Source organism: Tamandua tetradactyla, chromosome 4 (genome assembly GCF_023851605.1).
Source record: "Tamandua tetradactyla isolate mTamTet1 chromosome 4, mTamTet1.pri, whole genome shotgun sequence".
Lineage (NCBI taxonomy): Eukaryota > Metazoa > Chordata > Mammalia > Pilosa > Myrmecophagidae > Tamandua > Tamandua tetradactyla.
The window spans coordinates 164118824-164379510 of NC_135330.1; the positions used below are offsets into that span (position 1 = coordinate 164118824).

The 260687-nt window shown below is 38.0% G+C and overlaps 2 protein-coding genes, 1 long non-coding RNA gene and 2 pseudogenes across 4 annotated transcripts; 3 read left to right on the forward strand and 2 right to left on the reverse strand.

Moving 5' to 3' along the window:
- The first annotated feature begins 5110 nt into the window (after nucleotides 1-5110).
- Nucleotides 5111-149701, forward strand: CLDN10 (claudin 10). Of its 2 annotated transcripts, none has more exons than XM_077158538.1 (5): nucleotides 5111-5324; nucleotides 133775-133936; nucleotides 134030-134111; nucleotides 147576-147683; nucleotides 148328-149701. In XM_077158538.1, the coding sequence occupies exons 1-5, from the start codon at nucleotides 5111-5113 to the stop codon at nucleotides 148449-148451; spliced, it is 690 nt and encodes a 229-aa protein (XP_077014653.1). In that variant the 3' UTR covers nucleotides 148452-149701. The 2 variants fall into 2 exon arrangements, with proteins under 2 accessions (XP_077014653.1, XP_077014654.1); XM_077158539.1 differs by lacking the exon at nucleotides 5111-5324 and adding an exon at nucleotides 127291-127528 and having other exon boundaries at nucleotides 148328-148826.
- On the reverse strand, nucleotides 23994-127116 carry LOC143681476 (uncharacterized). The gene is made up of 3 exons (XR_013174671.1): nucleotides 126994-127116; nucleotides 67762-67935; nucleotides 23994-24236 (listed from the first exon to the last, which is right to left on the reverse strand). It is a non-coding gene; the product is annotated as an uncharacterized LOC143681476 (long non-coding RNA).
- Nucleotides 149702-158012: 8311 nt separating the features above from the next.
- On the forward strand, nucleotides 158013-159256 carry LOC143680552 (retinoic acid receptor RXR-alpha pseudogene; annotated as a pseudogene).
- Nucleotides 159257-167390: 8134 nt separating this feature from the next.
- DZIP1 (DAZ interacting zinc finger protein 1) lies at nucleotides 167391-256626 on the reverse strand. Its single transcript, XM_077158540.1, has 23 exons — nucleotides 256364-256626; nucleotides 255552-255648; nucleotides 255037-255245; nucleotides 253447-253679; nucleotides 252716-253282; nucleotides 229176-229260; nucleotides 226196-226320; nucleotides 225168-225329; nucleotides 221087-221224; nucleotides 212189-212251; nucleotides 206940-207080; nucleotides 206447-206495; nucleotides 205209-205265; nucleotides 202090-202146; nucleotides 196467-196526; nucleotides 190742-190884; nucleotides 176800-176962; nucleotides 176366-176495; nucleotides 176066-176119; nucleotides 174537-174730; nucleotides 170840-170973; nucleotides 169452-169626; nucleotides 167391-167750 (listed from the first exon to the last, which is right to left on the reverse strand). Exons 4-23 carry the CDS (start codon nucleotides 253447-253449, stop codon nucleotides 167671-167673), a joined length of 2580 nt encoding a protein of 859 aa, XP_077014655.1. The 5' UTR covers nucleotides 253450-253679; nucleotides 255037-255245; nucleotides 255552-255648; nucleotides 256364-256626; the 3' UTR covers nucleotides 167391-167670.
- Nucleotides 217586-219955, forward strand: LOC143679615 (unconventional prefoldin RPB5 interactor 1 pseudogene; annotated as a pseudogene).
- Nucleotides 256627-260687: the final 4061 nt, after the last annotated feature.

The following is a 260687-nucleotide window of genomic DNA, read 5'->3' on the forward strand; positions in this document are numbered from 1 at the left end:
ATAGTCAAGATAAAACATCCTTCCAGAGAACATCAAAAGGGAAACTGAAATAAAATTTTTGATTATATAATCTAAAAATACTAAGATCAGTAAAAAGAAAAGGAAAATTGCCATAGGGAGCTCTTATTTGTCTATTATGGAAATGTAGTTTAGTTTAAAACCTGACTCACTTTTTCTGTCACTCTTTGGAAATCCAATCTATTTTCTTTCTTTTAACAACATTTTTTTTGTTGTGAAATGTAACATATATACAAAAAGCCAGTAAATTTTAAAGTACATTTTAACAAGTAATTATAGAACAGATTTCAAAGTTTGGTATGGGCAACAGTTCCATAACTTCAGGTTTTTTCTTCTAGTTGCTCTAAGACACTGGAGACTAAAAGAAATGTCAATATAATGATTCAGCAGTCATACACATTTGTTAAAACATATCTTCTATGTTATAACTCCTCCTTCTCCTTTTATTCTTCTCCCAATATTTAGGGGTATTTGGGTTGTGTCCATTCTGACTTTCTCATGTTGAAAAGGAATGTCAACAATATGGGACAGGGAATGGAACCAGTTGATGTTCTGGAACAGCTGCCTCCTCTGGGTTTCTGAACTTATGTGGCCTAGGAACCATCTGGAGGTTACAGGTTTCTAGAAAGAAAACTTAATGCATGAAACTTCTGTAGAATCTCAGATAGAGCTCTGGGTGTTCTTTAGGGTTAATAGGAATGATATTGGTTGGGGGGTGGCAAACCATGGCAGTTAGCAATATCTAGCTGAAGCTTGCATAAGAGTAGCCTCCAGAACAGTCTCTCAACTCTATTTAAACTTTCTTAGCCAAAATAAGATATTTTATTTGTTACATTTCCTCTCCCCCTTTTGGTTAGGAAGGCATTGTTGATCCCACCTTGCCAGGGAGAATTTCACCCCTGGATGTCATGTCCCACGTAGGGGGGATGGTAGTGATTTTCCTTGCAGAGTTTGGCTTAGATAGATAGATAGAGAGAGAGAGAGAGAGAGAGAGAGAGAGGCCATATATAAGCAAAAAAAAAAAAAAAAAAAGATTTTCTAGAAGTAGCTCTTAGGCATAATTATAGATAAGCTTAGCTTCTCCATTACAGAAATAAGTTTCCTAAGAGCAAGCCTCAAGACAAAAAGCTTGGTTTATTAACTTGGGGGTCTCTAATATTTGAAAGCATATCGGGGGGTTTCCCAGGTGAAAAAATTAATAGTTTCATATTTTTTTCTCTAGTCCCTCAAGGTACTTTGCCAATACTTTTTAATTATCTACCCAACAGACTCTGGGATATATCCAGGTATTAAATTAGAGTTTAATTCTTGATAGGCTAAGAGCAGGATACACTAATACTATGCAAAAGTGCAAGATGGGTTAGAGAAACCTACATAAATCTGCCTCCACCCTGAAGCAATGATTGTAGTGGGCAAAATTTGAGAATACTCCTTTATAACCACTACCACATCCTGGATAATAGTGAAGAAATATCCTGTCTCAACTTTGATCTGACTAGAGGGGCAAAAGGAAGTCACCTGATAATTTCTGAGCACAAGCTGACACTCACTTGTGTTTAGGACCAGAATTCACATAAATGGATGCCTAGAAAAACCTGAAAATTTAGTTTAATGTGTCCTGGGTTGATACCTCCCCTAAGCATTAGGCAGAAGTAAATACAAACTCTCCCTGGGAAACAAATCTTCAACTTAGCTTTCAAAACATTTCCACAAATGAAGTTGCAAGGAATATGAGCTCACAATCACAAATCATACAATATGTTTTAACAAACCACCATGAATAAGAGATTGCACAGGAAAAAAAATTAATCCAACCTACTAATATGAAAATAATCAGATTAAGAATGTAAAATAAGTACTTTTGAAACTTTTATGGAAATAAAATCAGACATCTGAATGACTAAAGAACAACAGATTAGGGAATAAAAGACCCAGGCAGATTGGAAAAAGAACTTCTAAGAATTTTAAAAAATAAATGGTAATAGAAATTAGCAGATGGGCTAAGCAGTAGATTACATATAGTTGAAAAAAATAATAAATTAGAATATACATCTGAAAAAATCACCCAGAATACAGCATGAAGAGATTAAAATACTAGAGTTTGACACATAGGACAGACTAAATAAAAATAGATCTTTTCAGAGTTACAGAAGGAATAAAGGATGAGAACAGAGGTAATATCTGTAGACAGAAAGAGCTAATAATTTTCCAGAATTGATGAAAGAGTTGAATCATCAAATTCACGAAGCCTAACGAATCCCAAACAAGGTAAAAAGAAATCTACACTTGATTGTGAAACTGATGAAACCAAAGGCAAAATGAATCTTAAATCCAGCTAGAGGAAACACATATTAATAAAAAACAGAAATGACAAATTTTACAGGTGATTTCTGAACAATGAAAGCAAAGAAGAGAGTGGAAGTATACTTTCAAAGTATTAAGTTAAAACTATTGTCTATTTTTAACTGTATATCCAGCAAAATTATCTTTCACAAGCAAGCACAGAATGAAGATACTTTCTGACAAACAAAAACGAACAGAGGTAACCACCAACAGTCCCTCCTCACTGAAGAAGTTCCTAAAGAATGGACTTGAGGAACAAGAAAAATGATCTTACAAGGAAGGTCTAAGTGGGAAAATGAATAGTAAGTAAAAAAGAAAAAAAGATGAACAAATGGCAGTAAACAACAGCAATAAAAATAACAACTACAATACTAATATTTGTGGAGTTGAAATTTGTGGAGTTAAAAAATCCAATTTGTGGGGCTAAAAATAAAACTTAGGATAGAAATAAAGTAATAATATAGGCCAGATGAGAATAATTGCTATTAAAATATCTTATGGTTCTTGTATTGTTCAGAAGGAGAGTAAAGACATTGATTAATATATATGGTAAGTTAAATATGTGTTTAAACTCATAGAACAACCCATTAAACAATACAAATAAAGTGTAACTTCCAATTTAGGAGAGTGGGAAATTTAGAATGTGAAAAAAATATCAAAAACAGGCAAAGAAAAGAGAAAATGTATGTTTTTCTCAAGAAAAATAGGACTAATTATAAGTACTAAATAGATATTAGAAATAAGTTTTACCTTTAGGAACAAATCTAACCAAAATATAAAAAGACTTTTATAGTTAAAAGTATTGATGTTAGTGAAAAGATCATTTAACATTAAAGATCTGTTAAATACATGGGGAGATATATGATGTTAATGAACAGGAAGACTCGATTTTATAAATTTGCCCATTGTCGATAGATAGGTGGATAGGTAGGTAGATAGATAGATATATAGATAGATAGATAGATGATAGGTGCATGGAAGATTTTATGTATATATATATATAATATATATATACATTCAATGCAATTCCAATAAACATCCCAATAAATATATGTGAGTGTACATGTGTAACTTGATGAACTTATTCATATATATATATATATATATATATATATATATATATACATATATATTTTAGCAAACAGCTAAAAAATCCCTGCCACTCTTGAAAAGAAGAGCTAGCTAGGTAAGAGACTAGCCAACAAGATATCAAAATGTATTTATAAAACTAGAGTCATTAAGAAAGCGTTGTGTTGGTATTGGTGCAGGAACAGACAAGCAGCTATATGAAACAGATCATGCAAATGTGGATACATGATATGACAGAAGTAATGCAGCAGATCAATACAGTAACAAAGATCAATAAAAATAGAAAAATTGGGTTTCCATATTGAAAAATGCAATAGATCCCAAATCACAAGATACAGAAAAATCAATTCTGGATATTTTAATAGTTTAAAAGTGAAAGCGAAAACTTTGCAAATTTTAGAAGTAAAGGCAATAATTTATTATCTCAAAAGGGGGTGATTTCTTAAGATTTCAAAAACAGAAATCACTTTACAAATCATTTAAAATTTGACTACCTTGAAAATAATATGTTATCAAATGACTGCACAATGACACACCACAAACTGGGGAAAGATATTTCCAATATAAATAATCAACAAAAGATTACTATCCAGAATATACCTATAAAGTCAATAACTCATAGATAAATGAGCAAAAAATACAAATTTCATGGTAGGCAAAAATCCAAATGGCCAATAAACACATGAAAAGATGCTCAGCCTCATTAGTATTCAGAATATACAAATCAGTCTTCATCATGTGATATCACTACCTCCATCAGACTGACCAAAGAAAAACAATTCTGACAACATCACATTACCAAGTGTTACGAAGTAGCACAATGAAGACCCACACACACAATGAAGACTGTAAACTGCTACAACTACTTTGGAAAGCAATTTAGTATTATCTCTAAATTTGAGATGGGCATTTTCTACATCCTAACAATTCTGTTTCCAGCATATAACCTGGAGAAACTCTTGCACACATGCACAAGGAGAAATGCATGGAAATGTTTTTAACTATACCAATTCTTATTGGGGGCTGGGGAGAGGAAACAATACAAATGTTCATCTTCAAGAAAATGGATAAATAAATTGTGGTGTGTTCATTTAATGAATTGCTACGTTTGCCATAAGGTTTAATGAACTATAGCCGCATTCCTGAACATGGCTAAATCTCAAAAACATAATGTCGTGAAAAAAATAGGTTACAGAAGAATGTCTACAATATGATTCCATTTATGTAAAATTCAAAGGAAGTAAAAGTAAAGCAATTGGCTAAACAAGACTTCACTGTTACTGTATAATTTGTACTTTGTAATATCTGGCAATTGCATGGTTCCTTGAGCTTCAGGCTAACAGGAAATTAAGCATTAACTAATGCAGGTAAAAAAAATTATCTCCAAATTCAAAACCTTTACAATTCATCTACAGAATTTCAGTAAATAGCCATGTAAGAAATTAGAACGATCATCTTAAACTATCTCTGAAATACCATTGATAAATCGTACTTCACCCTCAACTCCTATACTTCCTCAGGCCACATGAGCATGAAATACTGTCACCTACCTACATTAACTTGCTGTAACGTTTGTCCAAGTGTTATTTGTCTGCTGCATGTCTAGACCACGAAAGTGTTCTCTCTGCCTGGACAGTGTCACGGGAGAAGGCTGAGCGACATGTCCAGGGCACAGATCGTGGCTCTGGTGTTTGGTGTCGCTGGGTTCGGAGCTCTCGTTGCTGCCACTGTGTCCAATGAATGGAAAGTAACCACCCGAGCATCATCTGTCATCACCGCCACTTGGATTTACCAGGGTCTGTGGATGAACTGCGGAGGTAACGCGTTGGGTTCTTTCCATTGCCGACCGCATTTCACCATCTTCAAAGTAGAAGGTAAATGTAACAGCTTTGTTTGGGACGGAAGTAAAATGTCATTCCCCCACACACACACATGGGGACAGGCAGCTGTTAATTCTGTAGAGACTGAATTAAAGTGCCAAGGTTTGCCTAGGTTGGATGGGGTATGTGTTGGCTGAAAAAAAATCAAATCATTATTTTATTTGCAAAGAACAGTCAGCAATAAATTTACAGATCTTTTAGAAATACCCAATGGGAATTATAAAAAGGGTGGAAGTGACTAGCCTATTTTAAAAGCTAGTTTCAATTTGTCTTTATTCATGGAGAAGCCTTTTGAAAGGTCATCTATCCTGTGCTGGAAAAGCTCTCATTGATTTGAACACTCTTAGAGATTTGTATTTAAAGTGATAAGAGCATGTGACCCGGAGGACAACAGAGAGTGTAAGAAGGAATTCTGTTTTCTAAGGGCTTTTCCATCTTTTTCTTCTATTACCAGCATTACTGATAGAGCAAGAGAATTTTAAAAGTAGTTAAATTAAAAAAAAAAAAGCCTTGAACTTTCCCTTTGGGGTACTTGGTATTACTATTTTTTCAAACATGTGGGCAAGATTTAATCATTATACATACTAGAAACTCTATTATAAATATGTGCATCTTAAAAAGGGAAAATATAAAATAAGAAAATTTTGTACCTCAGGATACTTCCAGGGAAACAACCATTTGCTTTTATACCATTATTAGAATTACTATCTGTTACTACTTTCTGTTTATTTTATACTTTCAAAAATCTACCAAAAGGAGTGGGTTTATTAGATTAAAATTGCCCCTGGTTTTCATAAAATATAGATTTTCTACAATCAAATGGCAAAACTGTACCTTGGCCCTAGTAAAGAAAATGAAATAAAATTTTAACTAGGAAGTTACTAAAGCATAATATTTTACGGGATTTTGTGTCAAGTATGGACGTCATTAGTCTGCAGTGAGTGCCAAAGGATAAAGAGAGAGTACTTAGTTAAAGCCTGGAGACAATCAGCGGAAGTGTTCAAGCTTAGATACACCCATTAGGCCCTCAAATAACATGTACTTTTCTGGGTGTCCATTTGAAGAATCAATGCTATGTTTCTCTTCAGTCTCAACTTCTCAACCTGTTTTGGGGTGTATCAAAACTATTCCTTCTACTATAGAAGATTTCCCTCTGACAAGGGAAAATTTTTAATGGATAAAAGTTTTGTGGAAGTTCCATTGTCCCTCTGCATGCCTCTTATGGTTGCTCTATCTTCATGGCCCCCCTCTGCCCTTTCCCATCTGGGGCAGCAGGCAGAAGAAATGGCATGTGGGTAAGTCTATTTCTTTATTCTTTACTGGGCTCATCTGTTCAAAAAGATATTTAATATTTTATTTTACATTCTCTATTCCTTAATGAAACCAAGTTACTATCAAACTGTATTTTCAGGCTCTTTCCAAAGTGGGCCAAAGAACCAAGGTAGATTTATGTATGACTTCAATAGCTACTTCCCCAAAAGCATCTTAAAAAATACTGAGCTAGAAATTTTGTTACTAAATAGTGTTGCTGAAGGTCCAAATAATCTTCCACCCTTAATCCTTATCCTCTCAATTCTGCATCTTGCTCTTCAATAATAAAAATAATAATTTATGTCTTCTATACACCCTGCATATAACAAGTACTTTGAGAATCTTGTCCGCTGACAATGCTTCCATTAGAACACATCAAATCACTTTAAATCTCCATTTAAATCTCCAAAACTTTCTTCATTCTAAAGAGAATCTTTATGAAAGACACAATTTACTATATAAACCTATTTTCAACATCAGGAACACTGATCATATTTCCAAAGGAAATGGGGACTTAACAAATTTGGATTTCCTTATTCACATGAAATCACTGATAACATGCTTATTGCTTTTCCTTATTCCTATTTGAAAGTATAAGTCTGAGAGAGCTGGGAAAGCTATGCCAACAGGCTCTCACACATCAAAATCAAGAAAAGAACCCAGAAGCCAATGAGGAATGAAAATGGTTATATCACATTTAAAAATAATAAACTATTTAAGCATGTATTGTCAATCTGAGACAAATCTTCTTAGACTTAAACCAGATTAAGCTTTCTCTAAGAAAGAAAAACAGAGAACATTTTTAAGCTGCCAGGATTTTTTTCTGGCTGGTTACATAACTTCATTGCTAGAATCACACCTTATTGTTAACTCTTTTAGATGCTTCAATAGAGTCACAGATTTTGGGGAAATCATTTGGATTAATAGAGATTACATTCTTATAAAGATTTTATGTAATCCAGCATCTTCTGGGGAAAGGCACATTTACAGTTACTGTGAGAAATACAGGCACCTACAACTACAATTTATTTCAACTCTGCAAAATAAATTTCAAAGCTCTATATGAACTCCTGCAATTAATCCTTATTTCTGCCCAAAACCTTCTTGATTCAATTTCAAAATCAATTCACTGTCTTCGGACACAAAGTCTACTATAGGCTGTGTCCTGTATGGTTTGGTTTTGCTTTGTTTTTCTTTCATGACAATGTTAAAAGGGGTGTTTTAACTATGAAAGCAAAGCCTCTCTTATAGGGAGAGAAGCACTTAATTCTGATGGAGAAGGCTGGAACTAGGAAGCATTGGGCATGAAGTTAAATCATAATGGCGTTGAAGGCAGGACCTGATCTGTTCTGTTCACCTTGTGTTCCTGGCATTTCATCCCAGTGCTTGGCACATAGTGGGCTCTTGAAATATAATTGCAAAATGACTGAATGAATAAATAATGGATGAAATTTACAAACTGTTTGTGAAGGGGGTAAAATTGCATTCTTGAAGGAAGGCTAGGAGTGTCCTGAACTGAGGAGTGATATAGGAAAAGTGTTCAGGCAACACAAAAGTAGGTCACTGGGATCTAATTCAGCAGTCTTAGCTTCAAGTTCTGACTCTTTTATTAAGTATCTGTGAAAACTTGACTACAGCAATGAAACCCTCTGTCCTGCATCCATAAATTTCCTCCTCCAGAAATTGAGGGAGCTGGACTCCGAGTCCCTTAAATGATCTTTCAACCTAAAATTCAGCTCACAAGGTTCACAATGCTTTACCACATTGCAGTAGAAGCTCACCAAAGAATTATAGCTGCAAAAGCCTCCTCTATTATCATTGCTCATGGGATTAGGCCCTTCTCTTTCTTACCTTATCTGTTATCTTAAAGGGCTTGCTGTGATCCAATTTGAAATCTTAAGTGCATCTGGGTGGACATAATGACCTGGGTGGTTTAAATGGCCTCAAATGACCATATGACCCAAGTGAAGATGCCAGAATTTCAGTGGAATGAAACCAAACGTTGGTCAGGAAGCTGACAGTCAAATAATGCTGGCTGTCTATAGGAATGGGAAACTTCTTTCTTCACTTCCTAAGTCCTTCACCTCCCCCCACCCCCAGTCTCTTTTCAGTCATCTATAAGAATGAGGGTAAAAGGAATTTGCCAAGCAAAAGAAGGTTTTCTTGGGTGTTTATTCGTATAGAAGGGAGAGCTGCAAATCTTCTGATGTCATAACTTTAGATTTCTTTCTAGTTAAAATGTGTCTTAGTCCATGAACTAGCAGTAGCAAATAAATCTCAAACAATAATAATAAATAAACACAAACTAATTACAACATCAATGAATGAAAATTATTAGTAACTTTAGATACTTTAAAATATTAATGCTTTTGATAGATTTCAGCACCCTTGGATGGCATTTATCTTTCATTCTCTTAAGATCCTAACTCGTATGCCATGAATTGGGCTATTTTCTATAACCTAATTTCATTAAATAAACTTAAGGTTAATTTTAATTTCAGATTTTTTCTCTTGCTGTGTTCCAAATGCATTTAACATTATTAAAAGGCATACAGAAAAATCAAAGTTTTATCTTTCATAATTCTCACCCCTAAAAGAAACTTAATAAATGTTCCATGTGCCCTTGTCCCAACAAATGATGCCATAAGTTTAGATGTGCAATCAGTGCCCCAAGGGAGGTGGATTGTATTTTCACAGCAGAATCTGCACAAGATGAGCCACTGTGAACTTGTCTCTGTGCCAATAAAATTGGAGCCCACGATGAACCCATGCCTGGTGGTGGTGAAGATGATGCTAGAGCTATCCGGTGTGGCTTCATCTGCCAAGCAGCCATAATTGGATTTGGAATCCTAAATCAATATGCTGCAGGATTTTCTTTCTGTAGAGGCATTTCTGCACATCTTGTCTCCATCAATAGCTCCTTTCTTAAAAGCCAAGACCATATTTATCTTGGTGTCTTTAGTATCCAGCACTGTCCCTGGGTCATAGTAGGTACTCAATAACAATTTATTGATCAAATAAATGGAAGAAGAAATTGTTCACCAAGTTCAACTCTAACAACTAATATATGCAGAGGGAATCTCCTTTCATGTGACCAAGAACTCTAGCACAGGGCAAAGGTATTTTTATGATGAGATTCAAGAAGTACTTTTCAAGAAGCAGCAGAATTACATAAAGATTTAGAACCTTGTTTCTTGAAGTGTGATTCACAGACCCTCAACATCAGTGTCACCTGGAAGCTTGCTAAAAATGCTGAATCTTAGGCTCCACTCCAGTTACTGAATCAGAATCTGCATTTTAACACATGCTTACTCCAGTTAGTATCCTTAGCCCTGTGGGCTGGAAAAAAGTTGGGGATAGACATTTTAATATATAGGTTTGAATTGCGGTTCTGCATAGCTCAAGTAACTATGTAAACTTGAGTAAATTAACCTCTCAGAGGCTCAATCTTCTCAACTGTTAATGGGAAAGAAAACATTTACCTAAAAAGGTTGGTGTGGGAGTAAATGAAATAATAATGTAAAGTACTTCCTGGAACACAATGAGCAGTTATAAGTTAGCTGTCATATTGAAAATGAAGACCTTGATCATGTGAAATGATCATCATTCAGATGATTTTTAAGATGCGTGCATACCTGAGAGTGTAGAGCTGTATTCCAGTAGCCATGTTTCTTTAAGATGATTGTATAGTGAATACAGCTTTCGCAGTGTGACTATGTGAGTGTGAAAGCCTTGTGTCTGGTGCTACTTTTATCTACCTTATGGACAGATGAGTAAAACGTATGGGTTAAAAATAAATAAATAATATGGGGAACAAATGTTAAATTTAGTAGATTGAGATGCTAGTGATCAATGAAAGGGAGGGGTGAGGGGTATGGTATGTGTGAGATTTTTTCTTTTTTCTTTTTCTGAATTGATGAAAATGTTCTAAGAAATGATCATGATGATGAATAGACAACTATGTGATGATGTTGTGAGTTACTGATTATATTGAAGAATGGAATGATCATGTGGTAAGCATGTATGTGTTTGTGTGTTGTTATGTTTAAAAAAATTCTTTTAAAAAGATGCGTGCATACTGCACTTTATCTTTTACAAAATGTTTTCTCATGCGCTATTATGTTTATCCAAAAGATAGGTATTCTGTAATCTCCCCTTTAAACAACAACAACAAAGAAAAACAACTGAGGCTCACAGGAGAACATTCTATAATTTTGTATAGTCTTCTATAGCTCTTTTGGGGAAGGGTTCAGCATTTTCTACCATCCCCAGAACCTGTGTTTACCCACTAATCTTTTGTGTAAACTTGGACAAGTCACTTAAGGTTACTCTGTTTCCCTTTCTTATCTGTAGGATAATAATGAGGAAGAGGAGGAGGACAATGGTGATATCTAGTTACATATTTCAAAAATTCATGGGGGAAAAAATGTTCATGGGGAAGATCGAGTAGAAGAATCCTATTATGTGAAATAGACTAGCATGGATACTAAATTTCTTTATGCATTTATAGTAGGTCAGCAAGGTAAGAGTTTTGCTGTTGGAGCTCTGCTTTAGGACTTCACATGCTCATCTAATCTCAGAGTTTGCCTCCCCCTAATAAATAGCTCATGTAGAAAAGTTCAGGTTTATTTTTTGCAGTGTCTATTGCTTCTCTGTCTACTCATTGCTCATCTGACCATCCATGAAGCAAGTTGGCTCCATTGGTCTCCCCTGCATGGAATCCATTACCTACTCATAATATACTTGGTCTCATTCTAAAGGAAACTTACACAAGGGACATATTCAGAGCAAACAGTAGACTGGGCTTAGTAATTGTAAAACTTTCTGACACTGTGCACTTTTAGGTAATTTCAGAAAGTTATGTAGTTCTTAAATGAGCTTGGGATAATTGAGCTGATTTTGAGGAGCCATCTGGCCTACAGCTAAGTTTCTGCCAGATTTTGTATACTGTAGTTCAGGAAGAACTGATTACCAAAGGTTGATGATTTGGCAAAATGCTATCATGCTATAATATAGCTTCAAAAGGGACCCATAAATAGGTAATTAATTTATTCATTAATGAGTTCCTTTATAAAAGCATTCATTAAATTCTTGGCACAAAACTAGGTTCTGGAGACTCAACAAGGAATAGGACATAGGGCTACTCTCAGAGGATGTGCTGCTTAGGAGGAGACAACCATTTAGCAGACAATTAGCCCAGAATGATAACTGTTATCTGAGGGTTAAGTTCAAGAGCTGGGCAGACTTCCCAGACTTCTGTGGTCAAATTGCATTATTCGGTTCCAAGAAAAGCTAGTGCTTGAACTGTCTTGAAAGATGGGTGGAAGCTGGCCAAGAAGAAAAAAAGTGAGGGCATTTTAGGATAAGGGACTCGTCCAGCTCTATCACTTATTAACAGCATGACTTTGGGCAAAACGCTTACCATTTGAGCTGCCCCCATCTGTAAAATGGAAATAATATTATCCACTTCAGAGGATGGTGGTGAAAATTAAATGAGTTAATTTGTGTACAGCACTTAAAGCAATGCTTGGCATGTACAAGCAAAGGCTTGAATGTAGGAGGGAGCCAAGTGCATTTGGGGATCAGCAAGCAGTTTAGGAAGGTTGAAATACAAGCTGTCTACAGAGATGTTAGTTAGGAGCTGCAGACTTAGATAAAAGGCAACTCAGAAAGAGACCTTGTGACTCTTTGAGGGGATTCAGACTTGTCTTGAAGGAGCTCAAAAGCTACTGGAACAGTTTAAACAAAGAATACCTGAAGGGACTTGCATTTTAGAGAAATCCCTCTAGCAGCAGTGCAGAGGATACACTGGAGAGGGAAGATTGCAGCATTTCACGTTAAAACCTGAACCAAGAGGATAGCAGTGGGAACAGACAGGAAGATATTCAGAGGGAGAAGTGGTAAGACCTGGTTACCTGGTGACTGAAAGGGGCTGAGAGAGGTCAGGGATGTCTCTGAAGATTCCTACCTAGAGACTGGGCATGCAACAGAATAGAGAAAGCTAGTTTCAGGGCAGTTACCAACAGATGTTTAGTTTTTAAAGTATTTCCCAGTACGTATGAAGATTTCGAGCAATCAGATTCTTAATGCAATGTTTGGCTTGAAACATTATTTGTACAGCATGTGGGAGGATAGCTTAACTGAATTTAATTTTTTAAACTGTGTTTTTAATACAAACCAACAGTAAAATATAGCAGCTACAAAAATTAATATATTAGGTGCCATTAATAGCATGTGTATTAAAATTAGGGGAAGCTAATAGCCCCCCTTTAGTATTCTGTGGTCAGATTGCATTATTATGTTCCTGCGTACCATACTTTAAAAGTCATAGACATAAACCACATCCATCAAGTCTAGAGGAAGGTAACTGTGGAACTGAGATGTCTTGAAATAACCTCACATGGCAATTGTTTCACCTAGAAAAAAAAGGAAAAGTATATGCTGGGAGGAGTCGGTAGAAGAAAAGTAGGACCATGGGGTAGAGGTTGCTAGAGAGTCAGATTTAGGCTCACTATGAAGAAGAAACTTCTATCAGAGTTGCCCGACAATGGAACAGGCTGCCTCACAACGTACTGGCTAGAAGCATCCAGAGGCAGCTGACAACTGCCCGCTAAAAAGGCTATAGAAATAATTCCTGCATTGGCTGAGAATGCAGACTAGGTCATCTTCAAAGTTATTTCCAGCCCAAGAGATATGAGATTCTTTGAATGTGCAAGGAGAAAGAGAAGCATTACAAATCTATATTATATAAATGTACATTATAGAAACCTCATATTAATATTACAAATATGAAAGTCCACAGTGAATATAAAATCTATATTGTTATATAATAGATAAGATTAATAATCTATTATTATTGCATATGGATTTAAATATTTTTAGACAACTGCTGGGCTCTGTACCATTTGGGAACACTTCAACAAAATGTCCTTGCCTCTGCCCTAGAGATGTGTTCACAACCTAAAGGGAACATGGGTTAAAGTAATAAATGTTATAATATGGGTTATATTATAATGTATAATAGATAAATAAATGTTAGTATGAATATAGTACATATATAATTATGTATAATTGATATTTTAAAAGATCATAAACCAACCCAAGAGGTGTGTCACCTATCACTAAATGCCAGCCACAGAGCTGAGTGATGGGGGCAAGAGAGGAGGGATACCATAGGACAGGACCTGACTTTAACTGAAGTTCTTTAGATTAATATTTTTTGGGTTTTATGTTCCAAATACAATCTTTGTATAAAGATCAGACAAGTCCTTACACTGGGAGACTGATTTTCTCCAGAACATTCAACGTGGACTTTTACTGAGGTAGACAAAGGGAAAAGGAAGATTCTTTCTTCCGTATCTTACTATAGCCAGAAGTTCTCATTTATTTCCACCAGCAAGCCTTGAGCCAGTCATAGCTGGGAATTTTGGCCTGCTCTGTAATACTTATATGAATGTCCACACTGAGCTGACCCCTTGATTTAATTCAAGACCCTTCCTTGATACTGCCTTGGCTCCAGGCTCTTCTCTCTTTGCTTCAGCCATCCAGTTCCTGGAGATTAGCTGATGCCCACTTTCCGGTGTAAACTTGGACCTCAGTCTTTTTGCTTTGCCCTGTCTGCTGCTGTCTGGCTTCCCAGTGGTAGACCTGTCTTGTGGTCATCCTATCCCCCGATTCCTGTCTTGTGGTCATCCTATCCCCTAATTCCTGTCTTATGGTCATCCTATCCCCTAATTCCAGCCTGCTTGATCACTCTGTCCTTACCAATACCTGCTCTGAACTCTGAGCTCTGGACTTTAATGATCTGTCCATTCTGTAACTCATTTCCTTTGCCTCCCTTCTCTTCTCCCTCATCAGAATTTGCTCTTCTTCTACCCCATGCATTGGGAAGGACTATTGGAATATGTCTCCAAACTGTGAGAATTTGGGAGGAAATAAGAAGGGGGTAGGAACAAAGTAGGTTTCATATCCACTGCCAGTTGGCAAATGGGAAGGTAAACAGTCAGTCATGCCTTTGGTAGAAGATGGAGATACAAGGAGGAGCCAGCAGATGCTATTATAGATGGTCTGGAATCCATTTACAACACCTGAACAAATATTCATGTTATGCTAGTGACTCTGTCTACACCAGATTCAGGTCAGGGATGCCAGTGACAGCACTGAGAAGAGAGCACCCTCCCCAGGAATCTTCTCCTTTCCAGTTGCAGCTCCAGAGCTGTCATTCTGGGGGGCCCTGCATGTGGATGGGGGTACAGTAATGTAGCCTTTCCTTTGCAATGCTGTTTCTACTTCTGCCTCCTGTGCTTTCAATGACCCATCTGGGAGTAGTAGAGTGATCTTTACCCAGGATGGACAGTCATCCAGCCTTTGCTCCAGTTCCATGTAGAATCATAAAATAAATTCACTCTATAGGGGTTGTAATGTATATACACATGTACATAGACACCCATGCACACTATGCAGTTTTACAGTTAAGTGCACACACAAGCTTACATCATGCATACATCTCTACACACCACACACACTCACCACACAGTCACCATACCACACCCACATTCACTATGCAGTCTGTACACACACCATGAAGGTGCCACATGCACATCTCACACACACACACACACAGACTCACATTCACCATGAAGGCTACACACACACATACGCTTCCCATACAGTCACCACATAAATATCACACATGCACAGGTGCAGACATAGGCACACACAGGCTCACATTCACCAGGCAGATACCGCGCACACATAAACCTGTATACAGCTATGCAGGCTCCACATCTAACATACATACACACAAAGCACTCATGATGCAGAGACCTCACACACATTATACACAATAGCTGCATCAGAGGAAAAGGCAGACACATAGAAATGTGGACCCTCTGGACAACTAAAGATTGCTACTATCAGTCCCACAGCAAGAAGTAATTCATATTGGAGCAGGGGTCAGGAGAGGAAATTTGAGCACCATTCTCAAATGCCATTCACAGGCCTATGGAGTGCCTAGAAATGATCTACCATCAGACCATCATTTTTAGGGACTTTACTAGGACATATTTGAAATCATCTTACCTCTTTATATGGCTCCCAGCTTCTTTAGTAATCCCTTGGGTGAAATCTGGTGTCTGTCACATTGTAAATACTCCATAATGGGATGTTTCCTCACTTCCTTCCAGAGCACAGACATTGAAACCAGGCTGTTTAAATCCCAGGTCCACTATTTACTAGCTGTGTGTCCTTGGCCTAGTCACTTAACCTCTCTGTATTACAGTTTCCTATGTCAAAATGAGGATAGCAGTATCTCCCTTATGAGAAAGGGCAAATGTGTTAACGTGTGTTAGCTATTATTATGCTGTTTGTTCCAAGCCACAATTCCAGCCTTTGGAGACCTCTTTGAACCTCTAAATCTGATTCAGTCACGTTTGTATTACCTAATCTCCAGGTTAGGATCTCCTGAAGACCTTCCACATATTCCAAATGGTGTCTGGTCAAAGTTAGAACATCTTCCCTCCCCCTACTCCAACCCTCTCTCCTACGGCAGCACTTTTTTCTCCACCTTGCTTGTCCCAAACTGTTGATTCCAGTGCTTCCTATAATGATTCTCCCTTCTTTCTAATTCCATCTATGGGCTTTGTATTCTCCTCATAGCCTCCTCCTGACTTTTCTGATTCTTTGGGCACCATCACTGACCAGGTAGTGCAGGTTAGAAACTGCATGTTTATTGCTTCTTCAGACCCTACACCAGGTTGTGGTCAAACCCCATAGAATCTGCCTGCTTGTCCTCCCTGTGCCCCACAGGGAAGTTTGCCTTGTCTCTTACTCAGGCTATTGCCGTGGTCTTCTAATTGGGCTCAGTCTCCAGGCTTTCCCTGCCAAACTAGATTCACATCAAATATTAAAAAGAAATATGTTTTGCTCTTTTACTTGATCTAATCAAGGCTATACAACACTGCCAGATGAAACCTCCTAAGGCAGAGCTTCCTCCAGTTTATTTCCCATTTACTCCCCAGAGTAACCTTTTGATTCAGATACTATAATCCTGCAGATTTTATAGTGAGGCAACTAGTGCTTCCAGAGGTTATATATTGCTCAGTTTCATGGCTAAATAGTGGTCATGGAAGGATTCAAAGGCCAGGCTATATGACTTCTGAGCTCAAACCCTCTATTGCCTCTCCATCAAAGACTCCTCATAGCCTCCCAAACTAAAAGTTGAGTCCCAGCATGAAGGATGCACCAAAACAGTTCTGACTTTCCTTTCTAGTCTTCCCCACTTCAACCAAACTGGACGTTGTAGCTAGCTTTTCCTGACCCTAGGCCACTGACCTAAATGTCTTTCCTGGTCCTCCCCATTTTTTTCTTCCATCAGATGTTACCTCCCAAGCAGAGCCTTTTTGGTCATCTAACAGACAGGATCTTTCCCTTTATTGACCCCCCCATGACACTTGGTACCTTCCCTTCCAAGATTTTGTTATTCTGGTTTGTGTATTGATTACTTATGTACTTGTCCTCCCAAACCACTAGATTATAAACTATGTGAGGGAAGGGGTTTAAAAATGTCTTTCTATCCCTTGCCTAGAACAGGCATAAGTATTTTATCCTTTGCATAAAATACAGGCTCTACAGGTGTGCTTGTTGAATTGAATGAATGGGATTAAGGATAGGACAGTGAGGCACAAAGACTTTTTTCCAGGCTCATCTTCCTTGGTGCCATCATTGAATCATCTGCATATGCATCTATTTGAATAGTTGCTGGGCCCACGTTTCTCCTTCTTGTCCAAAAGCAAATCATGATAGGTGTTGTATCCTCAAACTCATCAAAAGAGAAAATGAGTCCCATATGGCATTTCTTACTCTTAGGGAGTCATGCTGGCTTTCAGGGGGAACTTCTTTTCTATGGGCTAAAACCTGTCTCTTTAATAATTTATTTAGAATTTATCTAGGTTACGCTCCATAGCATACCAATGGCAATTCCTGAAATGTACTCTTGAAATTTGGGACATTTCCTTGACCCCCAGTCTTCTCCTTGTTCTTGTTTTCCTCCAGTCTGAAATCACAACTGGTTCTTTCATTCAGATGTTAATATTTATAATAAATCTCGGGCACCCTTATAAGGTTCCCCATGAGCATAGAAAACAGCTGTATTTGAAAGATACAGCTGAGAAATTAGAATATGATTGAAAAAAAGACTCTGATTATTTTGATTATTTGAACAGGCTCACTCTTTGAGGACTTTCTATCCTCAGAGTAGATTCTGGGCTGAGCCCTTCTCTGGGTAATTAATGACTCTGAGATACGGATGTGGTGGTTGGTCGTGTCCATAAATCATCCAGCCATGTATGACCACAGTCAGCACAAAACAGTACTCGCCAGGTCTCATCTGCTGGCAGGTCTGTATGGATATTTCTATGAGGGCTCAAGTTTCTGAATGTTATGAGCAACTTGGTAAAAAGTGCAAGGTAAACAGAAAGTGCCATTCACAGAAAGCAGACTAAATTATGAGCCATGACTTTTTCAAGATAGCCTGGTACCATTTGGGTTATCTATATTACAAAATGTGTTTGAGGATGATTGGTTTGGAAATACTTGTTCTTTCATGTGTTTTACTTTATTTTAACTCAAATGATTGGGATAAGAAGTAGAAATCGTTTTTTACTAACAAGTTATTTCCTTCCTGAATAATTTTTCTTGTCAGGATTTTCTCTTACTTATCCTGTTCTTAACTTCTTAAATAGTTGCAATTCATTTTTATTATTAACCTAAATTTACAGGTCTTTTCCTCCTATTTATAAACCTTGATTCTTCCCTTAATCAGCATGTGTTTTTTACTTTTTAATCCTTCTTATATATGCCATACTTTTTTTTTCCTACGCATAAAATTTACATTAGACACTAAACCAGCCTATAGAGACAAATGCAATCATCTTTACATTTATGCCCCAATTCAAATGGGATCCAGGCAAAAACTCCAAACTTTTGCAGGGGTCCTTTCCCTAAATATCTCTTTTGATTGTTTTGATCACCTACCTTCAAGAGAGAACCCAGACTCTTCTCAACCGTGTTAGCTCTAATTCCTCCCAACTTCACCCTCAAACAATTCAAGTAAAATCTGTATATTTTCTATCCCAACATAGTTTCTAGTAAAGACCTCTAGGCAAATCCTTCCCAACAACATCGCTATGCATAAGCTCTTACTGTGTACAATTCCAGTCCCACCATTGCCCCTTCAAGATCACGTTCCACTATACTGGCCTGACAGCCCTGCACCCACTCTTCCTACTTCACTCCTTTCCTAACTATATTAGCTACAGGCACATGTTTCCCTAGTGCCCCAAGGGTGGTAGCAGTATGGGCAGCTATTTCCAAATATCCTCTGTCGGGGTGTCCCATTGGGTCACAACCTTACACTCCTCTCCAACAATTTAAAGAAGGCTCAATGTTAAGTCCAGATCACTGACATAGGCTTCCCTTATTTCCTAGCTTTGATGATCTTTTAGTTTGCAAGCTGTCAGAATGCAATATACCAGAACTGGAATGGCTTTTAAAAAGAGGAATTTAATAAGTTACAAGTTTACAGTTCTAAGCCTATAAAAATATTCAAACTAAAGTATCCGGGGAAAGACACCTTAATTCAAGGAAGGCTGATGGGCCAGGAACACCTCTGTCAGCTTGGTAGTCACATGGCTGGCATCTGCTGGTTCCTTATTCTGGGCTCCATTGCTTTCAGCCTCTGTTCCTGTGGGGGTTCCTTACTTTGTTTCTCTGCAGCTGGCTTTCATCTCTTGGCTTTCCTTGGCTCTCTCCAGGTTCTGGCTTTGCTTAACATCTCATGGGAAGGCCCACAGCAATGTCTGCTAGGTTCCAAGCATCTCCAAACATCCATGTCTCTGCTCCCTCTTGAAGTTTCTGTGGTTTCTCCAAAATATTTCCCCTTTTAAAGACTCTAGTAAACTAATCAAGACCTACCTGGCATGGGTGGAGTCACATCTCCATCTAATCAAAGACCACACCCACAATTTGGCATGCCATATCTTCATGTAGATAAACTAATCCAAAGTTTCCATCTACAATATTGAATCAGGATTAAAAGAAATGGCTGCTCTCACAAGATTGGATCGGGATTCAAATATGGCTTTTCTGGGGTATATAATATTTTCAAACCAGCTCAGAAAGGTTGATTGTAGTGTGGAAAAAGTAAAGTGTTATCCTTTCTACATTCTGGCCTCAGCAAATATCTATGAAGTTCATTGGGTATGGTAGTAGTGGGGGTGGTGTGTGAGTATGGAAGGAAGAAAGGTGAACATATGTGTGTGTGTGTGTGTGCATGTGCATGTGTATGGATATGTGTGCAAAGGGAGGGGATGTTGAGATCTTAGTCCCTTTTGTTAAATTCTTTGACATACTAAAATTCATGAATTTGAATAGATATGAAGGGTGGAGATGCTAAGTCTATAGGTGGTTTATGAATTTTAAATGCAAAAAGATATTTTTGGGGAAAGGTAGGGCCTAATTACATAAACCCTTTCCTTCACAACAAGGTCTGACTCTAAGGCCTGCAAGTCCAGTCAAAATATGTCCTTTTACAGAAATCCCTGGCTAATTGATTATTTCTGCTAATGAGACTTTCCCCTTCTCTCTACTTTTTTCCCTATACTGCACACATCCGGGGGTCACAGAGAGAGATAAATATCTCTGTTTCTGAAAGCTATGATAATTCCCAGATTAATCTCACCTCTTTTAAAATCCTTTTTGTGGTTCTCCAGAACCTGTTTCTCATTCTGATTCTCCAGGAGTAGCACACAGTGACAGTCTCAGGTAGCCAGGAGTTCCATCATTAGTGTAGGAAATCACTTCCTTTCTCCCTCTAGGTTCTATTTGGGAAAACAAAGCCAAGGACCTTCAAGACCCCTGGCTCCTCTTGATTCTCATCTTCTCCATGAAGCTACTCTATGACAGCCATCTCCTAGGGATTGCCCTCTCCCTAGTTCTCATAATTCTAAGCAACTGCTTTATGGCATTTATTGCTTTACCTCCTGTATTCTGTATTATGGTATCAGACATTGGTGTGTTGATATATATTTAACAAATAGTTTTCCAAGAAAAGGAATATGTGTGTGTCAATATGTGTGTATAAATATATATGTATGTACGTATATTCATATACATGTATATTTGCAATTATGCATGTATACATATGCATATGTTTTATTTTACTATTTACATACATAAATTTTACTGATTAATGAAAGTATATCACACAATTAAAAAATAATGATAAAATATGCAATATTATTGCTGATTGTATATGTAGAATATGTAGAATATATGTATATGTTAATATTTTTGTTTGTTGTTAATTTTTTTAATTAATAAAAAAGTGCAATATTATTTCTCATAAATTTCTTGCAAACAATTGATTCTCACAGAATGTTTTTGTTGATTTTTGCTGAACTTTTGTATCCATGGCCAACCGATGGTTGTAAACTGATGAATGTGTGTAGTTCTGGCATGATTGGGAGATGATATTTAACAAGACACATGAAAGTAAAACAATAAAGTGTGTTGAAACATCACTCCTTAGTCAATGTCACAAACAACTGTTTTGCTGAAACAGATAATAGATTTTTTGGTTTGTTTTTTTTGTACGCTGTATGGCAGGGGTCAAATTTCATTATTTTTTTCCAGTATTGTAGCACCATTCATTGAGTTTTTGCTTTGTTGGTTTTTGTTTGTTTGTTTGTTTGGGAAGTACATGGTCCAGAAATCAAACCCAGATCTCCTACATGGCAGGCAAAAACTCTACCACTCAACTACCTTGTGGCCCTAGATACTAGTTTTTTATCGAGGTAGAACATTTCTTCAACTTTTATGCTATTCACAATACTGTACTATCGTATAGACAATACTGTACTATTGTACAATAATACAGACATAACACACTTTTAAATTCAATCTGCATTTCTAATATTTTCTCCATTACTTTCTTAAGTCTAGATAATTAAAAAACAATAAACCAAATTTTGATTTGTGGCCTATTTTGGTTTGCTAATGCTGCCATAATACAATATACCAGAAATGGACTGACTTTTTTAATGGGGATTTATTAGGTTACAAATTCATGTTCTAAGACTGTGAAAATGTCCACACTAAGGCATCAACAAGAAGATACCTTCACTCACAAAAAGCCAATCATGTCCAGGGTTTCTCTGTCTCATGGGAAGGCTCATGATGATGTCTGCCGTCCTTCTCTCCTGGCTTCTGGTTTCAAATGGCTCTCTCAGCATCTCCAAACATCTGTGCAGGCTCTCCAAGCATCTGTGCTTTCCCCAAAATGTCTTGCTTTTAAAGGACTCCAGTAAGTGGATTAAGACCCAATTTTATAGGGCAGGGTCACAGATCCACAGAAACAGCCTAATCAAAAGGTCCTACCCAACTATAGGTCTGCCCTCACAAGATTGGATTAGAACATGGCTTTTCTGGGGTACATTAAAGTTTCAAACCAGCACATAGCTTATGCCAATTTTTGTGGTAAAAATACTCCTACCATGGTGCTTTCAGATTACCAAAATGATGTCACTGAATGTGGAGTCAGGAAGACATGCACAGTAGCACACCTTACTATAGATACAATAGGTATCAAAACTTCAAAAGCTTAGAGAATAATTTTGAACGTGATGAGTTTTGAGTATTTATTAGTTTTTTAAATATAATTTATTTAATTGCAAGTTTATATATTTTATTTTTAATAATTGCTGTGTTTAAAAACTGATATGTAAAATTCCTGAAAATTTAGCAATTGGCTCCCACAAGCTGGTTATGAGCCAGGGCAAACAAGCTTCAGCATACTACTGGTTATGAATGATCATGCTATATCTCCCCTGCTAGAGTATAGGTCCAGGAGACAGGGTCCAACCTCTAAGTGCCTTTGTTTCCCTTGTAGCATCTTACACATATCAGACATGATCTGGGAGTGAGCAATAGAGGAAATGTTTTCTCCTGTGAATCCACTTTATAGGTTATAGGACTGTTCTTACAGTTCCAACCTCACACTTGTTTGTGTCTCACTATCACCTCAACATTTGTTTCATTTCTCCTCTTACAAATAAGCTTCTGATGGCATAGAACTCAAAACTACTTATGGTCTTCAATTTCTTAGAGTGAGGGAGTATAATTAGGACATCCCTACCCCATTCCTTGACTTTTTTCTATGACGGACAATCTACCTTTGCCAAGTCACTTAGTATTTTTCTCTATAATTCCTCCCTATCCAGAAACCCTGCTTGTTCTATTTTTTCATATTTGGAGTCAGTCCCCTTTTCTTCTTACCTTCCTCAGAATCCTCTCTTAGAATTGAGGCCATCTTTGCAAGCTGGTACCTCATCCTTGTCATCTTTATAACCCCAACAAGTATCAGAATGCCAGTCAAACAAACAATGTTCCATTCAAGATAATGATTGGATGGATGGATGGATGGATGGATGGATGGATGGATGGATGGATGGATGACGGGCCTTAGAGGGAAGGCAGAAATAACCAAAGTCACTGATGCAGCAAGTAAGTTCTCCTTCTTTGGTCTTTAGCACTAGATAAAGTATTTCTTTTATCTAGTACAGGAAGAACATTCATTTATGCATTCTATAGGTAATTAATGAGTGCCTACTATGTACTAATCATTTTATAGGCAAAGGCAAAGCAAAAAGAAAAAAAATACAAGTCCTTGCTTTCATTGAACTTAAGTTCCAGCCTTTTTAATAACTCCAGCATGACGTTTCTGTTGCTTTCTATATTTTGTCTCATTGGATCTTGAAGAATATAGTTTGACAAATAAGGAGCCAAGATTGGGGTATAGATAGATTGAATAGAAATTTTCTGAATATATTTCAAAACTATATGACCTTTTGGTCCTGCCTGTCAAGTAGTTTTTTTGCTAAAGACAATATTTTTATGCTAAATAAGCTCACAGTATTGATCAAAGATGAAAAGCAGACTTGATATAAAGCAATGAGGATGATTTCCTATAGTCATTAGTGGAAAAATAAGTTTTTAAGATTATCTTCCTGCAGCCCAGTGGCTAGTGGCCACAAGATTCAGTCCATCCAACTCACATTTATCCTCTCCAGTCAAACAATGTAATGTTGTTAGTCTTTTCCCTTTTCCCCACAGAGAATGTTCAACATTATTGAGGAATAAGGAAATTGTTCATGGTTTATTTTTTATGAAGTTTTTTATTGTATTAAAATGCCAGTATAGATTGAACTTGACCTATCTAAAAGCAAATTTTTTTATTTAAAAAAAAACAACTACATTCTAAGTTCCTGGAGACCAGGACCAGTGATTATACTTCTATCTATATTATACAGTACTTACTAGTACTGTGCATGGTAAAAATAAGGGCGCCATGAGTTCATTTGCTGGATGAATGAATTTATTTATTCATGAATAAATTCTTTATTCATGAATGACCTTATTTATTCACTCATTACTTTTCTTCTTCTCCTTGCATTCTAGCTGCCATTTTCTTTATTCTTTGGATTCAGTAATACTTCTCATATCATTTTCAATAAGAGAGTTGAATAAATGTATATTGGCCTGAATTGAAAAGAGAAATGGAAACAGAAAGAAAGCCTTTAGCAAAATAGACCAAAAATCTCAAAACAAGTTGCAAATTAATCCAGTAAAATGTTCCGGATGTTTTGGCTGAGGGAATTCTACCCCAGACAAATCACACTCTCTTACTAACCTCGGGTCTGGTTGAAGGAAGATTCTTCTAATTCAAAACATCTGCAATTTAAATTTAATTATGAAACAACATGTTGTGCAAGTTAAGTTAGATTTCAAGATGACTTAGCAGAAAGTCTTTGGTTTGATAGTGAAAACAGATGCCACGTAGCACAATAAAAATAATTGTGTAAGGCCAGAGACTGGTACAAACAAGCAGGAAGAGGATTTTATTTAGCATGATGATGGGAGCAATAAAATTGTGTGACATTTGGATTTAAACTTTAATCTCACAACTTTTAAATATAAAACTACATTTGTTCTCTGCACACCAAATAGATTATCTAGCTATCTTTATTCCTTTTCCTTGCTTCCCCAAATCCAACTTATCTCTAGGTCCTGCCAACTCTTCTTTCTTACCTCTTATATCTATCTGTTCCTTGTCCACACACACCTCGCAAACTGCTTCCCACCTCACTCTTCTACCTCCCTTCATTTTGTTCTAAGTTCGTCCCAGGAGCACAGGTAAAGCTTTAGCTGAAGAATCTCTGAATATTCACCCATCCATTCATTCATTCAATAAAGATCCATTAAGCATCTTCTATGTGTAAAGCACTTTGGTCTATGGGGCAGATTAAGGAAAAACAAGTTATTGTTTCTGTTCTTTGAGGAAGATTTAAATTTGAAAAAAGGACTGAAGCAGAAATGGGAACAGGAGAAAGGTGTAGATGACATACATACATATAAATGGAGGTCCTCAGAGGCCTAACACAGAAGAGGTTCCAAATCAAACTCACATTACCCCACAAAACCACGTCCTTGCTTTGTCATGGCTCCACAGCGTTTGCTTTGTCTTCGAGGAGTATTTTAGTATAGCTACCCTGCATCTACCCCTATTGTTGTTATTTAGACTTTTGTCTGCTTCATGAGGAAACAACTATGTCTTTTTTATTTTTTTTAAATATCAAAAAACACAAAACAAATGCAAACATTCCTATTTTTTTTTTTTTTTTTTTTAAAGGAAAGACAGAGAGAAGGAAGGAAGGATAGAAGGAAGGAAGGAAGGAAGAAAGGGAAACATCTTTAAACATTTTCTTGTGTTATTGTATTCTGTTTCTCCGTTTTTGTTACATGGGCTGGGGCCGGGAATCGAACCGAGGTCCTCCGGCATAGCAGGCAAGCACTTTGCCCGCTGAGCCACCGCGGCCCGCCCAAACATTCCTATTTTGATCATTCCGTTCTACATATATAATCAGTAATTCACAATATCATCAAATAGTTGTATATTCATCATCATAATCATTTCTTAGAACATTTGCATCTATTCAGAAAAAGAAATAAAATGAAAACAGAAAAAAACTTAATACATACCATACCCCTTACCCCTCCCTTTCATTGACCACTAGCACTTCAAACTAAATTTATTTTAACATTTGTTCCCCCATTATTTATTTTTATTCCATATGTTCTACTTGTCTGTTGATAAGGTGGATAAAAGGAACATCGGACACAAGGTTTTCACAATCACACATTCACACTGTGAAAGCTATATCATTATTCAATCATCATCAAGAAACAGGGCTACTGGAACACAGCTCTACATTTTCAGGCAGTTCCCTCCAGCCTCTCCATTACATCTTGAATAACAAGGTGATATCTACTTAATGTGTAAAACTAACCTCCAGGATAACCACTCGACTCTGTTTGGAATCTCTCAGTCATTGACACTTTGTCTCATTTCACTCTTCCCCCTTTTGGTCAAGAAGGTTTTCTCAATCCCTTGATACTGAGTCTCAGCTCATTCTAGAATTTCTGTCCCACATTGCCAGGAAGGTCTGCACCACTGGGAGTCATGTCCCACGTAGACGGGGGTGGGGGGAGGGTGGTGAGTTTGCTTGTTGTGTTGGCTGGAGAGAGAGGCCACATCTCAGCAACAAAAGAGGCTCTCTTGGGGGTGACTCTTAGGCCTAATTTTAAGTAGGCTTGACCTATCCTTTGTGGGGTTAAGTTTCATATGAACAAACTCCAAGGTTGGGGGCTCAGCCTATAGCTTTGGTTGTCCACACTGCTTGTGAGAATATCAAGAATTCAACTTGGGGAAGTTGAATTTCTCCCCATTCTCACCATTCCCCAAAGGGTACTTTGCAAATACTTTTCCACTCACTGATCAAATCACTCTGGGATTCATCGGGGCATCACTCTGGACAAACCAACAAAATCTCATGTCCTACCCAAGGTTCCAAGTACTTATGGGGTTCAATCAAACTATCTACATAAGTTATATTAGGAAATGCACTAGTCAAAATATAAATTTTGTACCAAATAAACATTTTTTGCTTTAGTCTCACACATAAGATAAAATTTTAAAATATTAATTACCATCTATTTTCAGCACCCTGCAGTAATGACATTCCTTTGTTCTTCCTCATGCAAAAACATTTTTAAAATTTGTACATTTAGTCACTATTATTATACACTCTAGGCATTCCTAGATTATACCATCTCAATCTTTATCATCTCTTTCTTTGTGATTTGTTTATGCCCCCAGCCCTCCTCCTTCTATCATTCTCATATTCAGCTTCATTCAGTGTTTTAACATAATTGTATTGAAGTTAGGTAGTATTGTGCTGTCCATTGCTGAGTTTTTGTATTCAGTCCTGTTGCACAATCTGTATTCCTTCAGCTCCAATTACCCTGTATCTTACCCTATTTCTATCTCCTGATGGTCTCTGTTACCAATGAAATATTCCAAGTTTATTCACTAATGTCAGTTCATATCAGTGAGACCATACAGTATTTGTCCTTTTGTTTTTGGCTAATCTCACTCAGCATAATGTCCTCAAGGTCCATCCATGTTGTTACATACTTCATAACTTTATTCTGTCTTACAGCTGCATAATATTCCATCGTATGTATATACCACAGTTTGTTTAGCCACTCGTCTGTTGATGGACATTTTGGCTGTTTCCATCTCTTTGCAATTGTAAATAATGCTGCTATAAACAGTGGTGTGCAAATGTCCATTTGTATCCTTGCCCTTATGTCCTTTGAGCAGATACCTAGCAATGGTATTGCCAGGTCATATGGCAATTCTATATTCAGCTTTTTGAGGAACCGCCAAATTGCCTTCCATAGCGGTTGCACCATTTGACATTCCCACCAACAGTAGACAGACTATGTCTTAAAGCTGGAATCTGATGGCAGATCTGATTCCTAATCTTCACATCTCTGGATAATTAATCCAGTTTCTAACATAGGTAGATGTTGGAATATTTGGTAAATCTTTATATATCAATAACTTACAAAATCTGCTTCAGATGGACAACTCATATTTGTTGTTATGACCTCTGACCCTTTTCCAGGGTGTACTTCCTATTGGAAGCTAATATACTCAAAGTTGACCCAGCTATGGAAGTTGGCACATCCACAGAGATCTCTGCCATCTCATAAGTGTATAGTGAAATATCCTTGGCATATGAGTTAGTTATTGTCATGGAACTGCAATGTCATGAACAAACATAGACCCCAGTGGCCAACAACAGTAAACATTCATCTATCTCACATCAATGAGTTTTAGCCAATCCAGGCTGGATTCAGCTGGGTAGCTCGCCTAACCTCAGTTGGATTCACTCATGCATCTGAGGATTTGCTGGGGTTTGGCTGATCTCAGATGGCTAGGATGACTTGGCTCTGCTCTATCTGTCCACCTCCTGGGACCAATTGGCTGGCCTGAGCACATCCTTTTCTCAGTAAATGCACAGAACAAGCACAATCACACAGGTGGTTTTGTAAACCTTTCCTTATATCATGTCTGTTGACATCCCATTAGCTAAAGCAAGTCACATCACTATACCCAGGGTCAAGGAGCAAATAATATATTTCTTCTTTTGATGGGAGGAACTGCAGAGTCAGGTGATAATTGGAGTCATCAGTGCAAAATATTGGAAGAGCAATATTTATGCAGTGACATTCATCCAGCTCTTCTCTCCTCTCTTGATATTTGGCATTCTTGGATCTTCTCAATTATAGCTTGACCTTGAGTAAAGAGGTCCAGTTAAAATACTTTGTTACTTTTCGTTTTCTGTTGTCTTTTTATTTCTTTTTCTGAATTGATGCAAATGTTCTAAGAAATGATGAATATGCAACTATGTGATGATATTGAGAATTACTGAATATATATGTAGAACGGAATTATATGTTAATGCTTTTGTTTGTTTGTTCTTAATTTTTTTAAATTAATAAATAAATTTAAAAAAACACTTTGTTACTTCCATGCCACATCATTCCACTTGGAGTCATTCATAAGAAAGAAAGACAGATACTTATTTCTCAAGGCCTTTGTTTATGCTAAAAATCACTTTACTTTTTTCCTTCACTTTTTATCCCACTCACTCTCATGCTCAAATTACTTTGCTTTTATTGTTTCATGGTCAGCTCTCCAGAACCCTACCTTAGGATTCTTTCCACTATCTTTTTCTGCACTTCATTATTAGCATGACTATTTTTCCGACCTATTAATGTGTTTCAAAGCCCAGTGTTCCCTTGGAGATCCTCATTATTCCAAGGGAAAAAAGTTTAAAATTACAACAGACAACTTCAGCTTTCTAAACCAAATTCCTGATAATTTTGCTTTTTAATTCAAAACTGACTATTCCAACAACTATGAAAATAGTTGTTATCTTCTGTTACTCCACAGTACAGTAGAAACTGCTTTTTCTAAAACACTGTGCATGTATGTAGTACTTAAACTTTGTTACTAGTCCAGGCCTTCCCCCCCCACCCCCACTCCACCACATCCTTGTTAAATGGTTACCAGCCGCCAAACGTTTTTGCAAAGTCCGTAATATACATGGAAAGCATTTACCCATGCCTAGGCCTTTTTTTTTTTTTTTTAATTGGGAGGGAAATCACAGGATATGGGGATGAGATGGAGAGATGGTAACAAAATAATTACCAATCAGGGGAATGTTGTGGAAGAATTTGAAAGGGTAAAAGAGGTTACAGAATATGTTTTCAATGAAATGCTGGATTATGATCCTATGCTGGATTATAATTATTCTGGCCGTAGGCACCTTTGCCTTTTACTGGGCTATTACATAGCTCTCTTGAGATAGAAATTAACTTGTAGAAAATTGATAGTAATATAAATGATTCCTGCTCATGTTAATGTAAAAGAATTTTTCAGGTAGAAGCTCTACATCTTGGCAGTTCAAATCCTCATTTGAACCAGTTGCAATATCATATTTGACCCCTTATGAATTAGTAATGAACAACTCATTAAGTTAGTGGTGGTTATTTTATATATGTATGAGAGTCATGACTTTATCTTTTTAAAAATTATCCTTTAGTACTATATTGCTGAATGATTTTCAGATTATAACGTCTATAGTCACTTGCACTTATTTTGTTCATTTGCCAGTAGAGAAATGTGTTTAAATTTATTAAAGCCATAATTGATTTTATTTGATGATTCTCCAAATTTTTTTTCAGAATTAACTAGCTTTCAGAAAGGTAAAGGCTTTGGGTGTCAAAGGAAAGCAAGAGGCTCAGAATGAGTAAGACGGTGGCAATGAAGGCTGCCTATGATTCTATCACACACACCCCTTTGCAAAGGTGGCTCCATCTCAGAAGATTGAAACCAGAAAAGAGATATCAGTGCCTTGTCCTCAGTTGGCAGAGGAGTCAGGTTTTAATCCAGGAGACAAGAAAATGTTTAAGACAATGAGCACTCCAAAAAGAAGGCAAAACGTAAAAGGAATGGTGAAGTACCATCTTATTCTAAATAGCAGCTGTGTTTTACCTGGGGAAAAGAGGATGAAAAATTTATGAAGAGAGCTAAAAGCGACAAGAAATGGGTAAAGAAAACAATTCTGAAGAGTCTGTGGTGCTGTAATATAAGGCTTATACCAGTTTAGTTCCTGCAAGCATTTTACTTGATTAGGAGGAAAAAGACAATGTATGTTTCATCCATACAAAATAGAAATCCCTAACCTGTTCTTGTCTAATCAGAGGTTGTAAACCTTCAGAAAATTCTGTTTGGTTAGAGGCAGTTTCTGAAATATTTTGAATATAAATGCTTTTAGACAAGGTATGCCCTTACTTCTTCCTATACTAGCGTTAATGGTTTCCCTCAATTGTTCTTCCCAAGAATGCATCTCAGTTTATACCCTTGAATAATAATTACACATTTAAGGATTTTTAAAACCAATTACACAGATTTCACGGTATGACATTTATAGCAGTTAGCCAGAACTGAAGATTTAAAGTTGTGACAATATTTATAGCAGTCATCCAAAACCAAAGTACATTCAAATTCTGCCCATGGTAGCCTTGCCCTGTAAAACTCTCTTTTTTGGCAAAACCCTGCCTGTGCTTTATCTCCTTTGTGCCATTTATATGCTTACCTTAAATGTGCAACTTTCTGAAGTTGTATGAATTAAATTTCATTCTCTTACCAATCTTTTCTTCAGTTTGCAAGGTTATTTGAGCAACAAATCTAGTCCTTAAATAAGAATATTAGCCTCCTTCAGTTAAATTTTACAGGTTCTCTAGTCCAACATCTGTCTGTTTAAACAGCCCATGATTGACAGTCTCAGTTGTTACTCATGATGAGTTCCACCGTGGTCTAGGACTCGTGGTCCAGGTGGAATCTAACATTTCATAGATCTTATCTTTTCAAGTTCTCACCTTATGGTGTTGGAATTTCCATTATCCTCATTCAAAGATTGAAAAAGAAAAAAGAAAAAAAAAATCCCGAGACTTAAAGGTAAACAATTTGCCTAAGATCACATAGCTAGTACTTTTATCTACCCTAATCTAAATATGGTGCACTTGCCATGAATTTCTAAGCCATTCAACAGCTCTCTAATTACGGTACTACAAAAATACCAAGAGTACATCTGAGGAGGAGTTTTCTAGAGGAGGTGAGGGATTAGATTTAGACAACCCCATGAAATCCGGCAGTAGTAGGCCAAAATATAATGCTTGTGCACCTTGTGTCCTGGGCTCTGTAGTAGTTAGGTTCAGGTGTCAACTTGGCCAGGTGATGGTGCCCAGTTGTTCTGTTGCTGTAGACTTAAATCATCAGCATGTGAATTTCATCTATGGTTGATTACATCTGCTGTCAGCCAAGGGGAGTGACTTCTGCAACGAGTGATGTTAACTTTAATTAACTAGAAGCTTAAAAGAGAGAGGTCAGAAGAGAGCTCAGGAACTCAGACCCAGATGTTTGGAGATGCAGAAAAGAACTATCCCGGGGTAAGCCATTTGAACTCAGCAGCTGGGAGAGAGGGCCAGCAGTTGTCGCCCTGTGCCTTTCCCATGTGACAGAGGAAGCCAGAGGAAAGCAAGCTGCCTTTCCTGTGAAGAGCTGTAAATTTGTAACTAAATAAATCCCCTCTATAAAAACAAGTTCGTTTCCGGTGTATTGCATTCTGGCAGCCTTAGCAAACTGAAATAGGCCCCCAAACTAATGGTTGAATGCTCCAACAATCTATGCTCCCCAGCAGGCAGAAAATCAGAGAAAAAACTCTCCCTGATCAAAGCCAGGTCTTAGGACAGAAATCAAAATGGAGAGAGAACTTTATCCTGTGTTTTTTTTGTTTGTTTTACTTTCTACATTTTATTTACGTTTTAAGACTAACTTTAATTTCAACATCACATATCCATACACTTATTTCCTTTTAGCTGGTTTCACTTAAACTTAAATGCATGGTTTATTAAACAAAGACTGTAAACAAATATTTACCATGTCTGTAACGAATAACACACAGGGAACAGCTTTTAACAGAAATTCTTTGACACCTATCAACTTTTTTTTATTATAAATACAAATATCAAAATAATCCTGATTTTTGATACTACTAGTAGTCAGAACCCACAATGCTTCAAAAATTAACACAATTTGCAACAATATTCATTGTACCTGCTAATTTAAACTGCTGCTCTTACACCAAGCAAGCGGATAAAGAATGGCATTTATGTTTTTTTCTTCTTGAAATAAGTTTTCAGACACACATATCCTTCCACAGCAATCTGACCCTTCTTGCCAGGCTTTCATCTTGTAAATCCGAATTCTACCTTGAATACTCCAGGTTTATGCGTAAATGGCAGTGCCATGATAAGAGAAAAAAGAATTGTGCTGCATTTTTCCTCATGTTACCTGAAAACATAATGGGTGTACACATATTAAATATATCCTTACAAATGTCCAGGTGATGTTCACCAGTTGGAATTCTTTTACTTAATGTGTGAGTATTCTGCATTGTGATACTTAATCAAGACATTAACATGAGTAGAAGGTTGTTGATTTAAGACAAGTTTGAGATCCACTAAAATTAATTCCTGTGTGTTTGTCCCTTTGGTGGCTGTGGAAGCGTCATATTTTATTTGGACATCATTAGATGTCTTAGCTATTAAAGAATTTTAATGCTAAATACAAATTTTGCCATTTTGCTAACACTGTTTGCTCCATGAATCCACCATTCTACTGGAATTATTTATTCCATTCATATTAATTTTTGTTACAAATCTAAGTGACAGAGGCGCTTCTGGGTATTTTAGTCCACATAAATACCCAGAGGCTATATATTCCATTTTCATAATTTGTCTGTGAAGACTGCCATCTTCTCCGGCAGCCCAACTCAGCCCTATCTTGTTTTTTGGTGACCCAAACAGCAAAGTTTGTCCAGGTGCATGCTAGTCTGGTGAGAACCACAAACTCACTGGTCTATAAGGTTGGCTTGAAAAACAGGTGTGTTAGTTTGCAAGCTGTTGGAATGCAATAACCAGAACTGGAATGGCTTTTAAAAAGGGGAATTTAATAGGATTTAAGGTTACAGTTCTAAGGAAGTGAAGTGTCCAAATTAAGGCACCAACAAGAGGTTACCTTCACTTAAGGAAGGCTGATGGGTCTGGAACACCTCTGTCCACTAGGTAATCACATGGCAGGCATCTACTGGTCGCTTCCTCCTGGGCTCCATTGCTTTTAATCTCTGTGTGGAGGTACCTCACTTTGCTTTTCTGGAACTGGCTTTCATCTCTTGGCTTCCCTTGGCTCTCTCCAGGTTCTGGCTTGCTTAACACATCATGGTGATGTCTGCTGGGCTCCAAGCATCTCCAAACATCCATGTCCCTGTTCTCCAAGTGTCAGCTCTGCTGTGAAGTTTCTGTAGAGTCTGAGGCTTCTGTTGCTTCTGTCATCTCTGGCTCTCCCTCCAAAATGTTTCCTCTTTTAAAGGATTCCAGTAAGCTAATCAAGACCCACTTGGAATGGATGGAGTCATATGTCCAACTAATCAAAGTTAATACCCACAATTGGGTGTGTCATATCTGTGTGGAGATAATCTAATAAAAATCTTCCTCCACAAGATGGAATCAGGATTAACACGTGGCTTTTCTGGGGTACATAATACATTCCAACCAGCACAACAGATTTATAGGTCCTTTGTGTTCCAGCTTATGATACTCCTTCTTATAGCGAACAACTCTTTGAGACAACACAACACACAAGCATAACAAAAAAAGACAGTAAAAAAAGGGAAGAGAAGGAATAGCCTGAATTTACTAAGGATGCCAAAAAAAATGGGAACCAAAACCTGGTTCCAACTGAGGATTAATAACCAAGGAACTCAACACAAAGAGAGTGGCATTTAGACCTGATATTGACTTACCACATTGAAACAGACTCAACAAGCTGTGAACAGCGAGGCATAGGGTCCTGTGTAGGGTACCACACCTCGTTGAAGGCAAGGGACCATGATGACTGGCAGTGCAGACTAGTCTCAGTGTGATCTCAAGGATAACTGTGGAAATAAATGAAGTCAACCTGTTCTAGTTTGCTAGCTGCCGAAATGCAAAATACCAGAAATGGAATGACTTTTAAAAAGGGGGAATTTATTAAGTTCCTAGTTTACAGTTCTAAGTCCACAAAAATGTCCCAATTAAAGCAAGATTATAAAAATATCCAATCTAAGGCATCAGGGAAAGATGCCTTTGTTCAAGAAGGCCGATGACATCCAAGGTTTCTCATTCAACTGGAAAGGCCCATGGCAAACATGGCCATGTCTGCTAGCTTTCTTTCCAGGCTTCTTGTTCATGAAGCTCCCCCAAGGAGCATTTTCCTTCTTCGTCTCCAAAGGTCTCTGGCTACATGGGCTCTATAGCTCTTTTCAAAATAGTTCCCTCTTAAAGGACTCCAGTAAGCAACCCCACCTTGAATGGGTAGAGACACACCTCCATGGAAATCATCTAATCAAAAGTTACCACCCACAATTGGGTGGGTCACAAGTCCATAGATAATCAAAAAGCTCCCATCTAGCAATACTGAATGAGGATTAAAGGACATGGCTTTTCTGGGGTCCATACATTCCAACCAGCACACAACCCAAATGAGAACAAACAGATGCTAATTATACAGAGCTTGCTATCACAAGGGTGTCAGCCACCACTGCCTGCATTTGGCAGAGAACCAAAAGCAGGCAGGAGTAGGAAAGCTTTATAGTGAAAAAAGAGGAAGACAGCAATTACGTCCTGACTGGAGACTGCTGGCATGGGGAAAGTGGAGGCGGGCTAACTGGAAGCAGGGCTCTCTATGTGATTGCTTAGGGGAGCATATTTGGCTTTCTCTGCTTGGTTCCAAGTTGAAAACAGGGACAAAAATTTAGAAAGTTGTCAGTTATTAAGTCCTGGCTATTTTGGGTCAATTGTTAAGAGAGGCTAGGGTTTGACTTCCTGGGATATTTGCCCAGCTTCCTGGGCCCATTGTTTCAGGTGGTGGGCCAGACTAGTGATAGTGGGTTAGAGTTTTCTGGTCATTGTCCACTTGTATTTTTAGTTTCTCAATACTCATTGACTACCTAGCTTGTGAATAATTATGCCATAAGAAAAAAGAGAAGGGTACTATTTAAGAGTTAAAGAGATTACACTCTACTCTGCCATCCACTTCAATAAGTCTTTCCTGCTGTTGTTGTTTATGATTGAGGTAGACTATAGAATAATTTTTTCTCCAGTACCTTCTCTGAGATCCATCCACCTTCAAGCCCTGAAGTCTCCATTATTGTCAGTCAGTTATGAACCTCCCTTCTTACTCCGGGAGTCCATGAACTTGAAAGGAAAAATTTTCATCTTTGTTTCCAATAGCCCTGAACTCAAATTTAGTTCTTTCAAATACGAATGAAGGCAGCAAATCAAAGGAGTATTAATGATATCTGTGATTATGTCACCCATAAAAATCACAGATATTTTCATATCACTTTATAGTGGTTGCAGATAAAATTAGTAATTAGACCTGCTGCTAGAATAGTTATAAAAAAGCACATCTATTACTGTATATCATAAACTTAAAATGTTTTTGATAATTGTATTTCTACTTGGGTGGCTACCTTTGAAATTCTATATATTTTGTCAAAACATAATGTCAAATTATGTTTTCTGGTGGTATCTATAGGCTTCACCAGATTGTCAGAGGAAGAACACAATCTCAGCAAATAACAACCAAATACCTTCTACCACCATCACTATTAACTGAAGGCTGACTACCTGCCAAACATTGGTTAAGAAATCTACATGTTTTATCTCATCTAATCCTTACAACAGTGCTTTGAAGAAAGCATGATTATTATTTTCATTTTCCCAGTGAGGAAACAGACACACAGCAAGGTAAGAGGGTTCTAAGAAGAGAAGAATTAATGTTTGGAATGCATATGCATTTGATGGAAAAGACAAATCTCCTTGATGGAGTAACGGGAAACTGATTCATAACCAGCCAGATATGGTCTCTGGTCAGAAAACAGGGGGTCTACACAGACGGGGTAGTAGGGGTGCATGAAGAAGTTTTAGGGAGAAGTTGATGTATAGGCTGAGATATAAAATATAAAAAGATGTTAGTGAGGGGTGCGATTGTAGTTCAGTGGTAGAATTCTCACCTGCCAGGCGGGAGACCCAGGTTGGATTCCCAGTTCATGCACTTCCCCAAAAACAAATAAACAAGCAAAACAAACAGACAAAAATTCAACAAATGGTGCTGCAATAACGGGATACTCACATGGAAAAATAATGAAATGTGACCCCACCATACACTATATATACACACACAAAGGAGTTAGCCAAATTAATGGGAAAGGGGAGGAAAGTAAAATATGCCAAGCACAGAAACAGTATGTGCACAGGCCCTGAAGTGAGAGGGGGCCATGTTACATTCAAGGAACTGAAAGAAGTTGAGCAAGACTGGACTATAGACCTGGAGGAGGAAATAGTGAGCAATAAGGCTGGAAAGGCAAGCAAAGACCTTGTTATAGAATTTGGACCTTAACCTAAGAGCAGGAAGGAACTGTTTAGGGATTCCTGCAAGCGAATAGCATGACTAGATCCTTTCTAGAAAGTGGAGACTGCAAGTAGAATGCTTTGGCAAGAATAAGATTAGAGGCAGGGAAACCAAGTAGGAAGCCAAATCCAGTAGATATTGTTCCATCTTCATATCAGTTTGATACTTTAAGATGCAAGTAACAGAAAAATCCTAATGCACAGCAGCTTAAACAAAAGGAAATATATTATTTACACAGAAGAGAGTCCAGAAATAGATGCCTCCAGGTGTGGAACAGTTATCGGCTCAACAATATCCTCAAGAAACCTGGTTCTTTCCACATAGCCACAGTGAATCTGTATGTACCTTCATTCTCAGCCTGGCTCCCTCATGGTGGTAAAATGACTGCTATAGTTCCAGTCACTGCATCCAGACACAAGGATGTTCAGAGGGAGAAGAAATGCCCATCTTTATTGTATGTATGTTTAAGAGCAAGGAAAACTCTCAGAAATTCCCTGCAAACCTCCTCTCACATTTTCCTGCCCAGAGATTAAGTCACAGATCTCTTTTTAAACTAGCACAAAAGTGAGACACTATCAGACTTAGACTAAACAGGTGTACTCTTAATGTGGGAATAAGGTTATCAGGGCTGGGAAATGTGTTCCAGAGGGAGCCAAGGATAGACAGGAGAACTTGTATATTGATAAGCATTGGTAGTAGTCACTGAAGCAGCACTGCAAATCTGAATCCTGCCACTGCCCTAGCTGGCACTGACTTGCCTTGGGTCAAGGCGGTTCTTCAGTCTTTATGGTCTCTTTACATTTATCAACTAATTCAAGCTCCTTCTCTACTCAAGGATTTTGCAAATTCTGTTACTTTATTCTCACGTGCTTGTGCCCCATCAACATTTCCTCTTCCCTTCTTTGACTTAGATAACTGCTACTAGTCTTTCAGATACCAATTCAAATAAATAGATCTAATAATCCTGTCCTTTCCTCCATAGTCTTTAGCAGAATGTATTTATGTGTATTTGTTTGTGAAATTAATATCTATCTGTCTGAACTTTTAAAATTTATTCCTGCATTTCATTCAACAAATATTCATTGAGCACCTACTTTGTTATGGCAATCACTGTACCAAAGTAATGGGAAAAGAAAACAGACTTGATCCCTTACTTAATGGAAGTATAGTCTAGTGGGAGAAAACAGAATTTAGTTGCGTATTCTTACAAGTATATAACTTTAAACTGGGATGAAACTCTACCAAGGCAGAGACTAGGTCTGCATCATACTGTCTAGTTTACCACAGGCCCCCACCTGCACCCTATTTTCACTGTTGACAGCTTCCCTGTCCCCTGAAAACGTATGGATTTGCCGCACTGTATTCTGGATTAGACTAGATTTACAGGTAAGGAAGATTTGATATATGGGGGTGGAGCTTAATTATAGTAGACTTTGATAAATCAAGAAGAAGCCCTGAACTTTTTTACAGGGCAATTAGAAACCACTGGAGCTTGGACCATAGAAAATGCATTTCAATAATTTTGTTTTTCTATTCTTAAGCCTTCTATTTTGAAATAATTTCAAACTTACAGGATGGTTGCAAAAATAATACAAAACCTATATGGGCATTTTCTAATTTAACTTATATGGACAGTTTAATTGAACACCATAAGTACATAGAATGTTGAATAGGGCATGAGATTTTGTAGGTTTGTCCAGGTTAGCATGATGCCCTGATAAATCCCAGAGTGATTTGAACAGTGAATAAAGAAGTATTTGCAAAGTCCCCTTAGGGGAAAGGGGAGAAAGGGGGAACATTCAACTTCCCCATGTGGAGAATTCCTGATATTCTCGCAAGCAAAATCTTGGGGTTTGCCCCTATGAAACTTATCTCTGCAAAGGATAGGCTAAGCCTACTTAAAATTAGGCCTAAGAGTCACCCCCAGAGAACCTCTTTTATTGCTCAGATGTGGCCTCTCTCTCTCTCAGCCAACATGCAAGTGAACTCACTGCCCTTCCTTCTCTCTATGTGGGACATGACTCCCAGGGGTATAAACCTCCCTGGTAATGTGGGACAGAAATCCTAGGATGAGCTAGGACTTGGCATCAAGGGATTGTGAAAACTTTTTCGACCAATGGGGAAGAGAGAAATGAGACAAAATAAAGTGTCAGTGGCTGAGAGATTTCAAACAGAGTTGAGAGGTTATCCTGGAGGTTATTCTTACACATTATATAGGTATCCCCTTTTTAGTTTATGGTTATTAGAGTGGCTAGAGGGAAGTACCTGAAACCGTAGAACTGTGTTCCAATAGCCATGTTTCTTGAAGATGATTTGTATAATGATATAGCTTTTGCAGTGTGACTGTGTGATCATGAAAACTTTGTGTCTACAGTATGGACAGATGAGTAAAAAGTATGGATAAAAATAAATAACAGGAGGAACAAAGGTTAAAATAAATTGAGTAGATTGAAATACTAGTGGTCAATGAGAGGCAGGGGTAAGGCGTTTGGGATGTATGAGTTTTTTCTTTTTTCTTTCTTTTGCTGAAGAGATGAAAACGTTAAAAATAATGATCCTGGTGATGAATACACAACTATGTGATGATATTGTGAACCACTGATTGTAACCATGCCGAGAATATTTGTATGTTTGTTGTTTACAGTAAAAATAATTAATTTTTTAAAAAACCTATACAGATAACTCTAACATACCTCCAACCCAAATACGCAGATCTTTCAACTTCTAACATTTTGCCATATTTACTGTATCAATATATCTATTCTCTATCTATAAATCTATCCATCCACTTATCTGTTTGTCTGTGTGTCTCTATCTATCTTCTAAACACTTTGAAGAGGTTGTACATTACACTCCTTGAACACTTAATATTTTAATGTACATTTCCTGAGAACAAGGACATTTACCTATGTAACCATCTTAAATGCAGTTACCAAGTTCAAGAAATTCAATATGGATATAAAGCTTACAGTTTATATTCCACTTTTTCATATGTCCTTTTGGACTCCCTCTCCTCCATTATTAGATTCCATCTAGGATCATGTATTGCATTTAATTGTCATGGTCCCTTTGGTTGCCCTCTTTTTTCCTTCTACTTGTGGAAATATATATGCAACATATTTCCCATCTTTACCACTCCCAAGAATACCAGACAGTGAGATTAATCACATTCACAGTGTTGCTGTATCTGTACCAACATGGATTAAAAACTTTCCCATCACCCCAAACAGAAACCCCTATATTCATTATGCATTACCTCCCCAATCCTCACCTTCTCCCACTCCCTGCCCCTGGTAACTTATATTCTAGTTTCTGTCTCTATGAATTTGTATATTCTAGCTATTTCATGTAAGTGGAATCATGTAATATCTGTATCTTTGTGTCTGACATATTTCACTCAATGTGATGTCTCTGAGGTTCATTCATGTCATCACATGATCAAACTTCATCAGAACTTCATTCTTTTTATGAATGAATACCAACTCATTAGATGTATACAGCACATGTTGTTTATTCATTCATTGCTTGATGGACACTTGGGTTGCTTCCATCTTTTGGCAATTGTGAATAATGCCACTACGGATATCAGTGTGTAAATATCTGTTTTGAGTTCCTGCTTTCAGTTCTTTGGGGTATATACTGGGTGAGATTTCCAGGTCATATAATAATTCTATATTTAACTTTCTGAGGTACCACCAAGCTATTTACCATAGTGGCTGCACCATTTTACATTTCCACCAGCAATGAATGATGTTCTTATTTCTCTGTATCCTCTCCAACATTTGTAGTTTTCTGTTTTTTTAATAGTAGCCATTCTAGTGGGTGTGAAATAGTATCTCATTGTGGTTTGATTTGCATTTCTCTAATGGCTAGTAATGTTGCACATCTTTTCATGTGCTTTTTGGAGATACCGTCTTTGGGAAAATATCTATTCAAGTCTTTTGCCCATTAAAAATTTTTTGTCTTTCTGTTATGGAGTTGTAGGATTTCTTTATATATTCTGGAAATTTAACTCTAATTGGATTTGTGGTTTCCAAGTATTTTCTCCTGTTGTGAAGTTGTTTTTTTTACTTTCAAGATAAAATTGTTTAAGGCATAAAAATTTTTAATTTTGATGAGGCCCCATTTGTCTATTTTTCCTTTTGTTGCTTGAACTTTGGGTTTAAAGTCAAAGAATTCATTACCTAATATGAGATGTTAGGTAATTAAGATATTTCCCTATGTTTTCCTCTAAGGAAAAATTTAGATCACTGATCTATTTTGAGTTAATTTTTGGATAGTGTACAAATTGGGGTTCACTTTCATTCTTTTGCATGTGAATATTCAGTTTTTTTCAGCATCAGTTGTTAAAAAGACTATTCTTTTCCCATTGATTGGACTTGGCACCCTTGTCAAAAATCACTTAGCCAAAGATCTGCTGATTTCAATACTTTGTTTTAGTTACTACAGTAAAGTATATATATCTTAATATGGCTTAATGTTTTAGGAGAGCTAAAATCATATAGTTTAAGAGGCAAATAGAATATATTTTTTCTATTCTGATTAGTGCCCTAAAAAATTAAGTCTAATGTATAGCTAGGCATTTGAAGAAAAAAAAAGTATTTACTTAAAAAAATTATTATGGAATTAATATACAAAAAGAGAGAAAATATTATAATGAACGCTTTTGTTCTGATCTTGTTTGTTTGTTTTTTTAACAATTATCAACACAAGACTAGTTTCATCTGTATTTCCTCAAATTCTCATCCTTACTCCCATCCCTGCTGAATTATTTTGAAGCAAATTTCAGATATCAAAACTTTATACATATATATATTTCTAGAAAATAAGGACTTTTAAAGCATGGCTGCATAAATGTAATTGTATGTCCCAAATTTAAAATATTTCCATAATACTCCCAAATATCCAGGTAATGTCAAAACATCCCTGATTGTTTCATACTTTTTCAGTTGGTTTGTTCAAATTAAAATCCAAATAAGGCCCATACATTACATTTGGTTATGTCTCTTAAATCTTGTTTAACTCTATAGGTAACTCCTCCCTCTTTTTTTTCTGGTAATTTAATTATTGAAGAACAATAGTTTCTATAGGACCTATAGAACTGACTGTACTGATTTTTGTTAATTATATCCCTGTGATGCAGTATTTCCTATAAGCTGACAGTTAGATCCAGAGGCTTGCATGGGTAGATTCAGGTTTGAGTTGTTTTTTTGTTTTATTCTGGGGGCAGGAATACTTCATAGGTGATGGTGTACTTCTTTGTGCATTACATCAGCTTTTTCAGGACTCCTGTTGTCTTTTTTTGCCATGTTAAGAGTCACTGGTAGGTTTAGGTGTCGCAGCCTGGTCCATTCATTATAAAATCTATCTGTGTTTCATCTAATCATTTAAGAGCCACTGAAAATCATTAGTCTTATCTTTCATTGAAAATCACAAACTAGTGATATTTAATTCTGGTATCCCTTCTACATTTATTAGTTCAAATTCTTCAAAAAGAAGTAATTTATCTCATATACTATTTTGGTACCCATCAATAACCACTTTAGTACAGTACTGCAGCAGAAAGACAAGACAATTGCTTGATTCTTCCCTTTTCTTTTCCAGTGTTCAGAATAATGGGCTGGATCCTTAAGTTCCTTCAGAAAAAATGTTTTGTGGGTGTGTGGGCTTTGATTGTTGCTAAAAAACCTACGAGCTCTGAGTTGTTTTTTTTGTTTGTTTGTTTTTTGTTTTAACATTTTCAATATGTTTCAGTGTTTTGCAGTTATTCTTTTTGGTGCTGAAATTGTCTTATTTATGGCCAATGAGCTCTTCAGTTTGGTTCCTGAGTGTTTTGGGCATGACCTTGCAGTCTTGCAGAAATCCTCATTTTCTGTTAGGACAAAATCCTCATTTTCTGTCAGGAACATTTTTATCCCTGACCTTAAATCAATAATTTTTCCAAGGTGCTCTCTCCCTTTTTTATGGGAAATGGTATTTAGAAACTACTGTCTGGGTGCTAAGGATGCTGTGTTAGTCATGTTATGTAGGCCTTTTCAATAGAGCCAGAGAGAATGTATATTTGTAACAAAAAATACATCATGTGTTTTCAGTGATATTTCCAATACAAATTTAGAATATAGCATTTTTATTTATTGTTAATTTATATTTATCTCTTTATCTTGTGATGAAAATCTTGGTGTAATGAAAATAAACACACTAATTTTTTTTCTACAAAATATATTATTGTTTCATAATAATGGTGCCATATCAGAAAATATTGGTATAAAAAAACCAAAATTATATTAAAAAGATAATTACTGAAAAACATTTCAGATTTCTTTGCATTTTTTTTTTTTGTCTTGGGATATACTTCACTAGGAAAGCTCAGTCCAATTACTGTGGTTTACTTAGCTCAGGGAGGGTTTTTTTGATATTGTATAATATATATACAAAGCAAAGAAAGGGAAAAAAGCAATAGTTTTCAAAGCACTCTTCAACAGGTAGCACAGGACAGATCCCAGAGTTTGTCATAGGCTACTATACCATCCTCTCAGATTTTTCCTTCTTACTGCTCCAGAATGTAGGAAGCTAGAAGGAATATATATTATTTTATCATTACAATCAGCTTTTTTTGTGTAATAAATAATACATATACAAAAAAGGAGTAAGTTTCAAAGCACAGTACAACAATTAGTTGTAGAACAGATTTCAGAGTTTGGTGTGGGTTACAAGTCCACATTTTTAGGTTTTTACTTCTAGCTGCTCTAAGGGCCGGACTTATCCCTGGGAGTCATCTCCCATGTCTCCAAGGAGACCTTCACCCCTGACGTCATGTCCCATGTAGCAGGGGAGGGCAATGATTTCACTTGCAGAGTTGGGCTTAGAGAGAGTGAAGCCACATTTGTTAGTTCAGAGAGTCTTAATCAACTTTGAAGGCAGCATCGATGTGGCCTGAACACATTGTGATCTGAACACTGCAGCCAGCTATTTATTAACTCAAGTTCTGCTAATTCAGGGAAGGAGGTGTTCATAGTTAAATTTATAATATTCACTTTAACTTAACCATCTATGTTTAGTAGCAGTTACATCCTTGCTAATGATCAATTATTCAACTGGCTGACAGTTGATTTCACTCATGAAGCTTTGGTCTTTAAAAGGAAAGTGTAAAGTACTAGAGTCATAAAGGATTAGAGCACTACTAGACATGAGAGGTTATCTGTTTTAATCCTTTCAGTATCCAGAGGAAGAAACTAAGATCCAGAAGAGTTTAGTAACTTGCGTAAAATCACACAGCTAGATAATATCAGGGGCAGGACTGGAAACCAAGCCTACTGCCTCCCTTCCATTAAACTGTGCTCTGCCTCCTGTTCTTTTGTGTAAATGCTGAAGAGTACTGTCATTTTTGTAATGAACAAAGGACTCCCATTATGAAAGTTTAATTTCGAGACAGAAGATATCCAACAAATATTTATGATAATTTGTTCAATCATGTGGTAGAAATTTAATTATTGGCCCTAGATATAAGGTAGGACAATCTTTATTGGCTGTTTAAAAAAAAAACAAAACTTGTCCAAATAACAAATTGAAGAGAACATTTATCCAGAGCAGTTTGAAAACTGTTTCAAAATTTAACAGATGTTTCCCACAATCTTTTATTATAAAACAATCCAATATCACTCTAAACCAATTTCTACTGTGCTGATTATAAATGATATCTGTGTTCATTTATCTTATTCAATAAACTATTTCCATGTACAAGGCATTGGGATACAAGGGATTTTCCAACAATTAGAACTCTCCAATTTGGAATTGGTTTCCTTATAAGTTAATGAGGTAGGGAGCAAGAGACTAGAGTGTTATCAGAAATCCACAGAGGGAATTTTTGCAGAGTTTGAAAGATGAAACTCGATGACATTTTATGTTCTTTCTAACCCTGAGTTTGGATAAGAGGCTTTTCCTCTGTAATTTGTGTGGTGCCACAATTAAAGTATTTGTATTGGGAAGAGAGTACCAACCATTTACACAAAGGGACACAACATGTCCTTTCCTTCCCACGTCCCTCGAAGTCCAAGTTCAATCTCTATTTACAGCATTTCCTATAGAGACTGAAAGTATCCAAAGAATAAACCAGAGAGTAAGCCCTTCGGGAAGTCTTCATGGGGTATTTATCTTAGGGATCCCTCTCCACAAATGAAAGGACAGAGTCTATAAGAATCACAGCAACTTCCTATTGGCCATGCACTGCCTGAACTGCCAAGGACTCTTCTTCCCACTCTTTCCAGCTGTCTACTGTTTAAATCATATACTTGTCTCCTCTATCAATTCCCCTTGCCCACATCCACCCAGCTACATCATCAGTTAAGTTTTAATACAAGGATGAAATATAAGTGAACAAACTAGGGACTTATAAAGTTATTCAACAAAACCTATGTGCCAGTTCCTTCAAAGTCATCCAAAAAACACTTGAGTCCCTACCGTGTGACAGTTTCTGAATAGATGCTGGGGAAACAGGAGGAGACACAGCTTCTGCTCTTCCAGATGAATGGGGGAAGGAAGATAATAAGAGAACTGTTAAAGGAAAGTCAGGGAGCATGAGGATGGAGAAGGGTAGGTTCCTAATCTCATCTAAAAGTAGGCGCCATATGGGAGAAAGTGATCATGTCAGTTTCTACCTGAAGGATAAGTAAGAGTTAGTTAAGCAGAGTGGAGAATTTCCAGGCAAGGGAAAGACAAATTCAAAGCCCTGAGCAAAAGAGAGTTTGGTAAATTTGAGGAACTGAAAGAGGTCAAGATTTGATGGAATATAGACTGGAGGAAGAGAATATTTGGAGATGAAAGGAAAGAGAAAGGCAGGAGTCTGGTGATGGAAGAACTCATCACAGCACCTCTTAAGTATGCACACAATATTTTAAATTTGACCTTTGAGTATTTTCTTCAGTTCTGACAGAGTTATTTCCTAGATTCTTAAATGTCCTACGGTGCTCTTTATTCAGTCGTTGAAAAACAACATACAGTGAGCATCTACTAGAGGCCAGACATGGTACACTGTGCTATAGGGAAAAAAAACTTTAATAACAAACAGTCCTCCCATTAAGGGGCTCATAAATTAATGTCTATCTTTCTTTAAAAAAAAAACACCAAATATTAACAAGAAATACACTCAAGGACAAAGAGACACCAAAATAAATAAATAAATAAATAAATAAATAAATAAATAAATAAATAAATAAATAGCTAAAAGGAACACGTCCTCAACTCCTTTAGACTAATTTTTTCCATAATACTTAAATTTTTTATTAGCACTGTTGTAGGTTTACAGAAAAATCATCTAGAAAGTATGGACTTCCCAATATAACCACCAGCCACACACACACACACACACACACACACACACACACACACACACACACACAGTTTTCCCTATTATAAACATTTTGCATTGGGATGGTACAGTTGTTACAATTGATGAAATAATATTACTATAATTATATTTTTAACTATAGTCCATAGTTTACAGCACTGTTCATTCACTGTGTTATACATTTCTATAAGTTTTTTTTTCTTTTTATTCTGGTAACATATATACAACCTAGAATTGATCATTTAACCACTTTTAAGTATATAATTCAGGGGTGTTGGGTACATTCACAATAATGTGATAACATCACCACCATCCATTACCAAAGTTTTTCTGTCACCGAAAACAGAACCTCTATACCAATTTACCATTAATTCCCTATTCCCCACGTCTACCCTTGTTAACCTCCACTCTAATTCCTGACATTATCAATTTGTACATTCTAATTGTTTCTTGTAAGTGATATCATACACTACTTGTCCTTTTGGATCTGGTTTATTTCATGCTATGTGGTGTCTTTAAGGTTCATCCACACTGTAGCATTATCAGAACTTCATTCCTTTTTAAGCAAAATAATATTGCATGGTATGTATATATCACTTTTTGTTTATCCATTCTTCCCTTGATGTAACAGGTTGCTTCCATCTTTTGAAAATTGTGAAAAATGCTTCTATGTACATCAGTGCACAAATATCTGTACTAGTCCCTGCTTTCAGTTATTTTGGATCTATACCTAGAAGTTGGATTGCCAGGTCATATAATAATCCTGTATTTAACTTTCTGTGGTATCACAAGCTGTCTTCCACAGCAACTGCACCATTTTACATTTCCACCAACAATGAATGAATGTTTTTCCACATCCTCTGCAACACTAGTAATTTTCTTTTCTTTTCTTTTCTTTTTTTTTTAATAATAGCCATTCTAGTAGGTCTGAAATGGTCTCACGTGTGGTTTGATTTGCATTTCCCTAATGGCTAATAATGTTGAGCATCTTTTCATCTGCTTTCTGGTCATTTTTATATCTTCTTTGGAGAAGTGTCTATTCAAATATCTGTTCATTATTAGTTGGTTGGTTTGTCTTTTTGTTGTTGAATTGTAGAAGTTCTTTATATATTTTGGATTTTAAGTCCTTATTAAATATATGGTTTCCTAGTATTTTCTTCCATTCTGTAGGTTGTCTTTTCACTTTCTTGATAGTGTCTTTTGATACATAGAAGCCTTAAAAAATTTATTTTCAATTCTTAAATTGTTTTCTTGGTTTTATTAAATTTATATCAAAACAGTAGCTTCTTTTTTTATAAAAGACTATAGTAGATGGTGGCTCAGTGGCAGAATTCTCACCTGCCATGCTGGAGACCTGGGTTTAATACCTGGTGCCTACCCGTGCAAAAAGAAAGAAAAAAAAAGACTATAGTAACAACTTTTATAGCTGGCAATTTTTGCTAAACAGTTTTTTATTTAGTTTATGGTTTATTAGAAAGATGTTCAATGTCTTTTCATTTGCCCAGAGTGTCAATGAGTTTAACCACCCCCTCCCCCCTTTTTTTAGCTGTAGTGCAGAAGTTCTGTCTTACTGAAGGACCAATTCTGCCTACTTAGGTAGAGGTCAATTTTTTCCCCTTTTTAAAAAAATATATTTATTGTAAACAACAAACAAACATACAAACATTCTTGACATGGGTACAATCAATGGCTCACAATATCATCACATAGTTGTGTATTCATCACCTTGATCATTTTTTTGAACATTTGCATCTCTCCAGCAAAAGAAAGAAAAAAGAAAAAACTCATACATGCCATACCCCTTGCACCTCCTTCTCACTGAACACTAGTATTTTAATCTACTTATTTTAACCATTGTTCCCCCTATTATTTGTTTACTTCTTATCCATATTTTTTTACTCATCCAGCCATACCATAGATAAAAGGAGCATCAGACCTAAGGTTTTCACAATCACACAGTCACATTGCAAAAGCTATATCATTATACAATCATCTTAATGAAACATACTACTGGAACACAGCTCTACTGTTTCAGGTAGTTCCCTCTAGCCACTCTAATACACCATAAACTAAAAAGAGAATATCTATATAATGTGTAAGAATAACCTCCAGGATAACCTCTCAACTCTGAAATCTCTCAGCTACTGACACTTTATTTTGTCTCATTTCTCTTTTCCCCCTTTTGGTTGAGAAGGTTTTCTCAATCTCTTGATGCTGAATCCTAGCTCATCCTAGGATATCTGTCTCACAGTGCCAGGGAGGTTTACATCCTGGAGTTATGTCCCATGTAGGGGGTGGGGAGGGCAGTGATTTTGTTTGCCGTGTGGCTGAGAGAGAGAGAGAGGCCACATCTGAGTGACAAAAGAGGTTCCTGGGGAGTGACTCTTAGGCCTAACTTTGAGTAGGCTTAGCCTACCTTTTCAGGGATAAATTTCATAGGGGCAAACTCCAGATTGAGGGCTCAGCCTATTGATTTGGTTATCCCTACTGCTTGCGAGAATATCAGAAATTCTCCAAATGGGGAAGTTGGATTTTTTTCACTTTCTCCCCAGTCGCCCAAGGGCAATTTGCAAATACTTTTCTATTCACTCTTCAAATTACTCTGGGATTTATCAGGGCATCACATTAACCTGGACAAACCAACAAAATCTCATGCCCTATTCAAGGTTCTATGTACTTATGGTGTTCAATTAAACTGTCCATATACATTAAATTAGGAAATGTGCTAGTCAAAATATAAATTTTACACCAAATAAACATTTCCTGCTTTAGTCTCACACAGAAGTTGAACTTTTAAAATATGAATGACCATCTATTTTCAACACCCTGCAATACTGACATTCCTTTTTTCTTCCTCATGCAAAAACACTTCTTAATTTGTGCATTTAGTCACTAGCACTGTACACTCTATGCATTTCTAGATTATACCATCTCAGTCTTTATCGTCTATCTTTCCTTCAGGTTTCATAGGTACCCCCAGTCCTTCTCCCCTATCATTCTCACATTCAGCTTCATTCAGTGTACTTACATTATTGTGCTACAGTCGGGTAGTATTGTGCTATCCATTTCTGAATTTTTACAGTCAGTCCTATTGCAAAATCTGTATCCCTTCAGCTCCAATTACCCAATATCTACCCTATTTCTATCTCCTGATGGTCTCTGTTTTTTTGTTTGTTTTTTTTTTAACATGGGCAGGCACCGGGAATCGAACCCGGGTCCTCTGGCATGGCAGGCAAGAATTCTTGCCTGCTGAGCCACCGTGGCCCGCCCTGGTCTCTGTTTTTAACTGAAATTCTCCAAGTTCACTCATTAATGTTAGTTCATATCAGTGAGCCCATACAGTATTTGTCCTTTTGTTTCTGACTAATCTCACTCAGCATAATGTCCTCAAAGTCCATCCACTTTGTTACATGCTTCATGGCTTTATTCTATCTTACAGCTGTGTAATATTCCATTGTATGTATATGCCACATCTTGTTTAGCTACTCCTCTGTTAATGGACATTTGTGCTGTTTCCATCCTTGGCAATTGTAAATAAGGCTACTGTAAGCATTGGTGAGCAAATATCTGTTTGTGTCCTTGTCCTCAAGTCCTCTGAAGAGATACCTAGCAATGGTATCACCGGATCATATGGGAATTCTACACTTAGATTCCAGAGGAACCGCCAAACTGCCTTCCACAGCAGTTGTACCATTTTACATTCCCACCAACAGTGGATAAATGTGCCTCTTCCTCTATATCCTCTCCAGCACTTGCTGTTTTCTGTTTTTTTAATAATGGCCATTCTGGTGGGTGTCAGATGTCTCATTGTAGTTTTGATTTGCATTTTCCTAATAGCCAGTAAAGTTGAACATCTTTACATGTGCCTTTTAGCATTTGTACTTCCTTTTCTGAGAAATGTCTGTTCATGTCTTCTGCCCATTTTTCTAATTGGGTTGTTTGTCTTTTTGTTGTTGAATTGAACAACAAATATATAAAGCAATTCTTTATATATTCTGAATACGAGACCCTTATCTGATATGTGGTTTCCAAATATTGTCTCTCATTGCACAGGCTGCCTTTTTACTTTCTTGACAAAGTTCTTTGATGCACAAAAGTGTTTAACTTTGAGGAGCTCCCATTTATCTTTTTCTTTCTTCAATGCTTGTTCTTTGGGTGTAAGATCCCACCTCCTATTACAAGTTTGGTTTTTTTTTGTTTGTTTGTTTTTTGCATGGCCAGACACCAGGAATCAAACCTGGGTCTCCAGCATGGCAGGTGAGAACTCTGCCACTGAGCCACCATGGCCCTGAGCCTATTACAGGTTTTATAAGATATTTCCCTACATTTTCTTCTAAAAGTTTTATGGTCTTAGCTCTAATATTTAGGTCTTTGATCCATTTTGAGTTAAATTTTGTATAAGGTATGAGATATGGATCCTCTTTCATTCCTTTGCATATGGATATCCAGTTCTCCAAGCACAATTTATTGAAGAGACTGCTCTGTCCCAGGTGAGTTGGCCTGACTGCCTTATCAAAGATGAATTGTCCATAGATGAGAGGGTCTATATCTGAACACTCTATTCCCCTGGTCAGTATATCTATCTTTATGTCAGTACCAGGCTATTTTGACTACTGCAGCTTTATAATACGCCTTAAAATCAGATAGTGAGAGACCTCCGACTTCATTTTTCTTTCTCAAGACATTTTTAGCTGTTCAGGGCACCATGACCTTCCAAATAAATTTGGTTATTGGTTTTTCTATTTCTGCAAAGTAAGTTTTTGGGATGTTAATTGGTATTGTGTTGACTCTATAAAATCAATTTAGGTAGAATTGACATCTTAACTATATTTAGTCCTCCAATCCATGAACATGGTATGGCCTTCAATTTATTTAGGTTTTCTGTGATTCCTTTTAGCAATTTCTTGTAGTTTTTCTTTGTATAGGTCCAAAAGTTTTTAATTTTGATGAGGTCAAATTTATTTTTTCTTTTGTTGCTTGTGATTTTGGTGTGAAGTGTGAAAAACCATTGCCTGATACTAGGTCCTGAAGATGTTGCATTATGTATTTTTTTCAGGAGTTTTACAGTTTTAGTTCTTTTATTTAGGTCATTGATCCATTTTGAGTTAATGTCTGTGTATGGTGAGAGGTAAGGGTGCATTTTCATCATTTTGCTTATGCTCATCCAGTTTTCTCAGCACCTTTATTGGAGATTATTCTTTCCCATCAAGTAGACTTGGTACACTTGTCAAAAATCAATTGTCTATGTGTGATTGTGAAAACATTGTTTATGTCTGATTGCCCCTTTTATCTAGGTTATGGACAGACTATTAAAAAAGGATACAAATAAATAAATAATGGGGAGATAAAGAGTAAAAATTGGGTAGATTGATATACTGTGGGTCAATGAGAAGAAGGGGTAAGGGTTATAGGATATATGAGTTCTTTATTTTTATTTTTATATGTATTTCTTTTTCTGAAGTGATGTAAATGTTCTCAAAATGATCATGGTGAAGAATTCACAACTATGTGATGATATTGTGAGCCACTGATTTATAATATGGTTGGACTATATGCGTGTGGATATTTCTCAATAAAAATATATTTTACAAATGTATTTACAAAATCCCCTTGAGGGACTATGGAGAGAGGAGGAAATATTCAATTTCACTATTTGAGGAATTCCTGATATTCTCACAAGCAGTGGAGACAACCAATTCAATAGGCTGAGCCCTCGGTCTTGGGGTTCACCCCTATGAAACTTATTCCTACAAAGGAGAAGCTAAGCCTACTTATAATTATATCTAACAGTTATCCCCAGAGAACCTCTTTTGTTGCTCAGATGTGGCTTCTCTCTCTAGCCAACTTAGCAGGTGAGCTTACTGCCTTCCCCTGACATGGGACATGACTCCCAGAGGTGTAAATCTCCTTGGCAACATGGGACAGAACTCCCAAGATGAGCTGAGCCCTGGCATAATGAGATTGAGAAGGACTTCTTGACCAAAAGAGGGAAGAGAGAAACCAGACAAAATAAAATTTCAGTGGCTGAGAGATTTCAAACAGAGTCAAGAGATCATGCTGGAAGTTATTCTTAGGCATTATAGAGATATCCCTTTTTAGTTTATGTTGTATTGGAGTGGCTAGAGGGAAGTACCTGAAACTGTTGAGCTGCGTTTCAGTAGTCATGATTCTTGAAGATGATTGTATAATGATATCGCTTTTACAGTGTGACTGTGTGATTGTGAAATCCTTGTGCCTGAGAGCTCCTTTTATCCAAATGTGTTAGTTTGGAAGCTGCTGGAATGCAACATACCAGAAATGGGACAGTTTTTAAAAGGGAATTTAATAAGTTAAAAGTTTACAGTACTAAGGCTTAGGAAAATGTACAAACTAAGGCATTCAGGGAAAGATACCTTAATTCAAGAAAGGCTGATGCATCTGGAATAGCTCTATCATCTGGGAAGTTACCCTGGTCCCTTGCTCCTGGGCTCTGTTGCTTTCATCGTCTCTTCCTATAGGTGTTTCTCCCTTTGCTTCTCTGGGGCTGGCTTTCATCTCTTGGCTTCTCTTGGCTCTCTCCAGGCTCTGGCTTGCTTAATATCTCATGACAACATCTTCTAGGCTCCAAGCATCTTTAACATCTCTGTCTCTGTTATCCATTGTGTCAGAATCTGTGTCAGCTCTGCTCTGAAGTTTCTGTCAGCTCTGTCATTTCTGAATTTCTCCAAAATGTTTCCTCTTTTAAAGGATTCTAGTAAACTAATCCAGACCCACCTGGAATGGGAGGAGTCATATCTCCCTGTAATCAAAAGTTCACACCCACAATTGGGCATGCCACATCTCTGTGGGAATAATCTAATCAGAAGTTTCCATCCTGCACTGTTCAATCAGGATTAAAATAAACTGCTGCTTCCACAAGATTGGATCAGAATTAAAACATGGCTTTTCTAGGGTACATAATACTTTCAAACCAGAACACTGGGGTATGGACAGATGAGTAAAAAAATAAGGATAAATAAATAAATAGTATGGGGGGATAAAGCTTACAAAATTGGGTAGATTGAAATACTAGTGGTCAATGAGAGGGAGGGGGAAGGGGTATGGGATGATATGAGTTTTTATTCTTTTCTTTTTATTTCTTTTTCTGGAGTGATGCAAATGTTCTAAAAATGATCATGGTGATGAATACACAACTATGTGATGATATTGTGAGCCACTGATTATACACCATGTATGGACTATATATGCATGAAGATTTCTCAATAAATGCATATATATTTTTAAATCAATTGTCCATAGATGTGAAGGTTTATTTCTGAACTTTCAATTCTATTCCATTGGTCTAAATATATATATATCCTTGTGCCAGATTCTTGCTGTTTTGATTAATGTTGGCTTGTAGTAATTTTTAAAATCTAGTAGTGTGAGTCCTCCAACTTTGTCCTTTTTTTTCTTCACCTTTTTTTTTTTAACATGGGCAGGCACCAGGAATCGAACCCAGGTCTCCAGCATGGCAGGCAAGAACTCTGCCACTGAACCACTGTTGTCCACTCTGTCCTTCTTTTTAAAGATGTTTTTGGCTATGATATATTAATAATATTTAGTCCTCCAACCCATGAATGCAGAATGACCTTCTTTTAGTCTAAATTTAAAAACAAAGATAGAATGGGATATTTATCAATATTGGTTAAATGGAATTCTAAGACGATAGAGTTCTAATTACCTTGACAAAATGTTTTCAATTCATGAGTGAGGAGTGAGAAACCCATTGATCATAACCACAGAGTTCACCCTGAATGTACCAACCATGACACGTAGAGTCAAAGGCTCTCTCTAGAGATCAGATTTCTTGTCAGGATATTCTTGAGATTTTTCTGTGAATATTAACCACAATGTTAAGAGGTGATACAATATTACAATACAATATGACAAGGGCTGTGATGGTTAGATTCATGTGTCAATTTGGCCAGGTGATTGTGTCCAGTTGTTTGGTCAAGGAAGCACTGGCCTGATTGTTACTGTAACAACATTTCATGGACTCATGTAATCAGCAAATTCATTGTCTTGAAGGCTAATTACATCTAGAATCAACAGAGGAGATTGCCTTTAACAATGACAGATATTTCATCCAATCAGTTAAAGGCTTTCAAAGGAGAAGTGATGATTTCAACTGTCAGAAGAGAGAATTTCCATCTCTACTTCAGACATCCAGCTTCTCCTGGGGAACTCATTGAAAAACTTCATTGGCGTTTCCAGCTTGCAGAATGCTTCACGGAATTTGGCTTGTGCATCCCCAGAGGCATGTGAGACAATTTTTATAAAAATCTCATAATATTTATAGATATCTCCTGTCAGTTCTCTTCCCCTAGTGAACCCTAGCTAATAGAGCTTTGGTACCAGGAGTGGTTCTTGCAAAATAGCATCTTAAGGATGAGATTTCTGAATTGGTTTGGGGTTTTTGGAATTTGGTTCTCTAATCTGATTAAATTCGAAGGCACTGATACCTATTTCTAATAATCAAGACAGCACTGACAGTACATAGAGTGAGCTGGCAATAGAGATACTTGAAATATTACCACTGGATATGGCTACTCAAAATTTAATGAGGAAGGACTCTGAGTGAGAGTGTTTCTGACATCTTAAGAGTTTTATGGAGTTAAGAGTGATAATGATCTTGGCTGGTTGTTCCTAAATATGCTGGATAAAGTTAAAAAAGAAAGGGATAAGCTAAGAATTGAACCCCTGGGCACCAAGAAACCAGAAATTAATGGCTTGGAAAATTCAGAGCTTCTAGAAAATGAGTCCCCAGAAAATAGTGCTTCATGCGAGGGTTTAACTGAACATGGAACCATCCAGCCATTTTAATGCAGGTGAGGATTTGAAATGCAATTATCCAGAAAGGATTAGTGGAAAGTTCTTTTGTCTGATGGTTGCACCCCTGTGTACTACATGTGAAACCAACAAGTTCTTTTGCGAGATCTGCATGAACACAACTACTACCAGCCTGGACTAAAAAGAACAGAAAAATGATAGATTGAAAGAAAAATTACTTCAAATATAGAACATGGAAGCTGAGGTTTGGACCAAAGATATCTACTCAGGCCAAGAAAGCAGACTCATATGTGTGGAAAAAAAGGGTGAGTATGCCCCAACAATTAGAGAGAGCAGGCCTCCACCCTATTGTTCAGAAAGAGTATTACCACCCTAGTTTTCTCAGTTTCCTCGGGGACTTTCCCAGAGTCCAGTCATCACCCCAATGCTTGAAGAGAATGGAACCTTCACCCAGTGTTTGAAGAGAGCATGGCCACTGCACAAGCACTGAAAAGGGTGGAGCTGTTACCCCATCAGTCCCAGAGGATAAAAACTGATTCTACAGATGACCCTCATACCTTGAAATCTAGTGGAGTATGCCCTCCAGGGTTTCGGAATTTTGGGTACCCGTGACCCCTTTTTGCCTTCCAATTTCCCCCCATGGGAACAGAAATATTTACCCTATGACTTTGGCCTAGGAGGCATTGTATATTAGAACCAAATAACTTGTTCTCTAGGTGCACAGACTGAGTGGAATCGTGTCCCAGGAGAGACCACACCCATAACCGATTTTGAGGAAACTTTGTATTTAGCATTGTTACTGAAATTACTTAAGGCTTTTGTGATATTTTGATGGAATGAATGTATTTTGCGTATAGAAAGAACATGTCTTTTTGGGGTCCAGAGGGTGGAGTGTGGTGGTTTCTTAAAATTAACCCATTCCTGTGGGTGTAAACCTATTTTAAGACCTTTTGATGAGTTAAGGCATGACCTAGGATAGGTATTAATCCTCTTACTGGAGTCCTTTATAAGTGGGATGAATACAGAGAGAGAGAGAAGGCCATGGATGCAAGAAGCCAAAAGCAGCAAAACCTGGAAGAGAAGGGAGAGACCAGAGATATGGCCAGGTACCTTGCCACATGGCAGAAGACCCAAGGATTGCCAGCAGCCTATCTTCAGGAAGAAGATATCACCTTAATGATAACTTGATTTGGATATTTTTCTCCACCTCGAAATTATCAGGTAATTTATTCCCATTTTAGGTATCTACTTTAACAAGCTCGCAAACTACAACAAAGAAAAGATGGGTAACGGACACTGTAGGCAGCCTGAATGCTAAGCGATGGGAATGGGGAGTGAGAAGAGTTAAACAGTCACCATTGTCATAATTATTCATCTAGGCTGAATAATAATGATAAACTGCATTCATATCACATTTCATTAATGTCTCATTTGTTTAATTCAGCTGATTTCAAACATGAGCATAGATCAGGAACAATCCTAAGGTTTTGAGAGAACAGAGTGCTAGGCCCCACTCCCAGAGTTTCTGATTCAGTAGGTTTGGGGTATGGCCTGATAATTTACATTTCTAACAATTTCTCAGGTGATGCTAATGCTGCTTTTCCAAGGACCACACTTTGAAAATCGCTGTTTTAACTCATTCTACTTGTTCAAGGCTGTGCCAGGCTGTTCCATTTAGGAGGATATAAATCCCTGCCCTCCGTGGGATAACCTACTGGTAGAGGAAACGGAACTAAAAATAAAGTATTCATAATGCATTGCAATGTAGCAAAAGCTCTCATAGAGGTTAGAAAAAGTTGTTGCTATGAGTAAAGAAAAGAGAAATGGCCTGTCTCAGTCAGGGGCAGGGGAGAACAGGTTAGCTTCTGGAAGAGAGGGGGGTGGAAGCATGTCTAGGAAGAGGGAGCCACATGTACAGAAAAGGTGTGGAAACTCACAATGGCAACACACATTTAGGGAATGGCATGCATCTCTGTGGAACTAGGAAGGAAAGGGAATGTAGAAAGTGACCAGCGATAAGAAGGAAACAGTGAGCAGAGACTGATAAAGAGTTCTGAGCAGACTGATGGGACTGACCTCCAAAAGAAGATCTTTCTAGTGGTGGAAAGAGAAAGATAGGGGTGGAGGTGGGGATGGGGGACTAGTCTGGAGCTTGTTCAATGATGCAGGTAAGAGATAATGAGGTCCTGAGCTCTTCCTGAGGCAGACAATTGGAGCGCAGATGAGATTAAGGATATAGTAATATGTTAGTATAGATATGTTAGTATACATTAGTAAAATAATAGTATAAATCACAAGTCTTGGTAGAAAGGGATGTTAAAAACTTGCAGGTCCCCTGGGTTTTTGGCTTAGGAGACAGGATGAATTGGATCCTCCCTGAAGAAAGGCTGAGGCACATAGCACAAATGCCACACGTGGGAAAAAAACTTATAAGCAGGGAAGTAGTAGCATGAACAGGGAACTTACCCAACTTGTCCCAGGCACAGCATCATGATCACCGTTTAAGGAAAGAGCCCACACTCTAAACCCTTGCCCCAGCAATGCTTTACATATTTGTGGGACAGGGATTAGGGAATATCCATGTTATAATGGAAGCTCCCTGGTGTGATAGTGGTTTAGTTAGAAAAGGGGTGTGTCTGAAACCCAGTGGCTGGTACCAGGTAACCAGATGTACTGAGCCAGCTCTCTACTGCACTACTCTAAGAACCTCCTAGGTACCCTCAGATCCTTACCAGCCATTCGTTGAGGAAGATAATGTGCCAGCCCCATCTCTGGGGGCCCCTACTGAATACCAGTCACTTGTTGGCTTCTCTACTCTTCCCTTGGTCAGAGAAGTGGCCAGTACTTTTTGAAACAGTTTGGGGGATCTTTGCCCAGAGGGTCTCTCTGGCCCCTTGGTGAGACTGTGCCTTTGGGGCACAGATGCTCATGTTGGAGCTCTACAAAGGTGTCCAGGGTCCCTTTCCCTACCTCATGTACTGCAGTTCTATTTCTCTGGGTAGGGTCTCAGCTAAATCATCCTGGGACCTATTTTCTCATGCTCCCACATAACTTCCACAATCCCAAATTCACTTCTTCACTGGTGCTCCCAGTGAAGCACCAGTGAGAAGCACCCACTGGTGCCCTCTCTGCCTATAGCAACTAGAACAACACATCCTGCTATGACTTGATTAGGATTGATGGCTGCCTCCTAGAGGCTGCTGTGTGGCTCATCCCAAATTTCTGCCAGATTATTTCACACCACCACCATCCCCCCTAAATCATCTCTTTTCCCCATGTGCTCCCTTGCTGGAAGCTAATGGGGAAAGGACATGGGGTAAAAGGCTGGTAACCTGGTACTTCTTTCAGAGGTACAAAGAAATGATAAACTTAATTTTGGATGTATTAACTATGACATGTAGTGGGTCAACAACATGGAAATTACTGAAGGTATTTGATTAGATATATCTGGAATTTAGGAGAGAAGTTTGAGGATAGTGATTTGAAGATTCAAGAGTAGATAAGACCTCCTAGGGAGAGCATAAACGGCAAAGCTTGAACACTGGGTAATGGTCACATATATGAGATAGAGAAAGGATGATGCTACTGTGTTGATTAAAGGGGGCTTTAGTGTGTATTATCGCATTAGTTCTCACAATGAAATTATAACCAAAACAGGTGATGTAACTAAGTCTGAAGGAAGTTATCACTTGCCCCAAAGCTCATAGCTTATAGGCAGCAGAGACAGGTCTCAAACTCCAAGGTCAGAATTTTTCTCATTATATTTGTTCTCTTTATCTTTCATTCAACAACCACTGACTGAGCTCTTTTTTGTGTGCATGCAAGATATTGTATTCACACCATGGACAGCTTTAGTGAGGACAGGAGTTGAAGTGGGATGAGAGGCAGGATACAGGATGGTTAGAAACTAACCACTCTCCCATTCCAGTAGGGAGAGCAGAAAATGAACACAAATTAGCTAGAGAACACTGGCAGAGGCTCATGCAAGTAAACACAGGATGATAGCCTATCAACCTTGCTATTCAAGTGTGATCCACAGATCAGCAGCATTGACAGCACCTGTGAACCTGTTAGAAAAGCAGAATTTTAGGTCCCACTGCAGACCTTTAGGATCAGGATCTTTATGTTAGCAGCATCCCAGGTGATCCGTGTATACACATTAAACCATGAGAAGTGCTGGCATAAACTAGAGACACATACAGATGGTGAAGAATGTGTGATTAGTTAGGGAAGCTTCTTAGAAGATGCCTCTTCTATGAATAAAAGCCAGTTGCCATTTGTGAAGAAAGGAGACCTTTTGCTAAAGCAGTGATTCTCAAACTTGGCTGCAAATCGGAATCACCTGTAAGGTTTTTAAAGCGTTGCTTCCAGTCTCCAAAACCAGAGATTCTGATTTAATTGGTCTGGGATAAGAGTTTAAAGAGCCTTTAACCTTTACTATACCTGAACCGGGAAACAGAGGAAATAGAAACAAGGTGACTCGAGTGTGGGACCAAGATTATGTGCTTCTGCAGTATGAAGGATCCAGTGGACGGGGGGCGGGGGGGGGGGGCATGGTCAAGGTCTACATCCCCCCCCCCTCACCCTTTCTGGGGTGGGATTGCTCATCTCTTTCATACTCAGAGCCTTGCCGGTCTTCTCACGGGGATCCTTGGAGTCTGCTTCCCCCGAGTGGTTGCTTTCAGTATGGCACGGCTGTTACTTAAGAGTTTCATTTACATCCAGCATTAATGGAAAAACCATGTGCTTGGGTCTCATGATGTGGTCTTGGCAGTGAAATTATCCCCAAAATGTAACCACTGAACACCTTGGCTATGGGACTTGGTGAATTACTCCTTCCCAAGGAAGCACCGTGAGGAAAAGATCACTGGCCAGGAAATGGTCAAGCACATGGCTGCAACTGGGGCCTAAATGGCTTCTGCACCTTGGGTTTATAGAAATTCATTTTATCAGCCAGTGGTAAATGCCTGTGTATTAAGCATCATGAAGTGCAGCTATATAAGATAACCTACATAAGAAGTTGTAGCCATCACTTATTCAGATCTTTGTATTTTTCTTATCACATTTAATTCTAACATAAGCCTAGAAAGTGTTACGACCCCCATCTTACAGATAAGAGGACAGAGACTTTAAGTAACTTTCTCAAGGCCCTACAATTCACAAGTGACTGAAGTGGGATTTGAACTCAGACCTTTGGGACTACATTGTTGGTACCAGCTCCTTCCATGTCCACTGTGGGACTCCAGGAGGTCTCATCAGCAGGAGGATTTGCACGATGACTTTAGCCTGAATCCTGGAGGAGTGCTACAAGGGGAGAGCCGTGCTGTCCCTCCAGGCTCCCATCGTTCCTTTCACTTTTTATTGGTGTTGACTTGGACACTTCCTCCTGCATGGCAGCCCAGAAAGCCCCACATTTGGTGGGAGGACAAACTTGCTCCATTCTGGCAGAAAACTTCCCCCTGTGTTAACTTCCAGGGCTGGGTTTAGGCAGATTGTGAAGAGTACTGATGATAATAGTAGGAAGCATGTATGCTTGCTGCCAGGACCCCCCTATCCTGGCTAACTCCCTTTCATCTCCCCTGCAACTTTCTGCCCACTCAGGCTATCTTTTTCTCTCCACTCTCTCTCAAATACAATGCATCTCTGTACTGAATCGGCAGGGGAGTTTGTTAAAATGCAGATTCCTAGGCAGGGCCTGGCAATTTGCATTTTTAGCAACCTCTGTGAATTCTGAGGCAGGTGGTCCTTAGAACACACCTTGTGAAGCATTAACAAGACCTCCATTAACATTTGTGGGCCTGGGTCAACAGTACAAATGAAGGGGCAATGCTATATGTTTAACCATAAGTTATAAATCAAGCTCACAAACTGTCAAATATACCTTCATAACTACCTGGAGGGTTAGAATTCCTGGACTCTGGCATTCCAAACTATAATGTGCTAACACAGAGAGAGCCAACCAAACCCCACCCCCCAGACTCCTCCCCTTCTCTTCCCACCTCTGGATCTGACCCTCTTTCTGCCATAAGGAACCTGCAGCTGAAGCAGAGGATACCAGCCTGCAAATCCAAGTTCAGGCCACCCTCTTCCCACCTTGTAAATAGCTGAATCTTACCCACCTGTCAGGCTGTAGGATAGATCCCAAGGAAGAGACCTGAATTGGTTCAGGAAGCAGGGAATTCTAGGGTTCCAGTACTCAGAGTATGGTCTAAAAGAGGGAAGAATGCTCCAGGTAGGTACATCCCCTTGGCCTTGCTGACATCCTGTGCTGCAGGGAAGATGCTGCCAGAGAAAAGTCAGAGGGGATCCTTTAAACCAGTGCTTCTCAAACTTTAATGTGAGTAGGATTCACCTGGGATCTGAAGCGTCTGATTCAATAAGCCTGGGGGTAAGAGCCAAAATTCTGCATTTCTAATATGCTCTTGCATAAATCCCACACTGCCGGTCACAGACCACACTTTAAATAGCAAAGCCTAAAGCAGAGGTTAAACTCTTTCTGTAAAGGGACAATGAAGTAAATATTTTATAATTTGTGGGCCATATGGACTCAGTTGCCACTACTCAATTCTGCTGCTGTGGCACAAAAGTAGCCATAAACATTTTGTAAACGAATGCATGTGCCCGTGTTCCAAAAAATATTTTTTATGGACACTTGAAATTTGAATTTCAAGTAATTTTAATGTGACATGAAAATATTCTTTTTATTTTTTTCAAGCATTTAAAAATGTTAAAAAAATATCTTAGCTGATGGCCAGACAAAAATAAGTGGTAGCCCAAATTTGGCCCAAAAGCTATAGTTTGCTGACCCCTGCTCTAAAATATAGGGCCCAAGGTGGATCCACTCATACTTGGGTCTAAGAATGTTCTGTTAGTGCAGTGTTGGGTACTGTTCTACAAAGCCCGTGTTCTGCTGTTATGACAAAAAGGATCTAGAAATTCATTGAGTCATGACTTCTGGGGACAGATGGGTCTTCTGGGTGCCCATCACATCATATCTTCTCAGGCTAAGCATGGTCGAGAGTGTTTAAATCCAGCTCACTGTGTCACATTGGATCTTATCTTAGATACAAACCCAGAACCATCTGGATTTATTTTACTGCCATGATGAACTTAATCTTGTTTGGAATATAAATGAATGAACTTGTTAAACACAGACCCACAAATTTATTTTAAGGCAAAAATTCTAACTAGCTATAAATTATTCAGGGAATTTTCCCCAAGTGTGAAACTTATCCAGGCTTTTTATTCCTCATTTTCCCCTTTCCCTCCCTCCCTCCCTGTGCCAGTTTGAAACTGTTATATACCCCAGAAAAGCCATGTTCTTTAATACTCATTCACTATTGTTGGGTGGGATCTTTTTAGTTAAGTTGTTTCCATGGAGATGTGACCCATCCAATTGTGGGTGGTAAGGTTTGATTAGATGATTTCACTGGAGATGTATCTCCACCCACTCAAGATGGGGTCACTTATAGGAGTCCTTTAAAAGGGAACCATTTTCGAAAAAGAGCTGACACAGACAAAGAAGTTTGGAGATGCACAATGAAAATGCCTCTGGGGAAGCTATTTGAAGAAGCAGGGAGAGAAAGCTAGCTGAGGTCACTATGTGCCTTCCCAGCTGATAGAGAAACCCCAGATCCATCATCCTTTCTTGAGTCAAGCTATCTTTCTCTAGATGCCTTAGTTTGGACATTTTAAGGCCTTAGAACTGTAAACTTTCAACTTAATAAATTCCCCTTTTAAAAGCCAATCCATTTCTGGTACATTGCATTCTGGCAACTTTAGCAAACCATCCTATCTCTTTATCTTTTCAGTATGCCAGTTAACGTTCCCCAGAAAGCAGACCCTAGGTGGTATTTAATTTAAGAGTGGGCAGAGATGTTCAAGCTTTATACTCCTGCATCTATCAGTCTATTGGATGTGAACCACCCCAGGAAGAGGCATGTGCTTGGGCCTGGCAGCTCTCTATGGCTGAAGCTACTATTGAGGGTGCTGACTGCTACAGGCTTGGCAGCAGGGGCAAGATCTTTCACTAAAGGGGGACGTAGGCAGTGCATTACAGCATCTACTACACACAGTTCACTGTATCTACTGGGGTATCATTACACTTCCAGATTCCTCACTGGTCTTCCTACCTCTAGTTTGCTCCACTTATACTCTATCCTGAACACCACCTACAGAATAATCTTTCTAAAAGAATGGTATTTGCAAAGCATCTCATAATTTTGCATTGTGAGTAATTTCATTCATGCCACTCCCCTGAAAAAGTGGGTTGCAAACTCCAATTTCTTCTGCTGTTGGCAAGAAATCTAAATACATTAAGCATCGGGATATAACACAATATAGTACGTGGGCCCTGGGTCAAATTTGGAGCCTGTTTTCCCTATCCCAAAGCCATCCAAAATTATTTTAAGCTCTGAGCTGGCCAAACAGCATCTTGCCATTCATCTCCACTAATTTCAACCCCTCACCTGCTCAGAAAAGTCCAAACTCCTCAGAATGGCATTTAAGGGCTTTCATGATCAGGTCCCAATCTGCATTTATTCCCCATCATGCTGGCTAAAGTCTAGCCTGAGGTTACTCACATTTGCTGGACATATTGCATCCCTCCATGCCTCTGTGTCTTGGCTCATTCTATTTCTTCTAGATAAGGAATAGAAGTTCTAGTTCTTAGAAGCTGAATCAATTGTAACCTCCTCTGGGAAGTCCTTCCTTGATATCTCATACAGAATGGAAGATGACTTGCTTTTTGTTCCTGTAGCATTTTTTTCATCCTACCCATCATAATCCACTAGCCACATTATAGTCTATTAGTTGTGCCTGGGTATCCACCTGACAAATTGTGAACTCTTCAGGGAAGGGCACTATGCTCTGTCTTTGTATCTTCAGTGCCCAATAGCATACATGACATTTGGGTGGTGTTGGATGAATGATTTCCAAATGGGAAACTAAGGAAATGAAGTTTGTTGCAGAGAAAGGGGATTGGAAATACTGGTCAAAAAAAGGTGGAGATTTTGCTGTTTCCACTGCTGTTCTTGTCCTTGCGCTGTACTACATTTGGATTCGAATGATCCATGTCCGTGCTATACCTCTTTAGAGTGATTCAAACCTTTATCTATTGGCTGCGTTGGCATCAATCTGTTGATTAATCACTGTGATGGTTTGGAGCTATATATACCCCAGAAAAACATGTTCTTAAAATTAATCCATTCCTGTGGGTGTGCACCCACTGTAAGCAGGGCCTTTGAATCTGTATGAGTCTTATTCTATTACTTGAGTTCTTTATAAGCTGAGTAAAATTCAGACACAGGGAGAAAGCCACAGGAAGCAGAAGCTGAAGGTCAGTGGAATCTTGATGAAGGAGAATAGGCCAGGCGAGGTCACCATGCATACTGTCATATGAGAGAAGCCCAGAACCAAGGATTGCTGGCTGAATGCCAGTTTTCAGGAAGAAAGCATCGCCTTGATGATGCCTTCATATGGACTTTTTCCCAGCCTCAGAACTATGAGTTAATAAATTCCCATTGTTAACCCAACCAATTGCATGGTATTTGTTTGAGTGCCAACGAAACTAAAACAATCACACTGCTGTTCTTATAGGCAACTTACTCTGGCAACCTAAGATTAGTTTCTATAAACTTGCCCAGTTTCAACTCTCCCAGCTTCCTAATGCTTGGATCTGGAGCTTCCCAAAATGTCTGTCTCCTGATTGAGAGATTTACTTTTCAATTTTTCCTTCAGAGAGTTAGATATGAAGAGAATTTCACCCAGAGATAAAATAATCATAAAAACAATATTTTGAATATTCAGTAAAAATAATGTTGATCACTTGTTTAGGTGCATGCTATTATTAATACAAGCTTGCAAATGGGTTTATCTGCAGAAGTATAGTGATTCTTGAAATTTCCTCAGCACTTCTCTTAGTTTATCTCTTTCTGTTATTTAGAAGTTATCATGTTCACTTTTTTTTTTTTTTTTTTGCATGGGCACGCACCGGGAATCGAACCCGGGTCTCCAGCATGGCAGGCAAGAAACCTGGCACTGAGCCACCATCGCACCATCCACGTTCACATTTTATCTCTTCCTCTAGACTCAAAGTTTCTTTAGGGGGGAGAAACATATTTTATTACAGAGAATTTTTAATACATACAAAAATACAGAGAATCATAAATTCCCATGTACTCATGGCCAATCTTGTCACACCCACTTCTCCTCGATCCTAATATAGGCAATGTCCATAACTTTTTTTAACATGGGCAGGCACCGGGAACTGAACCCTGGTCTCCGGCATGGCAGGCGAGAACTCTGCCACTGAGCCACTGTTGCCTGCCCAATTTCCATAACTTTTAAGTGTTCAAATTTCTAGCAGTCTTATAAAAATAGATTTAACAATGTTCTTGGACAGAATCTCTGTCTAATCTGTCCTGTTACAGCCGCCCCCCCCCCCCCTTAGTAGCTCAACATTTTACACAAATAGCTGTACTGCATTTTTCCAGTAGATGGCACTAATAATACATCCTGTGACTGCCAAGTGACATTCACGAGAGAAAACATTTATATGCAGTTTTTAATTATAGATGAATATATGAACAAAGACACGGAAAGAGAATGGTTTGCTCTGTGTAACATGCATATAGCCTCAATACATTCCAATTCAAAGGAAAATCATTGACGTCAATTTGTTTTAAATAAAGAAGAGCAGGGGAAGCCCATTTCTCTTTTGTGAGGTTTGCCTCTGCAATGTCATCATTTTTGGTGATAAATAATTGAGGCCACTTATGTTCATGTATTCTTCTGCTTAATAAGAGAAAAAGCAAATTGAATCCATTTGCACAACTGATCTACGTGTTAAATGCCCATTGTAAATTTATCATCTGAACTGCACTGTGAGTCTCCCTCTGATTGAAAGTCACTTTTGTCCTATGTTAAATGTGTTTATTTTCCAAACTTCCTCTAGGGTGTTCTAAAGAACAAGGACTATTAGGATGTTAGACTGTCTAGTCTAGCCCCTCTTCTGACAGATGAGCTGGTATGAAATCTCTTCATGAGATCACACAACAATTTGATGACTTTCTGTGCATCGCTTCTATGTTTCTACCAGTGAACTCCCGTCTTCCTTCCACCTCTACTCTACAAAGAGCTATTTTTTCTATTTTAAAAAATAGCTATTTAAGTTTTATAAAACATCCAACAACTCAGTGATAATTAATATTCCATTTTAAGGACACAAAACCCAAATCACACAATTAGTCTTCTCCTTACAATTTATTCAGCAAACACTGATTGGGCATTACTAAGTGCCAAGCAAGAGCTTCTTGTTTTCTTGCTCAAAAGGACCTTTTATTTGCACTCACATCTTATAATTCCCTAGAAAGAAATTAAGACAACTTTAGGAAACCAATCTGTATTGAGCTTCTAATGGGCAGAATATATAGCACTTTCCAACATAGATGACACAATAATTCCATGAGTCGTTTATTATACTGGTCTCCGATATTCAAATTAACACTTAACACTGGAATGTCTTTTTCTGTTCTTAAAATCAATATTTCTGTCCAGAGCAGGCTCTAATCTTTGCTCTGGAAAGTTAGTTCTCACCAGAACAACTTCCTTATAGTATATCTACCTCCTTACCCTCCCCAAATGTCCCAGAATGTCTGGATTGTCCTTCTCCTTAAAATGCATCTCACCATCCTCTTAGATGCAGCCCTCTTGCTCTTTCTCAGGCTTTGCCCTCAATGCTCTCTCCTTTCGGTCATACCCACCAAGCCCTCCCCAAATGCTCCTTTCCCTACACAGCCTTTCTAATTTCAGTAGGCAATTACATTTATCCTAGAAAACAAGTACACCATCACACCCGAGTTTTATATTTATTTCCAATAGCACCTTCCAAGTGTGTTCTGTGAAATAGGCATAAGTTTTTTGGGGGGAGGGGGCAGAATTGGTGGATAGTCCATATTCAGGAAAATTTGGGAAGCGGTTGATTAAACAAATTTAAACAGTTTTCTTCATTTTAGGACTCTTCAGAGCCTTTGATTTCCTAATAGGCAGTGTAAGTTCTTTAAGATAGGGACAGAGTAGGCAGCATTTTCCAAATTTATTTGATTAAAGAGCATGCTCCTCCCCCTTTAGTTTTTCTCATTGTATTATCTGGTTCTATGTTTTATGGAATATACCTTGGGAAACTTAACTCCAGTGCAGGCTCTGGAGGAAGGCTGTGTGAGTTGGAAAACAGATATCCTTAATTCAATACCAACTCTACCCCTTCCTAGCTGTGGGACACTGGGTGAATTTCTTGATCTCTCTGCACCTCAGTTTCCTCATCTGGTAAAATGGGGTTAATAATGGTATCCTAACTCATTTGGTTGTCAATACAGAGCACCTGTCACAGAGTAAGCAATCAAAAAAGTTTGCTTGTAAGTATGTTCTTAATAATGATGGTATAACTAAACAATTTATTATATCAGCCATTAATAAGCACACTAATGATTAATAAGAATTTTTATATGGAAGTATTTCATTTCTATTTAGGTTCACTACTGAATTTTGCAAATGGATCAGGGTCAGGCTTGTTTTAGATTGCAGGCTCCTGGAAGGCAACACAGCCCGGGAAAAAATATATAGCAATAGCAGATGTAGCAAGGAATCCAAAGTGGTGTAGCTGAGTTAAGGGAGAAGGGGTATTGATCTACAGCCAAGATTTCATGCCAACCACCACTGCTCTAGCAGGAAGCTGAGCTGTCATTCAGTAAAGGACAGACCAGCCACACAATAATGGTGGCAGGCCCACCCACACCCGCAGCCACGTTGGTCCTCATGGTAACTAGTACTGTCAGTAGTGTCATCTCTGAAGGTACATAGGAATTACACATCCATATCTACTTTACCATATAATCCTAGAGCAGTGAAACTTCAACACAAACCTTTCCCTGGAACTTCAAGGGCTTAAAGGATCCTTTTATGTAACAGGCAAGGGATTAGCGCCAGCTGGAAATCCGTGTTGAAAACCTGTTCAGCACTTCTGTAGCCAAAGAGTAAGTTGCCAAACATTTTTCTCTCCAAAGAAAGCAGGTCACTGAGTACTAGAAGAGGGAACTCTGAAAAATTGAAGAAGAGAAGGGAAAAGATGTCACAAGAAAATTAAAATGATACTGAACTTAAAGGTTAAGAATAGTGAGATGATATTGTACTTGAATATATTCAAAAACTATAGCAAGGAGGGAAATAGAATACAAGGTGATTTTTTAAAACCAACCAACAGAAAAACAATTTACAATCTATTCACTTTTAGATGTAATAAAATAAAAATAAAGATTCTCTATTACAGATCCTTAGAGCTCTCAGAGAGTTTTGGAGTCAAACTCTGTCTGAGAAATTATCTAAAAGGTCGAAGTCATGGTCTGAGGCAAGCACGTCTTTGGAAGTCACAATCCAACTTTAATTTCCTAGCATTCTTAGCATCCCTCCAGTTATTATTTGAATGAATTTTCATAGGATTTGCAATGCCAAACTCCAGATCCTCATTTCTTTAGATATTCCTCAAGTAGAATCAGAATTGAGAATAATCCAAAGAGAACTTAAATGTCCAGTACAAGTATATACATGTGATGTGTACAGATAATACATTTTAAGAGGTCCTTGAAAATGTGTAGTGTCATGCTTAAAAGGGTTTCACAAATCATGATGACCAGCAATTATTAAGCACCCCCTTCTGTTTGTGCCTCTCTGCCAGTTGCTAAAAATCAACAGGATCTAGACAGTCAGGCAGACAGACACTGAGATGGATGAGTGACACAGACTGGTGGGCATTGCTGTCAATAGAGGTTGAGGGGCTGCAGGAAGGTTTGAGAGTCAGCAAAAGAAACTGCCGAAGGAGCAGCAAGTGGAAACTGCAGCCAGAGCCCACAGTATTGAAAATTCATGTTTGAAAGCACTTACAAAGCATGCCTTAAACTTTAGTATAACGTATCTCCCCATGCACCCACTATTCATTCATTTTACAATTTTTTCTTGACTACCTGCAATGTGCCAGGCAGTGTTCTAGAATCTGGGGTACGTTAGTGAATAAAGTCTATCAGGTCCCTGCTCTCTTGCAGTTTGCACACTAATAGAGTGGGGAGACAAATAAGCAAACATGGAGATTTGAACCAATGATGGGAGGTGTGCAGGCAAAAAATAGGGTAATGCATAGTGAGTGGGGGAGGGGTGCTGCTTAATAGTGGGAGGTCAGGGAAGGTCTCTCACTGGAGAAACCATTTGACCTGAGGTCTTAATGATACAAAGCATTTACCATGCAATGATCAAGGAGGAGAGCATGCCTGGCAGAGGGAACAGCAAATGCAAGGACCCCAAAATGGGACCCTACATGGTATATTTGAGGGCAATATGGTTGAAGTGTAGTGAGGGAGGGAGGAGTGGTAGGATATGAAGGGCTATTTTGTGTACAGCTTGTGGCCAAGTACAGAAGGTTGCTTAATTAATGGGTGGAAGAAGTAAAAGGAGGATATCTCTGGCAAGTAGAAGTATCCACAGCAAAAAAGCATTGCTTTTTCAGGAAAAAAGAAGTAATTGCTGTGAATGGAGTCTAGGATGAGTCATGATCAATGGGGCACAAGGCTGGAGAGTGGGTTGGAACAAGACTGTGAAAGACCTGTGACAATCAGAGGAAGGGATTTGGACTTTATCCACCTAATGACTGCAAACCATTAATAGTTGGCTTTTAATTACACTAGAGACCCATTTTTGTTTTAAAAATGCAGCTGGGATGAATTAGATGGAGTAGAAATAACATGCTGAGGAACTAAAAGAACCAAGTGAGCTAAGGTTGTTGAAGTAGAGAGGAGGAGGTGGCATATATGGAAGATACCATGAAGGGCAGATTTACTTGGTCTTCTTGATGAATTGATCTTTCTGTCATTTTGAAATTACCTTATTTGTCCCTTGTAATTCTCCTTGTTTTCAGGTCTTCTTTGTCTACCTGCTTTCTTATTATTAGTGTTTGTGTGTGTGTGCACGTGTATATATATATATATATATATATATATATATATATTTCCCTACTTCTATTTCCTGGGTCATAAACAACATATAAATGACTCTTGCTTTTCTTTTAATCCAGTCTGATAATCATTACCATCAATTGAAATGTTTGGTTCATTTACATTTAATCATTGATAGGGTTGGGTTTGTCTACATCTTGCTTTTTGTTTTTCAGTAGTTCTGTTTCTTCTTTGTTCCTCCTTTACTATTTTCTTTTTAATTAAATAATTTTTAGGATTCCACTCTATCTCTATTAGCTTTTTACCATATCACTTGATATTTTTTTATAATTGTTTTAGGATTGTGATATGCATCCTTAATTTTTCATAGTATACCTTTAATTCATATCATCTAAAAAAGAAGTTTACAACATACAACGCTTCCATCCTCTGTACAATGTTATTTTACTTCTGCATGGTATAAAAGATAGATTATTTGGCAACTTATTAGATTTCAGCAGTGAAAAAAAATGAGGAGTTTAGCTCAACTCCCAGACTCCTGACTTGGGGTACTGTTTATAATTCATCTAGATACAGGAATAAAAAAAATCACCAATTTGACAGTACAAAGGAAATCATAATTACAGTAATACTCCAAATATCAATGCTCTGTCCTCCCTGCTGCTTAACTATAAGAAATCTAGTTTTTTGTTGGAATTTCCCTACTCTCAAATGTCTGAGAAACCCCAGGGGGTGGTTATATGAGTCTATGAGTCAGCCCAGTCATTCTTTCTCTATAAATGTGCTGCTGCCACAGCTGTTGCCCAGCAGTTCATGGAGCAGAGCATGTTTGAAGTGAGGGGTATATACTCTCCCAGTGCATTATGCTCAGTAAAAGGGGTCCCTCAGCAAAGATGCTCTGTTTCTGGAGCCTCAATCTTTTTGGGTTTATATGGATGAATAAGTGGGAAGGGAGGCAAAACTCAGAGTCTCAATGGGTGCTCAGAATTCACTCCAAAATACTAGCTTCTATTGCAGGAATTACCCTGTGATGAGGTTGAACTTCTTGAAATGACTCCTGGTCAGCAGTGGACTCATAGGTGGAGTTTGTTTGGAGTCTATATCTTGGATACTGCCCTACTGGAGATATTCAATATACAGCTAAAGATACTGAGCTCAGGACAGAAGCACACGCTAAATATGCAAATTTGCATGGAATTGATAATAGAAGCCACAAGAGTGAATATAAACACCGAAAGGAGTTAATATGACTTTGCTACAAATACTTACAGAAAAAAATATACTTTAAACGTTTCCTACATTTCCTAAAGCTTAGGAAACAGTTTGACGTGGAGAAAAATTGCAAAGGAAGCAAAGATCATTACTAAAGAAGTATGGCAATTAAAGGAAAGAGAGAAATAGTTAGAAAGGAGAATACAGTTATATGAATATTTTGTTAAGATAAGGAAGATTTTATTTATGGGCATATTTAAGGGCAGGAAAGAAGAAACAGACTCTTCTCTCTGACTAAATTTTTAATTCTCCCACAGATCTGCTAGAAACATTAATCACATTTACCAAAAGATGATATGAGATTTACATATTCTTTAAACGCTTTCATTTGTTTATCTGCATAAATCACAGTTAATGATTATTATTGCAGTGGAAATTCTCACCAATTTCTAGGCACTGAAAAAAAAAATCAGATCTTTTGATTCTATTCTGAGGAAATTTAGCAGAAGCCACTAATTTGAAAAGCCAGGAATTGCTGTAGCCAAGTACTTCACTGATTGATGCAGAGAGACATATGCAAGGGATATTTTGCAATAGGTCTAGTGAGGACTTAAGTTGTTGACTGACTCACTTTCTTCAGAACACATAATTATTAGTTCTCATTAGGATAAATACTATGTCCTTTAAAGTTGATTTTGGTTCCAACCCAGACCAAGAGTTTCTTTGTGGCTTATCTGAAGGGTATTTTTGGCTCCATGAATAAAGGCCAAGATGGCTTCAGGCAGCAGGTGAAGCAAGTACAATTCAAAAGTTCTCATTTCTGTGCTGGATTACTGCCATAACATATCAACGCACTAATGAGGTAGTGGGCAAAGTAGACCTTTGCAAAGTGAGGTTGACTTGTACCAATGCCTAAGCATAAGGTAAACACATTTGTAACTTGGCTGTGGCAAGTCTCCTTTTATTTATTTATTTATTTTTAATTAATTTTTAAATTTTTTTAAAAAAATAGAGCAACAAACACAAACATTCTTAACTTATGATCATTCTGCTCTACATATATAATCAGTAATTCACGATATCATCACATATTTGCATATTCATCATGATCATTTCTTAGAACATTTGCATTAATTCAGAAAAAGAAATAAAAAGACAACAGAACAAAATTCATACATACCATTCTCCTTACCTAGCCCTTTCATTGAGCACTAGCATTTCAATCCATATTTATTTTAACATTTGTTCCCCCTATTATTCATCTTTATTCCATATGTTTTACTCGTCTGTTGATAAGGTAGATAAAAGGAGCATCAGACACAAGGTTTTTCACAATCACATAGTCACATTGTGAAAGCTGTATCATTCTACAATCATCCTTTCTTAAAGTGAAGACCGCAGCCTCATTGCCTAATGCCTCACAGGATGTTCTCTGCTGTTCCCAGAGTTGCCTGCAGTTGCTGATACTCACTGTGTATGTGTGTGCATGTGTGTGCGCACGTGTGTGACATGGAGTGGGGTAGCCGGGAGATATTCCTCACGCCTGTTCCTCTAGAGCCCTGAAAAATGACTGAAGAGTTGTCTCTGTCCCTTCCCTTCCTGCCACACCAGCCTTCCTTTTCCAAATGTTCAATGAACCGTGATGGGCTTTTCTTTGGAAGGGTGAGGCAGATCTGAAAAGAACATTCCAATCAGTGTATGAAAGAGCAAAGGGTGTAACTTCTCCCCTAAAGACTTGGGCCTCCAAAAGGAACAGTGTCTACCATGGAAGCTTCTCTTTCCCATCTGATCTTCCTTTGAGTCCTCTCGTGATGTTCATCCTGCTTTTGAAATCTTAGCTTTTAAGTCCTGTCTCTTCAGGAAACTCTTAGCCCCTCCATTCTCAGTTCCATTTGGCAAGCCCCTGTGTCTCAAGCTTCAATTGTTCTCTAATGGTGCTCTTCTCAGCTCAGTAATTACTGGCTTTGAAAGGGAAATAGGGACCTGGTCCTGTCAGTGAGCACAAAGGTCAGTGGACTAAGTCTGGTTCATTCTCTGGCCAATACAAGGTCATTTCTGTACTAGTTTAATCAAGAACAAGCACATCTTGCCAAAGTGAGCAATTTTTTTAACGTGAAGATATTTTGTTTTCTTATCAGTTGGCCTGCCACAGGCAGCCCCACAGTTGTACTCTCCCCCAGCTCTGCCATTTTCCTTCATACTGTAGCAGCATCAGGAGCTCAGCCCATCCAGTGCTCACAAACATTCTGATAAAAGATGATCATCAGTCTCAGCTTGGTATGAGACACAGTCTGGGTTCACCAATCTTGTAGGAAGGGTGACAGAGTACCCAGGTAAAATTCCCTCTGTTCCCAACAGGAAGGAGAGGGAAAATGGAGGATTGCCTCTCTAAAAACTCAGCATTCCCCAAAAGGTGACATCCCCCTCCCTTACAGCCCAGCTCCTACACTGATGTAGGGTGGGGTTTAGAAGCAACAAAGGTCTCCTGAAAATGGAGCTATCAGCAGGCCATGTGGAGTAGCAGCAGGTCTGAACCTAGTGCAGGGGGTGGGGAACTACTTAGAATCGTTTTTTCTGTCTACCTGCCCTGGAAATTTGATGCTATCCTGTCAAATGTACTTGCAAAGCATCAAAACAGTGGTAGTTATCCCAATAAATACAACTTTCCATGGAAATTAAAAATGAATAGAGAAAGATGCATTTGCCTTTGAAAATGCCCAACTCTTTCCACTGGAAAAAAATAATCCGGTGATCCCACTGTAAATTTTAACTATTATCCTAATTTCTCAGTCACCTTCCACAGACAAAGATTTTTTAATTGGGGGAAGAATGAGGTAAGGCACAGTTTTAATTCCACTACTTTTATCCCCACATCCCTTTCCACTTTTGTAAGGAGCATGGTACAGTGGGATGTGTGTGGTCTTATGAGGTAACAAACCAGTGGTTGAACCCCAGGTCAACCATTGAGAAGTCATGACCTTGTTTATGTTATTTTAACCTCTAAATCTTAGCTTCCTTGGTGCCATTAAGGATTATGTGAAATTATGTATGTAAAGTATCCGGCATATCCCTAACTAACAAATGTTTGTTAGCTTCCTTCCCCATTTTCTATCCCTCAAAGCCATTCATATTATTCTTCAGAAGCCACCTAAACTAAAGCCACCATTAATGTCTTTGTGGCCAAGTCCAGTAGCACTTCCTTCATACTTGATCTTTTCAGTGCATTAGCATCGTTGATAAGGCAACAACCCTCCATTAAATGTTTCACCTTTGTCCTTCATACCCTCACATTTTGGAACCACACAATAAAACCAAGCATATGTTGTATACCTCCCTATATTGTATATAAACCCTTTACCTCAAGCTATTTATCTCAGCTACAAGAAAAATTAAGTCTATGATAAACAATTATCCAAATAAGAATCAAGCATTGAGCAAGTGCTTGGCAGAGGAAATATCCAGATCAATAAAGACACGTTTTCTGGTTACTGCCATGTAGTAAAGATTCCTGCTGTGTCATCCAATTGTGTGACAAGAACTATGATTGAACACAGGTGACATAGGAGCAGAGAGGGTGGGATCAGGGGGACAGCTGTATCAATCTAGGTGTCATTGACGACTTCCTTTTAGAGGTGATTTTGAAGTGAATGCAGAAGGATGAATAAGAATTAGCTAAATAGTTAAGGAGATGGAAGGCTTAGGGAAGTCATATGAGAATCCCAGGCTGAAGACACAGAATGTGCAAATGGAGTGAGATGTGAAATTGCAGGCATGTCTGAAGGTCCTAAAGGCTGGAATGAGGGTTTCTGAGGAGGAGTCATGAGGAATGAATGAGCCTGGATAAATAGATAGCCATTATTTCATGAAGCCTTGTGGACTGATAGGAGGAGTTTGAACTTTATTGTGAAAATTATAGGACACTTTTGAAGGAACAGGGAAGTGACATGATCAGATTTGTGCTTTATAAATGTGACTGTAGTATGGAGCATCGATTGGAGGATGGTGAGGCTAAAGGCACTGATCCCAGATAATTAGGAAGCTTTTGCAGGAATCTAGAAAGTGAGGAGAACTGAACCAAAGGCAGTAGCAGCAGCAACTGGGGATAAAATAATCAAGGGGTTAAGTTGATTGATTAGATGTGGGTGATGAGGGAGGGAGAAGTCAAAGATGATTCCCAAGCATTTTACTTTGGGTAAAAATATTTAGGTGATAATGACCAAGGTGTAAGAGAAAAGGCAATTATAAAATGAGCTGGAATCAATGATTTTTGAGCAGGAAAAAGTTCATCCAAGTTCCCACCATGGAACAGTCTGGTGAGGATGCCACCTGCAGACATTCTCCACCATTTGACCAATTCCACCATTATCTAGCATCTGCATACCCCTTTCTTCCCATTCTATTTACTCCATATACTTCCAAAAGAAAACATGCTCATACCTCAAACAACACAACTATCCCTCAGAAAGTATGCACATATCCCCAAAGGGTGATACCCCAAAGTCTTATCACTGCTTCATCTAGTTCCAAATCCAGGATCAGGCGTTGGCTGTTTAACTGCCGTATTCTGCAACAAATAAACTAATTTTTTTTTGCTATTTCACCTTTCTAATAGTTCTGTATAAAACGGAGAGGGAAAGAAGAGAAAAGAAAAGGGAAATTAGTTGATATATACACATGACCCAGCAAATAAGGAAATATGGGCTGGGGTTCCGTTCATTGTTTCTATAGCTCATTATAAGGCCCTGTCTAGTACTTTTGACTTTTATTCTACCATTTCTGTCCATTCAATGTCCCCTCTGCCTTCAGCCAAATTTTAGTTGAGTGAGATTCATTTTCTCTAATAAGATAATGCCAACCTTCATTCTGAGGGACTGGAGTATGTGGTAGTCCTGCTTTTGAAGAGTTGAAGAAATCTTTTATGGATTTTACCACCAGACATGGTAATGTAAAGAGGCTCTGTGGGGAGTCCCTTGGGTACTCTCATTACTCCTCCCAGACCCCATTATGTAGCAGCGACCCAATTTCCCCTGATAGGATTAATCAACCCAACTCTATGTTTTTTGCCTGTTTTTCCAATAGTATGATGATGCACAAATGGCCAGACAGCAGCCTTGGCTTCCAATCCAATGGCACTATTGCTATATCCCTGAATAGCAACACTCCTTCTCTGAATACTAAAACCTCTAAACTAGAGGAGTTCAGAGGCTCAAGAATAGGAAGCAAAAGGTGAGTCTTCTAGGGGAGTGTCTTAGTGGACAAAACTAGGTAAAGGTTGGGTTCCTGTACATGAGATTCAACGATAGTAGAGTAGGGCCAAAGTTTGTTGAGATTGAAACCCAGGCATTTTTTTCTAATTATACTTGGTAGGTAGAATTCCAAGATGGACCGCAAGATGGCCTGCCCTAGTCCCCAGAACTGTGAATGTGATGAATTTTCAAGTTTAGTGGCTTAAAAAATAAAACACCCACTCTTAGTTCACAGTTTTGTGGGACAGAAGTCCAGGAGGGCAAGGTTAAGTTCTCTACTCAGGATTTCACAAGGCTGAAATCATGGTGTGGTTAGGCTGAATTTCCAGCTGGAGGCTCTAGGGGACTGAGCTGCACCTGAGTAGGGTGGGGGTGGGGCTCTACTTCCATGCTCATTCTTGGTTTGGGTAGAATTCAATTTCTTACAGCTGTGGGACTGAGGTCCCCATTTACTTATTGGCTGTCGACTGGAGCTGCTCTCAGCTCCAGAGGTTTCCTGCTCCCCTTGACTGACGGTCCCTGCACATTGAATCTTTATTGTGCTATGAATTTGACTTTTCTCTTTTTCCACCAGCTGAAGGAAGCTCTGCTTTAAAGGGCTCATGTGATTAGGTCAAAACCACCAAGATAACCTCTTTTCCTTAAGATCAACTGTGCCATATCACATAATCTAATCACAAGAATAAAAATCCATCATATTAACAGTCCTGCAGATTAGAGACAGAAATCATGTGGGGCATCTTAGAACTCTACTTACCACAAATAGTCAGAAATAGTTTCTGGCTTTCAGTACCAACTCTTGCCTCCACTTCATAGTCCTTGAATCTTTCAGGCCCTTCATTGTCAGTCCTCCAAAGCACCTCATTTTTAAGAGGCAGTACCTTTCAGGGGACAACAGGTGCAATTAATTCTGTGTTTATAGTTTGCATGCATTGCTGCCAGGTTCCCATCCAAGGTTTTTTGCCTTCAATCCAACCAAGACTTGTCTCAGTGACTGCTGAGTAGATGCGTCTCTGTCCAATTCACCTTCCTTCTCTACTTCCAGAGCCACAATCCCAGTTTGGGCTTCACTCTTCTTCTAGGAGTTCCATCTTCATTTTTAGGCACAGCTACAGGATGATCCTCTGTGAGGGTCACTTGCCTTGTCACTTTCCTGTTAATTTTATGGAAGCAGGGATTTTGTCTCAGTTCTCCACTGCAGTCCCAGCATATTTGCTAGTTTCTTACAATGAAAGGATGGAGACCACAGCATCAGCCAGGTTTCATAGCATTGCCCAGCTTCCTCACATAACCAAACCTGTTCTTTTCCCCTCTTATTTGTTTTATCTGCCCCACTCATCAGTCTCCTTTCTCTTCCTCCCACACAATTACCACAGTAGTCTCCTGACTGTAAAACGCATCTCTGCCAAGTGTGCTAGTGTTTAACTGCAGATGAGTGGATGGGAGTGGGGAGCTGATATGTAGTGTTTGCCAATTTCTATGATGTAAATACTCCCACCTTGATGGATTTTAAACCACCAGCATGTTGCCAATGCCTCTCAAAATTCCTCAAACTTTAACAATGGGAAGGTTCTCCTAAGCCTTTGCAAGCAAGTTCCAGCATACCACTGCTTCTGCAATGGAGAGTCACATTCAATGTGGTAGTGTTTCTTCTCCTTCCCCTGGTGAAAAAAAAACTACAGTGAAATTGCTAATCCAGTTTACAGTTGAGGATATTTTTACAAGGGAGGCAACTTGGAAAATTTCCTACCTTTGAGTTTTGCTTAGACCCTTTGCCTGTCAATCCACATATTCACCTTCTTCCTGACCTGGTTTATCACTCACCTCCTCTGAGAAGTCTTCCGTGATTATTCTGACCTCTCAGAGCACATCTAATGTTTGTTAATTCATTCCTTATTTTGTATTTTATATTTTGCACAAGGACTGTAGCTCTATGTTTGTTCTGTTTTCCCAGCTTGATAGTAAACTCCTGAAGGGCAAGAACCTTATCTCTACACACAATTGGTTCTTAAACATTTGATTGCTTACTTATTTATTAAGCCCTTGTCCTAATCTTTAGGCACTGCATATTTGGATTGTTATTGTGGTTTAATTTTATGTGCCATGAAAAATGGACTATTTTTGTAATTCATATAAAATTTCTTTGCATACTAAAGAAATCTTTCAATATTGGTATTTCACAATTCACATTGTTTGGAAATTAGAATGATAAGGTGAGCTAATTCATAGACTTAACCTCTATTACTAACTGCCCTGCTATCTAAGGCAAGTTTTTCAGGCTTCAGTCCTCCAAGTATAAATAAGTGTAATGAGAAAGCATTCAAAGTGTCCCAAAGACTGCCAGGTAAAGAAGGTAAAGAAGGCGGGCTCTAAATTAAAAGTACTCTATAAATATATTATACTTGTCAGGCATAACAATTTATAGAAAATAAAATATTTTGCATTGCAGAGATCATTTTTTAAAACCCAGAGATTTTGGAACATCTACAAAATTTAAGATTTGACAACCAGTTTTACAAGAACCTTGTCCAATTTTTTTGTATATCCCCAAATCAATCAGCTGTAAGAACCAAAAACAGCATTAGGTAAAGTGAGATACTATAAACACAGATTAGTATCATTTATCCAAGCCATTGTGGGACTTTCTTTAGGTGAACAAGCAAAGCCTATGATAGAATGGCAAAGAACAAAAAGGAAAGAGAAATAAAGATGCCTGAAACAAGGAGCTCTTTAAGACCTACGTCTGTTTATTAATAGAAACAAATGTTTTGAAACTCAGGTGATGTGAAGGGAACTGGTTTCACAGAAAAGTATTCCTTTGTGCAAGAGTTTTCTGCAGTAGGCCTGGGTGAGAGATGCATGTTCATCATGTGGGTGCTACAGATCCAGGTCAATGATATAACTAGTTAAAGCAGTCAAATATAGGTCTGCTCTATGAAAAACAAAGATTCACCCTCTTTTTGTTTTGTATGTGTGTGTGTGTGTGTATTTCTCTGTAACCAGAAGCAATGTGTTTGGCCACACAATGCCAAGGGAGAGATGGAAGAATTAAGGGAAGGTGAATGTTTTAACCCAATTTGGGGTAGTGATTTCACCCAAGAACAACTGTCCTGGAAATTTTCCCAGAGTCCAGCGCAGCTTCAGAAGTGTTCAAGTCCTGAGTAGTGGCTATAGCCATTCCGGGACACCTGGTGCTACCTCCCCTTCTGCCATCTCCACAGTTCCCCAGGCCACCCTGCTGGTGGCTTTCAGGTGAGCTGGGATGTGGCACTTCTGTGCTTGAGCTTAGTATCTGGATGGGTTTTCTTAGGAGAATGGACTAAACCAGAATACAGAAGTGCCAGCTTTCCCCACACACATCAAGTGCTAAAGTTGTACTTTTTTTTTTTAACCGTCCTGTACCACTTAATTAATATCTTCTTAACTTAAATTTTGACTTTCCCACCAGATCAGAATGGCCCTTATAATCCAAAGTTAAGGGCGTCTACATTATTCATTACTCATTAAATAATGAGCTAGGCAGTAGGCAGACAGTGACAGAGTGACAGTTGGATATGGATGTGAACACAGAGACAGAGCCAGCAAAGGACAGGATGTGCTTTGTACTGAAAATAGACTTATTTTCTAATTTCATATAAAACTAAAATGTGTTTCACCTGAGGGGTTCACAACATAAACTTCTTCTTCTTCACACCATACCACACACTTTTCAACCTGTATTATAATTTCAATCCTTCCTCCTTCCATTCCCTCACTGAGTAACATCCATCCTGCCACTGTCTTGGTTTTCTTGGTTTTAGAAGCAGTAAAATATAGTTATTTTCCACCGAAAAAGGTTTTTTTTTTTAAATCTAGGGAAGTTAGGTGAATGAAAAGACTGAAAAAGAAAACCATTAGTTCTTACACATGCTTCAACAAGGATGAACCTTGAAAGTCTAAACATAAGTGAAATAAGCCAGACATAAAAGAACAAATATTGTATGAGTCCACTTATGAAATATCTAGATCAGGCAACTTCATAGAGACAGAAAGTAGATTAGAGGATGGTGGGGACTGAGGGAGGGAGGAATGGGGATATAGTTTAATGGGTAGTTTCTGTTTGGGGTCATGCAAAATTTTGGAAAAAAAGATGGTGATGATGGTTGTACAACATGGTGAATGCCACTGAATTATACATTTTAAAATGGTTCAAATGGCAAATTTTATATTATATATATATGCCAAAGAGCTTACATTCTAATCTCTGTCTATAAGCTTTAGAGACAGACAAAAAAAAACCATACAAACAAATACATACTTTTATAGCTTTTCATTAGCGCCATAAAGGAAATATGCAGTCACACATGATAGAAAATAATGCAGTGTTATGCTGGTTAAGATGGCTCATATCAGCTGATTATTACATTTCAGAAATTTTTCTTGGAAGCTTGAAATCTGCTATAGTAGTAGTATTTTTTTAAAACTTTTTTATTGTATACTGTAACATATATACAAAACAAAGAAATAAAAAAGCAATAGTTTTCAAAGCACTCTTCAACAAGTAGTTATAGGACAGATCCCAGAGTTTATCATTGGCTACCATATAATTGTCTCAGATTTTTCCTTCTAGCTGCTCCATAGAAGGCTTAAATATTTTTTATCATCACAATCAACTTTTTTTCTTTCTTTTTTGTGAAAAAGAACATATATATGAAAAAGCAATAAATTTCAAAGCAACGCACCACAGTTAGTTATAGAACATATTTCAGAGTTTGACATAGGTTACTTTTCCATAATTTTAGGTTTTTACTTCTAGCTGCTCTAAAATACTGGAGACTAAAAGAGATATCAACTTAATGATTCAGTATTCATATTCATTTGTTAAATCCTATCTTCACTGTATAACTCCACCATCAACTTTGATCTTTCCATCCCTCTCTTTAGTGGTGTTTGGGTTATGGCCATTCTAAATTTCCCATATTGAAAGGGTCTGTCACTAATATGGGGTAGGGAGATGGAAGGAGAGGCTGGACCCTCTAGGTTCAGGACTTATCTGGACCAGGGACCCATCTGGAGGTTGTAGGTTTCTGGAAAGTTTATAGTAGTAGTATTTACACCACCAAAATAAACACTAAAATCCAGGGACCCCCCCCTGCTCCTATAGAGAGCCAGCTATTATACATTTAATAGCACACAACTAATGGACTAGAGGAGTCAGGCTAATTTTTATGTATAGTCATGAAAAGTGGCCTGAGGAGATAACATTTTAAATGAGATCTGAAGTTTAAAAAGAGCCACCTCAGTGTTTAGAGCAAAGGATCAGTAAGTGCCAAACCATGAAGGCAGGTGAGGTCTTAGGGGTCCTTTAGCAAAGGTCAGCAAACGAGGGTGGATAGAGAGCCCTGAGTGAGAAGGATAGAAGCTGAGACGAGATGGGAGATAGGTGTGGATCAGATAAAACACAGTTTTATAGGTCAAAGTAAAGACTTTAGGTTTTATTTTAAGGGAAGTAGAAAGGCATTGAAGGGTTTTAAGGAGGGATATGTGCGTGTGATGCGATTTGATTTATAGTTATGAGGATCACTCTGGCTACTGTGTAGAGAAAGAATTTTAAGGTGACAGAGGTGAGAATGGAAGGCAGGAAAGAGACTGGAGGCCACTGCAGTGTCCCTGGCGTGAGCCGATATCACACAAACCAGCACAGGGGTGGCACCAAAGATGAACACTGAGATTTATTGTGGAGGAAGAACTGGCAAGAGACTTGCCTGTGATTTGCAATCACTACTAGCATTTTTCAAGAAGAAAGATTACGTGTGAGAACCGAACGATTATCTTATGTGGCATGAGTCTTTCCTAACAACTGTGAAACAATGAGGTTAAGTCAAGATCTCTAATGAAGAGGAACTATAATAATTGAAAAATCTTGGATTAACCTTAAAGCTCATCTTCTTCTCACCCCATCACACAGCCTTCTTGTTTTGATTACCTCCACCACACAGCCTTTTTGTTTTGATTAGCTGCATTGGGGGAAGTGGCCTGTCATGATTTCTCCTCTTCCTTCCTAGATGGCTCCTGATTGGTTCCTTTGACTTAGTTCGTAGATCTCTGACCCAGAGAAAGGAGCTCCACCTGTTGAAACCCTGGACCTCCACTGGCTTGGGAACAAAGAGTCCCTTTCTAGTCCTCTGCTGAACTTCTGCCTCTTTGGCTCCAAACTGTCTTAAAAGTCTACTTTCCTTTTTTCACCATCATTCGGAGGGAAAATCATTCTTTTTTAAAAAAAAATTTTAACACTCAAATTGGGTTCTAAAATAATCTCCATTATGAGGAAAACTTCTTGTGAAATACTGTGAGTTCCTTGGTTCAATAAGTAAAATTATTTGGAGATTTAACTCTTGTGGTTGTTGGCAACCACAATCCTGCCCACGGGTCCCTGTTGCCAATTGACACGTTTTAAAAATAATCAACTCAAGAAAAGAAAAAATGTGGAGTTTGTTATCTCTGTTGTTTATTTGTTTTGAGTTAGGAGGGTTTGGGCAGAACATTTTAGGGAAGATCTTGTAGTAGTTTTTTTTTTAATTTTTATTAATAAAACCAATTCATATTCAACACGAACATTCTTAACGTATGAACATTCCATACTTTGTGTGCAATCATTATCATCACATAGTTGTATATCCATCACTATGATCATTTTTCAGAATATTTACATCACTCTGGAAAAAGAAATAAAAACAAAAAAGAAAAAACTCATACATACTATACCCCTTACCCCTCCCTCTCATTGACCACTAGTATTTCCCTCTACCGAATTTATTTTAACATTTGTTCTCACTATTATTTATTTATTTTTAACCCATATTTTTTACTTATCTGTCCACAACATAGATAAGAGGAGCATCAGAACAAGGTTTTCACGATCACACAGTCACTTTGTGAAAGCTCTATCATTATACAATCATTTTAAAGAAACATGGCTACTGGAACACAACTCTACAGTTTCAGGCACTTTCCCTCTAACCTCTCTAATGCACCTTAAACTAAAAAAAGGAGTTATCTATATAACACATAACAATAACCTCCAGGATAACCTCTCTACTCTATTTTAAATCTCTCAGCCACTCACACTTTATTTTGTCTCATTTCTCCCTTCCCCCTTTCAGTCAAGAAGGTTTTCTTAATCCCTTGATGCTGATCCTAGCTCATTCTAGGATTTCTGTCCCACATTGCCAGGGAGGTTTACACTCCTGGGAGTCATGTCCCATGTAGAGATGGGGAGGGCAGTGAGTTTGCTTGCTATGTTGGCTGAGAGATAGGCCACATCTGAGGTTCTGTGGGGGTGACTCTTAGGCCTAATTTTAAGTAGGCTTAGCCTATCCTTTGCAGGGATAAGTTTCATACAAACAACCCCCAAAATTGAGGGCTCAGCCTATTGATTTTGTTGTCCTCACTGCTTGTGAGAATATCAGGAATTCTCCAAATGGGTAAGTTGAATTTTCCCTTTTTCTCATCATTCCCCCAAGGGGACTTTGCAAATACTTTTTTATTCACTATTCAAATCACTCTGGGATTTATCACAGCATCACACTGGACAAATCTACAAAATCTCATGCCCTACTCAAGGTTCCACGTACCTCTGGTGTTCAATTATATTAGGAGATGCACTAGTCAAAATATAAATTTTGTACCAAATAAACATTTTTTGCTTTAGTCTCACACATAGGTTAAAGTTTTAAAATATGAATGACCATCTATTTTCAACACCCTGCAATATTGGCATTCCTTTGTTTGTCTGCATGCAAAAACATTTTTTAATTTGTACATTTAGTCACTATCATTGTACATTCTAGGCATTCCTAGATTATCCATCTCAGTCTTTATTGTTTATCTTTCCTTCTGATTTCATTTGTGCCCCCAGCCCTCCTCCCTCTATCATTCTCACATTCAGCTTCATTCAGTGTACTAACATTATTGCATTACAGTTAGGTAGTATTGTGCTATCCATTTCTGAATTTTTACAATCAGTCCTGTTGCAAAATCTGTGTCCCTTTAGCTCCAATTACCCAATATCTACCCTATTTCTATCTCCTGATGGTCTCTGTTCTTGACTGAAATTCTCCAAATTCATTCATTAATGTTTGTTCATATCAGTGAGGCCATACAGTATTTGTCCTTTTGTTTCTGGCTAATCTCACTCAGCACAATGTCCTCAAGGTCCATCCATGTTGTTACATTCTTCATAACTTCATTCTGTCTTACAGCTGCATAATATTCCATTGTATATATATATATATACATATATATATATACATATATATATACCACACTTGTTTAGCTACTCATTTGTTGACAGACATTTGGGCTGTTTCCATCTCTTGGGAATTGTAGATAATGCTGCTATAAACATTGGTGTGGAAATGTCCGTTTGTGTCCTTGCCCTCATGTCCTCTGAGTAGATACCTAGCTAGCAATGGTATTGCTGGACCATATGGCAATTCTATACTTAGCTTTTTCCAGAGGAACCGCCAAACTGCCTTTCACAGGGGTTGTACCATTTTACATTCTTTAGTGGGGTTTTTTTATAAGGTTTTTCCAATCAGAATAGGGACTTTTGTAATCGTTAAATAAGTGAGTTCTTACCAATTATTAGAAAGGAAAAATAGGAGATGTCTCAAGCTGGCTTTTTAAAAAATGAAGGTCTATTTTAGAATTTTGAAATCATATGTGTTAAAATATAAAAATAAATAATTGCAATAAATGTATACCAAGTGAATAGTAGGAAAGCACTGGAACTTGCAATAATAAAATATAAGTATCTATATTATCTGGCCCATAATCATGGTATCTGTACAGCTTTGCTACATTCTAAATCATCAGACAGCTTAAACCATACTATAAAATATAATAAACAATGTCCAAGTTCAATCCTCTGAGAATTCTGAAGATCATAACTTTGGGAAAGATGGATTGACAGCCGAAGAATGGCAGACTTAAAGATTGTGTTGACTGGAGGATTTGGATTCACACTAGACAGGTCTTCAAATGAATAGCAGGGTTTGAGAGCAAGCTTGAAAGCTCTATTTTAACTTCCTCTAAAATCCAAGAGGATAATGTTTTTACCAAAAATATTTACAAGGAAATGAGACACTTAAGGAATCCCCAATGAAAACCAATTTCCAAAATCTCTTGAAGCTTCTATTATTAAGTAAACAAAGACTATACAGAGATTCTGGTCCCTATGCCATTCTCAATGAAACCAGCCAACCAATTGAGGAAATGACTTTGGATCTTCATGTTTGAATAGAAAGGCACCAGGAGGAATCCCATCTTCTTAAGGTCTTCATATTTAATATACATTTCTTAATCCTTTGCTAGAGTAATCAAGCACTTAATCTTAATGTATGAGAAAAGGAGGTGTTTCTTCCTTCCAGACATGTAACCATGGCAATATTTACCCTTACAGACATTTGTGATGAAATCATTCTCTAAATTAATAGATTATTTTCTTTCATTCATTCTTCTCTTTCTTTTCCTTTCTTCCTTCCATTTTTCTTTCCTACCATGGACATTTGCTGAGCAATTATTCTCTGAAGTATGTTAAGAGCTGGAAATACAGACAGATGAATGAGGAAGCCCTTGCCCTTTAGGAGCTCTGCCCACAGACAAACAAATAATGGGAGTACCCACTGAACTTAGGGATCTGGCAATAGGAGAAGAGTATAATCAAGGAAGAAAAGGGGATATTTGAGTTGTTTCTTTTTTTTTTTTAACATTTTTAAAAATTGTACACAAAAAAGCAATAAATTTCCAAGTACATTTTAACAAGTTGTTATAGAACAGATTTTAAAGTTTGGTATGGGTTACAGTTCCACAATTTTTCATTTTTTCTTCTAGATGCTCCAAGTTGAGTTGTACCTTAAAAGCTAAATTAAAATATTGTTAGTGAGACAAGAGAAAAGTCAGTTCAGGTAGAGGCTAAAATATGTTTTACATTATTTCTGGTAGAGTTATAGATAGAATTCTATCAATAGTTGTGCTAATCTTTTCTGGGAAAATATTGGCAACTGGAACCTTTAGCCTTGGCAAAGCCAGTATTAAAAGTAACATCTCTTAGGATTTATGTATTTACATATTTCCTCTTTTCAAAAGAGCTGTCTCTTTTTTGTTTTGTTTCATTTTTTTGTTTTTTGCATGGGCAGACTCCAGGAAATGAACCCAGGTCTCTGGTATGGCAGACAGGGATTCTGACACTGAGCCACCATTGCACCACCCTCAAAAGAGTATTAAAGCAGCTTGTAAAAGTATATACAGAGTTGGGAGCCAAGATGGCGGCTTAGTGAGGTGTGGGACTTAGTTTGTCTTCCAGAGAAGCTAGTAAATAGCCAGGAACAGTACAGAACAACTGCTGGTGCAAGTTCAGTGACCAGATACACAGAGTACCCCAGTTTGGACAAGCTGGACCAGCTGCAATCCCACCCAGAACCCTGAGTCCCTCAAGCCACAGTGGCAGGTGCCCATCCCCCACAGGCTGGTTCCCAAAGGGGAAAGGAAAGAGACTTGACTAGCAGCAGGGGCTGAGCGCTACCAAGCTCCAATTGTGGAATTAATTAACAAATTCTGACTACTAAAAATAGGCCCCCAGCTCAGCTGAACCTTGAGTAAAAGCTGATGATGCTGGTTTTTGCCCTGGGGCACAGGGGGCAGGGCTGACAGAAAAAGACAGAGAGAAAAAAAAAAACAGCTGTTTTTGGATCTGACAGCACAAAATACTTGAAAGGGTCTGGGCCCTGAAGGATAGGAGGGGGCCTGTTGGACCTGAAGATACACAGAGCAAGTACCAACTTAAGCTCTTGATTGGCAAACCTGAGGAATGGGGGCCCTGCTCTGAAAAGGAATTTTTTTCTTTTTTCCTTTTTGTGGCTGTGTTTCTATGGCTTGACAGCTCTTTGATACAACTGCAAGGCTTCTCAAGCTCCAACTGACCCAGGCAAGGGCAGAATTAAGCTTGTCTGAGAGATTGTCTGGAGGCTGTGCCTTCCCCAGGAGAGGGGTGGGGCCCAGCTCAGGTGGAATCCCTCCCTCAAGGAATTCAGACCTCAGAGGATGGAAAAAGTAAGCAATTAAAACCAGAACACAACCTCTCTTCTGTCTCAACCACACCCCCAGCAGGGAAAATCTGCTGAAGTTAAAAGTACCACATCACCTTATGCTGGTGGGACCTACAGGCAGACAAGCACCATATACTGGGCAGGATAGGAAAAACACAGAGCATAGAGGCTTCATAGGAAAGTCTTCTAACATGCTGGGTCTCACCCTCAGGGAAAACTGATGCAGGTGACTCTTTCCTCCTGACAGGAGGCCAGTTTGGTCTGGGAAAATCTGACTGGGGTCTATAATACCTAAATAGACCCTCATAAGGGGGAATAAAAAGGCACCATGCAGGCAGGGCAAGAAACAAGAAAACAAGAACTGAAATTCTATTAAACAAAACCTAAGCTAGAGGTCTAGAATAAGCTGAACTGAAATGTCAAAGAACAGATAGACAACAAAGTCATCCAGCAAGAAAATTCTAAGTAAAAAAAAGTGAAAACAATCTTCAGAATAAACTAATTAAGGAAATTAAATGCCTAGATGCCAGCAAAAAATAATGAATCATACTAGGAAAATTGAATATGTGGCCCAAATGAAAAAACCAACAATTCAAATGAGATACAGGAGTTGAAATAATTAATTCAGAATGTTTGAACAGACATGGAAAACCTCATCAAAAATCAAATCAACGAATTGAGGGAGGATATAAAGAAGGCAAGGGGTGAAAAAAAAAGAAATCAAAAGTCTGAAAAAACAAATCACAGAACTTACAGGAATGAAAGTTACAGTAGAAGAGATGAAAAAATCAATGGAAACGTACAATGCTAGATTTCAAGAGGCAGAAGATAGGATTAGTGAAATGGAGGACAGGACATCTGAAATCTAACAAGCAAAAGAAAATATATGGAAAAGAATGGAAAAACATGAGCAGGGACTTGGAGAATTGAATGACAACATGAAGCATATGAATATACATGTTGTGGGTGTCCCAGAAGGAGAAGAAAGAAGGGAAAAGCAGAAGAAAAACTAATAGAGGAAATTATCACTGAAAATTTCCCAACTCTTTTGAAAGAGTTAAAATTCTAGATCCAAGAAGTGCAGCATACCCCAAAAAGAACAGATCCAAAGACATATTTCAAGACACTTACTAATCAGAATGTCAGATGTCAAAGAGAAAGAGAGAATTTTGAAAGCAGCAAGAGAAAAGCAATCATCACATACAAGGGAAGCCCAATAAGACCATGTGTAGATTTTTCAGTAGAAACCATGGAGGCAAGACAGTGGGATGATATATTTAAGATCCTAAAAGAGAAAAACTGCCAACAAAGAATTCTATATCCAGCAAAATTGTCCTTCAAAAATGAGGGGGAAATTAAAACACTTTCAGACAAAAAAATCACAGAGAGAATTTGTGACCAAGAGACCAGCTATGCAAGAAATACTAAAGGGAACACTAAAGACAGATAGGAAAAGACAGAAGAGAGAGGTGTGGATAAAAGTGTAGAAATGAAGACTATCAATAAGGTAAAAAGAGAAAAAAAAATAGATATGACATATAAAATCCAAGAGGCAAAATGGTAGAAGAAAGTACTGCCTTTACAGTAATAACTCTAAATGTTAATGGATTAAACTCCCCAATCAAAAGGCATAGACTGGCAGAATGAATTGAAAAACAGGATCCATCTATATGCTATCTACAGGAAATGCATCTCAGACCCAAGGATAAACATAGATTGAAAGTGAAAGGTTGGGAAAAGATATTCCATGCAAATAACAATCAGAAAAGAGCAGGAGTTGCTATACTAATATCCAACAAATTAGACTTCAAATGTAAAACAATTAAAAGAGACAAAGAAGGACACTATGTATTAATAAATGGAACAATTCAACAAGAAGACATAACAATAATAAATATTTATGCACTGAGCCAGAGTGCTCCAAAATACATGAGGCAAACACTAAAAAGAGAAATAAATACATCTACCATAATAGTTGGTGACTTCAATTACCTGCTGTCATCAATGTCTCATCTAGACAGAGGATCAATAAAGAAACAGAGAATTTGAATAATACAGTAAACGAACTAGACTTAACAGATATTCATAGAGCATTACACCCCACAACAGCAGGTGTCATGGTCAGGGACATGTGTCAACTTGGCTAAGTTGTGGTACCTGTTTATCTGGTTGGGCAACTGCTGGTCTGTCTGTTGCAATGAGGATATTTCATAGAATTAGATCATGATCACATCAGCTGCATCCATAGCTGATTCCATTTGTAATCAGCCAAAGAGGAGTGTCTTCTACAATGAGTGATGCTTAATCTAATCACAGGAAACCTTTTAAGGAGGACTCAGAGGAGACAGATTCCATTCCTGCTTTGGCTGGTGAGCCTCTCCTGTGGAGTTCATCCAGACCATCCATCAGATTCATCAGCTTCACAGACTGCTGTGTGGATTTTGCACTCTGCGTTCCTGTGGTCATGTGAGACACTTTTATAAATTTTATATTTGCAAGTGTTCCCTGTTAATTCTTTTTCTCTAGAGAACCCTAACTAATACAGCAGGATAAACCTTTTTCTCAAGTGCTCATGGATCACACTCAAGGACACATGATATGCTGGGTCACAAAGCAAGTCTCAATAAATTTAAAAAGATTGAAATCATACAAAAACCTCTTCTCAGATCATAAAGGAATGAAGTTGGAAATCAATAATAGGCAGAGGGCCAGAAACTTCATAAATATATGGAGGCTCAACAACACATTCTTAAACAACCAGTGGGTCAAGGAAGAAATTAAAAGAGAAATCAGTAAATATCTCAAGGCAAATGAAAATGAAAACACAATATATCAAAATATATGGGATGCAGCAAAGGCGATGCTAAGAGGGAAATTTATTGTCCTAAATGCCTATATCAAAAAAGAAAAAAAGCAAAAATGGAGGAATTAACAGTTCACTTGGGAGAACTAGAGAAAGAATAGCAAACTAACCCCAAAGCAAGCAAAAGGAAAAAAAAAATGAAGATTAGAGCAGAAATAAATGAAATTGAGAACATGCAAACGATTGAGAAAATCAACAAAAGTAGAGGTTGGTTCTATGAGAAAATAAATAAGATTGATGGACCCTTAGCAAGGTTGACAAAAAGAAGAAGAGAGAGGATGCAGATAAATAAAATCAGAAATGGAAGAGGAGACATAACCACTGACCCCGCAGAAATAAAGGAGGTAATGAGAAGATACTATGAACAACTTTATGCTAATAAACCAGACAATGTAGATGAAATGAACAACTTCCTAGAAATGCATGAATAATCAACATTGACTCAAGAAGAAATAGACAACTTCAAAAAACCAATCACAAGTAAAGAAATTGAATTAGTCATTAAGAAGCTCCCCCCAAAAAGAAAAATCCAGGACCAGATGGCTTCACAGGTGAATTCTACCAAACATTTCAGAAAGAATTAGTACCAATCTTGCTCAAACTCTTCAAAAAAATTTAAGAGGAGGGAAGCTCCTTAACTCATTTTATGAAGGCAACATCACCCTCATACCAAAGTCAGGCAAAGATACTACAAGGAAAGAAAGTTACAGACCAAACTCTTAAATGAATATAGATGCAAAGATCCTCAACAAAATTCTTGCAAATTGAATCCTGCAGCATATTAAAGGAATTATACACCATGACCAAGTAGGATTTATCCCAGGTGTGCAAGGATGGTTCAACATAAGAAAATCAGTTAATGTAATACACCATATAAACAAATCATAGCAGAAAAAGCACATGATCATCTTGATTGATGCAGAACAGGCATTTGACAAAATTCAACATCCTTTCTTGTTGAAAACACTTCAAAGGATAGGAATAGAAGGGAACTTCCTCAACATGATAAAGGGAATATATGAAAACCTATAGCTAACATCATCCTCAATGGGGAAATACTGAAAATCTCCCCCCTATGATTAGGAACAAGGCAAGGATGTCCACTATTGCCACTGTTATTCAACATTGTGTTGGAAGTTCTAGTCAGAGCAATTAGCCAAGAAAAAGAAATACAAGGCATCAAAATTGGAAATGAAGAAGTAAAACTCTCACTGTTTGCAGATGATTTGATACTGTATATTGAAAACCCAAAAAAAATCCACAGCAAAACTACTAGAGTTAATAAGTGAGCACAGCAAAGTGACAGGTTACAAGATGAACACACAAAAAAATCTGTAGTGTTTCTATACAGAAATAATGAACAATTTGAGGGGGAAATCAAGAAAAAAATTTCATTTATAATTGCAACCAAAAGAATAAAAATATTTAGGAATAAATTTAACTAAGGATACAAAAGTCCTACACAAAGAAAACTATAAGAAATTGCTAAAAGAAATCACAGAAGACCTAAATAAATGGAAGGGCTGTACCGGTTTGAAAGGATGTATGTACCCTAGAAAAGCCATGTTTTAATCCCAATCCCATTTTATAAATCCAGCCATTTCTTCTAATCCCTATTCGGTACTGTATGCTTGAAACTATAATTAGATCATCTCCCTGGAGATCTAATTCAATCAACAGTGGTTGTTAAACTGGATTAGGTGGAGACATGTGTCCACCCATTCAGGTGGGTCTTGATTAGTTTACTGGAATCCTACAGAAGAGGAAACATTTTGGAGAATAAGGGAGATTCAGAGAGAGCAGAGAATGTTGCAGCACCACTAAGTAGAGAGTCCACTAGCCAGCGACCTTTGGAGATAAAAAAGGAAAATGCCTCCTGGGGAGCTTCATGAAACAGAAAGCCAGGAGAGAAACCTAGCAGATGACTCAGTGTTTGCCACGTGCCCTTCCAGCCAAGAGAGAAACCTTGATTGTGTTTGCCATGTGCCTTTCCACTTGTGAGAGAAACCCTGAACTTCACTGACCTTCTTGAACCAAGGTATCTTTCCCTGGATGCCTTAGATTGGACATTTCTATAGACTTGTTTTAATTGGAACATTTTCTCAGCCTTAGAACTGTAAACTAGCAACTTATTAAATTCCCCTTTTAAAAGTCATTCTGTTTCTGGTATATTGCATTCTGGCAGCTAGCAAACTAGAACAAGCATATACCAGGTTCATGGATTGGAAGACTAAATATAGCTAAGATGTCAATTCTACCTAAATTGATGTATAGATTCAATGAAATACCAATTAAAATCCAAAAAACTTCCTTTTTAGAAATAGAAAAACCAATAACCAAATTTATCTAGAAGGACAGGGTGCCCCGAATAGCTAAAAATATCCTAAGGAAGAAAATTGATGTTGGAGGTGTCACACTATCTGATTTTAAAGCATATTATGAAGCTACAGTGGTCAAAACAGCATGGTACTGGCATAAAAACAGATATACTGACCAATGGAATCTAATAGAGTGTTCTGATATAGACTCTCTCATCTATGGACAATTGATCTTTGATAAGGCAGTTGAGCCAACTCACCTGGGACAGAACAGTCTCTTCAATAAATGGTACCTAGAGAATTAGATATCCACATGCAAAAGAAAGAAAGAGGATCCGTATCTCACACCCTATACAAAATTAACTCAAAATGGATCAAAGACCTAAACATTAGAGCTAAGAGCATAAAACTTTTAGAAGAAAAGGTAGGGAAATATCTTATAAATGTTGTAATAGGAGGTGGTTTCCTAGCTATTACACCCAAAGCACAAGCATTGAAGAAAGAAAAAAATAAATTTGAACTCCTCAAAATAAAACACTTTTGTGCATCAAAGAACTTTGTCAAATGCTTTTGAAAGACATGGTTTTGCTTTTATGACCAGAGTAAAGATTGAATATCAAGTGACCCTTGAAGAACTACAAAATTTAAATGCAGTCGTTCAGGAGTATGAAAAAAGAGGAAGACAGTTGCTGGATATGGAAATTTTCAAATGCATAATGAAGGGGTATATGAGGTCCAAAAATAAAGTAAATGGTTTTATTTAAAAAGTAAATAAATAAACTATCAGATCCCAAAGTTTGATGTTCCTACCTAAAGCATGAAGTACGGATGTAATGGCTAGAGCAGCCATTTTGTGACCAGACATGAGAGGAAGAGTTACAGAGACCTTGCATCTGCGCTTTTAAGCTCTTAGACCAGTCCTTGGCCACTTACCTCCGGATTTCTTGTTGGGTGAGAGAAAAATAAACTTTAGTTGTTTATTAAACAGCTGTACCCTGTGCTTTCCACTAGGTGCACGAAAATTCAGCATTATGTGCAGTTTTTTTAAAAGGAGGAGAATGGATACAGCAGTCTTTGCTGAAATTAGCTATTAAGCATGTAGATCTTCACATTAGATCTTCACAGTTATGTGGAGGAAAGCATGGAAGGTATTAATCTCCATTTTACAGAATGTTGAAACTGAGGCTTAAGAGGTGAAGAAATTTGCCCAAGGTCACTGTTAGTAAGTGGTAGCAACAGGCTTCTAACTCAGGTCACCTTTCTTCTGGCTCTTAGTTTCTAATTCACTCCAATTCATTGAGCTGACAAAGGAATTTTTTGTCATAGGCACAGAGATGAGTGTTAAGAAAATACATAAAGAGGTTAATGGAAGGCAATATCATTAACTATAAACTAAAGTAATGTACTGCAACACAAAATATTCTAAGCATCTCTGGGTCTAGGTGAAGAGGAAAGAAAGGTGACAGCTTAAAGATTAAGATGAGGAAGTAAATAAGAATCATATATGAAAATCATCTATGCAAATCAGAGATGGAAAGGATATGAAAATCTAAAGGCCAAAGAACAAGTTGCTTTTATAATTATAACTTTGTATTTCCTTCAAAACATAGCTTGATGAATTATAATAGATGTGTATATGTGTGTGCATTTGGATAAACAGCATACACATGTGCTCAAGGGAGTATATCTGCATGACTGATAACAGACACACCATCATTTTAATAAAATCAAACATTTTAACCATACCAGATTAATCTTTCCAGAGGAGTAAAGCTTTGAGTCTATGCAGATCTATTTTATACAAAATATTCTATATTGAAATATGTTCATTTTCCATATGGTGTATTATGTATTTATTACATTTTATATGATTTAAGTAATTTTTAATATTTAAAAGATATATTTGACATCAGATATGACCCTACAGTAACAGGACTCACTTTTGTGTGTTTTAAAATAGAAAATAAAGAGGACCAGCATAATTAGCAATTATCATAAAAATTCACCTCCCTAGAAACTAAAGTTTAAGAAAGGCATTTCTTCAATGACAAAAACAACTAGCCTGGCAGAAAGAATATGGACTTTTGGAATCCAAGAGAGCTGCCTGGATCAAAATCACGGTTCCATCCTTCGTACCTTGTATGTCTTTGAACAAGTTTTTCAAACTCTTTGGGTCTCAATTTCCTCATTTGTAAAATATAATACTAACATTACCTCAGTGGGTTGCTATGAGAATTAAACTTGATAATATACATGAAATGCTTAGCACTGTGTCTATTATATAGAAAACAACCAATAATCTATTAATTTCTCTTTTTCTTATCTCAATGAATGTATTTTAGTTTTTCTTACCTTCATTGAATTGACCAAAAAAAATTCTAATACTAGAATCATTTTTAAGCATTAAAAATTTTTAAGCATTAAAAATTTTATTAAGGTTAAAGTCCCAAAGGCACACATTCTCAATTAGTCACAGAATGCTAGGCAGAGAAATAATTTAATGGTTATAGTTAGTAAAATTCAGGTACAACATGACTTCTCCAATTTTCACAATATACTTACTTTAATGCTACAAAAAGACTTTGAATTTAAATATCACTGTCCAGATTTAAAACGTAAGAAAATTGGATGTTCATTCCCATCATGGATCTGTAATAAAACATCCTTTCCTGGATTGACTACATCACAGTACAGGTGCTTGAATCCAACGGCCTGCCATCCAGACCTCACAGGTGAAGTGTCCATATGAGACTTTTTCAGTTGAGTGTAAATCTTTGGCCAATTTCTACAATGGCATACAATGTAGGGGGTTCTATTCCAGTGAGAGCCACATCTCTAAGGATTCCCTTTAATCTCAGCAGTAACTTTCAGATTTTTAAGTTTCCCAAACTACAGACACGTTTAGCTCAAATATGACAGACTAATTCCTCAAGAACTAGTAACAGCAGAGTTCTTATTTTGGTAAGACACCTTCTTATATAAAGGATCTGGTCCCACAGGTTGGCCTCAGGCTCTTGAGGAGTTAGTAAAGCTTGGGGGTACAGACTTTGGAATGATTTTGACCTTATTATGGTTTAAGATTCAACACAATTATATAGAATTGTACTACCGTTTTCTTTTATTTGAGCTTTTTAAAATTTTAGTTTATTTTTATATTACTGCAATGCCATTTTCACACAACAGGATCCAAAAAAGTCCACAAACTGCCTTTGGTTGATATTTCTTTTAAATGTTTTTAGAGTAATAGTGGTTTCCACTGCCTCTTCTACCTCCACTTCTAAAAAAAAATCTTTACTGACAAATATTCACACACATACAGTCCATACATGGTGTACAATCAGTGGCTCACAATATCATCACATAGTTGTGTGTTCATCACCATGATTGTTTTTTAGAACATTTGCATCACTCCAGAAAAAGAAATAAAATGAAAAAACCCTCATATATCCCTTACCCTTTTCCCCTCCTTCTCATTGACCACTAGTATTTCCATCTACCCAATTTATTTTACCCCTTATCCCTCTATTATTTATTTATTTATTATTCTTATTTTTTTACTCATCTGTCCATACCCTGATAAAAGGAGCATCAGATACAAGGTTTTCACAATCACACAGTCACACTGTAAAAGTTATATCTTTATACAATTGTCTTTAAGATCAACGCTACTGGAACACAGCTCAACAGTTTCAGGTGCTCCAGCCACTCCAATACACCATAAACCAAAAAGGGATATCTATAAGAAATAACCTCCAGGATAACCTCTCGACTCTTTTTTGAAATCTCTCAGCCACTGAAACTTTGTCTCATTTCTCTCTTCCTCCTTTTGGTCAAGAAGGCTTTCTCAATCCCAATGCCAGGTCCCAGTTCTTCCCAGGAGTTCTGTCCCAAATTGCCGAGGAGATTTATAACCTTGGGAGTCATATCCCATGTAAGGTGGAGGGCAGTGAGTTCACTTGCCATTGTTGGCTTAGAGAGAAGGCCACATCTGAGCAACAAAAGAGATTCTCTGGGGGTGATTCTTAAAGGTATAATTTTAAGTAGGTTTAGCCTATCCTTTGCAGGAATATGTTTCATAGGGGCAAACCCCAAGATCAAGGGCTTGGCCCATTGGTCTGGTTGTCCCCACTGCTTATGAGAATATCAGAGATACTCCAAATGGAGAGTTGAATATTTCCTCCTTTCTTTCCAGTCCCTAAGGGGACTTTGCAAATACTTCTTTATTCACTGCCTAAATTACTCTGGGATATATCGGGGTATCACTTTAACTTGGACAAACCAACAAAATCTCATACCCTATTCAAGATTCCATGTACTCATCTCATCTCCACTTTTTAATGGTATTTATCTGTTGCAGAAACTAAATGATTTGTCTTGTAACATGTCCCACATTCTGCATTGTTTGGATCATTTTGCCCTTCACATAAAGTCTACAATCCACCTGGAAGTGATGTTTGTGTTTCATGTGATGTAGAGGGTCATTTCCTTTTTTTTTTCCATGTAGATATTCAGTTGATCCTGCAGTATTTATAATTTTAGCTTAGAGCTATGTACCCCAGAAAAACATGTTCTTAAACTTAATCCATTTCTGTGGGTGTGAACCCTTGTTAATTGATGAGGTTACAACAATTAAGGTGTGGCTCAACCAAATCAGGATGAGTCTTAATCCTATCACTGAAGGCTTTTTAGAGAAGGCCACAGAGAGAGAGAAAGCCACAGGGAGCTACCAGAAGTTGGAAATCAACAGAACCTAGAAGCCAGGAGAGGTTATTTGCATTGCCGTGTGACAGAAAAGTTAAGGACCAAAGATTGCTAGCCCCAGAATGCCACAGTGTCCTGGGAGAAAGCATTGTCTTTTTTGATTTTAGAATTTCCTGGCCCTCAAAACCATGAGCCAATAAATTCCCATTGTTTTAACCAACCCATTGCATGGTATTTGCTTTAGCAGCCAGGAAACTAAAACATACATCTAGTGGGATGGTCCCAGTTATTTTATATTGGTTGATTTTCTATTAATAAATCAAGCTTTGTAGTCTCAAATAAACCCAACCTGACAACGATGTGTTATCATTTTTATATATTACTGAAATATGTATACTAACATCTAATTTATAATCTTTGCATCTATGTTCATGAGTGAGAATTACATAGCCTGTAATTTTCCTCTCTTATTATATGTTTGTTAAGGGTTTTCTATCAAGGATATGCTAACTTCATAAGATTAATTTGTATAAGGTTGTTGTTATTTCTTCATTACATATTCAGTAGATTTTACCAGTGAAGCCATCTGGACATAGGTTTCTCTTTGTGGAAAAGGTTTATATTGCTTATCCAATTTCATATGTAGTTATTGGACTACTTAGATCTCATCCTTCTAAGATTGCACATTTTTCACCTAAATTTTCATATTTATTGATATGAAGTGATTCATACAATCTTTCTTTTTCCTGTTTTATGGCTGCAGGATCTATGGTGATGTCTCCTCTTTCAAGAAACTAGTTACTTGTGCTTCCTTACAACTTTCTTTTTTCTTGCTCAGTTATGCCAAAAGTCTGTCAGTTTAATCTCTTCAAAAAAACTACTTTTGATTTTGTTGAAGCTCTCTGATTTCTACTCATGAATATTTGCTCTATTTTTTCTTTCCTTTTATTTTCTTTAGTCTTAATTTGCTACTCTTTTTCTAATCATTTGAAGTGGATCCTTAGATGATTATCATCCTTCTCTAAAACATGTATTTTAAGCTTATAAATTTTTCTGTAAGTATTGTATTGCACAAGTTTTAATGTATTGCATTTTTAATATCATGTAGTACAAAATATAATCTGATTTTCATTATGATCTATTTTTCAACAGCTGCTTTCTAATAACTATTTTTTCAAGTATATAGGATTTTCTGTTAATTTTTCTTATCAAATTTTGTGATTCCAATCCACTAAAATTTATTGAGGTTTACTTTTATGGTCTAATACAAAAAATAAATATTCCATGGCTGCTTAATAAAAAACATGATTCCTCAGTCATTGGTGCAGTGAAGTTTGTTAATTGTGTTACAGGTGTGACTCAATTCTTGTATATCTTAACTGATTTTCAAGAATGAGTGTTAAAATCCTCCATTATGGTTGTGGGTTTAATTGTCTCTCCTTTTAATTCTGTCAATTTTCACTCTTTATCTATTGAGATAATTTTATTAAATATATAGTAGCTTATAATTATTATATCTTATTAATGAAGTAGACTTTTTAACCATAGTGAAATGAGCTTCTTTAAGTGTGCTGGAACATTTTTCCCTAAATGTTTGTCTAATATTAATAGACACCAGTCTTCTTTTAGTTAGCGTTCTCATGGTATATTTCTGTCTTTATCTTTAACAATCTTCTGTGTCCTTATAAACCTTTCAGTGTCCTTATTTGTTCTTTGTTGTTGTTCTTAAAAATATAACATGGCTGGGTGGGATTTGTTTTGTTTTTTCATATAGCCTGACAATCCTTGCCGTTAGTCCTTTGCTCTTAGAAACATTTAGTTATTTATATTTAATGTAATCATTGATACTTTGGATTCAAATCTATTATGTATTAGCTTTCTTTTTGTCCCATGTATTTCCTAGTCCTTTTTCTATCTTTTCTTTCCTTGTCTGAATGAATGTTTGCTAATCCACACTAGTTTAGAAGTTACATTCTTTTATTACTCTCTTAATGGTTTCCTTATAAAGCACAACATGCATTCTTGACTTACAAATTCTTATGCTAGGTAGTACTTTTACTTTCATCCTGGACCAAAGAGGATCTTAGAACACTTTAATTCCATTTACATCCACCTTGACTTATATACCATGTTATGGGTTGAATTGTGTCCCCTAAAAGATATGTTCGAGTTTTAACTTCTACAACTGTGAATGTAGGAAATCTCATTTGGAAATAAGATTTTGAGGAAGTCATAAATTAAGATGAGGCCCAAGTAGATTAGGATGGGCCTTAATCCAATATGACTGCTGTCCTTACAAAAGGAGGATAGCAAACACAGACAGAGAGGGAAGAGTGCTATGTAATAACTGAAGCATAGGTTGGAGCCCATGGATTACAGACAAATCCCCAGAAGTTAGGAAAGATTTTCCCCTACAGATTTCAGACTTCAAGCCTCAAGAACTGTCCAACAATAAATTTCTGTTGTTTTAAGCAACCTAGCTTCCGGTACTTTTTTATTGTAGCCCTAGGAAATTAAGACATACTATAACTGTGAATTTTAATGCCATTCATATTTAAAGCTCCACAAGGAATTATTATTGCTGTTTACGCTCTCATTGTTTATTTAAATTTACTTACATATTTTCTATTTTCATTGTTTTTCCTTCCCACACCTTCAACTTTCCTTCTGCATTATTTTCCTTTTGCCTGAAGATCACACTTTGCCATTTATTTCCTTTTGTGTGAAACTACTGATAGTGAATTATCTCAATTTTCATTTGTCTGCAAATATCTTCATTTCATTTTCATTCTTTTGTAATGTGGTAGCATATGTATGGCACAAAGGTTTTTATGTGAACATGTTTTTAATTTTCTTGGATATATACCTAGGAATAGAATTGCTGGGTTATATGGTGCTTCTAAGTTTAATTTTTTGAGGAACTGCCAAGCTGTTTTTCCACAGTGGCTACACTATTTTACATTCCTACCAGCAATGTATGAGAGTTCCAATTCTCTCCAACACTTATTTTCCTTTTCAAAAAATTATAGCCATCCCAGTGGATGTGAAATGATAGCTTGTGGTTTTGATTTGCAATTTCTTAACGATTAATGATGTTGAGTTGCTTTTCATGTGCTTATTGGTCGATTGTATATCTTTTTAAAAGAAATGTCTATCCAAGTCTTTTGCTCCCTTTTTAATTGTATTCTTTAACGTTTTGTTGTTGAATTTTAAGAATTCTTTATATATTCTAGACCCTAGACCCTTATCAGATCTATGGTTTCCAAATATTTTCTCCCATTCTGTGTTTGTCTTTTCTCTTTCTTGATAGTGTTCTTTAAGCACAAAGCTTTTAAATTCTAATGAAGTCCGATTTATATATTATTTTGTTGCTTGTGCTTTTGGTGTCACATCTGAGAAGTCATTGCTTAAACCAAAAGTTGCACATATTTGTATTTCCCTCTATAAGTTTTATATTTTCCAGCTCTTACATTTAGGTCTTTGATCCATTTTAAATTAATTTTTGTAACTTAAAATTTAGTTACAAAATGGTGCAGACATTGTGCAAAATATTTTAATGATTCTTCACAAAGATAAACATAGAATTACAATATGACTTGGAAATTCCACTTTCATGGGCAATGTATATCACCTTACAGCTATGTGTGGTTCTACATACCCAAAGGCAAAGCACATGACTTCATCTAGTGTCAGCTTTAGCTATGCACTCTATGAGAATGTGACATTCATTTTCGGGGAAAGTTTTCTGCTAACCAGATTTTGTAGATGAACTTGGGATATATACTGAACTACCAGCCTCTAAAGGGTCAGTGCCATCCTGGAGATATTCTGTTTCTGTGATCTGCTGCTGTGATCTGAAAGTGTGTTTTAGGACTACATGGCATAACTATTTCCATATTTGTTTCAAAATTTTTTTTACTTCCCCTGTGTAACTATATCTCTATAATGCCAGCATATGCAAGTGAATCATACATTTTGGTATCAAATATTTCTTGGTTTTTATATTCAGTAAAGCAAAGAAGGATATCAGCCAAAGGAAACAAAGTGCTGAATGAATTATCTAACCATCTGACAAAAATTAAATACAAATAAAATATTGGTAAAAAATAGGATTAAACAGAAATAAATGTGATAATTTTCTTCTTCCAAATTGCACGAAGCTAACTCTAAGGTAATATCTTCTTCCAAATTGCACGAAGCTAACTCTAAGGTAATATCTTCTTCCAAATTGCACGAAGCTAACTCTAAGGTAATATCTTCTTCCAAATTGCACGAAGCTAACTCTAAGGTAATGGAGCATGTCCCCCTCCAGTGAAGTGTAGAATACATGGCAGCAGAAACAAATACAGACATCACAGCGAAACCAGTCAAGACGATTTGACTGCATTAAAAGGTCATTTTATTAAATGGGGAGATGGCAAGGAAAATAAGCTCATTTAATAGGTTGGCAACACTGAAGTTAAAAGAGGAATTAGTTAGATCATTAACACACCACATAAACCAACTTTTAGTCTTAAACACAGCATGAATTGATTGTCTACAGAGAGGTAGAAAAGGTGCCAAAACATATAACTGACTAATGGCCAATCAAAGGTGTTTTGTTTCTTTTTGAAACAAAGATTTTTTTTTTTTAACTTAGAACTGGTTGGGTCAGTAAGATATTGCTCCCCACACGTGCTTTTTCCCTGATATTCAATTTTTAAATTGAAAAGCATAGTCCTCAAAATAACCAGGAAAAGAATATTCAACCAATACCATTACAATGTCTTCTTGTTCTGCTGATGGATTTATTTCTTCTATCGTTAAGTTAGTGCTTTTTTATTCCATGATTGTGAACGTTTTCATCGGCTCTCATGAAATATTTCTTCCATGAGAAGAAAGATTTCCAACTAATTGGAATGAATAAACATGCTTCTTTCAAAAGAATGTATCATGTTACATAGAAAATAGGACTGGAAAGAAATTAAGAACCATTAGCTTATTAATGTTATTTTTTGGTACCGTCAAGGGCACTAGGAACTTCAGTCTTTCACAGTAGAATTCTTAGCTTCTAGGTGAGCCTGCCTCCAGGCTGGAATAATTTAGTCACCTGATTTTCCTGTAACTTTTATTATTTTTGGCTTCATGAGGCAGCTTTCATGCACAAGTGATCCTTTTCCCGTCTTCAAAATTATTTTGTAGGACACTGATAATCTCTTTTCTTTCTTTACTTTCCTGCATGAAATGTGTTAAAGTGGCAGTTCCTACCAGGGTTTAAGTACAAATAAACAGATCCTGATTTTGCTATGATTTATTTCAAATAGTTTTGAATGTGATGTTATTTCTTACTTTAGCAGGAGATAGCATTCCCTCAAAACTAGCTTTTAGATGTATCGGTAAGTAATTTTTTTTATAATTATGGTGAGAAAAAGATTGTAAATTATTCTAGAATCAAACCCAATATACTTGTTAGTTGGGAAAGTCACCTTCATTATTTGAAATACTAAGTTGATAAATCAAAAATGATAGTAGGGTGCACAGGTGGTTCAGTGGTAGAGTGCTCACCTTCCATGTGGGAAACCCGGGTTCGAATCCCAGACCATGCACCCCCTCCCGCAAAAAAGCAAAACAAAGCATAATAGTAGGGCTTTCCAACCTAGTCCAGGCAGAATGGCTCCCTCAAAGAGAGGTGGCAAGAAGGAGGACCAATCAGCCATCAGTGAAGTGTTGACCAAGGAGTCACTATCAACATTCACAAGCTCATCCATGGCATTGCCTTTCAAGAAGTGAAACCCTTGGGCACTCAGAGAGATCCAGAAATTTGCCATGGAAGAGGTGAGAATGCCAGATATGCACACTGACAGTAGGTACATTGGTTGCCTACATACCTGTCACCACCTTCACAAACCTAGACATTAAATGTAGAAAACTAACAGCTGATCATAAAAAAAAAATTATAAAATAACTGCCAAAAAAAGATATTAGGGGTGCATAAATGTCATATGCTAAAAATTAGGTGACAGTTAGATAATGATTTTTAATGCCCACCAATACTAATTAGAAAGTGTTCTTAGGTTCCCACTTCTAAATACCTATATTTGTTTCTTAAGGATTGTAGTTACCCTTCCAGGAGGGGGGAAGTGGTGGAGGGGAGAAGAAGCATCAGAAAGTTTCCAGAATGCACTGTGAGTTGTTTAAATTGATTTCACAAAATCCATTTCCTGTGCCATGAAAGCCCTGTGACATTTCCAGAGCTGCTGTTTATTTAGGGATGTGAGGGATGTTAAAATTCTTTGTGTTTAAACCACAACATTGATGAGTGGCTTGACACAAAGACTCATGGCAGACTGTAAATGGTCAAGCAATCACTACCGGAAGGAAGTGGGCTATTGAATTACCAGAGTCAAGAGGAGGCAAATCCACCTGGGTTGGAAAGCCCAGGGAAGGCTGCCAAGAGGGACTGACATCCACCTTCTCATTCACCTGCCTGAATATATTTAATCTGGAGGAGCAGCACATTTATCTTCATTAGTGCGAAGAGAATAAAACCCTAATTGCATAAAGGAGAATGTTAATACAATGGTTAAAGCTTTTACACAAGAATACCTTACACAGAAGTACAATGAAAATGCCCTGTGTTTATCAACCATTTCATACCATATACTTTTGGCGTTTTAAATTCATATCTTTCACAAAAGTATTCTCTGAAACTCACTGATCTTTACAATGTCCTAGCGTAATAAGAACGACTAAGAATTACTTTTTTTTTCTTTACAAAGGGAAAGAAGGGAGGCTAGAAGGAGAGAGGAAAGAGAAGGGAAAGAGGAAGGAAGGAAGGGAGGGAGGGAGGGAGGAAGGAAGGGGAAAGGCAGGCAAGCCACTTATATAAACTGATATACTAAGTTCCTAGAAACCCCCCCTTACCATTTAACCACAGTAGACGATTCAATAAGAGAAAAGCAGTCATCTTTATTAAATAATAAAATTGGGTGAAATTTCAATCACCATATAACATCAGTGATAAGTTCTTTCTTTTGCATTTTTTGAAGACTGCTTAATTTTCAAATAAGGATTCCAAAAGATTTGATTATCAATATGAATTTTAAAGCCCTCAAAGAGAAAGAAGCTGATTCATATTTTAAAGTCACAGGGTCTCAACTTTTCTAATAAGCTATTGGAAGTAACTACATCTTCCCAACGTAATTCTTATCCAGATCATGGTGTATATATAAAGATTACATAAAAAGATTATCTTTAATAGAGAAACCTTTGGATGTTGATTGCTCAGTATTTACATTTTTTTAAAAAGGTAGATAAGTAGATTTGCAATTATACACAAGCATTTCAGTTTCAAAAATGCCACCAAAGTGATACAATGAAAAAAGGAAAATCTTTGGAATAAATAGTGCTGAAATAACTGAAGAGTCATGTGGAAAAATGAACCTCAATCCCTAATTACACCAAACACACAAAAAATAGAGATGAATCACAAACTGAAATAGAAAAACCAGAATCATAAAGCCTTTACAGGAAAACACAGGTGAATACCTTCATGATTTGAAAATAGGCAATGCTTTGTCTGACAGGCCACAAAAAGAAAAAAAAAAAAAAGAAGAAAATATGTAGGTATATAATTAGATTTCATCAAAATTTAGAACTTCTGCTCATCAAAAGGTGCCATTAAGAAAATAGATAAGCCACACCTAAGAGAATACATTCACTAAAAATATATTTGACAAAGGACTGGTATCTAGAATATATAAAGAAATCCTACAACTAAATAATAAATAAACAACCTAATACAAAATGAACAGGGTGGGCAATGGTGGCTCAATGGAAGACCCAGGTTTGATTCCTGGTGCCTGCCCATGTCAAAAAAAAAGAAAGAAAAATGAACAAAAGATTCAAACAGACACTTCACAAGACAAGATATTTGAATGGGAAAAAAGCTCATCAAAAAGCTTAATCATCAGGGAAATGAAAGTTAGAACCACTACCAAAATGGCTAAAATTTAAAAGACTGATAACATAAAACGTTGGCAAGGACTCAGAACATCCAGAATTCTCATGCATCGTTAGTAGAAATGCAAAATGGTACAATTCTTTGCAAAAAAGTCAGGCAATTTCTTATAAAATTAAACATCCACCTACCCTACAATCCAGTCAAGATATTTACCTATGATAACATAAGTAAATATGGGTCTTCCAAAAAGGCTTGTAGAAGAATTTTTCCATAGTAGCTTTATTGTAATAACACAAGCCAGATATAGCCCACATGTCCTCTATTGAAAAATGGATAAAAACACTACAGTACATCCATACAACAGAATATTACTCAGCAATAAAAAGGAACAAACTACTGATACATGCAATAACATAGATGAATTATAAAAATATGGTGAATAAAAGAAGACTTGCACGAAAGTGTATACACCATATGATTTCATTTACATGTAGTTCTAGTAGACAAAACTAATCTACTATGGAAAAAATTAAGAAAAATGGTGGGAATGGGAATTGACTGGGAAGGGAGATGAGGAACTTTTTGGAGCGATGGTAGTGTCTCATATCTTTTTTTTTTTTTGAAATATTTTTGCTGTAAACCTTAACAAACAAACATACAAACATTCTTGACATATATTCCACATATGGTATACAATCAATGGCTCACAATGTCATCACAGAGTTGTGTATTTATCACCATGATCATTTTTTTGAACAGGTAATGTTCCACATCTTCATAGGCGTTTGCTTGATTTACACACGTTTTTTGCATTTGTCAAAACTCACTGAATATACATTTAAGATTTATGTACCTTGTATACAAATTTTATATCAAAAGAAAAAACCCTAAATATTAAACTGGAGCTAATGATATGCATACTAAAATACTTAGGCAGAAGTGTATTTATGTCCACAATTTATTTTAAAATGCTCCAAAATAAAATAAGATGGATTGATGGATGGAAACAGGGAGGAAAGGAGGGAGAATTGGAAAGAAGCGGGGAGTGAAGTAAGTAAAATGTTAATGAATAAAATGAAGATGGTGGGTATGGTATATGGGTGTTTACTGTAAAATGCTTTCAATATTGCTAAATGTTCATAAATTTTCATAAGAAAATAGAGCAAAAAGATGGTACTTTTTAAGAAAAAGAACTGATCTTTCAATGATCTTTAGATATACTACCCTTCTAATAACATTTTACAGAATTGCTTTTCTGTAAGGCTATGTGACAATAGATGATTGAATAGTTTTTCAATCCATTAAAAATAAATTAAAAAATTAAAAAATAAATCAGTCTTTAAAAAAGGGTATTTTTAAGGGTCTTCCAGTAATTGTAGATGTATAAGAAGATGGAGGGGAAAACACTTAGGTCAAATAAATAAAGTATTCATTGTGTATTTACTACCTGCCCTCTTGTGGGATACAAAGACATAGAAGCCATTGATCTTAACTGTAGGAGCCCATGTTGGGCAGCCACAAAGAAAGAAGAAGAGTAAAGATAAATACTCAAATGTGCAGCACAGCTTCCAAGGCCCAGCAGAGTAGGGGTGGGGGATGGGTGCAGGGGTGGGGGGCAGCCCCAGAAGGACTCCTCCCCTCCATGCTGAGCTCTCTTATTTCTCCCACACTGTGCTCTGTCTGCAGGGCTCTCCTCCCACCACCACACTTAAGTATTCCACCTCATGCATCAAGTCTCAGTCCGGCCCTTTTCCCTAGCAATACAGTCTCTGACCCAGAGTTCAGTTCAAGTTCTTTGTTATACAGCTTCAGTAGCTGTATAGTAGCGCTTTATTTGAGAGCATTTAATTCAGTTCATAAACACATGGTCATTGGAGGGAGTGTTTGAGTAATGTGTGACTCCTGTACTAGATTTTCAGCTCTGTGAAGGAAGGAAATGTATTTCCTTTTAAATTCCTATCAGTTATAGTGATTAGCAGCATTTGTTACATAGAAAGTTATACAGAAAAACACAGAGAGTGTGTTGGGGGGTTTTCCTCCCAAAGAAAAGGAAGGAAAAAAACCCAACATTGTTGTAACCATATGAAGTTATTGCCAGGATAGCTTGCTAATAAAATAAAATCAAGAAAAGATTTTAAAAAGTCAAAAGAGAGAAAATATTTTGTACAATAAAAATCATGGGTGGAAGAGACATCATGTGTCATCCAGTCCACCTATGTTTGACTATACTCCTATCAAATTTATGATGTCTTTAGTAAATTTTTTTAAGTATTTAAAGCAAACTTAAAGAACTGAAAGCAAATCAATTTTTAGTTCTTTTGAAACGGGTCATTATGTAAATACATTTCCATAATAATCGATTCACAATAGAAGTTATGATAACTAATTTAGTAGTAGTAGTAGTACCAGGAAATCTACAAAGTTGAGGGAGCCACGTATTATTGTGAAGAGTTTGGGTTTTGGACCACTAAAAAAAAAACATGATTAATTCACAACTCTCACATCACCTGGGCATATGGTCTTTGACAATTTGCTTAGTAACACTAAACATTTTTTTCTCTCACGAATTTAGAAAATAATAGCAGTGTTATAAGAATTACAAATATATTTGTGTATATGATGGCATCTTAACAGTAGGCAAAAATGATTATAACAACAGTAATGGAATCTGAATAAGAATGTTTGCCCTCAAAGAGCTCACAGAGTAAGAACATAGCTATAACCTCCAATGCTGTGTAGTAAACGCAACAATGGAAACATGCCACAAAGAGGAATGGGAGAGTAACTCTCAGGCCTCGGCTGCTGGAGGAGGAAAGAGTTTGTTTTAAAAGTTAATGACAAATTGGGTGGCCCACACTCAGCAGGCAGAGTTCTTGCCTGCCATGCCAGAGAGCCAGGTTCATTTCCCTGTGCCTGCACATGTTAAAAAAAAGAAAAGTTAATGACAAGGAGTTGATCAGGCTTTTTGAAAAAGAAAAAAAAAAGGCATTCAGGGTAAAGGAACATTATGCTATAGTCTAGTATGATCACAGCAAAATATTTCTCAGTAAGGCATGGCAGGAGATGGGGGTACCTTCTATGTCATGATAAGATGTATGCATTTTACCCTGTGAATGACTGGAAGCCAGTAAAGCATATTCAACAGGGGAGAGAAACAATCAGGCTAATTTTTTTAAGGAAACTTGCCTTGGGATTCAGAAGGTTAGAAAGGAAGGCTAGAGGAAGGGAGACCTGTCAGGAAGTCATTTAGATGATCAATGGAAGAATTGATGAGGACCTGAACCAGGAAGAGGAATGTGGGGATGGAAAGTTAAGAATAGATTCAAGAGATAGTTCAGGGATAGCGTCAACAAGATGGGGTGATATAGAGTCTAAGGGGAAGAGAGGGGTCCAGGATGACTCATGAATTTCTGGCTTAAAGGAGTGAGTAGACAACTACTGTTCCATTTATCAGTGTAGAGAAAACAGTAGGAAGAAGGGGAAGGTGGGAATCAGAGGGAAGAAGTGAAAATGCCAAATTTGGTTTTAGACATATTGAGTATGCAGTACCTGTGAGCCACAGGAAAAAAGAAGATATCCAGTAGGCAGGCACCAGATCATAAGGACTGGGACAGAGAATCACCTTTTGGAGTGGTCAGCTTACCCAGGGAAAGAATGTGGAAAACAGGTAGGGGCCAAGCACAGAACGCTGGGGATACTGGCCTATAAGGGGAGATGGAGAACAGTGGAACAAGCAGGGAAGTAGAAGGGAGAGTGGGAGCATGGAACTCAGAGGGAGAAAGCCATTAACAAAGGAAGAATAGAACAAATGTGCACATTTTTAATGCACAGGGAGGAAAGCAAGATAAGGAATGGGAAACACCCATTAAGTCAGACAACCTGGAAGCCACTGATCACTTTTGCCCATGGTGTTTCAGCCAAGAAAATAGCATAGGAAACTAGATTGCAGTGGGGTAAGAAGTGAATGAGATGGTACAAAGAGAGGCAGAATAATAGACAGACCTATTAAGACACTTGGTTGAGAATGAAAAAAGAAGAAAGTTTCCAAAATGTCTGACAAGATATCTTTAAGTACGTTTGTGTGTTTTCCTAAAGTGAAAGAAACTACTCCTTGAGATCTGCTTCATTCAGGCACAAAGATTGCCAAAGGGACAATTTGTCCTGACCCACACAAAACTTACAGTCTCAAGAGGAAACTAAGTTTTTATCACTGTTTTCTAGAGAATATTGGCCTCAGAAACATTACTTTGAATTTAACATTGGGAAATTTCCCCAATATGTTTTGATTGAAGCAAAACTTAGATCCCTAATTCTGGGCTCTTCATATTGCCATTTTTACCTGTAGTTATAAAATCTTTGCCTTGCAGTCCTGTTTATGTTGTATTTGCAATGTTTCTCACATCCATACTTTCCACTCTTTTCCCACAGTCTTTACAACAAAACCATGTTTACTTTTAAGCAATCGACTGCATTTTTTGGGTTCACATTTAAATGTTTTAATGAATTTTTTCCAAAAGAGGGCGCAAATATCTCATGAAACATAGTACAGTATTTCACAGACTGTGTTTGCTCCTAGTAGTATTTAAATTTCACAGCTGCTGTAATTTAATGCAGAAACATTATTCCTTGTGGCATGTGCATGTAAATTAAGTCTCATTGTGTGAGTGCTAATTAAGAGTCTTTTACCTCTTCAGGGTAGTTTCAGAGCAGAGTTAGACTACTGCTAAGGTAAAGTTGAAGCTAATGTTTCTTTATTTTGGATAGCCAAGTCAAATTAGGGTAGAACACTTAAAAATTAAACATTAAATGGAGATAAAAGTGTGTTTACAATTTTCTAATTATAGGGTTTATTTCCATTCTACCATGGCTTAAAGAATGCCTAGTGAAGTAATAAACTTCAGACCTTGTGTGTGGGTGGTTAATAGCTAATCTGATTTTTTTTTTTTTTTTTTGCCATAGTTGGAGTGTTTGTATTTCAGTGAATACCACATACAGGAAGCAGCTTGACTGGTGATTAGAGGAAGAAATATGAGTTCTGATCTTGCATGTATTTCTTAGAGCAATGATAATGCTGATAGATGAGTGGAAGTTCGGTTGGGCTTCATAAATATGAGTTACGAATACGGAAGGAAATGCAAGAGGAAGCCATTTCTTTCAATGGTAGTAATACTCTATAGGTATCCCAATTTAACAAAAATTGATTTAGCCAAATTCCATACTTGAAATATATAGATTAAGTCATATTAACTCCACAGAATGGAACTTTCAAATCTGAAAATAATATGCCTTTATACATTCATTATCTTATTGTTGTCTTTGCAACTGTCTTGGATTCTGAATTCCAGCTTCTACTTATCATGCCTGACTACCTGGTAACACCCTGATTCGTGGTAGCAATGAAAAAAACAGCACCATCCTGATTGGCTTCTAGCCCCTAACGAAACAAGGGATGAGTAGAGAATCATTGTAACACGATCTACTAATTTTTTAGTCATTGTTGGCTATTAACTGGGACCCAAACAACCACATTCTCCAGTGGCAACATACAAACAGAACTAAATGGGGGCAAGTTCAGCGTTAAATTCATGTTCCTTCTTTATGCACTGCTCTAAAAATTCAGTGCCAAGAAGACTGGCATCATGACAAGAACCAAATCTAGTTTCAGCTTTCATTTAATTACAAATCAGTGACCATACACCATTGCCAAACTATTTCTATGAATTACCAGTAAATACTCATACTTAATTCCCTTATATAGTCATGGAATTCTATAATTTTATCTTACACTGATTTCTACTTATGACTGGCCAAATGTTCATCACATACTTTGTCCAGCTACAAGGTCAGTGAGTATGTTCACTTTGAAATTCTCACACTGCATCTTATCCAGCTTCCTTCTTTTCTGGCCATAAGATCTAATCTTACTGTCTCTAGGCTAGAGCCTGGGCCACATTTTCTTTTCTGGATTTTTAGGGCCCATGACTTCTCTTCTTCCTCTGCCTCCTGCCACAGACAATGCCCTGGTTCTTCTGGACCCACATAACAACACCTCTAACCCCTTAGATCCCAATGTTTGTAGACTCCACCAAGAAGGTGATTTTTAAATACTCAAGGTTTTTGTTGATGCCAAACTTAGTAACATTTCTAAAACTTGCTATTGCTCTCCAATGACAGAAACCAATTCTACCACCAAAATGTTTGAGGACAACTATTTGAAAAGGTACAAAGGAGTCAAAGACACAACTACCTCTCGCAACAACACAAAAGAAAGAGTGAGGTGCTGGTGATGCTAGTGGTTTTTAAATGTGAAATTTTCACAATCATTATTTATATTGAAACATTTGGAAATACACAATCACCGCATATATTTTCTGTGAAATAGTCTTCTTCAATTTGGTGCATGACTTTAAAAGGTTTGCCACATTGAATTTAAAGGTTCCTGAAACTCAACAGTCATCTCAATAAAATTTTATTTCCTTGTTATGTAAAAAAAAAAGGTTAGTCACACTTATTGGTTCTGCAGTCAGTTTGTACAGAAGATGAATCCAATTTTATAATGCAAGTAAAAAGATTCAATTAGAATGTGCACTAGAAGGAAACTATTACATTATTTAAGGGCTTTAATAATAGAAAGTTAAATCACTAATAAAGCAATTTACAAGATGACTTTCATTTGTATTGAAACTGCATTTTCTATCTCACTAAACTTTTTTCCTAGAATATTGTCTTGAGAACACATGCACACTTCTTTTTTAAAAAGTACTTGTTTTGTGGCAACATATATGTAACAAAATTTTCTTAGTTTAACCATTTTTACCTGTTTAATTCAGTGGTATTAACTACATGCATAATGTTTTATCATCACCACCATCCACTACCAGAACTTCTTCCTCATTCCAAACAGAAACGCTGCACCTAAAAAGCAGTAATTCCCCACTACCCCCTATCCCTTGGCCCCTGGTAACCTCTATTCTACTCTCTGGCCTCAATGAATTTGTTTATTCTAGACATTTCATGTAAGGTGCACATATAAGGTTTACTTTTGGACCAAGTGACACTTTTTTGCTTAGAGATGAAAGAGATAAGTAGCATTTTTAAAGTTTCAAGGTTTGGGTATTTCGCTTTTCTGGACGTATTTAGTTTAACAAGGATTGCTCACAGCAATGGGCTTAGAAAGTTCCTTGAGGTGGCAGTGTGCAATTTGGAACACTGTGTGAAACAGCCAGGTGGCCCATGGACCAGGGTCCACAATGAGAATTCAGCAGCTGTGCATGCTAAATCTGGCTCCAAACTTAACCTGCCGTGGGACCTTCTGCAAATTGCTTAATTCTGGCCATGAAAATAAACACAGGCTCTGCGACCCGAGAAGAGAGCTAAAGGAAATCAGGCCATGTGCATTAAATAAACCGAACGCCCTCTGTTTTTTCCTTCCTAAAAACTTTCTGTTTGGCTTGTACTTGTGGGGGACAGGGAAGTTTTAGAAATGACCAGGCTGTGGGTTACTGTTGTGTTCTTTGCTTCTAATTTAAAGAGACAAATATAAGCAAGTGAACATAACTAGGAAGGACTGTAGGGTACATATGCACAAACTTTAGCAAAATTTGTGAACTAAAGGACAATTCTCTGGTGCGAGGAGTTTGAGTGATGACTCAGACTCTGCTCTGCTGGTTCTGTGTGTACAAAGACCCCATCTACCCACTTTACTGCATCTGAACTTTCCCTTCTCCCCTCTTTCTCTTATCTTTGTCCCCTCCATTTCTTCTTGCCTCTCCGTTGTAAGCTCTGTTTGAAAGGAAACACTATCCTCCCTGTTCATTTTTTTTTATTTCCTCCCTCTTTTATTAGAACTAGGTAGAATTTTAGAGATTCTGCAACCCATTCAGTTTTTAAGTGTGAAAACTGGACCCAGGAAAATTTAACTTAACAGCAGGGTAATAGAAACTTGATGCCAGGTCCATTGCTTTTTCCTTACATTACACCCAAGTTTAATGATTTTAAAGAGTACGTCAAAGGCCAATTGTCTTTTTTTCTCTTCATAATATAAAAAATGGTATGTTCATTATTTTACAGCCATACTAGTTAAGGTAGGAGGATACGATGACATTAAAATTAAATAATTACATTATTTCATGTATGTAAGGGTTATTTAATTTAGAAAATGAATGTATATACTTCAAAAGTCATTGTGACAATTCAATAGGTTGAGCCCTCAATCTTGAGGTTTGCCCCTAAGAAATATATTCTTGCGAAGGAAAAGCTAAGCCTATATGTAATTATGCCTAAGAGTCATTCCCAAGAGAACCTCTTTTGTTGCTCAGATGTGGCCTCTCTCTCTAAGCCAATGTGGCAGGTGAACTTACTGCCCTCTCCACTACATGGGACATGACTCCCAGATTTTAAATCTCCCTGGCAATGTGGAGCAGAATTCCCTGGATGAGCCAGGGCCTGGCCTCAAAGAACTGAGAAAGCCTACTTTTTAAATTTTTTATCGATACAACAATGTACAAGCACCTATATTTTTAACATACAAACATTCCATACATAGTGTACAATCAATGGCTCACAATATCATTACATAGTTGCATATTCATCACCATGATCATTTTTTAGGACATTTGCATCACTCCAGAAAAAGAAAAAGAAAAAACTCATGCATACTATACCCCTTACCCCTCCCTCTCATTGACCACTAGTATTTTCCTCTATCCGATAGGTATAATTTTTAATTTTAGCATTTGTTCCCCCATTATTTATTTATTTTTAGTCCATATGTTTTACTCATCTGTCTATACTGTAGATAAAAGAAGCATCATACACAAGGTTTTCACAATCACACAGTCACTTTGCAAAAGCTGTATCATTATACAATTATCTTCAAGAAACATGGCTATTGGAACACAGCTCCACAGTTTTAGGCATTTCCCTCTGGCCTAATACACTTTAATCTAAAAAGGGGATATTTATATAATGCGTAAGAATAACCTCCAGGGTAACCACTCAACTCTGTTTGAAATCTCTCAGCCACTGAGACCGAGAAAGCCTTCTTGACCAAAAGGGGGAAGAGAGAAATGAGACAAAATAAAGTTTCAGTGGCTGAGGGATTTCAAAAAGAGTCGAGAGGTTACCCTGGAGGTTATTTCTTATGCATCATATAGATAACCCTTTTTGGTTCATGGTGTATTGGAGTGGCTAGAGGGAAGTATCTGAAACTGTTGAGCTGTGTTCCAGTAGTTTTGATCTTGAAGATGACTGATAAAGATATAACTTTTAAAATATGACTGTATGATGGTGAAAACTTTGTATCTGGTGCTCTTTTTTTTCAGGGTATGGACAGATGAGTAGAAAAATAAAGATAAAAATAAATAAATAATAGTAGAGATAAGGAGTAACATAAATTGGGTAGATGGAAATACTAGTGGTCAATGAAAGTGAGGGGCAAGAGATATGGGATATATGAATTTTTTCTCTTTTTTTAAAATTTCTTTTTCTTGAGTGATGCAAATGTTCAGAAAAGATCTTGGTGACAAATACACAATTACATGATGATATTTTGAGACACTGATTGTATACTGTGGGTGGACTGTATGTGTGTAAAGATTTCTCAATAAAAAATATATTTTTAAATGTCATTGTGAATTTGAAATGTAATCACAAGTATAGTATGCCTTTGGCCCTGTTTTGACAAAAATAAAAATATTGCCCTGGAAATATGTATACTACACTCATTAATCAAAAAAGTCACAAGCAAAGGCCACAGTCATAATCATGACAGTAGTAAAAAAAAAATAGTCATAATCAGTAAAAACTCAAGTTCAAATTTGTACAGCTATCAGATAAAAAAAACATCAGCACAGGGGGAGAATCTAAAATCTACCCTTTGGTAAAGTTGTCTGCACTGAGGCTGAGCTAGCTGGAGCATTTCAAGTAGTAAGGGAAGAAAAAAAAAATAGTGTCCTTTAAATATATAGAATTGTGGAGGTGTGTACCAGTTACAGCATAGCTTGGTTTACCTTACACCAATGAAATATTAGTGTCAAAATTAATTGACTGTTAGGAAAAAGAGTACAAGAGACTGGGGACTCCAGTCTTGTGAACAGTTTCTATGTAGCTCTTACTGGTAGATTACAGTCAACTCTGCTTTAAAATGGAACAAAACAAACAAAATACTGCATTTTCCTAAATTCATACTTTGTGATCCCAAACATCTGTAGAAAAATTCTTTGGTGATAAACATATTATTTAGATATGTATGTGCAATTATATGGGGATTAATTTAGGATTATTTGAAGTATAAAATGATAAAGCCCCATATTCATAGCAAAATTATAATATGAAAAAGACATCACTTTTTTTACTCAAGGTTATTTACCTGAAAGTGTAAATAAAAACTAGACTTTTACAGATAGTTTATGAGACTTCATGCTCAATATTCCGTTCAATGTTCTAAATTGTTTATCATTTTTGACTAATAAAATTTAATTCAAAATTATTCTATATCTAGGCTTTAGTGTATTTGGTCCTATGAGTTACATCTGAAAAGTAACATGAAATAATGGAATTTTATTATTTGCTTTTTTCCTTTATACTAATATAAACTCTAGAAACTAATATACAGAATATCATTCAGGTTACTTAATGAAATTTCTTTGGTTACTTTATTTACTCTGTCAAAAAAAATTGCAGTATAATTTTTCATATGGTGTTTTTATTGGGGAACAAAACTCCTGAACTCTGGAATTATATACAAGAGCAAACTGTATGGTGGGGAAGTTGTTGACTTAGGGGCATATTTGTTTGTCAGAAAGATTTATGCCAAAAATTCTAGAGGTGTGGCAGTTATAATAATCACAGGCAAAACATGACATCAACTTTGTTCTTTAGATCTTTTTATTAATTCTTCACAAACCCTGAAGTAAACACAGGAACAACTATTGCTTTGACCCACAACACACAAAAAAGGTATGTCCATTATTTGTCTACTTTATTATCATTATACAATTTTATTGTTAATACTTTCTTTTCATGTTATTATTCCAGAGACATTTGTAAGAGACAACTTTGCATTAATCTGAACCAAAAAGTCTCCTAGTAATATACTTGTAAATATTTCATTGGCACAAATGTATCTTTGCGGAAAGAATGTATGAGATATGATAGTTTTCAACTATAAATACTCAAAACAAAAAAATTTGTTTTTGAATAAAAACTATTGCTTATAATTCAGATTGTTTTTAGCACTACAGTAATTTTTCAAATTCATGTATTTTTGAAGAATAGCATATAGACAATGTTTTTCCAATTGATATACTCTAATATATACTTTATAAGTTAATGTAATTAAGAAGTCACTTTTGGACTACATTTACTCCAATGTAAAATGTTGAAATAAATAATTTTTAAAAGTACTTTCTAATTCTAATACTCTAGAGCTATAAAACATGTATGTTATATTGCTTTAAATGACATAAAACTAAGACATTTTAGTCCAAAGTCAAATAGACATAACTTTAGATGGAAAAACTGTACCTGAAACATTTTCTTACAGGATTCAGCTATAAGGGATTCTGTGTCCTACAACAATACTGCTAGGAAGAAGGTGAGATGTAATAGTACAAGTGTCATCTAAGCACTTGAAATCCAGTCCATGTTTCACCCTCCAGGCTGTGTGCCTTGGTGCAGAGCTGCATCCACAAAGAAGGGGCTTTTCTTTAATTCACACAAAAGCAATTTACAGGACAGTAGGAGGCCTGTCTTAGTTTTCCAGGACTGTTATAACAAATACCACAGACTAGATGGCTTAAAAAACAGGAATTTATTATCTCACAGTTTTGGAGATTTATAAATCCAAAACCAAAACCTCAGAAGGGTCATGCTTTTTCTGAACTCTGTAGTGTTTTTGATGATGGTTTCCTGGCAGTCCATAACTCAATTTTTACCTCCATCACATGGCCATCTATCTCTTTCCCTCTCCTACTGACATCTACTACAGTGTCTAAACTTCCTCTGCTTGTAAGAACTCCAGTCATATTGGATTAAGGCCTACCCTGATTCAGTTTGGTCTCACTGTAATTGGATCTTCAGAGATCTTATTTACAAATGGGTTCATGTCTACAGGAACAGGTGCTAGGACTTGAATATGTCTTTGGCAGGGAACATGACTCATCCATGACAAAACACAGCCCTAAATTCATTTCTCCCAACTTAAAGAAAAGCAAAGCAGAGGAAGAGGACGGAAGAGAGGAGGAAAGAAAGGGAGAAGGAGGGAAGGAAGAAAGGTGTTCTAGTTTGCAAGTTGCCAGAATGCAATATACCAGAAATGGAATGGCTTTTAAAAAGGGGAATTTATTACGTTGCAAGTTTTCATGTTCTAAGCCCACAAAAATGTCCAAATTAAAGCAAGGCTATAGAAATGTCCAATCTAAGGCATCCAGGGAAAAACATCTTTGTTCAAGAAGGCTATGACTTTTCCAGTTTTCTCTCTCCACTGGAAAGGCACATGGCAAACATGGCGATGTATGCTAGCTTTCTCTCCAGGCTTCTTGTTTCATAAAGCTCCCCTGGGGGTGCTTTCCTTCTTCATTTCCAAGGTTCTCTGACTGTGTGGGCTCTAAAGCTTTTTCCAAAATGGTTCCCTCTTGAAGGGCTCCACAACCTCACCTTGAATGGGTGGAGGCACATTGCTATGGAAACCATCTAATCAAAAGTTATCACCCGCAATTGGGTGGATCACATCTCCATGGGAACAATCAAAAACTCCCACCCAGCAAAACTGAATAAGGATTAAAGGACATGGTTTTTCTGGGGTCCATAAAAGATTCAACTGACACAGAAGGGAAAGAGGGAGGGAGGAAAGAAAGCTTCACTTCCTCTTCCAGCCTCGACATCATTCCTCTCCCTCCCTTTAAAGAGCTGGTTACTCTCACTGACTCAATTTATCAACTTTCATTCTCCACTAGACCTGTTCCCATCTGATTTCCCCTTGTCCCCATTCTTTCCTCCAAAGCAGATCCTGTCAGGTCACTATGGACCTCCATGTTACTAATTTCTATGGTCTTTCTTCTTCACTCTCCTTATCTTATCATCAGAGTTTGACACCACTAATCACTCCTTCATGTGGAGTTTCTTCACGTGGCTTCCAGGACTCTCTCCTTTGTTTTTTCTCCTACATAGATTTCTTTTCTCCTACATAGGTGATTGTTCCTTCTCAGATTTAATTGTTGCTTTCTCCTCATCTCCTTGGCTATTAAATGTTGGAGGGCATCAGGGCTAAGACCCTCAACTTTCTCTATTCTTTCTACATTCATCTCTAGGGTATCTCATCTCATGGCTTAAATGCCACCTACTGCAGATGACTCCAAATGTTCATTTTTTAGCCTGAACTTCTGCACTGAACTCCAACTTATAAGTTCAACATCCTACTTGGCCTCTCCTCTTGAAGTCCTCTAGACACTCCAAAGACTCACTATCTCCAATACTGAATTCCTGTCAGTAAATGACAACCGCATTTCTTCAGTCAGTGAGGTCAAACAGTTCGGTGTCTTCTGTGACTCCTCTCTTTCACCCATGTATCACATCCAGTTTATCAGCAAATCTTTGACCACTTTACCTTCAAACTATAGAGGCTTCAATATTTGACCATTTCTTACCATTGCATAGCCATTGGTCTCATGAATGTATCATTGCTCAGCTGGATTGCAGTCATAGCTTCCCAACTGGTGTCCCTGCTTCTATATTTGCTTTCCTTTAGGCTATTCTCAGAGTGACCTCACTAAAACAGAAGTTGAGTATCACTCCTCTTCTCAAAACCCTCCAATGTCTTCTTTTCTTACTCAGAGTAAAAGCTGACATTGTAGATATGATTTACAGGGCCCTTCAGGAGCTGCACAGACCTACACACACAGAGGAATGCAGACACACATACAGACGGGCAGACTCACACACACACCCTTACAGGTATTAGCTCAGACTCACACACGGATACATGGATAGGCATGTAGACATACACAGACACACGTGGATCCACACACACACCATTCAGCTCTGTCCTCATCTCCCACTACTTTCCCCATCATTCACTCTATTCCAGCCATGTAGGCCTCTCCAGTGTTGCTCAGACAGGGTGTGTGCTTGTTTGATTCATTATAACACTATTTGTGTTATAATGTTGCGTTCATGTCTGGGAATGCTCTGTCTAGAGATATCCACATGGTTGACTTCCTTAACCCCTTCAGGTCTTTTCCCCAAAGGCACCTTCTCAAGGAGGGTTACCATGGTAAAGCCTAACTAAAATTTATATAAATGGCCCCCTTCCCTCCCAAGCTTAATTTTTTTTCACCTATCCATGTATCATTGTGTAACATACTAAATCTCTTTTTTTATCTTGTATGTTGCCTCCTCCAGTAAAATGCAAGTTTTTTCAGGGCAGACATTCTGTTTTGTTGTCCATATCCACAATGTCTACAATGTTGGCTGGAGCATCATAGGCACTCAATAATTATATTTCAATTGGTTTAATAAATGAATGACACTGTTCTGAAAATGAGAGCAAAAGCCAAATGAACTGGATGGAGTGGTCTGAGCATAGTCCTCATGGAAACACATCTTAATGTCTTACACTGGCTTCACTCATCTTTTCAAATCCCCAGAAGTCAAAACAACCACCTGGGCATAATTTCTTCAACCACCATTCCCATAATGTTTAGTCCATCCTCCCAGGTTTCAGTGATGTTCAACAGTCTTTAATGGCTTCTGTTTTTTCAACCATTTCCTCAAAGACACCTCTGGTAAGTTTCATCGCAGCTGGGGTTGCCTTCAAGGATACACAGAAGAAATTGAAGGCAAAAACTTGTGGGCAAGGAAACTTTTCCTTCGGTTTATTGTAGCACACTGTTTTTCAGCTAACCTGGGTTAGAAGCTTGTTGGAAAACAAAATAAATGTCACTCACACTGCAGAATGCCTCTAATTAACGATAGCAAAGCAGAAGCATATTGTTGGCTAAGCATTCACAGTAAAGTCAACTGTGCTGATTCTAGCTGGTTTACAGCATCTGATAGCACTCAGGGCATAAAGAAAATAGATTTTAGAGAGTACGTCCATGGATTGTTTTATATATATATTTATACACACACATTATACAAGCACATACACTTATATACATATATATTTCAATACATCTATATGCATACACACACACACACATTTTGAGAAAAATGTTCCAGAGACAGATAATGTTATAATGAATCATTACTGCTTAGGCCACTGTTTAACTGCATACTAGTGAACATGAATTCAACTATTGAGAGATCTAGTTATACAATGAAATTAAGAAAACTAGGCACCCTATTCAAACACTTTTAATTATAAAAGCAATTTTTCTGAAAAATAAAAATAAATGCAAATTCTCTAGAATTGTTTTATTTTTATGTTCATATATGGAATAGATACTGGCTGAATACTGTATATGAACTACAAAGCGTTGTCTTGGTAGGCAACAACTTACTACAAAAGAGGTTAGAGTCTAGAGCCAAAGTGGCTAAATTGAAACCCTATTTATCCTACCTTCTGCTTAGGTGACGTAGAACAAGTTATATCATCTCTGGTAATTCAGGTTCCTCATCTGTATAATGAGAACGAACACAGTACCTACTTGACATAGTTGATTAAATGAGTGAACTGCTTAGAATGGTCATCTGGAAACTAATAAATAGGGACTATGTTTAAGTGTTTATCAAATTAAATTTGGAGGAAGCCTACAATTTTTGCAACCTCAAAATTACTATCTTATGGGTATGTTGTTGTAACAACATGTATTTTTATCCATAAAGATATTAATTTTATATTATATTTTATTATTATTATTTTTTACATGGGCAGGCACTGGGAATTGAATCTGGGTCCTCTGGCATGGCAGACAAACATTCTTGCCTGCTGAGCCACCGTGGCCCGCCCAGATATTAATTTTAAACTAACAATAATTTTCCCATGAAATGAGCCAAATGGTAAACTCAGGGTTCCCAAATAATTTAATAATAAACTTCTCATTAGCTTTACTCTGAGGGACAGGGACAGGAGAAAAATTTCCATTTGATTACAAGCAATATAGTGTGTTCCCCACAACTGGCACAGAGCACTACAAAAATGTCAGGGCTGTGAAAACAATTCTCTTCTTATCCAATTTTCTTCCACTCATCTTCTCCTTTCATTGCTACTTACTTCTTCTTTCCTGTTCCCCCCTTGCTTCCCACCTCTTCTTTTATCCCTATTTTTTTCTTTATTACTTGCTCCTTTCCTTTTTCCTTGCATTTCTTAACCTTACTTTCTCTAGCCATGTAGTCCCTTTCTCCTTTGTAAATTTACTTTTTAAATGTAACTGCTATCTAATTTTATTTCTCATTTTTGCCATACTTGCCTTTGGACATCCTCCCCGCTCCCTGACCCTTCTTTGCTTTCCTCTGGATGAATCTCTTTGTTGGTACTTTCTGGTTTCTCTCCCTCTGCTCTTGTTACCAACCTCATTTTTACTGGTGCTCTGCTGTATCTTTTCTGTTTTTTACCTTAAGATTTGCAGTACAGCTCATTCTTATTCACTTACTGTGTCAGTCTAATTCTGATTAATATCACTTTTGTGGAAACTGCAATTTACTAATTTGAGAGAGGAGCAAGGAAAGAAAAGCATGAGTGAACTGAATAATATCCATTATTTACTGAACATCTACCAGGTTCCAGGTCCTTTACATAAATTGTCTCTAATTTCACAGTAACTCTGAAAGAAGTTATTTATTCATTCTCTTTTGATAGTTGAAGAGCTGAGGTTCATGGAGACGATGCAATTTGCCCAAGGCCAAAATGAGTTGGAATTTAATATCATCTTGCAGATTTCATTGTCTATCCTCTGCCCATTACATCACCCACTGTCATAATGGAGTTGAACTACGGTGCTTTATTACTTGGTTCTAATAAGCAAAACTAAAATTTAAAATAAAACTATACATAGTGATTTTGAAATTATCTCCATGCACCACCACCAATCCCCAACAGAGATACCCATATCCTTTATTATTATTTATTTATTTTTATTATTTTTTTTGGGGGGGGTGCATGGTCTGGGAACTGAACCAGGGTCTCCCTCTTGGATGGAGGGAGGCAGGCATTCTAACCACTGAACTTCCCGTGCACCCCTCATCCATATCCTTTAAATACAGCAAAGAAAGGAGAGTAGTAACTTGAACTGAGTGGAAAATAAACCAGTGAAGATGCCAGCAAACTCTTGCCTCTCTTTTCTCCTTGTTGATTTTATCTGTGATTGATTGTGCTCATTACGAATCATAGACTCAGAGACTTTTAGAGTTGAAAGTGGTCTTGGAGGACATTGTTTTACAAATGAGGAATCTGCAATTGAGAGAAATTAATTGGCCTGCCAAAAACATAGATTTATTTGCTGCCCATCCTGGGCTGCTAAGTTAAATTAATAATCACCAACTGTCATTGGTCAACAAAATGTACCCAACACATCTGCAAATCCAAGAAGATGCTGGCATCTCAGGGTGAGTCATTTCAGTTTGGAAGAGTATTCACCAAAACAGCTGCAAGCTGCTTTGGCCCAAATATTATCCCTCCTGGGTCTCAAGAGGAATCCAGATGATCCAAAGACACCTCAAATTGGGAATGAGTATCTTTCAAATGAATGCATGGAAAAAAAAAACCTGCAGTGTATATGGCACCAACTTGTAATAGGCCCATTGGAGTATTCTAAATCAGTACAGTATTCGAGGTTACCAATATCAGGCAACTGTTTTTCACTTATAATCATATTTAAATATATATAATTATAATATATTTCACTTACTATATACATATATGAGAAAGTGATGCAATGATAAGCATGTATTCATTTCATAAGCACTTCTCTCACTCTAGCTTTCATGCTAAGTAGATAATAAGTATCATAGAATTAGGGTTCAGCATTAAGACAAACAAAGAATGTTAAGGAAAATAGAAGGAAAATGAATACAGATATGCTATTTTAATATCTTAGTATCGGCATTAATTTCTTCCTTAACATGGTGTAACAATATTTGACTCTTGGGCAGGTTTCTGTGTGAGTGTGTGTGTGTGTGTGTGTGTGTGTGTGCGTACCGTATTTAACAGAAGGTCAGTTTCTTCCCACCTGAATTTCCACACACCATGTCACCAGAATCTAGGAAGGAGCTAATGTATACTGAAACCAAATTTGATGCTTAGAAAATCCTTCAGCTGCTGAAAGGCACACCTGTGTTGTTTGGCAGGTGACTTGAATCTCAAGTAAAGAAGTTCTGCAAATCTCCTGTTCAGTCAGCTAAACAAGTTTACCCTCCTCTTGAACTAATTCCGGGTGGAGGGGACCCTCTATTTTTCCTTAATAACCATCATTATGACAGTAATATAACTTCCAATGCTAATCTCAGTGGCATAGGATCCCAAAGGGGAAAGGGTCAGGATATATTTCAGGATATTAAATGTCTTAAGATCAATTTTATTAATTTATAGATGAATTAGTAGTTTTCATTTTGGAAAAAATCTAGTTTTTTGGCAAAGACCAAATTGTTGTAAATTAAGATGTTATCCTGACTATTTGGAGGAAGCAACTTTCTTGCGGTATTCATTTTATTTTTTAACATGGGCAGGTACCAGGAATTGAACCCAGGTCTCCGGCATGGCAGACAAGAACTTTGCCTGCTGATCCACCGTGGCCCATCCCTTGCTGTGTTCATTTTTATATTTAAAAATAAGAAAAGTTTGTTATGAATGTTATATAAAAATTCCAGTGAATTCAATACTAAAAAAAAATAAGGAAGCATTTATCAGTTGAAAAGCGCTTGTTGTAAGTATGTTTGCAGTTTAATTGTAAAGGTTATTTTGGACTCTATAATCTTAAAGTGAAACAGGCCCTTTATGCACTACTTCTTTTAAAAATCTACTTGGTTTTGGACATTCTCATGATAGTTATGTGGTACTCTAATACCTTAAAGATTCTTCTGACTAAATAGGTTTGAAAAGCTTAAGATAAAAGACATTCTAAAATAAATGCTGCATTTATTACATAAAATTCTTTAGGTGTTAATGAAAATTAACATTTTCATTCTTTGAACAGGCATTTGTGGGCTCTAAAACATAACTTTCTACGGTAAATATGCAATACATTCCACAGAAGAAAAAGCAAAGAGGTTTTCCAACCTCACAGAAAAGGGACAAAGAATAAAAATAAAAGAAAATTAATCAAGTTCACAGGCATGACGACCCTAGTCTGTTTTAGCTGGCAAAGGAACTAATAGTACTGCCATTTAGAGTTTAATTTATGGATTGTTTGTGGTAGGTTCAAACCCTTTTAAATTGAAATTGTGTGTTGCAATCTCTACAAAGAGTATTTCTCTTTTTTGGAAGTTTTTAATGAAGAGGTTAAAATTTTTTCTTTATACGATACACTCCATCTGTCATACACTTCTACATGAACCTTCAACTGATTCTTGCGGTTCCCAAACTGGCTGTACACAAGAAGCTTTAGAAATACCACTACAAGGCCTACCCCCAGAGACTCTATTTTAAATGTTTGGTGATGCAGTACACAGAGAGAGGGAAAGAGAGAGAATCGTTTTTTGCAGTTCCAAGTTCGAACTCAAACTTCGTTTTTTCTAGAAGCTATTATTGCAACAGTAATCTGGGTTTATGAGTTTTTTAAGTAGAAAAGGTACAGCTACATCATAAACTTTCTGGAGCTGATCTGAAACACAAAATCAGTTTCCATAGTTGCTTTTTCTTTTTAAGTGTCTTTAGTTACAAACAGTGGAATTTACAATTAACTGGTTAATAAATCAGGAACTGTTGAGTTTTAAAGATCACAATACTATGCATTTTTGTATAAAAATCAAGTCAGGGTTTTATCTCATGAAAACAGAGAATTAATAAACACCAAACATGAGTAAGACACAAGTGAACAGACAAATAAGGCCAGGAATTAAAGTACAAAAATTAAATCAATGCAATTTTTAATTTTAGGACGCTCCATAAGGAATGTTAAGATGAATGTCTTTTTGTGTTGCCAGAATAGTAAACTGGATAAGAAACAAGCAGTTCAGAAAAGAATATGGCATAGAAATAATAGTGGAAATATGCTGGAGGGCAAGAAACCAGATGGTAAAACACTTTAAAAAGACAGATTAAAGAATAGAGGACACTTTGTAGTCAATACAGGTGACTGACTGAATAGTAGGGAAGATGAAAAGGAAGTAATTCCCAAATTTTGTTTTTAAGTTTGACCCACCAGTGAACCCAACTAAACCCACCAGAACAAGTTGGAACTAAGAGCAGAACAGCAGTGACACATCATCATTGCCATTCACCCAAACCATGAGATGGGCAGGCACACATAAACACACCTCCTAAGGGTTGCTACACACCCAAGAGAGTAAGACTTAAACTGTGTTATCTCACAGTGCAGAATTTCAGATATTTGCATGGAAGTTAAAGGGAGACAGACTTGAGCTTGTATAAAGAACTTTCTCAAAGAGCTGTGCAAAAAAAAGAACAAAATGCCTTTGCCATGCACTGAGCCCCACCCTGAAGGGTAGAGCATGGGCTGAACAGTCTCCAGAAATAGGATAATTGCTTGGGTATGGAGCTTGCCCCAAGGATATCTGATGGTCCTTCTAAATCTGAGTTTTAATGATTCTAGAGCCCACCTCCTCTCTCCAACACAGTCATCTCTAATTTCATTCTGCACCCTTCTGGTAAAAAAGCAACAAAGGGGAATTAAGATATTCCTTAAAATGAACCAAAGTGTCCCTGCACTTTGTGAAAGAGTGGGTTAGCAACTACCTTTACTTTAGAAGACTAATTTATAGGTTTTAGATCTTTGGTTACTTTTGGCAAGAAGTGAATCCTGAAACCTCATAAAAAAAACTGCAAGAACTTTAAATAGACATTAAAAACCCCATATAAATGTCAGTGGCTTTGTGCTCTCATTTATGCCCAGAATTGTGACCTCAGGGTTTGGAAGTACATCCCGATCTTTATGTTTACCTTGAGAAAGCAATGAAAGAATGAAGGAAGGAGTTTATTCTTCTAATTGGGGTGAAAGGTAGAGGTGATTAACAAGGTAAAATAAGGTACAGAGCAAAATTTCCAGGTGACAGAACCACCATTTCAAAGAACAGAGTAAAACATAGTAATAGAAATGGGAGCCAGACAGAACCTACATGAAAAATGTCTTAAAGGTATGCTCTATATATAGTACATTTGTATAAGAAGACCAGCAGTACGGTTCGAATATTAAAGTTCTAGACTGTAATGACGGCTCAAATGGAGTCTGTGCTCTCCACATGTTGTGATCTTGAATTTAGGCCTGTCCCAAGCACCACTTTTACAATTAATTACCTTCCACATATCACCACGCCAAAAAGAACTTCAGTCAAGGCCAATTTCTAACCTAGAACCTGCACAATAATTCCTCCTTGACAAACCAGACAGGGGCACCAAAACAAGTGTGGCACGAAAACCTTTCGAGTTCAGGAAATCGAGGGCTCCATTACAGACCGTGTCCTTTCAGGATACACAAATGGCTTCTTCTGCGCTGCTTATACAAGGTACTCTGGAAGCCTACTCCTAGGGCTGAGCCTGGGAACTGGAGTCGGGGCGCAGCAGGTTGGCCACATTCGGCTACCATTCGGTCCCTGCGTAGAGATGGCAGGAGAGCCATCCTCTGTGATCGCTCAGAGGGAAGATGTGGGGGTAGGGGACAAAGGGAGCGCGCACCTGCCCTCTTCGCCCGAGGCCCGATTCGCAAGTCCCGGCGCGATGTCCTTTAGAGCGCCCCACGAGCAGGGTCTGCAGAGCCCCCGAGGGCTCGTCCTCCCGTCCCGCTGCCGGGTCCGTAGTCCGTTGCCCACCCTCCGCGGGCCAGCGCGCGCCCTCTAGCGCCGGGTGTCCCCTGCGAAGGGGGCGGCCGGCTGGCGTAGGGAGGAGGCAGCGGCGGGCTAGGAGGTGGAGCCACCTGGCCCGGCGCGCGGGGCGGGCGCGCGGGGGGTCGCGGAGCCCAGTGGGTGAGCGAGTGCGGCTGCAACCAGCGGCATGGCGAGCACCGCCTCGGAGATCATCGCCTTCATGGTCTCCATCTCCGGCTGGGTGCTCGTGTCCTCCACGCTGCCCACAGACTACTGGAAAGTGTCCACCATCGATGGCACGGTCATCACCACCGCCACCTATTGGGCCAACTTGTGGAAGACGTGCGTTACCGACTCCACGGGAGTCTCCAACTGCAAGGACTTCCCTTCCATGCTGGCGCTGGACGGTCTGCATCCCTTCGTCCCTAGCCCCCATCCCCTGCGCCTGTATGATCTGGCGCCTTGGGAACCCTCTCAGCCAGAGGGCCAGAAAGTGGGGAAGCCCCGCTCTCGCCTCAGCGGAAAGGGTTCCCTGAGCCTGTTGCCCCAAGACAGCTGCCCGGCTTGGCGCCTGTCCAAGCCTGGAACCCTGGGAAGGGGGCACGCAGATACGTCGTGGGTGGGAGTTGGGTTTTTGGATTTTTTGCTGTTCTGAGAGTCGAGGAGATGGCTGTGGGACGCGTCTCTCAGGGACTGTTAAGACCACACACCCACCAGTTCACGCTGCAGGGGTTTGTTTTCTCCACCCACCCCCCCAAAAGATATCGGTTCTTTAGTTAAAGTGCTGCCTTTGAAACTCAAATCTATTTGCTTTTAACTCTCTTCAGTTTAGTTGGTTCTTATAAAAGTAGGCAAGGAAGAAAAAAAATTGCAGTTGGTTGTTGTTGTTTCACTTAAAAGCGGTTCTACAAACTTGCCTGGCTAGGATTTAACACTTTTTCCAAGTTTTAGGAAAATAAATAGCCTTGTCTCTCCCACAGATGCAGCCTCTCTGCAGAGTACCCTCTGTCAGCAAGAATCTGCTTCCAGGAACTTAGGTTTTAATATGCCCAAGCCTCCCTTGTCTGCTCTCCAAGGCTTCCTCATGTTGTTCTTTTGTAGACGTTGAACTAAACTACATTGTTGTTATTATCTAGGCATTATAGTTAGTTTTGCATTGTAGCAGCAGGCAGATACTAACATAGAAAACTGGTTCTGTTTAGTTTCATGAGAACAGTAGCTGCCAATGTGGTAGCAATGAATGCTCAAATTCTAGGCTCTCCTCTTCCAGGCTTTTACAGCAAACTAGATGGATCCCGGCAGAAACTTAATCATTTCTATTATTTTTAGATTTGAGATTTTTCTTTTTATTTTATTGCTGCACTTCATGTTGTTGTTTACATAGCTGTGTAAATAAAAGACAGAGATTTGATTCATCTTAAGATGGTACTTGCCACAAATAGCAAACTGTTGCTCAATGTATTTGATGGTACTTCGGTATAGGAGAATACGCATCTGGTTTTAGAAGGGCGACACATGATTTCTGTCCTGTTATATAAAATAAGCAGCTGGAACATTTTATTCTCTAGAACCACTGTTGAGTTTCCTGTGCTCTGGAGAGCATGCATCCAGGCAGATGCTGTGAACAGGCAGGCTCTTGTTTCTGTGGTTTACATTCAGGAATATGCAATTGATAGTTAAGTGTCCTAAGAATATTTTTATGTTGTAACTGAGTTGTTACCTGAGATAGTATGCCAGGCAGGTATGCTTCCTTCTATAGCACAGTTGGGGGACAAGGGAAAAGAGAAATAAATATCTGGAAGATTGTTGGGTACAGAAGAACGAAATTTTCACCTTAGGCTTCTGAGGTGAGAGTGGTTATTGTGATAGTGGTGGGGTAGTGAGGAGAGAAAAGGGCATAGTGCTTAATGATCAAATTCTAGAAATAGTTGGGAGTGGGGCAGGAGAGGAGGAGGGACATTGATATGCAGCCCAACTCACAAAATGGTCTCCTTGTGCATTCATGGGTGTAGAAGATGACTTAAAAGAACATAAAGTACATCACACAATCTATTGTTTTGCAATGCTTTAAAATTAATACTGTTTTTCTAAGTCAGTACAGATAGAACTTAACTGTTTTTAACTGCTACGTTGTATTGGTTCATCCGGACAAACTGGCTTGTTTAACCATTTACTTATTGTTGGACGTTGGGCACTGTCCAACCTTTCATTATTATCAGCATTGAACTGAAAATCTTTCTAATCACCTCTTTATGCACATAGGAATTTCTCAAAAGTAGATACTACGAATTAGAATTGTCCAGGCAGTAGGATATATATTTTAATATTCAATTAATACTACCAAATTACATTTTACCAATAGTGGATGAGAGTATCCGTTGCTCTACATTCTTACCAATAAGTTTTTCACCCTATATGATAGGTAACCAATATTATCTTGTCTCTTTAATTGGCATTGCCCGGGTCACCCGTGGATTTGACCCTTACTGTATATTTTCTCTTCTGTGAGTTGCCTGCCCATGGGCCATGGTGCTGTTGTTTCTTATTGGTCTGAATGACTTATTTTTAAAATTCTGGATGTCAATCCTTGATTTGTTATATACGATGAAATCTCAGACCATTGTTAGTCTTTTACATTTGTTTATGGTGTTTATTATCATATAGAACTTTAAAATGTGTAATATATTCATGTTCTTTGGTCTCTTCTTTGATGGCTGTCTTCTGTGGCTTAAAAGTGCATTCCCTACCCCAAGATATATTTCTGTATCTCTCAGAATAACATTTTTGAGGGTTAAATCACAAGGTCACTTTTCTGATCCCACTTACAAATGTACCTTCTCTGAACAAGCTTGTCTGCTTCTCTCCTGTCTGACATATATGAGGGCATCTGTTGAGTGCTGTTCTGAGGCAAGTCTTGCTGAAAGCACCTTGCACATGAATTTCCTGACAATACCAAGTGCCATGGTGGCCCCAGGCCTGAGGAGAGCAATCCTCCCCTCAAGCCAAGCCTAAGTTCTAATTTGGAAAGAGACTCCAAAAGGGGAGAGTGAAGGTGCTTGCCACCTAGTCTTGCCAGTCTAGTCTTAGGTGGAAGAACAAACAGCCTGTTGGATGCAGAGGATGGGATGGTTATTCTAGATATCCCAGAGGAGTTCAAAGCTCTGATTCCACACTGCAAGTATCTCTGTCACCCCAGCTTTACCTGTACGGAAAATGAAGACTAGGAAAGCTAAGGCTCTAACTCTAATTCTGCTAGATGAATTTCTTACTACTCATCATACACTTTCATCAGACACTTTGTTCTTGTTAGCCTGTGAAGTAGGTGCTGCTCTTCCTATTTAAAGCTGAGAACACTAAGGCTCAGAGAGATTAGGTAATATAATCAATGAAATACTGCGCTAAATAGAAGAGCCAGAGTTGAAATTCAAAGTTCATGCCTTTCTTTCTACACCACACTTTTCTCAAAGGATTTGCAAAAAGTGCATAAAGCTTCAGTGTAAGAAACACACATTCTTCTTTTCCCCTTGAATCCAGCCAATAGCACATGTGCTACTAGTGAATTGTCTCCACCAAGTGGATATTTTCATTTTTGCTAGTTTGAAATTTAAAATAAGGTACACATAATTTGGAAAACACTTTTTAAAGGACACCTTGAAAGTTTTCCTTCAACTGAATTAATTAAAGTCACTTTATTTTACTAATTGAAAATTTCATGGTTCAATAAGCTAGTAATTTCTATTTATTGCTAACCCGTATTCCTTTCAAAGCTCCACTTGAACTTTAACTGAGAATCATTGTCAGCCATGTTTTTAGTATATGCCATCTATTTTTGTTAGTGGAAATGTTTGCCATTTCTCCTCAGAGAATTAACTATAAATTAGACTTCAAAGTACTTCTAAGTAGATATGTTCATGCTCCAGCACGTTAATGTGTTTATTAGCTATTAATGGTGTCAGTAAATTAGACCTGTCAAAAATAATGGCCTCCTTGACTAGGTTTTTACCACCACTTCACTTGATGGTGTTACCTGAAATAAGTTTTACCCTTAGGAACCCTTAAGACGCAAGAGTTTAGCAGTCTGCCATTCAAACAATAGAACTCTAAGTTTAAATCACCTGAGGCCTGAGTCTGTGGGTGTTCGTAAGTGCTGGTTGCCCCTAATTTACAAACCTCAAGCTTACCAACAACTCTATTATATATACAACTGGCATGGGAGTTTATCCCTAGGTATCCTGACCTCCTGCTCTTTGCTCCCCTCTTCAGAAAATCTGGCTAATGATTGACCCTAGGAGGTACCTTTTTCTGCATCCAAAAAGTAACCAAGTTATTGCTGTGATTCTCACACTGGAGATAGGTACCTTGCCTCCAAATCAGGTTCTGGTTGGTACTGAAGAAGTAGCAAACCCAAACAGAACCTTACTCTCCATTTCTCCTCTCCTGCTTGTACCAAGAGATTACTGCCATGATAATGCCTTCTAGGGTAGTGTGTATGTATGTATATATAGAGATATTGTTTATTTGTTTAGTGATTGCAGAGTCAGCTATAAACACCTCAAAACTATAGATTGAAATAAATCTTTAAAAATGATGAAACCACTTTGTGCCAGCAACTCGGATGGCAAATGATGAGCCAGTTTCTGTTATCCTGGTAGACTGTCTTTAATCTTGCAAGGGACTAACAATTTTCCTCTCTCCGTGCCTCTACCTGCTTTCTGGGCTCTGGTAGGGGAATGTTAGAGTAGAAATTTAAAATAGAGCTAGTTCAATATTTGGTAACATAGACTCAGATAGCCCTGCAGCTATCAAAATAAGCTTCCATCATCCTGTTTTGCTAAAAATAGTTTCTTTTTGCTGTTTTTTATAGCTTCACTATCAATAAAATTATTGTCTGTCTGAAAGTAACTCGTACTATAAAATAGATAGTCTTTGTAATTGTATTTATGTGGGCAGAAAGTTTGTTACTACTAAGTGGAGCATCTCCAGCTTGCTCTTCAAAATTGATCCTATGAATAGTAACTTGAAGACCATGATAATCATAAATTGGAATAAATGCTGGTAGGTGGCCTGCAATTCATGTTTCTTTAGGAAAGAATGAAACTTTTACTGTAGGGTTTGCCATAACTCTAATAATGAATGATTTGTTGAATTGTGACACTTAGTGTTTTCTCAAATAAATTTCAAAGTTTAATTCCAAATATACACTGATATACGTGTATACTCATTTGCTTAGCAAATATTTACTTAAACCTAGTATGTGCTACTATCATTATTTCAGATTGACCTTATGTGGTAAAAGTTTATTTGTTTTTATCCTATTAATTTAAAATTTGTTAGTGTTTGGACAAAAGCTGGGCTGAAGTTTACCATCACCCTGGGTGTACAAATAAAAATATGTGAGTAAGAAGTGAATGGTGCAGGAGGAATGATCAAACTAACAGAACACACTTTTGGGGTATAGTATAATACTTTGAAAGTATACATTTACAGGTAAACAGGTGATTTAATAATTATTTGTTCTTTTATTAAACAAATTTTTTTTACATTTTCATTTTTTATTCTGAAATATTTCAGACACAGAAAGGTATAGAGAATACTATTTTTTGAAACCCACATACCCACCACCCAGCTTAAGAAATAACCAAATACAAAAATGCCTGATGTCTACTTCCTCTGTTTCCTCTTCCCGGTCCCATTCCCCACTTTTAGCCAGAGGTGACCACTGTCCTGTTTGGTGTTTTCCTCCCCATGCACATCTTTCTTTTTCACTATACATATATGAATCCCTTTACTCATAGTTTGCATGTTTTAAAACTTCTTGTAGTTATGTTTCCATCTGCAACTTGCTATTTTCACTTAACACAGATAAATCTCAAAAACTTCATTGTATTTCAAATTAAATATTCATATCCCCAAAGAGAATAGCTGTCAGGGAAGGGTCTACTTCAGGAAAATTTGCTATAGAAACAACAAAATTAAGCCCTGCCTGCAGGCAAATACTTCCTAACCAAAGGGGGAAAATGTACTAAAACTGCTTGTTGCCAGGAGCATTTCCTTGTCTCATTTGAGGATTGGCTTATTAAACAAATGTTTTAAACCCAAATTTATTATATGTGCCCTGAAAATAAAAAATTGCCATGAAAATACTTCATGATTTAGATTCTTCATGGTTCAACATGATGTTCTAATTACCCTCATTTATAAGCTTTCACTAATATTAGAAAGTTTGACCTTTTGGGAGCCCTTGTTGCCCAGTTATAAAATCTATAATTTTGTTCTATCATAACCATTAAAACTTCTTTTAAAAAGGCCTAACGAGGCTGTGGGGTGGAATCCATTTCTGCCACTTACTGACTCCTCTCTGGCATTTCATGTAACCTATGGCTAACTTAGTTTCCTCATCAATAAATATGGGAATAATAACAGAGATCTATCCTGAGAATTATACACAATCTGTAGTTAAAAGTATGTGTCATAGATAGGCACTTAATAAGACTAACGTGCTTTCCCTTCTTTCTTTCCCTTGGCCCGTATTTTAACCATTATTGTTATTTTTTTGGAAAACACAACAATCATTTAACAGTGTAAAGTGAGGATTTATCGCTGGACAGCCACATGTTTTATGTTAATGTGAAAATGACCTACTCTAATTGCAGGTTATATCCAGGCATGTAGAGGACTTATGATTGCTGCTGTCAGCCTGGGCTTTTTTGGTTCCATATTTGCACTGTTTGGAATGAAGTGTACCAAAGTTGGAGGCTCAGATAAAGCCAAAGCTAAAATTGCTTGTTTGGCTGGAATTGTATTCATACTGTCAGGTAAATAATAACTTTCTTCCAAGAAACAAGGTACTTCATGATGTTAATGAACTAACACTAACAATAGACTTTCCCTCTGATACTTTTTTTTAGGGCTGTGCTCAATGACGGGCTGTTCCCTGTATGCAAACAAAATCACAACGGAATTCTTTGATCCTCTCTTTGTTGAGCAAAAGTAGGTACTTTTTCAGTCTGTATGTTTTTAGCTCACAGGAAATGCATATAAATTAGGATACATGAATTTCCATATGGCATGTGAAAGTGAGACATACTTAATAATATTATTTAGTGACATCATTCAAGATGAAGCATTTTATGATTCACCAAAGATGTACTTAACTACTTCACTTCTGTTACATAATGTCTTGCCTCTAAATAGCTCAAGGCATTGGATTTACAACTATAAACTTCATCTGCTGAACATCATAAAATTGAAATTAAGTAGGGGAAAGCGGAAGAAAGATATAAGATGGTTTAGAAAGAATGATGGGGTTTGACAATAGAAAATTAAAAGCTTGACTTGATTGTTGACCATCCAAAACGGTATTTTCTAGATGCCATTCTCTGGGCCAGTTTTCTTTTAATTAGCTTTTTAAATTTGCTCTGTTGCTGAGCAAACAAATTTCACCAAATAAACCTTTATAAAGAACTCTACATGATGCAAGATTTAAAAAAAAAAGGTTTAGGAGCACAGATACCCACATGTAACCAGTCTTAGTTGCAGATGAATGCTTTGGCATGAACAGATCAGTTTGTTTATTTCTTTTAAAACTATGGGCTGCTGTTTTTAGGGTCTTCCTAAGCTTGTTTTTTTTGAGTTGGGAAAACGTCAGGTAAACCATTTTATATCAGATATCTTGTCTTACTGAGAATATACCCACAGACCTCTATAGAAAGTCCCATGAGTATACATTTATTTTTATCCATCTGGCTAATAATTCTCTTTTGGATTTCAGATCAAAGATATAGAATTTATAAAAGTAATTATAAAAATAATTGGTCAAGTGTGCATAGTTCTTTCTGGTAGATTTAGGAATCTTCAGAACTATAAATTTCCAGTTGTTGTCTTTGGTATATTTTATACTTATAATGAGATACAATGAAATAGAATGGAAATAATAGATAACATGTTGAACTCATGAGTCAACCACTATCTTCAGAGCATTACAAATATTATTTCATTTAATTCTTACAATAGACTTAAGAGGTCTGTTCTCTTGATACCTCCTTTTTAAAGATGAGGAAAGAGATCAAGTAATATGTCCGAGGGAGCAAAGCTAGTATGTTGACTGAACGAAGATTAAGAACATATAGTCTGGGTAGGCAGGGTGACTCAGCAGGCAGAGTTCCTGCCTGCCAGCCAGAAACCTGGGTTCGATTCCTTGTGCCTGCCCATGTTAAAAACAAACAAACAAACATATATACAGTCTAACTTGAGAATCCTTGCTCTGGAATGTATGATTTATAATATTTATTACTTCATAATTTTTGTGACAGTATGCTGCATATACTTTTCATCAAGGGGATTTAATTTATAGGTTTTAAAATAATTTTTATTCAGAAAGTGTATTGAATAGGAAACAAAAACAACTGCCTTGGACCCCAGTATAACTTTTACTCTTCTGCTTATGTTAGAAAAATATATCCCAATTTATATATTTTCTCCTAATTTATTTGTGATAATTTAATGTGAACAAGGTATAAATGACACCAAATACTGAGATAACAATATTTTGTTTTTGCATATTCTAGGGGATAGTATTTCTTTTCTGGCATTTGCTAGGATTTACGGTCGTTGTCTCTGAATTCATATATGAATTTAGAGAGGAATATTTTGGAGACTGAAAGCTAATGGCAGGGCTGACCTTAGCTGAGATGTGATGTGGAAAGCACCTCTTTAGGAAGGTGCTAACTGTTTCTTTGATGTCTTGATGGACCTGAATGAGAATAAGTTCCCTAAGGTCAGAAAACACATTTCAATCGATTTTCTCTGCCTAGCACAGTGCCTGCCATATGGTAGATCCTATTAAAAAGCATTTATTAAATGAAAGTCTTCTTTTTAGAACTAATCCTTTCAGGTAGAAAAGTCTTGTTTTCTCAGCAGACAAAAAAAGCACTGAGAGGATGGAGATAGAAGGCACACTCACTCTACTCTTTAAATCATTATCACAGATTGATCTCACATAAACTAGCTACCACCAAGTAATTTCTCTCCCTCCAGCACTAGAAGGTATGCCTGTGGCACAGGCACAGATGTCTCTGAGTACTTGGAAGGGCAGTGAGAGACAGCAGCTTGCCACCTACTATAGTTTAAACTTCTGATGAGCAAATACATGCTCCCCAATACTCAAACCCTAAAAATGCACTGGAAAACAGTTCAGGCCTTATAATGTGTTTTGCTTTTTTTGTTTGTTTGTTTGTTTAAGGATTCTATATATTAATTGAATCTCGATTGTAGATTCCTAAGATATCTGATGATAAGAAACAAAGTGGCTTCCAGTGTAGAGCTAGAGTAAAGACTGTGGAACTTTATATTCAGTGGCTATTTATTCTAAAACCCTTCCTTTCCCAACATGTGTATGGGAAGATTTTTATTGCCAAGCTAAAATAATTTGTAAGAATTTCAATCTGATTCTGTTTGTGTTCTACCATTTCCCCCCATTTTTTCCTTCTGTTTTCCTTCCTTGCTTTCATTCAAGTTATGTTTGTGCTTTATGACTACAATATGGGCTCATGAAAACCCCTTGAAAGTTATTTCTCAACTCTTCCCTTTAGGCTGTTTCAAACCAACTTCCTCTTTCCTGTTAAAACAAAACCTGCCAAATCCAAAAAAAATTTACACTCCTAAAGCTAATGGTAACAGTTACCCCTTGGCATGATTCACCATACCAGAGCACTGATATTCAATTACATTATTCCCACCATGCTGTCCAAACCATTAACTTCCTGAACGCTTTGCTTTGTTTTCTTAAATAAACTGTTCCAAGACTTGATTGATATAAAGAAACTTCTTTTCATATCATTCAAAGCTACAGCATGGAACCAACTGCCCTAATTGAGGAAACAGAACATCGTGATCTTTGATTTATTCTCTTTTAGTATATGATATTAATCATTAATGCTTTGGCTCAGATATTCACATCTTTGGGGTATTCCCATCCTTTAGGCTTTACTATTTTCAGAGTTTTTAGAACTGTGTATTATTTATCTTTAGCACTCTTTATTACTGGTATTATTTAGTTTCTATTTTAGGGTTTAATTCTTACTTAGGTAAAACTGTTTCCCCATTGAGACTGTTTAGTAGTTAGACATAAACAATCTTTACTTTCAGATACATTTTCTCATTCTTATTGTCTGTTATATTAAATTAACAAAAGACAATTCAAGAAGTAAGTTTCTAGAATAAACAAATTTTTCTGAGTTTGAAGGGAAATATTGATCTCACCAGGTGACCTTGCCAAGATATTAAACTTTTTTATTTGCTACATATTATATAATTTAATAAATTTGGGATATTTATTCATTTACGCTTATTGCATTAATGAGGTTATTTGTAGAATGAATTAATGTTGGTAAAGAACACATCGATTCCTGGATAGGAGAGTCCGTGTAAGTGCCAAGTGTTAAGAACAAAAGAGAATTCACTGTTAAATATTAAGAAGGTATTCTTCTGTGACTTTACTTTGTTCAGAGTTGGCACAGGCCACCTGAGATCACCAGCATTGCTCTGATGCTTTTATTAGGCAAGGATTACTTTAAAAATCTCCTTGGGAACCACGTGTTTGGCAACTGTTATTTTGTTTTTACTGACTAATATGTGAAGTCATTATTCCTGCCAATTTGCCATGTTTCTCCCACTGTTCCTCTCCTTTTCACATCCTGGATTACACCCTAGCCCATTCTTCGGGACTTGTCTTCTGGGTAAGGTGCCCTTCCTGGGTGGGCTCCCTTTGCACTTTGTGCTTCTATCATAATCACACTGGGTGGTTAGCTCTTGATTATTGCTCTGTTTTCTAAACCAGACCATAAGCATCCTGAAGCAGAGACCCCATCTTACTAATTTGGGAATCTCTTGTAGCGACTTCATACTCCATGATATTTATAGCAAGGATGGCAATTCAGCAGTAGTGTATAACCATCTTTCTGTCATTCTATCCTAAACTAGAGAGACATGCCTGTGGAGATATGGGGGAAATAGGCAGCATAACATATCAAGTGTGACTCCCAGAATCCAGACTTCCTGGGAGTAAACCCCAACTCTACCACTTACTAGCTAGGTAACCATGAGGAAGTTACTTATTTTTTCTGTGCCAAAGGTAAAAAAAAGGAGTAAAAGATACTATGAGGTTGTTGTAAGGATTAAATGATAGAATACATTTTAACTATTTAGAACAATTCCTACCACCTAGTAAGCACTCAATAAACAGCTGTTATTTTTAAGGGTACTGACCCTTGAGCATTAGGAATATAGTATTTTAAATGATATGGTATATTAATATTAGCCATAGAGAAATGTTTACTGAGATGTTGAAGACTAGTGGAAGGGATAATTGTTGTAAGAGCTTGGCTGTCAGGGAGAGGAAGGTTTGAAAGGGACCTAGTATGAAACCATTTAAAAGAAACAAGACTTGTGTAATTTCTTCCTTTATTTCTGATCATTTCTGTCATGGTGTTGGGTTAGAGATAAGCAACAATTTGAAGCCATTATGTAGATAGCCATTATGTACTCTTCAGACACTTCACATGAGCACTTATCCTACAGAAGTCTTCCCCAAAACTTGGTTTATTCTAAAATATTTTTAGGTAGGATACTAAGAATTCTGAATAAAATATAGGATAGAGTTTTAATTGGTCCAAGCTTTTTCACTGCAAGACTATCTGTATGTCCTTCCCTCCACACAAATGACCGCATCCACCTGCAGAGTCTTTTTTTGGCATAAAATATAAGATTTCCATATACAATCCTCTTATTAACACTTTGCATTGGTATGGTACATTTTTTTAAATTGTTGAAAGTACATTTTTATAATTGTAACTATTGTTAACTATTAACAATGGTATTAACTATTGCTCATGGTTTAGCTGAAGATTGTGTAGTTCCATGGATTTTTAAAAATATTTATTTTAGAAACACATATAAAACCTAAAATTTCCTCTTTTAACCATATCACACAGAAATTCTTGACCTATACTTAGTTACTGGTCATACGCTTTTGTCTCAGGACAGTATTTGTTGTTTCAGTCATTTCCCACTTCGTAGCACAGCCCTCTCCACAACATTGGGCTATTCAGACTTCAGAATTTTCATGTAAACATGTTACTGTGCCTACTGTGAGCATTATGACTCAGCACATCATTTCTCACTTAAAATCAAGGCCAAGTAAACTCCCAATTATCCACATTAATGAAGGAGATCGGTGGTATGGACATTGCCAAACAGCAGAATTATGTAATTTGGGGGACATTAGATACTCCTTTTAATTGTAATTTACTTTGGCTAACATTATATTGTGGATGATTTTTAAATTTCCATGAATCATTGGCAAGAATTAGAACACAAAGACACTCACTGATAACTTTACAGACTATTAGGGAGAGCAGCATAGTGGTTAAGACTGCAGGTTTTAGACTTAGACCTCAGCTCAGATCCTAGTCCTGGCCCTTTCTTCTCTGTGATCTTAGGTAAAATGCAAGAGGGATAGTACCTCCTGCTTCTGATTGCTAAGAGGATTGAAAGAAATAACAAATATAAAGCATTCAGTACACTGGCAGGAGATCAATGGTAAGTGATCAATAACTGTTATCTGTTATTAATATAAATAATTTATAGAATGCCATACTACCCTAAAGATAAAACCTATATCTGTTATAATCTAGCCACAGAAAAGCGATTAGAATTGACACCCCAAAAATCAGTTTTTATTTTGGGTTTCCTAAATTTGAGAATTGTCCAAGAAGGTTCCACATGTAACTGGACACTTACAATTTATATTATCCCCTTCTACTCTAGTGACCATTTAGGAGGCAGCTGCCATTATTTTGTCAGTCTCATGGAAAGCCTTGGGTAGGAGGTCCTGTGGCATCCCCTGGTCAGAGGACTTTTAGTAGAGAAAAATTGTGCTAATTACATAAGGGAGACGAGAGTTTGGCAGCCTCCCAGAGGATATGAAAAATGGTGGGCGCTAAACAGCCTGCTGGTAACTGGAACTCCCAGAGAATGTGGTATTTGGGTAAATGAGTGTTTGTAGGTAATACCTGTAGAATACCTGTTTAATCTGAAATCCATTCTGCAGTTATATAGACCTTAGATTATATAAACCTAGCATTGAGGAAAGTTTGCTTTAAATAGTACTCTTTAAAAAGAACGGAATGCCAATGGAATTCAAGTTTTACTCAGGTTTTTTTTTTTTTTTTTTAGTATGCCGCATAGCGGGGGTCACATTTCATTATTTTTCCATGTGACTATCCCATTATTATAGCATCATTTGAGGAATTTGACAGGGAAGTGCACGAGCTGGGAATTAAACCCAGGTCTCCTGCATGGCAGGTGAGAATTCAACCACTGAACTAAAGTTGCAGCCCCAGAATTAAAGTTTTAAAATGTTAAAATTAATTATGTATTTGAATGTGGTCAAAAAGGGAAATTTTAGGTTGTATATATGTTACCAGAATACAAGTTTTTAAAATAAAACAATATAGAACTATACAACACAGCGAACCCTAATGTAAACCATGGACTATAATTAATAGTACAATCATAAAGATTTTTTTTCATGAGTTAAATGTACCACATTAATGCAAGGTGTTAATAATAGGGTGGTATATAACAACCATATTTTATGTATTGTTTTTCTGTAAACCTACAACTTTTCTAATTAGAAAAAAAAGACATATAAATGTTAAAATTGATAACATATGGGTGTACTTTCTAAAACTTTTGGGGGCATATTTAGTTTCGTTACTGTAACTAGAATACTTATTTGGTTTAAATGAGGAGTAGGACATGTTTGAAACACACACACACACACACACACACAATACTCTGTGAGTAGCCCTCACAGTAGAGCCCTTCCTAGCTCTGTGACCTGCAGCAGGTTTACTTTACTTCTTAGGGGATCTTAAAAGGATGAGGTTCTTCGTTTGTTAAACAGTTTTGTTTTGTTTTCTGAGGGCTGCTTTTTCCTTTCTTTCAGCTGCAACATTCCCTGGTTTTAAATGACAACATTCACCTCTGTTGGTGCTGGGTGAAAAGACAGCCTGAGGGAATTCAGAAAACATTCCATACCCTAGAGCTATTGAGCCACAGAGAATTTTATGAGCCAGGATGAAAACTCCATCTTTCTGAAATAACAACTAGAAATGTGTGGTATCGATTAGTTTTTTATATTAATAAAATATTTTACTTAGCTAAGGCATACAGGAAAGAAAGATGATGTGATGGCTAAGAGCTTAAAGTTTGGAATCATAGTCATGTGCTTTAAATCCTGGTTCTACCATTTACTTACTTGACATGGGGCAAGGAATTTAATCTCTTTGAGCTTTGGTTTCCTCATTTGTAAAATGAGGATAGTTAATACCCATCTCTCAGAATTGTAAAAAGGATTAAATATGATAATGTATGCAATACAATCCTAGCACACAAAAATATCTCAGCAATGAACAATAACAGTAACTGTTGTTATTATGGCCATTTACTAGAACCACAGCTGTATGAAGATTTGTGTTAATATTTACTTTGCAAAAACATGCCCTTCTGATTCTATTGTTAAATTTCATCACACTTTATTATTATTATTTATTTTATGTCTGGCTATCCTCACTAGACTGAAAGATGAATAAGAGCAGGGCTGTGTCTCTCTCAATCAGCCCAAAACACAGGATTAGACTATGCCAGTCAAATAATGTCTGTAGTGTAACCAGGGCAGGCTATAAGGATGGCAAATCAAATCAGAACAGAGGCTTGAGTGCAAGGGAGACAAAAATAGGTGAAAATAAGGTTTTCCTCAGTCTATGGAGTTACTGTGATAGTTCCGGGCTAAAATATGGGTTAAAGTATAAAATACATCAATATTAAGGTCATCAAGGGTAATAGAAAGCCCTGGCTGAGCTCTTAACGTCACCATGATTGAGTTCTAGCCCTGGCTGTCTCAACATAATTTGAGACATAAGCATCTGCCTAGAGCACCAGACAAGCTGGGCAGATGAGAGTAACTTTACTCAGTAGCCAAGAGTATATTTTAGCTCCTTAGATCTTTATGGCCACTTTTCTAGGGAAATTTTAAGTGGGTCACCTGTGTTTTCATTTCTCTGTATAGAAGTAAATTTCTTCCCTATTACTTGTTTTCGAAATTCACATTTAATCACACAAATGTTTTAAAGTCATACAGGCTGCTTTTGCTTAGTCTTATCAGCCACACTAATTAGCTTAGAGAATACCCCAAAAACAATGTTCTGGTTTATACAACAAAATTCTGTTCTCAGCCTGATGATTGTGGATATGTCTGTGTTAAACAGGTTTATCCTTCCTTCAGGATAATGAAGAAACTTGGTGATCTTAACACCTCAAAAAAGAGGCATACCCTTGAGTGGGAAAGCTGGGCTTTCTAGCTTCTGGCCTAGAGCCAAGAGGATATTAAGAAAAGACCTGCAACAGATAATCAGAAATTTTGAAGTCAGCTTTTTAGCATTTCTAAAAGTAAAGAAAAAATTCCAGATAGAGACTCTTTCCCAGTCAGTGTCAAAGGAGGAGTGACTCTGGAACAAATTTGAGTGAATATTGTATTGCTCTCTCTCAACTCTCAATTCTGTCTTTAATAACATAAGTCGGCTTTTGTCCGATGACATTCACTGATAAGTATGAACTGAAGTCACTGTTGAGTAAGTCTGTGATCAGTTGAATAGGTCAGTGATAAGTATCTTTCAGCAGAATGAAGAGAAAATCACAAAGCCTTCACATCCAAATAGTTGAAAATTATTGGGGTGGACATAGAGTCTATTAAAGAGTTCAGCCTGATCAACTCTAAATGGGTACTACTAAAATTTGTCACTGACAGAATTCACAGTGATATTCAAATGGAAATGATATTTTCCTTGGAATAGAGTCTGTTATTTAGTGAGGTAAAGAAAATTAATATATATAAAAAACAGGAATAAGTGAACTAGTTTTTAATGTACAAAACTCTGGATTGTTAATTATTTCTGAAGTTTCAAGATGGTTTAAATTAATTTAAAGACACAATTCACAACTTTTGACCTGCCTGGATAATTTATCTTTTTATTTGTAACAGCACTGTGTACATGTTTGTATTCTCCTTTAAATGAATTCATAGTACAGAGCTATGGTTTATGATTTTTATAATCTTCGCCCTCAGTTGACCACTATTAATAAGGAGAAACTTTTTTTTTTTTAAAACTTATTTTTAATCAACTGGTACCTGACACTGGTATCCTAATTTAACAAAGCTAAGTATTTCAAGAAAAGTATCAACCCATTTCTTCAGGGCATATTTATACCAAGAGTAAAATACTATGGCACTGTTTTGGAAAATAATACAGCCTATTCTAGGGGTGATAATAGAGAAACATAGAAAAATGGAGAGTAATTATACTACAATGATATTGTCCAAATAGAAATTTTCATAAAACCAATCATGCTCATTCCTTTAATTGTATTTTCAATGAAAGAAAGAAAATGGCAGATCTGATGTCAGCTCACCAACTTCCAGATATTTTAAAGAGGGCAAATGGCATGGGCCTAAAACTTATCAGGCACTCTGCCTGTTCTACATGCATAATCTCATTAAAACAACACAAAAACAGGGCTGATTTAGAAAGCTAGGTCATCCTTTTAAATAGATAACTTAATATTTAACTGAAGTGTATCTTTTCTAAAACTACCGGTTTAACATACTAATCTGGCCAGCTCTTTTCTTTTTTGCCTATATACTTTACCTCACTTTTTAACTGTGCACTTGGGTTGATTTTTAGTGTAGATTGAAGATGTTTTTCCCCACTCATACCAGCCATACCTTTTCTGCCTTTGCCTCTGACAGAAACAGTTGTAAAAGTTTCTTGGCTCCCACAGCATAAATCAGTGCCCCTCCCCTCCAAATTAGGTACTTATCTTCAGTTTTCCTGTTGCAGCTCTTCCTTGCCCCACTTATCAACCTGATTTCCCAGTAAAGGTAGAGGAAGAGTAAGGAAAGAAGAGATCACAGGGCAGAGTTTATCATGTACATACCTCCAGACCAATGGCAAATGTAGATGATAAACCTATTCACTGTTGGTAGGGAAACTGAGAAGTGCAGCACTTTGGAGGGCAGTGTGGTGGTTCCATAGCAGGCTAGGGGTGAGGTCACCATATGATTCTTCAACCCCTTGGCTCAGTATATACCTGGAAGAACTGAGTATGGGGACACAAATGAACGCTTGCACACTTGTGTTTATGGCAGCATTGTTCCTGATTCACAATGGATGGAGGTGGCCTAAGGGTATAATGACTGAGGGAAGGAAGGGAAAACTGTGGTGTAAACATACAACCTGACTACTAGTCAGCCTCAAGAAGGAATGAAGTTGTGAGGGATGAAACTAGGTGAATGAACCTTAAGGACTGTACGATGAATGAAATGTCACAAAGAGACATATTATCACGCCTCACTCATATGGACTAACTATAATATAAAAACTCGGTGAACTGAAGTCGAGAGCATGAGTTGTTCAGTTGGGGCTTATTGTAAAGGGTCCTAGATTGTAAGCTGTTACAGTAGTCACATATATTCAGGAGTTCTGTTATTTCTAAATTTTGAGATACTGAGCTATTTGCATATAACCTGGTCATACCCAGAAACTTCAGGTATTTATGTAACACTTAAGACTCAGAGTTAGAGCTCTGAAAGCTATGAAAGTGAGCACTACTCCATACAAGAAATGTCTAAAAAGTTGAAAAAGAGATTAGACTTTGACTGGAGATATGAATGAAGCTGATCTGGATAGGACTAATCAGAATACAGGGTAAAGGATGATAATGCTCATATTTTAAATTTTCAACTTTTGTTTGAGACCAAAGGGAGAGATGTTTATTTGGTGCAAAATTTATATTTTGGATAGCACATTACCTATTTGTATGGTCAGTATAGTTTGAACACCATAAGCACATGGAATCTTGAATATGGCATGAGGTCTTATTGGTTTGTCTAGGTTAATGTGGTGCCCCAATATATCCCAGAGTAATTTGGGCAGTGAATAAAGAAGTATTTGCAAAGTCCCCTTGGGGAACTGGGGAGAAAGGAGGAAATATTCAACCTCCCCACTTGGTGAATTCCTGACATTCTCACAAGCAATGGGAACAACCAAATCAATAGCTGAGCCCTCTATCTTGGGGTTTGCCCCTATGAAACTTGTTCCTGCAAAGAATAGGCTAAGCCTACTTATAATTATGCCTAAGAATCACCCCCAGAGAACCTCTTTTGTTGCTCAGATGTGGTCTCTTTCTCTAAGTCAACGTGGTAGGTGAACTCACTGCCTTCCCCCACTCCCACCCCAGCCCCTGACGTGGGACATGACTCCCAGGGGTGTAAACCTCCCTGGCAATATGGGACAGAACTCCCATGATGAGGCAGGACCTGCAATTATGTGATTGAGAAAGCCTTCTTGCCAAAAGGGGGAAGAGAGAAAGGAGACAAAATAAAGTTTCAGTGGCTGCGAGATTTCAACCAGAGTCAAAAGATTATTCTGGAGATTATTTTTATGCATTATATAGATGTCCATTTTTAGTTTATGGTGTATTGGAGTGGATGGAGGGAAATACCTGAAACCATTGAGCTGTGTTCCAGTAGCCTTGATTCAAGATGATTGTATAATGATAGAGCTTTCACAATGTGAACGAGTGATTGTGAAAACCTTGTATCTGATGCTCCTTTTATCCAGGATATGGGCAGATGAGTAAAATAAGGGTAAAAAAATAAATAAATAATAGGGGGGATAAGGAGTAAAATAAATTGGGTAGATGGAAATACTAGTGGTCAATGAGAGGGAGGGGAAAGGGGTATGGAATGTATGAGTTATTTCTTTTTTCTTTTTATTTCTTTTTCTGGAGTGATGTAATTGTTCTAAAAATGATCATGGTGATGAATACACAACTGTGTGATGATATTGTGACCACTGATTGTACACCATGTATGGACTGTATGTGTGTGAAGATTTGTTAATAAAAAAAATTCTTTTAATGTAGATGATGAAATTGCCTCAATAGCCAGGTCTGAAACACCGGCATGGACCATAAATCCCTATGGAAGTGTTGCTTCCTGCTCCACGAAAGTAGTGCCCAGAGCCACACACACCATTTCTCTCTCAATGCTGTAACTGAAACCACACCCGAACCCCTCCACACCAATGATACAAGAGTGCAGAGATAGTGATACAGTTTGTAGAAAGGGAATAGGCAAAGCTCAGAACTCACATGAGCAGCTTAACCTGGCCTTGATTCCTAAGCCTGGTCTGGGCCTTGCACTTCAGTGTGAGCAGGGTGGGGAGAAGGCTGACCTTGGCCCTGATCTTCCCCTTCTTCCCCTCATCTCTTACTTGTTTTCATCTTCTCAGTAGGATCTATCTGATCAAAGGCAGACCCTTCCCACACCAACTTCACTGTACACTGAAAAGTATGATTAGGGAGGGAATGGTGTCCATCACTTTTTTGCCTTGCAATGGAGGTCTATAGGCCAAAAGAGTTTGAGAGATACTTCTTTTAAAAAATCGATTTTTCAGGAAAATGAACCAAAAACCTGAAAATATACAATCCCTGAGATTTTGATCTCTTTTTCTCATTCAAATTTGTTCTTCTGGGTGAATGCTCCTCCCCGAAAAGGAGTTCCTCTAGCCAACCGCTGCAAGCAATTTCTTTTTTGATCTCAGTAGCATTATTTGTACCTCTTAATAAGATTCTTCATATTCTTCTGTGTAGGGTGACCTCCCCAAGGGAGGAAAGACTGTCTCATTTACCTTTGCACCTGCTCCAGTGATTGGTCAAGTACTGTGGCCTGACCTATGAGATGTTTAATAGCAATCTGTAATCGTTAAAAGATAAATATTTGTTATTAATATCCCACTAGACTGTAGGGATAAATAAGACAGTGTTTCATATCACTGACCCTTTATGGGCACCTTATACCATGATTTGCATATAGGATAGTAGGTACTTAAGCATTTAGAGAGTTGTGAACTAAAATTAAGAAAAAGCCAGACTTTCCTTTTCTAACTACAGTCTGCCTAAATAATTTACCCTACATAACAGAATAAAATGGATGGAAAGTTTTGTAAAGTTAGGACAGGGCCCAGAGGAAAGATGCTGTATGAGTGAGGAAACCTAACTAGAGCTCAGCTCTTCCTCTATGTTGTCTAAGTGGGTCCCTCATTTTCCTTTCAAGATTTTGGATATAACAAAGTAATAGCTATAAAAACATGTTGAAAAAGTTTAAAAACAGTATACAGACACCAGGTGTTATTACTTCTTTTACAATTTCCAAAGGGAAAAAAAATGATGAGCATTTAAGAAATGTTGTTAGCCAGCAGTGTTAAATACTGTTTACCACCCCCCTGTCCCCGAATAAGTAAGCTATAATGCTTGTCTACCATTTCCTCACAGGTATGAATTAGGAGCTGCTCTGTTCATTGGTTGGGCTGGAGCATCACTCTGCATAATTGGTGGTGTCATATTTTGCTTCTCAATAGCTGACAGCAACAAAACACCCAGGTATGAAAACACACAAAAGTTACCTGTTGTAAAAGCGCAATACTGTTCTAAATTATTACATGTGGAACACATTATACATAGTTCATATGATTCTTAGAAACTTCAAAAACTGGGAAAAGTTAGAAACAGAAGTTAGTTTTAAAAATAGCAGCAGTCATCTTATTATATTCCAAAACTATTTGTGTGAGTAGAAACTTTATTTAAAAACTGCAATGTTGTTCTACTAAATACCAGTTTTGAGGGATACAGGTTCTAAAAAAGCAACAACAAAATCGAGGAATGCCTTAATATTTGGGTCCAAATATGAGGTCACTTTGGCCTTATCCATAATTTTCACATAGGCAGAAACTGTTGATGATTAAGTCTTCTAGGTTCCAGGAATATAAATTGCAAATAATAGTTTTAAAAGAGGATGATAGAACAAAAGAACAAGCCATGAGTTTCTTCTGCAGAGGTTCTTTGTTGCTTAGGTTATCAGAAAGGATACTGAAATACTTCTTGGGGAGAAGGAGAGAAGAAAACTAACCAAAAGTAGTCAGGGGGATATTAACTTAGCTATTACAAAAATAGAGGAAAACAGTTTCTCCCACTTTTTTTGCCCCATGTATAGAATATAATCTACAAAACTTTTTTTTGCCTTTCAGAATGGGATATGCATACAATGGGGCCACATCTGTCATGTCTTCTCGGACAAAGTATCATGGCAGGGAAGGAGATTTTAAAACCACAAACCCTTCAAAACAGTTTGATAAAAATGCTTATGTCTAAAAGAGCACTGCTGCAAGTTATATCTTGAGTTTGTTATTAAAAGTGAACTGTTCACAAAATGACTCCATCGAGGTCCTCCTATAATTAACACTGAACTATTTTTAAAATATGAATTTGAAGAATTTGTTGATTTATGGATGTAAATGCTCTTACATAGTTAAATACTAATCATTTTCTGTTGTGGCTTTCTATGAAAAAATAAACAGGTTATTTACAGGATTTGTATATATTTTATAAATTTATAGAACATGTAAAGTATTTAGTGCCAAAGATGTCAGAAGTATTCATAATATAACCTTCTTAGTCATTCAAATGTTGAAGTCTTTGTCCCTGTTCCTTATGTTTCTTTACATTCATATATTAAACTGAAGGTATATATGGTCTGGAGTCTTGTAACCAATATGGAGCAATCTGAAACTTTTCCTCAAAGAGTGTTCAGTCTAAATGGGATGTAACTGGCTGCATAGAGTTTACTTCTAGTTTCTTACTTCTGTCTGGCATGACTGTAATTTACCATGACTGCTGAAGGATAGGTTAATGGGGCAAGATGTTACTGCGTTTTGCCTAACACTTCTACCTTATGTGGCTGCTTAGGCTTCTCTGACACAGAAAGCAGAGAGTCCTGAGGTGAAACATCATCAAGAGCTGAGTTAGGGACACTGATAATGGTTGACTGTGGAACCCATAAAGGTAGTTTTGGAGTCTGTGTGGTTCATTTCTCACACAGAACTGACAGGCTGAGTTCCAGCCTGTCCTGTGATTGGAGCAAACTGGATAAATGAGAAACTTACTATTTCTCAAATCATGTAAGTTACTCTGGTGGTTTGTTTCTGAAGGAGTAAAATGATTTATTACTAGAACTAGCCCTTTAGAACAAGTACACAGGACAATAGTAATCACAGCTAGCACACACCTTACTATGTGCCAGACACCATTCCAAACACTTCATATGCCTTAACTTCACTCAATCTTCATAACCACCTTACAAAGCAAATACTATTATTATCCTGAATCTATAGGTAAGGAAATTAAAGGGAGCTTAAGTAACTGCCACAGTGAGTAACAAAACCAGGACTTTGAACTCAGGCAATCTAGAGTAAAATATATAGTTTCAGGCTTGGATGAGAATTGTTTTAGATGAGAATTACTGTGTAATCATAAGTAAAAAAATTTCCAATCCTAATCATAACAAGGGTAAATATAACATTTTTCTGAAGTGTCAAAGACATAAAAGAAAATTACTGTTTTGAGGTGCTTAATAGAAAGAAAAGAAAAAGGATAAGTTTGCTATGAAACAAAATATTTCATAACATGATAATACTTGAAATGTGTTTTCCATAGATGCAAATTAACTAAAAGACATAAAGTAGGCTACAGGCCAGTATGAGGGCAGGGTTTTGTGTATGTATTGTTCCAACCCAGCTCTTGGAGAGCTAAGACCAAAGAACATGCTAGGCAGAGAATAACGCATGGATTTTATTGGGATTTATGAACAGGAGGAAATCTTTCCCAGTGGCAGCCATCTGGAAAATGGACATCAGTGCTTCACAAAAGGGCGGGAGTGCAAGGGACAGCTTATAAGGGTTTAGGACAAAGATCTTCTATAGGGTGTGAGAACAGAGTTTCAGCAGGCTCTCATGACAGAGGGGTCTGGAAATTTTTTATCAGCCACGATCAAGGGGAGGGAGTTTCAATGCTTTGTTTAAGATACCATTGGTACATTCTCCACCCCCACCCCGCCCCAGGAGGTCTGTTGACCTTTTGTCCCTCTCATTTTGATTAGCTACTTCAGACCACTGGGAGCCTGGTTCTAAGGTTGGCCATTGTCCCAGCCCACCCTTGGACAAAAGCAAATGTGTAGACTTAAAGGCAATACCCGTCTTCAGCTCTGCAGAGGATAGTTGAAGTGCTGCATTTGCTTGGCAGGTGAAGAAAGTGCAGCTTTGGGGAGCCTGGCCACTAGCTCCTCCCCTCTCCAGGGAAGTTTAGAGCTGGCTCTCTCTCCCTTTGTGGGTTGCTAACCTTATTCTGGCTGGGAAAGAGTGGTTTGGGGAATTCTGCTCTAGTGTGCCCTCCTCCCAGAATTTGTCTTCCAGGCAAAAGCAGCTTAAGATCATTGAAAGCAGTGTAAGAAACAACTGAGGTAGAAGACAAATGGCAAAGGCTTACCTGCTTTGAGTCAGAGAGTGGGAGATGGAAAAGGTCTGTCTCCTGGGAAGTTAGAGTGAGCATTTAAACTCCTGTAAACAGGAGAACTTCTAAAACCACTAGTAGGCATAAGCCCATGATAAGACTCAGGGCCAAAAAAGATAGAGAGAACCCTGCACTTTGCATTTGCCTTGGGCTAACCTTCCTGATAGGAGGAATGGCCCTCAAGAAAATCTATGTCATATCACAAATTTGGTTAAAAAACCAAGAATAGAAAATCCCATGAATAGAAATCCCAAGTAGTAAATCCCAGAGTTAACAATTTTAAATATTAAAATGTAGAGTGTACAATAAAAGGTTATAAGACAAACAAAGAAATAGGGAATGATGACCCTTCCAAAGGAAGAGGAAAAAACTTTGAAAACATCAGTGAAGAAGACCAGATTGTAGACATATTAGACAAAGACTTTAAAAAAATAATCTTCAATATGCTTAAGGAGATGAAGGAAAATACATAAGAAGAGCTAAAGGATATCAGGGAATAATGAATGAACAATGTGAGAATCTCAACCAAGGGATAGAAATTTTCAAGCCAGACTACGATATCTCCTTTGTCTCCATGCCCCCAGCAGGGAGAGTCTCCTGAAGTTAAAGGTACCACATCACATCACTTTATGCTGGTGGGACCCATAGGCAGATAAGCACCATATACTGGGCAGAACTGGAAAAACAAAGAGACAAACACAGAGTCTAGAGGTTTCATAGGACCTGCTGGATCTTACCCTCAGGGAAAACTGATGCAGGTGACTCTTTCCTCTTATGAGAAGGCCAGTTTGTTCTGGAAAAATCTGACTCGGGTCTATAATATCTAAGTAGACCCTTGTAAGAAAAAAAGGCTCCATACAGGCAGGGCAAGAAACAAGAAAACAAGAACTGAAAAATTCTGATCCATTAAACAAAACCTATGCTAGAGGTCTAGAATAACCTGAACTGAATGTCAAAGAACAGACAGAGAACAAAGCCATCCAGTAAGAAAATCCTAGCTAAAAGAGTGAAAACAATCTCCAGAATAAACTAATTAAGGAAATTAAATGCATCGATGCCAGCAAAAAATGAGTCATACTATAAAAATTGAAGATATGGCCTAAAGGAACAAACCAATAATTCAAATGAGATACAGGAGTTGAAACAATTAATTCAGAATGTTCAAACAGACATGGGAAATCTTATCAAAAATCAAATCAACAAATTGAGGGAGGATATAAAGAAGGCAATGGGCAAACAAAAAGAAGAAATTGAAAGTCTGAAAAAACAAATCACAGAATGTATGGAAATGAAAGGCACAGTAGAAGAGATTAAAAAAAAAAACATTGGAAACGTACAATGTCAGATTTCAAGAGGCAGAAGAAAGGATCAGTGAACTGGAGGACGGGACATCTGAAATCCAACAAGCAAAAGAAAAGATAGGGAAAAGAATGGAAAAATATGAGCAGGTACTCAGGGAATTGAATGACAACATGAATATACATGTTGTTGGTGTCCCAAAAGGAGAAGAGAAGAGAAAAGGAGGAGAAAAAGTAATGGAGGAAATTATCACTGAAAATTTCCCAACTCTTATGAAAGACTTAAAATTACAGAGCCAAGAAGTACGGCATACCCCAAACAGAATAGATCCAAAGACATATTGCAAGACTTACTACTACTTACATACTTACTAATCAGAATGTTAGATGTCAAAGAGAAAGAGAGCATTTTGAAAGCAGCAAGAGAAAGGCAATCCATCACATACAAGGGAAGCCCAACAAGACTATGTGCAGATTTCTCAGCAGAAACCATGGAGGTGAGAAGACAGTGGTATGATATATTTAAGATTCTAAAAGAGAAAAAACTGCCAACCAAGAATTCTATATCCAGCAAAATTGTCCTTCAAAAATGAGGGGGAAATTAAAACATTTTCAAACAAAAAAATCACTGAGAAAATTTGTGATGAAGAGACCAGCTCTGCAAGAAATACTAAAGGGAGCACTAAAGACAGATAAGAAAAGACAGGAGAGAGGTGTGGAGAAGAGTGCGGAAATGAAGACTATCAGTAAAGGTAAAAAGAGAAAAAAATTAGACATGACATATAAAATCCAAAAGGCAAAATGGTAGAAGAAAGTACTGCCCTTACAGTAATAATACTAAATCTTAATGGATTAAGCTCCCCAATCAAAAGATGTAGACTGGCAAAATGGATTAAAAAACAGGACCCATCTATGTGCAGTCTACAGGAGACACATTTTAGACTCAAGAACAAAAAAGTGAAAGTGAAAAAAGAAAATGAAAGGTTGGGAAAATAATTTCATACAAACAACAATCAAAAAAGAGCAGGAGTAGCTATACTAATATCAACAAGTTAGACTTAAAATGTAAAACAATTAAAAGAGACAAAGAAGGACACTTATGTATTAATAAAAGGAACAATTCAACAAGAAGACATAACAATCATAAATATTTATGCACCGAGCTAGAATGCTCCAAAATACATGAGGTAAACACTGAAAACACTGAAAAGAGAAATAGACACATCTACCATAATCGTTGGAGATTTCAATTTCCCACTCTCATCAATGGGTAGAAATCTAGACAGAGGATCAATAGAGAAAAAGAGAATTTGAATAATACAATAAACGAACTAGACTTAATAGACATTCATAGAATATTACACCCCACAACAGCAGGATACACCTTTTTCTCAAGTGCTCATGGATCTTTCTCAAGGATAGACCATATGCTGGGTCACAAAGCAAGTCTCAATAAATTTTAAAAAACTGAAATCATACAAAACACTTTCCTGGATCATAAAGGAATGAAGTTGGAAATCAATAAAAGGGAAGAGGGCCAGAAATTTCACAAATATATGGAGGCTCAACAACACACTTTTAGACAACCAGTGGGTCAAGGAAGAAATTCAAGAGAAATCAGTAAATATCTCGAGGCAAATGAAAATGAAAACACAACATATCAAAATTTATTGGATGCAGCAAAGGCAGTCCTAAGAAGGAAATTTTAAAAAAAAGAGAGAGAGAGCAAGATATAAATTTTAAAAAAGGAACCAGACAGAACCACTGGAGTTGAAAACCACAGTAACTAAAATGAAAAGTTCCCAGGAGGGTTTCAACAGAAGATTGGAGCTATAGAAGAAAGAATAAGGGAACCGGAAGATAAGACAATTAAAATGAGTCTGGTGAGGAGCAAAAAGGAAAAAGAATTATAGAAAATGAAAAGAGCCTAAGAGATTCTGAAATGCCATCAAGCATACCAGTATGCATTAATATAGAAGTCCCAGAAGGAAAAGAAAGAGAAAAAGGGCAGAATGAATATTCAAAGAAATACTGACAGAGAACTTCCCAAACTTAGCAAAAGATATGAATAAAACATCCCAAAATCCCAGAGACTGCCAAACAGGATAAACTTGAAGAAAATTATGGCCAGTCACATACTGATCCAACTGTTGAATACAAAGGACAAGGAGAGACTTCTGAAAGCTGCAAAAGAAAGATTACATGATATGTCCAAGGAGTCCCAAGTAGATTGAGTGCCAGTTTCTCTAATGAGAAACCATGGAGGCAAGAATACAGTAGGTTGTAATACTTAAGTATTGAAAGAAAACAACTGTCAGCCAAGAATTTTATATCCAGTGAGACTATCTTTCTAAAATGAGGGTAAGATTAAGGCTTTACCAGTAAAGGTAACCATATGGTTAATAATAAATGCCAGTACTATTGTATTGCAGTTCTTGGTATGCTATTCCACTTCTTATTTCCTATGAGTGCTAAAATGCAAATGCATAAAAAATGGATCAATGGTTTTTAGAAATTCATGTACAAAGATATAACTTGCAACAATTACAAAAAAACGTGGGGGGACAGAGTAGAATAGGACATGGTATGCACATGGTACTAAAGTAAAGATGATATCTAATCAAATGTGATTATTATATATTTAGGATGTTAAATTTTAGCCTCATGGTAACCACAAGTAAAATATATGAAAACCACATCCAAATAGGAATGAGAAGGGACTCAATATAATACAATACAAGAAATCAAGTCAATATGAAAGAAGCATTAGCAGAAGAACTGAGGGACAAAAAGGGTATAAGACTTAACAGACTAAAGAGCTAAATAGCAGAAGATCGGCCACTATCAGTAGTGACTTTAAATATAAGTGGATTAAACTCTCCAGTCAAAAGGCAGAGAATGACAGAATAGATAAAAATCATGACCTAACTACATACCATCTAGTAACCAAAAGAGAACTTGGGTATTAATACTAATATCAGGTAAATAGGCTTAAGTCAAAAACTGTTTGGAGGGACCAAGATGCTGATGAAGGGGACAATTCAACAAGAAGATGTAACAACTATAAATATATATGTACCTAACAGCAGAGCCTCAAAATATATTAAGCAAATACTGATAGATTTGAAAGATAGTTCTACATTAATAGTAGAAAACTATGATACACCACTTTCAATAATAGACAGAACATCTAGACAGAGGAAATACAAGATTAGACCTAACAAACATATATGAACACTTCACCCAACAACAGAATACACGTTCTTATATACACAGAATATGCAAAATATACATCGTAAGTACGTATGTATCATTCTCCAGGATAGAACATATGTTAGGTCACAAAACAAGTCTGAATAAATTAAAAAATATTGAAATCATATGATGTATCTTCTCTGATCACAATGGAATGAAGTAAGAAATCAATAACAGGGAGAAATGGAAAATTCACAAACATAGGGAAATTAAACAACATGCTCTAAAACAATGACTGGGTTAAGAAGAGATTATAAGGGAAATTAGGCAATATCTTGAGGTGAATAAAAGTGAAAATACAATACACCAAAACTTATGGGATGCAGCAAAGGCAGTCCTGAGAGGGAAATGTATAGTTCTAAACACTTACATTAAAAAAAGAAAGACTTCCAATCAGAGTTCTAACTTCAAAAGTGCAAGAACTAGAAAAAGAGCACACTAAACCCAAATTAAGCAAAAAGAAGGAAATAAAGATTACAGCAGAGATAAATGAAGGAGAGAATTAAAAAACAATAATGAGAATCAACAAAACCAAAACTCAGTTATTTGAAAAGATAAAAATATAAAATGACAGACCTTTAGCTAGAGAGGCAAAAAAATAAAAAAGAGAGAGAGAGGATACAAATAACTAAAATAAAAATGAAAAAGGGGGACATTACTACTGACCCCACTGAAATAAAAAGGACTACAAAAGGATACTATGAACAACTGTATGCCAGCAAATTAGATGACCTAGATGAAATGGACAAATTTCTAGAAACACACAGATTATCTACACTGACTTAAGAAGAAATAAAAGATCTCAACAAACCAGTAACTAGTCAAGAGGCTGAATCAGTAATTAAAAACCTCCTAACAAATAAAAATCCAGGCCTCATAGGAGAGTTTTACCAAACATTCCAAGAAGGATTAACACAAATCTTGCTCAAACTCGTCTAAAAAAAATTGAAAAGAAATGTACGCCCCCTAATTCATTCTATAAAGCCAACATCACCCTCAAACCAAAGCTAGTAAAGATGCCACAAGAAAAGAAAACTATAGACCAATATCTCTTATGAATTTAGATGGTAAAATCCTCAACAAAATACAAACAAATAAAATCCAATAGCACACTAAAAGAAAAGAACAATCAGAATTCGTCCCAATAATGTAAGGGTGGTTAAGATTTTTAAAAAATCAATTAATGTAATACACCACTTTAACAGAGTGAAGGAAAGCACACACACACACACACACACACACATACACACACATGATCATCTCAATTGATGCAGAAAACGCATCTGACAAAATCCAGTACCACTTCTTGATAAAAACACTTACGTAGCTAGGAATACAAGGAAACTTCCTGAACATGATAAGCTCATATGTGGAAAACCATAGTTAACATCCTACTTAATGATGAAAGACTGAAAGCTTTCCCTCTAAGATCAGGAACAAGATAAGGCTGCCACTGTCATCACTGTTACTCAACACTGTACTGGAAGTTCTTGCCAGAGCAATTAGGCAAGAAAAAGAAATAAAAGGCATCCAAATTGGAAAAGAAGTAAAACTATTTGCAGATGATATGATCTTTACATATATATATATATATATATATATATATATATATATATATATATATATAAAATCCTGAAAAATCACAACAAGCCTCCTAGAGCTAATAAATGAGTTCAGAAAAGCAGCAGGGTACAAGATCAATACCCAAAAATCAATAGTGTTTCTAGACACAAGCAATACACAATAGGAAGAAATCAAGAAAAAGATTCCATTCACAATAGCAAGTATAAGGGTCAAATATCTAGAAATAAATCTAACCAGAGAATGTAAAGGACTTGTACAAAGAAAACCCCAAAAAACATTGCTAAAACAAATTAAAGAAGACCTAAATAAATGGAAGGGAACTCTGTGTTCATGGATTGGAAGACTAAATATCATCAAGATGTTAATACTACCCAAAGCAATTTATAGATTCACTCCAATCCCAATAAAAATTCCAGTAATCTTTGCAGAAACAGAGAAGCCAATCATCAAATTTATATGGAATGTCCTGAAACCTAGAGGGCCACTCTCTCCAGAACATCAGCTAGACCCATCTCCCTACACCATATTATAGACAGCCCCTTCCAACGTGAAAAAGTTAGAATGGGTATAGCCCAAATAACTCTAAAGAGTGGGAGAAAGAGCAAAGGTGATGGTGGAATTACTCAGAGAAGGTAGGGTTTAACAAACGAGTATGATTGCTGAAGCATTATATTGATATTTCTTTCAGTTTCCAGTATCTTAGAGCAGCTAGAAGTAAAAATCTAAAATTGTTGAATTGTAACCCATACCAAACTTTAAAATCTGTTCTACATTTCTTTGTTATGCTGTGCTCTGAAATTTATTGCTTTTTTGTATATATGTTACTTTTTACAAAAAAGAAAAGTCAAGTGTGATGATAAAAGAATATTTATTCCTTCTAGCCTCCTATGTTTTGGAGCAGCTAGAAGGAAAAATCTGAGATGGTATGGTAGCCCAGACAAACTCTGGGATCTGTCCTGTAACTACTTGTTGAAGAGTGCTTTGGAAACTACTGCCTTTTTCTTTTTTTTTGCTTTGTATATATATTATATGATACAATAAAATTTTTAAAAATAAAAATTTATATGGTGGCAACAATTCCCCCAGCAACCAAGCCAGGGTCCTACTGCTTGGGACCGCTGCCAAGGGACATGAGTTAGGCACAGCCATGGACACCAAACATTTCCTACTGCTCAATTTCTCCACCAGATGAACAACCCTACCCTCTGGTCCCCTACGGGGTAATGGTTCTATGGCTGTTCCCTCCCTGCACCCCTCCCAGGGGCAGGATATCTGCTCTTCCCTTGGCTCCCAGGGGCAGCTGCTTACCCATCAATGGTGTGGGCCCTTCCCTCTCGTCATGAGCTACTCCATGGGTCCCTACAACCTGTCGATGCCCACCACGCACTCTCTGGGCTTTGGCACTAGCAGCCTCATGACTGTTCGCCCATGAACCTGGTCAGCAGCGGAGAGTAACTCAAGCCCCTGCTGGGCCTCAAGGAGACCACTCACCCCTTCACCAAGCACATCTGTGCTGTTCGCGGAGACCGCTCTCGTGGCAAACACTACACCGTGTACAGCCGCGAGAGCTGCAAGGGCTCTTTCAAGCGGACGGTGGGCAAGGACCTGAGCCACACTTACCGTGAAAACTAGGACTGCCAGATCGACAAGCAGCAGTGCAACCGGTGCCAATATTGCTGCTACCCTAAGTACCTGGTCCAGGGTATAAAGCAGCAAGCCGTGCCAGAGGAGATGCAGCAGGGCAAGGACGGGAAAGAGAACGAGATAGAGTCCACAGCGCCAACAAGACATGCCAGTGGAGAAGGTCCTGGAGGCCGAGTTGGCTGTAAGGCCCAAGAACGAGACCTTCGCGGAGGCGAACAAGGGCCTGAGTCCCAGTCTGCCGAACAACCATGTCACCAGCATTTGTCAGACGACGGGCAAGCAGCTGGTGCAGCAGGCCAAGAGGATCCCACACTTCTCCGAGTTGCCCCTGGACGATCAGGTCATTTTGTTACTGGCAGACTGGAACGAGCTGCCCATTGTTTCTTTCTCCCACAGGTCCATGGCCGTGAAGGACAGCATTCTCCTTGCCACCGGCCTGGAAGTCCCCGGGAAAACGCCCACAGGGCAGGGGTGGGCGCCATCTTTGTCAGGGTGTGCTGTCGGAGCTTGTGCCAAGATGGGGGACATGCAGCTCCCCACCCGGCCGAGTGGAGGCGCTGCGGGGGGGAAGTCTACACCCCTGAGGCCTACTGCAAGCACAAGTATGGGGAGCAGCCGGGAGACCTCACCATTCTGCTGCTCCGACTGCTGACTCTGTGCTCCATTCGCCTCCAAGTGCCTGGAACACTCTTCTTCAAGTTCATCGGGGACATGCCCATCTACACCTTCCTCATGGAGATGCTGAGGACCCCGCAACAAACGACAGACCCGCCAGCCAGTCCTGGCGCCTGGCCGCCGCGTCCTGGCCCCTTTTCTGTGTGGCTTGTTTGAACCTTCGGATTCAGCCTTGCTTTGCTCTCCCTTAGAGATAGCTTCATTCCTGTCATTTTATTGCTGCTTGTCTTTGGCTGAGGACAGTGGTTCTCCCCGCCACAGCGGGAGCGACCGAAACTGAGGTGAGACCTCACCAGATCTGGGTTCGTCGGGCTTCCTGGACCCCTGGAACCCGAAGAGGTGAACGGCGGGCTCATTAGAGGTGGGCAGCGGGCTCATTTGGGTTGCTGTGTGCTGTTGCTGGTGTTGGAAGTGCCCCTGCGCGGTCCTGAGGTTGGAGCAAACCCCTCCGCCTCCTCAGTGTGGGTGCCTGCCGGCTCCGCCCAGGGGCAAGCAGGGAGAGCCAGTCCAGGGCGGTCTGGCGTTACACTGCAAAATACCTCCAGCCCCTGGGAACACCAGAGGAAACTCTGGGGGCAAGAATGCTTCCTTTTTTTCAGAGAGGTAGATGAGGGGTACTTTTTCCAAAGATAACTGCAGGTCTAGGCCCCCAGCCAATCAGAACACTAGCTGACCTCAGTGTGCGGCGCCGCCTGAGCGATTCCGACGCTGCAGGGACTGGGCATACGCACGGGCCCCTGGTTGGCGTTGTCCTGCTTTCAGCTACCATCCCTACAAGATCGTATTCAACCCATGGTTCAGAGTCCCTGAATCGTCTTTCGGTTTTCAAGGTGGGCCCAGGCTAGCCCAATCTCAGGTAGGGCCAAGAGCCACCGCTTCAGTGTCCTTCCTGGAAGGACATGGACCTTTCAGGATGAGGCTCCACTGACCTCTGAGAATGCCATCAGCACAGGTCAGCCATCTTTTCGGCATCCCTAAGGCTCACACGGATGGTAAAGAGCAGGATTGCTGGTGGGTTTTCCCCGGAAGGTCTCCAGGCAGCAAGGACTTTCTGGGAAAGGGAGGGATGTGTGTGCCAGAGAGGCTTGTGGAAGAACAGCCCCCCCCCGCCCCGCCCCCAGGAGTTAAGGGGGATCTGCCACCCCTGCGCACCAGCCTTACAAGTAATGGTTCAGTGGGCCTGGAGCAGCTGCTGGGCCTCTCTGCTGGCTATGGGACTCTAGACGTGGCAGCACGCGGCCCTTTTTCAGGCCCCATTCTCTGTCTGCATCCCAGTGCCCTTGGACCTGAGCTGGCTTGCACTCCGGGCATCAGCCAGCAGTCCTCAAGTTGTTGTTTTGTTTTGGACTGCTTTGTTTACCCCAAGCCTCGGCTAGTTGCTTCTAGACCCCTGCTCTGGTTGAGGACTCAGGGCTCTGTACCACCCCATCCACTCTTCCTTTCCAAGCCGAGCTGCCCTCCATGCCAGCCTGGATTCTGACCAGCCCAGGCCGGGCTCCCTGCCTCATAGGGGAGCTCTCTCAGGTTAAGTTGGCCACTCCCTCTGGCCAGAGTTCATTCCACCTTTGTGACACCAGCATCTATCAGTGGTGGGTGCCTGAATAAGGAGGCTGTGGTTAGGGGCTGGGGGAGTTGTGCCTTCTCAGCCCCTGAGGGAAGCTCTGTAGTAGCTGGTTTTGCTTGTTGGCTCAATGTACAGCAGGCTCCCAGGTCTCCCTGGGAGAAAAAGTGTCCATTTTTTGCCTTCCAGGAGGTCCCAGCCAGACCCAAGTGTGAGGTACTTGGGTGGAGGCTGCAACAGAGTTTGTGCTTAGATGTTAGTCCATTAAAGATTCCCAAAATATCTCCTTCCTCCCCAATCTCTACCTGGGAGCTGCCATTTAACTTGCTGGCTTGGGAACCCTGTGATAGCAGATGCCTGGGATAGGTGCCACAGGGGCTCCTCAAATGGCCTGGTTCACTACCGGTGGCAGAGATGGGATTTATAAGCCTTCCACCTGTCTCCATCCCCATACTCCACCAGAAAGTCCTGGCAGCCTTTGGGAGCATGGTCAGGACTGGCAGAATGACACAGACACTCTTGGGGACTCACGTTGGGGTCTTTCCCCCTCCCCCACTTGTGGGAAAGTTAGAAAGTCCCCTATACCCAACAGCCCTAGGTGCCTTCTGCTGCCAAACCCAGCCCCTCTGTCCCAGGCCAGCCCTTGCCCAAGGCCTCCTTGTATCTTCCTTGGCCACATGTCCAGTGCAGGAAACCCAGGGACTGGGACCTCTTGGCTGGGAGTGGGCTTCTGCCTTAAAGCTTTGCTGTCACTGGTGTGGGCTGGCTGATGTAAAGCCCTGAGCTTCTGGTGACCGTTCGCCTTCCTCACCCCTCAGGCCTCCCTCAACCCTCTCACCTTCTCTGCGGTGCCTTCCTTCCAGTCTCATTGTCAATGCATTGCTGTCTATCTGGAAGCCGAAGACACAGGAAAATGACATATTGCTTGGTAGTAGTAGGGCTTTTATTTAACCAGACCTTTAGGATTCTTACAAATCTGGTTCAACTAAGGTGATTTTTTGGTAGTTATTATTATGATTTTGGTGGGACACTCTTTAATTTTCTAAAGACAACACTAACATTAGCTCGTTAGCCACTTGGGCCCAACCCCACCTGGGCCAGGCCTCCCAGGCCCCGGGCACTGTTCAGCTACATCACCTCTGGGTTTTTGGAAGACAGTGTCATCAAATCCAGGTCCCCGCTGCCTCCACACCAGATATTTTTTGTGGAAGTTGGCCTGCCAGCGGCCGTCCCATGACCTACAGCCACGCAGCCTGGAAGATGCAGTCTCCAGGGAGGGGTGGAGTGACTGCCACACATCCGCAGTTTTCCAAGTTTTGGTGTCCCGGTGGCAGGCAGGACGGCCCCAGGAGAGCCTGGTGGATAATCAACTAATGTCCCCATCGCGGAGTTGGGGCGCATGGGCAGGGCGCTGTCCTGGAAGGTGTGTAGTGTGAATATGTATGTGCCCTGCGAGGCCATCAACACAGAGCATCCCTGTAACAAACTAAGGTCCCCTGTTTATTTTTTTATTAATTAATTAATTAATTATTATTATTTTTTGCATGGGCAGGCACTGGCAAATGAACCTGGGTCTCCAGCATGGCAGGTGAGAATTCTGCCACTGAGCCACCCTTGCACCACCCCCTTGTTTATTTTTATGTCTTTTTTTAAAATTAATTAAAAAAAATTTTTTTTAATACCAAACAAATGCAAACATTCATAACTTTTGATCATTCCGTTCTACATATATAATCAGTAATTCACAATATCATCACATGGTTGCATATTCATCCCTTGTTTATTTTTTTTTTAATTTTTTTATTTTTAAACATGTTTTAATGCTGATCCAACCATGTGGGGGCAGCTATTTCTTTTTTTTACATGGGCAGGCACCGGGAATCAAACCCGGGTCCTCCGGCATGGCCGGCGAGCATTCTTACCTGCTGAGCCACCGTGGCCCACCCCTTTGTTTATTTTTAATCAAAAATTTTTTGGGGGTTTCCTATATATTTGTTTCTTATAAGCAAGTACCTAACAATGAAGTCAGGGTTCAAATGAATATCTCAAGGTTAGGAGATGCAGCTATTTTAAGATGTTTTGGAGCAGTTTTAGCAGTGTTTAGCAATGCCTTAACTGGTATGCATTGTAACACTTTAGAGAGTGAAAAATCCAGAGAGTAAAGATAAGAAAAAAAATGTCTAAAATATCAGGAAAGGTAAAGAAAGGTAAAAATAAAATCTATTTTTGTATAAATGTAATTTTATCTTATGTATACTTGGATGATATGGCAGGGATGGGGAAGGGTGGGGGGTTGTTTTGTTTCTGCTTCTAGAGATTGAAGTAAGTGTTTGTCTTGGTCAAGTTCATGTGTCAACTTGGCCAGGTGGTGGTACCTGTTTGTCTGGTTGGGCAAGTGGGGCCTATCTGTTGCTATGAGGACATTGCATAGAATTAAATCATGATCACGTCGGCTACATCCACAGCTGATTCCACTTGTAATCAGCCAAGGGGAATGTCTTCTTTAATGAGTGATGCTTAATCTAATCACTGGAAGCCTTTTAAGGAGGTTTCAGAAGAGATGGCAAGCCTCTCCTGTGGAGTTTTTCCAGACCCTCCATCAGAACCATCGGCTTCATAGCCTGCCCTATGATTTTGGACTCTATATTCCCACGGTTACATCAGACACTTTTATAAATTTTATATTGACGAATATTTCCTGTTGATTCTGTTTCTCTAGAGAACCTTAACTAATACAGTGTTCTTAGGAAACCATTGGAACAGAGAGAGCAGAGGAAGGCGTTCTTGTGACACAGTATAGAGGCTTTATATGAAACGGCTTCAGATATAATTTTTTTCCTTTGGGGCATGAGGGCGGGCTTGAAACTTTTTCTTCTCCTTTCAGATAACTTTTACAGTCTTGCTCTGTTCTGTCCTTGTTGCCTGCCAGCCTTCCAATGGCTCTATGAAATTACTTAGGGATGATTGTTCTCTAAAAAATTGCAGCCAGATATGCCAAGATTTGATGAACAACAGTATTAGAATTGTGGAGAAAAAAAAAACAGAAACAAAATCATGAGAGGAGAGACAAAATATGAGCATTTAAAAATATATTACCATTCAGTTCTCAAAAAAAAAATTATAAGGAAGGATAAGGGGACCTGAATAGCTAATACCATCAGGAAAAAGAATGAATATTGGAAGAGTCACACTTCCCAACCTTAAAACTTATTACAAAGCCACAGAAATCAAAACAGTGTATTACTGGCACAAGAACAATCATATTCAATGGAATAGAATTGAGGAATAGAATCAACCCTCATATTTATGGCCACCTAATTTTTGACAAGGTAGCAAAGACCACTGAATTTGGAAACTAATCTCTTCAAGAAAGGGTGCTGGGAAAAATGGATCGCCATTTGCAAAAAAAATGAGGACCCCATACCTCATACCATATACAAACATTAACTCAAAATGGATCGAAGACCTTAATATAAGAGGTAGAACTTCAAAACTCCTTCGAAGAAAACACAGGGAAGTATCTTTAGGACTTTGTGTTGGGCAATAGTTTCTTAGACTTTCTTAGACAAAGCACAAGCAACAAAAGAAAAAAAATAGATAAATGGATCTTATCAAAATAAAAAACTTTTGTTCCTCAAAGTACTTTATCATAAAAACAAAACAGGGCGGGCCGCGGTGGCTCAGCGGGCAAAGTGCTTGCCTGCCATGCCGGAGGACCTCGGTTCGATTCCCGGCCCCAGCCCATGTAAAAAACAAACAAACAAACAAAATACAATAAAACAAGAAAATGTTTAAAGATGTTTCCCTTTCTTCCTCCCTTCCTTCCTTCCATCCTTCCTTCCTTCTCTCTGTCTTTCCTTCCCTTCCTCCCTCTCTCTTTAAAAAAAAACAAAAAAAAACAAAAAAAAAAAACAAAACAATAATCTACACAATGAGAGAAAATATTTGGAAACCACAAATCTGTTAAAGGATTAATATCCAGTATATATAAAGAAATCCTTCACTTAACAACAAAAAGACAAACAACCCAATTTAAAAATGGGCAAAGGACTTCAAGAGACATCTCTCCAAAGAAGATATACAAATGGCCAGAAAGCTTATGAAAAGATGCTCAATATCATTAGCCATCAGGGAAATGCAAATCAAAACCACACAGAGATACCCATTTCATACCTATTAGAATGGCTGCTATTAAAAAAAAAAAAAGGAAAATAACAACTGTTGTGGAGGATGCAAATAGGAACATACATCATTGCTGGTGGCAATGTAAAATTGTGCAGCCACATCTGGAAGACAGTTTGGCCATTCCACAGAAAGCTAAATAGAGAATGACCATATGACCTGGCAATCACACTACTAAGTCTATAAACAGAAGCATTGAAAGCAGGGACTCAAACAGATATCTGCACACCAGTGTTCACAGCAGCATTATTCACAATTGCCAAAAAGATGGAAGCAACCCAAATGTCCATCAACCTATGAATGGATAAAATGTGGTATATACATAATGGAATTATTATTCCGCTGTAAAAAGGAATAAAGTCCTGATACATGCAACAATATTGACGAACCTTGAAGACATCACGCTGAATGAAATAAGCCAGACAAAAAGGGCAGATATTATATGAGCTCACTGATATGAGATAATTAGAATAAACAAACTCATAGAGTCCAACTCTAATAACATAGGTTACCGGGGAAGGAGTAGGGGTAGGGAATAGGGAGTAGTTAAGGCTTTAATGTGTGGTCTGTATTTGGGACAATGGAAAAGCTTTGTAATGGATGGTGGTGACAGTAGCAAACATTGTGAACATAATCAACAGTCCGGATTTGTATATTTGAATGTGGTTAAAAGAAAATTTTAGGATATATATATGTAAGTAGAATAAAATTTTTTAATATTAAAAATTTAATCAATTACTTTAAAAAAATATTAGGTGCAAGAACTTGCAAGAGTCATGCTCATGTAGGGCCCTGAAGCTTAAGGTCCCTTAGCATTGCAGTGCATGATAATTATCTAAGGATAATATTAGAAATTTACTGGAAAAAATAAACTTAGCTAGAGAAGACCATTTTTAGATTGTACTAAACTATTTAGCTCTTGAAAAATGAAGGGAATGGGTACAGATAGGGATGTAAGTATGCGAAAGCTCTGTTGGTAATCAGAAACATGTTAACTATGTATCATTGAACATAGATTTAAGGTAATGGTTTGTTGAAAACTGTACAAACCAAATCTAATGGATAAAAATTATAGGACTTAACAGTTAAAGGTTGGGCTTTGACAACACAGAAGTAGTAACTTGATTTAAATATTGGGTTTAGGTAGAAGTTCATTACTTTTCCCTAATCCTTTCCATTCCGGAATGAAGACATGGCAGGCACAGAAGTCAGAATAGAAAGCCTGATTAAAAGCCTTATCTTGTCACTTTCTAGTTCTATGGCCTTTTGGCAAGTTATTTAATAACTCTTAATTTCTCATATCTTTAAGATGAGTGTCAGAGCAATAAACTACATCTCACAGATGTTCTAATTAAATGAGCTGATGCATACCTTCATGCATCAAAAAAACCCTGGAACAGCTTTTTTAACTATATTGAATAAATGAACGGATGGAATCTATGAACAAAGTGGCCCTTGTGTCATCTTAGGCATCTGTGTTATTTTAGGTTATCTCTGTCCTACTACATAAAAATTTGATTTGGCATTTATGAAAGCCTTTAGAAACATACATATAAAGTGAATACACTTAGGGAAAAAATGGCATCTCTAGAAAGTTAGGAAGAACTTTTAAAAGCATGGGAATGGGCCACATATAAAAAAGGACTCTGGTGGTGAAAGAAACACATAAAGATATGTTCTACCATTAGATCAGGGTGCTACATTGCATAACTACCAAGACAAGCTTTTTGTTTAGTAAACCTATAATAAGTATAAATTTAACTCAAATAAATCTCTAAACATCTTGGTCAGAATCACCTCTAATAACTCAGCCTCAGTCACAATGATGTAATGGAGGGCTTTACTTGAGAGGTTGACAAAATGAAAAATTCTAAAACTCAACAAATCATTTAGTTAAACTGTTACTTTTTTTGGAAACAGACTACAGATAGTACCACAAAGTATAAAAAATGCAAAAAAACAGTCCAAATGAATTTTTTTACCTTTGACAATGTTCAAGAATATAACTAAATACTTTTGAGGTATTTTATAATCATGGATTTAGCATTTAAAAAAAGTTTAAAAAAAAGTACTACATAAACATACGAATTCAGTAATGACTCAATCTCTTCTATTCATATTCTGATAAATTAATTGGCACCTAAAATAGCTACACTGTATTCATAAAATATCCAAAGTAAAGATTATACTGCAGAAATAGTATTTAAGTTCTAAAATAATTGTTTTAATAGCAACATGCTTACAATGGCCCACTGCTATATATGATGAAGGTATTTCAGGAAAATGTACTTACATTAGGCCTAGTTATATTATAATTAGAAACTTTCTTACATATGAAAAATAACCAGTCTACTCTTAAGGTTTCACTGATTCCACTAATCCAATTTTAAGGATACTAACAGAATTTTATAACACATTCAATATGGGATAATTTACATAAGTAAATATTTTTTAAAAGTTTTAATAATTCAAACCCAAACCTGCTATAAGCTAAAAAACAAATTCCCACTTAAAAACTATTTTTAAAAAATACACTTAACACTAGAATACCATTCTGAAGAAAAAAATTTTATGATTTTTGATGACATGTTATTTTTAAGCAGCAGAAATCTCAAACACCTTTATGTGCTCCAAATACTGTTGACAATCGTTTTTTTAATACTGTATTAGATGCCATTAAAGAGAACCTCGTTCTTTGAATCAGCTTCGTTGTTACTGTGGGAAACACTATAAGGCATGAGCATGAGAATCATGTAGGCAGGTTACTAAAATGCTGTAACAAATACTGTTGGCTTCTGGAAGAGTCGTCTGACATTTGGAATTATAGTTATACATCTGAAGAGTCACTCCAATCAGTCACAGTTACTAGGCTGCTTTTTAATGTGCTTGATTCGTTTTCTTGAAGTCCTATGAAGGAGAAAGAAGAGAAGTCCCTAATGATTAAACAAGCGTCCTGCCAAGCATATAAAAATCCATTTTTTCACATTCTAACTTATCAGTGAACACTGAATCCATTCAATGATCCTCCTTCCCCAGATTCCACAAGCTGTGCAGGTGACTGCTATAAAATCTCACTATGAAATGGCCACATCCCTGGGATACCATCACAGAACGCTTGTATGTAAACTTCACACCCTGCAGCCAGAAGTTCCTCGGCAGCAGGAACCTCATCCTGGGTCTTTCCTTCCCTAGCATTCCGCACAGGGCCTCAGCTTGAAAGTGCTCAACAGTTTTTGTTGTTGTTATTAAGTGAACAGATAGTTAAAAGAAGAAAAAAAGGAGAAGAAAATTAATAAGCCAAGCAGGGATTAAGTGTTGAAAATTGGTCTTCTAGGGTAGATGGTCCTAAATGTGAAGTTAATTTAAAAGTGCCGTGATTTGAGCAACTGAAATAGTGTAGTGTGGAGAATTCCACTTGAGCTTCATTCCAGAAATGTTTACCTTAAGGGGCACAGGGACCAGGCAGTGGAAGAAGAGGAGGAAATGTCCTTAGGGCGCTCCTCTTGGCCCTATGTTCTGACAGAGTCACTGTGCTGAAAACAAGGTCTTTTGTTTTTTCACTATTAGAATCAATCTATAGACGCAGAACAGACAACTAAATGATGGTTACAGAACAAAGATTAATCTTATTTGACAATGCCTAGTAAAGGCACAGCTGGCCGATAGCTTGGGGGAGAAAGAGAGTGAAGGGTAGAGGCAGTAACAGTTCATCTTACAAACTGGGGTAGCGAGAAATAATGCTGAAAATATAGCAAGCAGAGAGATTTACATGTATTAATTTAAAATTACAAATGGGGGTATAAAAATCTGAAGTGGGAGCATGAGAGATGTAGCAGGAGGTGAAAAGAAACCACATTCTCATCTTATCTTAGAGGACATCAAATGATAATGCCTAAAGTTGAGGAATCAAGAAATAGTGTATAAACATATTAAAGCACGTCCCCATCAAATGTACTAATACAGAGTTAATGAAAGGCAAATGTGAGTAGTAAGAGACAGCAGAAACTGTTCTCTATGATTTGATTTTCACCATGTGCAACAATCATGTTGATACAAACATAAATTATGTTAATTCTAAAAATTAAGTGTATTAATAGTTAAGTTACTGGATTTATACACACTCTACACTAGATAGATAGGAACAGTGTCAACTGATAATTTAATTTGTAATTAATCCCACTATCTACAATCCTATAAGAAAAACTTTACCTGGAAAGGTAAGAAAATATTTAGTATGTACTACCTGAAGACTGCCAGAAGAATGGTTTCATTCAAGTATATGATCAGAAATTTTAATTTCTGTGGGACACCTTGCATGAATAGAATATTTGTATGGGCATTTTCAAAGGTAATATTAAAATTTTTTTAAGGACTAAAGATTAAGACTAACTTTAAGTTAAAATAATTAAAAAATATCCACAAATCAATAAATTGTATACATTAAGTACTTATTAAAATAGCATAAAGCAAGCATCAGTGTCTTTGTTATGCCAGTGAAGTTTTCTTGTCTGATGATATATTAACATGGCTTAATTATGTATTTATAAAGATAAAATAAAAATAATAGAAAAATGGACAGAGCTTCTGATAGACACTAAAGCAGCCAACCTTCTCCCTTGGGCCCTCTAGGATTAGATGCACCCCAGGCACTTGGAACATAAATAGGATTTGACTCATTCTTCACCAGTGGAGGTTCCTTTTGTTCTGTACCAGTTTTCTTCCCCAAAGATTTTTCTTCCTCTAAGGATGATATGTCCCAATCATCCTCATCCACATCTGCACACTGAAAGAAATACATGGAAAATAATTAACGTTTCCTAAAAGAATCATTGTTAGAACCCCTCAATTATTCTGTTGGTTAGACTGAGGAGCTAAAACTAAATAATGAGAAAAGAAACTGGGGACATCAGAGGATCCCAAATCTAGTCCTTCCTGCAGGGCAGTGAAAACTCTTTCATTTCATGCCACAGCAATATAAGTTGCCTGCTAAATCATGAATTTAGAAAATTCGCTGCAAATGAAAGAGTATGAAACTAAAAATTGGAGTAGCAGCTAGGCAGGCTTAGGGGCTCTCCATGATAGGAGAACATTAATGACCTCTGTGATAAAAGAACATCTAACCACAGGTAATGTGCAAAAGGGCTCTACAAAAATAGCCTCCTAACCAAAAGGAGCACACACTTCTATCACATCCTTCTAAAGGAAAAAAACATTAGTTTCCCATTATATGATATAACTTCTGTCATTTTTGGCTTATGTAACACAAATAGTACTAACCAATAAAAGAAGTTTGACAAAATGCTCTGGATTCCATAGACGAGCAGAATACAAATTAAATCTAACCTATACCAAAAAAGCTAAGAGTGATGACTTACTAGCAGACCCGGTCAACACCGACTAGCTGTGCCCCATAAATACAGTGGGCGATCTCTATCCACAGAAACACTTCTGGTGTCCTGTGTGGTAGATGTGCTCAGAAAATGTTAGGGCCTATTTTCTTCTACAGACAGTGGATTCAGGTTCTGCCCACCTAGTCACTTGATTCATGTATCTCTCTGAAGCATACTTACTCCAGTTCTTAAGTGGGTCTAAACTCTGAAAAGTCCATATTTTACTTTGAAGTCACACCAGGGCATCAGAAAAGTTCCTGGACTAGTATCTCTGGAAGCCCTAGATTCTAGCTAGTCACAAGTTTCTTCGTGCAAACCAGCTAATATCTATAAGCATCAAATATAATACACACGACATGATTTTTTAAAACCATAAAGTTTTATATGCAAATGAAGTACTACTAGTAGTTATTGCTTCAATATCTTTGATTATCTATGGAATGGAAAGAAATGCAAATCTGAAAACAATATAAGGTAAAAGTCTTAACCTCTACTACACTAACTGATTATATTTTGCTTTTTACTTCACTATAAAAAAGATAATTTAAATATATTCATCAGAAATGAATATCTATATGTAGGTTTAGCAAGTAAAAGCAATTTCACCTTTAGTTCTTCTGGTATTTCTTCTTTTTTGATGAATGCCTCAGCAACATTAATACCACCAACTGGTTTATTAACATTTCTGTGATTTGAAACTGTTTTCTCAACTTTTTCAGTTAGTGTTTTAATGGAGGTTCCTATAGGATCATAAAAGTCAGTCAGGTAAAGTTTTTAAAAAAACTGGATCTATCTTCAGTCCAAAGTAACCTCACAGCCTATTCTGAGACAAAGCCCAAGATTTGTAAATAATTATGTATTAATAAAATAAAATCAATTGTTGTATTTTGAGGTAGAGAAAAATGTTACACTAAACACTTTAACTTTCTTAAAAATCAGACTAGGAGATACAAATTTCTTATTTTAAGAACAAAGAAGAATGGTGTCATTCAAGTACATAATCAGCAACTTTAACTTCAGTGTGATGACCTTCACATATTAACTATATTTTACAGAATTATACAAATACATGGTATTTAAAAATGATATAAAATTAATTGCATCTGATATGTTTTAAAATGTATAACTTATAAACTGTATTCAACAGAATTTTTTTTTTAAATCATTCTTCAGTATGATCTCTCTTCAGCAAATTATCAACCCAGCTACAGGATGGACCTTGTCTGCCTTTGGAATTGCCCCATTTCCAAAAGGCAGCACAATGTATTAGAATTGCCATTCTCACAGTCATCCAGGAACCCCCACCTCCTTCCTCTCCTTAAACTTGAACATCATTAGTTACGAAGCCCATGAAGTTTCCTGAGAGAGTGGCTTTTAGATTAGCTCCATCCTTTCCTTGCATCATGCCAGCTGCCTGGCTCAGACTCCCAGTGTTTGCTCCCTGTGCTGCCCTATCCACAAGGCTCTGGGCCTTCTGTGCTGTTTACTCTCATCAGCTCCTTCACTGCTGGGGATCTAAGACCTCTTGCTATAGGAAAACTCTTATCTTCAATCAGTTCTTAAATCTTTTTGCTACTGAAGACCACACCAAATGCCCTGCAACTGACTCTGGGCCTAACCTGTCCCTCTGCCCCTCATCTCCTCTTCCTCTGTATGACAACCATATACTGAAGCCCATATGGGTTTACTATTTCCGAAGTACACCCACATGTCCTCATCTCCACTTTGTCTCCCTTAAGACATCCTACCTGCTCCTACCCAGCTTTTTGTTGACCAAATGGCTTCTTAATTTTCAAAGTCCACCCTAAACACTGCTTCCTTTCTTAATTTCACTCAAGCCACACAAAAGTAACCTCTTCCCCTGAACTTATTATTGTATTTCTACAGTTACCTGTCTACATTTCTTTCTTTCTCCCTCAGAGATGCTAAACTCCTTACAGTCAAGGGTCTGGGTCTTATGCATGTTTCCACTAATCCTGCAGTGTCTTGTTGAATGAATGAATGCAAACACTAACTGAAACCCTCTGAGGCACCCTGCACTGGGCACAGTGCTAGACTTAGGAACTTAAGACAAGTCCCTGTCCTTAAGGAGCTCTGGTGGGAGGCGCAGATGCACACAGAATCAACATAGACATGAACATGGTGACGTGGGTGGATTCTACACACTGGCAGAGTTACTTCTTGTTAAACGTCTGTTGAAAGAATCAAGAATCAAGTGACTTCAAATCTCATCAATAATCACAGAATAGATGTGCAGTAATAGTTCAATATTTCTGTACCCTTTATGAGGGACACTATGAACTCTCAGTTTTTCATGGGTGTGTGAAACCTAAAACCTATTTACTTAAATTTCTGGCATGAATACTCATAAGCCCAAGGTGACCTTCATTATGGAGTCTGGGATACACTTCTAAATCTGAAACTCCTGGATTTTAAACCAGTGTTGCCCTGGAAAATTAATGTGAATCAATTCTGGAGTGCCAACCCTCTAAGAATTGGGGTCCAGGGAATCTCATTCCTGCAGAAGAGGCCCTGGAAGATGAACACTGATCAGCCTTGGAGTAAACCTGTTTTGTGACAACAGACTTCAGTGCAATGCAACTTATGCTCTTAGGGCAAGACAGTGATAGAGGCTGTAGGTCAACACAAAATGAACAGACTTAATTCCTATCCTTCCTTCCAAGATTTAAAGTCAATGAGGAGGAACAACACAAATGTCAAGTGAACTATAATAGAGGTTATACAGTGTGGTAAGAGCTCTCAAAGAGGACAACAGAACAGGAAAGTGCAAGATCAATTCAAGAAGGAAGACAGAGGCAGGCCTGTGGAAAAGGAAGGCGGTGAGGGCCAATGGCATCTCAGCCAGGCATAACAATGAAATGGAAGCACAAAAAATGCATGCTTAGGAAAGATGACCTACCACTCCTCTGCTCCCTACCATAGACGATTCAAAGGTACCTCAAACTCAACTCATCCAAACCCAAAGTCTCATGTCCACTAAAATGCTCCTCCAGCTCAGTAAATAGCACTACCATCCACCCAGTTGCCCAGGTAAGAAAACTCAGGGTCACTCTTGACTCCTCCATATGTCACTCCCCAAATCTAATCAATCATTGAGTGATGTTGAGGTTCCTCTGCAGGTTTATCCACCGTTTTCTGTCTCCACTGCCCCAACGTCCAGGCCACTATCACCTCCCTCCAGAACTATCATAACAGGTTCCCATCAGGACTTCCTAATCCCAGCAGTTTCTAAAATACACAACTGATCATGTCACTCCCTTGCGTAGAACCCTTCAATGACTTGTTAAAGTAACGTACAAGTAGTTCCTTAATATAGTCTTGATCTAGTCACATTTCTTATCACAGTCTACACTCCAGTCAAACTCAACTCCTTCAATGTTCTAAGCAAGCTCAACTTCTTCAATCCTCCAAGCAAGCTAGGCTTGCTATCCTCTCCTCTCAGACCTTCTCTGATGGCCTGAAGGGAACAGAGACTAAACAGAAACTGGCAGATTAGAAAGTTATTTCAATAGTCCAGGATAGGAAGGAATAAAGACATGAACTAGGTCAGAGGCTGGAAGTTGAAGAGACACTTTGGTGGGAGAAGAGAATATGTGTGTGTGTGTGTGTGTGTCCCCTTAATTACAAATCTGTACAAACACCCAGAACAATCCTAAAAGCTCTGGAGTTGCCTGAAGCTCAGGAGTGCTGATGATGGTACCACAAAAGGGCAGCTGACTTAGGCCAACTATAGCTCTCTCTCACTTGTTTGGCCCCAAAGTTCCTTTCTGTATCCCAGTCATCCATAAACTCTTGGAATTTGATAAGCATCTCAGGATGCTGCAAGGTCTGGGCACCAGGGGAGATAACGTTTAGAGAACAATCAGTAGTTAACAAGGGCTATGAAAGTGCTTTACCATTAATACCTACACTGGTACTTTTTATGTAAGAGAAACATCTAGAGAACATGGGCTAAAGGATGCTTTTATTTGGTACCTCTATAAATAATATTTATTTCATTCATCTGTATCATCTTGAATCAAGGTTTCTCAAAAGTCACACTATTGACATTTTGGGCCAGATAATTCTGTCCTGTGCACTGAATGATGTTTAGTAGCATTCTTGGTCTCTACCCACTAAATACCAGTTACACCTCCCACCACCACCGCCAATTGTGATAACTAAAAACTGTGTCTACAGACATTGCCAGGTGTCCTGGGGGTGGGGAGAAAAACTGCCCTCAGTTGGAGAACCACTGTCCTATAGAAAATATCCCAAAGATTGTTCAATGATAAAAGATCACCTGCAGGCTTGGGAGAAACATCAGAGTCCTCAATTTCACTCCCCTCGGTCCAGTCAGAGTCACTTTTGGCAGTATTCTTTCCAAAGCTCCCCATATTGCTTTTAGATGATTGCACAGGAAGTAAATCTGGGGATGCATATGCCTGTAGGAAGTCATCATCATCCAATTCCTCCTCTGAACTAAAGGGAGGGGTCCTAAACAAATCAAAACCAAAACAGGTGGCTATTTTGATAAGTTTCAGCATTTACAAACTATATGCCTCTGAAAGTGGTCAGAACTTTCTCAGATAATTCCCATAGAGCATATTCTCAATGGCTATAACAAAATGGTGAGGAGTTTCAGAAGTTATGTAAAAGACTGAAGAGTCTTCCAAATCCAGATCTGTCAATCATATGGTATATTTATTAGAATGAATGAATTTACATTTCTCCTCCAAATCCAAATTTGCTTATTCTTAATATTCTTGGCTTTTACATACCTAAGAAACACTTCTAAAGGGAAAAAAAATATTTTCTTCAATAAAACTATTCCATCTTTTAAAATAGCATCATTATTTGTAACTAACATTTCCACTTCATTTTATAAAGAGCAATTATATACATAATATCATTTGATTTTTTTTAACAATGAGGTAGGACATGTATTACCATCTCATTTTTAAGTGAAATTAACAAAAGTTCGGAGAGGTGAAGGGTTCATTCATTTAATAAATACTCATTGAACACCCAGCTTCCAGACATGTATCAGTCTTGCAAAGGTTGATTTCATTTACTCTATATCCTATGAGATACAGGTCTTCCTATGAGATTATATACACAAAAAGTGCTTTTAAAGGGTAAAACAATTCTATTGTCTACTCTATACAATGCCTCAAAGAAGAGATATTTATGGCATTAAAATCTCCAGAACAAGGCAATGATGATCAAACGTACTTAAAATTAAGTTTCACTCATAATTATGAATAATAATATACCTATAATTCTTTGAGTGCCTATTACGTGCCAGGCACTGAGCCATACCCTTTACATATATTATCATTTAATTTGTAGAATTAGCCTCTGATGACGGAGTATTATCCCCAAATTACACATAGCAAAACTGGCATAATACAGGTAAGCAACTGAATCAATGACACACAGTTAATGAGTGACAGAACTAGGATTCTTAGTATCCTGAAAGAACCTAAGAGAGTAAGGTCTAGGATCATTATCAACTTCCCCCAGAAGCTAAAACATTATCTGAAATAAACCTACACTACCATGGATCTAGCCATTAAAACTTAATGTCTCATTTAATTTAAATATGTTTATTAAGAAATTATTGGAAAGAAATGATTCAGGTATGGTCCCACATCTTAATGGAGGATACAACGTGATGTTTGATCATGTAATAACTGACATAGAAACAAAGACATGTCACAAAGAAATCAAAGATTAAGATGTTTAATAATTATAGTATTGGTTAATCACAAAGCATGCTAATTTACAGTGAAAAAAATTTAGATGATCTCCCCCTCCCCAAGCACTCACGTAACAGCAGAAGGCTTTCTGGGAATATGATCTTCTAGGATATTTTTCCTAATTCTAAAAAAAAAAAAAAAAAAAATATATATATATATATATATATAAACATTTCTAAACAGCATGAGTGAATAATATAACATAAATTTCTATGGAACTGGTGATTTTTACTTCTAACATGTATTAAAGAGAAAGAGTGGCACCAAAAATCACCCAGTATCAGTGAGAGACTGGTAGCAATTGCAAGTGTAATTCTCTGTTGGGTCAAACATTAATTTTTAAAAAATTATTTAAGGTCAAAATACTCACTTTGGAACAAATGTTCTATCAGTAAAAACAGGTTGCTGTCTAATCAAATGTCTGCTTTTGGAAGAATGTTGTATTGTTTTGGGTATTTCTCCAGTTGAAAGGGTATCCATTTGAGAAACACTGTACTTATCTGGAAGAGTAGTGTCAGTTATGAATCTTCACTGCTTATGAAAAGTAAGTGAAAAGTAAAAGAAAATAGTACAATACTGTTTACACTACCATTAAAATGAACAAGCAAGTCTCTTTAGTCCAGAATCCAAATGACAGGTTTTATTTTTAATGTAAAAACAAAATCCAAGACCCAATATATAATATTTCAAGCAGTAAGGGAGGTGCCAATTAAGTACCAAATTTGGTAAACCATTTACAATTATGAAAAGGTGGTTAAATAATACTCCCAACTGCAAAAATGAAATGGAGGTCAACAGTCCTACCTGAAGACAGTAATGTTCTTTCCTCAATTTTACAGCTGACCTGATGTTCAAGGAATTCCCTAATTTGCTGAATGTTAGGTATTAGTCTTTCTCTCTCATGTCTTGCTGATTCCACATTTCTTAGCACTCTATTGAAGTGATCACTTGGGATACCCCGTATATTCTGGAGAAATAAAAAATTAATTATCCTGGGATGTTTCTCATTTCATGGGCATATGTCAGCATTAACAGTGAAAACGTTTCAATCTGTCTTACTGAGTTTCAGCTGTGTGTAAGGTGGAGGATGCACCAACATATAACACACTGTCTCGGCCCTGAAACAGCCCACAGTGCAGTTGGGCACATTAGGCGAGTGTATGACTGTATACAGCTGGTTAACAATGCAAGGCTGTGTGCGCTAGGTACCTAATGAGTCCACAAAGATGAGGGGCGTTCCAAGGAGAGAGGTCACCCAAGACTTTAGTAGCCAGAGAAGGATTAAAGGGAGGCTAGAGCTGTGCCCTGAAGGATGGATAGAGTCAAACAAATAGAAAGAAGCGGGTATTTCCAGATGGGGGGGGCAACTTGTGGGAAAGACAGGCATTGAGGCAGATACAGTCAAGGAATGTCCAACAAACAAGTGTTACAAAGGACTAGATGACGAGATCAGAAAGGGAGAGTGAATGCCAAAGAGTTTGAAGATTATTGCAAAGATAAGAGAAAGCCATTGCAGGTGTTAGGGGCTAAACTGTGTCTCCCGAAAATATATGTTGAAGTCCTAAACCGACCCCTCCACCCCACCTCAGAAAGTGAACAGAAGGTCACTGCAGATGGAATTAGTTAAGTTAAAATGAGGTCATAGTGGAGCAGGGTGGGCCCTTAATCCAATGTGGTTGGTGTCCTTATAAGAAAAGAAGAGACACAGACAGATACAGGGAAGACCATGTGAAGATGAAGGAGGCAGAGATTGGAGCAATGCACTACAAGCCAAGGAATGCCAAGGACTGCAGCAGACACCAGATGCTAGAAGAAACAAGGAAGGATTCTCCCTTACAGGATTCAGATGGAGCATGGCCCTGCTGACACCTTGATTTTGTACATCTAGCCTTATGATGGTTGGGTTTATGCATCAACTTGACCAGGTAATGGTGCCTAGTTGTTTGGCCAAGGAAATATTGGCCTAATTGTTCTGTAAATTATTAAGTTGATTTCATCTATAGCTGATTATATCTATAATCAACTGGGAAAATTGTCTTCCATTTCTGTTCGTATATTCTGAATTAATTGTTTCAGCTCCTGTATCTCATTTGAACTATTGGTTTGTTCCTTTGGCTGGGCCATATCTTCAATTTTCCTGGTGTGATTTGTTATTTTTTGCTGGCATCTAGACATTTAATTACCTTAATTAGTTTATTCTGGAGATTGCTTTCACTTCTCTTACCTAGGGTTTTCTTGCTAGATGAGTTTGTTGTCTATCTGTTCTTTGACCTTCAGTTCAGCTTTTTCTGGGTCTCTAGCTTAAGTTTTGTTTAACAGAGGGTAATTTTTCAGTTCTTGTTTTTTTGTTTCTTGTCCTGCTTGTAAGGTGCCTTTTCCCTCCCCACCCTTAGGAGGGTCTACACAGGTATTACAGACTCCAGCCGGTTTTCCCGGACTAAACTGTCCTCCTATCAGGGGGAAGGAGTCACCTGCGTCAGTTTACCCTGAGGGTGAGACCCAGCAGGTTGAAAGACTTTCCTGTGAAGTCTCTGGGCTCTGTTTTTCCTATCCTGCCCAGTATGTGGCGCTTGTCTGCCTGCGAGTCCCGCCAGCAAAAGATGTTGTGGCTCCTTTAACTATGGAAGGCTCTCCCTGCTGGGGGCGTGGTGGAGACAGAGGAGAGGTTGTAGGCTGGTTTTAATGGCTTCAAATTGCCAAGCCCTGGGGTCTGAATTCCTTGAGAGAGGGATTCCACCTAAGTTGGGGTTTCACCCCTCCCCTGGGGAAGGCACAGGCAGGAGACAGCCCTGAAAGCAGTCTGTTTCTGCCTATTCCTGGGGCAGTTGCAGCCCGGGTAGTCCCACTGCTGAATCCAGAGGCAGCCAAGCCTCTGTAGAAACAGCCACAAAAACCTCCGTTTCGTTCCCTTTCCTCTTTTTCGGTTAGCCCAATAAAAGATCTCCGCCTTGACCAGTTTCGCTTGAGCTGGGGGCCTATTTTTTAGTAGTCAGAATTTGTTTATTGATGCCACAATTGTTGTTTGGTTGGACTCAGTCCCTGCTACTGTTGGAGTGACTTTCCTTTCCCTCCAGGAAGCTGCCTGTGGGGGAGGGGCGCTGGGCACCAGACGCCGCAGCTTGGGGAACTCACGGTTCCGGAGACTCACAGCCGTTCCAGCTGGTCCAGACTGGGGTACGCTGTGTGTTTGGTCACTATTGTGGCTCCGAGAGCTGTTCTGTACTGTTTCTGGTTATTTAGTAGTTGTTCTGGAGGACAAACTAAAACGCGCACATTGCTAAGCCGCCATCTTGGCCCCACTCTGCCATCTTCGGGAAAATTGTCTTGAAGCAATGAGAGATGCTTCATTCAATCAGTTGAAGGCTTTAAAAGGAGAGGTGATGCTTTCTCTGCGGACGGTGCTCCCGCCGCCAGCCAGCCAGCCCTCCTCTCCCTCTTTCTCGGTGGGCGGCGCTCCTGCCACGACCCAGCCAGCCCTCCTCTTCCCCCTTCTCCGCTGGCGGTGCTCCCAGCGCCATCTTGCCCTTCTCTTTCCCCTCCTGCTCCGGTGCTCCATCCACCATCTTATCCTTCTCTTTCCCCTCCTGCTCCAGTGCTCCATCCGCCATCTTATCCTTCCCTTTCTCCTCCTGCTCCGGCAGCTCTCCAACCACCACCGTGCCCTCTGCCGCCTTCACCAGCTCCTCCGCCACCGTCCTCGACAGCCTTGCCACCCTCACCTTTCCTCCTCCAGAACAGCTACTGGGGGAGTGGAGACGATACAGAGCAGCTCCCGGAGCCACGACGGAGATCAAAGGGACGGCGTACCCATCCTGGAACGGCTGACTGTCTGGGAGAACCAGCTCCGGTGAGATCACTGAGGGGCGCGGGCTTTCCCGGGCGGGACGGCAAGCGGCTGGAGTCACCCCCTCCTCCTTCCCAGGCCAGCTGGCAGAATAGGACAGGCGGTCCCCTCAAGCCGCGGCGGCTGGCGCCCCCACCACGCACGGCCCCCCGGACCAACTGAGAGAATTGGATCGGAAATCCCCAGGCCACGGAGAACGGTGACCGGGGGAGTCCCTTCCAAACACATGACTCCCCGGTCCAGCTGGGAGCAGTGCACTCTCCCGAGCCGCGGCGGCTGGCGCCCTCCCGCCACGCATGGCGCCCTGGGCCGACTAGGAAATTCGGTCGGGCGCTCTCCTGAGCTGCGGCGGCCGGTGACCCTCCCCACGTTCGGACCCCCGGGCCGGCTGGCACTCTTCCAAGCCGCTTCGGCTGGCAAACCTCCCCCACGGCGAGAGTTTTCCAAGGTTAAAGGACCCACAGCACCTTCTGATGGTGGAACCCACAGACAAACGTGTGCCACGAGTGCCACCTACTGGGCAGGATAGGAAAGACAGAACCCAGAGATTTCACAGAAGGATCTTTCAGCCTGTTGGGTCCAACACCCAGGGAAGTCTGACTAAATGCCCAGACACCAGCAGAAGATAATGGATCACGCTCAGAAAATTGAAAATATGGCCCAGTCAAAGGAACAGACCAATAGTTCAAATGAGATACAGGAGCTGAAACAACTAATGCTGAATATACGAACAGAAATGGAAAACCTCTTCAAAAACGAAATCGATAAATTGAGGGAGGACATGAAGAAGACACGGGCTGAACAAAAAGAAGAAATAGAAAAACTGAAACAACAAATCACAGAGCTTATGGAAGTGAAGGATAAAGTAGAAAAGATGGAAAAAACAATGGATACCTACAATGATAGATTTAAAGAGACAGAAGATAGAATTAGTGATTTGGAGGATGGAACATCTGAATTCCAAAAAGAAACAGAAACTATAGGGAAAAGAATGGAAAAATTTGAACAGGGTATCAGGGAACTCAAGGACAATATGAACCGCACAAATATACGTGTTGTGGGTGTCCCAGAAGGAGAAGAGAAGGGAAAAGGAGGAGAAAAACTAATGGAAGAAATTATCACTGAAAATTTCCCAACTCTTATGGAGGCCTAAAATTATAGATACAAGAAGTGCAGTGCACCCCAAAGAGATTAGACCCAAATAGGCGTTCTCCAAGACACTTACAAGTTAGAATGTCAGAGGTCAAAGAGAAAGAGAGGATCTTGAAAGCAGCAAGAGAAAAACAATCCATCACATACAAGGGAAACCCAATAAGACTATGTGTAGATTTCTCAGCAGAAACCATGGAAGCTAGAAGACAGTGGGATGATATATTTAAATTACTAAAAGAGAAAAACTGCCAACTAAGACTCCTATATCCAGCAAAACTGTCCTTCAAAAATGAGGGAGAAATTAAAACATTCTCAGACAAAAAGTCACTGAGAGAATTTGTGACCAAGAGACCAGCTCTGCAAGAAATACTAAAGGGAGCACTAGAGTCAGATATGAAAAGACAGAAGACAGAGGTATGGAGAAGAGTGTAGAAAGAAGGAAAGTCAGATATGATATATATAATACAAAAGGCAAAATGGTAGAGGAAAATATTATCCAAACAGTAATAATACAATGTTAATGGACTGAATTCCCCAATCAAAAGACATAGACTGGCAGAATGGATTAAAAAACAGGATCCTTCTATATGCTGTCTACAGGAAACACATCTTAGACCCAAAGATAAACATAGGTTGAAAGTGAAAGGTTGGGAAAAGATATTTCATGCAAATAACAACCAGAAAAGAGCAGGAGTGGCTATACTAATATCCAACAAATTAGACTTCAAATGTAAAACAGTTAAAAGAGACAAAGAAGGACACTATATACTAATAAAAGGAACAATTAAACAAGAAGACATAACAATCATAAATATTTACGCACCGAACCAGAATGCCCCAAAATACGTGAGGAATACACTGCAAACACTGAAAAGGGAAATAGACACATATACCATAATAGTTGGAGACTTCAATTCACCACTCTCATCAATGGACAGAACATCTAGACAGAGGATCAATAAAGAAATAGAGAATCTGAATATTACTATAAATGAGCAAGACTTAACAGACATTTATAGGACATTACATCCCACAACAGCAGGATACACCTTTTTCTCAAGTGCTCATGGATCATTCTCAAAGATAGACCATATGCTGGGTCACAAAGCAAGTCTTAACAAATTTAAAAAGATTGAAATCATACACAACACTTTCTCGGATCATAAAGGAATGAAGTTGGAAATCAATAATAGGCGGAGGGCCAGAAAATTCACAAATACGTGGAGGCTCAACAACACACTCTTAAGCAACGAGTGGGTCAAAGAAGAAATTGCAAGAGAAATTAGTAAATACCTCGAGACGAATGAAAACGAAAACACAACATATCAAAACCTATGGGATGCAGCAAAGGCAGTGCTAAGAGGGAAATTTATTGCCCTAAATGCCTATATCAGAAAAGAAGAAAAGGCAAAAATGCAGGAATTAACTGTCCACTTGGAAGAACTAGAGAAAGAACAGCAAACTAATCCCAAAGCAAGCAAAAGGAAAGAAATAAAAAGATTAGAGCAGAAATAAATGAAATTGAAAACATGAAAACAATAGAGAAAATCAATAAGACCAGAAGTTGGTTCTATGAGAAAATCAATAAGATTGATGGGCCCTTAGCAAGACTGACAAAAAGAAGAAGAGAGAGGATGCAGATAAGTAAGATCAGAAATGGAAGAGGAGACATAACTACTGACCTCAAAGAAATAAAGGAGGTAATAACAGGATACTATGAACAACTTTACGCTAATAAATACAACAACTTAGATGAAATGGACGGGTTCCTGGAAAGACATGAACAACCAACTTTGACTCAAGAAGAAATAGATGACCTCAACAAACCAATCACAAGTAAAGAGATTGAATTAGTCATTCAAAAGCTCCCTAAAAAGAAAAGTCCAGGACCAGACGGCTTCACATGTGAATTCTATCAAACATTCCAGAAAGAATTAGTACCAACTCTCCTCAAACTCTTCAAAAAAATCGAAGTGGAGGGAAAACTACTTAATTCATTCTATGAAGCCAACATCACCCTCATACCAAAACCAGGCAAAGATATTACAAAAAAAGAAAACTACAGACCAATCTCTCTAATGAATATAGATGCAAAAATCCTCAATAAAATTCTAGCAAATCATATCCAACAACACATTAAAAGAATTATACATCATGACCAAGTAGGATTCATCCCAGGTATGCAAGGATGGTTCAACATAAGAAAATCAATTAATGTAATACACCATATCAACAAATCAAAGCAGAAAAATCACATGATCATCTCAATTGATGCAGAGAAGGCATTTGACAAGATTCAACATCCTTTCCTGTTGAAAACACTTCAAAAGATAGGATACAAGGGAACTTCCTTAAAATGATAGAGGGAATATATGAAAAACCCACAGCTAATATCATCCTCAATGGGGAAAAATTGAAAACTTTCCCCCTAAGATCAGGAACAAGACAAGGATGTCCACTATCACCACTATTATTCAACATTGTGTTGGAGGTTCTAGCCAGAGCAATTAGACAAGAAAAAGAAATACAAGGCATCAAAATTGGAAAGGAAGAAGTAAAACTATCACTGTTTGCAGACGATATGATACTATACGTCGAAAACCCGGAGAAATCCACAACAAAACTACTAGAGCTAATAAATGAGTACAGCAAAGTAGTAGGTTACAAGATCAACATTCAAAAATCTGTAGCATTTCTATACACTAGTAATGAACAAGCTGAGGGGGAAATCAAGAAACGAATCCCATTTACAATTGCAACTAAAAGAATAAAATACCTAGGAATAAATTTAACTAAAGACACAAAAAACCTATATAAAGAAAACTACAAAAAACTGCTAAAAGAAATCACAGAAGACCTAAATAGATGGAAGGGCATACCATGTTCATGGATTGGAAGACTAAATATAATTAAGATGTCAATCCTACCTAAACTGATCTACAGATTCAATGCAATACCAATCAAAATCCCAACAACTTATTTTTCGGAAATAGAAAAAGCAATAAGCAAATTTATCTGGAAGGGCAGGGTGCCCCGAATTGCTAAAAACATCTTGAGGAAAAAAAACGAAGCTGGAGGTCTCGCGCTGCCGGACTTTAAGGCATATTATGAAGTCACAGTGGTCAAAACAGCATGGTATTGGCATAAAGATAGCTATATCGACCAATGGAATCGAATAGACTGCTCAGAAATAGACCCTCTCATCTATGGACATTTGATCTTTGATAAGGCAGTCAAGCCAACTCACCTGGGACAGAACAATCTCTTCAATAAATGGTGCCTAGAGAACTGGATATCCATATGCAAAAGAATGAAAGCAGACCCATATCTCACACCTTATACAAAAGTTAACTCAAAATGGATCAAAGATCTAAACATTAGGTCTAAGACCATAAAACAGTTAGAGGAAAATGTTGGGAGATATCTTATGAATCTTACAATTGGAGGCGGTTTTATGGACCTTAAACCTAAAGCAAGAGCACTGAAGAAAGAAAGAAAGAAATGGGAGCTCCTCAAAATTAAACACTTTTGTGCATCAAAGAACTTCATCAAGAAAGTAGAAAGACAGCCTACACAATGGGAGATAATATTTGGAAATGACATATCAGATAAAGGTCTAGTATCCAGAATTTATAAAGAGATTGTTCAACTCAACAACAAAAAGACAGCCAACCCAATTACAAAATGGGAAAAAGACTTGAACAGACACCTACCAGAAGAGGAAATACGGATGGCCAAGAGGCACCTGAAGAGATGCTCGATGTCCCTGGCCATTAGAGAAATGCAAATCAAAACCACAATGAGATATCATCTCACACCCACCAGAATGGCCATTATCAACAAAACAGAAAATGACAAGTGCTGGAGAGGATGCGGAAAAAGAGGCACACTTATCCACTGTTGGTGGGAATGTCAAATGGTGCAACCACTGTGGAAGGCAGTTTGGTGGTTCCTCAAAAAGCTGAATATAGAATTGCCATATGACCCAGCAGTACCATTGCTAGGTATCTACTCAAAGGACTTAAGGGCAAAGACACAAACGGACATTTGCACACCAATGTTTATAGCAGCGTTATTTACAATTGCAAAGAGATGGAAACAGCCAAAATGTCCATCAACAGAAGAATGGCTAAACAAACTGTGGTATATACATACGATGGAATATTATGCAGCTTTAAGACAAGATAAACTTATGAAGCATGTAATAACATGGATGGACCTAGAGAACATTATGCTGAGTGAGTCCAGCCAAAAACTAAAGGATAAATACTGTATGGTCCCACTGATGTGAATGGACATTAGAGAATAAACTTGGAATATGTCATTGGTAACAGAGTCCAGGAGGAGTTAGAAACAGGGTAAGATAATGGGTAATTGGAGTTGAAGGGATACAGACTGTGCAACAGGAATAGATAGAAAAACTCAAAAATGGACAGCACAATAATACCTAAGTGTAAAGTAATCATGTTAAAACACTGAATGAAGCTGCATCTGAGCTATAGGGTTTTTTTTTTTTACTATTATTATTACTTTTATTTCTTTTCTCTATGTTAACATTCTATATCTTTTTCTGTTGTGTTGCTAGTTCCTCTAAACCGATGCAAATGTACTAAGAAACGATGATCATGCATCTATGTGATGATGTTAAGAATTACTGATGCATATGTAGAATGGTATGATTTCTAAATGTTGTGTTAATTTCTTTTTTTTCCATTAATAAACAAACAAACAAACAAACAAACAATGGAGAGACTGGAGGGAACGCCTGAAAATGGAGAGCTGTGTTCCAGTAGCCATGTTTCTTGAAGATGATTGTATAATGAAATAGCTTCTGCAAGGTTAGTGTGTGACTGTGAAAATCTTGTGTCTGAAACTCCTTTTATCTACCTTATGGACAGGCGAGTAAAACATATGGATTAAAAATAAATAAATAATAGGGGGAACAAATGTTAAAATAAAGTTAGATTGAAATGCTAGTGATCAGTGAAAGGGAGGGGCAAGGGGTATGGTATGTATGAATTTTTTTCCTTGTCTTTTTGTTTCTTTTTTTGAATTGATGCAAATGTTCTAAGAAATGATCATGATGATGAATATAGAACTATGTGATGATATTGTGAGTTATTGATTATCAAGAATGGAATGATCATATAATAAGAATGTTTGTGTTTTATGCTGTTATGTTGAATAAAAAAAACAAAAGTAAAACAGAAAAAAAAAAAAAAGGAGAGGTGATGATTTCAGCAGTCAAAGGAGAATTTTCTACTTCAGGTGACCAGCTTCTACTGGGGAAGTCATCGAAAATCTTCACTGGAGTTCTCAGCTTGCAGCGTTACCTATGGAATTTTTACTCATGCAAATCCACAGTTGCATGAGACAATTTTATAAAATCTCATAATATTTACAGATACCTCCTGTTTGTTCTGTTCTCCAGAGGGTCATGACTAATAAAAGCCTACAGAACTGAAAGACAGTAAGTTCTGTTGTTTTAAGGCATCTAGTTTTTGTCACTTTGTTATGACAACCCAAGAACACTGAGATAAAAAGTTTTCAGTTATGAAAACTGCATAATTAAAGAGCTGATTTCAGAAAATTAATCTGGATTTGGTGATAATCTAGAAGAAAACTAGTTAAAGTGTTATTTATTTGGTAATAGTGTTACCACCCCCCTCTCTCATCCCCATGTCACCCTGTCTTCCTTCAGCCTTCCCATTCCAGGAAGTGGCCTATCATTCACCCATTTGCCAGGACAGAAAATTCAGTCATCAGATTAAGTACCACTGTCAAGAAGGGGTTTTCTCTAAACTTGGTTATTCAAGCTCCTCTTCTTTTCCTTCATTTCATGTCACACAATCTATCATCATAAATGTACCACCCCCGGGCAGTGCAACAGTAGCTCAGTGGTAGAATTCTCGCCTGCCATGCCGGAGTCTGGGTTCAATTCCCAGAGCCTGCCCATGCCAAAGAATAAAAATAAAAATAAAAATAAAATAATAATAAATGTACCACCTGTCTGTGTGATCATTTCTTTAATGCCTGTCTTCAGATGCCATGAGTCTGGATGGAAACGTTAATACAGTAAGAACATCAGCCTTTCTAATTAATATACAAAATTTAAAGCAATTCCAATTAGAAACACAATACAGGTTATTCTGAAATTAAAGTTATTTCTAAATTTCTTTGGAAAACAAAAAGAAATTTTTGAAATGAAATTTTTGAAATAAGAAGACTAGTGAAGAAGGCATGATCTATACAAGATATTAAAATATTATTATAAATAAGGATTTGCTACTAAATCAGTGTGATGGAAGCAAAGGAATACAAAAAAGCAGGCTAAAACAATTTAAAGTCCTAAAACAAATCCAAATATACATAGGAATTTTCTATATGATAAAAATACCATTTCAAATCAATGCAGAAAGAATGGATTATTAAAAAAACGATAGTGGGACAATTGATTTAATTAGAATCACCATAACAAAGTCACCATAAACAAAGAGAATAGAAAATGAAAAGACAGAAAAAAATGTGTTCACACAGGAAAAGGTTGCTATCCCTAACATGCAAATTTCCCCACAAATCAACAACAACAAACAATTCAACAGGATAAATGACAATGTTAATTCTCAGAAGGAAAAACACAAGAAGTGACTGAACATATGGAATAAGGCTGAGCTTCACTCAAAGTTAAAGAAATGCAAATTCAACATTTTTTCTACTTGCTAGTTTGACCAAAACACACACAGACACACACAAAACAAAAAACAGTTTGATAGTATCTAGAGCTGGCATGCTGGCAAATTTATAATCTGTTGGTGAAAGTGAAAAGTGGTGCAACCTTTGGCAGTAGAGAGTATCTATCAGTTCCTTTTAAAATGTAAAATGCTCACATCCTCTGATCAGGCAAACTAACTTCAAAGAACTTAGAAATCATAGCATAAGTGTATAAGAATATATGTTAAGAATGTGAACTATAACATTGTTTTTAGTAGCTCCAAATTGGAAACAACTTAAATTTTAAAAGCCCATCTTTAGGGGAATGTTAGAATGATTGTGGTATTTCTACATTATAGAGTACTGTATTGCTATTAGAAAGAATGACATAGTGCTACATGTACCCACTTTTATAAAAAAATTTTATTGATAAAACAACTGTACAAGCACATATATTCTTAACATACAAACATTCCATACATGGTGTACAATCAGTGGTTCACAATATTATCACATAGTTATATGTTCATCTCCATGATCATTTTTTAGAACCCTTGCATCACTCCAGAAAAAGATAAAAAGAAAAAACTCATACATAACATACCCTTTGCCCCTCCCTCATGCTGACCACTAGTATTTCCATCTACCCAATATATATATTTTTAATTGTATCCACTTTTAAAAAGTCCACAATATCTTCAATATCCAAGTCTACATCAAATGAAATACACGAGTTGTCATCCTGTGTATATAGATGCATGCCACAATTTAATTTTTTTTTTTTAAAAAGGTGTGATATGGATGTTTATGCAAGCATCTATGTATGGTTGGTAGATAGGCGGACAGATATGGAGATGAAGATATGCATATAGCAACATATTTGCATACAGAGATAGGTCAGTATGATCAATAGAAAGTTAGGAGGGAAAATACTAAACTATTAATGGGTTTCCCTCCCACCAGGTTGGACTGGAGGAGAGTTTTACTTCTCATTTATGTAAATTTTTTTAAGTAGTAGAATTCTGATAATTTTGTTTGCTTTTCAAATTAAAAATTCAAAACAAACATATTTTAGAAGGAAAAAGAAATGTTTGTCTCCCCTGCAAGCCCATAAATTCCAAGAAGGCAGGTACCTTGCCTATTGAACACCACTATAACTCCAACAAATCATTCATTAATGAGTGAGGATATATGAAAAACACTGGTATGAAGCACTAAAAGCTTTAAATGAGGACAAGGACTGTAGAACTGGAAAACAGAAAAGGAGGGACTGATTGATTGTTATGTTTCTATGGTATGTAAATTACGCATGTATATTATTTTTTGGATAAAGATGCCCCAAAAGAGAGTACAATGATGCTGAGTTTAGTAACAGGCATCCAGTGGAACGCAGGTCCCTCTGGAATCACTTTTAGAGAAGGAGCTCCTTGGCTGAAGAGGAATTACTGAGGCAGAGATAAGAAGAGCTCCAATAATTAGATTTCAGATCTTATTTACATGGGGGAAATACTTTCTGAACAATGTTACTTCTTTGTTAGACAGAAAGGACACAGGGATTCAACTTGGATACTTGAGATACATGAAACTACAGTTTCAAGAAACAATTCTGATAGGAATTATTGATATTCCACGAATAACTTTGACTCCAATTGCCTTGAAGGTGGTCAAAACCCACCTAAAAAGAGTCTACATGAAAATTAAAGACTGACAATACTAAGAGTTGGTGAAAGATGTGGAGTAACTGGAACCTTCACCCAACGATAAGGATAGTGCAAACTGGTACAAACCCTTTGGAAAACTATCTGGCAATACTTATTAAAATTAACACATGCCTATCCTTTGACCCAGCAATTTCATTCCTAGATATAAATCTAAGAGAAAGGAGTGCCTATGTCCTCCAAAAGAAATGCACAAGAATGTAATAGACAAAAGAATCCCAAACTGGAAATCCAAATGTCCAACAATGAAAAATTGATAAATGTAGTCTATTCATACAAAAAAATATTATACCACAAAAAAGAGCAAACTACTGCTACATGAAACAAGTATGACTCTTACAGACACAATCATAAGCAAAAGAAGTCAGTTACAAAATATTAAACAGTGTATAATAAGGTACAAGAACAAGCAAAATTAAGTCAAAATAACTGTTTTCCTCTGGGGAGTCAGAGGCAACAATGTCTAGGAAAAGGAAAAAGACAGTCTTCCAGGGAGTTGGAAATATTCAATACCCTGATCTGTGTGGTGATTACAGATCATATATACTTGCACACACATATGTATATATACATGTATATTCATACATCTATGTACATACACATCTATATATGTATGCATGCATGATATATACATATTTAAACAGTACATATATACATATCTGTATACACACATATACACATATGTATACACATGCCTATTTACACATACATATACACATGTACACACGTGAATATGTACACACACATGCACATGGATAAGTGTGCACATGTATATATGTAGACACAACCTATGTATATAAATCTACCAAGCTGCTCAGTTAAATTTGTTAATTTTTATGTATGTTAATGAAAGATGTAAAAAGCAAAAAGAGTTCCTACCTAATATAATCACTGAAATTATTCAATCTGTCAATAACATGAAATACAGTTCATCATCCATTCATTCAACAAGTAATTATCAAGTGCCAATTGTCTAAGAGGCTATGATTTGGGCTTAATATCAGAATGTTAGCACGGCAACTTTAGATACAAATACTGTTTCCTTCACAACTAATTATGTAATCTTAAGTAAGTTACTTAACCCTCTCTGTAATATGGAGATTGTTGCAACATTTAAATGAGTTATTTGTAAAGCTCTAAGAAAAGTACCTGGTACACAGTGAATGTCATCTAAATGTTTAATAAATAAATTGTGTCATATTAGCCTCTGGTCTCCAAATATGGACAGGACTGATAGGCCTACTTCTCTTCTCTACCATTTTTTATTTGGAAAACTAAATGAAACAAAGCTAGCAAATATTCCAAAACTGAATGAACTTACTGCATTAATCCCCAAGGTTTCCAGTTTCTCTACCAAACTCTGCTCCAAGACAGTTCTTATTTCCTTAGTGAGGGAGGGATTATTCTTCAAAGCTTTCCTTAAATGTATCTTGTTGTTGTTTAATTTCTGCTCATTTTCCCTTCCTGAAATAAGGCCAAAAATAAAAAGCATCAAAAAAAAGAATTAAACTAATACATTAAATCTCTAAACAAATAATAGTAAACACAACTTTTAAGCAGCAATTGAACATTTATAATGTTTTGAAGCCTTGGCATATTTTAGCTATTTAACACAATATATAATGCTTGAGTACAGTAGCTTCTAAAACTATCTTAAGGCTGCTTTCAATACTGCTTTCAGTATTTTTAAGGTCTCTTTCTTGATTGCTTAACTGAATTACAGCTAGATAAATAATGTGAGAAACACATGTAATTTTATAAAAGCATAATGAAAGAAGTAATTTAGAAGTTTAATGTTTTATTTCTAAATATGCATAACTATTTCCTGAGAAACTCACCTGCCTTAAATTCAGCTAGTATTTATGTATCATTTTTTGAAGGAAAATTCCCATTTATTTTAAGTAATTCAAGCTTTTTAACATTTCATAGTTTATTTAAAAGTTTTTACTTAATAAATTTAGTAGAAGCTAAGTTCACATAAAATTTCAAAATATAAATTTAATATCCCTCTTAAAACATTTACAAACATGAAAAGAGGTTTAAGAAGGTTTAGGATAAATACATTTTATTTAAAACAATCTACAATTAAAAACAAAAGAAATAAAAATATAAAAGACCACATTCTTTCCACTTTTCTTTCCTATTATATTCCCCACAATAAAATGTCTAGTTCAAGAAAATTTGGAGAAGGGGAGCAATTTCATGACCTTTGAAGGACTGAGTCCATATGTCAAAGGAAACTTGAAGCCTTGATCAAAGAGACCCAGAGCTTGTTCAGATCTTTAGTTAATGTCCAGATTTGGAAGAAAGGCAGTAACTGAACGATCATTTTGGAATCTAATCTCTGAGTGGGGGCATTTCACCCAACGAGGGTCATATCAAGTGCCCTTCTCTATGTCTGGAGCTGCCAGGCTGCCCTAAGATCCTGTCCGTCATTTTACTGTCTCATCCATCTCAAAGGCTGAGATTTTTTTAGGTACCCACAGCACTGAGATTTTTCAGATGATCTTGAACAAAACAATTTTTGCTTGAGATATCTACTAAATACCACTTCAATTTAACAGTAAAGAGTGTTTCTGTTCATTAATAAACAATTTTACTATTTAGACTAATTAGTAAAGAGTCTCTCTCTCTCTCTATATATATTTTTTTGGGTGCATGGTCCAGGAATTGAACCCGGGTCTCCCACATGAAAGTCAGGCATTCTAACTTCTGAACTACCCATGCACCCCTTATATTTTCTATATATTATTTTTTGGCATTGGCAGGCTCTGGGAATCGACCCCAGATCTTCAGTATGGCAGGTGAGAATTCTGCCACTGAGCCACTGTTGCACCACTTTATATAATATTTATTACTTACACAAATAGTTTATATATATATTTATTTTTATTATTTATATATAATTGGTAAATAGAATTAGTCAATTACTATTTTAACATTAAATAGAAAAAAACCCTACATGGAAGATGTTTTTCTATGCTTTGCCACAACAGCTTGCTAAACTGAAACATTAAAAACTTATGTTTATATACAATTAAAAGTTACAAGTAATCTTAAATTTTATATGCTCAGTGTTTGTATTGCTGTTTTCCCACCAATGCTTCAAATATTCTGAAATCATTACAATAGTAAAAATTATTCTCTCCTAGGAGCTAACAATATATAAAAATCTAGTGGATTTAGTTGCACAACAGCCATTTGGCTGGTCTTGGCTTATAGTTTGCTATCAGGTCTGCAACTATCTAGAGCAAAAAATAAAAAGAGGTTCCAAGAGGAAGCCTGGAAGTTATGGTGCCACCATTTAAATAGATGCAGCTCTTTCTCCCTGAATGGGCAAAGACTATTTTTTTTCTAGTATATCAGATTAAAAAGAAACTACACAGAAGCATAGCCTAAGGAGTGGTTCCAGGTGTCTCCACTGGGACATGAGGCCATAACAAAGGGTTCGAGTGATGCCTAAAATGGCTTGGCCACAAATTTAAAGAACTGTAAAGCCTTTATACAGCAGTCTTTGAATTCTTTTGCTTATTCTTTTGTCCAAGTTCATGTTTAAGCCATCAATCCTGATGATAATCATTTGATGACCAAGTTCTCCCCAAATTATGGCAGAGTATACATTTCCCTTTGTCCTCAAATTCACTTTATATTTTGGATCTTTCTTTGGAAAGTAATTTTATGAATAACTAAAAAGCCCTTTGTTAGAATGATCTTACAAGGCTGAGGCCAGCCAAATGCAGCAACAGAAAGAATGTAGAATGGATAGAAAACAATAATTAATGCGGTTCTTGGTAAAGGTGAAGCTAATCACTTGGAAACCAACCACAGCTGAAGATTTTAGTAAAGGACATATTTTCACTAAGATACAAGAAGAAACTTTCTAGAGAATAGCATTTTCTCTAATTAAAAATTTTAAACTGTTGAGCACATGGCGATTCTGATGCATGCTAGCCTATGCATGAGTTAGTTGTCAGCCATACAACACGGCTTTGTGGTAAGCAAATAACTAATGCAGAGCAAGTAATTAAAAAATAAACAGAATTTCTGAGTTAGAAGGAACTTCATCTGTCATCTAGTAATGAACCTCCTCTGTTTTCATACAAGGACACCCAATTCAGAGAGGTAAAGAGATAAAAGGCCAACCTAACCTTCCTTTCTCAGCTACATTGTTCTTTACATTAAAATATGGAAAGCAGAAAATCTGGACTTTAGTTCCAGCTCTGTCAATAATTAAATTCAACAACCTGGAGTAATCTAACCCTCCTGAGTTTTAAATTCCCAAAATATAAAATGGCCTCTAAGATCCCTCTTGGCCCTCACATTCTAATATCCTCTATAATAGCAAGATGAAGTAAGACTCTATGCAACTCACTTAAAATACAAGACGCAGAAATATTCACGAGTTATTTCTTAGATGGAACCACAGTGGTTTTTTGTTTTTGTTTTTGTTTTTTTTTCTGCAAATCTTTGCCGAAAGTCAGCTTCTCAGGCATTTATGTGCAAATTGTTAGCATAAACTGAGCAATTTATTGATAGCAATTAATTTGCTGGCTGTGAGCTGACTCCACGGAGGCCCTGGAAGCATGCTGTTACTGTTTTATAATGGCACACATAAGTCCTGAAGCATTTCTGCCATCCTGTAGCACTCTCCTATTTCCCACCTGAGCTGTGTCTGGACTCACAAAAGTGGCAAGAATTATTTTCTCTCCCAACCCAGTACCCCTAATGTGACAACAACCAACAATGGCATTTGCTTTCAGTGATCCCCAACACATCTTCCACTGACTGGGAGGGAGAACCCTAATAGAAGCACGGGCAGAATGGTGCAGTGGGGGGAACTCGGAACTGAAGGTGAAGAACCTAAATTGGGTGATGGTGACAAATCCCTGTTCCTCCTGGAACTCTACTTGACTCATTTTTAAAATGAGAATGTGAACTCTCCATTTCAAAAGTACCTCTCACCCTTTCTATGAACCATCTGATACATTCACAGATTGATCAAGCAAAAGAGATTTTAGGTTTTGGACAGTAATAAATGCTATTTGTATAGGAGAGAGAGAACATGATAGTTGCAAGTAAAATCATGACATTATTCAAAATTCATATAGGATAAGATTTGTTCATTTTGTCTCCAGTAAACCAACAGGGATGGCTGAAAATATTTAAAGACAACAAGCAGTATATCTCTTAATCTGTAGGGATCATGAACTCACAGGCCTACAGGTCTAAGCAGCTAAGGCAAAGAAGGCAAGTGGGCAGAAGAGTGTGGGGAGTGGTGGTGAAGGCAACCCAAGGAGCACTATCCTGCCTTTAAAGGGGGTACATGTTTCTCATTGCTGAATGTTGCTAAGAAGTACTGTCAGATCTTATATTTATTTTTTAAGAGAAGAAAGAAATTCAGATATCTACGTGAAATACTCTGATTTTAAATGCTGGGAACCAATTATAAAATTTTGCCAGTAGTGGACAGCTCAAACACATCACGTCTACAGAATGGATTTAGCCACAACCCTCTTCTTTGAGACCTGGGCACCTTGGCTTTCTGTCTGTCTGCTGGTAATGACTCACCCAGCTCACTCTTCTTTCTTTAGTAATGGATCAAGAGGAGCATTATTGAAGAGCACGATAAGATCCCTTAAAGTTATGCTCATCTAAATACTCCTAAGTTTGTATCAAAACCATTTTAGGACTTTAAATTACCAATGTGATTTAATGTATCTATACTCCCTCGTTTCAGGAATAAATAGGTTTTTAAACATTGGGACAGAAATTACAAAGAAATAAGAGCAAAATAAAGTAAGCAACTAAAAAAACTACCCAAAATTAATGCCAATGATTAGCAACTGCTTGGAGAAGGAGACATGACACCCGAAATTAAACAGTTTTTTAAAAGAAGAAAGTCAAGACAAAATTTCAATGATACATGGAAGCAAAATAAATAAACCCCCATTAAAAATATCAAAAAGGCATTGATGACTAGTATAGCAAGACTAAGACTTGAAATAATGCATCATGTAGCTATTATGAATATGCCTAATGAGGTCAATTCTCAAATTTGCAGCCTTGAAAAAAAAATTTTAAGTGGAAAAGTCTAGAGAACAGAGGAGTTGTAACAAATATTAAAAGTTCACATATTAGAATGTGTGATTTCATTCTTTTCCTGGCAAAATGACAAAATCATAGGCCATATAAATAGTAACAATTTGCTTTCTCTAAAGATAAGCTATAAGCAAAACATTACTATTAATAAGGAGAAAATTATGATAAATTATTTCAAATTGTTTTAAGGATCTACAAATCTGGCATTTAGAAAATACTCCTTATAGCTTTTTTTTTTTTTTTTTTTTTCCTGCATGGGCAGGCACTGGGAGTCAAACCAGGTCTCTGGCATGGCAGGCAAGAATTCTGCTACTGAGCCACCGTTGCAGCACCCTCCTTATAGCTTTTAAAAAACATTTCCATAAACTTCAAAAGTCGATAGAGGACAATTTTTAGAGTAAGAGTTTAATTATCTTCCAAAACCTGTAACAGATTCCAAATTCCATCATAATTATATTATTCTGCACATGAATTTTTACATTCAAAACTTAGACATTATGCTGTCCTTGCAATTAAAAATAATTTTTAAATGGGCACTTCACCCACCTATTTCACAGATTCAGGTTATAAGAAATCACTACTGTGATACAAATATTTTCATATCATTTGACTGGTACACAACACATGTGTAGACTTACCAACTGACAAAAAAAAATCTCTACTGAGATAAAGACAATCTTTTTTTTCAAGTTCCCTGACACAGGAGATGTCTTATTCTTTTCCTTGCATAAAAATACAGTAAAGCAGAGAAAGAAAAACAACAAATATTAGGGGAATAAGATAAGAGAACACTATATATAGACTGAAAATATAATCCACACCTAACCTTCTTCCCTAATTTTGACACAGTATGATAAAAGCCACAGGCTATTTTCAAGATTTAGGTATTAGCATATACATATGTGTAAATATCTATATGTGTATACCCTGATCAATCCCTTTGTTACCTTTTTCTTCCTCTGAAAGCTCTTCTATTGGTTCCAGTATGTGTGACGCGAATGCCTGTTCTATTAATGAGGAAAAATAAGAAGAGTACAAACAGAACAACAGCAAAGTAAAATTATTTTCCTTTCAAACAATTTTGAAGATATAATTCCATGGTATTTTAATCATGCCTAAATAATAATTTACTAAAAAAAATATGGAGGCAGTCAGTTGACGCTAGTCACTTGCTCATGGTTATTTTCTCTTCTTATGTATTTTCCATCAGCTCCACTCTGAGGAAATTACATTTTTCAATAATTAAGTTAAAATTTCTCATTCATTAACTCATCACCTGATATGGCCCTTTAAAGGCACTAGGGAGCAACAGCAAAAGATTTTCATCACTTATCCCTAACCTTATAAAACATTTTGATCAGCTGGTTAAGTAAAAAATTAATGGAAATATTTCAATTCCAAAAGAAAAACAAATTTTTGTAAGGTTCTGGGACTTCCACTTTTCATCTGCTCCCAGTGTCCTTCTATGGTAGGACCAGGATTATAAAGGACAATGACAGGTGACCCCTAAGGTCAACAGCAAGACTAAGACCCATTCTTTTCCTTTTTTTTTTGATTTTTTTTTCAATTTAGAGAAGTTGTACATTTACAGAAAAATCAAGCAAAAAACACAGAGTTTACACACACACACACCCCATTATTAACACGTTGTGTTAGTGTGGTACTTTTGTTACAACCGACGAAAGAATATTATTAAAACTGTACTATTGTAATTATATTATTAATTATAGTCCATACTTTACATTAGGTTTTACTGTGTCGTATGGTCCTATCAGTTAATTTTTTATCCTAGTTTAACTATATACAACCTAAACCCCCCTCTTCCCCTTTTAACCTCCTTATTGCCAAACTACTTTTTAAGACCTAGTTCTGACTCCTGCATAGCCACCAGGAAAAGGCTGCAGGCTGGAAACGGTCCTGCCTCCACAGCTGGGGAGATGAAGGCTAGTGGGGGAGGGAGGTGGGCTTTCCCCACCACAGCATCAGAGCAGCGGTCAGAGGAAGATGGGATGACTTTTCCCAGGGATATGTTATGCGTACATCAGGAAACCTGCCAGCAGCATGAATCAAGCCAAACCCCATCCTATCAGAGGGAAATTTCTTTTATAAGGCAGGTCAGCTTTTGGCTGAACGGTTTAACGATGCAATCAGGCATAAGACAAGGTAGAAAATGCAACCAGGAAGTCTGGTTTACATGGTGCATGGTTAACTCATCTTCAGCTTGGAATCTACCCAGCTGGCTCTCCACCCAAACCAACAAGGCAACGTCACTTCATTCTACCACCAGACTCCAGGCCGGGCCAAAGGCAAGGGTAACAGCAGGCAACAATTACTGAAGACTCACTGTGGCACACAACTAAGTGCTTTGCTCTTATTATCTCAGAATTCATACCTGTCTGCTTTGACGATTGGGTTTTTAATTTATTAAATGGTACTTCTGGTACTTTATTTTAGGTACATACAGGTTAAATCAATTCTCATGGCTTGCCCTGGAGCCTAGTCAACATATATAATGTTGGTTTTGCGGGGAAAACACATTTTAAATTACTTTCAAATGAGCTGTACAATGACACACTGAAGCAGCAGTTACTCTTTTTCCCAGTTCACATGAGTGGACCATGAATTCAGACAACTGTCTGCTGCCAAAGTCCAAGCTCTTGACACGAGGCTGTAATGTCACCCTACTGGCCTTCACGCCTGACAAATCTGCTCATCCCCATCTTACAGCTTCTCTAAATGGTGTACCTTTCCATCCACTATCTGAACTCATGTTTGACCCTTCTCTCCCTTGCTCCACAGCCCTCTGCCAACTCCACTGAACAGCTGTTATGCTCACTCTGTCACCTGCCAGCAGCACAAATAAAGCTTTATTACTACAACCCCAATTTCTTGGCAAGACTCTCACAGACTACTATAAACACCCCCAGCTGGTCTCCTCAGCTTTGATTCAATATACACATTCTGGTCAGGATAAGCTTCCAATTGCCTAATATCCAAAACACTGCCAAAAGAAAGATCCCTAACAGCTGTAGTCTGACACTCAATGGCTGCCATGAACAGTCCCAACTAACCTTATTTCCCTCAAATTTCTTCTGCATACTCTATGCTTGGCCAAAAAGATTCATCAGCACTGCTAATTGACATCTGGTGCTTTCCTGCTACCTTGTACTTCTACTTTGCCTAGAATAACATTTCGAGAAGTTCACATCCTACTCAACTCAAATGGTCAAATATACACTGCTCCATGAACCCTTCCCAGATTTCCCCCAATTAGAGAAAAATCCCTTCCTTGCCTGAATGCTCATTTCTCTCAGCCTGTACCACAATAGACTGAAAGTTTATTAGCAGCAGGCTTTTTTTCTGATGTATTTCAGTGTCTCTACCATGCCTCGCCTAGACTTGCACAAAGGCACGTGACCATCCATCTGTTGGATTAATATGGCCCAGGGGTCCATGACAGAAGGAAGGAATGGCACAGGACACAGCGGAGAAATTGGCATTTTTAATTATTCTCAAAAGGAGAAGAATTCACTAAAAACTGCCCTGAACTCCTGCAGGATGCAAATCTTGAATGACTATTTTTCCCATCAGCTGCATGCAAACATTCCCCTTTATGACTGCATGTAAGCATGGTCACCTCTAAGGGATCAGACTCATTCTCCTCTAGAGGGTCTAATCTGAGGAACTGAAACTTTCTCTTTGATTGTCCCCGGTCTGCTTCTGCAACAGTGTTCATTACGGTTGTACTCGGAGGGTGGGAGGTATCTTCCTTTTCATTAAGAGGCATGAAACACCAGATCCCTAGAATATACTGCTTCTCATGTACTGGACAACATAATATGCTTTCTCTGAAGTGTGGGTTAACTTTCAGTATCTCAAAATATAAAATATTTACTTTGAGAGAAAACTATACTAATAATTATAAATTCTAATAAAAATATTTCTTCCCTTTTTAGAACCAAGTATAACATACTGAAAGGCTTTAGAGCAGCTTTCGATTTTTAATTGTGGCCTTGGTTCAACCTACATGATTAAAGACAGGGAAACATAAATCTCTCACAATTTAAAGACCAAAGTGAAGGAGCTCTTTATAGTTAGAATCTAACAGGTCCCCACGGGGCCTGAAAGAAAGTGATTATTTAGCATCCTCACTACTAGACGAAGATGAGTATTTTGCCTGGACACTTTAAAAGAAAAACGGGACTGCATTATCCAGTCAGATGACCTAAGAGCTAAGGGCTTATGGTTCTGTTTAACAATAAAGTATAGTTTTCTTTCTGGACACTGTAATACTACAATTCAGTCACAACTTCCTGAGCACTGTGTTCTCTGGTGGTGAAAATAACTAGTGAAAATTTCTTTGAGGTTTTCACCAGGAAAAACTTATGGTGGTGAATGATAATCAAGTATGGTCATTTATTTTCCCCAGAATCCATATTTCATTCTATCTATAGCCCTAAAATCAGAACTTTCCACCTATATTATTTAACTCATGTAGCAAAGGTGAAAAGTAGGGGAGTTGTCAAAGTTCCCATTTTTATCCAAACCCTCCTTCAGGAAAGAGGAGCTGGCACTTTGGGTCTCTCTCCAAGATCTGCCCTCAGGTGAAGGGAGCAGCCTACAGCAGAACCCCCCCTCTTCCTGGGCAATGTACATCTGGCAAATAGCCTCTGCAGGGATACAATGGCTGCCCCCTGGCCTCAACAGGGGACCGTTTGGAAATGCCCATCCCTGTTCCAAGGCTCCTGGTAGGTTCTCCGTGTCCTTCTCCCAAGAGCACTCCCCTGGTAAGCCTCCCATCTGTAATTCTCTACCTCAGATTTGTCCATTTACCAGAGAACCCAAGCTAAGACTGAGTAATCATGACATTTTTCATGGTAAAGAATCTCATTGAGCTTTGATATTAAACAAAAGGAAAGATGGGGGGGGGTAAACATGGAGTAATTAATATGCAATATACTAGACCATACACTCCATACCCCATGGCCACATCTGGGGACGTGGCCATGAATGGGGTGAGGGGCAGTTTAATGAGTCCCAGTCAAGCCTCCTCCTAGTTTCTGATCCATGGAGGTGCTCACAAAACAGCTTTGATTCCAACCCAAACATTGAGGGCCCCTTGCCAGGTCTGGCTGGCATTTAAAACTAGCATTTCAATTCCCACAAATTCCAAGAAAGAACTATGACTGATTCATGTAGCCCTGAATCAATCAGTACAGTATCAACAATTGAACCTGGTGCTTTTGAATTGATAGATTTGAATTAACTACAGACAGCTTAATATACCTACCATATGTAACCCTTATTGAGAACCAAAAAATTCAAAGAAAATATGGACCTCATACATAGAGAAGGCTAGTGATGACAAAGTAAAAGAAAAAAGAAAAAGAAAGAAAATTTCTGTGTAGAAGTATAAAAGAGAAGTGGCCAGCAACACCTTATAAAAATTAACCCCAAAAAGGAGACAACAGACAAGATTTAGACCTGCTGTAAAATAATATGAATAGAAAATACTTGCTAAAGATCATTTTCTTTTATGTTCAATATTAAAGCAAATTTATATAAGTCCAATGTACTATCTGCACATGGTCAAAGGGAAAAAACTGCATATTCAAAATACTTGTATTTCTAATAATGCAGAGAATTTATACATTACATTTTGTGACCACATGCTTAAGGGAAATGACCCATCTGAAATGATCTTAGGAAAAATAAGGTGCAATAAACAATTTCACGAGTCACTGGGTAAAATGAATAAATACTAAAGATCATCAGTGCAGACCACAATGTTAATTAAGACAAGATTTAAATAAAAAAGGCTAAAAACAAGGTGAAATGATCATTGGATTCCAGAAGCATCTGTAGTTAAGATTCTCCTTCCCATCTTAATTCATTTGTAATATCCAGTAGACCAGAGGAAAACAAAGTGCTGAAATGCATACTATGAAAACTGTAAGCAACTTAACTGTATTAAAGTAAAATGCAGCTATAAATATTTCCTCCATTTCTTGGATCATGTTTACAATACTCATCATCCTTGTGGTCTGGTCTAAGAACTGAATCCTAGCAGTGAATTCATCCAGTGGGTCCTACTTTTTTCCTTTGGTTTCTATCACATGTTTTGGTGTTTTTTTTTTAGATTTTCCCAACCAATTGTTGAACCTGTTTGTTTAAAAAAGGTGACTTGCTGCCACATTGAAAGTTATAAAAACAATCACATATGCCCTGTGGCAAGTGCTGGTTGGCTGGTCTAGTAGAAAGGTCCCCTGATTCTTACCCAATACTTACTACTTTCCACCAAATATCATAAATAATAGAAGTACTACCCAAGGTTAAAATCTCTACTTGTGAGTCTGGCAACATACACATTTTCACTTTAGAACATTGGTATGTATGTTCAGTTTATAATAAAATCACATATGATGATTGTAGTTTTATTAACTGCTTTGCAATTAGTAAGATGTTTTCTGTTTTACATAATTACCCCTACAGAGGTACTTTCAGTTAATAAGTTATCTAACTCTGGGTGGTAACTGCATATAAAACACTGTGACCATTGCTGAAACTTACCATGTGCTATTGTTAGACTTGATTTAGCATCCAAAGTCTGTGGTGCTGGAGCATTCACTGAAACAGCATAAAAAGGTAAAAGCTCACAGGGTTCCTTACTTAAAGTAAAAGCATCGAACATGGTAATAACCAGATACTTTTCAAATTAGTCAAGACATATGCAGACCATAAGGGACAAATGTTTCAAATGATAAAGATATTATACAACTAATCTACAGAAATTTTTATAACAGCTTTATTTAGAAACATTTCATTCTTTCAAATGTATAATTCAGTGTTTTTTAGTATTTCACAGAGTTGTACCACCATCACTATCTAATTTTAGAATATTTTTTCCATCCCCCATAAAACTTTGAACTCATTAGGCATCATTCCCCATTCCTACCTCTTCCCAGTCCCTGGCAACCACTAATCTTTCTGTCTCTGTGGATTTGCCTATTCTAGACATTTCATATGAATGGAATTCACTGTGGCCTTTTGTGTCTGACTTCTTTCACTTAGCATAATGGTTTCAAGGTCTATCAAAGTAGTAGCATGTATAAGTACTTCATTCCTTTTTATGGCCGAGTAATAGTCCACTATATGGATATACTGCATTTTATTAATCCACTCATTAGGTGATATAATATATTTGGGTTGTATCCTCTTTGACTGCTATGAATAATGCAATAAATGGGCATTCATGTACAATAAACAATTTTTTAAGAGAACTCCAGCCACAGGAGTGATAGGGGCTAGAAGGCACCATGCAAAGGCATTCATTCAACCACAGCCTTTAGAAAGGAGCATACTTGATTCAAGTGAGACAAAAACACTCTGTATTTAAAAATATCTCTGGGGAATAAGATTTTACAGTCTCCCTTCCAATATTTGAGAACTGTTGCCTGGGGTTCCTCTCTAAACTATTTATTCATACATTTTGCTTCCAGTAAACAACACTTGTCTATTAATTTACTGTAGCTTAAGATAGATGTTTAATTCTGATCCTACCCTAAAAAATACTCAGTTACCTCCATAGGCATACATTTTTCGTCTTTACAAAGGCTACTGGTGAAAGTGTTCAAGTGGTCACTATGCATGAACAGCTAACAAATCTAGAAACAGGGTCTCCGAACCCACGTGCAATTGTGTAATCTAGATCTGGGTTTGCAAATTATAATCCCTGAGAGAAATCCAGTCCATCATCTGTTTTTGTGAATAATGTTTTCTTGACACACTGCCACATTCATTCATTCATTCATTCACATATTCCCTGTGGCTGATTTTGCACAATAACACCAGTTAAGTAGTTATAAGAGACCATTTGGCTTACAGAGTCTAAAATATTCACTATCTAGCTCTTTACATGAAAAAAAAAAACACCAAAAACCATAACAAAAATCCAGAATATTCACTATTTAGCCTTGATCTAGATAATATTATTCCAGCTTTGATTTGATTATAGAATCAAAGCTCTGATCTCATTAAAACTGATCATGTCCAGGCCTTCTTTCTAAACTACCAAATTTATCACCTTATTATGGAAGGTAGTATGTAAGTTCTGAAATGAACTTGGCTAGTGTCTAAATCACCAAGAGGTCAGATTGTCAGGGTAAACAGGTCTGACCTCATCTAGCTGCCACTGGACAATAGAAAGCCTTCATTCTGCTGGGTATGGAACTTATTTGTTTATTTTATATCTCCTAAGTTGTCTTTCAATTTATGATTTGGATCTTCTGATCTTAACCTCACAGTGTGTGTCTTCTATTAAGAAAAGAACATTTCCTGCCACCATTACAACCTTAGCTTTGAGATACTTTTCTATACTGGGATAAGAATCACAATGAGCCAGCTACCCTCTCTTTAGTTCTCATGCCCAAAGACCCCACTTGTAAAGGGATCCCTACATATGCAGCTAGAAGGCCAATTTTTTTGTGTGTGAATTCTCTACAGTCCAGTGGCATCCAAAGTTTTTTTGAATATATTCCCTATGAAAAAAAGTTCTTAAGTGATCCTTTTGAGATGAGTACATTTAAATAAATTTTACTTACACTATAGTACAAATATTATGCATATTATAAACATTAAAAATAATTGAAGGAATTAAAAGGATGAGATTTTAAAATATATATATGAATAGAAATTCTAATAATTTCTTTCTCATATTGCAATACATCATTTTGTATACTCCCTAGGGGAGTCAGCCACTACCCTAACCAAATATAGCTTTGGTATTTTTATTCTGCCTGTATGTTTGAGTCTAATCAGCTTATACAGTTTGTTTAAATAATTTGGTATTTTTTAACCAACTGTCTCCAAAATGGGATTTATTTATTTTTTTTTCTTTATTACATAAGAGGCAAGTCAAGCTTCTCTTTTCTCCTCACCCCCTTGACACTTAAACTACTGTCTCCTCCTCACACCTCCCAACCTCTTCTGCTTCCAGAGCAACATCAAGCAGCCTCAGGGAGCAGCAGTAAAGTCTGAGCAGCTAAAACCATTGACAGTTTCTAGTCAATTGTGCCAAACTCCCAAATATGCGCATTAAAGTCCTTTCATCACTACACCGTCCCCCCACTACTCCTGGGCCCACATTTATGACACTATTCCTCAGTGAACCCTCAGTTCGGGGGCCCTCGTCTGTGTAGACCCGGTACTTGCAGCCGGTCTCCAGCTGCCCTCTTTTGCCCACCATTGCCTGCCCTCTTACCTCCTCTACTCAGTTCTTTTCCTCTCCCTCACACTTTTTTGAATGGAAATAAAAATATTTAAACTATTTATCTATTATTGCTTTTTTTGTATATAAGTTACATTTCACAATAAAAAAGTTTAAAAAGAAAAAAGATCAGTTTCTAAAATATAAAGATTATGGCTTTTTGCTATACTGCCAAATCCTGCCAGCTCAGAGAGACAGAACATCTGTTCGAAGCCTGCAGCAACCTGTGTCTCCACCATGGCAACATGTGACAATCTTGGGTTTTACAATGAAGTCAAAACCAGGACTCAAAAAGTGTTATGCCCACTCTAAATATACTGGTTTTAAAAGAAAAGCCGCTAGAATAATAAGAAAGCCAAAGTTATGTTTTGATTCAATATTTTCAAGCTGTCTTTAGAATACTGAGCTTATTATAGAAACTTACTAGGTACAGCTGGGGCAGCTGGCTTAGGTTCAAAAGTTTGCCAAGTTAAAGGATTCCCTAAAATAAAATTAAAAAAATTAATTAATAATGAAATAATAAGCTATGGGTTAAATTTTGGCAGTCTTATCCTAATCTTCCCTGCCCTGGGAAACTATAAATTAAATTTGTCCACATCTAGTAACTCACCCAATGGAATAAAGAAGTTTAACATAAATCCTTTTAAAGCTAAATGTTTCCTAAAATCACTTTTAGTCAAATATTTATGACATCTACGTAAGTACACAGATTTCCCCATTATATGAATTCTCACTATTCAAAACAAAGCTAAAGGGCCCTGGCCCTTCCCAATCCTCTATCTCAAAACGAGAAGAATGCAGGGTATAGTACAATGTGTCTCTACATGACCCCCAGGAAAAGGGAGGAAACCCAACTCATAGACCCCTGTGACAATCCTTGGTTGGAGTTCCTCAAACAGACAAAGATTCTTTAACAACTTGAGATGGACCAGAAGTCATTAAGACTGGGACCATTTGGAAGGAGATAGTGCATAAGACGAGCTTTTAGGATGTATTGTGAGACCTTGCACTTCTGGCTCCCAGCCTCCCTTCTCGTCTAGCTCTTAAAGTGACATGGAGATGAGTGGGCTACCATTGCTATAGTCAGGATACACCCACCGCCATTCTTAAAACAAACTTCGGATACTCAAACTACTACAACTGACAATAATGCAGCAAGCTTTTATAGTACTTTAGAATAATGAAGAGTTAATATCAACCATAAGAGCTAACACTAATGAGGTACACTTCACATGTGCTATTTCATTTACCCCTCCTAACAACCCTAGGATATAGTTATTCTTACCACCCCTACTTCAGAGATCCATTCACAAAGCTACAAGTGTTGGAGATGGGAGTTGAACCTCGTCTATCTCCAGACTCTGTAAAGATCAGTAGGTAAATCATTACTGAGCCTGTGTTTTATGTATTACAATATTCTGATAAAAGAATATAAATATTTGAAATCATTAAATGATAGTTTGGATATTTAAAATTCCCAGACTTTCTGGGATGTGGTAATAGATCTCCCAACTTAAAAATAACAAAAGGACAGATTACTCAAATTGAAATAACAAGACATTTCCATCTTAGCAGACACACATCAGCATGGCTCACATTTTTCTTGATGCCCAACACTTAGCTACGGAGCGGCCTCCAGCACGGGGATGTCTGTCCACCTACCTTTGGAATCACCAACACTGTTAAATGGCTTACTGGTAAACTCTTTAATCTGCAAAGAAAAACAGTCTTCCAGTAACACACATTTGAAACTAGATATGGACATACTGAATAATGGACAAATTACAGGAGTTATTAAGTTAAGCTTTTCACTAAATCCTCCAAAGACACTAATTACATGGACTTTAAATACATGAAGACAAAAGTTTTTAAAAAGCAGCATCTGGATTCAGCTGCTTCTCAAAGAAATTACTCAAAGAAATTTTTATCTATTTTCAAATTTATTCTCAATCCTAATTGAATAAATCTTTTAGGCATTAGTTTTAAATGTCTTTTTAAAAATGCATTTTCTTGGATTTACTTTTGCAAGCTATCAAGGGAAATAAATATTCCATCTTTACCCTGCACAACTTACAAATGCTCTAAAATAAACACATGCTCTTAAATAAATTACATTGTTTAAAGAACCACAGTGTTAATAGGTAGCTGGACATACCTGCTGTCTCTGAGTAATAATCAGCTCATTCTGTTCCTGAAGTCTCTGCCCTAGCTCTTCTATTCTTTTTTTGTAGAAAACATTACTTGCATTTAGATCATCTATCATTGAGGTTCGAAGTTTCTCTATATGTGAAAGAAGCTAAAAAAAATATGTAAGAAACATATTCCTCTGAAAGCAGCATGTAAAATGTCTTCATTCCACAGGTTTTATGGATACTCCTGCCTTCTTCACTGACTTCATATTATCTACGCACATCAAGTTGTTATATACAAGTTTGATCGCTGCGTATCAAGCCCCTTGCTGTTTAAGGTGCTTCATCTCTGTTCCGAGGGAGCTCATGACCCAAGACAGGTGACTGATAACACGACACCTGAGCAAACTCGAGCACATTACATGAAGTAACACATGGATAAACAATGGCAAAGGACTAAGGCTTCTGCCGCGACGCAGCTCTGGTGCCCTACCCCTAGAGCCCGGTGCCCCTGGCTCTGTTACTGAACTTCCCAAATCAGTCCTTCACACAACCACCTGTGTCATTTATAGCTTTAGCGTACATTCCCTGGGACAGACAGCACAATCCCTGGTTCTTAGCAGGTTCTCAATAAATATTTACTGAGAAAGGGAAGAAGGAGCCATAAAGGAGAAAAGGAAGGAGGGAAGGAGGGAGAACAGAAGAAGGAAGCAATGGACAATGGGAGCAAGAGAGAGAGAGAGAGAGAGAGGAAGAGACAGAGATCCAAAGAATCACTGTGACTGGCTACCAGGGAAGACTGTTTACTGGACAAGAAGAATTGAAGAATTTGTTTTCAATTTAGAAAAAGATTATGTTGTGGACTGAATCATCCCCCACAAAAGGCATACTGAGGTCCCAACCACTGGTCCTGTGTGGGTGAACCATTTGTAAATAGGACCTTTGAAGAAGTTATTAGTTAAGGTGTGCCCAAACTGAATGAGAGTGGGCTTTGATACAACATGGCTGATGGATTTATAAACAAAGGAAATTGGACACCAAAGAAACAGCCATAAAGAGCAGTCAAAAGCATGGAACCCAGAAAAGAAAGGAGAAGATGCCACCATATGCACTGCCATGTGATGGAAAAGCCAAGGAACCCCACAGATTCCTGGCCAGCTAGAAGATACTGACCCCAGGAGGAAGCAAGCCTTCCAGTCTCTGAAACTTTGGGCCAATCAATTCCTGTTGTTATGCCAACACACTATATGTATTTGTTTTAGGAACTAGGAGACTAAGACAAATCCATAGAGGCATTTCAGTAGTTCCTTAAACAGAGGTGAAGAAAATCTTGATAATTGGAGCTAAGGACATTCCAAGCTTAAAGCCTGGAAGAGGAGACAGGGATGGCTGATCAAATCAAGGGGAAGGGAGTAACCGAGGGGAATAGTCAAAAGCACCTAGAACAGTGTTTCCCGACTTGTTCGTTTAAATCAACACTCACCATATGCAAGACACTGTGCTGAGCACTGGGTCTTGTTTAATCCACACCCCAAACTTATAGATACATGTTATGAGCACAGAACAGAGAGGTTAGTCAAATGGCCCAGATTCAGACATCTAGCGGGGCAGAACACAGATGGGAACTTCCATCGTGCGGCTTCAAAAACCTTGCTCTCAATCAATATCTTTTTCTGTCTTCTTTGGTCTGCCCAAATGAAGTGCTCTCTGCTCATGCGGCTGGACAAACACTAGTAAACCAAGTTAAAGATGTTTTCTAAGCAATGCCTAAAAGGAACCTTTCACATGCTAATGAGTGTCAAGAACTCTCTGATTTTATTTAGCCACTGAACCATTTTTACAAACCACATTTATTAGCATCCTCTGGAAGAGTCCCTCCAAAAGCACACTTTGGGAAACTCTGGGCTAGAAAATAGAGGGAAAAGCCAGTAAAGATGTGCAAGATCCTGAGTGGACCTGATCAACAATATGGGGAGTGGTTCCAGGCCCCCAAAAGAATGGGGACACAAGAGAAACTGAAGGATGGCAAAATTTTTATACTGGTATTAAGAACTGACCAGAAAGATGCAGAAGAGAGTTCACTAAGAGGATTGGGATAGTCTAAGCAAGGGATTGCCAGAAATTATTTCAAAAAGTTTGGATCCTTGAACCCATTTCTGTGACTTTCTACCATTTCAGGTTGTACGCTTTTCTCTCTACCTGTCCACATCACTCTATTCTCCTTTCCTTAAATTATGTGATCATTCTACAACCTCCCAAACTCCAGAATCTTCTGTTGGGTCAAAAGGGAATGCCATCGCTTATCTGAAACTTCCTTTGAACTCCTACCCATGGTTATTTTTTTTTGAAAAAAAAAAAAAAGACTGCCAAGAATCTAAGTAAAGCAATAAAAAGTTGGCAGACACAACTTCCCTTAAACAGAGAAATATAATACGTGCATTGTAGGAACAGTAGGCACCAATCATGTGGAATAATTAATAGTTAGGTATCAGACAGAGATTACTAAAATTGATTGAATCTGTCCCACTGTTAGGGTTTAAAGAAATGAGGGAAGAAGTAAGCAGCTTCTAAACAAGCAAAACCAACAGACAAGGGAGCAGCGTAGCCTAGCGGTGACACAAAAACTTCCATCCTCCAAATACTTGGGGTGAGGCATCTCAGGCATAACCAGGAAAGGCCTCACTTCTCTGCACCACAACCAGTCTGTCTCCTCTTACTCTATCACAAATTGCAGCAGCAAAGTGAAAAACTGTGCAATATATTCTATTCCAGCCAAAAGACTACTGTAATTCCCACAACTGGCTGGAGCAGAGAACTTTAAAGAAGCAAGGATTAAAAATTACCCCCTACTAATAAAGAAATAACAACTGGTGTACCTAAATACCAATGCCACAAAAATGCTTTGAAAACTCAAGTAGTAACTTTAAATTTAAATTATCTAGGAGCCTGCGGTTCAAATCATGACTCCAAATCAAGATCACCTGGGTTTTGTGGGTTTTTTTTTTGATTGACTTTTTTTTCATTTCAAAATACACATATCCCAGACTTATCCACTGAAATCAGAATCCCTGAAACTGGAGCCTAGGCCTGTGTATTTTGCAAAAGATTCTCAGATAATTCAAGTTGCTTCCCTGAATAAAGCATCACAAAGGAATAGTACAATTCTTACAGAAAAACAACTACCCTAAGTTGTCTCTGCCTACTCTCCTCCCCAGATGCTACTTAATGGACCAGGCTAAGTGCCTGAACCATGACAGCTGAGCAAGACAGTGTAGTAGTTACAAGCATGGCCCTGGAGTTAAGAGGATCTGGATTCAAATACCAGGATCCTGAGCTAGATAATATCTTTCTAAGACTCCATTTTCTTATCTATAAAATGGGTATAATAGCAGTACCTACATTATAGAATTCTTAGAAGGATTAACTATATAGTAACTGTAAATACTAATTTATTTCAAAGCACTTTCATGAACCTGGTGGGGTGCACGTTAACCAGCTCTTAAAAAAAAAAGGCACTGACTGGGAAGAAATATGCACATTTGGTTCTGTAAGCTCTTATGGGCCAGCTCTAGCATACCAAGAACTATAATACTGGCCCATTTTTACTTCTTTGTAACACAGATGGAGAACACAAAACACTTCTTACAGTAAGAGAGGATATGCGTATGGTGCAGAAAAACTGCCTACCATCCAGTGTACCTTGGATCCTGCTCCTTGGCTGCAGATAAAACATACTGGGAGGTGAACACCACCTCCCCAACTATATGGTGACTGCATCAGCAGTAGCTCCCTGGGGTCCATGAGGAAACCCAGATGCAGTGTTCTTCCTACAGCAGACCATGCTTATAGCTATAGGTGACTCTTAATGATACTCTTGAGCCCTACAATTATCATTTCCTCAGCTATAAACATAAGGTCAACCCCCTGTTAGATGTCTAGCCACCTTCCATATTCATTCAGCAAGTATTTAATGAGAACCAACCATTTTAGGCACATTGGTGGGTGCTGGAAATACAATGGAGAACTAAACAGAGATAACCTTTCTTTCATATGGCTAATGATCTGGTTGGAGAGACAGACAATAAATAAGCAAATAAACAGTGATCAGAGCTACAGGGGCAAGTGATGAGAATAACAAAAGGAGAGGACTACCTACTTAGATGGACTGGTCCCAGGAGACATGAAAACTGGGGCCAGAGGAAGGTATGGTAGGCAGAATTATAGGACACCCCCAAGATTCCACCTCCTGGTATGCACAACCTGTCTAATCTACCCCACTTCCCTGAAATTGGAAACTGTGACATGCTTGTGACCAAAAGAATACAGCAAAGGTATAAAGACTTTGCAAATGCAATTAGAGCCCATAATCTGCTGGTGTTGAGTTGATGAAAAGGGAGATTATCCTGGGTGGGCCTGTCCTAAAAGTCCCAGGTCTTTCCTGAAGGGAGGGAGTGAAAGCAGGAGAGACACTATCCTGCCGTTCTTAAAGAAACCAAGAGCCATGCTGTGAACTGCTTACGGTGAGGTGTGGCCTCTGGTTGCTGAGGGTCTCCATCCCTCAACTTCAAGGCACTGAATATTGCCAACAACCTGAATGAGCTTGAAGTAGACCCCAAGTTCAAGATCAACTGCCACCCTGACTGCGTTGTTGTAAGGTCCTGAGCAGAGGAACCAGCCAAAACATGCCTGGAGTCCTGACTCAAAGAAACTGTGAGATGATAAATACGGACCATTTTAAGCCATTAAATGTGTGGTGATTTGCTATGCAAAATAGAATACAGAGGGGAAGGAGTCAGCGATGTGAGGAGCAAGTGGAAGGGCCTCCCAGCAGTGAAAAACAGGCGTGAAGAAGAAAAATACATACTGAGCAGTGAATCAAAGACTACATAACTTATGATGCAGCCAAGAGATCATCATATAGTCATCAAGAACCACGATTTTAAAGGGTATTTAAAAACACAGGAAAATGCTTATGATAAAATATTTAGTGAAAAGTATATTAAGTTATAGATATAAAGCATAATTCAAACCTTGTAAGACTATTTGTATGGGTTTCTATACTTAAAGATAATGCAAAACTGATAGCACAGAAAAAAAAAGGAAACAAATTATACCAAAGCAGTAGCAGTGGGTATCTCTGGGTGTTGGAAATATAAATAATTAATTTTTGTTATAAATTTATCCACTCATTTTATTAACTTTCTTATAATTAAAAGCAAATATACTTTTCAAATATGACCCATTTGTTTATAAGCCATTGATTTCTTACTCTTACCCGACTCTTTTCTTTCTTGTGCTCTTGATGAAGGGCTTGAACTCGAGCTGTCCACTTGCTTTCCTACAATATCATAAAATAAGAGTAATTTATGTGCAACTGTAATTGAAATCTACTTAAAATGGAAAGTTCTTTTTTAGTGGGTACCTATGTGAAACCAAACAATTTGGTAAAGTTCTGGTTGCATTTGAAATATATATACAATGAAATGTTTAAACACATTTGCACTTGTTTTAATCTTATACTCTCTAGAATGCAGAATCAGCAAACATTTAATAAATATCGTAGGCTTTGCGAGATGACTGTCACAGAGAGAGAGAAAGAGAACAGCCACAGACAATATGCAAATGAATGGATGTGGCTGTGTTCCAATAAAACTTAATTTACAAAAATAGGTGCGAGTTTGCTACTCCCTGCTCCTAGGGCTAAAAGGAAATACCGGGGTTTCTGGTCCATGGGTTCCAAGCTGGCAACAGACACAGCTCATAGGAAAGAAAAGGAAGAAATTCAGATGGGATCTTAGGTTTTCCTAACTGTGTTCTCCCATTCATGAATTTTGCGATTTTCTGTGTAGAGATCCTTTGCATCCTTGGTTAAATTCATTCCTAGAAACTTGATTCTTTTAGTTGCTATTGTGAATGGATTTTTTTCCCTTAATCACCTCCTCGGCTAAGCCATTACTAATGTATGGAAACATTACTGATTTTTGCATGTTAATCTTGTATCCTGCGACTTTGCTGAATTTGTTTATCAGCTCAAGTAGATGTAGCTATCTCAGGATTTTCCAAATATAGGGCCATGTCATCTGCAAATAATAAAAGTTTTACTTCTTCCTTTCTGATGTAGATACCTTTTATTTCTTTTTCTTGCCTAACTGCTCTGGCTAGAACTTCTAACACAATGTTGAATAATCCTTGTCTCATTTCATAGTCAATATTACTTGACTATGATTATGGCTGTGGGTTTTTCATATATGCCCTTTACCATATTGAGGAAGTTTTCTTCAGTTCTACCTTTTGAAGTGTTTTTATCAGAAAAGGATGCTGAATTTTGTCAAATTTTTTTTGGCATCAATCAAGATGATCAGGTGATTTTTCCCTTTTGATTTGTTAATGAGTTGTATTACATTGATTGATTTTCTTATATTGAACCACCCTTGCATGCCTGAATGAACCCCACTTGATCATAATGTATAATTCTTTTAATGTGCCTTTGGATTCCATTTGCAAGTATTTTATTGAGAATTTTTGCATCTATTTTCATTAGGGAGATTGGACTGTAATTTTCCTTTCCTGTGGTGTCTTTATCTAGTTTTAGTGTCAGAGTGATGTTAGCTTCATAAAATGAGTTAGGCAGTGTTCCCTTTTCTTCATTTTTTTAGAAGTGTTTGAGCAGGATTGGTGTTAGTTCTTTTTGAAATATTTGGTAAAATTCTCCTGGGCTTTTCTTTGTAGAAATGTTTTTTGTTTCATTTTTAAAAATATTTTTATTGAGATATCTTCACATACACACAGTCCATCCAAAGTATACAATAAAGGGCTCACTGTAGAAATGTTTTTGATAACTGATTGGATCTCTTTGTGACTGATTTGTGGAGGTTTTCTGTTTCCTCTCAAATTAGTACGGTTTGTTCATGTGTTTCTAGGAAATTGTCTATTTTTCTAAGCTGTCTAGTTTATTAATGTACAGTTGTTCATAGTATTCTCTTTTGATTTTTATTTCTTCGGACACATGGTAATGGCCCCCTCTCATTTCTGATTTTGTTTATTTGTATCTTCTCTGTTTTCAACTTTGTCACTCTAGCTAAGGGTTTATCAATCTTATCTCCTCAAAGAATCAACTTTCGGTTTTACTGATTTTCTCTATTGTTTTTACAATCATCAATTCTTTTACTTCTGCTTTAATCTTTTTTTTCCCCAGGACTTTTTTTAAACATTTTTTTATTGTGAAATATAACATACATGCAGAAAAGTGTTAAATTTCAAAGTACAGTTTAACAAGCAGTTATAGAGCAAATTGAAAACTATTGTATGAGTTACAGCTCCACAATCTCAAGTACTTCCTTCTAGCTGTTTCTAATACAGTAGAAACTAACAAGAAATATCAATATAATGACTCAGTAGTCCCAATCATTTGTTAAATCCTATCTTCTCTGTTACAACTCCTCCTTCTCCTTTGATCTTTCTCCCAATCATCAAAGATATTTGGGCAACGACCATTCTAACTTCTTCATGTCAAAAACAGGTGTGGATATTATGGGGTAGGGGGTTGCAACTAATTGATATTCTAGGAGAGACTGGTGCCTCTGGGTTTCAGGGCTTATCTGGCATAGAAGCTATCTGGAGATTTTAAGTTTCTGATAAATGAACTTAATGAGTAGAACTTTTATAGAGCCTCAGATAGGGCCCTGAGTATCCTTTAGGGTTTTCAGGAATACTGGTTGTTGGGGCTTGGTGTACTGTGGTAATTTGCAACAACTAGCTGAAGCTTTTATAAGAATAACCTCTGGGATAACCTCTTTATTCTATTTGAACTCTTTTAGCAACTTATTTTGCTACATCTATTTTCCCTCTTTTGGTCAGGAAGGCATTGTTGATCCTACAATGCCAGGCCAGGCTCATCCATGGAAGTCATGTTGCCAGGTAGACATATGCCCCTGGACATCATGTCCCACACTCTGCTTTAATCTTTCTTCTACTTGCTTTAGGGTTAGTTTGCTGTTGTTTCTCTAGCATCTTCAGTAAGGTCTTTGTTTTACCTCTTTCTTCCTTTTTAATGTATGCATTTAGACCTATAAATTTCCCTCTCAGCACCACCTTTGCTGCATACCATAGGTTTGGATATGTTGCATTCTCAGTTTTGGAATGCAATGATCTATAGGTCTAATTCATTTATCACATAGTTTAGGTTCTCTGTTTCCTTATTGATCTTCTGTCTGATTGTTCTATCTATAGAAGAGAGTGGTATATTGAAGTCTCCCACTATTATTGTAGAAGTGTCTGTTGCTCCCTTCAGTTTTGCCAGTGTTTTACCTCATGAACTCTGGAGCTCCTTGGTTGGGTACATAAACTTTAATTATTGTTATTTCTTCATGGTGAATTGTCCCTTTTATTAATACATAGTATCTGTACTGGTTTGAATCTATTACCCTAAAAAAGCCAAGTTCTTTAATCCTCAATATTGCTGGGTGGGAGCTTTTTGATTGTTTCCACAGAGATGTGATCCACCCAATTATGCACAGTAACTTTTGATTAGATGTGTCTCCATCCATTCAAGGTGGGGCTGCTTATGGAGCGCTTTAAGAGGGAACCATTTTTGAAAAAGCTTTAGCGCCACCAGAAACGACAGAGCCTAGAGAAATGACAGAAGCCTCAGGGCTGACAGAAACTTCACAGCAGAGCTGACACAGATGAGGACGTGTGGAGAACAGAGACACAGATGTTTGGAGATGCTTGGAGCCCAGCAGATGTTGCCATGAAATGTTAAGCAAACCCAGACCTAGAGAGGCAGATGCCAGCCACATGACTACCCAGCTGACAAAGGTGTTCCTAACCCATGGACCTTCCTTGAATTAAGGTAATCTCTTACTGGTGCCTTAATTTGAATACTTTCACTTCCTTAGAACTTTAAACTTGTAATTTATTAAATTCCCCGTTTGTAAAAGTCGTTCTAGTTCTGGTATATTGCATTCCAGCAGCTAGCCAACTAAAATGGTATCTTTCCTTGTCTCTAATGACATCTTTGCATTTGAAGTCTATTTTGTCTGATATTAGTGTTATCTATACCTGCTTTCTTTTAGTTACAGCTTGTGTGGAATATTTTTTCCATCCTTTCACTTTCAATCTATTTGTATTCTTGGGTCAAGATGAGTCTCTTGTGAGCAGCATATAGATGGATCAAACTTTTTTAACCATTCTGCCAACCTGTATCTTTTAATTGGGGAGTTTAGTCCATTCACATTCAATGTTATTACTGTAAAGTCGGTACAAACATCTTATTCCTTGTTTTTTTATCCTTTAACTTACCCTTATTAATACTCTTCAATTCTGCCCTTCTCCAGATCTCTCTTCTCCTGTGTCTCTTGTTTTCCAGCTGACAGAACTCCATTTAGTATTTCTTGCAGAGCAAGTCTCTCGTTAACAAATTCTCTCAGCATTTGTTTGTCTGTGAAAATCTTAAACTCTCCCTCACTTTTTGAGGACAGCTTTGCTGGATAAAGAATTCTTGGCTAGAAATTTTTCTCTTTCAGAATCTTAACTATGTCATACCAGTGCCTTCTCGCCTCCGTGGTACCCACTAGGTAGTCAATACTTAGTCTTATGTGGCTTCTTTTGGATCTGATGAATTGCTTTTCTCTTGCTGCTTTCGGGATTTTTTCCTTGTTTTCATCATTTGACAATCTGGTTAGTATGTGTATTGGAGTGGGTCAGTTTGAATTTATTCTATTTGGGTTTCGTTGGGCCTCTTTGATATGCATATTTATGTCTTTTATAACAGCTGGAAAGTTTTCCCCAATTATCTCCTCAAATACTCTTTCTAGCCCTTTACTCTTCTTCTCCTGGGACACCAGTGATTCTTATATTTGTGCGTTTCATGTTGTCCATCATTTACCTGAGATCCAATTCAAATTTTTCCATCTTTTTTATCATTTGTTCTTTTATGCATTCACATTCAATTGTCCTGCCCTCTAGTTCACTTATTCTTTCTTCTGCCGCTTCAAATCTGCTGTTGTGTCTCTAGCATATTTTTAATTTGATCTACAGTATTTTTCATTTACATAAGATCTGCTATTTTTCTATGTACTCATCTTTATGCTCTTCTAGTGTCTTCTTGATATTCTTTATGTCATTAGCCAACACACTGAAGGTATTTCAGAGATTTCTATGTACTTCTCCTGTCACTTCTGGCTTTTTAATTTGGTCATGTGGGTTGACTGTATCTTCATGGGCATTATGGTTTTTGATGGATTTTTTGACATTTGATTATGTTGGTAAGATTATCCTGAGAGCTGATTTCCCTCACTTGCCTAAGGTTTTACAGTTGCTTGAGTTTGCGTTTAAGGTCTCCTTTGGCACTTGGGTTATCAGTAATTCCCTTCCAGACCAAGGTCAAAGCCTCCCATGGGAGAAGCAAGTCTATTCGGACATCTGCATAGAATATGGGAGAACAGCAACTTGCCAGAGTGCACTTTCCCTGTCTTTTCTAGGAGATGGTGTTCTTGGGCCATCTCTTTTTCTCAAACCCACTTTACACTGACCATGGCAGCCTGCTTGGCAGGTTCAAACCAGGCGAAAATTCAGACAATACAGTAGGTCTCTATGTATGCTAAAACCCACTAGTCCCGGGAGTGGGGAGTGGGCAATGTGCCCTTCAGTGAAGAATCTGCTTGAGGGCACTATGGGTCTGGTGATGGTCAGGCTTCTGAGTGGAAACACTGTGGGCCTGAGAGATTCCCTTCCCCAACCCTTACTCAGCTCAGAAGTAACTTGCTACTCATTGGCCTGCAAGGCCCCTGCACACCATGCACCTGTGAGCTTCTGGGGTGGGGGAGGAGCTCTTGGTGCTTCATGTGTTTCTCTCCATTCTCCCCACCACTCTGCCTGTGCATGCCAGGATTGCCACAGGCCTCCATGGAGAAAGGATGATTACTGCAGAACAGTGTCTCTCTTGTCTGCTACTTGTCAGATGAGCTCTCCTCTGCATCCCTTTTCCTCCCAAGGGGAAGGCCTCCCAGTCTTTCCCAAAGCCAGGCTCCCGCAGCAGTCTGTGTTAGGGTTGGGGATTGGGGGGTGCAGGTAGGCACTGTACCCTGCTGTAAGGCCTCTGTGTGTGGCTAAAAGAAGTCTGTTGGTTTCCGGGTTCATACACTGGTGTTACCAGCTGTGCAACTGAGAAGGGTGCTCTCCCGAGCTGGTTGTGGAGATGGAAAGGCACAGTTCCTCCATCACCAGCACCGCCAGCACAAAGCAGCCAGCCCAAGAGGCAGTCACAATTAAATACTCACCCCACCCTTTCAGTCATAATTTCTCCGATTTTTCATCCAGAGCCTCCTCATGTAATATACAAGTCCCTTTCTGGCTGCTGGTACCCTGGAGCCACTGTCCTAGTCATTTTCTCTCTTTTCTCTAATTATTCCATGGTGGAGAAGTTAGCTCTGCCTCTCCTATTCTGCTATCTTCCCAGAAGACATTTATATATTATTTTAACCTAACTGCTTACGTTAGCAGCAGTCACTTACTGCTGAAAGGAAATCCAGCATTGTACTTCAAGACTGAGTACACTGCCTGATCAGTTGTCTTATGATACCACTGGGGTCTTTGACTTCATGCCAGGAAAATTTAGCCATACTAATGGAGTCACTGTTTTACTTGGGGACAACTGGTTTGCAAAGTGCTCAGCAAAACAGACTGTAGGCTTAGTTGAGCACAGGAAAGAACACGTTTTATCTGCTTAGATGTTTGCCAGGCCTACATTCATCACTGACATCAAAGAAGTTATATACTTTTCTCTCCCACCCTCTTCTGATCTGCTGATTGAACACCTGCTATAAAACAGTAGGAATTCACAGAGTATCTGGAGGAAGAAAAGTAAGAAAAAAAACAGATGATTTTTAAAAAGTGAAGAAAATTTCTTAATCCAGAAATGAATCCACAGTTTGCAGAAAATGAGTGATGCTGCAGATGGTATTGATGACATAAGAGAAGAAATTAAAAGTGACTTTGAATTTAAGGTAAAACACTGAATTGTCCATAAATTTCACTCCAAAACCAAAACTTCAGATATTTCTGAAGCAGATTTTTCTTCCAATGATGTAAAATCCAATGATTTGCTTGCTGAAGAGGAACTGTGGGCTCCACTTGATGAACTAAAGTGACAAGAAAAACTGCTAGGTGAACTTGTTGTAAGCCTGATTCTTACAATCAAATGGAGAAGATAAAACATATTCTGAAGCGGAAAAAGATCAAGACAGAAACGGAAATGCAACTCATCAAGGAACAGACTCTCCTACTCCCAGCAGTTGTCAAAAGGATTTTACAAAATGAGAACTGTAAATGATCAAGTGAATAGTCAGCTGAATTGTTCAAATCCTCATCACAGTAATGAAGAAGATGATGATGATGATGACAGTGATAATGAAAATAAGCATGATGCTTTGGGAGCTGGAGATAATTCTGTGCCAACAATAAATTTTTCTCACGCTGTTGAACCTGAGAGGGTCCAAATAAATACTGGGAAAAATACCTCTTAAAAATTTAGTGAAAAAAAAAGAAGAAACCAAATGTTAACAAAAGAACAGTTCTGGAAGTGGTCATTCTGCCCAGGAACTGTGAACAATTAGGACTCCTGCTGACATTTACAGGAGTTGATGTTGTGAAAGGAGAATATATATGTCCTTTGTAAATCAATCCTGAAATCTCAAAGCAGAGAGAACAGTGTTTGTAGTGACGCCGATGAAAGCAGTGCTGCTGAACTGGATGATAGACGGGGAGTTCCAAGGAGAAGCCACTTGCAGTGATACGTGAGAGCATTTTGGAAGAACAACAAGAAAATCATCAAAAGAAACTTTTGCCCTAATCAGGAACACCTGAGGCTTTTTCTGGGACCGTAACAGAAAAAGAATTTTTACCACCCTCCTTAACATCTCATCCAACCACTGCTCATCTTGTGCTACCCACTATTCCAGATCGAAAATCAGTTTTGTCAAATGTGTCATAAGAGACTACCAAGAGGGTTTCAAAGTTCCACACTACCAGACTGCAACAGTAAAACTAGGCTCTGCCTAGGAAATGGGAGTTCACATCCTGAAACCTAGTTTTGCATTTATTTAGAAAATATGTAGCGAAATATGTTACATGTAGTTTGAAATAAGGGATCCTGACTTAATTTGACAGCAAGTTCGCTTATCCTTATCAGTGGTACTAAAATTAAAGTAAAAGTTTGAATACTTTGATATTCAGTTTATTTTGTCAATTCCCTGAACACTGTCAACACCCTTGTCTAAGTTTGCCTTATGATGCAGTGGCAGCATTTTAAATTATTTTTCAAAGAATACTGTTCTTATGCATTGCTTTTGTTTCAATACAAGCAGTTTTGTACCAGCTGTGATATTGTGCACACTATATGGATCATTTTAAAGAAACTTTTAAAACTTCAAATAGATTCAACAATTATATTTCATTACTAGTTTTAACATTTAAAAAACCTCTTTCCTTTGAATGTGTTACTATATTTCTGAGGCAGAAAGCTTACATTTACCCTATGGGAAAGTTTCCTTGATTGTGGATTGTAAAACTTTTTGGCAAGTTAAAAATTTCATGAAACTTGGTCTCTTAAAAAAAATGGCCATGACAAAGATTATGCTGACTATGGGGGTTCAGTTCCAAATGATTTTCATTATGTCATCTAAATGTAAAAGATCAGGGGGTTGCCAATGGAGTTGTACACTTAGGCTCTAAAAATTAAATTAGTGCTTCAATATGCCTCCTGATGCTTTTGGAAGTGAGTGAGATCTACATCTGAAATATAAGAAATAGATACTATGATAATGCTAGCTAATTCAAACAAACATTGTTTTAGAAAAAAATGAAACAATTTTGCCAACTGTATTTTAAAGAAAGAACTCTATCCATAACTGCCAGTCAATCAATAAGCATTTATTGAACATTTGCCAACTGTATTTTAAAGAAAGAACTCCATCCATAACTGCCAGTCAATCAATAAGCATTTATTGAACATCTAATATGAATTACACACGTATCAGGAGAAAAGCCAGAAAACTAGTCACCCTCATGATCACTGAAAGAAACAAACATTTTTTCTATAAATGACACTTACCATAAATTACATAAATTAGAAAAGTTAAGGCAACTATTGCAGTTATCACCCAATTTCACATACCTGACTATCGAGAAGTTGTATCACATTTTGGAAATCCTGGGGATACTGAGGACGGTCTTCTTTAAACTCATGTGCATCTTTTAATGTGCCTATGTTCGACTTGATCTGCATATTGGACTTCTGTATTTCTGACAATTGCTAAAATAAAATTCAAGGTCACTGATCAAATGTTTATATTTTTATATACTAAAACAAAAAAATAAAGTTAGGGAGCATGTAACCATATTTTAAATTTAACTCTCCAACTGGAACCTCATTTCACTTTTCCTACATCTCCTTTCCAGAGGTTTTCCTGTTTGTTTCTACTGCTTTCTGGTCTCTCCAACTGAGAGCGTACAGGAGGAAAACAGGAGAGGAAAGCCTAATTTTCTAATCTTAGACAACACATCTTTAAAAATTTGGTGGGCAGCAACAGTTGTCAGAAACAGAAGAAATGGGTTCAGCTGATTCTCAAGTTAAATAAGACAATTTAGTGAAGAGCCCAACACCATCCAGAAACACATCAGTGAATACCTCTGGGACATAACATTTTAATTTTACCCTTTGCTTGTTATGCTATCCCCAAAGTTTTATGGTGGTAAAAATCCTCAGGAAACCACAGAATGCTAATACGTTAACTTCAAATACAAATGGGTGAAGGAACATAACTCTCCGCTCCTTAAGTGTGGGTGAACTTGGTGATTTCCTTCTAAGAAGTACGGTATGGGAAGGAGGGGGTGTGGGATGAGAGTAACTTTGCAGTGGACCCTGACAAGCACTCAATCAGGTGGGTAATCAGGATCAACATCACCAGCATTGAATCATGCAGACAGTATGTCCCCTTGATATGAGAATGAAGATTCCCCCCAAAAGCCCATAAACCCACTTCTGCTCATAAGGAAAACATCAAACAAATTCTAGTAGAGGGCCATCCTACTGAATACCTGACCACAGTATTCCTCAAAATCTTCAAGGTCATCAAAAACAAGGAAAGTCTGAAAAACTGTTGCAGCCAAGAGGCGCCTAAGGTGACATGATAACTAAAAGTAATGTGGGAACCTGGATGGACTGCTGGGACAGAAAAAAGATATTAGATAAAAACTAAGGAAATCTGAATAAAGTACAGATTTTACTTAATATTAACATACCAATGTTGGTTTAATTGTAACAGATCTACCATATTAATGCAAGATGTTGATAACAGGGGAGGTCTTGTGTGGGATGGGGGTGTTTTATGGGAACTCGTAAATCTAAAACTGTTCTAAAAAATAAAAATCTATTAATTAAAAAACTGCTCTGAACCAAAAAAGGGGAAACAACCTAAATGTCTAAATGTCTATCAACTAAAGAATGGACAAATACAATGGAATATTATTCAGCCATAAAAAAGAATGAAGTACTGACATAAGTGACAACATAGAGGAACCTTAACAACATTATGCTGAAAAAAAGCCAGGCACAAATGCTCACACATTGTATGAGTCTTGAGTCCATCTATGTGATATGTCCAGAATAGGCAAATTCAAAGAGATAGAAAGAAGATTAGTTGTTGCCTAAGGTTGGGGAGGATCAAGGAAAATGGGGAGTGGTTGTTAATGGGTTTCTTTCTGGGGGAATGAAAATGTTCTCAAATTGATTATGGTGACAGCTGTAGAGCTCTGGGAATATGCTATAAAATATTGAATTATACACTTTATATGAATGGTGTGTGAATTATAGCTCAATAAAACGTGTTTTTTTTTTTAAAAGGTAGGAGTAGTAAAACCATGAAAAATTTTCTTCTTCCATAATTATTCTGGCAGGAGGGGCACAGCACCATGGAGGAAATCCCAAGCAAAAGAACTGTAATTGGCAGCTTATCACCAAGGAGGAAGCAAGTGTAGCTTTGATGGAGAAGACTTAAGAAACCAGACTTAAGTTGTTTAGCATCAAAATCCACTTCTGTAGGTAGTACACTCTCACTTTGAGAAGCCACCACAGATAAGCACTCCGGAGAAGATCCCAGGGTATGGGTGGAGAAAGAAACCAGTGGTCAAGAAATTATTGCCAGGAATTCTGATGCTTAGAAAGAACAGGAGCCATGGAGAGGGGATGTGGGGATAACCAATAGGAAGTTGGCTGAAGGATGAGCTACAGAGACAGTGAGCCATTCAAAATTATTTCCCATCATTCAAAATTATTTCCCCTCAACTTTTTACTTGAAAATTTCAAGTAATGGAAAATCTGAAAGACTATTACAATGAACATTCATTTCACTTTCATCAATTATTAATATTGTGCCACATTTGCTTTAAAAGATATGATACGGGTCAGCAAACATTTCTGTAAAAGGCCAGAGAGTAACCACTTTCAGCTTTGCGAGTCACATATGGTCTCTGTCACAACTATTCAACTCTGCCATTCTCACTCAAAGTACCACAGATGACGTGGAACCAAATGAGCTTGGCTGGGTTCCTTAATAAACTTTACCATGGACCCTGAAATCTGAACTCCGTAATTTTCATGGGTCACAAAATTGTCTTCTTTGGACTTTTTAACCAAACGTAAAATGTAAAAATGTAAAAACGATTCTTAGTTCATGGGCCATACAAAAAGAGGTAGCATACCAGATCTGGTCTGCAAACAGGTCACGGTTTGCTGCCCTTGAGCTAGTGTTTAATGAGTTTTAGAAAAGGATCTTAGCGGTATTCCAAAAATACTCTTCTGTTTTAGGTTACAATCCTTGTTGGCCCCTAGAGGGAGCTCAAGGATCTTTCCTCCTCTGCCTTCCTTAATTTTCCCCCAGGGTGACTCAGGTTCCAACCCGCCCAGGGAGTCCTGAAGAATTCTTAGCTGGAGGACACTGACTGGCCACTTTCCACAGGAGGAGCCTTCACTGAGAATGAAGGTCCTGCCCAGCTGAGTTTGCTTCTTTCACCCATGCACATGACCAAGTCATTGTGGACCTGGGCTGCTCCTATGGAGAGAGGGGGCTCACTTAGCCACATCCCCCACACCCTGCCTGCGGCAGACCCCTTGACCCCCTTACCAGCCAGGCCTGGGTAAGGGAGGGGCCTGGCAAAGGGTCTCTGCGCTGGTTTGAAAGGATGTATGTACCCTAGAAAAACCATGTTTTAATCCTAATTCTATTTTGTAAAGGCAGCCAGTTTCTTCTAATCCCTATTCACATTATATGCTTGAAACTGTAATTAGATCATCTCCCAGGAGATGTGATTTAATCAAGAGTGATTGTTAAACTGGACTAGCTGGAGGCGTGTCTCCACCCATTTGGGTGGGTCTTGATTAGATTCTGAAATCCTATAAAAGAGGAAACATTTTGGAGAATGAAAGAGATTCAGAGAGAGCAGACTAGAATGACATAGTCACAAGGAAGCAGAGTCCACCAGCCAGTGACCTTTGGAGATGAAGAAGGAAAATATCCTCCTGGGGAGCTTCATGAAGCAGGAAGCCAGGAGAAGAAGCTAGCAGATGACGCTGTGTTTGCCATGTGCCCTTCCACTTGAAAGAGAAACCCTGAACTTCATCAGCCTTCTTGAACCAAGATATCTTTCCCTGGATGCCTTTGATTGGACATTTCTATAGACTTGTTTTAACTGAGACATTTTCTTGGCTTTAGAACTGTAAACTAGCAACTTATTAAATTCCCCTTTTAAAAAGTCATTCCGTTTCTGGTATGTTGCATTCTGGCAGCTAAAAAACTAGAACAGTCTCACTCTGGCTTTCTGGGTCTGCTGCCTTATCCTCCCACATTGGTGAGCCTTCCAGGCATGACACTGGTAAGTACTGGAATTCATGGGGGGGCATTTATGTTTTAAGCCTATCTAAACCTAACCAGTTAAGGAATAAAAGACCTTTCAGTGATCTGACCAAATGCCCCCATTAGGAGCGCTCTGCACTGGTGTTTGGGGCAACAACACACCTTGACTTGCTCTGTCTTCTGTATGTCAGGCTCCCCCAAGTCTCTAAGATAGGAGGGCTATCTGGACAAGGGCACGATAAAGGAAATTTATGGATCCTCTGGTCATAATACCATGTCAACAACACCTCCTACAATAACACTAAACTCTACCAATACCATGAGAACCTCCAGTTTAATACTTACATATTCTAATGCTGAATTCTTGGAAGTTAATTCTTTAAACTCCTTCATAAACATCTCCTTGACTTTTTCCATCTCATCAACTAGTTTCTCCTTTTCTTCTTCTTTCCATCTATCAAATAACTTCAGAAATTCTTCCTCTTTGGTTTTTTGCATTTCATACTCCTGAAAAAGATTTTGGTACCTGGCTTTAAAGTTCTGTATGAATGAAGCTCATGGGTGAACCTTGAGAACATTATTGTTGAGTGAAATAAGACAGATGTAAAAGGATAATACTGTAAGATGCTACTTATATGAAACATCCTGAAATAGCAAATCTGCAGAGACAGAAAGTAGATTAGTGGTTAGCAGGTGTTGGGGGGACCAGAGAGTTTTTTTCACTTGGTAGGTGTAGAGTGTAAGTACAAGAATCAAAACAAAAGTGTGACAAATGATAACTTTCTACATCTTTCGTTTTTCAGGCTCCATAGAGTACCTAATAATCCTTTCTTTCTTTGGATTGTATAGTATGTGATTTATGTCAATAATTTTTTTTTAAAAAATTCAAGCATGTGCCCTTTGAAGACTACATAAAATGGAATGCTTCTTCAGTGATTAGGTACCTCAGACCAGGAAAGGAATCCTGTTAAGATATAAAAGAAACTAACTTGTAAAAATAAGGAACATCAAGATGACAAATAAGCAAGGAATTGGACACCTGGGATGGCTGGTAATGAAAGACAAAATTTATTTTGACATACTTCTGTAGATGGGGCATTTGGGGTTAAAATCTTTGATGGAAACATATCCTTTTGCAAATGGAAACTGTTTTTTAAGCTCTAAATCTTCAAAAATCAGAGCAGAACTGTATTTCCAGTGATGTGCTTTGTTGGTTAAGATACTAAAGAGTGGACTGGCAATATATATAATCACATTTAATCCAGTTCTACGAATCCATGAGTGTCCTCTGCTTATTAGAGTCCTTGAAACAACGTAATTACATACAGATAATTGTAATTAAAATATCACTGATTCAGAATTTAGTATCGTACCTTAGAGAATCTGACTGCATGTGCGTGCTGTGCCGCCTCTAACTGAGACTTGGTGAGCTGCAGCTGTTCCTTCAACATGTTGATCTCATCCTGGAGCTTATCAGTCTGCACCTTTTTCTTATACTCTGTCACAACAGAAATATCTTGTTAAAACTCCATTTCTTGTATAATATATCTGAAAATTTATGGGGCATGCTAATATTGATAACAGAAAGGAAACTACTCTTACTTGGGATATTCAATATTTTTTCATGTCACGTGAGCCAATTTTTTGCTCTTCAGTGTTTATTTGGAGTCCTTCCTATCACTGGGCACTGAATTATTTTTGGCAGAGTTCTTTGAGCCCCTGCGTTGAGGTTGGATTCTCCTACAGTGACAGTATGAGAGAACTCCACCCAGAAAGCAAGAACGGTGACAAGGAATAATCACAACTGCTTTGACCCAATGGCCCTCTGGTCTCCTCTTGGACATGCCTGTCTCAATCAGAGTAGGGAAGCAATACCCATGACTACCATACTGAAATCTCTATGGTCACTATCCTTCTGGCTCCCACCGAGCTCTGCTGAGAGCCCCATCAGTGAACCCTGCTAATCCCAGCAAAGGGCTAACATTCAGAATGCTAACTCGGACCATAACCTGTTAACTAGGGCAAAAATGAGGTTCGGAGAGTTGGAAAAGGAAGCAACAAGTGAAGGGAAGAATACTTATGTACATGTACTTACATGGAGATGTACACATGATTGAATGGATATACATGTGTCTGTGAGTGTAGACATGAAAGGTATGGAAACCAAAGTAGAGAGTCAGAATCTCAAAGATGACCTGAAGAAATAATACTCATTTCAGAGATTGAAATACTCTCTGAAACGAGTATGAGATAGAGTAAGATACTGAAACAGAAGAGAAAGGTCAGTTTCACACTGAAGAATGCTAGATTAATTAAAATAGTCAATCTGTCTAATTTTTCCAATACATTGCTAAACAGTAGCAGTGGTCCATGGCTTTAATAAACGGATTTTTATACTGTTTATATTGTTTTTGCAAAGCTTAATTAGCTATTTTCTATATAAATCTATTTACCTTAAATGGGCAGGAATGGAAAAATTGGCCCAAAATGGGGAGAATAATAACAAGTCAGAAGTACACACATCCAGATACTTACAATATATAAGATCATAATGAGAATTTCTGTGGGTTTGATCTCACAGAGAAAAAGACCTTGCATTCTTCGCTTCTGAGAACATTTAAATGGTAAGAAACCTGGTTCCCTGGTAAGTCACGGAATTTCCTTCTCTTCTTGCTTCTTCAATTTCCCCCTCCATGTACTGGTTAACTCCCAACAACACTCAAATATGTCTTGATATCTCCCATATCAAACAACACAAAAATTCCCCGTGGCCCAGATCTCCCTCCAGATAATGCCTCATGTCTCTGCTTCTCTTCCTAGCAAAAGTTAATGAAATAATATCTGTATTCGATATGGCTACTTCCTCAACTATGATTCTCAGCTCAGCTCACTCTATTTGGGCTTTTGCCCCCATGAAACCATTGAAGCTGCTTGGGTCAAGGACACTGGCAGCTTCTATCATGACAAACCCAGTGGTCAACTGTCATTCTTCATCTTACTCTGTGCCTCTGATGCAGCGCACCACTGCCTGTCTCCTTGAAACGTGTCTTCACCTTGGTTTCCATGACCAACCACTCTCCTGGTTCTTCCCCCTGCCTTGTTGCTATCAATCTCCTCCGCTGCTCCTCCTGAACTCCTAGTATTGGGAGAGCTTTGGGGCTGGAACTCAACCATCTTCTCTCTTCTCTTTCTTGATGATCTCATCCAATGACTCCCCAATTTACATCTCCAGCCTGGGCCTCTAATCAGAGCTCCAGATCTTCAACATCTCCATACTTGCATGTCTACTACATGTATGATTCAAATTCAGCCATGGCCAGCACAAACTCTCTCAATTCTCTTTCCTCCCTCAACCTGCTTCCTAGTCTCAGTTCTTAATCTCAGTAAATATCACTACCATTCACCTAAACATATAGGACAAAAACCCAAGATCATCTTTGCTTCGTCTCTTCCTATCATACCAAATCATATCTCTGTGAGTTCTGTGTGGGAAACATATCCTTTCGTTCTCCACTTCTCACCATCGTCCACCCCTTGGCATCACTCTGGTCCAAGCTGACATCTTTTCCCACCTAGGATACTGGGGCAGTCTACTCACTCTTCCTAATGCTTCCCCTTAACCCCCCCCCCCCCCACACACACACACAGTCTATTCTGCACCTGTAACTAGAGTGATCATTTTATGGTACAAATTGAATCATGCCCCTCTTCTACTTAAAATCCTCCAGTGGCTTCACATTATGCATGCAAAACATCCATATTCCCGCACAGGGCCATCAAGACCCTGTGTGATCTGGCCCTACCTCTCAAACCTCATTAGCCGTTGCCTTGCTCACTTTATTCCACCAACCTTCTCAATGTTTCACAAAGAAACCATGCTGCATCCCCCACATAGCCTTTACAATTACTGCTTCCCTTGGCTACGATATTCTTCTCCCAGATTTTCTCAAGACTGGGAACTCCTTATTATTCAGGTCTCTAATCACCACCTCCTCAGAGAGGACCTTCACTGACTCATGGACGGAGTTATGCTCCATCCTCTCCTTTTGCTTTATTTTCTTTATTGCATTTACCTCCATTTGAAAATAATTTTTTATTCATTTATTTGTTTTTATTGTTTCCTCCAACCCTACCATTAGGCTTAAGAGAGTAGAACCTTCTTTTCTTTGTTACTATATCCCCAGCTCCCAGCACAGTAGCACATAGTAGGGGCTCAATATTTAACTAATGAAGGAACAAAGAGAATGATATTTCTTTTTAAAAGGATTACGATATGCACAGAATCATATTTCAGTGTAAAAAAAAATCAGTTTCAGAAAGAAAATAGCTCTTGAAATAGAGCTCATTACTTACCAAGGTGAGAATCTTCAGGATGGCGACGTTGAATATGACTTTGTAGGAAAGCTTGGTTCATAAAAGCCTTGTCACAAAAATGACACTGAAAAGGGGGACAGCAATAAATACAATTATCTGTAATGAGTGTTCTCCCATCTAATTTCAATTAAAATTAAGGCACCTGATACTTCCACTGGGGGATACCCCCTGAAAAGATATCATACTGGCAAGTGATACTGAACACTTGATGAACATAAAACAGGGTATCCTTCCCAAACCGAACACAGAGCTGTAAACACTATGTCATGTTCAAACGAAGCACCTCACAGTGCTGGAACTCCTCTTGCTGCTCCCTTCTGTGACTGGAGGTTTCCATTCCTCCTACCTGAATCTGTTCCAGACCTTCACTTGACTTGTTCCTTCTTGACATTCAAGACACCAGCTTAAATTCAGCAAGTAATTACCAGACCCCTTCCGCAACAGGCATGAATGGCACATCCTCAATAAGGTTTGGCTGGTGATCTTCACAAGTCATTGTCAATGACATTGTTTAATTTTCATCATTGCATATCTCACTAATTAAGATTTTTGTATTTATTTACTTTACTTGTTTATTGTCTCCACCCCAAGTCCCTCTAGATCTTAAAATGGAAGCTTCCTGACTTCCGGAGAAGATGGCGGCTTAGTAAGACGCGCGGGTCTTAGTTCCTCCTCCAGAAAAGCAACTAAAGAAACAGAAACAATACGAAACAGCTCCCGGAGTCACGACAGAGACCAAAAAGACAGCTTACCCCAGTCTGGAACAGCTGAACGGGCAGGGAGAATCTGCTGCGGTGAGCTACCCGAGGGGCGCGCGTTTTCCCGGCCGGGGCGGCTGGCAACTGGGGTCCCCTCCACGCACGTGGCTCCCCGGTCTGACTGGGAACGTTGGATAGCGGGGCCCTCCCGTCACGCTTGGCGTTTCGGGCCAGCTGGGCAATTAGGACCGGCACTCCCCCAAGCCAGGGCGCCGGCGACACCCCCCGCCCTCCACGCGCGGTTTCCCGGGCCGACTGCCGTGCAGACAGACGAGCGCCACGAGCGCCACCTACTGGGCAGGAAAAGAAAAACAGAGCCCAGAGATTTCACAGAAAAACCTTTCAACCAGCTGGGTCCCACACCCAGGGAAATCTGATCAAATGCCCAGACACCAGCAGAAAATAATGGATGACGCTCGGAAAATTGAAGATATGGCCCAGTCAAAGGAACAAACCAATAGTTCAAATGAGATACAGGAGCTGAGACAACTAATGCTGAATATACGAACAGAAATGGAAAAATTCTTCAAAAACCAAATCAATAAATTGAGGGAGGACATGAAGAAGACATGGGCTGAACAAAAAGAAGAAATAGAAAATCTGAAAAAACAAATCACAGAACTTATGGGAATGAAGGACAAAGAAGAAAAAATGGAAAAAACAATGGATACCTACAATGGTAGATCTAAAGAGACAGAAGCTACAATTAGTGAACTGGAGAATGGAACATCTGAATTCCAAAAAGAAACAGAAACTATAGGAAAAAGAATGGAAAAACTTGAGCAGGGGATCAGGGAACTGAATGACAATATGAAGCGCACAAATATACGTGTTGTGGGTGTCCCAGAAGGAGAAGAGAAGGGAAAAGGAGGAGAAAAACTAATGGAAGAAATTATCACTGAAAATTTCCCAACTCTTCTGAAAGACCTAAATTTGCAGATCCAAGAAGTGCAGCGCACCCCAAAGAGAATAGACCCAAATAGGCGTTCTCCAAGACACTTACTAGTTAGAATGTCAGAGGTCAAAGAGAAAGAGAGGATCTTGAAAGCAGCAAGAGAAAAACAATCTGTCACATACAAGGGAAACCCAATAAGACTATGTGTAGATTTCTCAGCAGAAACCATGGAAGCTAGAAGACAGTGGGATGATATATTTAAATTACTAAAAGAGAAAAACTGCCAACCAAGACTCCTATATCCAGCAAAATTGTCCTTCAAAAATGAAGGAGAAATTAAAACATTTATAGACAAAAAGTCACTGAGAGAATTTGTGACCAAGAGACCAGCTCTGCAAGAAATACTAAAGGGAGCATTAGAGTCAGATACGAAAAGACAGAAGAGAGAGGTATGGAGTAAAGTGTAGAAAGAAGGAAAATCAGATATGATATATATAATACAAAAGCCAAAATGGTAGAGGAAAATATTATCCAAACAGTAATAATACTAAAAGTTAATGGACTGAATTTCCCAATCAAAAGACATAGAATGGCAGAATGGATTACGACCCAGCAATACCACTGCTAGGTATCTACTCAAGGGACTTAAGGGCAAAGACACAGATGGACATTTGCACACCAGTGTTTATAGCAGCATTATCTACAATTGCAAAGAGATGGAAACAGCCAAAATGTTCATCAACAGACGAGTGGCTAAACAAACTGTGGCGTATACCTACGATGGAATATTATGCAGCTTTAAGACAGACTAAACTTATGAAGCATGTAATAACATGGATGGACCTAGAGAACATTATGCTGAGTGAGTCTAGCCCAAAACTAAAGGACAAATACTGTAAGGTCCCACTGATGTGAACCGACATTCGAGAATCAGCTTGGAATATATCATTGGTAACAGAGACCAGCAGGAGTTAGAAACAGGGTAAGATAATGGGTAATTGGAGCTGAAGGGATACAGACTGTGCAACAGGACTGGATACAAAAACTCAAAAATGGACAGCACAATAATACCTAAGTGTAATGTAACTATGTTGGAACACTGAATGAAGCTGCACCTGAAATATGGTTTTTTGTTTGTTTGTTTGTGTGTTTGTATCTTTTGTTTTTGTTTTTTTCTTTTTCCTTTTTATATATATATATATTATTAGTATTATTATTTTAATTCTCTTCTCTATATTAACATTCTATATTTTTTTCTGCTGTTTTGCTAGTTCTTTTCCTAAATCGATGCAAATGTACTAAGAAATGATGATCATACATCTATGTGATGATACTAAGAATTACTGAGTGCATTTGTAGAATGGAATGATTTCTAAATGTTGTGTTAATTTCTTTTCTTTTTTTGATTAATAAAAAAATTAAAAAAAAATAAATAAATAAAAAAAATAAAAAAAAATAAAAAAATAAAAAAAAAATGGAAGCTTCCTAAGAACAGGGACTCTGCCTCTCTTATTCATAGCTTTATCCCTAGAACCTAGCTTTAATAAAGGATTGAATGAATATTTGGAAATGTCTGGTCTACTACCAAATGAATTTACTGATAAAAAATTAATTTATCCCACCAATATCTCTGTTTTTCCACTTTAACAATGATTCAAATCTTTAAGCAAAAATTCAGTTTGATTCATCTATACCCTCACTTGTGGATCACTCTGTAGTTCATCCCAGGTATTGTATACTCATTTGTAAATATTTCAGAATGTACCTCTAAAAGATAAGAACTTTTTAAAATATAACTATAATACCATTATTCCTCCTTAAAATGTGAAGATTTTTTAATAGGGACAGATATCCAACCATTGTTCATTTCTTCCCCAAAATAAACACCCACTATATATTAGAAAAATGTTTACAGTTTGTTTTAATCAGAATCCAAATAAGGCCCATATCTGGCAACTGGTTGTTATGTTTCTCAATCAGTTCTGTTTGGATGGTCCCCTCCATCTCCTATCTTCCCTTGTAATCATTCGGTTGAAAGGCCTGAACATCCATCCTGCAGTTTCTTAGTCTGGATTTTGCTCTTTTCATGTTCTTTGTGTCATTTAACATATTCTTTTATTCACTATATTGCCTTCTTCTTGACTGATCTAATTGCACCTGGACTTCAGATTCTGGCTTCCCAGCAAACTAACATTTATGGTATTTATCTTGGCAACTGCATTTCAGAGAATTTGTCCAAGCATCTTTTCAGCCGTCTCTGTTCAGGATAACTGTTTTGTTCCCTGCAGAGGCACTCAGGGGACTCCCTATAATGATCCAATGTAAGGACAGGCTCTATGGTTCTACAGCTGTGGAGAAAGGGAAGACTGAGGAAGTTATGCTGCCCTGACTCCCAGCCCAAGGCCCACCCCCAGCTGGAGGGAGTGAATTCCAGTATACACATTCACTCACTGTCAGGAGATAGTCTACCAATACTGTCCCCTCTTACACATGGCTCTTCCAACACCCCACAGTGTCTAGAACTCACCCCCACATATCAGGCAAATACGACCTCTAAGAAATGCTGCCCTAGGATGGGTAAGATGAAAGAAGTGCCATGGTGATGAAGAAAAGGATGCAAACACACCACCACATGAGAAGGAGGAGGGGGGAGGGGAAGACGTAGAAGGGAAGGGAAGAAGGAAGATGGGGACAGAGAATAACAGGGAAGTTAAGAGAGGGAAAGAGAAGAAGAGTAGGAGGGGGGGAGGGAGAAACAAACAAGACAGGCAAAGATAAAGATTCAAGGGGAATAAATAAATGGAAAAAGAGATACTCTTCACAATCTTTTCACCTGCAGAACATACAAGGAACATGTAGTCTATAAAAACAAAATGATTAAAAACAAAACAAACCAGAACGAGTTGAAAAAAGGTTAAAAAAAAAAAAAGCAAAACCCAAAACCATCATCACAAAACAAATAAATAAATGTTTAAACTCTAGAAATAGGAGATATCATTGAAAACTGAGTAACTCACTGAAGGAAGACCGAGGTAATTTATCACAGTGAATGACGATGAAGGGGATAGAGATTAAAAAGCAATTAGGCCAGAAACAAAAGGACAATACTGTATGGTCTCACTGATATGAACTAACATTAATGAATGAACCTGGAGAATTTCAGTTAAGAACAGAGGTCATCAACAAAGTGTCAAAGGCTGAGAAATTCCAAACAGAGTGGAGAGGTTATCTTGGAGGTTATTCTTACGCATTAAGTAGATATCATAACCTTGTTATTCAAGATGTAATGGAGAGGCTGGAGGGAACTGCCTGAAAATGTAGAGCTGTGTTCCAGTAGCCATATTTCGTGATGATGATTGAATAATGCTAGAGCTTTCACAATGTGACTGTGTGATTGTGAAAACCTTGTGTGCGATGCTCCTTTTATCTACCTTGTCAACAGAGGAGTAGAACATATGGAATAAAAATAAATAATAGGGGGAACAACAAAAAAAAAGAACAGAGGTCATCAAGAGATAGAAATAGGGTAAATATTGGGCAATTGGAACTGAAGGGACACAGATTGTGCAAGGGGACTGATGGTAAAAATTCAGAAATGGATAGCACAATACTACCTAACTAATACAATGTTAGAACACTGAATGAAGCTAAATGTGAGTATGATAGAGGGAGGAGGCCTGGGGGCACAAATGAAATCACAACAAAAGACAGACAATGGTATAATCTAGGAAAAAAAGACTGAGATGGTATAATCTAGGAATGCCTAGAGTGTATAATGATAGTGACTAAATGTACAAATTTAAAGATATTTTTGCATGAAGAAGAACAAAGAAATGTTAATACTGCAAGTTGTTGAAAATAGATGGTAATTTATATTTTAAAACTTTAACTTATATGTGAGACTAAAGCAAAAAATGTTTATTTGGTACAAAATTTATATTTTGACTGGTGCATTTCCTAATATAACTTATGTGGAGCTTAATTGAACATCATAAGTACATGGAACCTTGAGTGGGCATGAGATTTTGTAGGTTTGTTCAGAGTGATGCCCTGATAAATCCCAGAGTGATTTGAACAGTGAATAAAAAAGTATTTGCAATGTCCCCTTCGGGGAATGGTGAGAAAGGGGGAAAATTCAACTTTCCCAAGTGGAGAATTCTTGATATTCTCACAAGCAGTGGAGACAACCAAAGCAATAGGCTGAGCCCCCAATCTTGGGGTTTGGTCATATGAAACTTAATCCTGCAAAGGATAGGCTAAGCCTACTTAAAATTAGGCCTAAGAGTCACCCCCAAGAGAACCCCTTTTGTTGCTCAGATGTGGCCTCTCTCTCCAGCAAACACGACAAGCAAACTCACTGCCCTCCCCCTCTCTACATGGGACATTATTGCCAGGGTTGTGGACCTTCCTGGCAACGTGGGACAGAAATACTAGAATGAGCTGAGACTCAGCAGCATCAAGGGATTGAGAAAACCTTCTCGACCAAAAAGGGGAAGAGCGAAATGAGACAAAATAAAGTGTCAATGGCTGAGAGATTCCAAACAGAGTCAAGAGGTTATCCTGGAGGTTATTCTTACACATTAAACAGATATCACCTTTTTAGTTAAGGTGTAATGAAGAGGCTGGAGGGAACTGCCTGAACATGTAGAGCTGTGTTCCCTGTAGTCATGTTTCTCGAAGATGACTGAATAATGATATAGCTTTCGCAATGTGACTGTGTGATTGTGAAAAGCCTGTGTCTGATGCTTCTTTTATCCACCTTATGGACAGATGAGTAAAACATATGGATCAAAAATAAAAATAAATAAATAAATAAATACATAAATAATAGGGGGAACAAATGCTAAAATAAATTTAGTAGATCGAAATGCTAGTGATCAATGAAAGGGAGGGGCAAGGGGTATGGTATATGAATTTTTTTTCTATTTATTTCTTTTTCTGAATAGATACAAATGTTCTAAGAAATGATCATGATGATAAATATAGAACTATGTGATGATATCATGAATTACTGATTATATATATATGTAGAATGGAATGATCATATGGTAAGAACGTTTGTGTTTGTATGTTGGTATATTTAATAAATAAAATAAATTTTTAAAAAAAGCAATTAGGGAAAGCCCAACTCTACAAGTAAAATCACTGCCCTCCCCAATATGTGGGACTTGACTTCCAGGGATATAAGTCCCCCTGGCAACATGGGACATGACTCCCAGGGATGAGCCTGGCCCAGGCATTATGAGATTGACAATGCCTTCTCAACCAAAAGGGGGGAAAGAAATGTAACAAAGTTTTAGTGGCTAAGATATTTCAAATACAGTCGAGAAGCTTTTTTGGAGATTACTTTTACGTAGGCCTCAGCTAGATATTGCAGACTGCCACAGTCTGCCAAGCCCCAATCAACAATATTCCTGAAAACCCTAAAGAATACCCTGAGCTCTAAGACTCAGAGTTGGAGTTCTGCAGCCCTGAGAGTCAGCATTGCTACAGACAACAATGCTAAAGAAACTGAAAAAGAGATCAGACTTCAATTAGATATGAGAACAAATCCAATCAGGTCGGGACTAAGGTAAATCAGAATACAGGGTAAAGGATGACACTGTCTGTATTTTATAACTTCACCTACTGTATGAGATCAAAGGAAGAGAGGTTTATTTTGTCCAAAACCTAAATTTTCTGTAGCACATAATCTAACTCAACCTGTCTGGATAGCTCATTTAAGCAACCCAAACAAGCGGTGCAATGGTGGCTCAGTAGCAGAATTCTCACCTGCCATGTTCAAGACCCGGGTTTGATTCCCGGAGCCTGCTCATGAAAAAAAAAAAAACAAACCCAAATACGTGGAGCACCGATTGAGAATGAGAGCTTCTAATTCTAGCTTAATGTAATACCTAGATACATCCAGAGTATGTTGGGAATATAATTAAAAAGGTATTGGCAAAGTACCTTGAAGGACTAGAGAAAAAAATATGGAACTATTAAACTTTCCCACTGGGGAAACCTCTGAGACTCTCTTAATTAGGGACTCCCAAGTCAGTAGGCCAAGACCTTGATCTTAAGGCTTGCTCTTATGAAGTTTAAATCTACAGTGGAAAAGCTAAGCCTACCTGTCGTTATGTCTAAGAGTTACATCCAGAAAATCTCTTTTGTTGTTCAGATGTGGCCTCTCTCTCTCTCTCTCTCTCTGTAGGCCCAACCCTGCAAGTGAAATCATTACCCTCTTCCTACATGGGACATGATATCCAGGGGTAAAAGTCTCCCTGCGACATGGGAGAGAACTCTCAGAAATGAGAAGGCCCCTGGCACCATGGACTCAACAACACCTTCCTGACCACACACAGGGGTAAAGGAAATGTAAATAATAAGGTACCAGTAGCTAAGAGAATTAAAATAGAGTTGAGAGACTATTCTGGAGGCTACTCTTACATAAGCTTCAGCTAGATATTACTAATTACCATGGTCTGCCAAACGCTGGTCAACACCATTCCTGTTAACCCTAAAGAACACTGAGGGCTCTATCTGAGATTCTACAAAAGTTTCACATGATAAGATTAGTTTCCAGAAACTTTCAACTTCCAAGTGGCTCCTAAGCCAGATAAGTTCTGAATCTCAGAGAGGCCAGCCTCTCCAAGAACATCAACTAGTTCTATCCTCTTATCCTATATTGTCAACACCACTTTCCAATATGAAAAAGTTAGAATAAGCATAGCCCAAATACCCCTAAAGATTGGGAGAAGGATCAAAGGAGAAGGATTTAAGAAATGAGTATGACTGATGAATCATTATATTGATATTTCTTTTAGTCTCCAGTGTCTTAAGCAGCAAGAAGGAAAAACCTGAAATTGTGGAATTGTAATTCATACCAAACTTTAAAATCTGTTCTATAACTACTTGTTACAATGTACTTTGAAATTCATTGCTTTTTTGTATATATGCTGTATTTCACAATTTTAAAAATGTTAAAAAACAGAATATCCAGGGCTCTGAGACTCCACAATAGTTTCTCACTTTATTTTTCAGAAACCTAAAACCTACAGATTTTTCCTATGCCAGATAAGCCCTGAAACCCAGAGCTACCAGTCTCTCCAAGAACATCAAGCAGTAGCATTCCCCTACTCCATAATGTCAACACCCCTTCTCAACATAAAGAAGTTAGAATAGTCATTGCCCAAATATCCTTAAAGACTGAGAGAAGGATCTCATGAGAGGGAGGAGATAATGTTTAACATATATTGAGAAGATAATATTTAACAAATGAGTATGACTACTGAATCATATTGATATTTCTTTTTAGTCTCCAGTGATTAGAGCAGCTAGAATACCTGAAATTGTAGAACTATAACCCATACAACACACTGAAGTTTGTTTGTAACTACTTGTTAAAATGTACTTTGAAATCTCTCACCTTTCTGTATATGTGTTTTATTGCACAAGTAAAAATGTTTTAAAAGTCTACTTGGTTCCTATTTGGAATGATAGAAATGTTCTGGTAATGGATAATGGTGACAGTAGCACAACTGTGTGAATGCGCTTAACAGCACTAAAATATAAATCTGAATATGATTAAAAAGGGAACTGTTAGATTGTATATATGATAACAGAATACATTTTTAAAAGTCCATGGAACTTCACTATACAGAGAACCCTAAGTTAACAATCTAATTTTTTTTTAATTTTTTTTTTTAAACATAACAACATACAAACACGAACATTCTTACCATATGATCATTCCATTCTTGGTATATAAACAATAACTCACATTATCATCACATAGTTGTATATTCATCGCCATGATCACCTCTCAGGACATTTGCATCAATCCAGAAAAAGAAATAAGAAGAAAAAAGAAAAAAGTTTGAACATACCATACCCCTGCCATTCCCCCTCACCGATCACCAGCATTTCAATCTACTAAATTTATTTTAACATTTGTTCCCTCTATTATTTATTTATTTTTAATCCATATGTTTTACTCATCTGTTGCTAAGGTAGATAAAGGGACCATTAGACACAAGGTTTTCACCATTACACAGTCACATTGCGAAAGCTTTATCGTTATACAATCATCTTCAAGAAACATGGCTACTGGAAACACAGCTCTACATTTTCAGGCAATTCCCTCCAGCCCCTCCATTACACCTTAACTAAAAAGGTGATTATCTATATAATGCATTAAGAATAACCTCCAGGATAATCTCTTGCTTCTGCTTGGAATCTCTCAGCCATTGACACTTTATTTTGTCTCATCTCTCTCTTCTCCCTTTCGGTGGAGAAGGTTTTCTCAATCCCTTGGTGCTGAGTCCCAGCTCATTCTAGGATTTCTGTCCCACGTTGCCAGGAAGGTCCACACCCCTGGGAGTCATGTTCCACGTAGAGAAGGGGAAGGCAGTGATAAACCATCTAATTTTAATTAATATTACAATTATAAAATGTGTAATCACCCATTATAAGAAATGTTCCACACCAATGCAAGGTATTGGTGGTGGGATGGTATCTGGGAATTCTGTATTTTATGAATGACCATTTTGTAAACCCACAAATTCTCTAATCAAGAAGAAAAAAAAGCATTAAAATGAAACTGACAGATATTGAGAAATGAGTGGCAAAGACAATCTAACATAAAGATAATCAGTTTCCCAGAACAGGAGAGTTCAAAAGTGGGACAACCGGTATTCAAATATTTAATACAAGAGAATGGCCCTGAAATGAAGTAAAAGCTGAATCTGCAGATTGAAAGAGTTTACTGGGTTCCAAGAAAGCAGATAAAGAATATTCAACACCAAGAATACCTTACTAAACTACTGGCCTTCAAATAGACAGAAGTGCTTTAGCTAACTAGGCAGAAAAAGGAAATCAAACACAAGAAGAAAAAAATTAGGCCAGCCTCAAACTTCACCACAGCAACATGTACCATGAGAAGACAAAAGTTCAGCGGGAAAGGGTGACCTAGAATATGCAACCCAACCAAATGTCTTTCAAACTTGTGTTAAAGGAGTTCAGCAATCTGAGCCCTTTGGGGGAGGAAAAATCATACTAACACCGAAATCCTACCTATTAAATGGTGAATCAAAATAGAGAATTCAGTAATGAATTTACTGAGGTAAAAGGATTTATAATAAATATGTAAATACAGAACCAATAAAAAAATAAAACAAAATTGCGTTTGGAGGAGAGAATGTAAATGTTAAAAACCTGAAACTCAAAATTGGGAGGGGAGGGGAATTAGTGAGGCAGGTGAGCAGACTAAATGCTCTCGGCCTTTAATGCACAACTCAGTTCTGCTATTGTCACTCAAAAAGAGCAACAGACAACAAATGAACAAATGAGTGTGGCTGTGTTCCAATAAAACTGTATTAAAGAACTAGGCAGTAGGCCAAATTTAGTCTGTGGATCAAACTTTGCTGACCCTTGCTTTAAAGCAAGGATTCAGTGGATATGGTCTACCTTAAGATGTGCAGTTAAAAATATTTAAACTACATATGGGCATAAATCTCATTTTTTTTCACAATTTCTTTTTCTTTCTTAATATTATAGAGATATTTTAGAAAATTCTTATGATGTGGTACATTGTATTGTGTCCCCCACTTTGGACATGTTCTTTGTTTTGGTCCACAACCTGGAGGGTGTGGGCCCATTGTAAATAAGATCTCCTCAAGTTGTTACTTCAGTTATTGTGGGGCCCAACTGAATCCGGTGGGGCTTTAATCTGGATTCCGGAGTCCTTTATAGGCAGAGTGAAAGTCAGATGGAGAGAGAAGCCAGGAGAGGCCGCCATTTGCACTGCCCTGGTGAAAAGGACCAATGACTACTAGTGTTAATGGACAAAGGCCATGGATTCTTTTGCCTGAGGTGCCCAATAACCACCTTCTGACACACTGGGGTTTCAAAGAGAAAAAGAGTTTATTACTAGGCTCACAGTGGGAGAGCAGACAGCCTATCAGCCCAAAATCTGTCTTCCCCAACTGCAGTAATTCTGATAGTTTTACTAGAGAAAAGACGGGCAGGGTTTAGGATAATGAGCACAGAGGCCCCAGATGATATAATTAAAGGTAATCTAATTATTGAGAGTGTGCAGACTGATTACATGCTTAGCCACAGAACATATGAAAGGAAATGGTGGAATGAGGTATAGGTGACTTGTAGGTTAAAGTCTAAGCTACTATGCATGTCAGGTGGGCCCACTTTGGTTAAATCCAGTCTCGGTTATCAAGGTAACTTTGGACGTAGGGTGGGTTAGTTCTGGGCTGACCCACGTTAATAAACTTTAGTGGCTGTCATTAGTGATTACAAGACTCTAAAGTTGAAAACCTGGATAACTGGGTACAAATGAAGGTTAGTCACAAGGTTTTTACAATCACAGGGGCAGAAGATAAAGGCTATACAATCATCAAGAAATAAAGGTAGCTGAATTACAATTCAGAGATTTTAGGTATTTCCCTCTGTCTACTCCAATATAACAGAACGCAAAAAGGAATATCTATATGATACAGTAATCAAAATCATCCCTTAAAACCTGATTTCTTGGTTACAGCAGCAGCCAGCCCCAAAATGCCACAGCCTTCGGAAAGAAAACATCACCTTGCAGATGCTGCACTTTTGGACTTCTCCTAGCTTTAAAACCATGAGCCAATAAATGATATGGCATTTTAGTAGCTAGAAAATTAAAACATATGGTAAAGAATCATTTACTTCAACCCATTTTCAGTATCATTTCAGGTTCTTCAATAAAACACAAGCAAAATAAAATTTAAGTATAAAAAGATTTTCGAGCTCTGCCCTGATCAAGAGGGTAGAATGAGACAGTTAAGGGCTCCAGCCCCCATGGAAGCTTTGAACAACCAGCAAGAACTGACAGAAACATCTTTCTCAAAACTCCAGTAAACAGTTAAGGACTATGTAACAGGGCAAGCACCAAGTCAAAAAAAAAAAAAGCCCACTTAAAAACAGTATTTTCTCGTGGCAACCTGGCTGGCCTCATGCCCAACTCTCATGGGCTCCATGCACAGCTGGCCTGTGTTCCCAGTGCAGATCCCTGGACCTGGATAGAAAGGGAGTACAGTAACTCTCATGCACATACTGGGAGCATGTGTGTCTGGCCCAATCTTTTTGGTGGTGGTTCATGGGACTCGACGTTCCAGAACTTGCCCTGCACATAGAAGGCAGCTCATGGAACTCTCCTACAGAACACTGTGGCAGAGCAGTCACGTCGTGCCGCCTGGAGCAAGGTACTTCTGGCTGCAGTAATACAGTGCAGTGCCCAGAGCTTGAGGAAGCTATTTCCTACAGAAGAGGCAACATTTGCATCCACATAAACAGGGGAATTCCTAGGGCCACATGCATATACCTAACACAAGATTTATGTACGCAAGGATGGGGAAGCCCCTAGGCTTTGGCCAGGAGCTGTTCTCTAAACTCTTTATATGGATAAGATCTGAAGAAGAACACTGGAATAGGTCAATATGCAAAGGTTGGAAAAGATGTTTCCTTTTTCTCCTTTTTTTTTCTGTTAGCTCCTGGTATCAAGGAAATCTCTGTCATAACACTAGCTGAATTAAAGCTTAAGGAATAAATGCCTGAGAGTCTAAATTCCAGCATTAACATATTAAGACATCAAAATATTCAGGTTTCAATGATAGATTACAGAACATACAAAGAATTAGGAAATGATGGTGCAGGCAAAGGAGAAAAGTAAAGCATTAGAAACTAATGAGGATGACCAGACCTGGAACATACGAGAAAAATATTTTTTTAAAATGGTCCTAATTATGCTTAAAGAGTTAAAGAAAAATATGGTACAAAGATAAAAGAAAATCAGAAAAACAACAGATGAACATAAAGAGAATATGAATTGAGAGAGGGAAATTATGAAAAGGGACTCCAAGCAGAGCTGAAGATCACACCAACAAAAATTTAAAATTCCCTAGAGGGGTTCAAAAACAGATTGGAGCTGGCAGAAGAAATATCAGTGAACCTGAAGACAAGACAGTTGAAATCATCCAGTCCAAGGAGCAAAAGGAAGAATGAAGAAAAGTAAACAGAGCCATGTGTATACATATTGAAGATGCTTAACAAACTCCAAACAGTTTAAACCCAAATAGACCCACGTTGTAGCATATCATAATCGAACTGTCAAATGCCAACGATAAAGAGAAAATTTTGAAAGTTGCAAGAGAAGAGCAACATCATGTACAAGGGAGGCTCCAAAAGATAAAGTACTGATCTCTCAACAGAAACCATGGAGGCAAGAAGGCAGTGGGACGACATATTTAAAGTGCATAAGTGAAAAACTGCCAACCAAGAATTCTATATCAAGCAACACAATCTTTCAAAAATGAGAAAGAGATTAAGACATTTCCAGATAAATAAAAGTTGAGGAAGTTTGTCACCACTAGACCTGTTGTACAAGAGTGCTAAAGGAAGTTCTATGGTTGAAAGGAAAAAACAACAGTCAACAGATCAAAGCCTCAAGAAGAAATAAAGATATCCACTAGGGTGACAACTGGGGTAAATATAAATAAATGTCAGTACTACTGCATTTTTAGTTTATAAGTACACTCTTTACTTTCTAAAAAGCAAATGCATAAAATGTAACGATTAAAAAAATGTAATGCTATCAGAGGTTTTGGACTCATATTGTAGAAATATGTAATTTGTGACAAGAACTGCATAAAGGTGGGGAGATGGAGAGATACACAAACATAGTTTGTGTACACTACTGAAGTTAATTTGGTATCAAAGCAAATGAGGTTGTTACAGATTTATGATGTTGAATTTAAGCCCCATGGTAACTACAAAGAAAATAAATATCAGAGAATATGCAAGTTCATAGACACAGAACTTAGAGTAAAAGGTTGTTAGGGGCAGGGGGAAAGGGGAATGGAGGATTAATACAAAATAGATGTTTCAGTTTTTTGGTTACTCAAGCAAATACCATGAAATGGATCAACTTAACCACGTAAACTTTGGGAATTACTTCAAGGTTTTTTTCCAAAGACTGTGACATTCTGGAGCTGTCAACTGGGCAACTGGGCATCCTTGGCTTTTCACATGGTAAGGCACATGGCAGCATTTCCTGGTCTCTTCCTTCTCTTACAGGTTCCATTGATGTTCAGTTTCTGTCTGCTCCCTCTGTGGCTTTTTCTTTGTGTGTCCGAATTTTATTCTGCTTATAAAGGATTCCAGTCATAGGATTAAGACCCATCCTGACTGAGGTGGGACACCTTAACTGAAGTATCTCATCAAAAGGTCCTATTTAAGATGGGTTCACACACCCATAGGAATGGATTAGATTTCAGAACATGTTTTTCTGGATTATATACAATTTCAAATCACTGCACTGGGGATAGGCCTATATTTGGGGAAATGAGAAAGTTTGATAACGGAAGGTGGTGAGGGTGCTGTACTATTGTGAATGTGATTAATTCCACTGAATGGTATGCTTGGGAGTGGTGAGATGGTAAAGTTCATATTATATGTATGTTCAAGCAATTGTAAAAAAAAAGGGCAACTAAAGAGGCGATGACAATTGAAGGCGATAGATGATCCTAGATGGGATCTAGCAAGGGAAGGAGCGAAGGTTCAAAAGTACATTACTGGGACATAAACAAAATGGGAATATAGACTACAAAGTTTTATAGCAATGTTAAAAGTCTAGAACTTGATAACTTCACTTAAGGTGATTACATAAGTAAATATCCTTTTCTTAGGCATTATACATGGCAGTATTAAGGGATCAAGGGAGCATAAAGTATACAATGCACACTCAAGTGTTCAGAAATTAAATTATAGACAGACAGACAGATAAACGGATGGATTAACAGAACAATGAATAGATAGCTAGAGTGATAGGGCAAATGAGGCAAAATGTTCAACTGGTCATCTGGTTATCTGGAGTTCTCTGTATGGGGCTTGTATTATTTTTGCTAATGTCCTGTATATTTGAGAGTATTTCAAAATTAAACATTTTAAAAAATTTTTTCTAAAAATATTATCCATGCTATGATCCCAATTATATTAAAGTATTCTGATCTATCCAATTACCTGAACTTTGACCTGTATCTATACATAGAAAGATGTCTGGAATGACGTTCATGTATGTGAACAACAGTAATACCTGTGATATGTGTCTTAAAACTGACTTTTAAAGGGTAACAAATAAGGTATCAGTGGCTGAGAGAGTTCAAATAAAGTTGAGAGGCTACTCTAGATGTCACTTTTATGCAAGCTTCAGTCAGACATTGCTACCCATCGTAGCTTACCAAACCTCAACCAAAAGCATTCCAGCCGATCCTAAAGAATACCTAGGGTTTTATATAAGATTCTACAAAGGATCCATGCACTAGGGTAACTTCTAGAAACCCACAACCTCCAGATGGGTCCCTGCACCAGATAAGTGCTGAAACCTAGAGGGCCCAGCCTCTACAGAATATCAGCAAAAAAAGTTCCATCTCCTTACCCCATATTATTCACAGCCACTTCCAACATGAAAAATTTAGAATGGCCATAGCCCAAATTCCCCTAAAGAGTAGGATAGAAAGATCAAAGTGAGGGTGGAGCTATACAGAGAAGTTAGGGCTTAACAAATGAATATGATTACTGACTCATTAAATTGGTATTTCTTTTAGTCCCCAGTATCTCAGAGCAGCTAGAATTAAAAACCTAAAATTGTGGAATTGTAACTCATACCAAACTGAAATTCATTCTACAACTAATTATTGTGATGTACTTTGAAATTTATTACTTTTTTGAATATATGTTATTTTTCACAAAAAAAGAGAGAAAAAAGTCAATTGTGATGATAAATGCACAGCTATATGATGATACTATGAACCATGGTACACTTTGAGTGATTACATGGTATGAGAATATATCAATAAAAAAATAAATTAAAATAAAAATAAACAACTTTAAAATTAATCTTCCTATTTTCTACATTGTTTGATGTCTTTAGAATGAAAGTTTATCATTTTCAAAAAAAGCAACAGAGTGGGGTGCACAAGTGGTTCAGCGGTAGAATGCTCACCTTCCATTCTGGAGACCCAGCAGAAAATTAGGCAATTCACCAAATTAAATTCTGATTAACCTGTAAACATTTGAATAGATATTCACCCTCTCCATTTGATCTATTCGGTGCTCAAAAAAAAAGAAACTAAACAACAGTGATATACCATTTATTACACATACAAATAGCGAAAATATAAATGTCTGCAAATACCAAGCATTGGCAAGGATGTGGTTAAAAAGAGAACTCATACAGTGCAGGTACAGCTACACTGGAAGGCAATTTGGTAACACATCTTAATAAACACTTCAACCAAGACATTCCACTCCTAGATAACATCTTTAAAGAAACTCTGCACATGAACAAGAATGCTCACTGAACATTGTTCATTAAAGAAAAAGGAAATAAATAACCTTTAGCTGATTACATTCTTTATTAAGGATAGTAGGGAAAAATAATTAAGAAAATGACCTCTGGAACCAGACTGACTGGACTCAGATTTCGATTACACATTGCAACTTATCTACCATCACTGGGATTAAAGGATACTTAATAATAGCTCTTACAGCAATTAGAAACTTAACAAAAGTATAACAAAGAAGTAGCAGTAAGTCCAGGAATCCTATTTATTGAACAAAAACTCTGCCTTAGTGTTTTAGTTTGTAAGCTGCCAGAATGCAATATACCAGAAATGGAAGAGTTTTTAAAAAGGGAATTTAATAAATTACAAGTTGACAGCTCTAGTGCTGAGAAAATGTCCAAACTAAGCCACCCAGAGAAGATACCTTAATTCAAGAAAGGCTGACGGGTGTGGAACAGCTCTGTTAGCTGGGAAGGCACATAGTTGGCTTCTGCTAGTCCCTAACTCCTGGGCTCCATTGCTCTCAGCCTCTGTTTCTGTGCGGATTCCTCATTTTGCTTTTCTGGGGCTGGATTTCACTCTTGGCTTCCCTTGGCTTTCTGCAGATAATGGCTTGCTTAACATATCACAGGAAGTCCAATGGCTACACCTCCTGGGTTTCAAGCATATCCAAACATCCATGTTTCTGTTCTCCAAATGCTGGCATCTGTCAGCTCTGCTCTCTCCAAAATGTTTCCTCTTTTAAAGGACTTCAGTAAATTAATCAAGACCCACCTGGAATACGTGGTCACTTCTCCATGTAATCAAAAGGTCACGCCCACAGTTGTGCACGCCACATCCCCGTGGAGATAATCTAATCAAAAGTTTCCACCTACAGTATTGGAGCAGGATTAAAAGAAGCAGCTGCCCCACAAGACTGGATTAAAACACAGCTTTTCTGGGGTACATAATAGTTTGAAACTCACACAATTAGAAATAATAAATTTCCCTTTCAGGATAAAAGGATGCAAAGGAGTTCTGCTTAACCTGGAACTGAGTTTCCCCATTAATAAAATCTTTAAAAATGCTTAAAAAATTTTAGCCTCTAAAACCCTTTGCATTTTTGTAAAAAGACAGTTATATATGTGCATATGTGTGTATACATATATGTGTGTGTCTGAATTTGATATAGAGATGAACATTATCGCTTCTAGATGAAATGACAAACTCCTATCGTAAGAAGTATCTTCTTAAAGCATTCTGAAAGGAAAAGGTGCAACATAATGAATTTTTAAAAGTTCAGTATGATTACTATTCATAGAAAAGAAGTCTGATCTCTTTCCTTGACAACCCCAAGTAAAGAAAATGTTGAATTATGTTCGGCATACTTAGTTTAAAAATGTAGATTAGTTTATAAAACATGAAAATGTCTTTCAACAACTTCCATCCAAAATCAGCAAAAAGAAAAACTATTCAGTGCACAATAATGGAATTAACATGAGAAGTCATTAGTTAGAATTCTTTCACTAATATGAAGTAGGATCGTCTGTGTGTTTTTGAATAGTGGATTAAGAAACCAATATGTCCACTGTGACTATTCCGAGCAGCCAGACCCTGAGCTAAGTGCTTTCCATCATCTTATTTAATTTCCACAGCAATCACCTTACCCATGAAAAAATTCAAAGCTCAGAAATGTTAAGCCACAGCATTATCAGCTGTAAAGTTTAACCTATGTCCCTCGGACTGCAAAAATACATACCTTTTGTATTTCCTAACACTCATCTTCAACTTAAAGGGGCTGAATAATTGAAACCAACAACAGAAATTCACAAGAAATTCCAAAATCTGCCAGTGTTTCTGGGGCATGGAAAGGAATCTGAGTCAGCTATGTACACAAAAAGGCTCCTTAAAATGAGTCTAAATTCTATTGTAATTCACTGGTAAGTGAAGTGCTGGCATTTAATACAAGCTAATATTCAAATATTATTTAAAATTTTGAAGACAATTTGATACCTAGATCATTGGTACAAAAAGGTCTTCACACACAGCCATCACACTTCCCCAGATATTGGAAGGTCCCTATTAAACAAATTTATGACTGCATCCTAAAGTCAGAACTATTCAGACAAAATCAATTGCCTCACCATAAATTTTATCACAGGCCAAATAGCCTCAGCTTACACACCTGGCATTCTAATGAATATAATGCCTGGGAATCCCAGCAATCTTCCAGGCCAACTATTCTTAGTGGAAATCTTTGAAGATCTCTCCCTTGATCTCTGCGTCACCTCCCTATATTCCTACAGCATCTGCACTTTGAATTCTGGCCTCCTTTTCTGTACCCCTACTAGTCAATGAGCGGCTAAAGCAGGTCGGAGGATTTGCAGAGAGATCACATATAATCACAGCTCAGAACCAGGAGGCCACTGCAGAAAGTAACCATTCAGAGTATTCCATCCATACGTCCAAATATCCCTAAAGACTGTGAGAAGGATCAAAGGAGGAGGAGGAGTTAAAACAGAGAAGTTAGGATTTAACAAATGAGTATGACTACTGAATCATTATATTGATATTTCTTGTTAGTCTCCAGTGTCTTGGAGCAGATGGAAGGAAAAACTTGACATTGTGGAACTGTAACCCATACCAAACTTTGAAATTTGTTCTATAACTACTTATTAAAATGTACTTTGACATGTACTGCTTTTTTGTATTTATGTTATATTTCACATTAAAAAAATTTTTTTTAAGTATTGTAAAAGTCCCTTGAGGGAAAGGAGAAAAAATATGGAACTATTAAACTTTCCCACCTGGGAAACCCCTGGTACTCTCTCAAACATTAGGGACTCCCAGGTCAATAGGCCAAGCCTTTGATCTTTAGGCTTGCTCTTATGAAACTTATTTCTGTGGCTGAGAAGCTAAGCCTAACTATAATTATGCCTAAGAGTAACTTCCAGAAAACCTCTTTTGTTGCTCAGATGTAACCTGTCTCTCTCTAAGCCCAACTCAACAAGAAAAATCATTACCCTCCTCCTACATGGCACATGACATCCAGGGGTGAGCCTGGCCCTGGCACAATGGGATCATCAACGCCTTACTGACCAAAAAGGGGAAAAGAAATGTAACAAAATAAGGCATCAGTGGCTATGAGAGTTCAAAAAGAGTTGGAGGCTATTCTGGAGGCTACTTTTAGGCAAGGTTCAGCTAGATACTGCTAATTACCATGGTTTGCCAAACCCCAACCAACATCATATCTGTAAACCTTAAAGAACACCTAGAGCTCTATCTGAAATTCTACAAAGGTTTCATCCACTAAGATTACTTTCCAGAAACCCACAACCTTCAGATGGCTCCCAGGCCAGGGAAGTTCTGAAATCCAGAGAAGCCAGCCTCTCTAAGAACATCAACTAATTTCATCTCCCTATCCTATATTGTTGACACCCCTTTTCAACATGAAAAAAGTTAGAATGGACATAATCCAATGTGCTGGTTTGAAAAAAGATTTATGTACCCTAGAAAAGTCATGTTTTGATTTCATTCTTGTGGGAGCAATCATTTCTCTTAAACCCTATTTAGCACAGTATGCTGGAAACTTGATTATATTATCTCCATGAAGATGTGACTCAATCAGTGTGGGTATTAGGTGGAGAAGTGTTTCTACCCATTATAGGTGGGTCTAGATTGGTTTTATCAGAATCCTTTAAAAGAAGAAGCACTTTGGAAAAAGCTAGAAAAAAACAAGAGAGATAGCCAGGAGATTTGGAGTGAGCAGAGAAGAAAGACAGAGCCACGAGAAAGCCACAACAAAGAACATCACAGAACCATGAAGCAGAATTCACCAGACAGAGATTTTTGGAGATGAAGGAAAATACCTCCCAGGGAGCTAGAGAGGAAGCTAGCAGATGATGCCGTGTTCACCCTGTGCCCATCCAGCTGAGAGTGAAACCCTGCTCATCTTCGCCATGTGCCTTTCCACTTGAAAGAGAAACTCTGAACTTCGTCAGCCTTCTTGAATCAAGGTATCTTTCCCTGGATGCCTTAGATTGGACATTTCTATAGACTTGCTTTAACTGGGATGTTTTCTTGGCCTTAGAACTGTAACCTTGTAACTTATTAAATTCCCCTTGGTAAAAGCCATTCCATTTCTGGTATATTGCATTCTGGTAGCTGGCAAACTAGAACCTACAAATATTCCTAAAGATTGGGAGAAGGATCAAAGGAGAATGAGGAGTTATAGCACAGAAGATAGAACTTAACACATGAGTATGAATGCTGAATCATTACAAGGATATTTCTTTTCTCTAATGTCTTGGAGCAGCTAGAATGAAAAATCTGAAATTGTGGAACTGTAACCCATAACAACTTTGAAATCTTTTCTATAACTACTTGTTAAAATGCACTTTGAAATTTATTGCTTTTTTGTGCTTCACAATAAAAACATTAAAAAAAAAAGATGCCATCCAGTGGGCCTTCTGTTTGCTTTATACACATCATTACACGGAATTCCCACAACAGCCCTAAGAGGTAGCTATTGCTAAGGACCCCATTTTCAGATGAGAAAACTGAGGTTTCTATACTAAATGGCTTGCACTGTAGAACAGCTGGAATTCAAACTCAGGCAGTCTAACTCAGGAAGTGTCAGCACTCACACTGTTCAAAGTCTCCATAAACAGACCATGGCAAGCCACTAAATAGAGGGCAGAATGTACCTGTGCTTCATGAAGTAGGAAAAGTTTGTCTTGCCACTCTTACCTCTTCTTAGTCCTGCCTGAGGACACCATACAGACAACACTTTCATTCAGACAGTTCACCAAGCTGCCAAGAGTTGACAGGTGTCACTCATTTGAAAAAAGTGAGTAATTATTTATCCTTCTATATCTTAATTTTTGCAAATCTTTGTTTACTCACAGATATTTCTATGATAATCTAAAGAATGTAAAAAAATATGTATAAACAAAAATTGTTACAGGTTTTGATGTTTCTAGACCAAAGCTACAGTAAGACAGACTTTAAAAAAGAAAGTTTAAAAGGAACATATCCTGTTCACTGTACAATAAACATATCTATGAAGAGCCATGTTAGCACTATTTATAAATGATATGTAGTCACTAAACAGCAGTTGTGAAACAAATATGCAAACAGCAATATAAAATTTGAAGATTATACCTCAGGGTTGCTATCCAAAGCTAAACCCTTTAAGTCCTTCTAAAAGCATTCTTTCCCATGTGTTCACATATCTCGTGTACAATTCTCTCAACACTCCTGTTGGGTTACTCCAAGGCAATATTAATCACACCATTTTCTGCACCCTATACATAGTTCTCCTACTCATTCATGTTTCAGCTCCATGATTACCTAAGTTCACCAAGGCCTTTTAAGCCATGCTTAGCTAAAATGAAAAGAACATGAGTGTGAAATCACAACTTTAATCTGTTGCCTGCTTCAATATCATTATCAAACAATTTTGATAACTTTTGTGCTTCCTCCAACTAATCAATAAAAAAAGATAAATGCCAATTACCGTTATACTAAAAAATTATAACATTTATCTTTTTTTATTAATTAAAAAAAGAATTAACAAAACAATTAGAAATCATTCCAATCTACATGTACAATCAGTAATTCTTAATAACATCACATAGTTGCATATTCATCATTTCTTAGTACATTTGCATCGATTTAGAAAAAGAAATAAAAAGACAACAGAATAAGAATTAAAACAATAATAGAAAGAAAAAAACAAAAACAAAAACAAAAAACCTATACCTCACATGCAGCTTCATTCAGTGTTTTAACATAATTGCATTACAATTGGGTAGTATTCTGCTGTCCATTTCTGAGTTTTTATATCCAGTCCCGTATAACATTTATCTTGACCTCAATGTCTAATTCATAACAGTTTTAGATTAAGTCAGGAAAACAAAAATTAAAAACACCCACGAATACTTGTAGTTAGTGAATGTCCTTGTTCTCAAGAAATATACACTGAAATACTTGGGAGTCTGCAACTCACTGCTTAGCGGTTTGAAACCAGTAATAATACTTCTAGCAGAGAGAAAATATAGCAAATGTGGCAAATATTAATCATTGGTGAATCTGGGTAAAGTGTATATGGAAGGTCTGTACTATTCTTGCAACTTCTCTGTACATTTGAATTATTTCAAAATTAAAACCAGGGGGAAAACCCCACAAATTTAATCACTCCAGATCATTTGAGGGCTGACCTCAACAGCAAATTGTACATGGTTTATTTCTCGCTATATCCACAAGGAAGAGCAAACAGGTTCCACATCAACTTCAAAAAAATACTGCAGACAACATTAGGTTGTCAATCCCTATGTAGTCTACAGAACCATGTCTTCTGCTGAAAATAAAATTTTTGGTTTTGTTTAAATGTGCTGTTCTTTACTTCTCATGTGCAGTACAAATCTTTGTGGTGATAGGAGAAAGAACTCTCAAAAGTCTGGGCAAACCGGCATGAGTTTTTAAATCAGACTGAGTCCTAATTATAATGCAGTTTCCTACCTGGTAATAGCTGGCCTTGGCCTCGATCATCAGCTGCTGGGTGGAGATCATCTTTTTCCTGCGTTTACACTCATCCTTGAGTAACTTGATCTCCCCTGTCTGTTTGTTGGCCAGCTTCTTGCTCTGCTCACAGTCGGCCAGGGTCAGGCGCAGTTGCTCCTCCAAGGTGTGCAGCTGCGAGGTGAGGAACTCCTGCGAGTGCAGCAGGTATTCAATGGTGAGCTGCGCTAGGCGGATGAGTTTCAGCAGCACCGGGTCCACGCCCGACTGGCAATGTGGACACTTCTCGTCCTCCAGCTTGCAGAAGGTGATGTTCATGATGTTCTCCTGCAGTGTGAGCACGTCCACGGCCCCCGCCACCTTGTCCACGTCGATGGCACTTAGTCGCCGCCAGTCCACGCTCTCCAACCGCGGTCGGAATTGGAAGAAGGGCAGGGGCCCCGAAGCCACGGCGGGGGGTGCACAGGCCATGCCGGCCGCGCCCGCCGCGCCCGCCGCGGAGGCGACAGTGGCCGCCTGGACCTCCGGGCCGCTGGCAAGCGGGTAGTAGACATGCTTCTGGAAGGGCTGCGGGAAGAAAACACAACGCGGGCGCGGCGCGAATGGCAGGGGGCGGAATAGGAACCAGGCAGGCAGTACCTGGGACTTTCGAGCAGAGTCCAGGCCGCTCCCAGCCCGGTATCCCCAGGCCGGCATCCCCAGCCCAGCATCCCCGGCCTTCCGCCTCTTACCATGTTTGGAAGCTAGGGCGCCGCCTCTGATTGCATCCAAGGAGGCGGGCGGTCTCGTCTAACCCGGCCGCCGCCGCCACTCTCCTTGGGAGCGGGAAAAAGCCGGGTCCCCCGCTGAGGCGGCGGCGGCCGGCAGAAGTCTGGGCGTCCAGGCCGTTGCTATGACAGCGCCCCCGGCCCAGACCCGGAGTAGTGGGCGCCTGCCCGCGCGAGGTCAGCGTGTACCCAGGGCCCTGCGGGACCAGAAAAGACTTGTGGAGGGGCCCAAGTGGACACATCCGCCTACCCGGAGAAGGGGCCTGCTGGGCGCTGACTTCCGGGGACACCACCCTCCTAGGTCTTTGGCTGAACACTACATTTTCCTAAGGCATGGGGGACCACGCTGGCGGGAACTTTTGGTACTAGTTACTCATCCTCTGGTTATTCACTCTTGTCCTTGTCTTAGGTTTTGAGATTAGAAATAACTAGGCACCACCATCTTTTACAAACAACTTAGAGAAAAATAAGCAACAAAACTATGTAAAATCAAATAGGGGGCCTTCTCAACATGAAAAAGTCAGAATGGGCACTGCCTAAACATAGATTGGAAGGATCAAAGGAGGAACACAGGATTTAACAAAGGAGTCTTGCTGATGAATCACTTTATTGATATTTCTTCTCGCCTCCAGTGTTTTGAAGCAGCTAGAAGGAAAAACCTGAGATGGCAAAATGGTGGCACATGACAAACTCTGGGATTTGTTCTGTAACTACTTGTTGAAGTGTGCTTTGAAGATTGTTGTTTTTCTTTCTTTGCTTTGTATATATATATTTTACAATTCAAAAACGTTAAAAAAAAACGGAAATAGGGGAATGTGGTAAGGAGGGCATTGGCTATAAAAAGGCGGGAGGGAAGTTTCTGTGGCACTGTATTTTGATTGTGGTGGTAATTACCTGGTGTATACATCTGTCAAATTTCATCGAATTGTACACTTAAAATAGGTGCATTTTTGTCTATTACACCTCAACAAAATTGATTTGAAAATTAAATGGGAGGGGTGCATGGGTGGTTCAGTGGTAGGGTGCTCTCCTTTCATGTCAGAGACCAGAGTTTGATTTCTGGACCATGCACCCCCCCAAAAAAAAAAAATTAAATGGGAGGAGGTATGTAGGAATTCTCTATGGATTTTGCAACTTTCCTGTAAGCTTGAAATTATTTCAAAATTAAATTTTTGAGATAAATTAAATCTGTAATTAATTCCTATTTGATGGCAGGTTTTTCAAATTTCTTACATTCAAGAAACTTTTTTCTAAGTAGTCTTTCTCCCTTCATGAGTTGGCAGCCTAAATATTAACTTCTGAAAAAAGTACAAACCAAAAAACTCCTCCTCTCTCTTTTTTTTTTTTTTTTTGCATGGGCAAGCAGAGGGAATCGAACCAGGATCTTCGGCATGGCAGGCAAGAACTCTGCCTGCTGAGCCACCATGGCCCCAATATGTATATCTTTATTTGTCCCCCCAAAAGGATACATTTTCAAACTGCTTAAGGTAAAAAAAAAAAAGTTATCTGGGAGAGAACGTTAACCATTAGCTTTACCATCAAGTTTGTAATTACCGTACAAACTTATATCCGTGCTGCATTCTGTTCTCCAAAAAAGTGAAAATATTTCTAGCAGCTCCTTGTAGATTCTGGGCCTCTCTTTCTTGGGGCTTCTGGGCACTGCCTGTGGTTACCACAGAGATGGATAGCTGAGGAAAATCCAGACATTCCTCAGTGTGCCAGCGAGGCCCTGCTTGGACCATCAGGAATTTTTTTTTACTTTCCTAACAGACAAAATGTGCAGAAGAGAAAGGAAAATACAATTCAGAGCAAAGTTATCATATTAAAGATATTTTTAGCACTTTCTAGATAGCAACTAGAAATAAGCCCATATGAAAGCATCCAGGAATATACAGTTCATATGACTTTATGGAAACCATATTTCCAAGTAACGTTTAATAGGCCTCTAGGAAAAAAAAGCCTATTTAACGTTTCACTGCTGTCATTTACTTGCTGCCCGATACTGAACAAATATGTAAACCCTAGGACTTAGTTTCCCCATCCGTTTAAGGACATCAGGATCTACCGACCTGGTAGGTACACGGGAGGTCAGTTCCATCCACTGGACTGCAGGCTCAGCAGTAACAAGGGTGTGCTCCTTCTTGCTCACGGTTATATCCCCAGCATCTGGCACAGGACCAGCAACAAGAGGGCATATAGTATCTGCCGAATGAGTTCCTGAATAAACAATGCGCGAATGAATTACTCTTAATTAAATAAATGCCAGCTCCCAGTCCCCTATTCCTATTTTCTCTGCCTCTGGCCTGTTAGGTGGATGAACTGATGCTCTGGGCCAGGCAGGGCTCTCGGAGCTGAACGTAGAAGCGGCTCCGCGCACCCTTGCCGCGGTCCCCGCGCCAAGGCGCGTGGAGCCGGAGCGGCTCCAGCCTCTGCTCGCTCATCTCGGTTTGCAGTGGCCATTCCTACCTGGAGCGCCGTGCTGTTGGCCCACCCTTGCCCCCGTGGTCCGATTTCGGTCACAAAATGGCCGGAACAGGAAAGAAGGGGGAACACTTTCCCGTTCCCTCCCCCTCTTCACCCCGCCCGCCCCCCACTCCCGGACAGGGCCCGGGACAGGGCACCGCGCCTCCTGTCTCGCGCGTGGGCCGCCGCCCGAGTGCCGAAGCCGCAAAAACAAAGCCTGGGAAATGCGGACCCCGGTAAGGCCTCGGAACCCTTTCCTTAGAAAGCAAACAAGGGGCTGCGGTGGGCACGCCAATGAGGGCTGCGGCGCGCAGCGCCTCGGCTCACAGCAGGGGAAGGCGGGAGGACCGCCCCATCTCACAGGCACCTAAATGTACTGTCAGCCGCTGGCTTCGGCGCATCCCGGGCCTCCGCTCACCCAGCTGTGCGCTCCTCGGCGGGCGCCGGGCGCTGCAGGCAGATTGGGATGGCAAAGGGGATCCAGACTCCAGAGGCACAGTTCGCGCAGGCGGTGCCCGCGGAGGAGGAGGAGAAGCAGAGCTGGTAGAGGTGGGCCGACCTTTTCTTCCAGGGCGCAGGATAAATTGTCTCGTCGGGGCAAGTTGTGGCGAGGCTGGACGGCTGGCGCTGCTCCCGGCCCTCCGAGACTCGGGGCTGCGGGCGCCTCGGAATCCCCCACCCCCCCTCCCGCCCCCTTCCCCTCCGCGTCTTCTCTCTGGCCTCTTCGCTCCCAGCCCCGGCTCCTTCTGGCAGCTAGGCGGAACCAGACACTTCTGGACTGCAGCGCTAAAATGCGCTCCGCCAATCCCGCTGCGGGTGCAGACACGTGGTGTTCTGGCGGCTCCGTTGCTAGCTCCGGGTGTTAGCCGCGAGCAGGCTTGTCAAAGAAAAATCAGCTTTTCTCCTACTCTGCTGTCGGCTTGACTCTCTACTAGTTTATTTCCTCGAAGGGCTTTATGTGAATTAGCTCCCAAGAAGAGTTGCGTTTTAATCGTAGAAGTCTGCACGTGGAAGGAATCTTGAAGAGGCTATCTAATACAGCCTTGCCTTGTAATGATGTGGGAAACGAGATTTCGGACGACTGACTTTCGCCAAATCGCCCTAGGATTTAAATCCAAGTAGATTTCCACGTCATTTTCGGTTAAGTCGGCATAAAAAGTTGTTAAGGACTAAAGATATGAACCTCTCCTGTTGGTCAGGAGTAGTGTGACTTTTTTTTAACACCTAAAATTAGAACACGTGGTCCAACAATGGAATGAAGTACAGTTTTTAAGTAGAGAGTAATCTAGAAAATGCATATACCCTCTTAGCAACCATGAGGTTGACCCAGTTTGAGAAATTTGAGTGCATCATTTGCAAAATATTAGGGTCTGCTGTAATAAAATAGATGGTAAATTAGAAAGAAGCAGCTTACAGAATTTTAGGTAGACAACAATACTATAAAAGTGCCTTTCCTTGTGCTTCTCCCTGACAGAAACAACCTTAAATGGTAGGTTAGCATAAGTTTTAAAACATAGTAACAGCTCAATAAATATTGATGTTGAATATTTCACTTTTGTTTTTACTTGAAATCATAGGGCCTGGGATTTATCATTTAAAAATGCTTTGAATTTAAAAGAGAAACGTAGATCCCCAGTACTGTGGGTAAAGATTGCTAGGTAGAATTTTCAGGCAATGAGGTAGATAGAGCCATGGCTTTGCAAAATCTACCCTAAACCCCTTTGTGGAGTTGTATGTGTAGTAGATAGCTGCTTAATTAACATTATTTGATAACACTCCATTTCAGTTACTTGTATTCCCCTTTACCCACGGTCAGTTTATTTAGCCACAGGTATAGAGTTAAAAGAAAGAAGATGAACCGGTTAACTCTGACGTGGCATGGCAGCCATCATGCCATCTTGCTACTTTGTACAAACCACTTACCGTGGTTATCACATTCAATTTTATTTTAACCATTCATGTATCTCTCGACTACACCCAACTATAAGAATGTATATGCCTGTATGCACTAAGTGCTCAAATAAATTTTTGGTTTTTCAATGTATTTTAGAAGGACCCTCTATGTGCCACCCTAATTACATTCTTCTCCATGCTCACACAAGCAGATATTGTCCTAATTTTTAGGCTAATCATTCTCTTGGTTTTCCTTATAGTTTTTTGTTTCTTTATTTTTGAAAAGTCAAGTAGTGGGTACAAACCCAGCTATGTAGGGATGAGTCAAATGAGTATCTGTGTCAGCACTGCCTTTAAACACAGGCAGGAGGGCATTGGCCCTGAACTGGCCCACTGCATGGCAACTCAAAAATCTGATGTATTAATGGATTGGGTCCTCCAATATTCTTTGCTACCCCTTTCAGACCATGCCCCAGCTACTTAGCATATCAGAATCTCCTGCATGAACAGCCCAAGCCATCTTTCAGAGCCTGTGTAGACCTCTTACCTTTTTCTAAAGTTGGACTGTGGGCTGATGGTTCAGCATAGAGAGTAGCTCCAGGCAGCAATATGCAAGGTGTTTAAGTAGCTTGGACATACAGGCTGGAAGGTACATACATGTGCATGTAAGGATGCTGACTGGTTGGGCTATGACAGGATGGGAAGAAAAAAGGGATGCCTGGGAACTTGATTGGGAGTCCAAGAATTCTAAATTCATGCCAGGGCTTACAGTCTTAGATTACTTTGATTAACATAAAACTTGATCCTGATGGGCCAAGGGGGCATACCTTGCTGACCTTGTATTGGGTGATACAAGGAGAAGACACATAGGCCTCCAATTGCACTCTTAGGCCAGGTTGGCATATGTTAGAGCCAGGCCTGCCCTGTGTCATAATTTGGGTCCAGACCGAGAGTTTACAGTAGCCCTTCTGGGAACATTAGAAAGCAAGATCGTAAGCAAATCCTGGGAAACATGTCTAACCACCTCGGGGCAATAGATTGATAATACACTCAGAGGGAGTAGGCTGCTCTGTTTTCTGTTTTGTTTTATTTGTTTGTTCTCTAGAACACTTAAGAGGTGGTCAGAGCAGAACTCTGCTATGAGGTGAATATCCTCAGCTTATCCAGGCAGCCGAAGCTAGAGGGGAGAGCACACGTGGTCCAGACAAGCCAAGAACACGTGGTCCAGACAAGCCAAGAATAGCTATAAACCTTAACCAGATTCACCCATATTTTCTGTTCTGGGGTTGAAAAGATAATAGACTGACAGCAGGTATTGTCACCAAAAAGGATGCTTTGGTGACAATATTTTGGGATGTCTGAAAATACGTTTAGTTTACCTTCACACTTGATTATTAGGTGGGTCTGGTCTGTAGAATTCTAAGTTAGAAATACTTTTCCTTTAGAATTTTGAAAGTTTCGTGCTTCCAGTATTTTAGATTTGAGAAGCCTCACACCATTCTGATTCTTTTTCCTTCCTATATGACCTGTTTTTCACTCTGGAAAATTATAGAATTTTCTCTTTAGCTTCTGAAATTTCACTACAATGAGACTTGATTTGGGTATATTTTCATTTACAATGCTGGGCACTCTGTAGCCTTTTCAGTCTGGCAACTCCTATAGTTCTGGGAAATTTACTTGGATTATTTTATGATTATGTCGGAAAGAAAGCCATACCTGAAAGAGAATAAATGCTTACCCGATTGTGGAGGAGAAAAGAATTTATTCTTGATCTTGCAAGAACAGGCACACAACTGAAATATGGTGGCTGGCGCACCGAGAGACAGAATGCCGTAGATTTTATACCCTAAACTTAACATGCAGGTCTCTCCTGTGTTTTCTGCTGATTGGATACTCCAGAGGTTCCAGCCCATCTGAGTAGTCTAATTCAAATCTCCCACCAAAAGTTCCGGCTTTTTTGATTATGTAGTACATCCCTGTCCCTGCTCATTCTTGTTTAAACTTGTTTTTATCCATATAAGGATCTGGCGCCAATTCTAGGCTTACGTCAGAGGCCCTCTCCTTTCCCTGTCTGCAAGACTGGTCCGAGCTGGTTTTGCAGCCTTTTGTTTTTAGTAAGTTTTCATTTTTCCCATTCCACACCGTATTGTGTGACAGTTAAACTAAACTCTATTCTTATAATTATTTTTTTCTCTTCTGTTTTCTCTTTCTCTCTTTCTGAAACTCTTACTATTTGGATGTAAAGGACTGGCCCTTTAATTGTCTTGTAGTTTCTATCTTGTTTTTCATCTTCTTGATATTTTGCTCAAGATTTCCTCAATTTATCATTGAATGTTTTTATTGAGTTTTTCCATTTTTAATCACATTTTTAATTTCTTAAATGTTTTTGTATTCTCTGCTTATTTTTAATATCATCCTATTCTTTTCTCATGCATTAAATATCCCTTTTATCTCTGAGTATAGTGATAATACATATTTTTAAGTTTTTTTCTTCCAGCATGATTTCTGTTTCCACTAGTTGCCTTAGTCTATTGGTTACTTTTGATTTCTTGCTTCTGTGTTAGAGTATTCTTCAGATTTCTGGTAGTCCTTTGTTGTCCTTTATCATAATTAGAAGTGGGTGGACCTCATCACCTCTAAATTTTATATATAGTAATCTGGGTAGGCCTTTTGTTGGAGATCCCCAGCTTTCATTTTTGGATTGGTCAAGTTCCCCAAAGAAAGCTCTAGGTGTTTATGGAGAGAGTAGATGGTGGTATTAATCTTTGCATTCACCATTTACTAAAGAGCTGATCCCTCAAGCCCTCTGTTTTCAATGGTTAACCTATGGACTCAGCTGTGCCCAGCAT

Excerpts from the sequence above, each read along its gene's own strand:
- DZIP1 (XM_077158540.1), bottom strand. Across the intron at positions 205,266-206,446 it reads CAGTGTTGGTGATTCCAAAG|GGAATCCTTTAACTTGGCAA; the intron begins GTAGGTGGACAG and ends ATTTTATTTTAG. Across the intron at positions 169,627-170,839 it reads AAATACCAGAAGAACTAAAG|TGTGCAGATGTGGATGAGGA; the intron begins GTGAAATTGCTT and ends TATTTCTTTCAG.
- CLDN10 (XM_077158539.1), top strand. The coding sequence starts at position 127,309 with ATGGCGAGCACCGCCTCGGAGATCATCGCCTTCATGGTCTCCATCTCC. Across the intron at positions 127,529-133,774 it reads TTCCATGCTGGCGCTGGACG|GTTATATCCAGGCATGTAGA; the intron begins GTCTGCATCCCT and ends CTCTAATTGCAG. Across the intron at positions 147,684-148,327 it reads GACAGCAACAAAACACCCAG|AATGGGATATGCATACAATG; the intron begins GTATGAAAACAC and ends TTTGCCTTTCAG.